Source organism: Anarhichas minor, unplaced genomic scaffold (assembly GCF_050575085.1).
Source record: "Anarhichas minor isolate MPS153535 unplaced genomic scaffold, ASM5057508v1 ptg000062l, whole genome shotgun sequence".
Classification (NCBI taxonomy): Eukaryota; Metazoa; Chordata; class Actinopteri; order Perciformes; family Anarhichadidae; genus Anarhichas; species Anarhichas minor.
The window spans coordinates 3700505-3950000 of record NW_027466508.1 but is presented as its reverse complement, the minus strand read 5'-3'; the positions used below and the strand labels follow the sequence as shown (position 1 = coordinate 3950000).

At 42.2% G+C, this 249496-nt stretch overlaps 11 protein-coding genes and 3 long non-coding RNA genes across 28 annotated transcripts in view; 5 read left to right on the top strand and 9 right to left on the bottom strand.

Annotated features, from left to right (window-relative positions):
- LOC142933587 (uncharacterized) overlaps positions 1-3649 on the bottom strand; it is a 5047-nt gene extending 1398 nt beyond the window's left edge. Inside the window, exons 1-2 of the long non-coding RNA XR_012947607.1 lie at positions 3528-3649; positions 3033-3237 (exon numbers count right to left, since the gene is read on the bottom strand). This is a non-coding gene — a long non-coding RNA (uncharacterized LOC142933587). The remainder of the gene's footprint in view (positions 1-3032; positions 3238-3527) is intronic.
- A 2288-nt stretch (positions 3650-5937) lies between these two features.
- Positions 5938-27750, top strand: LOC142933837 (RNA polymerase II elongation factor ELL2-like). Its single transcript, XM_076078097.1, has 12 exons — positions 5938-6118; positions 6715-6762; positions 16833-16960; positions 18115-18278; positions 20227-20471; positions 21725-21849; positions 21974-22088; positions 22620-23103; positions 23839-23890; positions 24279-24450; positions 24572-24616; positions 25288-27750. The coding sequence occupies exons 1-12, from the start codon at positions 5981-5983 to the stop codon at positions 25396-25398; spliced, it is 1827 nt and encodes a 608-aa protein (XP_075934212.1). The 5' UTR covers positions 5938-5980; the 3' UTR covers positions 25399-27750.
- Positions 7243-15066, bottom strand: LOC142933840 (uncharacterized). Its single transcript, XR_012947625.1, has 2 exons — positions 13865-15066; positions 7243-13721 (listed from the first exon to the last, which is right to left on the bottom strand). It is a non-coding gene; the product is annotated as an uncharacterized LOC142933840 (long non-coding RNA).
- Positions 27751-27872: 122 nt separating the features above from the next.
- Positions 27873-35079, top strand: wdr93 (WD repeat domain 93). 3 transcript variants are annotated; one of them, XM_076078100.1, is made up of 15 exons: positions 27873-29433; positions 29723-29924; positions 30169-30233; positions 30419-30497; positions 30603-30688; positions 31125-31209; positions 31498-31654; positions 31926-31996; positions 32177-32263; positions 32389-32520; positions 32799-33006; positions 33122-33182; positions 33311-33467; positions 33671-33860; positions 34031-35079. In XM_076078100.1, the coding sequence occupies exons 1-15, from the start codon at positions 29287-29289 to the stop codon at positions 34137-34139; spliced, it is 1836 nt and encodes a 611-aa protein (XP_075934215.1). In that variant the 5' UTR covers positions 27873-29286; the 3' UTR covers positions 34140-35079. The 3 variants fall into 3 exon arrangements, with proteins under 3 accessions (XP_075934215.1, XP_075934214.1, XP_075934213.1); XM_076078099.1 differs by having other exon boundaries at positions 32174-32263; positions 33674-33860; XM_076078098.1 differs by having other exon boundaries at positions 32174-32263.
- Positions 35080-37559: 2480 nt separating this feature from the next.
- LOC142933839 (gonadotropin-releasing hormone receptor-like) lies at positions 37560-41585 on the bottom strand. The gene is made up of 4 exons (XM_076078101.1): positions 41472-41585; positions 39571-40168; positions 39046-39250; positions 37560-38401 (listed from the first exon to the last, which is right to left on the bottom strand). Exons 2-4 carry the CDS (start codon positions 40111-40113, stop codon positions 37875-37877), a joined length of 1275 nt encoding a protein of 424 aa, XP_075934216.1. The 5' UTR covers positions 40114-40168; positions 41472-41585; the 3' UTR covers positions 37560-37874.
- A 6140-nt stretch (positions 41586-47725) lies between these two features.
- Positions 47726-58597, top strand: sppl2a (signal peptide peptidase like 2A). 4 transcript variants are annotated; one of them, XM_076077743.1, is made up of 17 exons: positions 47726-47920; positions 48579-48689; positions 49077-49259; positions 49699-49788; positions 49904-50037; positions 50508-50653; positions 51770-51866; positions 52210-52311; positions 52815-52896; positions 53085-53159; positions 53466-53522; positions 54064-54117; positions 55290-55389; positions 55613-55693; positions 55808-55980; positions 57431-57464; positions 58129-58597. In XM_076077743.1, the coding sequence occupies exons 1-17, from the start codon at positions 47867-47869 to the stop codon at positions 58167-58169; spliced, it is 1614 nt and encodes a 537-aa protein (XP_075933858.1). In that variant the 5' UTR covers positions 47726-47866; the 3' UTR covers positions 58170-58597. The 4 variants fall into 4 exon arrangements, with proteins under 4 accessions (XP_075933858.1, XP_075933861.1, XP_075933860.1 ...); XM_076077744.1 differs by having other exon boundaries at positions 47727-47920; positions 55808-55968; XM_076077746.1 differs by lacking the exon at positions 54064-54117.
- Positions 58598-60169: 1572 nt separating this feature from the next.
- trpm7 (transient receptor potential cation channel, subfamily M, member 7) lies at positions 60170-98523 on the top strand. Of its 5 annotated transcripts, none has more exons than XM_076078036.1 (43): positions 60170-60325; positions 67301-67380; positions 68395-68433; positions 69155-69362; positions 69705-69918; positions 70675-70799; positions 70991-71162; positions 72639-72813; positions 73450-73573; positions 73872-73944; positions 75059-75159; positions 75794-75928; positions 76025-76078; positions 76164-76304; positions 76571-76705; positions 76871-77148; positions 77243-77471; positions 78156-78311; positions 78713-78856; positions 80893-81021; positions 81202-81453; positions 82909-83083; positions 84054-84186; positions 84332-84510; positions 84721-84853; positions 85233-86035; positions 87103-87197; positions 87336-87432; positions 87531-87604; positions 87748-87785; positions 88421-88449; positions 89042-89101; positions 89719-89763; positions 90002-90067; positions 91208-91491; positions 91786-91868; positions 92448-92653; positions 92879-92930; positions 93288-93394; positions 93649-95688; positions 96112-96206; positions 96417-96493; positions 97385-98523. In XM_076078036.1, the coding sequence occupies exons 1-40, from the start codon at positions 60323-60325 to the stop codon at positions 93762-93764; spliced, it is 5742 nt and encodes a 1913-aa protein (XP_075934151.1). In that variant the 5' UTR covers positions 60170-60322; the 3' UTR covers positions 93765-95688; positions 96112-96206; positions 96417-96493; positions 97385-98523. The 5 variants fall into 5 exon arrangements, with proteins under 5 accessions (XP_075934151.1, XP_075934150.1, XP_075934153.1 ...); XM_076078035.1 differs by having other exon boundaries at positions 89719-89784; XM_076078038.1 differs by lacking the exons at positions 85233-86035; positions 87531-87604; positions 87748-87785; ... (11 more) ...; positions 96417-96493; positions 97385-98523 and having other exon boundaries at positions 87336-87389.
- A 1876-nt stretch (positions 98524-100399) lies between these two features.
- bcl2l10 (BCL2 like 10) lies at positions 100400-104349 on the bottom strand. The gene is made up of 3 exons (XM_076078040.1): positions 104239-104349; positions 102762-103220; positions 100400-101358 (listed from the first exon to the last, which is right to left on the bottom strand). The coding sequence occupies exons 2-3, from the start codon at positions 103215-103217 to the stop codon at positions 101236-101238; spliced, it is 579 nt and encodes a 192-aa protein (XP_075934155.1). The 5' UTR covers positions 103218-103220; positions 104239-104349; the 3' UTR covers positions 100400-101235.
- A 1630-nt stretch (positions 104350-105979) lies between these two features.
- On the bottom strand, positions 105980-115855 carry gnb5b (guanine nucleotide binding protein (G protein), beta 5b). Its single transcript, XM_076078041.1, has 10 exons — positions 115536-115855; positions 114939-115075; positions 114776-114817; positions 113375-113451; positions 112722-112854; positions 108769-108912; positions 108539-108630; positions 108154-108202; positions 107719-107815; positions 105980-107456 (listed from the first exon to the last, which is right to left on the bottom strand). Exons 1-10 carry the CDS (start codon positions 115645-115647, stop codon positions 107158-107160), a joined length of 1182 nt encoding a protein of 393 aa, XP_075934156.1. The 5' UTR covers positions 115648-115855; the 3' UTR covers positions 105980-107157.
- Positions 115856-121764: 5909 nt separating this feature from the next.
- On the bottom strand, positions 121765-161573 carry myo5aa (myosin VAa). Of its 4 annotated transcripts, XM_076077767.1 has the most exons (42): positions 161547-161573; positions 152041-152151; positions 150791-150962; positions 150499-150643; positions 148973-149129; positions 147563-147706; positions 145511-145592; positions 144542-144649; positions 144326-144432; positions 143810-144075; positions 143583-143664; positions 143317-143457; positions 142323-142448; positions 141124-141207; positions 137221-137376; positions 136641-136738; positions 136446-136532; positions 136131-136239; positions 135699-135910; positions 135332-135488; positions 134768-135007; positions 134418-134666; positions 133611-133704; positions 133369-133514; positions 133081-133213; positions 132801-132922; positions 132364-132420; positions 131945-132172; positions 131426-131434; positions 129682-129782; positions 127842-127922; positions 126146-126344; positions 125610-125675; positions 125098-125191; positions 124838-124987; positions 124389-124543; positions 124141-124230; positions 123606-123756; positions 123198-123480; positions 122894-123068; positions 122662-122742; positions 121765-122327 (listed from the first exon to the last, which is right to left on the bottom strand). In XM_076077767.1, exons 1-42 carry the CDS (start codon positions 161571-161573, stop codon positions 122175-122177), a joined length of 5628 nt encoding a protein of 1875 aa, XP_075933882.1. In that variant the 3' UTR covers positions 121765-122174. The 4 variants fall into 4 exon arrangements, with proteins under 4 accessions (XP_075933882.1, XP_075933884.1, XP_075933885.1 ...); XM_076077769.1 differs by lacking the exon at positions 125610-125675; XM_076077770.1 differs by lacking the exons at positions 125610-125675; positions 127842-127922.
- A 2018-nt stretch (positions 161574-163591) lies between these two features.
- On the bottom strand, positions 163592-166358 carry arpp19a (cAMP-regulated phosphoprotein 19a). Of its 2 annotated transcripts, XR_012947622.1 has the most exons (4): positions 166251-166358; positions 165209-165331; positions 164195-165076; positions 163592-163926 (listed from the first exon to the last, which is right to left on the bottom strand). XR_012947622.1 is itself a non-coding variant. In XM_076078052.1 (3 exons), exons 1-3 carry the CDS (start codon positions 166305-166307, stop codon positions 164906-164908), a joined length of 351 nt encoding a protein of 116 aa, XP_075934167.1. In that variant the 5' UTR covers positions 166308-166358; the 3' UTR covers positions 163592-164905. The 2 variants fall into 2 exon arrangements, 1 of the variants encoding a protein (XP_075934167.1); XM_076078052.1 differs by having other exon boundaries at positions 163592-165076.
- Positions 166359-167548: 1190 nt separating this feature from the next.
- On the bottom strand, positions 167549-194545 carry atosa (atos homolog A). 2 transcript variants are annotated; one of them, XM_076078049.1, is made up of 14 exons: positions 194442-194541; positions 180363-180533; positions 179654-180137; positions 176320-176504; positions 175670-175866; positions 175050-175175; positions 172974-174810; positions 172063-172188; positions 171234-171322; positions 170118-170214; positions 169599-169757; positions 169387-169455; positions 168843-169036; positions 167549-168730 (listed from the first exon to the last, which is right to left on the bottom strand). In XM_076078049.1, the coding sequence occupies exons 3-14, from the start codon at positions 179706-179708 to the stop codon at positions 168577-168579; spliced, it is 3288 nt and encodes a 1095-aa protein (XP_075934164.1). In that variant the 5' UTR covers positions 179709-180137; positions 180363-180533; positions 194442-194541; the 3' UTR covers positions 167549-168576. The 2 variants fall into 2 exon arrangements, with proteins under 2 accessions (XP_075934164.1, XP_075934165.1); XM_076078050.1 differs by lacking the exons at positions 179654-180137; positions 180363-180533 and having other exon boundaries at positions 194442-194545.
- Positions 194546-201214: 6669 nt separating this feature from the next.
- LOC142933817 (uncharacterized) lies at positions 201215-204408 on the top strand. Its single transcript, XR_012947623.1, has 2 exons — positions 201215-203577; positions 203914-204408. It is a non-coding gene; the product is annotated as an uncharacterized LOC142933817 (long non-coding RNA).
- onecut1 (one cut homeobox 1) lies at positions 203973-209494 on the bottom strand. Its single transcript, XM_076078051.1, has 2 exons — positions 208432-209494; positions 203973-204262 (listed from the first exon to the last, which is right to left on the bottom strand). The coding sequence occupies exons 1-2, from the start codon at positions 209492-209494 to the stop codon at positions 203973-203975; spliced, it is 1353 nt and encodes a 450-aa protein (XP_075934166.1).
- Between the last annotated feature and the right edge of the window lie 40002 nt (positions 209495-249496).

Below are 249496 nucleotides of genomic sequence, written 5' to 3'. Positions count from 1 at the left end.
AGAAAACATGACGTGGATTTTGTTATGCTTAACAGAGCAAAAGATAAGGTCTCATGCCGTCTCATCACATTCCTTAAAGGAGTAGTTTGACGTTTTGGGAAATAGGCTTATTCTCTTTCCTGGCTAGGATTAGATGAGAGGATTAATACCCCTCTCTGTACGCTACTCATGATGCTGTAGCAAACAGCCAGTTAGTAGCCTGGAACATAACCCCCGGTAAAACAAGACATTGTCGGTTCTTGTACACATTAAACAAACAAGATCTAATGTGAAAATTTGCAGTGTTGGGGGTAACGCGGGGTAACAACAAGATTACTTTTTGTTGTAACGAGAAACGTTTGCAATTCAAGTAGTCAGTTATTTACTTATGTTTTGAAATAAGCAATCGGTTACAAGAGCATCGCAGTGAAATGAAAACTGTGCCTGATACGCGTATCTCACTCCTGCCTGCAGAGTTAGAGATGCCGTAGACCTGTGGTTCTCGTAGGCCTATTCTAGCAAGTTACTTTTCTTAGTAGGAAAGACTCAACAATTTACATTTAGAAGTAGCATTTCCTAACACTGATAGTGACATTTAGAGGTGCAGATCGTTGGATTTTAGAGCCAGGCTAGCTGCTTCTCCATTTCCAGTCTCTGTGCTGAGCTAAGCTAACTTGCTCCAGCTTCATATTTACTGTACAGTATGAGTTTTCTCATCTCTCATGTATTTTCCGTGTTGGTTCTGTGGGGCCCTGACTACTTACAACAGCCTTTAGTCAGACATGGAGAGGTATTGTTGCCATTCTACTGCCAACATGCCTTGAAAGTAACACACTGCATTGAAATTCCTCCACCTCTGAATCACAGACGAGTGTGGCTTTATGCAACAATGTTAGGACTCCTAACTGATTTTAACTATGAGGCTTTATCCAACACAGTTATAAGTTACCTTCTTTTACCTGTTCAGGTAATTATAAGAAAACAAAGAAATGTTGATTTATAGTTTTTTTTATTTTATTTTATATCTTAAACCAACATTTAACTTTGGGTTTCACTTTTGAGGGCACATTCCTGTGCATGGGGTCATGAAGTTTCAACCAACGGTAATCTCTCGTCTCATGACCAGAAGCTACTGACCAATTCATGAAAACATCGAAAAAAGACTTTAAGATAATCCTGTAAAATACAACAAGACTGTTTAACCAAATACTCAGTAGTATAGTTGATGAGTTGCAACAAACTAAACTCACCATTACATTTCAGTTATCAACCACAGCTGATAAATTGGGTGTTAGGGAAAGAGAGCTTTTGTTTTTGCAAATATTTGAATGACATCTTCACATCTTAGAACCTTAGAGCATTGGACGACACCTGTGCCATAATGTTTTCCTTTATTAGGTTGGGAATTCATTTTTGTTAATCTAAAGTTTAGTGCACATGGATTAAAAATAACCTAATTTAAATTATATAACTGGTTTTAAATACAGTGGAGGAATAAGCTTGTCCTTCTTTAGAAAATGATGAATAAAATGTGGTGTAAGATACAACGGACATAAAGATTTATGAAAGATTTGATAACGTGTGTCAGCTTACACATTTATTTGACTTTTGAAGTATCAGAGTAGACAATTTGAGATATATATATATATATATAGCATCTATAGTTCTCTCACAGTGCGTCCTTTTAACTTTTTGCTATATGTAAAAGGAGGTCATTAAAAAAACAGAAATACTTATTAGGATTTAATCTTCTCTGAATGCTGAAGGTCAGTACAATACAAATCAATTATTAACTTAAATATTCTGATGAAGCAGCTGCAAAAACAGAAAATCTAAAATTTCGGCCGGTGAAAGTTTGACACTAGGCAAAGCGTTAGCGTCTCACAGAAAAGGCGTTGGTGTGTCTAACCCGATACCTTTCTCAAATTCGTGAGCACTTTCTCACTCTGCCTGATACACCATCTCTGCCAGCTGAAATAACAATGTGTGAGTGTGTGTGTGTGTGTGCATGTGTGCGTGTGTGTGTGTGTGTGTGTGTGTGTGCCTGCATGTGCACAATGCACGCTGGAATATAAATGAGCACGCTGCACACTCACTCAAAGCCTCAGTCTTTGAGTCATTTGCATTGTCTTTGTGGAAATCTTCACAGTGAAATGTGCAGTGATGCACACTGCAGTCATCATGTGCATGCTTTTTGTGTGTATCATTGAATGCATATGAAAAACATATGTCATATGTGTTTACATATGCAGTGTATGTGTGTTTGTGGGGATAACAAAATTCTATCGATGAACATTTCAAGTAGAAAAAGGTGACTTCCTCTCAATGACCCAGAAACGGATCTATAGATATAGAAGACTTTAAAGATGGAATCTGTGATGTCTTCAATTAGTGCACTATTCTTGTGCATTTAGTGGAAAGTTATGGAAACAGCACATTTACTGTGCGTAACTAGAAACGCTGATTAAGAGTCTCACCTGTCTGGTTGTGAATGCCAATGCCTTATAACTTCATCATTTAAATTTAGTCTGTTATACTTTGGGCAACTAACATTTAGACGTTGCAAAATTTGGTGATGCTATGATCACATCCTCCATATAATGGCTTTACAATTGCTACAAACTGCAGCTTTTTTTTATCCCATTTTGTTCATGAAGTACACTGAAGTAGCTAAAACTCACTGGGAATGCTCTTGGAATTAACTCTTTCTTTCTCTTTTGGATGCTGAGTAATAGTTAAGGGGTTCTATATTCACACTACTGCATTTATGATGGCTCTGCAAAACTAATACACAATGTCTTCACATACATAACCTAATGCAGACAAAAAAGTCCTGTTCTCCTTCTCCCACTCACAACAGAGCCATATGTAGACATGCATGTACATATCATGTTTCATAGACCGTTATGTTCTCCTCATGAGGCTTTGATGTAATCTGTATATTTCACCCTCATGTTATCAGACGCTTACAGTTTTCTTAGCTCACACCGCTCTGCACTAAAGAAGAAGAAACATGAGGGACAATAATCCAATGTGAACAAGCTGCCTCTTACCAGTTGCAGGTGTCCTGGGAGTCACTGACCTCAGGTGTGAAACGTCACTCCCAGGGGATCGGTGTCCATTAGCGGTTTCCCATGCAGCAGATGGCAAGCCATAGAGACAATGAGTGGATGAGACAGACGAGCCAGGTAAAGAAGAGGGAGGGGCTGACACGGGTTAATCTTGCACTGCTTGGCTGTTGGAGGAGCGACTTCAAACCTACATGCATCAGTGGGGGGAAGGACTGCTGTTTTAAGTACTATTACACAGTATGCGGTCTCTTCTGGAGCTGAATTTTCATATATTTATTATAACACACGGTTTATTGGATATAGAGAATTACGTGGTGGTTAGAAGATTCAGGTTTTTTTCAAATCTCAGATTGATAGAAGTGCATAATGTAAAGATTCAGCACCACCTGTTCTCTGTTGACCTCCAGTAACCCCTCCCCCTCCTGTTATGTACTTTCATTCAGAGAGTAGCTTAGCAATTTAACTAAATAGGCTTACATGTCAGACTCATCTGCTTCGCCAACCTCCACCTTCACCTGTGCACTTTCTCGCAGTTATGGGTTTTGTCGTCATTCAGCTTGGTCATGTTTGCTGAGCTGTGTGAGACACATGAATTCAACACGAGGCTTTTCTTAACAGATAACAGATCTACCCAGCAGTGGATTCGGTATCAGTTTGAGGCGCTCCTGTTTCTGTTGGTTCCAACAACCAACAAGAGAAATTAAAAGTTGGACGGACTGTCAAAAATTACGATAACTAAGCCCATTAACCCCTCAGGATAAGCATCTTTTGTGTCAAGGATTATTCGCAAACTGACCTACATTGTGAATGTCGCTTTTGTTTTCCTTTTTTCTTTATTCTTTTAGCTCCTCACATGGTTCACCACACACTTTAGGATTTGATTCAAAAACTAAAAACGACAGATATTTGCAGTAATGATATACCCATTTAAATATTTACATTGTTTAAATATGATTTAATTATTTATCTAACTGTTGAACATGGCTGCTCCCATAAGCCCACAGTAAAATCAATGCATATAAATTAGTACATTTTATTCATTGCTTTTCTGACTGAGTGTCTTACGACAAGGATGCTTGGACATCATCAGTTTGTACAACACTCTACATGCAGAATGTAAAATTAACTTTGACCTTTTACATTTGGTTATCACTATTATATATCACTGAATGAGATTTCTAACACTATTAATATTGAGTTTTAACAGAGTCTGTCTTTTCCCTGGAAGCCAGCATTTTATAAAGTTTACAGGCAGTGTGGCCTATGGCAGTAAATGTCCTTTTACAGAGCAACTGGCACACAAAGAACATACATGAAAGGTCAACTGAGGAGCTGGAGACCCTTAAAGGTACCAAAAAACTTCTCCAACACACTCTTTTCAGTTTAGTTAATATAAAGATTGTCATACAATCATAGTCACTTTTACACTGTTTTAGTACATTTAGCTGTATTGTCTGGAAATAAGAGAGAAAACTAATTATGAATTTGGTGGATGTCTTGGCATAGCACACATAATAAGCTATACTGTCTCTACCACAACTATATAATTTATTTTTACTACTTCAGGATGAATGCATTTACTGATTGTGGATCCACAGCAGTGGTGTGAGTGTAGTTCTGATGGGCCCCAATACACACTATTATGACCGGCCCTGGTGCACGCTAGTTATGAAGCATACACACACACACCTCATAGTATCCGCTCGTCAAATGATCAAATACAGACTTGACATTGGACAATATCAACATACATATTATCCAGCAATCATCAAAATACCAAAGAAGATAAGAAATTTTTCATTTAATTGAATTGTTTTTAGAATTTATTTAGTTTTTACAGTCTATGTAAAATAAGCATTTTATCACTACTGATTATTTTACCCCCCGCCAAAAAAAATTATATGATGATATGGGTTGATAAATATTCTGTCATACTGAGAGAGGATTAGTGTGTTACTCTTGTGCTATGACAATAAGATATAAACAATCTCACTAACAGGCCACATTTGTTGGCTGGCAAAGCTAACAAAGCCTTGTCTTGTTTCATTAATAAATCATTATCCAATTAAATGTTGGCCTATCATTAAACACACACTCTGGCACATTCATTATAGTTGGCACTACACTGCTAGAGAATTTGATCGGCTTGTTTGGTCGTTCCTAACGTAGTTGATAGTCATTACATAACAGAGCCTGCACAATTTGGTGACTCAATTCTCTCCATGGTTTACATGCATCGTATCACATCATTTCCCAGGTTTTGCACAAGGAGATACCTGACAAATGTAAGTTCAATATTTACTCTCTCTTTAACTTTGTTTTGGTCTCCAGGCTCTTAGCTTAATGCTCAACTATGTTCACCATCTAGCCATTAACTGTATCTGCCTGCCTTTGGGTCCTGGGCAGGTAGCGTGTAGTGAGCTTTTAGCACTTTTCATTGAAAACAGCTGCCTGCTGCTGCTGGTAATGAGGACACTTTGGTTTAAAAACCAAAACAATGAGCTGAATGAAGCTAAAACGCTCCGTAGAGCTCGGAAGAATTGGGTTTGTCATTAGCCCTTTCACATAATACATCGCCATTTGACCCATTGTATGTATTAGAAAATGATGGTGCAGCTCCTACATGAGTAAAGGAAAATGTATACAAATATACAACAAATCCTACAGATGATTTTTCAAGGGACAAACCAGGAAACAAATATGAAGATCGACTGAATGAATATAAACATAATTTTTATGATCTTTTTTAAAGAAAGAAATATTTTTTTAGATGTTAAATTGGCAGTAAATGTCATGACGAAATGCAGTGTACAGTCTGCTGCGCTGTACTGTTGTCACCGAGGCTCCGCCCACCCCGTGACGTTTCAGGGAGAGTGCTGAGCCGAGAGAGGAAAGCAGCTTTAATTGCGGGGCAGAGAGAAAAGCCAGCGATGGCTTCGCTCAGGCAGGAGCACCATTACGGGCTCTTCTGTGGAAAAAATAACAAAAACAGCCCCAACAGGACGCTGTACCATGTCAAGCTCACGGACACGGCTATCAGAGCACTGGAGGCTTACCAAAAACTCAAGGTACCTTCACCTCGGGTGTTTATGTGTTTGTGCGCGCGTGTGTTTGGAGATGAATTTACTCTTGTAAAAGTTGTCGGCTGAGCTTATTTGTGTTTTCAAACGTGTCTTACTGTCGCATTTTTGTTGAATTACTTTTTTTAATATATATATATATATATATATATAGCTTTTCCTATTTTATTTATTTTTAGATTATTTTAGTAGACTATAAATAATGAATATATAAATGAGGGTCGCTCCAACTAGTTTACAGTCACCTCTGAATCAATTGGCTACATCGCTGAGCAGCATACCACGACTGAACCCTGTGACTGTCGGGAAAGAGGAGCCCGTCAGCTGTTTGCTGGGAAACCTTCTTTGTGCTTCAAAGTGAAGCAGAGAGCCTGCAGTCTGCCAAGTTAATTGACAAGTAGATAGGCTCGTAATTAGCTCCAGTGGATACCATTAACAGCACACAGGCATTATTGATTGTGTAACTTACATGTAAACACATTACAGCATCATTTTTTTGTTATCTTGACTAATTTAAATTACAGAGCTGTGTTCATGCGTGCAACAAAGTCACAATAAATGCTTCTGTCTTTCTTTTACCTCAGATCTCTTTGCCAAGTGAGCCATCAATTTGTTTCAAAGGAAACCAAGGGGTAAGTTTTTTTTTTTTTTTTTTTTTTTTTTTTTTTTTTTTTTTTTTTTTTTTATTGTGCACAGTAGGTGTGATGTTGTTAAATCCAATCTAGCAACAAAGAAGGAGAAGGAGATAACAATGCAGATCACTGTTTTTTTTTACACCAAGGGATATTCATCAGCTTACACCTAGGCCTTAGCTCAGTTGTTTAAATGGAGGGTTTTGTTAAGAAGGCAACATATCACCGTGACATTAAGTTAAAACAAGAGCCTAATCATTTCTTTAATTCTAAAAACTCAAAGAAGCTTTTCGTTCATCACCCATGGCTGTTGACTCACACGTCTCAACATACTGCATGAGTGGGAGCGCTCAGATGGGAGCTTATAGCTGGACGTCCCTGGTAGATAAGATGCATGCAGGTTACTGGGTCAGACTGGTGACTGTGGAGAGGCTTTGTTAGGTCAGTGTGTGTGTGTGTGTGTGTGTGTGTGTGTGTGTGTGTGTGTGTGTGTGTGTGTGTGTGTGTGTGTGTGTGTGTGTGTGTGTGTGTGTGTGTGTGTGTGTGTGTGTGTGTGTGTGTGTGTGTGTGTGTGTGTGTGTGTGTGTGTGTGTGTGTGTGTGTGTGTGTGTGTGTGCGTGCACTGACAGCGGCAGAGTCTGCAGCAGAGAAAGGAGTTATCATAAGTCAAATGAGAAGCCTTCAGTGACAGAGATTACCTTTGTGCACCACATTGTTCTCAGTTGGGGAAATAATCTTTTAAATGAGTGCGTATTCGCTGCATGTTCTACACTTGAATACTCTTGTGCTCTTGAAACTGAATCATAATCGGCCGTATCTTGCCTGAACTATGTGTGTTTTGACTAAAGTCAGGAGCAGCTGTGTCCTTGGGGAATACTTTACTTTTAAGTCAATTCTAATTGCATGGGCTGGTTGGAAAGAGTTTCAACCCCCTTCCTGTCACGACAAGATGAGCTTGAGTGGTGGTGAGTTTCGTGAGGGGCCTTGTGTGGTTAACAGACTGGATTGAACCTGTAAGTGTGTGCGTGGTCTTGGACTGTGCGTTTCTCGGACTTACGCGGAATTTGATGCACTGAGGTACATTTTACAAGTTGCACAGACATCTTTATTCTTTCCTTGAGGGCAGTCAAATTCATTTTAACTCCCTGTCCATCATTACTATTATTATGAGCTGGTGGGTGGGGCTTTTTAATTCATCCAGTTTAGTTTCAGTCGAGTCTCGACACAATCTCCTGCATAAACTGCAACAATACCACAGTACTGCCGTTCCCTGCTCGGGGTGTTGGAGGTTGGTCAGCTGCTGTTTTGGTTTTTTTTTTCCGGCTCTTTAGATCCCAACTGCAAAGGCACGAGGCCTTGACAGGAATATGTGTGGCATTAAATTAGGAGAAAAACGGCAAATCCAATCCGCAGCTTCACAATTTGTGCCGAGAAGTAGTCAGCCATAAAACACGGCTTTATGATTGGATTCAGACCCATTTTATCGTTTCCTGTAAAATGAAGTGTTTTTAAATGGACACGCATCAATCTAGTTTGCTTCGGATATTAGTTAACTGGCTTTGTCCTGCACCCCGTGTAAGAGTGAAGGTTTTACACATCAACAGTCCATCTTTGCACCGCTGCTGTCACTGTGATGGCTGAGGGATTGCAGGGCATTTCACACCGCTCCCTGCATGTGGCACTAAGAGCTAAAGGTTATTAGCCAAATGAATGTTTAGAGGTAATTACAGGAGGCATAATGCTCTTGATTACAGCGTGAGGCATCATGACTTCAGTTTGCATTAGCTTTCCCTGTCTGCCTGACTCAGACATTCACAACTGTGTGTTTTTGTATGTGGGAGTGTGTGTGTGTAGCGCTGGCAGAATTTTGCTGCAGTAATAGCTAGGCAGATGACATGAACTCTGCCCTGCTAATTTTGGAGTCCCACTTTTGCTCTGTGTGTGTGTATTGAAAGAGAGAGAGCACATTTTTCATGCCTAAGTGGTGTGTGTGTGTGTGAGTGACACACTGCATGCTGTGCATGTATGCATGTATTTTTATGCGTTAAACGCTTGCATTCGTTTGCTGTAGCGTGGGTGTGGCAGGTTTTTTTTTGTTTTGTTTTTTATTTGTGTGTTTATGCTGTGTCCTGTGTGGTCTAAAGGCATGATTTATTCATGTCCCACCTCCCTTTTCCTGTCATGCCTCCTCTGCCCATTGTGCTGCAGTCTTTTGCCCGGCAGGACCGGAGTGGATCCCCCAAGGACCCTCTGTGTGTGCGTGTGTGCGTGTGTGTGTGTGTGTGTGTGTGTGTGTGTGTGTCTATAGCTGTGTGTGTGTTTGTTTGGTTTGCCCGTGTGTATGAAAGAGAGAGGGAATCTTTGGCACTTGCTTTTCCACGAGTGTCTGCATTTGAGTGTATTTTGTGTGTGTGTGTGTGTGTTTACGCTGTCTATGCTGAGATCCCCAGAGTCCCCCTCTGATTGTGTGTTGTCTCCTCTGATTTGAATAACAATGAGCGGGGGAATGCAGGCTGTGTGTTGTCAACCTCTTTGGATCACCCAAATTGAATCGAGTACAGTCAGCCCAGATGTGTTGTGGCCTGCCCTCAGGGTTTGTTTGTGCCCAACATAATAGAAACTTCCCTGCTGTGGATCTAATGGAGTGGAGACTCAAATGGAGAGCACTGCAAACATCTTCCACCATAGACATCCAGTTATTTACCCATGACCAGAGTTTGAAGTCTAGACTTGAATCTGTATGTGTACATAGTTATAGAAATTGGACTGCAATATAATGCTCTGTAAAAAGTTTCTGCATAAATCATCTTGACACATAAAATGAAGGTACTTAACACAAGGATAAAATGTAAGCAGACTTTTTGTGTGTGTGTGTGTGGATTGTTGAGTGATTATGATGTTTTAAACACTGGTGGTTATAGCTTGCTACTTTCTCTAAAAAAGCCAAGAATGAAAATCTTGTGCACCGGCCTGATTACATATTTATTTAGCGAACGTGTGAGTGCAAGGAGCGGACAAGTGGCCCTCTGAGATCCAGCAGCAGTGGCGGCTGCAGAAAAATGTGCTCTCTGACCGATGAAGCAGCTTGGAGATATGGAGCACATCTTGGCTCGCTGAGGAACGTGTCCTGTGACACTGTGAGCTAATGAGGCATAAAAGGGCACTTGTTCCCCCCCCCCCCCCCCATACACACATGTGTGTCATGGTATGGCCCTGCATGTGTGAAAACATAGCATTCTCTGGAAGAACCCACTTTTCTTGGGAGGAGAGAAGGAGGAGCTTTTTGTCAAAAACAGTGACCCACAATTTGTTGAAGTGTTTGGCCCTGTGGCACCTGCCAGAGACTTATCGTTGTTGGCATTGGAGGGGAGGAGGAGGGGGGGGGCCTCAGGGGATGCTTGTGGCAAAGCACCCTTCCTTTCCCCCTCCTCCTCATTTATGCCCAACCTCCTCTCCCCCAAATACTGGAGCTAGCAGCTCTGGCAGTGGCTCTGTCCCTCTGTGAAATTGCAAATGAAAAGGAATGGAAGGCGATTACAGGCTGGGGCTTGATTACATGCACTGTTTCCCACTAAAGGCAGCCACATTAATCACCCAGTGCCAGCATGTGGAACTCAGCTAGGGAGAAGACACTGCGTAGCTCCAAGCATTGACTAATTGACTGTGGGATCATAAACGCACACGAAAGCACACAAAATCTCTAGTTTCTCTCTTTGTATGTCCTCCTCTGCTGCCCCCCGTCCCTTGCTCCTCCACTCGGCCGGAGACACAGACACACATTGTGTTTTGTATGGCTGTCGTCCATTGGGGAGGGGACTCTTCTTAAATGGCATGTGTCAACTTGTGGCCCTGGGAACGATTCGTCTCTTTTGTTTGTGATGAGATGATGAGCAGTTTTGTTTAGTGAGGATGAGGGTGGTGGCTGGCTGGCTGGCTGTCTGGCTGTCTGAGCGTATGTATGTGTATGTGTCTGTCCTTGTGGGTGCCTCTAAGCCAGTGGTGGAGATATTTGGCTGATAGCTAGACTTTGGCCTCTCTTCCTCCTCAGCCTTATGAGTGGCAGTAATGCTGATTACACCCTGGTGAGAGGAGCTGGAGCTGAGCCTCTCTTTGCTCACGCTGGATTAACACAGACACACACACGCGCACACACACACTTGCACACGGTTTGCATTAGCACCGGGCCCAGAGGGACTTGCCTCCTGCTGATAACAGACAGCGGTGGTGGCGACAGGTTTCACTGCCTCCTCCAGCACCTCCTCCCTCTCCTCCTATCAACCAGAAAGGGGAAGCAGTGCCATGGCATCCCACTTTGGAGCCGAGGAGGCCAGAACAAAAGACTGGCTGTTTTCAGAAGGCCATTACTCAGGCTGCAGAGGATGTGGAAACAATAGCCTGCATGAGATCTACACCCAGACCCCACATTCAACCAAAAGCTAGCAGGAAACATAAGCCCTGTGCACCGACAGCAGTCTCTCACAGTTTTTGTTCAATCGACTTTATAGTTTGATAAAGCCAGGAAAGTGAGCCTCTCCCGTCCTGCGTCTTCTACGTGTGGAGTCATTTATGACAGACGAGAGTGAACTGTGGCTCATTAAGATACTGTCGCCACACACACGGACTGTCTTTACTTTTATTATTTCGAAACTTAAGCTGCTGAATTTTTCTTTTCTTTTTTTTTTTTAAATAGCAGTGTGGTCACTCTGATTCAGGTCAATGGAGTAGTCTTGTGAATATATACCACAGAAAGTAATTATCAGTCAGTTAATTCAACAGGCTTGTGTGTCCATAAGACTAAAACAGAAAGACCAGAAGTGAAACAATTAACAAGAGGTCGATCATAAAAATAAATGTAAAAATGTAATATGAAATGATGTTGAAAACTACTTGTAAAGACTGACTATTGTCTGCGGTCACTTTACCAAATTAAAGTATTTTTATCCATTTCGCTTTCTCCTACAGATAGTCAATGTGATTCATAGCTGATTCATATGATGTCATAGCAACTTCACGTGAAACTACCATGACATCATCTTCCACGCGAGCAGACCAATAATTTAAAACTGAACCATTTTAAGGGAATACTCTGATTATTCCAACTGTCAAGTAAACAGATTTTCAAAACAAGGTTTTCTCTGCATCTGTATATTAGCCCATAAGCATTTAGCAGTATAGGCTGCTGTGAACTCGGGGTTCAGTGTCTCGCTCAAGCACCCTTTGACAGTACGTGTCGGTGATCAAACAGCCGACCCTGTGGTTGTAGGAAGACCCAGTTAACTGATTGTTTGTCTTGTGGTACGTTTAGGTTGCTTTCTAGCTTTTATTAGACACCACAGAGGTCAGAGTGAGGGAGATGGAAAGTAGTTGCTGGTAATGGTTTGGAGTTTCCCTCTTTTCTCTTTTTTATATGTTGTGCTGAAGTTTCCTTTAGGTTATGACAAAGCCTTCATAAAACCAGGGTAAACTTGGGGTCAGGGGGGAAATGGAACCACCACCTTAATGTGTCCAACGATTAAGATAAAAACATTTTAGCTTAAACTGCCTTTATCATAAAAAATATCCCATTATTATGTGGTGTACATGTGCAGGGACATGAATACCACAGAGACACACATTTGCACATAATCACAGATGGCACTGTACATACTAGTATTTCCTGTTTTTGCACAGAGGTGCCATAACTGCAGGTAACGACTTACCAAACCTTAAACTGCTGCTACCTTCTCTTACATACGCTGATGAGGTGACAAGTTTAAATATCTTCACATTTGTTCCTCTTTTCCAAAATGATTCGTATAACTAGAGCACGACCAAAAATTCTTGGAGGCCCTGACGTAATGAATGTGTGCTGATTTATGCGTGTGTGAAATGTTCAGTTCAGGATAGACTTAACTTAATGAGGCTAATTAGAGTGTTTGATTGATCGACATCTCTCTCCTGCAAGCTTGGTCACACCAGTGAAACGGCAACATCTCATTACATCTATTTGATTTCCTTGAATTTGTATGTGCATAAAGAACAAGCCTTCAGATCATTTTCCTTTTGTTCTATAATTCTAAAACTTGAAAGGAGTCCGTCAGACACACAGAAACAACTTAACAGCTGAATTGAAGCCAGAAGTTTGCATACGGAGGAAACAGATGGACACACAGGCATACGCCAAGAGTAATGCCTCCGAGAGAGATTGATGGCACAGAACAAAAATGGGAACGTTTAGACATTTACTGGTGACGGAGGCAGGGGAGGAAATATTGAAAAGACGGCTCGACCAGGGGGAGGCTGTCCTAGCTTCGTTAATTAGAATGAGAATGGGGAATGTTAAGAGTAACAGAGGCAGGTTTTGGGGTTAAGACTGGCGTGTCTGGGGGCGAATATGTTAGTTAGTTGGCACCAGGGGCCATGAGTTCGGTTCAAAGAATGTATTATATGTTGAAACACACTTTTTTTAGGTTCGCCTCTTTGCCTTTTGGCCTTTCAGGGTCACTGAGAATTACTGAGGTCATAAGTCACCCAAGTGTAGGGCAATATTTATATTCAATTCTAATGCATGGACCCTTGGCAGCAAGTGTGTTTGCCATCTTGGTAACTTTATTAGTGCTTGTTTTGTTGCTTCAGTTTTCTTTTGCTTCATCCAAGAATCGCAAAGATCAAGCCACAGATTCCCTGAATATTTTACTTGAAAGGAAGACAATAAATATTTCATTATTCATGGTCAGTTGAATTCTTTTAAGTCCTTTTTGTAAGAGCGCCTCTCTGTGTTTGAATTGCCATGTGTGCCTCTCAGGAGAATGCAGCAGGCATTGATGCGGGCCCCAGCGTCTGGGAACGAGAGTGCTTGTTGTAGTTTGCATAGCGGGGGTCTTTAAGTCTGCCCGCAGAGGTCATACGAGCAGCCACCACTGGATTAATGCCAACCGGTGCTCCTGGGTGCGATGCATGACTGGACACATTCGCAACAGCTGAAATCCCGTGAACACAGAGTGCATACATTATTAATTGTTACTGTGGAGGAAGATTGAAGGATGATCTCCTCACTGACTGAGTTGCACAGACTGTGTATCAAGAATTAATTTCAAACTTCTGTAAAACACGTAATTTTCACCTAGAAGTGCTTTACATCTGCAGCTCTTCCAGGCATCCTCAAATAAGGATGTGTGAACTCACTCTGACAAAAACCTTCAACTGTGTTGCGTTCCTACATCTTACAGATTGGCTCCCGTTGGCACTCGGCCACACACTTAACCTTTCAAAGTACCAATACCTCCCAGGAAATGCTAATCACACTTGCAAGTTGGATTTCACTGGGAGTGGAATTCAAAACAAGCAACAAGGCTCTTCACCATCTGTCTGGGCTGTTTCAAGAAACCCACATGAGCAGCATTTGCTAGGTAGACACGGTGAATTTCTCATTTAGGAAATTGTCTCAATGAAACAGCCAAATAGACATCGACCTTAGCCTTAGCCCTGTTGCTACTCTTTTTTTTTTTTTCTTTTTTTTTTTTAGGGAGATAAGAACTTTAACGATTATCATAATTGCAGGTAGTCATCATTGATGGGATAGACGGGCAAATATTAAATAATCACAAACTCATTCGATCATAAGTAGTGTCACAAATGCTACAAGCAAGCTGGTCTGTGTCTTTCAGTGCTGTCAGAGCTCAGCCATATATAGTGAGCATGAATTCCTGTGGTGAAAGCCTGCTTGTAAAGACATGTGCAGCGCCCTGATAAGAGAGGAGAGCCAACGTCTCTGTTGCTTTATTGCACACTTTCATCAAAACATCTGATGGGACTTTTAAGGACGGCACAAAAGCAAAGGGCCACCCTGCTCAATGTGGGCTGCACAGTATGTTCACAGCAGGAGCAAGCTATAAAAACAACACGAAACTATTTAATTTGATGTGACAAACATGCTAGCAAACCTTTGCCTATACACACATCCACTGGACACGGAGAAACATGCGCATTCATTTGGTGTCATGTTTGCATTCATCTGAATGTTACTCCAATAATAACTTTCTGTCTTAAGTTGTTAAATGCTCAGCTTTGTTCACCAGTTAGTCGCTAACTTTCGCTGCCTTTCGGTATCGTAGAGTGGTTTTATATTACACTGTACATAGCGTACGCCATAAATTTGAGGTCATACTGCCCACCCCTGTAGCTTATGTGGATGCCAGTGTCACACACACACACACACACACACACACACACACACACAGGTGGACATGGTTGACTGAGTGGGTTGGCATCATGTGGGAGCAGAGGGACACAGCCGGAGAAAGTAGAGGAAATCCCCCAGGATAACTTTACGCTTAAAGCTGCCCCCGCCCCCCCCCCCCCCCCCCCCCCCAATAAAAGATGGCACAGCTGCCTGCAGCGTGAAGAATGGGATTGCTGGGTAACTGCTGACCTCGCTGACACAGTGAAGAATACTTGTGAAGACAGTGTGGATCTCCTCTGCACAAGGACCTTTCTCTCTAAGATATTTAACTTACTATGTTTACTGAAGTTCCTGACTAGCTGGAGTATCTCTCTGTAGCCATTTCTCACTCGTGTGCTTCCTGAAACTCCTGTAGTGCGTCTGCAGTGTAGTCCTGAAACTTCCCATAAAGCTCAATGAAAATAGCAGTGAAGTAGAGGAGTATTTCAGAATTCTGCTCTCGCAAACGTGCAATTACATCTTTTTCAGTGGTCAAATCAGTGTAGATTCTTCTTCCTTTTTCTGATCCTCATTTTTCCTGATCTGTTATTATATGTGTGTGCGTGTGTGTTCATGTGTGCATTTGTCTGCCCTGGAGGTTGCAGCCTTGGCTCTGCTGCGCTCCACTGAGTCTGCCAGGAGATCTCATGGACGCCTCAGTGGAGCGGACTCTTAAAAACACTGTTTACTCAAGGAGATTTATTTAAAGTTACAGAGCGGCACAAAGTCTCACTCTAGATCTTTTGTCTGTGTGTGTGTGTGTGTGTGTGTGTGACTCATTTGCACATGCAAGTCTGCCTGGAGATGTGATGAAAACAAGATGTGCAAGTGGTGGATTGCCGTTGGTGTTTCCAAAAGGCACATATGACATTTTATTTCATTGTAATATTTCCAAACTGATCATCCATTGTAAACGAAGTACTTTGTAGTCCAACTGCTGTACTACATGTTCGCAAGTTCTCATTATCTCACAGATTTTCTCCAGTGACAATTATCCGGTCATGCGTGTACTTTCTTCTTGTACACTGAAGGAAGACTTTGCATGCATGTCACCTGTATTCAGTAGGCTTCTCCCAACATATGAAAACAGCTCATTAGTTTCATACTGTCCTTTTTAAGAAACTAATGAGCTTTTTTCATGTGCCAGAATATAAGATCGGCACACGATATATCCCATAATTAGCCACTGGGCTAACTGCCATTACATTTGTTGAGTACGTTCATGCTCCCAAGAGGATAAATCTGTTAAATTTCAATGGCCATGTTACCTTTTTTGTTTTACAAGCTGTGTGTTTGTTAGCAGCCCTTCTGGTATGTCAGTTTGGTCCATTTGACGTCGCAACATCTAGTAGATACTAGCAGGCTTTTAGAGGTAGTGTTATTTTAGGATTAACTATTTATTTAGGATCTTTTAGCTACATTTGTCAGTGTCTAGTCTTTGCACTGGGCTGTTCATTTGTAAAACAAACAAAAAGATTTATGTTGATTGCATAAACCTTGTGTTTGGATGTCTCTGTGCTTTTGGCTACAATGCGTTTGGCAGCAGAGTTTCTCTGAAATTCTGCTGAATAGATGATTACTGTTCCGTACAAAAAGTTGACAGTTTTTGAAAGATAACAAAAGATGCATGAACTTGGTTGGTCTTAAGAAAACACTTGTTAAAATAAATTGCTGGTATCATTTTCTTCAGTCATGTGTTATTATGGACACATATACACATAACCTGTTTATACTTGCATACCTGGCATATGGGTGACTGTATTTAGTGTTGTGTGTTTTTTGTTTGTTTGTTTGTCTATGCAACACTTTGCCAATCATCTGCCTGTATGTTTTTCAGTAAAATCTGAATTTCTTCTGTTCTTCTGCGTAGTTCATCAAGATCCCAGCTCCCACACCAGAGTCCCCTTCTACTCTTCGCGTCTTTTCCTTCTACTTATCCAGCGACAGCAAAGACCAACCTCAAGCCAGCTTCGACTGCATCCATCAATATGTTTCAAGGTATGGAGTTAATCAGCTGAAAGTTGTTGTTTCACCTACTGTATGTCCATGCATTGAAGTCTAAATTAAGTACTATTTAGTAATTTTTTCAGAAAACATTACCCTACTTTTATCCTGATTCACGATCTTGTCTTAAGCTCCAGGAAAAAACAAATTTTTTTTTTTCCACATGGATTAGCAAAGGCAAATATTTTCTGGAAACAAATAATCAAGCACAGCTTAATTAGCTAATGTTCCAGATTTATCAGTCACAACAATTTTAGATGCTTGTGTTTGAGCGTGTGACCCCAGACGGTACCTTGTTGTCATCTTCATAAGTCGCCGGTCTTTCCGCTCTCTGTGTGCCCACGTCTCTGAGGGCATCAAGAGAGACAGTCAGCTTGCTGTACACAGGATGGGGCAATTGAAATTTCCTGTATATTTCTGGGCTGACCCTCTCATTATTGAGACCTGTGATGCCTTGTTTATGGAGTGGATATGCCTGGAAACCGAGAGTTATGCTCTGTTGCTGCCTCCTGCTGCCAGATGGCTAACTGGGCTGAACTCAAAGTTGTCTGCTGGAGCCAAGACAAACAACGTAACAGTGTGAGGGCAAGATCCTGCTCTCTCTGCCTTCACATTAGTTTTGATATTTAGAGGATAAAGAGGAAAAATCATCACTGGTCAGTCCTGTTTATTATTGTGTTATGAAAATGTATTTGGGAACAGGGGGAAAAAGGCTCCTATTTTTTAAATATGAACAAAAAAAAGACTTTGGCATCATAGTCCTTGATTTATTTACAGCATTAATGCAGACCAGCTTCATGTATTTAACTTTTTATTCTTTTGTCCAAGACAATCTTCGTTTTGCAAGTGTGCTGGCAGGAGGCAAGCTAATCCTGGTGGTTTTCCACAGGCTCTACCCTGCTTTGAACCAGCATATGTGGCTTTCTCACATGCAGCGGACTGCAGAGCTATATCTAGTGTGTGACATAACGTACAGTAACCATAGACCTGTCCTTGCCAGCTCTCGCCACAAAGCCACTTTATTCTGCATGGCGTCCATGTTTGTATGCTGCCCTGAGATAGCTTATAGGCCTATGTCTTTACAGTGTTTACTGTACAGCCAGCAGAAAGCCCTGCGGTTCAATGGCTCCGTGTTTTTGTTTTTGCAGTGACGACCGCGAGCAGCTGGAAGGTCAAGGCATCATCCAGGACAAGATCACAGTGTGCGCCACCGACGACTCCTACCAGATGACCCGTGACAGGATGTCTCAGGTGGAGAAGGACAGCTGGAGCCGCTCTGCCATTGAGATCAAACCCGGAGCCACACATCCACGTAAGAATAGAACAGAGGTCCCTGAGGTGCAAAAGCACAGGATCATAGGATGATGCATCTGCAGATGTTCGTGGGGGAGAGGCCAAACAGCTTTAAGCTTGGAGAAGGATCAGTAAATTGAATGTGGATTCAATGATGTCATATAAAAATAGAAATATAATAGCACCAATAAAAGCAATTGGGATATGTGCCTCACATGAGAAAATAATGCTGTGTTCTTTGCTTTAAGCTGGAAACCAGATATTTTTCTATTTTGATGTGAAATGAAACCAGATGTGCAAGCCACATTTTAGTTTGTAGAACTAAGACTAAAAGCTAACTCTCCTCTCTTTTTATTTATCTTGTGCAATTCTTTTGGCTTTTGTTTGTCAGGTTGTTAAGTCCTATTTAGTCTCACCTCTACATCTGGCTTTGAAAAGAGTGTTGGCGAAATGGAAGATTTGTATTGGTCAAAGTCAGCATCTGCTTTTAACCATCATTTCAGAGGAAGAAGGCCAATTCAAAGATTGAAAGCCAGGTCCTTTCTGTTTATGCTGTTGAAAAATGTAGTTTGCAGGGGGTTGTATCTCTAAAACTTGGCTTACGAAGATGAAATATTAGCTCCATAGGGCTGTAACTAGTTTATTTTTATTTTTCTTGTGCAGAAATGTCTCCCTGTTGTTGCAAAACGTATACAAAAAAAAAGGGTTACCTAGAGGTTTGCCACGAAACTGAATAGCAAGAATTCACAGGGAACAATTTATTGCTGCACCATTTGAATTTTGACAGACAACACATTTCATGCAGCGTTTACCAAAGTGTTGATGTGTCCCAGACCTTAGCCATCAATTATACCTTCCAACATATTAATGATATGAGAAGAAACATGAACTGGGAAGCTACTTTCCTTCTTTCTTTCTCTCTTTTTTTTCTCTTACTCAACCTTTGCCGTTCTTATGTAATAATGCTTCTTGGCTTGATTCTGGACCCCTCCAGGGAAGACGAGACTCTGGGTGGTTTAGTCCAGATTTAGACTGTGTCGATTGTGTAACATTAGGTGAAGATAACATATATATGGCCATAGGGAAACCTTTATTAACTGCACCCTACATGCACCTTTTAGCCCGAGGAGGTGTTCATATTATCAGACATGCCTAAACCTATACAGCATGCATCTGATGCTCCATACATCCCACACTATACTTAGCACATACTTCTGTGTATTTTTATCAGCGTTTATGTCTGCTCGTAGAGTAATGGTCATGCATGGTGTTATTACCACTTGGCAGGACACACCTTTGTGGTTGAAAGGAAAGTGTTATTTTTTCAGTATCTTTGCCCCACTCTGACCTTCAAAGAGCAGATTAACCTGTAATGGGATTAGCCCAGAGAGAAAGCTTTCACTGCCCCGTCTGCCTGCAGCAGAGATGTAAGCAATGATCAATGGGGTGTTTACATCTAATGACAACTAGCTGCAGGCCAACATGTACATTTGAGCTGATTTAAAGGTTAGTAGAGGATATTTAATGAATGTCGCCCCATTAGTCAAGTCAACCAGTTGTTAAGACCAGAGAGTATATGTTCAAACGTTGATCGGGTAAAAGCAATGGTGAGAATTGTAAAATCTGGTTTTCTTTAACTGTCGTCTGCTTTTGTTTGATCTGAAATGTTTTATTTGTTAAAGCTTGCATGACACATTTCACTGAAGTCCTGTTGTAGAGTTTCCTTGCTCAGGGCTTACAAATCAGTTCCAATTAGCTTGAGTTTAAATTTCAGGAAATTCCTAAGATTAGATGTCTTGTGACTTGCTGAGACAAATTTGAAGGCGAAGAATTGTTTTGGATGTAAAATGCAGCAAACAAACAGTTTCAAACAGTTTTCGGGGGGCACTGCAATACAAATACAACTTTAAGAATTACACTGTATGACTGAGTATCACTTACACTTATCTACTTTTTTGTGTGTTCAGCTAAATGTGTCAAGCTCCACAAGAAGCCAGCTCCTCTGTCTGCATCAGACAGCAGCTTCTACAAGCAGTCCACCAACAACAGGAAGAACGGCGGTATGGCCACGCCAACCCAGAAGCCCTTGAGGGAGCGCATCATCCACCTACTAGCTCTCAAACCCTACAGGAAACCAGAGCTGCTGCTGTGGCTGGAGAGAGAGAGAGCCGGCCCAAAGGACAAGGCCGAGCTGGGTGCTACACTGGAGGAGGTATGCAGAAATGACTTGTGCGCACATATATAAACATATTGTACTGTATGTACATACTTGCATGCCAAATTGGTTGCTCATAGAGGTTTTGTATGTTTTATATGACGTGTAGAATCCAAACAGTCTTGTACACATCTTAAAAATCATTGTGGACACTGTTGCTTTGTGTTGATCTATACATTTTCACACTGCCTACGTGTTTGATGTATATAAATACTACAGCGTTACAGTCAGCCATTAACACATTTTAAAAGGCATTTTAACACCATTAAAAACTGCGAACATCGAATAAAAAAAAAAAAGAATGATAAAGAAATTTGGCAGCTGTGCTTTGATTAAACATGAGATCTAAAAGTTTACTTCATGTGACTTTCCTGTATACATTTTTGTGTAATTCCTAAATGATGTTTGTGTGTCAGCATTGGTGTGTCTGAGTATTTACTGCCCTTGTGCTTGTTGATGTGTCTGCCTGCATGTGGTTTTCGTGTCCGTGCATGTGTGTAATTAGGTCGATGCTGTAATTGCCTCTGCAGAGATTGTGTTTGCAGTGGGGCGGGCCGCTCTGTCAGGCGGCCCCAGAAAGATAGATGTCCTCTGAGAAAGTCAGTCTGAAGAGATTAGAGAGGAGGTTAAAGCCGGAGACTCTTAAATTGGGAACAGAATCTCAGAAAAAGGGTTTTGCTTTTTAGGAATGTGGATGTGCCACTTTCAGCACGTAATATTTTACTCACTTATTACAAATAAGGGCCATATTGCTGGGCCCACTGGAGGGAAGGGAGGCACGGGAGAACCAGAACCAGGACTGAGTGGGGCCGACTGTCGGACACTGCTGCAGTAAAATGACGATTCGAGAGGGATTCTGGTCCTCGAAAGATTACCGCTTTTGTCCACAAAGTTCCTCGTAATACCTTTAAAAAAATAGATTATAGTTTCTATACATGTGGTGGTTGATTTATCCTGATAACACAAGTTTGGAACCAGCCCAAATGTGGCGGTTGACAAAATATAAGATGGAATAATACAAGTGTGAATTTTATTTTACACAGACCTTCAAAATGTATACAGGTCCATGCATATTTTTAATTCTGGACTGGATTCTGACAGATCACTGGTCATTTTCCATAAATCCCAGGGCATTAATTAACATAATCTAAGTTAACATAAAGGCAATTTGTTTTGTTTTTTATAAAATAAAGAAATTAAAGACTTTAACGGGAGTTTAAAGTAACATCATACGGGGTATTTTATTTCAGGTGGCAAAAGTGAATCCCAAAGACAGCAGCTACCTGCTGAGGGATGACTTCTACAAGCATGTGCAGAGGGACTGGCCAGGCTACAGCGAGGAGGAGAGGCAGCAGATCAACAGGCTGCTGGCCAGGTGGGTCAGAGGCACAAGCTGAACCAAACGGACATGCCATCTATTACAACAAACTTGTAATTAACTCTAATATTTTTTTTGTCTAACCTGTGAATTGTCTTTTTCTTTCTTTCTGTTCTAACAGGAAGTTGCAGCCACACATCGGCCACCAATCAAGGAATCTTCAAGCAAATGTGTCAATGCTGAAGACCTCAGAGGATACGACACTACATCTCAGCACAGCAAAAAACCCTGCAGTGGTAAATGGCCGTTATATATTTCAGTGAACTTTAAATGTGTGAAAGTGTGGAAAGTGTTTGTTGTTTTTAAACAAATGTATTGTTCTTTAACAGAAACAAAAGTTATACATTTCACCATCGTATCAATAGCACACAAATAGAATCAGAATATTAAAAGTGAAATAATGCCATCCATGCATTCTCTACGGAGAAATCTCTGTCTGACTGTCCCCCCCCCCTCACTTTCGCATTACACACCAAAGCATTTCACAATAGTACACAGTGATGCATGAAGTAAAAATGACCAATCTGTTTTTAACTATGTTTTTTTCATGACGGTTTGTAATATAAGTATTCCATGCATGTATATGTAGATATATATTATAGATTGGATTTTGATGACTGCTAACTTTTACACCGTACAGGTGAAGTCAATTAGTAAAGGCTGTGTATGGTATTTTGTAAGTAGCATCAGCTCCACAAGCTAGGTTGTAGGTTGTTTTGTAAGGACATATTGAGGTTCATTTTGATCTTTTTTTTTTTTTTTTTCAGAAACGTCCCGTGCCTTTTGACTCACTGGAAAAGCTAGCTCTTAAGAGACAAAGACCTGCGGACCAGAAGTTGCAACAGCAGCCCACAGTAAACGGAGTGTTAAACAACAAAGGACATGACATTGCAGCTCCTATGCTCAGCCCCAGTTTCCACACAAAGACTGAGTTTCAACGGACAAGTAACCATACTGGCAACCAAAGCAGCTTACCGGGGGGACACAATGGCTTTCCTGTAATGCACAAACTGCCCAGCACCTCTGACACGCCTGTCTCAGAGAGCGGTGATCAAGAACCCAAAGTAAGCAGCCACCAGCCACCACAGGGTGACTCTGACTGCGCTCACCAGCAGCTCGCCAACAGCCAGCACAGGAAGAAGAAATCTAAAAAGCACAAAGACAAGGAGCGGGAGAGGTTAAAAGACAACAAGGGCTGTGAATGGTTGGAGACGAGTCCTGATCTCAAGCAGAACCTGGACAAACTTGACAGTAAGGCCCTTTTTTACGTAGACTGTCCTTGTGACTGATACTAGCATTTATACCGTTTGATCGCGTCCTGAAAGTCAACTTAGTGAAGAAGAGGGTTGTTAATAGATTTTAACATTTCATATTGTGTGATAAACTCTTTCCTCCGTTTTGACTTCCATGTGGCGGTCGGACTCTGAGAAAGTTTGGAGATATCACATTATTGCTTCTCTGACTATTTTTGGTCTGAATATTACATCTGTTATAAGGCAGTGGCCCTATCTCCAAAACACTGTGTTCCCTCCGCTATACTTAGAATAACATGTTAACCACAGAGACTGTGAGCTGATGGCCAGTTGCGATTGTGTGCGAGGTCTCTCTGAGTGACCGTGCCCACTGGTTCATTTATACAGTATTATCTCACAAGCATGACTGTGTTGGCTCCCTTAAGCCCATTCTCTTGGGTCCTCACTGTGTTATGTGGCTGATTGACTCAACAACAGCCAGAGCAGTGCTTTGCGTCCCTAAGCTGGCAGGTGTACTGATACCCACAAGCTCTTAGCTAGTCTGCACAGAGGCGGACACACACACACACACACACACACACACACACACACACACACACACACTCTCATGCTGCGTTTTGCAAAACAAAAATACATTGCTTAACGTTCAGACAATGGCAAAGTGTCATGTAGATGACTGTAATGACTCAACTGCAGCTAACGTCATTTTCTTCATCCCATGCTGTCGTTCCAGATCCTGACATCACAAATGCTGTGGCCTCTGAGGAGAAGCCGGATTATGTGCTGTGAGTGTAAACATGTTCTAAAATCATTTTGTTGTGCTCACCATGCAACGATCTTAACCATCCCAATCTTTAACCGTTTGTTATTTCTCTCCATCCACAAGAGGAACTGGTTCTACTGAAACATTAAATAAATAGTTGAGGGCACCTCTGTATCTTTATCCTTAGCTGCGTTACAAATCATACTTTTTCCTTTTGTGCATACTGCAGTTACCCTTACAAACTACATACTGTTGCATACAGTATGCGCACAGCTTATCTGTATCTTTATGCTGCCATCTTGTGTCTTAAAGAGGTGCTACATAAAAAGAACGTTTGAGGAAATGGCCTCTTTTAGAAAACAAAAAAAAGTATTGTTGTATAAGTTAAAGTCTGTGTTGTCTTCTTGTAGAACATATGGCGCCATCATGAGCTTGGAGCAGCGTGGGAGGTACCAGGAGGATTTCTGTGCAGAGTATGATGAATACAAAGACCTCCACTCCCGGATCGCCACCATAACTCACATGTTTGTTCAGCTTGGATCCAAGATCAAAAGCTTGTCCCCTGGCACACAAGAATATAAGGTGCATATTTACAACCTGATCTGATGCATGGCACGCATGCAATGATTTCAATAGTATTGCGTTATGCAGCTCCATTAATATTATGTATGTAAGTAATACAATTGTGTTTTGTATCATTTAGATAATGGAAGACCAAATACTAGAAAAGTACAACAAGTATCGAAAGGTAGGTCAAACATTCAAATGCTTTAAATTATTTTGTTGGATTTGTTTCATCATCACACCGGAGTCTTTTTTTTTTTTTTTCTCATCAGTGCTGGAATACATGTCAAGAGAGCTACATGTTATTTAAAGTTACTGTTTAGGAACTTTTAATTGGTTATGAAACAGTCTCAATTTGATGCTAATACCTCTATAATACAGAGGCATTAGCCTCGTTTGCTTATGTAGTTCATATAGAGTCTATATGAACTACATAAGCAAACGAGACCACCAGCGAGAAGATTTATTTAAGTGTCATGCTTGTCATCGGTGCCACCGGGTGGGATTCTGCGCGAAATCAGATGAAATCATAAAGGTTCAACAGACTCCTTCAGATCAAAACGAAGGCCAAGTTAGCAGAGGAGTGTGGTCCGAGAGAGGCCGCTGGAAGGAGGGGGGGTAGGAAGTGGAGGAAAGGGCTATTAGCCCCCCTCTTGACCCTTCTGATATTAAAATTAATTCTGCAATTGCCCTCCATTTTCCTCCATTCTGCCTCATCAGTTAAGATATTTCTCATCCTCTGATATTATCTGTCTCCTGGCTGAGGGCAAACTACTTATTTGCTGGTTGAGAATAAGGGAATATACCAAGTGGTGTGAAAACCTTTTTTAAACTCTCTCTCTCTTCTCTCCATAGAAGTTCCCAGGCTACCGGGAAGACAAGAAACGCTGCGAACATCTCCATGAGAAACTGTCCTACATCAAGCAGCTAATCATAGACTATGATGTCTCTCAGGCTTCTTCATAGCATTGGCTCTCCCCTTTATCAGATTTATTTTAGATGGAACGCTCTTCTTTGGAACAAAATTGCCCTAATGGTTTTTGTGAGGTTGTTAAAACCAGTGTCGGTGTCAGCCATTTTAATGGAAATATGTCAAATATGAGTTTCACTTATTTACTTTTGTTTTTGACACGTGTTGTCAAACATTGCTGTAGGCAGTGTTCTCCTTTCCATTTTTATAGATTCAAAGACATGCAGTGTCATTTTTAATTCCATATCAGAGTTGCCTCATTAATGATATTCGATTGAAGCAGCCCAGTGCAAAAAAAAACTGAAATGTTTGAAGTTATTTTATTTCAGGTTTAGCCTTCATGTCTTATTATACTAAACGGTGTGAGGTCGTTTTACTTGCCCCTTAATGTTTCAGGCGTTTATCGTGAAGCAAGACTAGTTTAAAGCCGTTGCTGCATTTGCATCAAGATATTGAAACTTGATTTTTCACACAATCTTTTAAAGAACTCAATTTTGTACAGGAAACAAGTGAACTATTTTTACTTCTTGGCGGAAAATAATATTTTTAGGGTGTGTATATAAAGTGATGTATTAAAATGAAGATCTTTTTGCAATTCAGCCAGTAAGGGGCTCGTACTTTCCACCTGAATTCATCTGATTCAGCTTGCTTCATGATATGGTCCTTACATTTTCAAATTCTTAAAATACTTGCTAACATTTTGAAAGCAGCTGATTCCACTGGGAAAAAAAAGAAGTAAAATATACAAATGTTTTGACTTGTTAAGATTTAGTTGAGGCTATCTCCCAAATGCACTTGTGTTTAAAGTATTTATTCACCACACCCCTTTCTTTTGAGTGACTGGTAAAGGGACCAACATGCTTGGCCTTGATGGCTGTTGTAATAATTTGGTGAAGGATTTGGGGATTTCCTCCCCAAAGCCATTACTGACATTGTTTATCAGGCCCTAATTCTAGTTTACAGTATTCTAACCCACTGGATAGAAGTGTCTTTCTCTCTTTTTTTCTTCCTTAGAACTACTGATGTATTTATTTTTAAGCCACCTGCCTTTATTCTGAGCTGTTTGTCTCCTCGGCTTGATGCGTCAGGTCTTGTTAGATCAAAGTGTTTTGTTTGTTCCAAGCAGCTGGATTGGAGATTGTGAGCTGATCAAAGGTTCGCCGAACATGTTATGTCACTGTATGACCTGACACAGAGAGTGAATGGGATTGTCATAAAAAGTTGTGGTACTATTTCAATTACTAGCCTGGAGGGTTCATATCCTTCAGGTTCCAGTTAATAGTCATTGCCCATTCAGTTTTTTTGCACTAAACCCAATCTGAAAAGGGGGGGGGACAGCAGACTAGCTACATTTCAATGCAGATTGTAATTGATCTTCGTGGTTTTTGTTCAGAATGTTACCACACAGTCAATGACATGGAAAGCCTTAATGTTACACTTTAATAAGACAAAATCTTCAAACTGCCAATATCAACAAGGAGTCATTATCCACACACATCTGTTGTCTGCCTTATATATTCCTGTTAGCTGTAACATTTAAACCTGTCCTAGCCATTTCTCTGTTCAAATGAATGCCAACAGTGGCTTTCCCACACGTTTGAATATTACTTTCTCAAGGAAATGTTTCATAATGTAATTTTTTAAACACAATGTCTAATGCACAGTTTGATTGGCTATGACGGCGTTGCTCATTCATCAGTTGCATTTGTAATCCTTCTGGTACTCTGTTTTTCATAATCATCATTGAGATGTATGGTCAGGTATTTATCATTAGGAATACCACTTTGGTTTATACTGCCGCTGATATTCCTGTTGACGTTCAGTCTGATCAGCTCTGAGCACATGGAGAAGTTTGATTGGATGATCGTCTACAGTGATTCCTGCTATATTTCAAGCACACACAAAAACATGGTGAAAATACTCAATCCCAATCATGGAGTGGGTGGTAATTATTAGAAGGTTTCAAGGCGGGGACAGGTATAATGGTGCGGTTGATTGAAGAGCATAATTATCTGTGGGTTATGTGAGTAGGATGAATGAATCACTGGTCATGAAGACAGAATATTTCTTCCAAAATCACTAAATGCATTTTATTTATCGGTGCAAGTCTTAATCACGAGCTACAAAAAAAGGTTCATGAAGTGTTTTGTTTTTTTGGACTGAATATTTACGAAGCACCAGTGCTGCACACAGGTGTTCTTTTTCTTGTTCTACATACCTGCTGAAGGGAAAGCCTCATCTTAGTCACAGAGGAGTCAGAGAAGAGAGAATATGTTTTATGAACTGCATTTGACAGATGTATACCTGCTCTTTTCCTGTTGTTCAAAGGAATAAAAACATCAAAGTGATTTAGTTTTGAGCCTTTCTCTTTGAATTTTCGATGCAGGTAATCTGCATCATTCATTGATCATAAAATTGCTGTTTTTGTTAATCACAATATTATTCAGCTGTGCAGTTGTCTGCAAATGTACTGCACTGTGATGTTTTGCTGCATTTGCTGGTATATTGATTAAGTGTCTGAAACGACATAGCTCGTTGAATGATGAGACACAAAAGAACATGCAATATTGCATAAAACCCAACATTGTAAACAAAATGGCACTGCTTTCTAATAGGTTACCATTTATAAAGGGTTTAGTAAAAGTTAATGTATTAAACCATACGCAACTTTTGGCTTTCCAGATTGTGAAAGAAATGATCTGACTGCAAGGTCTTTCTAGCTCTTCAATTAATCTCTAAGGATCTATAATGTAACACTTAATCTGGATTAAAATCAATTCATTACCCAGTTATAAACTTTTGTAACTGCAAACGTGATGGTTTATTAGAAACCCTGAAATCCAACATTTACAAGTTAGTACCCAATATTTGAAAGGGCCAGAAGGATTTTTCACAAAATGGCAACATAGAAGTTGTTGTTATTAATACATTGTAATTATTCAATCAACCGCAATAGTCCCATCAACTATTAATTAAACCATTAGTTAACTGTACACATGTACTTTCTATGATGATTCTATGTTGATGAGGCTGCTCTACTCTTAGGCCTACTATACATATTATGTACCCTATTACGATGACTACAGGTGTGTTGTACGATGGGCAGTGTGCACTTTATTTATTGGCTGGTGGCAGTCTGCATGTACTGTAGGTACTGTGTGCGTGCATGTGGACTGGCGACAGTCTGTGTATGTACTGTATGTTTGTATTTTTTAACAGCCGATACTGTATGTGTCCAAGACAAATTTCCTTCGGGACAATAAAGTCCATCTTATCTTATATACGCTGTATACACCTTTTATAAATGGACTAGCTTGGGTTTGACAGATATCGGAAGTCGAAAATAACCGAACTGTAAACTGAAAAGCAGACCGGCCCTGGAGGCGTTGATTGATCTCAGTAGGTTTACTTTACTACCAGCTGCTCCGCAGGCCTCCGTGTGCCCACGTGCCGCAGCAGGGCAAACGTTGTCACGGCGACAGTGATACACTTAACACCTTGCTCGTGTGATACGTTTAAAGTGAGACCGCTGGCTCGAGGTGACAGTATTTTTGAATTCACAGCTAACAAACCAAAGGTAATGATGAGCTCACGCTTCCGTTCATGATGTGACGTCAACGTTAGTTCAGCGTGAGTGTGTTTGGTGTGAAAAACAGTTAGCGCTAAATGTGCTAATAAGCTAACGTGCATGTATTCTCTGCAGGATACAGACAGTGGCCTACATGTAGCTGACGTCATTTCATTTATTGTTATCCTATGATTGTAATGCATCGACATCTATAGTATATAGTTAACATGACAGTTCAAACAGTGTTAATGACTCCTGTAGATTACCATGATCTCTTGCCTATCTATTATGAATTCATCAGGTTACAGAAAACAAAATGCTTTGCTTACATCATTTTTGTATTATTCATAGGATGTCCGTGTACACAAGAGAAGGTACTCCAGACTCAGAGATGGGAGCAGCTTGCAAAACAGAGACATCCAGAAAGAAAACACCTAGTTTGGAACCATCTGGTGCAACACAGGTACAGATGGGAGAAGCTATTTCTGAATCAGTTCATGACAGAGATGTTAAACGTGAAATATTTGACAAACCATCTTACAAAACTCTTCTTAAACTGTGTATTATTTTTGAATTAATGTCAAATACGGTTATTTGTGGAGCCCTGTAACAAATATGTCCAAAATGCTCTACAGGCACATAAAGCCCTTGCTTTTGATTCTAGTGAAAATAAAGTTATTGAATAAAAAGATCAGCGTTTTCTAAGGAAATGTGGGAATAATGTTTTTATACTGTTTTGCCTTATCTGTCAGCTTCCAGCGAGCACCAACTGCCTGGCGTGCTCGGACGACGGCAGCTACCTCGGCGTGGGTCACTCCCAGGGCTTGTCCGTGTGGTGCGCATCTTCTCTGATCTGTGCTGCAGAGTGGCAGCAGGACGGACTGGAAGTTACATCTATTCAAATGACAAGAATGGCTGAGGCAGCCTATCTGCTTGGCACGGTTGATGATATGGGTGGGTAGTACGCCTCTCTCATCCCCTCCTTCGTAAAACATGTCAGACTTTCACAAATGAACGAATACAGATTGACATGTTTGATCCTGAAGTCATGGATTGTTACTGTACTGCACTGAGACAATAACGCCTGGCTGTAAATTAGAGGAATGAAAGGTTAAAACTGGAAACCCCGTGAGGTTTTCAGAAAGTGTTCAAAATGTGTCATCATACTGACGTCAGGTGCTTTCATCTTCCACTGCAGGTGTTGCCCGAGTCTTCGCATATCACTGTGAAGGTATTCACCCCCTTAGTGTTATTAACATCATGGTGCGTATAGAAATCTTATTGTTTTTGTTACACCACAAAAAATAAAATGTTTTTTCAAGTGTTGTTGATACCTCCAGAATGTTGAGGATAAATCAAGCTGCTTTGTTCTTTTTTAATTTATGTAATACTTTTAGGAATGGAATAAATTTAAAAATAACAGATTCAAAAAATGATTTCATCACCAGGAAAATATCAACAAAAGGAGCATTTGCTTGACATTTGAACTGTCTGAAGGGGGAGATTATGGAGCTGCGTCAATCAGCAGTAAGGAAGGACTTTACTTCCTGTTTGAGCTATTAGTATTTTATGTTTTGAATTAAAGACTTCATATTCAAATATTCATCCACTTGTGTTTTACCTCTTTAACAGGTAATGGTGCCGTTTGGCTCGAGGTTTATCACTTCCCCTCAGAAGCATGGCTGAGAGAGATAGAGATGGCACTATCACAAAAACAGGTAGTGTACTGAAATGTGATTTGTAGGCTGGTTTGAACATGATTATTTATTAGGCTTTAAATTAGGCATCGTACGAACAGTGACATTTGATTGTCATTGAAAAAAAGCTAAATATGCGCACAAATACAGGCGCGTGATGGCATAAAGAATACAAAAGGCTTGGACTCGATGCTGCCTCAGGAAGAGCACTAACTTTGAAACCTGTTGCAATCCAGAGTGGCTGCCAGTGTTTTTATGTTCTTCATCTTTGTGCACATATTTAGCATAATACATAATACATTACCCCCTCCTTTCTTCACCGTTATTACAGATTTGGGTTTTGGGGGATTCCTAGTGTTAAATAGAATGTATACCTGTTTAACTGCTGCCAGATACTACTATGTCATCGAATTACAAGGTCAGGTTTAGGCAGTTGAAATCTTTTTTTATTCCTCAGGACCCAAAGTCATCTGGAGATGTGGATATGAAATGGTCTCCAGTTGCAGTTGTGATTAAAATCAAGCCACCCACAATTCCAGCAGGTATAATTATATGTAGAGCAACAGTGTTTACAATTATAGTGTGTTATAACTGAACAGAACAGAAATCAGATGTATGTGTGTGTGTTGTGGAAGTGGAAGTGATGGTGTAGATGCAGATGCGAGTGTGCCTGTATGCATCTCTGTCAGTAATTATAAGCTCTAGGTATTGTTTTAATTCCCAACAGTTAAATCAGTTGTTTTGCTGTTACAAATACAATTAATAGAATAAGCATGAGCACACATTTCAGTGAATAATCAATACCCCATCATGTTTCTGCTCGTTGGCAGGGACGGCATTGGATGGTCCACTTGAGGTGTTTAAGATGACAGATTTTTTTACACACTGTTTGGCTCTGGAAGTAGACACCAGCAGCAGTCGTCAATGGGAGGAGCAGAGTTTTAACAGAGATGCAGGAAAAACAAGGGGAAAAAATGAAAGCCCTAGGTACGATAAAGTTCACACAAATGTATGATGCTTTGATAGCCCTGTTGTAGATTTAATATATTTAATAATTACATGATATCTGACTGAAGTCTTTGCATATTTTTGAGCCTTTAAGTATCTATTTAATGATTTGCTCTTAATCCATCCCCACTTATGAAACCAAAACTGTGCTGTTAGTTATATTGCCTGTGAATCATTTAAATCATTAAATCTAAATGCAGATGCTCAGCAATCTTCTTTTCTCATATCAGTTACGTTACATTTTTTTCAGACGTTGCACCCAACACTTCCTTCTGCCTTGTGGTCAGTTTCCTGGTGGCAGTAAAGCAAAGTCTCAGCCAGGTTTGTATTGGAGGGGGAGGGTTAGCTTTTCTCTCCTGTATCTGTGATTTGAATGTTGAATTTGTGAATTTTCTATGATTGGCTGCTGTTTTAGAGCCCTTTCCACTAAAACATTTGCCAAAAGTAGTTGCCAGCTAATAAATCCCATGCGCTAATTAATGTCACCTTTCATCTCAGCAGGACTGCCTGTTGCTGTCTGTGTGTGGTGGAGTGGCAGCCATAATCTCCTTCAGTATTTGCTGCAAAAAGCACCGAAGAACAAAACAGGTATAGTGTTATCTGCTCGGTGTGATGGCTGTTGTTAATAGTTGTAGTCCACTGTACTTTTTTCTTTGTACTAGAGAGGTAATAGACGTACTTTTCTGGTTTTGACCCTTCCCTTATTGACGCAGATGTGGAACCCATGCCAGATGTTTTGTGGCCAAATGCAAAGGAAATCCTCTGCTCTGCTGTTAGTAGATGCAGCCGTCACATAGCTCTTGGGCTCGACGGTGCTTTGGTGTGTGTGTGGGACAGGCAGTCTGGTGAGCAAATCCTACGTTGATGTATCTCTAAAATGTTATCAAATCTGATCCCAGTGTCGTTTAGCTATAGCACTACAATGTATTAGAATACTCTTAATTGAAAGCTCTTGATTGTAATGTTGCACATTTAAACAATTTTGAGTATTCAAATAATCTGCAAGCATCGTGTGTGTGTGTGTGTGTGTGTGTGTGTGTGTGTGTGTGTGTGTGTGTGTGTGTGTGTGTGTGTGTGTGTGTGTGTGTGTGTGTGTGTGTGTGTGTGTGTGTGACTCCTTTAGGGTCTCCTTTGTCGGTTGTCTTAGTGCCAGCAACAGACAGTGTCTTCTTCAGGATGCAATTTGTGGATTACAGTCCTGAGCCGGCTGATGTTTCCCAGACTTTTACTGAAGCAAAAGTCCGTCTTTTGTTGTTGTGTAAAAGTGGAGCAATTCATACAGTCACCACAGGAAGAGGGACACAACCCTGCACAGTGCAGCTCTCTAAAAGGTTACCTGAGTTTTACATATTTCCTTATTTAATGGATGCATCTAACTTGTTCCTGTCAAATGAAATACAATCATATTATAGCAAACAAAACACATTATTTCCCATATCTCTAAAGGCCAAAAGACAGCGGGGACCTTCCAACTGTCACTGCATCAGTGCCATTCCTGCAGAGTTTGGTAAAAACACTGACGTTTTTGATAAAAAGTTTCAAGCTCATAAGACAAAAGTAATTTATATATAATTTACAGTATTATCATTTTTAGCTCTTTGAGTCCTGCTGTCGCATTTTTCTTGATTGAACTAGTCGCTTGTGATGCAAAGAAATGGAAAAATGTTCCTCCAAGATGTCATCAACAGAACCAGTGTTTGCTTGTTGATTCTTCCCACAACTCATCGGATTGCCACTCCCTGTAATCCTGTTTATGCTCTGAACACCAGACAGCAGACTCTGTTCATACAAGGTAAAACCAAAGCCACATTTTTGTTTTGTTGTGCATTACACCATAGCAGGAGGAAAGAATTGATGTGGGAATCGCTAGTGTATTTCTGGAAGAGTATGACTCTTTAGAAAGTTCATATTGACATGGATATGTAAGCAAAAAAGCTGCACAAACAAGGTCATATGAAATGTGACTACTGTAACAAAAAGCTTTCATGTCTCAAGCAGGTGAGCAGGACTCCAGCTGCAGTGCGTCTTCTAATGCAGAAAGCCAGAGTCAGCTTTTCATCTTCCGTTTTGGAGAGCCTGACATTATCAAGCGGTATATTGTTTCACTTCCAGACTCTCCACGACAACTAAACACACAGAGCTGTGTCACTCTGGAGGAAACCTGCAATCTCTACCTCCAGCAAAGGTGGCAATCTTTATGTCCTTATGCCACAATAACCTGAATATGTAATATCCAATTGTTTTAGATGAGTCAGATAGCATGTAGATTCCCGTCCCGAGGACAAAGCACAAACAATTCATGGTTGGATGTTAAAGTAGTGTGTTGTCATGTGTTTCCTATGTTTTCATGTGAAGAGCGCTGTCTGTGGATGAAAGGAACAAAGCTGTAACGCAGACATGGAAGCAGCTTCAGGAAACTGCGGTGATGGTACAACAGAGACACAGCAGAGCTGCAGCCAGCTGAAGAGCTGCAGCCAGCTGAAGAACTGCAGCTAATGATTTTTTTGCACAGAAGTATTATTGTACGTTTTGTTTGTGTGCATGTTCATTTTATGTTGGTTAAAAGCTTCTTCTAATTCCCTTTACTGCACTATTCTCCTTAACACACAGTGCTCATTTACACACAGATGTAATTTTCCATGTGAAATTCCTGCAATTAGTGCAGCATAGTAATAGTGAATTTCTGTTTATATTTTTAAACAAATGTATAAAGTAAGCAGAAAAAGATATATTCAAATATTCAAATGTATCTGAATCATCATAAGACATATATATGATATATATATCTTATGATGATTCAGATATAATGTTTCTGACAAATTTGAATTTCAGGCAGACATATTTTTCCAATAAACCATAAATGATATATGGTTTGGAGTAGCGTTGAATCTAGTAACTGATGTTTAGCTTGCTGCTATGTAAATGATAAAATGTCATTTTTTCTCAAGGACTTTATTTTCTTCCTTTTAAGACAAATTAAAGATACTTGATGGACTGATCCTTTTGTTGTCTGGCTGTACAAAAAGGAATGACATTGTTTATTTTGTTGAATTTGGCAAAATATGTTATATCTGTGGTGCTGTAAGACCGTCTCTCATATGTTTTTTACAGGATGAGTGTATCCAGGCTGATTATGACATGTCTGCATCCTGTCATGGCACGAAGGCTTTTTGTTGCCTTTGGGGTTCTTGAATGTTTCATAGGCCACGTTTTTAATGTCAGAAGACACAAAAAAAACAGGGCTGGGTGCAGAGATTTTCGCTTAAATTGATTCAAATTGTGTAATCTGTTTAGTTTGGGTTCAAGCAGTAACAAAAGAAGAGGTATGTCCTTGAGCAGCCAAACCGTCTCATGCCACTGATGTTTTTGAATTTAATGGAAATAAAAACAAACATTTTATTCAATTCTTTGACCCCTTTACTCTACTGAGAGGTTAGTCCAATATGTAGTGAAATGTGAAGTGAAAGTTTTAAAAGCATTTCTTTGTGATAATTCAAATAGAGACCCTGCTTTTGAGGTTCATGCACACATAAGACACATGGAGGTTGGTTGGCAGCAGTAGTAGCTGGGTGCTCTAGTATTCAACTTCTAAACACTGTCCATATTTTTTGAGTACCATTGTTACACCAAGTTAGTTGAGAATAAATCAGAAGATCTTAATCTATCAGAGACATCATATTGCTGCACCTTCAACCAATCAGCAATTTTGTCTGTTGAATATTTCCTGATTGGCTTTTTGTATTAGTTTAGATTGTCTGCAGAACAATACTGGGAATTATTTTGCCAGAATGTGCTTATTGTGTTCATTTGATGGAGCGCTTTTTGGAGCGCTTTTTGGATCATTTGTATGGCGTCACTCGCATTGTTGGCATAGAAATGTGTATCTACATTATTGCATCATTTGTGCTCCATCTTCACCAGTCATATCAGATCATACGGTGGTGTCTCTGTGAAAAGGAGCTGGTACAACTGATACAGATTTTAATAAGTGCTTGAAAGCATCATTTGAATTTCTAAAAAGCTTTGCTGAGTGTTGATGCCAAAGAGCCAAACATCATTTAGAGCTTAATGAAAGCGCAGGTGCTGTATTCAAAGAGCCTGGTATGTGTTATTGTCAACATCAGACAGTAGAAACAATGCAGCAATGGCCTCTTAAGTTATATTCAGCACCTACAACGAGGCAGAGACTTTACTCTAACTTGTGTCACTGTTTGCTGGTGGTTTGATGTTCTTTAATACGTTTTTTGTGACATTTGTGCTTCATTAACATTTTCTTTCACTATAACATGCTAAAACAAACCTGCCATCACTTCCACTTTGCTTCTTGATTTAACCGTAAAAAGTTCAGAGTCATCCACAGGCTTATGTCAGAGTAGCATGCGATCAAGTTTTTGATGGAACTGTAATCATGTGGGTTAACAGTAATATAAAGCTGTATCGTCTCCATATATATGTAATTTGTTGTTGCGATTTCTAATTATATTGCCAAGTGGTACATGTACAGACTGAAAATAATTGGGCCTAAGATAGTGCCCTGTGGGGTACCACATGTCTGGTCCATTTCATCAAAGGAGGGGTCATCCAACTTTGACTAGAGCTGTTTCCGTTCTGTGCTGGGCCCTGAAACCATACTGGATTTTTTTCAAACACAATGTTGTTGCAGTGGTCTGTTTAAAGTGGTTTTAAAAGCTCACAAAAAGTATACCTCTGAGGCCTGCTGGTACTCCAGTTGGTAGGATGAGGGTATATGTTCTCCCGTTCCCAGAGACTCAATTAACTGTAATAATAGCCTTTTTATACATTTATTTTATACCTGGCATAAGCAGACAAACAAAACAGCATAAATGACAGTGGCAGGGATTCACTAACTGAAAATCTGTTGAACAGTTGAAAGCTACACAAATTTAGGTGAAACTGAGCTTATTTTGCTACATAAAGAATAATAAATGCTGAAACGATGATATGAAGTTGATAAAAAGAGTAGTTTGACATTTTGTGAAATACGCCGTTAGCTGAACACATTGAAAATGTTTTACCCAAGGTCATATTTAAAAAATGTTCTGATCCTGGTGGCACACTGTAGTATTTATGAATGAAATTATTTGGTGTCCTCAATGTCACATACAAGATTAAATAGATGCAGAAATGCATGCAGAAGAAGTTAATTGAAGATGGGTGATATAGGCCAATTTAAAGAATGGATAGAGTTTCTTATTTCAGTTCACAATTAGTATGGCGCAGTAACATAGAAAGTCTTCCACATAAGGCCTGGAGGACTGAAATACACCCTTGTGCCTGGATTAAATACATTTTCTGGATAAATGTGTATTTTGTAAGATGTGGAAGAAGCGTGATATGCTGCAATTTCAGTGATTCAGATTTCCCTTTAGAGTTGTGAATTGTTGCTCAATAAATAATGTTTATTAGAAAACTTCATAAAGTTTTAATACTCTACTTCTAAAATACATGTTATGCAGGTTATGCGAGTCTCTGCACCTTGACCTACCTCTCTCTTAATCATTCTGTGTTCTGAACAAAAGAAGAAAAGTGCATGTTTTTTTTCCATTGAGCTGAGGATGATTTTAAATGTATTTGTTATCTCCGCCACACATTCATTTGTCACAATTAAAGGGTAGAAATGGCCTTTCCATTTGGACACAGTGAATCATCGCTGATTAACATCAGCAGTACCCTCAGGGATCCTACTGTTACACATCACTACAGACATACATATGTGTTGGCATAAGACATTGCACATACATTGGATGGCATTCCTGTGCAACAGGAATTTGTGTGATAACAACTTAAGCAATATTTGAGACGGCTTGTTTCAATTTCAATTCTGAAAATTGGCAACATTTCCCACAGCAATGGATTCACAAGAGACTGCAAATACATTTAATTCAAGATGACCACAAGTTACAATGTACATAGCGCTAAACATTCCTTTATAACAGAAGGTTATTATGTTAGTGTTGTGTTTTACCTGCATGTTTATTTTATGAAGTTTCCCCCCTTCAAGGAAATACAAAATTCTGTGTTTAATGGCTGGCTTTGCGTTTTTTACAGAAGCATGTTACAAGTAAAGTAAATCAAAATGACACATAGTACTCAATAAATATAGGACCCCACACAACAGAAAGTCAGACACAGAATACATTGGAATGAATAAAACACTTTGTCTCTCCCTGTCCTCTCCTCATATGATGCTCTCGGGGCTGGACTGGTTTGTATCTCTCTCTGCATCAGTGTCTGCTGTTAAAAAGCTGCTTCTTGGTGAAGTCGACTCTGTTTTGCTGTGGTCATCACTGCACAACATGAACCTCTCCTGGATGGCAGGGCTCACCTTTATTTTTAGTGGCAAAGAGTTGGCAGCACAAGTGAAAGATCCAGTTAAAACCGTGTTGTTGTCTAGGTCGGACACTGTGGTGGCATTGCAGTAAAACCTCCGGAGCCCCTTTCGGAAGTGAATGGTGAACAGGCCGTAGATGAGTGGGTCCAGGCAGGCGTTGACCAGCCCAAAGATGAACAGGATGTGGGTCAGTGAGTGGGAGATCTTCCCCTCAAGATCGTTGGGGAGGAACCAGTACCACAGGCCCAGCAGGTAGTATGGAGTCCAGCAGATAATGAAAGACGAGACGATCACAATACTCATTTTTAGAGTTCTCATCCGGGCTCTGGGGATGTTGTTCTTCGAACAACGCAAATGCAATTCATTGGAGAGCACTGGGAGCAGAACAAATGACAGACACAAGCATAGCACACATTATACAAGGCTTGAATGCAAACAAACAATACATAGTGTAAAAGATAGTCATTCCTCATGATTAAGGAGTGGTTCATGTGGTAGAGGAAAGGTAGTGGAAGGTTTTGGTACAGCTAGTTTGTTAATGTGACTTTGGTGAGCAGATGATAACAGCTGAATTGAATTTAGTGTATGTACGGCACAATAAAAAAGGTTTCCATCTCACAGCTTTGAAAAATGACATTAAAATCAACAGTCACGCTTGCGTTGTTTTGAGCTAAATTACTGCTCTAAATAATCCACAGAATTGACAACATTTTAGTGACTTCTTCCTTCGTAGATTCATTCTGTGAAAATAATTGTGCACAGCGGGGGTCTATGAATTATCATGAATAACCAGGACTTGTTGACTTTTTTAATATCATTTTTCAATGCTGCTCACATTACAATGGATGTGGTTCCTGTTGCTTATAAGCTCAAAAAAGCATTAAATCACCTTACAAACAAAGCCCAGTTTTTATCAATGTGCTTCTATTAATAAAAGGGTCAAAGAGACGACAGCAGTTATGTTGTATATGAGTTAATCACTGAGGTAAACTGAATCACTGACACCATTTGAACTCACAGTTGTCCCTTTTCAGTCGTTTGGAGATCTCGCAGAAGATCCTTGTGTAGCAGGTGATCATGATGACCAGAGGAAGCAGGAACAGGCAGGAAAAAGTGAACATGTTGTAGGCTGTTTCATGCCAGTGAGTGACAAAGCTTCCACGTGTGGTACACTGAGTGAAGGCCTCGGGAAGGATGATGGTCACATTGTGAAAAAGGAACATCTGAGGAAGGAAAGGAGGAAAATCAATAAATTACCAATCAATAACTAATCAATAAATGGTAATTGAGCGACAGATGACTCAAAAGGAATAAACTACTGGCCATGTTCATTCAACTTTTACGTTTTATTTAGTTTACGTACTTATTTTAAGCCCAACCATGATGTAAGAATCATATCAGACTATGGAAAGTGGCCATGTTCCTCTATGCATCTTAACAAAGACATTTTCTGGACATGACATGTTTAAGGAAAACCTGTTTATCTAATGAAAACCAGTCCTGACCTCTGGCCCTTATCTTCAGCGTGGACACCTGACCTTACCTGAGGAACTGACAGCACGACGCTCATACCCCACGCCACAGTCAGCATGACTCTGTTCCTCTTTCTGGCTTCACTGATAGCCAGGGGGTTGAGTATGGCTGACTGCCTATCCAGACTGATCACCACAGTGACAAAGGCGCATGAGTACATCGCCTGCAGCTTAAGAAACATCAGTAGCCTGCAGGCAAAGTCCCCAGCAAGCCACTGGACTGTGATGTTCCACACGGCGTCCACAGGCATCACGATGAAGGTGACCAGCAGATCAGCAACCGTCAGGTGGATTACCAGCACCTTGACGTGGGATTTACGCTTCCCATCGCTGCATGCCGCCCACAGCACAGCTAGGTTGCAAAAGGCCGATATGCCACAGAGAATGAAGGTAATAATCACTCTGACTTTCGCTGCTATGGTGAATGTAGGCAGCTGCAGGGCATCATCCCACACTGTCCAGTTGGAAGAGGGCGAGGAGCAGTTGGCATTCAGTTGGTGGTCCGTTGTCAGGTGATACACGATCGCCGCAGAGTCACACAGAGTGGTGTTCATTTTCTGAGGCTTTTAGAGGAAGCAGCATTCTGCTCATCCACCATGAAGATTAGTGCTGGTAACAAGAGTAAAGAAAAAAATAGACAATCAGCATAATTAAAGATGAATGAGTCTGGGGCCATGAAGTGGGCGCCAGGCATCCAAAAACATTTGTGTTACAAAAGAAACACAAACACCCCATGAATGAATAATGCAGTTATTTACATATTATCAAGAGAAACAAGGGAGTGTCATTCGCTTTGCAAATCAGTGGAAAGATGAAGCTCACAAACTGTAAGGAACATGGAAATTGTGAATATAGTACATTATGATATAAACTTCTTGCTTGTAATAGTGCTAACTACAATTTACAAATGGCATGTTCTGCTCAGAATTCCTCACTCAGTAATCATAATAACATTTCAACAGGGAAGATTATATATATTTTTGGCTTTATTAATTATTTTTGGATGTAATAAATAAAAGTTATTATTATGTTATACCAACAACATATATTTATAAATCAACTACAATTTCAAAACTAAAAACATGGGGCTCCATATGTAATTATTTTTTGTTGTGTGAGCCCAAATTAAAATTGTTTCCCAATAAACTGCAACAGGAAAAAATAATTGTCAGTTTCTCTTGCATTTAATAAGCATTAGCATTGTGTTGTCCACATCTGTACATGAGCAGAGCTGCATCACTGACAGAGTGACTGATGCTGTGAATAACAAAAACTTAAGGCATTTTTGAGTCCATTCAATGTATGACTCGCATGTTTACCATTTCCTCCTGATGTTAACGTTCATTAAAAAGTGAGCTTTAATTTTACACAAATAATGACATGTTGGTTGAACAGACGACACATGACATCATGCTAATAATGTTAATTAATTAATCAAAATTAAATGTGACATGCAAAGCAGCGGTCATTTTTGCACAATTACGCACATGGGACATGCACGCGCTTATCCAGTTTCCGTCTTATCTTTGAAATGTCCTTATTTTGACCGAGGTGAAAACATGCTGAGTATCCCGATAATGTAAAACTGTCATCCTGCTCCACAGATGGTATTTTGTAAGAATTACGGACTTCATCCACACAGATAGGACTTACAGACAAACAGTCATACTTTGAATGATTTGAAATACACCCAAATAAATAAATTCAAGAAAACAAATACAATGTTAGTGTCTGCAAAAAAAGACTCAGTTCGGCACAGCTGGGGTTTTTTTTCATTCCCACATTTGACACTAAGTGCACGCAGCCCCAAACCCCATTTAAAACAAAACTATAATTTATCTACAGTAGCATGTCCCCTCTAACGTTAACCTCAAACTACAGCCAGCTTTGCATGCAAAAAAAGTAAACTTACGTTCATGTGCAGGGGGTAGGACTGCTGGTTTACCCTTTAGCGCAATTCTGGGATCCAAAATAGCTTAAAATCATAGCAGACCGGAGCCTGCTGTACGTTTTGCAATGCAGTGGCACCTTCAACAACTGTTCAGCTCCTCTATTACCCAGTGCGTCCAGTGCGCTTCCAGCCGCTCCACCTTCCTCCATCTCTACCAATCAGAGCCGTGCAACAGAAACCCAGGGGCGGGGACTCCACGCTCATTGACAGATTTGTGGGGGGACCTAGTATTGTGCATGCCGGCTCATTGGAATGACTGTGACACACTAAATAGAACGGGACCATAAATAATATAAATTACACCATGTTTACCCTGCTATGCCATGTCAAAACGGCTGCTGTGAAGACCCGATATGATACCTGAAGTCGTGAAAGTGTCTCCTGTCTTTTTGTATCGAAATGAAGTGGTATAATATTTTTTTACAAAGCATGGCTCACCATTTTGTTGTAGTTGACACAAAACTATTTTTCATGCTAATTTGTGACAGCATGTTTTGGTAATTTGAGATATTAGTGTAGGACCTTGCTTTCAACCCCCATGATATATTTCTAAGAATATTCTAAACTGATATCGTGTTTGTCTTAACATTATATATGGCTATATAATTTACAACTCAATCACATTCCTAAGTCTTACGTATAACTATTGTGTTAAAATCAATCCTCAAATCTGGTCCATTGTGGTGACTGTAGTTAGGATATTCTTGGCATAGACAGTAAGAAGGGCAGCTGTAATGGCTAAGGGACAAATACGCTGATGACTGCCCACTGTCAGTTGGTAAAATTCTTAGTGTTGGACATTTTAAGAAGGATATCTTGTTTATACCTCATATTAAACAAGGTGCCAACAGTAGAGAAGGAATTAATATGAACCACAAAAACATATGTCATATGAATGTGGACAAATGTGTTTCACTGGCAGAGGTTTGCCCTCTGAGAGGCATCTACTTTGTTTAATATAATGGTTGCAATTACAATTGAATTAATCTGTCAGGGTACATCTAGCACTGGGCTCTGTTTCCATGGTAATGTTTCACGGAAAGTTAAACACAGGTCAATGCGAGAAAGGGAAGTGACAGGGATTAATTAAAGCGGTCTCTCAACTTCTTACAGCAGATTCCTCCTCATTATATTTCAGTTTGAAAACCGTAGAAATTGAAAGGGAAAGAGTGAGGGCCACCATCAGGTCCCAATTACATATTCAAAGGACCATTACATGGTGCTTATATGCTGTGTGAGACATTTATATTTAAATTGAATTTATTAGCTATTTTCCCTTGTATTAATGCAGTACATCCTGCTCATTTCTATTACTTTATTGAAGTATTAAGTAAACATTCTACTACTGAGCCATTGCATTTTTCACACTCCTCAGTGTTTGTCCTGAGATTTAAAGGAGACCTATTCTGCTTGTGTCCAGGTTCATTCTTATATTTTGGGTTAGAAGTTGTTTAATGTTTAAAAAAAGTAATACTATCTGTATGAATACCTGTATTCACCTTCTGTCTGAAAAACTGAGTTTTAGTGCATTTTCAATGGAATAGCATTGATAGGCAACAGCTTGGGTTCATGTTTACTTCCTGTCAGCTGATGTCATTCACATACACTGCAACCTGAAATAAACTGGGTCACATTTAGAATGTTTACATTTAAAACTATGAAAGGGTTTATTGTATAGTTGTGACTTTGAAACCGTACAGAAATCCTCCAAAAGTTGCTGGAAAACAAGTTTAGTTTTGCAAAATCTAGTGTGGACTGCAGGTGTGAATAGACAAGCCTGTACAGCCTGTTAAGAGGTTAATGATGGAAAATGAAACAAAACAAAAACACAACTAAAATACTTTGTTATATTTAGGCAACAAAAGTACCTCGTTCACACGGGACACGAACAGCAGTCTCCAGCGGACCTCCGCGGACTCATTTGAAACTTATTTGTGATATGCCATAAGCAGCATAAATGACAGGAAGTAAACAAGGACCCAACAGTGTTTCAGACAGAGGGTGAATACAGGTATCTTCAGACACACAGTATGAGAGTTTTATTAACATTAAAGAGGGTAAACATGTTCCAGTTGAAACCAAAAATAAAAGTATGAACTTGGAAATGAATATAAAGTGTCTCCGTTTATATTTGGTCCTCTTATTTTGTCTTTTATTTTAAATTTTACATAATTTATGTTTCATTTCTTTGTATTCGTTTTCATCTGCACACCTTTATATCTATTTCATGACATGTACCCTTACATGAAGCTTCCTTGTGAAATTTTTTTTTAATATATAGCAGTTTATTTTTTCACCTTCTAATGTCTGTCTCTCTTTTACAAATTTGCTATATGATCAGAAAAAAACATATATATATATATATGGTGACATTTTCTCAGTCGAGACACCACATCCTCTGACTTACATGGAGACTTGTACCTGGACAGGAAATATGGACTTTGCCTGGAGATGTATGTTGAAAGGAAGCACTCAACATAATTGAAGTGCTCTGGAGGAAAGTAACTGTGGTCGCATTGTTCAAGGACTGTGCTGATGTACAGTGCATTAGGGGTGATCCTTTGTGTTTACTGTGCCTGCCTAGAGTTATATTTTGTTTACTGACTATTTTTACAACTGGCATTATATTGAACCTTTCTGACTTTTGTTTTGAACAGCTAAAGATGCACAGATCAAATTTATGGACACATAAAAAAACAACATTCAAGAAACTTTAACATTTCCAGATGTATAAGCTACCGAGAAGGTTTTGGTAAACCAGTAAATGGTCCCCTTCCTTTGTGATGTCCTTGTATGCATGTTGCAGGATTTGTTTTGATTAATTGAGATGGATTCATTTCCCGGGTTTCAATTCAGAAAAGATAGTTATGTGATGTTTAACTCACGGCCAGGAAGGAAAGGAACATGCTGACCCTAAACATGTTGTTATTTGTCACCCTAGACCTCCGGCTTCATGCATCACAAGCTTTTGAAGGGAAGACGCGTCACACAATACAACATAATACTCTCGATTTGCGTCACATAATACAACATAATACTCTCGATTTATACACAGCTGTGTTTTTAAGTTTCAAAAAAAAAGGAGAGACATTGAACTATTTGTAGATTAAAGTCAGATGCAAGAAAACTAAATGTGTATTTAATAAAGTGATGTTGAATGGCCATTTGTCAAGAACAGTTTTGTATTTTAAGATGTTATCATATTACACTGCTGTTCCTAATGGTAATGTGAACCCTACTCCTTATTTCCACATAACTATATTCCCAACATCTATCGGTGTAATTTTTGTACACAATCCAAACATAAGGGTAAATTCAAACCTTGGAGTTTGTGTATAATGTTCTTTATGTCCAGCCAAGCTTATGCTCTGTGTCCTCCTTACAACTGTTATTTCTTTATTTCTTTATATTTTACCAGATATTGATGCTAAATTGTTGCTCTTACAGCATTTCATCATCCTTAAGTCAGCAGCTCATTTACAGTCTATCATGATGTAATATATGATAGTAGAGAGGGACAATGTGATGAGACAGGATCACGCTTTTTTGAATCACGTGAGGAAATTTACCCATTTTCAAGTTAATGTGACTCAAATTGGAAGCATGCCTTTTCAAACAAGGCCACATTTAAGCCAATGATGTTGTTTATGTTGTCTATTTGACACTTTCTTTAGACTTTACTTTTACTGAAGATTAATATCCTACATTTTCTAAAATATACCAAAAATGTTTATTAGTTGTTGCTTTTTTTGTAGGCAGGCTTTAGTTTTTCAAATATCACAAGAGTTTCAAACATCACATACCAGACCTATACTTTTCAAATAAATGCACTGCATGTTTTACCCAAGACAACAGTAATGTGAAGTTGAAGAAACAGAACCAAACATGTTCACTGTGATGGATTTACAGATCCAAAGCAATGTCGAATTTTGTACAGTATCCTAAATAATGCCAGTGCTACAGTATTTTATGCTATTTCATGTTTCAAGCATCCACCTTAACACTGACAAAACTACTGGATAGTAACAGGAAAACCTACAGAAATATGTCATCATTGCCAAGAATAAAGACAGATTTTGTGAGCATGATAATATATATGCTAAATGAGGATGGGAATAGAGCGCTCTCCAATTGCATGTAAACAGCTGGATTGAATTGAAGGCCAATCAACACATGTATGAAAGTGCAATGTTTAACTCCCTGCTGCACACAGGCAGGACAAGCTGACAAAAACATTTCATCACAGTCCCCTCAGCTTGAAATGCCTGTGCTTTCTTAAGCACGCAGCAGAGAAATGTTCGACAATTAGCCTAAAAGGACCATTTATTATTTTTTCTCTCAATGGAGAGTTTGACACGAGTGAGAAATCTCTGGCAGTCATCGATTCTTGGCCAGCAGGGCCAAGAATCTTACATTTATCAATCAACCGTCACTGGTACCCTTACTGTTACCACCTGTGGCCCACACTGAAGGAAAAAGCATAATTTCAGGACACTCTGAAGTTGCACTCAGAGGGAATCAGCATATTTCATTCATCAAAGATTTCAGCTCGATATGCATGGGTGTGTGTGTGTGTGTGTGTGTGTGTGTGTGTGTGTGTGTGTTCAGGCGAGCAAATGGGCAAGCATGTGTGGTTCAGAAGTCTAAACAGGGTTTGGTTTGGCAATCTATGAAGATTATGAATTCCTGTTCTGAAAATAAGGAACTTTGCTTGTAAAACACAACTTTACATACAAACAAACTATTTAGAATGCACTGTCAATTTACGACAGACGTTTCCCACAATAGATTACTGCGAAATATCTACTCATGAATCAGTATAGATTCAAGTTGTAACTTAAGTATGAAATATGAAATGCATTGAAAGCCACATGACTGTTATCATCTAAAGCAGCAGTTAGAGTATGCCTTGAAAGCTTTAGTTAGACAGCAGATTTCAAAGTGGCACATAAAAACCCCAAGCCGTAGTTGCAACAGCCTTGTAATCAGGCCAGGGTCATGCAAGGCAAGGCAGCTGCTGTGTTTATCTCAAGTCTTTGTGCTATGGAGCTTCAGGGGTGAAGTCTCCATGTACGCTTGAAAATCCACCACCATATGGTAGTTTTAGCTTCTCGGCCATGTAGTGGCACATTAATCAGTGACAGGTGAAATATTGCTCTGAAATTCATATAAAGATGAGGGGGAAAGGAAAAAGACACAGATAATTTTTAAATCAAGATGAAATGTAAATGACTGCTGCTTATTGTGGAAAATCCACATACATTTGTTTCTGCTGTATACATAATGTGGTAATAGTTCCACTAATAAACCCCATCATAACATATTGACAAATCGTCTCTTCTAATGGACAAAAGGATCTGCACTTGAGCTAATCTGTTGTTGAGAACTGATAATGTTTTTTTTCTTTTTCGTGAAACGGATGAATTTGAGAGCAGACTGGCTATTAGCTAATTAGTGCTGAGGAATACACTGGAGGAAAAAGGATCACCGATAATAACTTTGCTGCATCTTCACCCACGTTAACCTTAATGGGTGATTTGCATGAATCATACATTGATTAGGCTAGAAGCAAAGCTAAAAGGAAAAGAGGGAAGAATATGGAGTCGCCTAGTGAGAGATAATAAGCAGTGACAAGTGTAGCCTACAGTGTGAATCTCATACAAGGATAATATATACAGTATACACATAGTAGGTCACTGCTTTGAGTGGTCGGAAGGCTAAAAGGCGCTTTACAAATTCAAGTCCATTTATCTCATCCAGTCTTGACTATTAATAATACATCCTGAGCCTGAACACACACACACACACACACACGCACACACACAAACACACACACACACACACACACACACACACATACAGAAAGAAGAAAGAAAGAAATTAATCTGTGTAAAAGAAGGACTTAATTTAAAACCTGAAAAGGACCAAATGTACTGCATATAATTAAGCAATCGGTATAATCTCAGTAACACCATAGGCTAGTGTTCTTCCTTATTGAGAATTTAGGCTATATTATGCTAAAACGGATTAATGTACGTTATGCCTACTTTTACATTTTCACTGTATGACATTTGGTAATTCATCATTTCTACGTTTTGGTAGTGCTACTTCTTTATTATCATAGTGTGCATGTCTGTTGTTGAGACGCTGCGAGGTGAAACCAATGGGTCAGCGTCTCACGTGGTCATGTGTCACTCACGAGCCAATACAGGAAGTGCCTGGCAGCTGCTGGTGGCGACTAAACAATCGCAATGAACGTACTAGTAACTTAGCGAATAGAAAGTGTCTCCGTGTCATATTAGTAGTCAATTAATGTGGATACCGCCAGACTCCGCAAAAAAACGAATGTTACCGAAATGGAAAGAGCAGTCAGATTCATCATTTTGTCGGTCATTTTCTCTGTATCGCAGGTAAGTTAACGGATGATTATTATAACAGAAACTGAACTGGGTATGGTCACCAACTGACGGGCCTTATAGCTGGACTAACCGTCGAAAAACACGCCAGCTACGACTGCTGTTAACTGTCTAAATGTTATTCTGAGTATGTAGCTAGTCGACACACTGAGCTAATATGTGTATCGGAAGCATCGTGTTGTTCGGGTACCCGAGAGACAAACGGCTGCTGTCGGTGAGCTAGCGTTAGCCCTACCGCTGGTCAGTTAGCCCGACCGCTAGTGGGGTTCAGCTCGGCTACAGCTCCCTTAACTCAAATTGAATCATACACCTCGTGTGATGGCCGTTAAAATCTAAGTTAGTTTACTTGGCGTTAAGTTATATAGTTTAATTTGAGCCGAGAGTGATTTTGACAACGTCCTCTACTACGTCATCAACAAGGAAGTGTTTTACATATTTATTTCAGGATTGAGAGATCATAACATATAGGGACAGACTTATTGATCACTGAGGCCCTGTGTGATCACAGAGCAGTTAATGTAACTACAGTATGTATGTGTCACTGCTCTAACTATGTCAAATGCTATTGAAATGACTGGTTTGGGGTAAGGTACATTCTTCAATATTTTCAATATGTGTGGAAGTCAAAAGAATAACATTTGTTGCCCGACAGATAAACTGCCAAGAGGCAATCTTGCACGTCTCAAATGGAAGTACACATAAGGAGTACTGTATCGTCCACAATCATTCCTGGACCCCGCTGTCACAAACCCTCGATGCTGCTGTAAGTTCTTCAAACCTCTTCAAGCACCATTCTACTGTTAATTATTAGTATTAGGAAAGGGAAATAACTCTGACTTTTATTTACATATTAAGCCATTTTTTTCCATTTTCTGTCTATTTGTTTTATTTTTTTATATTTTATTAATTGTATATCCTTCTATAAGTGGTTGCCTGCTTAAGTGGCCAGTGGACAAACTTAAGATGAACTTAAAAATGTAAAATCTCAAAAAGTCACTTATACAGCCTGTATTTATAACCTGGTGGCAGTTGATTAACACCCACAATTGTGTGACTTCTTCTATGTTTCCCAATGTTTTGATGGGGAAAATTCTAGGAAACTCTCCACCTATCCTAATCGCTACATTACGCGTTGTCTCCACTTTCTCAGTTGCAGTATCCACTGGTGAATATGACCGGCACGGTGCTGTGTAACAACTCCGGGGTCAGTCCGGATGTGGTGAAGGGCAAAGCGTTGGTGGTGATGAGGGGGGACTGTGATTTCAGCCAGAAAGCTCTGGTTGCTCAGAGCCTCGGAGCTACAACTTTGCTCATTGCCACCAACACATTCTTGGTAGGACATTCACGTCAAACTGTATTTTGTCAGTCGAATAATCATGGGAATGTGATTTGATATTTTCGTAATATTTCAGGTGTATTCATGATCAACTAACTCTCGTGGAGGACCGTAATCTTTTTGTTTTGTTGTTGATCTGTACGTGATCATAATACAAACGTCCAGATGTACGAATGTAACATGTAAGATGCACATGCAGAAGTGACTCACGGAAGTGAGAAAGTGACACACGATACCAGTGGTGTGGCTGTGGGGATTTCCATTTAAAATGGAAACCAAATTTTCTTGTTTCATGACATGATTGGTTTACTGTGTCATCTTGTCATACTTGTTGTTTGCCCATATAACATGCATAAAATGACTCACCTACAGCTAGACAAGTAATTCTAAACAACTGCATTTATGAAAATGTCTCTTTTACTTCTCTGCTTTTCAGATCACTCCATCAGCCAACGACTCAGAGTACGCACAGATCCATATTCCTCTGGCTCTCATGAGGTACAGGGACTTCCTTGAAGCACAGCTGGTCAGTCCTTACTTTTCAGTCTTGGTACCACCCCTCTTATAAAGGTCAATGTGATGAAGAATGTTAAACTGGAAAAGTTCCTTATTAAATGTTTGATCCTTATGTATGTCCTCAGGAGTTTGGTGAAGGGATGCAGGTGAAGCTTTATGCTCCACCTCACCCAAAGATTGATGCGAGCATTGCAGTCATGCTGGTGATTGCCATTGTCACAGTCGCCTTGGGCGGCTTCTGGAGCGGGGCGTGTGAGAGGTGGGACACTGCAGCTTCACGTACAGTGCACTATCTATACATTTTAATTCAATCACACTAGAGCACATATTAGCAGAAAATATAGTTGCTGCATTGTTAAAACTGCTAAAATGGGTCGTTTAATTTACTTGGGATGGTCGTTAATATACCTGGGCGGCTTGCCAAGTAAAATCTATGTGTGGGACACGCTGGTGGTTAGTATGCAGTGACAATGTAATTAAGTGTCAATGTGAATGTATTATTTACTGAAATGTCAACATACAGTAGATGCCATTGTCAACAAGCAACACATACTTTCCCAAAGGTCATATTTATTGCAGTGCTATTATATCACATTGAATGCAACTGTACGGTCCACTCTCTGTGTATTGGATGCTGCCTGGTCTTTTTTTTCCTAAGAACCACCAGTTTTATAAACAATATGTCTGCGATACATTTGATAAAATCAAACGTTTTTCTGTTGTTGGCAGAGATCGGTTGAACGGTGATGGAGGAGGGGGAGAGAGCAAAGCTGACAGCGGAGAGCTTTTCCTGTACTCTCCTCTCAAAGTGGTCATCTTTGTCGCCCTGATGTGTGGGATGCTGGTCCTCATGTACTTCTTCTACAACGTCCTCGGTAAGTGGTAGTATATACAGCTCTTATGTACTCTGAAGGAGTCAATGCTTGAAGTGGAAAAAAATAAGTGCCAGCACTCCCTTCCAGACCTTATGCAGATTACTCTGTGCGAACGCAATTCATGTGTTATCCGTTGTGTCAAGAACTTTTGCAAATTACCCTGTGCCAGCACACTGCATGTGTTTTGCAGTATATATGTCAGGAACTCAGAGACAGACCTCTGAGCAGCCTTGACGCATTAACCTGTATGTGTTCAACTCTGTTCCTTCTTGCAAGAAGGATTGCGTTCGCACAGAGTAATCTGCATATGGTCTGGAACACCACTTTCTCTTTGACAATTCGTTCTAGTAAAAGGGTCACCTTACCCCAATCAGGAACGTCATGGTTGCAAATCAGCTCTGCGTAAACATTGACGTGCTCAACAGATTTATTATCTCTTATTTAGGACAAACAGCTGAAATGCTCATCAGGTAGAAAGCTGTGATGCCTAATCGCAAAAACAGCTGAGACGCTTGGTGTCAAAAGAAGTTCACACAAACACTCACGTGAGGACGCAGGCCTTTGCAAATGCAAAACATTCCTTTAGTCATTCGATTTTTCCCAACAGCTATGTATCTTCTATAGTAGGCCTGTAATACTCCAATAATATTCCAACTCAAACATTATAGCGTTACGGTAGTATGTTTTTACATTTACCCAAAGTGTTAATCCTTAAAGTGCTTTCCTGTGTTATTTGTAGCCTATGGTATCGTACGATAGCGTGGAATCAACACCAGCCAGTCGGGCAGGCGGGTGTGCATGCCGAGCTGAGGCGTGTGAGCCATTGATTCAGGTTTTAGAAGTCAAGATCCTCGCACATATTACGCAGCAGGACTAAGAGACTCATTCATATTATTAACTGACTAAAAGAAACAAGGAGATATTGGGTTTGGTAATCCTCCCCCAAGAACATTTGAAGGGTTCTGACTTAAAACTATGCAATTGTACATCATGGACCATTATTATAGATAACTGTGTACTCGTGGGTACCTACCGGCCCGCTTCAAGTACTGGAAGGAGGAGGAGTGATTATATCTGAAGTTTTGTTAATGTGATCTGTGTTTCTTTTTCCCCCAGTTTACGTCATTATTGCTATCTTCTGCCTTGCGTCTGCCTCTGCACTGTTCAGCTGTCTAGATGCGGTGATGGAAAAGATTGGTTGTGGCACTGGGAGGTATGAGCATTGCTCTTTAAATAATCTAAACGCACATTCCACTGCTGTTGGGGAAACTATGAAATAGACGATTGTGTGATTTAGACCAGCAGACAGTGTTATAACTTCACAAAAATGAATAATGTAAAAACAACCATTTCAGCCAGATGTATCAATACTACCTGATGATAAGTGAATACGTGTGAATGTTTTACTGCTTTTCCTGGGTCCCCCATGATTTCAGTAACGCATCTAAACAAGACGGACATTATGGTCACAGTGTGTTGGCTTGTCTGTCTCTGAATCGCACCCTGGCAGACAAACTGCTGAAAGTCTTTATTTATGTGTCTGTGTCTTTTTCTAGCTTCTCCATCCGAAGTTACAACTTCTCTGTGAGGTCTCTCATACTGGCTGCTGTGTGTATTAGCATTGCTGTGGTCTGGGGCGTCTACAGGAATGAAGACAGGTACTGTGAGGGGAAAACACACAACACAAAACACACAACCATAACACACTCGGGCACGGCTGAGCCACCGTCACAGAGGACTGTTTTGGTGGTGAAGCAGGAAATGCGTACTGGTTAAAATGATCTGGTAAACACTCGCATTGCAGCAGCAGCAGTGCTTTTAACACCCAAGTCAGTGTTAGTTTTTAAAGTATCTTTATAGCTTGTTGAAGGCTGACTGTAGGACTTTTTATTTATAGTAGATGCTATTTTATTTTCAGCCTACCTGTCACAATGTCTGTGTTGCTGTTTTGATCTTATTCAGACAGCTTAGTCTGAGTGACAACCCGAAAAAAACATTTGAAGTCAAAGTCTCTCGGTAAAATATCAAACACATGACTTTAATTCATGTTGTTCTCGGCTTTGTGTCATGATTTTAGCAGAATTTTCTTCAGCAGGTTAAAGTTAGAAACACACATGCTCAAGTTCAAACACCGTAAAAGAGCTTTTCTTTGTCTTTGTAGCTGGATCTGGATCTTGCAGGACCTCCTTGGCGTTGCTTTCTGCCTCAACTTCATGAAGACCATTTCTCTGTCCAACTTCAAGGTACCTCTTCACAGCCAGAAGTATATTTTCAATATTTATTATCTTCTGTCATTAGCATGCCACACACTGTCCCATTGTACCAGATATTATTGGCAATGCTGATAAAGCAGTGTTGAAATGTTCAAATAAATGTTTTTTCTCACTTCTGGAATTAATCTTAGATTGTTTTTTTCTCCATAATGACATAGATCTGTGTGATTCTGCTGAGCCTCCTGCTTGTGTATGACGTCTTCTTCGTTTTCATTACTCCTTTCTTCACCAAGGTATGAGTATATGTATGTATACATATGTATGTATATGTATTTATTTAGTTGAATTTTCTCAGGGTTGGAGCAGTAGGGTTTTTCACAGACTTAACTGCCACTTATATGTTCACCTCTTCGTTGTTTACGTCCAGTTAACATATTTCACATGTGCACAAAAGCTTAATATAAGTGAAGAAGTGATGGCACACACACAACTGCACACTGACACCTAACGTCATTGAATGGGAGACGTTTTTGCAGCTCAGGTGTTTGATGGCATGGAGTAACACAATAAGAATGCTTGGCCTCTCTTCTCTGTCACAGAATGGAGTCAGCATCATGGTGCAGGTTGCCCTGGGCCCGGAAGCATCAGGAGAGAAGGTCAGTCCTCCTGCATTGCTTCTTCCGTCAAAGGGGAACTTCACCAAATCGATCAGGCATTTTCAAAATGATCAGATGCCACATTCAGTCTTTTCATTGTTTTTTCCATGAGCTTTTAAATGGTTGAAAGAATATTAAAGGACAGCCTATTGTTGTACATTATTAAATATCTGGAATTATCATTTATATTATCATTTATAGGAAATCACCATTTTCTTTAAACCAACTCAGGCACTTTTATGCTGACCTAGGATGGTTTTTGAGTCCCAAAATGTTTCACTTTATTGGGAGACACATGGTTCCATGAGTGAGTTCAATTAAAGGAGTGACTGTGTGTTCAGGAAGAGCAGTGTGCAAGAGTTCACCTAAGTCCTGGAGAACAATCTACAACCTAAGCTTGGTGGAGTTCCCCTTCACCTTTGTAGTGTCTTCAGCTTTATTAACATGCTGGCTGATCAGCACTGCTTGTTGTTGATGCCCGATGAGGCCCGATGGACTGATTGACTAACTGTGCGTTGGGGTTGGGTGGGCTCTGTCGTAGACGCAAGGTAACATGGTGGAGGTCCCGGCTGAACCCCAGATTCCCTCTGAGAAAGTAAGGCCTGACTTGTTGACCTCCCCCTCCTTTTCTTAATGCGACATCCTGAGGCCATCGTAGATGTTTGGTCTCAAGATAGATTCTCATGAGCAGAACTCCCCTTTTATAAAGGGCTCGCCAACTATGTGATTACAAATATGATACGGAAAGTTCTTTCTTTTGTTTTGTATATTATTCTATAAACACACATGGACTGCCCAGACACATCAAAACTCAAATTTTACTAACTGGAGAAAAAAAAAACAAAGCAAGCATTCTTTCAGCTAAAAGTATAAAACATAATATATGATATATTACTGGATAATATTGTACCCACAATTGTGTCTTGGTGACCATACTGTCCGTGTGTATTAGGCTTGTACTACGATATATATACCAGAGTATGTAAAAAATCCCGACGGTATGATTTTAAATGCCGTCATAAATACAGATGCTCCACTTTTTATAACGCTGAATTGATGTGACGATTGCAGTACACAGAACGCGCCACCAGAGGTCAGTCTCTAGCAGAGAAAGATGGCGGCCCTGATCGGGGATAATTTGGGTTTTAGTCTTCTTTCAACTACAGTCACAGTTTAAAGCCACGGACCCATTCAGCCCGCCCACACCTAATGTGATCTAATCTATAATGTTCATGACATTCTTGGATGTTATCCTCCTTATGAAAACAATGTTCATGCGAGATATACATAATGCTTTTACCGTACCTCTGTACAAAAGGGAAGAAACGCACACGTCAGACTCTCACATGATCGTCTGGTCAAGTCACTTGATTTGTATTTTGAACACGGCAGTTCTGCTCAAGCTGAATCCCTTTCTGAGCAATGTTTTCGTGTTGTATTTGGCCGTCAGGGTGTCACATTCTTTTGTTTTTATAGAAGTGTTTCTGTATGTATATCCCATTTGAAAGCATTGTTTTCTGACTATTGTAAGTGTGTTTGCTGCTCAGTTAGAGTTCCCCGGGGTAAGCAGGACTTTTCCTGCTGCATAGCTTATGGTCTCGAGCAATACACACCAAATCACTGCTTTGAGAAATTGATATTAAGTAAAGCGTCAGATTGAGTCAGTGTAACACAATGTAGAGCTCACTGTATTTGGTTGCATACAACACAATAATTCTGCTCTCACACTTTATGTTTATGAACATATCAAATGTGTTTTCTGCTCAGCTGCCAGTGGTCATGCGTGTCCCACGGTTCTCAGCTTGGGCTCAGAACCTGTGTGGGATGCAGTTCTCCATCCTGGGCTACGGAGATATCATTGTTCCAGGTGAGTTCCAAGTATCACAGACGGTGTTTAAACACAGCAGGTAAATACTGATGTGTAGAGTTCACACAGGCAGTGTGGCCCAGGTCTCACGTGTTGCTTTAAAAGTACCAAAACTAACTATGTTAATATAAATTTAAAAAAAAGCAGAAATACAAATAGCAGCGCGGAGAAGCAACATTTATAGTGTGATGACTCAACCTCTGCGTCCTCGTTGGTCCAACAGGTCTCCTGGTGGCCTACTGCAGCAGATTTGATGTTTGGATCAACAGCAGCAGGAAGATCTACTTTGTCTGCTGCTGCATAGGTACATCACCATTCAACGATCATTGTATTAATATATCTTGAATATATATATCCATCGTTGATCCTGTAAGAACAAGTGTACTGTGCTTGTGTTTGCCCGTCTCTCTCCCTGTAGCCTATCTGCTGGGAATGATCGTGACGTTTGCTGTGATGCTGCTGTCGGGGATGGGCCAGCCCGCTCTACTCTACCTGGTGCCCTTCACCCTGATCACCTCCGCCGTGGTGGCCGGGTGCAGGGGAGAGATGAGGCAGTTCTGGGCGGGAACCACCTATGAGGTGAGACGACCGGTGAGAGAGAGAGAGTTTGAAGTTATTCTGTACCGTTTGGGCACTTCCTGTGGGACTTCCTGCGTTCATACAGGTTTTCAGTGTATTTCTGAAGAACTTCACTCTACTTTTATCTGTGACGTACGTTTCTTCACCACCAGTTCATGATACTAAAGTCAACACAGACGGCACTGTTCCAAAGACGGAAGTACACAGTCGAGGCTTATTGACAAGTCATATGCTCACTGCTAGTCACTCGGAGGATGTTGTTAATATTTACTTACACAAACAAGGCGTACAAGCTTTAGTGCCGAGCTGCCTGCGCACAACATAATAAATAGCTGTTCAGACATTTCCTGGTCTGCTCTGAGGGTTTGCGGCTTCGTTATTGCAGACTTTCTGCAGAGCAAGATGGTTTTAATTCTCTTTCTGTTTATGTTTTAAACAAAACAGTAAAAATGTAGCTACACAGCTTTCATCATTGCCAGTGTGTCATGCAGGTGAACTGAGATTAGGCCGTTTATTGAATGGCAGCCTCAAGGGAAATGATTCCTGACAGTTTTCCTTGTTTCTTTACTGTTTGTGAAGTATGTGAACTCGTTCTGTTGTGACCGGTAGAAGTTTCAATCGTAGACGCTGCTGTTTTTTATTGACTGCATGATCCACAGCATGAATCTCACAAGAGAACGTGTAATAGAAGCTGCATTTTTTTTTTTTAACGTGAGGCATGTTTTCTTTTTACTACTATTTGCCCCCTTTTTTGATTCTAACCTTAATTTGACGTCAGCTCAGCTCTCTGCAGCTGGAGGTACTGAGTAAACACTACAGCATCACCACACTGTCATTACACTTACCCTAATTCAGGCTCGCACTTCAGACATTCCTGTGAGTCACCCACTGGTAGTGTATTGACCGACTCTATTCCAAGATGTTGTGCTGTCTTTGAAGAACCGAATGTGATCGGCAATGGAAAGACATCTGTTTTTTTACATCCTCCTTTAGCCCGGCATGTGCTGTGTCACACCCGTTCATTACCATTTGGTGACGTCTCCCACAATGACTTAAGGCCCCGTTATGATAATTAAGAATAAAGAAATGTGTCCTGCAGTGGCATTATTTAAAATGTAGCAGCAGAACCTGTTACATGTTTATGATGTTTTGTAATATTAAAAAAGAAAAGATAGAGATTCAAATATTAAGCAGTGTAATTTAAGTAACACACTTAATTATTCATGTTTCATGTGCAACTAGCATGAACTGAATCAATGGCTGCTTGGAAGTTATGAAGTTGGCTTAATATAGTTTGTAGTTTAACAAAGATCCTGCAAAATCCTTTGAAGCTGTGAACATTTCTCCCCTCGAGGTCCGAGATTGCATGGATGTGTCGCATGAATATGCTCGTCTTTTTATGTGAGAGACAGAAAAAAAGAGCAGGAAAGAGATAATTCTGACCTGGCTTCATCTTCACCAGGTCTTGGACTCATCAAGGGAACCTTTGCTGCCAGGTTTGCTTCCCTCCAACCCAGACCTCACCCCTCCATCTCTCACGCCCTGTTATAGTGTTGCTTACTGCGATGCCTTAAGCTTTTCTTCGGGGCTTCTTTAAGTCCCCCTTTTATCCTTTTCTTTGGACATTTTAACCCCTGACTTCCAGGGTCAATGTGATATTTACAGACACAACCGATCGAATGCCTTTTTAAAATACAAAGAACCTGGAGGACCTACCTTTGGACAGGACATAGTTCTGCATTAACTCACCACTAGGTGTCTCTAGTTGATTGAAAATAATCGAAAAATGTCTGAAGAGCTTCTCAGCAACACACCTTGTGTTAAAGCCATGGCCCTGGAATACCGTTAACTTCCTCTCATTATTTCATTTTGTTTGTTTTATCATTCTTTCTCCACTCATCCATCTTTTCCACCCAGCAGGAATTAATACTTGCATCCCTCCATCCTTCACACAGTTACCTACATGTCTGCATGTTGCTTGCAGTTATTGGGACCAGGATGTGTTCTCTCTGTGACTTGCTATATGTACAACATGCAGCCCGTCTGGTGTTGTACATGCAGTGCGCTTTGCAATTTAAACTTCCTAAAATCTCTTCGTCTGTCAATTGTATTTGGTAAACCCCCAAAAATATGAATTCTTTCTTTTCTCTTTTTTTTTAGAGGGAAAGACCGACTGCTCCGCGGAAGGACAAATTTGCTGACTTAGAGGGTTGAGAATGCACCCCACCGCTGGATGCTTTCTTAAAAACATTTTAATATTACATTTGCAGAGCGAGAGAACACATGTTATTGATCAACAGATTCGTGAAACTCTACGTGTTTATTTGTCTGCTGCAAATGGCTAGAAGGTTAATGAATATTGTGTTGGCTTGTTTAGTGCCTGAGAGGTTTGTTAGGCTCACGTTTCAGAAGACTGTGATGACTTTGCCTTTTGTGATGATTGCATACGACAAAATGAGGAAGCACTTTATAATATTCAGCTTGACAGTTGTTTCATCAGGGGGGGGGTTTAAATTCATTGTAGCCACAATATGATACATTTTTGATAACTGTTTTGGGGTTTCTGTGTAACCAGTTTGTATGATGTAATTTCTTTCATCGCCTTATAATAAAGTGAACTTATATTTAATATTGTTGTAGGTGTATTGTGTTCCTTGTTGAAACTTCCACACGGATACTTGGGGACACAAAATCAAGTCGAGCAGTGACTTATTGCTCTGTTCCACGCAGCTGTTATTGAGTGTACGAGCTGTGAGGAAAGGTTGGCTTATTAAGCGACTTGTGGGGCCTTTTCTGTTCTGTGAGGTAGCCGGGGGCCAGACGGGGCCAAGCATCAATCAATAGGCTCTTTGAATTCATTCTGCAACAAAGGATGTCGACGGTGTGAAGATGATAAAACAGTTGGTACAATGAAGACCGTCGGATCACTATTTGTGTCTCATAGACTTAGTGCTAAGGAGCCCATTGAAAACTGTTTTTTATAAATCTGTTGAATGTAAAATGATAAAAGAACGTTATTGTCCGGAGGAGGAGCACGGTCCCTCCAACCAGGCTTCTGTAGTCTTTGACGTCTACAGTCCTCATTAGTGTGTTTATATTGCACACGTTGTGCTTGTGTTTATGAGTCTTGTGCCACTTCATCATATTTCAATTAGATACGCTCTAAATCATGCAGTTGTAATTGTATTTTTTTTTTTTAATCAATCAGTTGTTTTTCCTTCATAAGCATGAGGAACAAAAGACTTAACTGACAGCTATGACACATTCTGTAGGAACGTTCGTTATTCCAAACACTAAATATCTCCTTTGTGCCACGAACTCATTCGTGACTGATATAATATTAATGGTTAATTTATGAAGGCTTTTTATAACAGTTAGAAGCCATCCATAACAAGTTTAGTTAACTAGGTCAAAACAAAATGTGCTTGTCTTGTTATCTGCTTGAATAACATGTTATAAATGTAGGTAAATATTAATACATGTTTAATGGCTCTCTCACTTTCCATCAGGTTCTAAAGTCTACAGTAATATATGTCAATAAATCATTAATAAAGGATATTAATAATTAAGTCTGCAAATGTAAAAGTTGTATATTACTTGGATTTCGGTCTATGTCTACAAATCTATCATAGGAGGGTCATTTTTTAACTTTTATTATTCTATTTCATTTATTTCTTATTTTATTTTTAACGTATCCAACTGTCTCACTGAGCTTTCTGTTATTGCTGCTTTGTCTGTCAATGTCTCTGTCTGTTTTTAAAGGTGCTATATAAATAAAGTTATTATTATTATTATTATTAACGGTACATAGGAGGTGGTCTTGCTGATGAATTAAAGAGTTGTAAGAAAATAAATAAATAAATGGATGAGGATTAAAACCACCCACAACGTTGTTCTTCTAAATAACTTCTGTATGATTTTTTAAAAAGCCATTACATTTAAAGCCATTATTAATATAAGTATTTAAGTAAGGGCACCTTATCATAAAGGGGAACCGTGCTTTGTTATTGTAGAGCCATTCGCCCTGTTATCAGTGACACAGGACGAGGGACGTTGAATCAATGCATCTCTTTGCTGGCTGTTCGTCACTATTGGGAACTAAAACAAAGCGCACATGTGGCCCGCTGGCTCCGCCTCGGCCACGTGACAGCGTGCGGGCTGACTCAGCCGGCTCGTCACGCCGCGTCAGTCTGGAGTCGCACAATTATGAAAAAGCAACCTTCCGCTGGAGCTGCAGCCGAAGCGGATCTCTCAAACGTCCACCGGGCTTTCCTTCCAAGGCTAACAGAGAGCACCGCCGATAGATGGATAAGAGCCACCACGCAGCGCTTCCTGAGTCTCAACGGTGAAGAGAATGGTACGTGATCCGATCTTTAGTCAGTGGACTACCTTCCTCTGGGTTTTATGTGCCGTCGTGACTGATCGGTGGTTTTGAGTGGCAGGTCCCGTCCCCCCCCCCCCCCCCCCACCCCACCCCCATGCATGCTGCCTCCTGTCTGTCAGACACCCAGCAGAGATCCCGGTGGCATTTTGCCGTGCTCGCCTGTCTGTACTGTTAAAACACGGTGACTCTCTCTGTGAGGTAAACAGCGCTGTCTTGGCTGCAAAAACGCCCCCAAAAAACCACACACGGGCGTAACGTTGACGATAGCAGGCTAAATAGCTAGCTCGCTAGCGCTGAATGCTAAAGTGCGTAACGGAAGCTAACTAGCTCCCCGGTAGCTCCCCGGTAGCGTCGTTTCTTTGCCATGAAACGACGGAGACAGAGACTCTCCTCAAACTCTCGGACAAACAACAACAAACAGACAACAGAGTGCACGTCAGAGCAGCTGGCACTAGTTTGAGACACATTTCTACCGGATAGTCTGGGATGTCGGACAAGACACGCTGTCACTGCCAGTAACAAGTCAATGCCGCCTTGAGTGGCTGCCAAGTCCTCCGTACGCCCACTGGTGACTGCGTGCTGTCTGGTGAGGGTGGACTGTTTATTAGGCTTCAGACATTGTCTCAACGTTTGTGTTTGTTTGGTATAACTGTTCCTCTTCCTCTTCGGGAGGAGCACGGCCTTCATGTTTTCACTAATGAGTTCCTGTCTAGTCTTGTCTGGAGGAGCTCATGCTGAATGGAAAGAGGAGGTGACATGTAGCCAAAGTCAGTATTATTGTTATTACACAGTGTGAAAACGAGGCAGTATTGACTAAATCAACGATCATAATATACCCGGTGCTTGGATATTAAGTTGAGATTAGGAGCGAGCCGGCCGTGGGCAAAACCTTTCATGTATGTTGTAATAAACATTATCTAGAAAATCAATAAGCAGATGGGGAAGACCTGACAAATAACGGTTCTTCATCAAATCCATCAGTCCGGCTCACTCGTCGGCAACATTGCCCACAATGGTCTCTAACATTATTTTCATTATTGACACTTTTATGCAGCTATCTAAAGACAAACTCACCGTGTTTACAAAAGTAAAACATAATAATGTATAACGTGGATGTGACGGCCAAGCACCTGCACACGTTTGTCTGCTCATTTCTCTCAAATTGAACAGTCGGATTGTATCATTTAGCCCAACTGTGTATTACAGATCATTACAGATGATCTCTTAGCTTCGTAATGCGATATTGATGTATAGCCGATATCCTTTTATTAGCTGAGACGCCAGAGCAGCCGTTGCTTTTTTTGCCTCAGTGCAGACCTGAGTTATTTCCCACAGTGCTGGACTGGTCACATGCCCCGGCTTACATGATTGAGACTTATGTGCTGCTGCTCTGAGCAGTCTGATGAACTAATGCTGATGCATCAATGCTGGTCTGCTTCATCAGATCTTCATCATCAATCCGTAATAGAGCTTCGTTACTGCAAGTCACAGTCTCTTGCGTAACAGAGGCTGGTTGCACTGGTCATCGGCTCGGGCTTTGGCGCTCTGTGAGTTGGTAGAAAATGGTCTTGCATCACTTTATGGTGCTCCAGAATTGTGTGTGTGTGTGTGTGTGTGTGTGTGTGTGTACACTGACCGTGTTTGTTTGTGTGTAGCTGCTTGCGTGTTTCAGCCTGTGGAGTGACTGAGTTATGCGTCTCTGAGCTCTGTTATCTCACGCTCTAATCCAACACAAGCCCATTTGAAGATGACTGATAAAGTTTTTCCAGCGGCTCTGGAGTCAGAGTCTCAGTTTGTTGATTTTATGAATGGAGTGCTCCCCTGTAGATGTTACCCAGCTGATCTCCCCCCCCCCCCCCCCCCCCCCCCCCACACACACACACACACACACACACTGCTTCCACTCACCCTGCAGAGCTGGAGCTCCTGGGCAGGCGTGCAGCTGACTTGCATGTGCTTTGTACTCCCCGAAGAACACTGGAGGGAATACCAGTTTAATATGTTGCAGTTATTATTATTTAATGTGCACGGAGAGGTTTGGTATTTTATTTTGTTCTCTCTCTCTCTCTGTTATTTAAGCAAAGAGGTCTAGAAGCAGTAACTTGGCACTGTTCCTGCTGGTATAACCTGGGTTTTCATAGGCTCACATAACCATGAGCTCCAGATGTTGAGAGGAATAGCCATCACATGCTTTACATTACTAAGTCATACAGCTGCTTGGAGCTATGAGACTCGGGGTGGCATGCCAGCATGGTATCGGCTCATGCTGCACAGTCTTTCAGAGCTGTGCCTACGGGGCGCAATGGGAAGAGCTGGTCACATTTTGGTCTCATGACTGTATTAGCTGACTTTCCTGTCTTTATTGCAGCCGCTACACTTTGATACCAATTTGCTTCTTATCTGAAGGTTATATTGAACTGTTTCCCTCCATTTAACATTCCTTTATTTATATATATATATATATATATATATATATATATACACACTATGTTCTCTTTTAATGATGCCATTACAAAGGCCTATTTCGATACTGTCTTGGCACGATCAAAACATATTTACTAGTACTGGTTGTAATGGCTCGAGCTGTAACTGAGACTTGGATATGAGCCAGGTCACCTGAAGCAGAACTTTCACGTTGTGTCCTTAGAGGGTCAGTGTGCAACATTCAGAGTATTCATTCTTTCTTTTTGTTGCATGAAGTCATAGCACAGCCATTTTGTCAAATAAAGGTTCCATTGAAACACAACCCGGGCCGTTGACAAACGCTGTTGAACCGGCTTTGAAAGGAAATGTTCAAATGTTCGAACAACTGCCATGTTATCAATGTGACTGGTCAGTATTCAGAGACGTGATAGACCTGAGTCCTGACTTCCAGTTTGTTTGGGTAAACCTGACTTGAGACCTGCTCCGGCACAAGAAAGACTTGACCTGAATATTTGTTGGTATACTTTGCTTTTCTGTAGACTGTCTGGGGCTGCAACGAATATTAACTATCTGCCAGTTACTCTCTCGATTAACTGTTTGCTCTATACCAGAAAATAATAATACATTTCCATCTCAATTTACTAAAACCTAAGATAACAACTTCAATTGACTTATTTTGTCCAACAAACCGTCGGATATTAAATTTACCGTCATATAAAACTGAGAAACCAGCAAAGATTCACATAAAAAAACAAAATTGGAACTGCAGATTTTGTACTTAATAATTGATTATCAAAATCATCTAATTGAATAATCTACTAATCCAAAATGTATAATGTCTGCGTCTATATCCAGATGTGTAGTACCTCTGGGGGTTGTGCGGCACAACTGAAGCTCCCCTGTGATGCGACTCAATGCAAAGAGAAGCAGTGGTGAGGAATTACGGTTATGGCTTTGAAAAACTCATGACAGGAGTTCACTGTAGCGTAGAGAGTGTCCTAGTTCTGTGCCCATGCTTATAAATATAGCCATATACCATATATATATAATCAAATATGCGTCAGAAAGGTAAGGCAAAACACAAACCCATGGCCTACTCTTATTTTACTTGTACTTTAAATGATTAGTCCTATTTTAACTCCGTGACGCCTTAACGCAGCAAACTACACTTTCTCAAAATAAATAGGAAAAACAGCTTCTGTTGGTTCTCTGAGAACCAATCTTCTCTTTGGCTACTGCTCACGTTTAAGTGCTGACCCCATATCCTCCACTCTTTCTAATGGGGAATAGAATGGCCAAGCCAGATGTTATCTCACCCCGTATTACGAGGAGGAGGAGGAGGAGGAGGAGGAGGAGGAGGAGGAGGAGGAGGAGGAGGAGGAGGAGGAGGAGGAGGAGGAGGAGGAGGAGGAGGAGGAGGAGGAGGAGGAGGAGGAGGAGGAGGAGGAGGAGGAGGAGGAGGAGGAGGAGGAGGAGGAGGAGGAGGAGGAGGAGGAGGAGGAGGAGGAGGAGGAGGAGGAGGAGGAGGAGGAGGAGGAGGAGGAGGAGGAGGAGGAGGAGGAGGAGGAGGAGGAGGAGGAGGAGGAGTTTCTTAGCTGTGTGTGTGAGTGAGACTGTGTGTGTGTTGGGAGGTGACAGCAGGAAGATAAAGCATCAGATGTGTGCGTCTCCGATACATTCGCTTCAATGAACGCATGTTGGTGCAGATGAACATGACTGACCACACACACACACACACAGAGGGACAGAGTTCATAACGTTGAGCGTCCTACATTGTTGAGCCCAGGGAGATGGAAAGGTCCTGGGTTACATTTCCTACAGTAACAAAGTAATCATAAACTGGAGCTCAGAGAGGAAGAGGGCGGGAGCGAGGAAGTGGAGTGTGTGTGTGTACGGGTGTTTTTGGCAGGAGCTCTGAAGTATTCACTTCTTTTCTTGCAGGACATTCTCAGGTACCATGGTTACAGGTTGGCAGAGCACAGTCCTGCCTCATCTGCCTCATTAACACTTTGTTAGATCCAGACGACGACGCCAGAGTGTTTGTTGAAAGCATTCTTCCACAGCGCAGGACAGACATTGATTAGCTCACTAAGTCAATGAAGAAGGGGCCACTGAAGAGTCAACGACCAATTACAAGGCCGCATGTGATAGTAACAACAAAGTTCACAATGTTAGGTAGGCTACAGAGTAAAATGTATGAACGTGTATAAACACATTGAAGTTTTAGGGGTGTAACACATCATGAAACTCGCGCTTCGGATCATGGTTTTGAGTCATGGATCAGAACAAAAAACGAAACAAAAGGCAGCAGATATAACTTTAAGAGATCACGTTGTTGTTTTTTACACCGATACCAATTGTCGGTGATCCATATTGGCCGATACAGAATGTTTCTGTTGTCTTGTTACAGCATTCTAAAAAGGTTTCCGCACACTGGTCGCTAAACAGTCCTGGAATTGTATTAATTGCGTATGACTGGAAAGCTGAGACTCTCGTTGAGCCAATGAGCCCGATTGTATTCGTGTATGATGATGTTTGTCCCCATATCGTCCATTTCACATCGTGAGACCATTTTAAAAAACACTTTACATCGCCGTATAAAATGACCTGTTGGATAATCACAGCCTCATGACGAAACATAGGTTTCTTCTTTTGGGGCCAAAGCTATTTTAAATGTAAATAGTCAAGTTCATAGTTGGCGAAAGAAGAAAAACATCAATATAACAGGAGACCCCAAACGTTTGAGCGGCAGTGTATATAAACAAAAAGGACTTTCTGAGCTTTCTGTGCTCGCCATCAAATTGCTGGAAATTCAATTCTTGCAGAAATCTTCCAAATGTCAAAAGGTTTTTGAGACCAAATCACTGCATGCATTTAGTTGTCTTAACGTGGTATTTACATTATTAAAGCACACTTTGTTGAACTCATTTCCCAACTCATGCATGTTCTCCAGCAGTGTTGTGGGAAGAAAAGTGAGTAATCCATCAAGATTTCTTCGTGTGGACACACCCGATGCAGACTTCTTCCAGAGGGAAGACTCACTCTCAATAACAAAAACACGGTTCCGTATGAACCCACGTTTGGGGTTCCGTGTCTCTTTAGTTCACAGGGTAAACTTTTTGGAAATGAGTTTCAAAAGAAGTGCGGAGCCCGTGTTGTTGGGAGAGGTTTTGTGTGTACTGCGTTAGTCACAGTTGGTGGTGTGTCCTCAGTAGACAACTAGGAATATATCATTGAGGCCTCTCCACTAATCCTCTCCCACACCCCCGCCTCCCTCGTCTCTTTCTCCCCACACCAAAGTATAATATCTAGTTGGTCTCAGACACATTCATCCGTCCCCCCCGAGTGGCTTCTTACAGATTAACCGTGGATGGATTTTTGGAGGCTGCCACCTTTTTCACTGATCGCTCAGCGTATAACTCGGGTCCATCTGTGTGGTAACGGCGTCGCTGTAGACTTTGAGACTCGTATGGAAATCTTCTTTTGAGAGACGGGAGGTCGAGGGAAGTGCAGCGACTTGTTGCCGATGATCCAGTGCTCGGGGGGGAGAAGCTGTGGCGACTGTGGTTTGTCCGGGAGATGCATGAAGGAGCCTTGGCATGTTTCTGTACAAAGCCCTTAAACACAGAGATGAAGAGGAGGAGGACATCCAGGTACAGGCTCGGTGGCACTGGTCAAAGCAGTGGGACCTGTTGGTTAAGATGTGTCCGTTAAAAACCACCATTTGTTGTCTGCAGCATAGAACCAGGGTCACTATGGACGGGACGCTTGACACCAGAGAAATAAGAGACTTTCGGGAGATGAAATGATTGAAATTCAGACATATTTGGAATTGTTGACTTGCTGGTAGCCGCCTGCTTCACAGCTTTTCCATCCCTGGTTGTTGCAATACTATTGTTTAGAGTTTCACGAAGAGTTGAAACGCTTTGGTGGGAAGCAGGTGACGGTGTTTGCAGGTTTCCCTCTTTTGTGCTCGGAGGGATTAATGGTGCTAATCGCTCTGAGCCGTACCGGTGGGAACAATAAGGCATGAGGCATTTAATTGAAAATTCCTGGGACATAAATCCTTGTTTTAAAGGAATAGTGATGCAGAAGGCTATTATTTTATTGTGGTTTAGAAATTTGGCAGGCACCTGTAGCTGGTGACTATAGTTATCCTAATTGTTTTGATTTGATTTTTTTTGATTTTAAAACTTCTAATCTGTTTGATATCCCTAGACTAAATCCTGGATTAAGGGGTTACGAGCCCTCTTTCAGAAGGATGTTCTGTTATTTTCAGAGAAAACAGACAGCTTATCACTTTTGATTCATCCCCATGTTTGTTTTTTTGTCTTTGTGAGACTATGTTGGATATCATGTCGGCACTCTTTGTAGCAGCACACTCACTAGCTACGCAGACGAGCAAGCGACCGTTTTCTTATTCGATTGTATTCTGTAAATGCAAACATAATAAAGCTGTGAACACAAATGAGGGAACATCAGTCCACTGCTCTCAATATGAAACTGTTTCTCTTTGTTTCGCAGTCCCAGAAACCCTGGATAGAAAGCACTTTCACCAAGCGGGAATGTGTCTACATACTTCCAGTGTCAAAGGACCCCCACAGGTATGTGCTCAGAGGCGCTGTAGTGTGCCCGTATGTAATTGTATGGTGCGTGTGTTAAAGTAGGCCCAAACCCTAACCACTACTCTCCAAAGAGTAAATGACTCTGTTTCCACATAATTTTGATGTATATGTTTGTCACTGTAATTATAGCGTTAAGTGAGGGGGAAGACCAGTGATGAACCCGTGTGTCATATCTTCTTACCTGTCAGCTGTTTTAGGGAGTTTGCATTTAATCATTTGGATTCAAGTCTGATTCCCATTTCATGTTTACTGTTAAATTTGAGTTTTATTCATTTTAAATTGTAAAAAAGTTTATTCTCTGTGTGTGTAATCATGTGAAGCAGACTTACTGGAATCTTACAAAGCAATGTTACACTAGTATGGAGAAGGCTTCTTATTGACTTCTCATGCAGGCCACTCATTCACAATGTACCGTGTGTGCATGAGAAGCACACACACGGAATAGTTGAATTAAAGGTACAGCAGCTGGTATAAAATGCATCCAGCTATAAAGAAATAGGCAAAGACGTTTCCGGCAGTGATGTTTGTTCTTTGTGTGGAAGACATTTCTGTTTTTAAGTTACACTTTCCAGAAGTCACAGTCCCGACGTTCTTCTTGTACACGCGCAATGATACTTGGTTACTTCTGTGTTTTCTTTTACATCAATTATTTGCCGCTGGGTTTTCTTCGCTAACTACAGTACGTGCTGCTGCTCAAAGATGATTCAAAGGTGTTAGTGGAGACGTTTAACATTTGGCCAAAGGCCTGCGTGTGACTGTGATGGAAGTGAGAGTTTGGCAGGTTTCACATCCCTCTCTTGGTTAAAGGCCAAGCTAACCGGGCGTCCTGCCCAGCTGACCGATAACCTTCCATAATGTCCTCAAACTTTGTCTGCCGAGAGTTTGCTTCTCATAGGAGAGATCCGACCGTTATTACTGTCTTTGTCAAATGTACTCCACATTTTGTATTTATTTAAATCGATGATTAATTATGTTAAATTAAATTCCTGCCAGATGCCTTCCAGGATGCCAGATTTGCCAACAGCTAGTCCGGTAAGTATTTGTTTGTTTGTTCCCTTCTTTCGTTGTTACCTCACAGGATTAGCCGGAGAGAGTCTATGCTAACCACTTACTTTACACCAGAAAAGACATGCAGGAAACAATTTACCTCCTGACTTTATGTCAGGATTCACATTCTCACCTCGGGTAATTAAAGGAGGTGTGGAAACTAGAACGCTTGATCTAGAAAGCGCATTCTCACATGTTGCATATACAGTTAACGGTGATAATAGGGAAAGATTTAGATGAAACATTCATATTCAATACTTAAATGCCAAATCTCAAACAAGGACGGAGAAAGTCAAAATAGTAAATAAGACGCATTGTTTCATAATTACTAAGAATTTCAGAGAACGGGAGACAGAAGCGGGCTTCCCCTCTCAACCCAGCGACTGTTGACAGTTGGCAGCAGATTGTATCTGATGTGTGACGCATGTTAAATGGTCTTAAATATGTACTTGGTGGCTACATACAGGATAGATTGAAAGCTCCTTTTTGAAAACTTTCAGTTAATATTATTTCCCTGCTCTTGAATATCTGTTTCTCACAGTGATTTATAAATGTGCCATAAATTAAACGCACTTTAAATGTGCTCCTGTTAATATTCAGTTTTATCTGCTGTGTTCTGCAACATTGCTGCTAAAAATGTATAGAATTGAATAAGTACATTATTATTATATCAACACAAGATGATATCCGTTCACCTTTTTTAAAGATGCTGCTGTGGACGGCTGGTGCGGCAGCACGTTGGCTTCACAGCCAGCTTGGCCACGAAGTACTCGGACGTGAAGCTGGGTGATAACTCCAACCTGTCCATGCCCGAGCTGGAGGAGTGGTCGGTGGAGAAACACACCGAGGCGAGCCCCAGTGATGCCTATGGTGTCATCAATTTCCAGGGAGGGTCTCACTCGTACAGAGCCAAGGTAGGACGGCGAAGTCTTCTCTGCTGGAGGGCATGCCGCTCATGTCAAATAACTGTGATACAGATGTAAAACAGTCTTGCGCAGTATTTTAAGGTGTTTTCTTTAATGTAGATGTGCGGCGACTCTCTGTGAACGCTGTTTACATACATTTAACCCTGTGTGGTAATGTGATTATGTTTATATATTATGTTCATATGCATTTGTTAACCACCAAACACAAAATATAGAAAAGAGGGGAAAAAGGGATCATGGGAAAAGTATATCCCCAGTCTTTATTACTGGTTATATCTTTCCCCGGCTAATGTGTTCATGTGAACATGCTTGTCTTGTGTCTGTGGGCAGTATGTGCGTTTGTCCCACGACTCGCGGCCGGACAGCATCCTGCGGCTGATGCTGAAGGAGTGGCATATGGAGCTTCCTAAGATCCTCATCTCTGTCCATGGAGGAGTTCAGAACTTTGAGCTGCACCCGCGCCTCAAGCAGGTGGTGGGCAAGGGCCTCATCAAAGCCGCAGTCACCACCGGGGCCTGGATCCTCACCGGAGGGGTCAACACAGGTCTGTAGTCTCGACTGAAACATAACAAATAAACGTTTAGGTCATGGGAAAATAATACGGCGAACGTGTGAATGTTAACCTGCCCGAGTGTAATAAAGAATCGCTATTGTTATTGAATAGACACGGCAGCTAAATAACTCTTACGTTCCACCCCTGCTCACTTACGTATTCTTTAAAGGAACACTCACACACACTTGTATTGTACTCAAACCTGCACAAACACACACCATCAGAGGGCGATGCGCTGATGTAGCAGAAGTTGTAATACCGGGCTCTAAGCGTGTCATTTGGCTGTGTGTGTCGTGGCCGAGGTGTGTCTGCAGCCACAAGGCGACGTTAAGATGCTGTGGTCTGATCATAGTGTTTAAATCATTACTCACAGGGTCAATTACCCAGACCAGTGATTACTCCTAATGCCTCTGGCAGCCTGACTAGTTGGGATGGTCTCCTGGATCACAAATTACTGCTGAATCCATGAGATCCATTAGCTGAGCACTGTGGTTCACAAACAACCCCAGGACTAATGCACTTGTTGAGGGCTTGGTCACAGAAGCCTGAGTGACTTGGCTGTTTCTTTAAACATGCATGGTTAATGGAATCTGCACCATCTAGCACACTTTTACTTGACAGAGACTTACACCAAAATTCTACTTGTCAAATATATTTATTAAGGGGAATTTAACTGAGGTATGCCAACGGTTAAGTGGCAATAAAACCTTGAACGTGTATTGATTGTTTAATGTATCCTTCCTAAAGGTGTGGCGAAGCATGTGGGAGACGCTCTCAAAGAACACTGTTCAAGATCATCAAAGAAAATTTGCACTATCGGGATCGCACCCTGGGGAGTCATTGAAAACCGTAACGATCTCATTGGCAGAGACGTAAGAAACAACTCTTGCAATCCCCTTTGTTATTATCTCCTCCTAACATACTTAATAACCTCTCAATCTATTTAATCCTGAGTCATGACAGCATGGGTTTTGTCCTAGATTGGTTTTATTAAATAACGGAAGTCTTTTTTATTCTCTCCTATCCACTTCCCTTGAACTACCTTCTCATGTCCGCACTGCAGATTGTCGCTCCGTATCAGACGCTGCTGAACCCTCTCAGCAAACTCAACGTTCTCAACAACCTGCATTCCCATTTCCTCCTGGTGGATGATGGGACAGTGGGCAAGTACGGCGTTGAGGTCCAACTGCGGCGGGACCTGGAGAAGCACATCAACCTCCAAAGAATACACGCACGTAAGAACAACTGTAACTTCACTACAACAAGAGGTCGTTAGTGATCACTTTAGATCTAGAAAAGCTCTCACTGCATTATCTCAGAAGAAGAGCCCATGACTGTGTGTACCCATCTAGTGAAGATGCCACACTTGCATCCATTAAAGTACTGAAATCCATATAAGAAAGCATTTGCCAACTTGAGTTTATTTTTGTCCCGAAGAATATTCTTTTATCATCATTTTGTTTTTAGGGGCTTTGAAGTTGTACACCAGAAAGGTTCTCCACACTGTGTTGTACAAAATTCAAAATATGTGCCAGTAAGCTAATGGAGTGCCCCCTTCTTACAAGAAAAACAAACTTAAATACTATGTTATGTTAAAAGAAAGGCTCAAACGTGCCTCCCACAGACTGAAAGAACTCATGTCACTTGTTTCATTTTGACTGCACGTGCATCATTGCAAATGGACACGGTCAATTCATTATTATGTATTATCAATTAATAATTGACATGCAAATTATAGTATTTCCCTTGAAATGACCGTCTGCTTCTCTCTATCTTAAAGGAATTATTCGCCCAAAAATGTAACACTAACCTCATCTTGTCTGTCGGTGAACTGGTGGAATATGCGTGTCCACATGAACTCACAGCACATGAACAACTGGCTTTTTCTGAGAGCAGTTGCACCAAAGTGGGCATAAAATGACCATCAAATTACTCCAAACAGAAATTCCATCTCCGTTACATAAAACCGAAGCAATACAATTTACTAATTTCTTCCTTTTTTAGCTGTGAACACCTGTTGTCGATATGCCTCATTCATGCGGACTCAGTTTTAAAGCTAGTAAAGGTACTGATCATCACATCATATGAAACTAGTTGGAAAGGGGACTAAATAATGTTCCAAAGTTTGACAAAAGTTTTGGCAAGAAAAAAACTGGAATGCTGTTATCCACGGGGTCCCTTGACCTCTCACCTCAACATATCTGAATGAAAATGGGTTCACGAGTACCCACCAGCCTCCTTTACCTAAATCTGAGCAACAAAACAATTTATGGGACATAATAGAGCGTGGGAATGGTCATTATATTCTTCGATCATAATTAACTTTTGCCCCGGCATTTCCTGGATGTTATTCATGAGCAGTTAGATCTGGTTTACAAAATACTGTAAGTGCGGATATGTGTAGTGTATACTGAGGTGGGAATACCACTACTTCTAGACGCATCACAGGAAAGCAACCCAAACTTTGAGTGGTTATTTGGAGTCATTGATTCCTATATTAGACATTACGTATGACGGTAAGTAACCATTAAGAAGTCAGTTTGTCTTTGCCTGGTGGAAACCAGATGATAACAGTGAGCTGGCTATTATCATCTGAACCTCTTAAACTGTCACTTGGGTGGAGCTGTATTAAGGGAATAACACTGAAGCTGAGAGTAATAATGTAACATAAACCGAAACGTTAAGCTCACTCTTCGTCTTCCTTCTTGTAGGAATTGGTCAGGGTGTTCCCGTTGTGGCTCTGATCTTTGAAGGGGGTCCCAACGTGATCCGGACCGTGCTGGACTACCTTCAGGAGAGCCCTCCTGTCCCAGTGGTGGTGTGTGAGGGGACCGGCCGTGCTGCTGACATTTTGGCCTACGTCCACAAGCAGACCGAGGAGGGAGGGTAGGACGCACACACACACACACACACACACACACACACACACACACACACACACACAAAGGACAGGGGTGGGTGGGGAAATTCCAATCTTTCCAAAAAACGTTTTAGTGTTTGTGTAATCACAATATAAATGGTCGGATGATTGCAAAGAAAGGAATGCATGGAGAATCAGTAGTATTGATTAGTGATTAATTAGGAAGGAGTTACCCAGAGAGAATGATCAAGGTTTCTTTATTAACTTAACGGTGATTATGAGCTCTATTCGTTCTGTCAAACCAGGATTCTCCAATCCAGCTGTGCAAAAACAACAAAAAGGTAGTGATTAGATACAGGAAACGTGCACCGATCCAGAGGAGATTAAGGTTTAACCATTCCTTTGAAGGTTGGTTAACAGCAAAAGGCAGCTAGCATATAAAAGTGATCTACAAAAATAGTACATAATCGCATCATTGAACAAATAAAACCTTTGGAAGTCCCAGAGGGATTGTACGGCTGCAGTGTATGCTGTTGAAAACCTTCTCGCAACGTGTTCCCCAGAGATCAAAGCACTCTGTGGTGGAATCCAACCTGTGTTTTAAAGCTGTGTGGGTTTGAGCAGTGTGACCGTAGCCATGTTATTCTGTAATTCTTCTACAGTAGTCTTCCTGTTGGAGTGGAGACCGACATCATCGCCACCATCAAGAAAACCTTCAACTTCAGCCAGAGCGATGCCATCCACCTCTTTCAGACTCTGATGGAGTGCATGAAAAGCAAAGAATTGGTACATTTTTTTGAAATCGCTTTCATACTCTTATCTTTAAGGTTTTTATATTATTTACTCCCATTTAAATGAGTGTAGCGGTAAACTTGCAGAGATCAGAGTCATTTAACATAATTCCTGGAAACCAAACACAAAAGCTTCTGGAGGAAAAAAAAGAGGGAATAGAACCGAAGCATAAACGGCTATGATGGTCCCGCTGTTAGTTTGCAAACAGTGATATATCACAAACTCTTGAGACATCTGGATAATTGCCAGTGGGAACATGTTGATAAGTCCTGTCTTGTTTCTTGGAAAACAGATCACTGTGTTTCACATCAGCTCCGATGAGCACCAGGACATCGACGTGGCCATTCTGAGGGCTTTGCTCCAAGGTTAGTAGATGACTTCTCTCTGAACCTTCAACTTCTTTAACGAAGGGACCGAGTCGCATGAAGTTGATTCGGTCTATTCATGTGCTGAGGTTGTTGGCATTGGGAGATAAAGATTTCAAGACTTTGTAATGTTTTCATTGTGATGAAGATATGCTTTGAGAGCAGCGTTCCCCCTGTGTGCCCTTCTCTTTGTGTTCCTGAGGAGATCATGTTGCTCACATTCACAGGGCCTCCTTATTCCAACACTGCCGGTCACTGAGCTGCACGTCTCAGTCTTATTCCTCTTCTTCTCTACACTCTGTTAGAGGAAGAGGAAAAAGTTCACCTTTTGTCATTATGCGGTAGAGGATTTGTACCTTGTTTTATATTTAGTATGATTGCAGTTGGAAAAAAAGAATTCCCACTTCATGATTTTTTTTAAAAACTCTTGACAAACTCTTGACAAACTGTTGTGTGAACAAAAGCATTCTTCCTCTCAAGTGTGGAGCAAATTGTTCACCTGAAAGAAGTGTGTTGTACTGAATGTAGGTGGGTCGCAGTAATTCTTGTAATTCTTGTGTTTTTAGACAAAAGCAAAGGCTTTGCGAGTGACAGCAGCTGATGGATAGTCTGCAGAAAATGGTTCTGACAAACAGACGGACTGAAAATGTCCACTCAGGCAAATATTTGTCTCCCTAAGGCGCAGACCTCGTGGTGAAACAGTAACTCATCCTCAACAGGACCCTCGAGTACAAAAGCTCTCAGTCCTGCTACAGAATACAGAGTGCTGCTTTAAGATCTTACTCTATTCAACTGTGTTTCAATTAATTCAGCAGGCTGGATATTAAAAGGGAAGTTTGAAACTGCCATCGCTGAATACATCCTCTTCTCTACGTGTGGATTTTTTAAGCAGACAGACTCTGTGTACAACTCTGTGTCCAGTGGTTATGATTATTTGATTGAGATGGTTCCTAGAGGACAATAAGCAGATTATTGTGGAAGAGAGCAGGAGACTGAACTAGGATTTACTTTGTCGTCTAATCTGTTAGACGACACAGTTAATAAGGTTTTACTCTCCTGGGAATTACTGTTTGTGTACGTGTTGTTCACACACGGCTGTACCTGTGTGTTTCAGGCACAAACGCATCAGCCTTCGATCAGCTGGTCCTGACTCTGGCCTGGGACCGGGTAGACATAGCCAAGAATCACGTGTTCGTGTATGGACAGCAGCTCCTGGTACGTATGCGTGCTTATTTGTCTTGTGTGTGTGTGTGTTTTTGTTCGCGGATGTTTATTTCGCTCAGCATTAGCTCCAAATTGTTGGACTTGCCCAAAATGACCCCGAGAACCTCTTGCTTACCACAATCTGCAGTCTGAGGAGCCGGGGGACTGGACTCGGGCAGGCTGCCATGAACTGCTTGTCTTGACTGTAACATGAACTCTATTACAATTGTCTTTAGAAGCTGCCCTCAGTGCTGATGTTTATTTTGAAACTTGGGGGGGGAATCCTGGCTTTTGCGTGAATAAGAGGATAGATGATATTCAATTATGTTGCTTGTGTGTGTGTGTTTTTTTTTTGTAACGGACATATTTTTGGTCTCTCCCCTCACTGCGTTTGTTTTATAAACAATCATTTGCCATTGAAATATGGTTCATAACTGTGTGTGTGTGTGTGTGTGTGTGTGTGTGTGTGTGTGTGTGTGTGTGTGTGTGTGTGTGTGTGTGTGTGTGTGTGTGTGTGTGTGTGTGTGTGTGTGTGTGTGTGTGTGTGTGTGTGTGTGTGTGTGTGTGTGTGTGTGTGTGTGTGTGTGTGTGTGTGTGTGTGTGTGTGTGTGTGTGTGTGTGTGTGTGTGTGTGTGTGTGTGTATAGGTGAGCTCTCTGGAGCAAGCAATGCTGGATGCACTCGTGATGGACAGGGTGGATTTTGTCAAGTTGCTCATAGAAAACGGTGTGAGCATGCATCGATTCCTGACAATCAGTCGGTTAGAGGAGCTCTACAACACGGTAACGTTATGAAACGCCTACCAGCCGCTGAGTAACAGAGATGAGCTGTGTGTAAACAATATATACATGAATGTTTTTGTATCTTTTTAATTTTAGAAACAAGCTCCCACCAACCCAACTCTCCTCCACCTGGTTAGAGATGTTAAACAGGTATAGTCCGTCCGCAAAGTAACGTTTTCATCAGTGGACGTTGAACCAGAGTCTGTTCATTCACCACCACTGTGCCTGCTTGCAGAGTCATCTGCCTCCAAACTACAAGATCACGTTGATTGATGTGGGCCTGGTAATTGAGTACCTGATGGGCGGGACTTACAGGTGCAACTACACAAGGAAACGCTTCCGAATCATTTACAACAACCTCCATGGCAACAATAGGGTGAGTCAAGTGTCCAAAATGTCTTTTTATGGTTTGATATTTAAAACACTGGTCCGTGTCTTAACTTTATTTAAAGTGGTACGATGCACTGGAGTGAAAACCTGGAATGTCGTGTGTATGTAGTAAAAAAAAAAAAAAAAAAAATGGAACTATCTACACAGTAACATTGAATGCATTGTATCACTGATGTTAGGCCTGAAACTGTTGTTGTAAAAGTCGGCAGAGTAAAATCAACTAATCTGAAAATGTGTTCATGTTCTGCGCAGAGGTCGGGGCGCCACACTGCAGGTCCTGGTTCTCATTTGAGGAAAAGTCACGAGTCTTTTAGCATGCAGGCTGACAAAAAGGAGAAGACGAGGCACAACCACTTTATCAAAACTGCACAGCCATACAAACCTAAGGTAAGTATTTCAATAAAAGGAACAGGGCTTCCTTTAGACTGGAGCATCCCACATCCCTAAAAATGAAAAGGTCTCGTGCTACAGCTCTGCATCTCATCAAATGGGGGGAAAAAGTGAAGTCAGTCTGCCTCTACTCCTCTCACCGCTGCTTCCCTCTCCTCCCAGCTTGAATCTTCCATCGAGCAGAACAAAAAGAGGAGCAAAGAAGAGATTGTGGACATAGACGACCCAGAGACGCGGCGGTTTCCCTACCCTTTCAATGAGCTGCTGGTGTGGGCTGTGCTGATGAAGAGGCAGAAAATGTCCCTCTTCTTCTGGCAGCACGGCGAGGAGAACATGGCAAAGGCACTGGTGGCCTGTAAGCTTTGCCGATCCATGGGCTACGAGGCCAAGAAGAGCGACGTGGTGGACGACACCTCGGAGGAGCTCAAGGAGCACTCAAAGTAGGTTTTTCTGTGGCTTTGATTCGTGTCGGGTAGCTATAAAACTGTCACATTTCTTTGTAAGGACTAAACAAACTGTGCTGACGTATTTCAGTGAGTTTGGGACGTTGGCAGTGGACCTGCTGGAGGAGTCCTTCAAGCAGGATGAGACCATGGCCATGAAGCTGCTTACCTACGAGCTGAAAAACTGGAGCAACTCCACCTGTTTGAAGTTGGCCGTCTCCTCCCACCTGCGGCCCTTTGTGGCTCATACCTGCACCCAGTTTCTGCTGTCAGACATGTGGATGGGACGGCTGAACATGCGCAAGAACTCCTGGTACAAGGTTCATGATCCATTTAGATTTTTATTTTTGATATTTGTATTTGGTAAAGTGTTGTCAACAGATGCGGTGTTCTTGGGGCTTAACAAAGGTCTGCTTTCGTATCTAATCCCGAATTTCAAGTACTTTGTTGAGGTGTTAGACTGCCACCACGATTCATGGTTAGGAATAGGAACAGAATTTAAACAATATTTAAACTTGTTTATCGCAGGTGACCTCCTCCTAGCGTTTCCTGAATTATAGATCAAAACCCATTCATAAAACCAGAGGAACTATCTGCACTGCAAAAACACGTTGGTTTCAAGTTCTGTTACAAAAGACACTTTTTCCTCCAAACATTTTTAGTAAATATGAAAATAAATAGATTAAATAAGCTTTTCCAGTAGCTTAGTAGCTTAGTAGGGTTGATCTTCTTCTTAGATGTCTTCCCTAAATTCCCTAAGTTATTTTTCTAAATTTGGATTTGAATACTCAGATGAAATGATCATGCTGTCATTTCTTTGTTTGGTGACAAATAAACAGTCTCAAGTGTTTGCATCAGTGTGGAGACCTTCACAGCAGCCTGTGTTATGCTATATGTACACTTGGGCAATAGAACACTTGGGGATTCATTAGTGCGTGTTATACAAAGGACGTTCTTGACAAATATAGAAGCATCCACCCACCTGAGTGTGTATGTGTCTCTAGGTGATCCTGAGTATCTTGGTGCCTCCTGCCATCCTGCTGCTGGAGTACAAATCCAAGGCTGAGATGGCTCACATCCCTCAGAGTCAGGACGACCACCAGATGACCATGGAGGACAGCGAACACAACTTCCAGAACATAACTGAAGAAATCCAAATGGTGTGATTTACGCCGTCCCTCTGTTTTTGTATTTTTATACCGGCACTTTTTTCCTTTTCTTTCAAAACTTTTAAATATGGCATCTCCCCAGCGTCAAAGCAGTCCTGCAATTAAATAAATCTTTGAAAATGTCCAAATTCATGAAGATGAAACACTGTCCACAGTTTAGATGGTGTTAAAGGGTTCATGAGCTGTGAACAGGTTGTAGTTCTGTTGTGTAATAACAAAAGTAGCAAAGCTACTAAAAGATTGTTGAGAAATACTTTTTGCTCACTCAGTCATTTATTTGCTTACTTTCGTTCCCTCACATTCTTCTCTTTCCCCTGCTTGTTTTCTCTCGCTTTCTCTCCACATTGTGGCCTGCTGTTGTCTAATTTGGGCCTTTTTTAACCTCCCTGCAGGATGTGTTCAAGGAGGCCAGATCCCACGACCACGTGGAGGCAAAGAGTGACATGGAGACACAAATTCGCTCCAGACAGCTGCCCTTAACCAGGAAAATATATGCCTTCTACCACGCTCCCATTGTCAAGTTCTGGTCTAACACGGTATGGAGATTACAGAAGAGAATGCACACACACACACACACACACACACATTTACACATCCATCCAGCCATCTAGTTTATGGCTGTTTAGCTTTGTAGGATTCTGGGTAAGAGGATGTTGCTACCCAGGAGCAGTCGCTTAACGCAGATACAAACATAAATGAGCAAAAGGGACTTTATTGCAAAGCTTAGTTGCTTTTGCTCCTTTGGATCTGGAACGGTTCAGTCAAAAGGGGTTGTTAGAGATTTGGTCACTGCTGATGTTGTGAATCAACAAAAACAACAAGAAAATGACTTTGATTGCTTGATGTTTATGGTTCCCTCCTCCAGCATGGTCTGACACAAAGCCCTGCAGACGCCAGCTGTGATCGATAGTCTGTCCATGAATATCACCAATAGGAGATGGGGACAAGGTGCAACCTTGTCTTATCAGGCGCCCACACACACAAAGTGGCGAGACATGGAAGAATGGAAACGCAGCTCTCTTACTCTCTGTATTTTAGCAATGAATGGGCGAACAGGCACATCACTGCCCTCAGGGAACACAGTCCTACAGTTCACAATCCACAACATACATCTAGTTAGACTCCTCCATTATTTGTGAGAAGTATTTAATCCAATGCTCAGCAGTCGGATAATCTCTTTCCCAGAGTGGCATAGCAATGTGAAATTGAAACACCACCCTTTTTCCCCCTTTTTTCTTAATTCAATTTTTTAAATAAAATATAAGACACTACTTTTTCTGCTCTCCATTAAAGCCTATTAGAAGTGTTCACAAGTGGTACGCAAATGAGGGACTATTTCCATCCCGCTGCAGCAGCACTCCTACTGGTTAGCTTAGTGGAGTGAGGACGAATCTGAAATCGATAGCATGAATTTACACTTAATTTAAAGAATACTAATTTATGGGCCACAGATTTGTCAAGAAAAAAAAAAGCAGTGGTCGCGGTTAACGCTTCTTTTTTCACTCATCTTTTCTCGCCTGTTCTTATGTTTACTTACAAGCCTGAGGCCGGTTCTCAGGAGCCTGGGCGACGTCATTGAGGGTTTTATTTTCAGGAGCGGGGTCGTTTTTCAGGCTGTTCAAGACTGAGAGGTGCTGATACCATCACTGAAACTGCTATTCTGCGTAATATAGCCTGTGCCCAAGCTTATCTACATCTGCTGTACCTGCTTCCATTCCCGTTTCAACACATCAATGCAGCACACAACAATAGCTTACCGATCAGACGTGAGTGTTAATGGCTGATTTTCCCAGCAGTTCACACCTCCCATGTCAAGGTTCAGCAATTTTTTGTAATCCCAAGTTGTAGTGTGTGTGTGTGTGTGTGTGTGTGTGTGTGTGTGTGTGTGTGTGTGTGTGTGCCAATGCCAAACTTTCCCACAGTCTGCAGTATGGTTGTTCAAGCGCAGGTTAAACAATAGTGGGGAATACATTTACCATTGGGAGACTATCATGTGGCTTTTACTTGTTTCTATACAGAAATAGAAGAAAACACAAGAGAAGCTAGTAGAAGTTGTTATGACTAACGTCTGGTTGATGAGAGCAGTGAACAGTCCAATTAGCTTTATTCAGTGTTGCGACAAAAATGCTGACTGTTGCAGCTTTATATTAGTAGAAAATTCCAATCTCCATTTCTTATATAACCCCCTGAACCGCTCACCCCTCCCTTCTGAGAGCAGACTTTGTTGGGAACTGTGATTTTCACTCTGAGTCAAAATGGCAGAGTATTTACTCCCGACTCAAAGTGCCATGATGAGGTCGAGCCCCTTCGGAGGGCCTCGACTGACCTCGTCTCAAAATATAGAGGAAGCCCCTCTCGGGAGCTTTCTGAATTTAGAGGCTCTTTGTCCTCACAGGCCAGTGATCATCTTAGTCCAACATCTTAGATGCAGTGTAGCCACATTTCTGACATGCAAAGTAAAAAAGAATGACTGCATTCCCATGCTTGGGAGAATGAATCGTTTACTTACATTCGTTGTCCTGTTTTTTTGTGTTGTTTGTGACCGTTATCGTTGTGTATCTCACGTTGTCAGCTCTTCTACCTGGGCTTCTTGATGTTCTACTCGTACGTGGTTCTGGTGAAAATGCCTGTTTGGCCTTCTCCTCAAGAGTGGGTGGTCATCCTCTACATATTCACCTCTGCCATTGAGAAAATTCGAGAGGTATGTGCAACATACAAGTGTTAGGCACACATTGTTGGGCTCTATAATGTTTAAAAAATGTCAGGGTAATGAAGATTCCATTGTTTTTGTAGTCCTTTAAAGACTCGCCAAAGATTGTAAATGAACTTATCTCCTCAGTATTATTTCACACTTTGTTCCTTCTCTCTCCTTTTTTCCCAGATGTTTATGTCTGAAGCCGGAAAAATAAGCCAGAAGGTAAAGGTGTGGTTCAGTGACTATTTCAATGTGTCTGACTTTCTGGCCATTGTTACCTTCTTTATCGGCTTTGGCTTGAGATTGGCTGGAGGTCCTGCCTTTGTCCCCGGGAGGACGGTGTATTGTCTCAATATCGTCTTCTGGTACGTGCGACTACTGGATATATTGGCTGTCAACCAGCAAGCCGGACCGTATGTCATGATGATCGCTAAAATGGTGAGTTCTTGTGAGAAGTCTCGCCACAACATAATGAGCAGACGAGAATGTTTTTGTCCACAGTGTTAAAGTTGTTAAACATTATTATTATTATTTTTCCAACCATGTTTTTTTCTCGTCAGAAATGCAATGAAACAGGAATAATATTAATGTTTTTACGCTTACACTACTTTGTTGATGAATGTTTTAATAGTTATTGTATGGTACCTAAGGCCATGACAGTACAACAGACTGCTTTAAATTACACGCAATTGTTTAGTAGCTTTTTAGGTTAAACTGTAGTGTGGACATATAGTGAGAGAGTTGTTGTTGTTTTTGTGCATTCACAACGTGATTTCATCAATATTTATGTATTAATCAGTTCAAACATTCATATTTAAACAGCATTAATCATCTACATGCTGTTACTAGGTATCGTAAACCTACTGTGTTATCCTGGGCAGCCCCGTCAGTTATAGAACAGACATTTTACCCGTCCTGCTGTTATTGTGTCCATTTATTGTGCTCCATGTCGTAGTTTTCAAGTATTTATAGAACCTCTGAGGTGAAAGCTTACCTTCCACAGATATTGGATGAAATATATGTTAAGAATGTTTTGTTTAATTTAGTTAAGAGGAGTTTGACAATTTTTTGTATGTATGCCGACTGGTTTTCTTGAATATTTGCTAAATATGTAGGTAGAATAAGCAAACAATTAGCTTAGCTTTGCATAAAGACAGGAAGCAGGGGGAAACGACTACCATGCGCCTGTCCTAAGCTTATTAAATCTGCTTAGATGAGTTTTTTTTGGGAGATACAAGCAGGACGATACCTTTTTTGAGCCATTGACTTCCTGAAGTCTAATTAGTGAACTGGCTAAGTGTGTTTTTTTACCTTTTGGACAGAGCCAGGTTAGCCGATTCACATGTTATCAGTCTTTATGCTAAGCTAAGCAGCTGCTAGCTGTGGCTTTATATTTTCTGTAGAGATGTTAAAGTGGTATTGTTCTCAGCATGAAAGCAAATAAGTGTATTTCCTAAAATATCAAACTCCTTCTGTAAGTGAATCTAGATTTGATCAGAACACAATCAAGTTTCCATCACGTACACCGTCATAGCTGTCAAGTAGTCGTAAACCTTCAACATTAATGCGTCTGCCTTGGGGATTTCAATACAGACATTAGAAAGATTTTGTTACCCGGCAGCTACAATCAATAATTGCGTTGAAACAGGCAACTCCGGACCAAATGAAAGACTCGAAGAACATGGTCTATTTTCTATTTTCCCGTTATTTAACCAGCTGCTATATAGAAAGTGAAGGGACTTTAAAATGGTGCTGATTTTGTATCTCCAAAGTAGACGTTTTTTGCACACACAAAAAACTGTCTTGGTGTCCTTAATAAGTCTAATATTATTTCAAGTAGTGATCATGCCGTCAGTCATATGTTTCATTTGGAATGTCTGACATCTCTTTCAGGTGGCCAACATGTTTTATATTGTGGTAATAATGGCTATAGTCCTGTTGAGCTACGGCGTACCCAGGAAAGCCATTCTGTACCCAAACGAGGAGCCCAGCTGGACGCTGGCCAAAGATGTGGTCTTCCAGCCATACTGGATGATGTACGGGGAAGTGTATGCCTATGAAATCGATGGTAAGGACGATGAGGATGGTAGGGGAGATTACGAGGGTAAGGACAGTTTTATTCAAGGCTTCTCACCACGGCATGATGGCTGATTGTCACTCAAGCACTGTCAAATCAAACCCACGATGCCCTAATCATTGCCTCCGCCTCACAACGTCTTTCACACAACATGGGTCACGCGTCAAAGCAGCCGACGCAGGTATCGTTTTGGAGGGCGGGGCTTTTTGTTTCACCACAGCATCGACTGCCTCGACTCTGGCTAACGGGCAACGGTTAAGTGATCATCGCTTGAGTCGGTGCGCATTTGACGCTTCGGTGCAACAAAACACCTGGTCGTGCTCCTTAACCCGAGTTGGAATCCCAAGGTTTCACCCACCGTTGAAATTGATCACATGGTTCATCACTGTTACTATGACCTGGAAGTGGTGAATAGTCTCATGTCAATTACAAAGTCTTAAATTTGTTGTGTAGAGTTAACAAATGCATTTAAAAAGTAATTTAACGCTCAAGGTTAATCACAATCAAAGTATTCCTCTGAACAAATCCTAGTTAGAGTGCATGTTTCTCAACTGTAAACAGCTTACAGCTGTTAGTGTTGAAGTAAAGGATAATCTACACATGTATGTGTCGTCCTTTTTTGGGATTTACAATTATTACAGCTAATATAACAATTAATGTATAAGCATAGCCCCAGTTTAAACATCACAATGAATACATTAATTACAAATACAAACAGGATTTTATGTTAAAATAAATAATATTTCAAGACAGTTCCAAGTAAGTATTGTCCTATTTTGTCTTGGTATGTATTTATGCGTGGTATGGTTACATTTAAACCCACACAGGTCAGATAGTAAGTTACAGATTGTGCAATAAACAAGACTCGGAGGTGATATCTTTAGCATATTTGGGGGGGATTGGTATGTGCGTGCATACTTGCGGGTGTGTGCATGTGCTAAAAGTTTCCTCCTCTTCACAGTGTGTGCCAATAACACTGAACCATCAGCAAAGCCCCTGTGTGCAGCAGGAGTGTGGCTGACTCCTCTCCTTCAAGCAGTCTACCTCTTTGTACAGTATATACTGATGGTCAACCTCCTCATCGCCTTCTTCAAGTGAGTTCACAACATTTCACTGCTAAATCCAGAACAATGTGGGTACTCGTTAGCTTTGGGTTGTGTGTTGAATCTATCAAATATTGCTGGGATTCTCCACAGCATCATCATCCCCGGTGTAATTTCTGTACTCTCTGTTTTCCAGCAATGTGTATCTGCAAGTGAAGTCCATTTCTAATCTGGTGTGGAAGTACCAGCGCTACCACTTCATTATGGCCTACCATGAGAAGCCTGTCCTCCCACCTCCCTTTATCCTCCTCTGCCATATCTACTCCCTCTTCTGTACATGTAGAAAGAGGAAGAAGGAGCTTACCTACGGACCAAGTACGACCACACTACTGTCGTTTTCTGGCAGAAACATCATGTCTCCTTAATATTGATTATTAAAAACCTGCCATTTATTTGTCTTTTTCAAGAACAACCAACTGGGATTAAAATGCGTTGTGTGTACAAAACAATGCAATTGAACAAAGTGTTGCTGCTTAACTGGGCATTAAGTACGGCATGTCTGCCTTCTTGCTTTCTTTCTTTCAGAGCTGTTTCTCACAGAGGAAGACCAAAAGAAGCTTCATGATTTTGAGGAGCAATGTGTAGAGACGTACTTTCATGAAAAGGATGATCAGTTTCACTCTGGGAGTGAGGAGCGTATTCGTCTTACCTCAGAAAGGTGGGGCTGTTTATGGCCTTAAAGATGCACTGTGGAGTTTTCTTGTAAATATACAAAAGCTTTGTTTAAAGTCAGCATTACTCACCAAAATGCATGACTATGTCTATCCTTGAGGTCTAACAAATGTGCATGCATGTGCGTCCTCGTGCCTGAGACAAACTAAACGGGGACTCTTTCATAACAAACTTCACCAGAGCGCTACTAGAGGTGAAAACTCCACAGTCAAATGAGTAACATAGCCTACTGAATATACAGTAATTCTGAAATGAAAACATCTCCTCAAAGTATTAGAAATAAGAAAAACCCGACCAATTTCAAAATGTCATTTAACACACGAGCTGAGCTGTGGGTAACTGAGTCTACCGTTTATCATTTCCAGGGTTGAGACCATGTGTTTGCAGCTGAAGGAGGTTGGCAACAAGGTCAACTTTATAAAACGCTCTTTGCACACACTGGACTCCCAGATCGGCCACCTGCAGGACCTCTCAGCACTGACTGTGGACACCCTGAAGACCCTCACTGCTCAGAGGGCGTCAGAGGCCAGCAAGGTCCACAATCAGATCACGCGGGAGCTCAGCCTCTCTAAGAACTTGGTCCCCAGCGTCGGCCCTGGGGCAACAGACACTGGCCCTCACTCCAAATCGTCCGCGATCGGAAAACGCAGTGTGGGGGCCTACTTCGGCTCCTCTTTTCCCCAGGCAGGAGCCAACATTGCAGATTCTCTTTTTGGGATTGGTGTAGGGGGAGGGGCTGGGACGGAAAGTAGCCGGAAAGCCGGGCACAGCCATGGAGCAGGACTGGGGCTGGACCCCAACCTCAACCCAGCATTGAGTCCAGAGAGGAGGGGGTTATTTGGGCTCGGGCACCTTGCTGTAGAGGCCGGCTCCTCGGGCAGTGTCGGCTCCAGTGCCTTTGTACAAAGTGCTGTGGCCATTTCCCCGCCGGAGCTGCGTCTCCGAGGCCACTCTCTCACTCGGAGTAAGCTGACCCGTCCACAAGAGCCGGCTCTTTTCGACTCTCCATCCAGCCTGCCCAATGTGCCCTCCCCCGGGGCTCAGTTCCACATCAGCAGCACCCCTTCCCAGCCCAGTGGCTCCAGTCACCCAGAACTCGCCCTAGCTAGGCTTTACCAGCAGCCCCTCCAGCCAGACAGCACCACTGTAGAGTTTGGGGCATTTGTGGGTAAGTACGAGACAGAGGTTGAATCTGGTGTTGATGAGGAGGTAAAAGAGGAGGTTGAAAACTGTGTGTGTGTGTATCCTACTGTTGTCATTGTCTCTAAGACTTCGGGCTCTGCTCGGCCTGCCTGCTTGCCTGCTTGCACTGCGAAGCCTGAGAACACAGAGGTGTTAGGAGGCAGGGGGAGAGAGAGCGAGGTGGGGTGGGGGTACGTGAACAAGGCGTTCTGTGACGACGAAGGCCGATCAGGCTCTCCGAGTGGACGGAGTACAGACACTGAAGTCCCACTGGCTCCTGAAGCCGAGTCATCCCTGGGTGACACCCACGGAAACAGCAGCAGCCTGCCTGGTTGTGCGCATGCCCCTGCCGTGGCGCTCGGGAGGCCCCACAGACGAAGGAGCAGGGAAGGGAATGCGTCAGGACCACCTCCCCTTCCAGCGTCCTGCTATGAGGATCAAAGCGGGTCAGAAATCCCGCTTGACAGGAGGAACACGGCAAGAGAGCCAAACACAAGAGGTTTGAGTTTCAGTCTGAGCTTAGGCTGAGGACTACGTCTGCCGGGTGCTCGGGCCTGTCCATCTCCAGATCAGGATCCCAGGAGACCTTAAGCTGGTGGCTTTTCTTCTCTGCTCTGTCTCGACCTCTTGTCTGTCTTGTTTACTTTCTGTTCCTGGGTGGTTCTGAGGTCTTCCCATGTTTGGTTGACTGGTTGAGGTTTTCCGAGCTCTCTATGATTTATGGATTTGTTTGGCAGGTGGAGGTGAGGGGGTTTATCATGAGAATCAAATGTTTGAACCTGATTATTTAACATTTGTGGTGACGAGCATGTCACCACATTTTTGTGTTTATCTTGTTCTGAATGCTTCACAACGATTGCTTTAGATTTAACAATGGGAGTAGCAAACAAATCTCTATCAAATAGTTCTAGCAAATAATTCTGTGTGATTGTTTTGGTGGGATATTGTTACATGAGCCAAACATTAATTACTAGGGAAAATAAAAGTACTTTATTCTACTTTATTACAGACTAACGGGGCTAATGTCCACTGACAATATGTTTCTGGTTTTAGGGCATAAAGACAGTTTGGACCTCCAGCACTCCACACCCAAAGAGACTTCCAGCTCCAGCAGACAGCAAAGCCCGGTGCCACAGACCAGATTGCAGGTATGTTTGTGTGTGCGTGTGTGTATAAATATATGAATAAATGTATGGTTATTTGGTGTATGGACTGTATATATATATTTTTTCTAATGTACTTACTTGATCTGTCTTTGTCTCTGTCTGTCTGTCTGTCTTCCACAGGCTCAGCCTCAAGGCCACGGTCATATCCGAGCAGTCAACTCCTACGCTGGCTTCACTGAGTTTGATAGACACCCGGCTTTCGTCCATCCTGACTCTAGTAAGCTCACAAAAATAAGAAAACATCTACTAAGGAAGAACCTTTTTGAATACATGTGATCGTTTTCTGGTTGGTGATTGTTCATTGTGTTTTTGTAGCTCTGAAGAAGGACAGGAGCAGAGTGTCGGCTGAAGACATCCTCATCCACGAGGACCCCCGGGCTGCAGTACTGGTAAGAAATGTGTCTATGTATGTACTTTCATGATTACAAAGTAAAAACAAATACAACAGCACAGCTCTGTAAAGTTTAAATGTTGTTAACTTAATTAATGCTGGTTTCGCTCAGTGTTTAACGACTCCTCGTTTCTCCACCAGGAAAGAGTTCAGGTCAAATCAGCCCAAGCCAGCAGCCTGTAAGTGTCACATACACACAACACGCACGCAACACATACACACACACACGTACTTCTATACCTGTGAGGAGGACCCTTATTGACATAAGACATTCCCCAGCTCCTGACCTTAACCCTAAACATACTACAACTAAATGCCCAACCCCACCTCCTACTCTATATTTAGAGGAGTTCATGTTATTTTACCTGCGGCCGTGTACCATGAGCTGAACCCTTGGGCTGTAGGCCGCCTCTCTTTTAACCTAAACCTGATTCTAACCAAGTCTAAACCCTCAAATAGGCCTTTTAAGTGCTGTCTGAAGGCGAGGACCCGTCATAATGTTCTCATATTCCAAAATGTCCTCATTCTCTAGGTCTAATTTTCAGTCTGGTTCTCACAAAGATAGACGTGCAAGTAGGCTACGCTCACACAAACACACACCTCTAAACCTTTTAGGGACTCAAATGAAAGTCAGACCAGTTAATGTCTGATTTAAGTTTGTTTCTGATGTCTATTTGTTTTTCACTTATTTAAAACCAGCACTCGATGATACACACTTTATTCACACACCACCTTATGTAAATGCATTACACAAGCTCTTTCATCTGATTTGTTAAACTAATGTCTTTCTGTTGTCTCTCTTGCTCTCGATCAGGCGAGCCCCTGGGGAAGATGCACCAAATGGTAAGAAGATGTAGTTCCTCCATCTTGCGTGGTTTAGTTTGGTCCGACTCGTTCTGTCTGGAACAGCTGGTCCAGCAGCATTTTCACAGGGAAAAGGTCAAATGTCACTTTGATAACAGAGCCTGGTCTTGGCATCCAATGCATGTTTGTGTGATAAAATCCATACTGTAACATCTCCCCCTTTTTTGCAATCATTTTCTAATGTTTTACTGGAGAACAGTATGTGGTGTGATTGTGTTCTGGCTTTAGCAACAGAAAGGAGGATGTGTCATTTTACTTCCTGGATATTACGGAATGTTTTAGGAGATTTATTCCAGACCAGGAAAGGTTGATAGAAGTTAATGAAAGATCTGGGGTAGTGAGCAATATCAACACTATTCCACAGATATTTCAACTCTTACATTTGCAGATATTGCATTAGATGGTGTTTCAGTTGAGATAGAAAGCATGCCTGTTTTGCAAGTAATTATGGATCTTTGTTTATGAAAAATCCGAGAAAAGGGAAAGGGAGTGAACTCTGCTGTACAACACTTCGTGTATGTCTACTCATATTTCTGGATGAATGCTTCACTGTGCTTTTCTTCTTCTGTAGTTACAGCAGCAGTTTCTCTCTACACGCCTCGGCACTCCCACCTCGGAGCCAGAAAGGACTGTAAGTAACCCACACTGACTGAACAAACAGCACAACTGACTCAAAGCCGTATATCAGGTTTAAACGTTTCGTCCGATTGGCTGATCAACAGAGGATTAAGCGGCGACTGTTTTGATAGTCAAAGTACCAAACATTTGCTAGTTCCAGCTTCTCCCATGTGGCTATTTTTCTGCTTTTCTACATTGTTTTTATGTCTATTGCCATTTTTTACCCCCCAAATAAACTGATGACAGTAAGACGGGTCTGGTTAAAATGATACCTGCAGTGATAACTATGGTCTATTTTGTTCTTGAGTGTTGCACTTGATGTTTTATTATTTATGAGAATAAAAGGAATATCCAAGAAGTTTAACATGCATATAAATATTAATTTAGTTTTTTACCTAGCGACAGAAATGACTTGCAGGAAGGAAAACTGTCGAGCTTGATCTTTTGTTGTGAAGTCGTACAGAGACATCTACTGGTGGATGCTGAGACAGCTCAGGGTGGTGTTTTTTTTGTTGCATTAATGTGCCCTTATGTTTTTCAATGGAATGATTATCATTGGCATGTTCATTGAATTGATCAAATCGGCTAATTCTGTAAAAAGATTAACGGTTCTTTCCTTTTTCTCCATAGCTATTGGCTCTCCTTTCAAGCCCATGGAAAGCTACCAGTACTCGGGTGAGAAAGCGAGAATAAGATGTCAGTGTTTTATATATTATTTTAGTTCCCAAAATTGATGATTGTTATCTTTAAACAATGCATTTAATTTAGAGTGCTGTCTGTGGGTGAAAATGATTGTTTCACTGAGGCAAAGAATAACTCTACAAAGTAGTTTCACCTCCGACTCCTCTCACACGGTTCTTTCAACCTGTTTGTGTATTTATTGACGTGTGCTCGCATACTTTTCCTCCTGCAGCTGTAGAGCGCAACAACTTGATGAGGCTGTCCCAGAGTATCCCTTTCACCCCTGTGCCCCCTCGAGGTAAGTCTGGATCACGTTGCATACCCAGATGTGTCATTTCAGGTGAAAACACCGCAGACAGTTCTGAGAAAAGACAACCGGCAGTTGGAGAATGAGGAAGTTTGGAGTGAGATAAGAGATGTGTTTTCTCCCTGTCACACCTGCAGTTGCTTGCTTTACAGTCTTGCCCAAGTTGTTGATGAGCAAAGTATATCTTCTGCCTTTTATGTATGTGTATGTGTGTTGTATTTAGCTGAGTTAGCTATTAGATTTAGCTCTGACCAACTGGTCCTAAGCAGCTGGAGTGTTTGGTTTTACCTCTGTATTCTAGTTCTTTAAAATTTCATATGCAGTTTTTTTTTTTTTTTTTAAACACGTTAATGGCATAAAAAATCCATATGGTAAAAAAGATCAGATTCTGGTCTTAACTCAATTCCGACTAAATATGCAATTACTGTGTTTTGGTTTTATAGGTCAGTACAGACGATGTACAAAAACACAACAATAACTGACCAAAGTAAATACAGGGACACCTCACTTTGCCACCAGCGGATATAAACCTTCATTCAACAGTGGTCTTAAAGCTTCTGAGGAAGTGAAGCAATCATCTATCTGTTGTTTCCTTGACACATCTGTTGCACAGTTTCATGGCTCTCTCTGAGTGACATACCCAAAACAAACTGTCTCTGTGCCAGTTAAACACTAGACAGGTAGTAGAAACTTGGCTTGTTCACTGGAACAGATGTCGGTGTCAGGCGTTCCTTGTAACTGCATTGTCTTACATTTTTTGGTATTTCCTGTCTGGTTCTCTGTTGTACTCGATGCGAAATGTCCAAAATATAATCAAGAGAAAAAAGACTTAAGATAAATAAGTACCTGGCATGGCAAATATATCCCTAAATAAAGAGTTAATGGGTGAAATCGCTACTAAAACAGGCAGTATTATAACATCAATTGAATAGTACAGCTACTTTATATTTAAAAGATGGTCATTGGAGTGAATTTGTCAATGTTCGCGGATGGGTGGAGAAAATGGAGAACCTTGAAGAGCTATGAGAAAGGAGAAACCTGCACCAAACGTTTTCTCGTCACGTCCGTGCGATCATCCTCGTGGAAAGTGTAACCGAGGCATTACTCACCTGCTGCTCTGTGTTTCCTCAGGGGAGCCGGTGACTGTGTACCGTCTGGAGGAGAGCTCCCCCAACACCATCAACAACAGCATGTCTTCCTGGGCCCAGCGGGGCCTCTGTGCTAAAATAGAGTTTCTCAGCAAGGAGGAGATGGGCGGAGGACTCAGACGGGCCCTCAAGGTGCTCTGCACTTGGTCAGAGTACGACATCCTGAAACCAGGACATTTGTATATAGTCAAATCCTTCCTTCCTGAGGTGGTTCAAACCTGGCAGAGCATCTACAAGGAGGACACTGTGCTGCACCTTTGTCTCAGGGTAGGGAGCACAGACACGTCCCCGGAAGAGCCCATATACTCACACATTCCCTGTACTGTTCAGCTTGTGTTCAGTTAGATCTAGTTTGATGTTTTAATGTGCCACTTTTTTGAAAGCGTGGTGTGTCAAACAATCCGGCTCTGCCTCTTTAAGATTACACAGTTGTAATCTCAAAATGCATAAGAGTTGTTCGCTATAACGACATACTGCTGAAGCCTAAATTAACTGCCATCAAATATTAACCTAAAAAACTGTGGCTATGACAAAAGCATTTGTTTCTCTGCGTCACTCCAGGAAATTCAACAACAACGAGCTGCTCAGAAGCTGACGTTTGCCTTCAACCTAATCAGGCCGAAGACGATTCCTTATTCACCGAGGTGAGCACGCGTTGAAGAAGGGTTGGCAGAACACGGACGCATAAAATCCCCCCATCTCTTAAAACCGGTTTAATTAAGTTCTTTGATATGTTTTCTCATGATTATAGATGCTATGCACAGCTAAGTCACACATATTGCTTGGCTCATTGTGGTTTGGATTATTTAATTGAGGTAGTCTGTACAACAGGTGATTTACACAGGAACACAAGTCCTTTGTACACCCAACTTGAGGAACACGCCTCTGCATTGCACTTTGATTCCCAATGTTTCCAGTCACTATGCTAAGCCAACTGCCGGCTGGCTTCGTATTGAACAGAGACACAGTTTGTATTGATCAGGAAGTAAACAAAGAAGTGCATTTCCAAGAATGCAAACCTATTCCTCTAAAGGATCAAGACATTTGTAAACCCATGACATCATCTGATCATGGTTTGTTTTCAAATGAATAATTCCTTTTCCACAGTTCTAAATGCATGAAAGGTAAAGTCACTTAAGATGCAATGCAGTTGTTTTAAACTTCACTGCTAAAGCCTCAAATTAAATGACCAAAAATGAAACCCGAGTCCTCTTTGTGTTCAGGTTTCTGGAGGTGTTCCTGCTCTACTGTCACTCGGCGGGACAGTGGTTTGCTATAGAGGAGTGCATTACTGGGGAGTTCAGGAAGTTCAACAACAACAACGGAGATGAGATCGTCCCCACCAACCTCCTGGAGGAAACCATGCTGGCCTTCAGCCACTGGACCTACGAGTACACCCGCGGAGAGCTGCTGGTGCTCGACCTGCAGGGTAAAGACCCTCGACACGCAGAACCTCTTAAAAAGCTGTCAAGTTTGTTTTAAATGTCACTTTGGTACATGGATGAAACATGAATCAGTCATGGAGATGGGAGATGTAGTTTCCTCGTGTGACAGATGTGTTTACCTTCCTCCACTGTTTACCTCCGCACTTATCAAAGTTAAGATGATGATGATGATGATGAAGCTGGTGTGTGTGTTGTGTGTCTCTCTGTAGGGGTTGGGGAGATTCTGACGGATCCATCAGTTATTAAGAGCGGTGAGAAGGGGTAAGAGTCCATGTTCACACACGTTTTGCATTATTATTCTTTTTAAATCTTGTTTTGGCTCAATATTGTAAAGCTGAAACAATTAATTAATTGTTCAGACATTCCGTAGAATTTCTTTGGATTTGACTGTTGCTTGGTCAAACAACAAAAAAAGTAATTTAAACATAGGCAACTAGAAATTCTGTGACAGAAAATAGTGAAAATGGCTGACATTTTAAACAATTAATAGAGGAAATAACCTCCAGATTAATGAACAATATGTTAATAGCAGCCTTACAATATTGAATAACATTTCAAAGTTACCAGCAGCTTCTTTGAGTACTGTTGCACTTATTGACCTCGGTGTGACTCTTGCAGATCCTATGATATGATATTTGGACCTGCCAACCTCGGGGATGATGCCATTAGGAACTTCAGAGCAAAACACCACTGCAACTCCTGCTGTCGGAAACTCAAACTTCCTGGTGAGGCATATTGACCTAATCATAAACTAAATGACATCACAAATGTGCTCGAAATCTTCAACCTTCAAGACTGCTTTTGGGTGATTTTAAAGATCTCCTTCAGAAGTTCAAAATCATGCTCAGACACGTCTTGACTTTAGCACAGAGAACGTTTCCTCCATTTCTTTTTCATCTCCTAAATTACAAACACAAATCTAAGATGATATAAATTCTAATCTGTTGTAACATGTTGACTTCTTTCCTTCTTCCTCCAGATCTGAAGCGGAATGATTACACACCAGATAAGGTGACGTTCCCACAGGACGACCCTCCCAACTCGGGGGGCGGCGGCGTGAAAGAGTCCCGCCAATCAATGAGGCAGATGCTGTGATCGGTTAGAAGCGAGCGAGAGAGAGAGAGTGAGAGAGTGAGAGAGTGAATGATCATCACGAGGCGACACTGTTCTTGTTGATTTTCGTCAAAGCCAAGGAGCAGAGAGGCGCACCCAATCAACTGGAAGAATCACATCCCTTATTTCCATGGAAACTAGTGCACGCATGCAGACTGTCATGTTTTTGTTGATTCCGCCAAAATGCTGTCGAACACAATTCAACCATCTAAACCTTTTTTGTTTTTTAGTACATAAAGGAGGAAAAGATGTTTTAAACATATTTTGTACAAGTTTTTATATATATATATATATATATATATCTCTCGACAGGTACAGTATCATTGCAGAGGGTTTATTATTTATTACAAAGTTTGAGAAGTTGCCTTGTTTTAACAAAAAAAAGAAAAAAGATGAAATCTAAGTGCATTGTACATCTGTTACAGCAGCTTCAGGAAGGACAGCCTGCTGAGACTCAGTCACTGCAACAATGCAGTTTGTCACCAGATCATTTTTATAAATGTGTAAAGACTTGTATCACAACCTTTTATTGCTTTAGTTAATGAACAGATCTACATGAATTTGAAAATCTTGTAAAAATATGGGCAGATTGCAATGCAACTTTTACAGAACGATGTATGTCATTTTATTGTATTGAAAGTGTGTCCACCAAAATACTGCAGATAGTTTTTATTGTTACAAAGGTACTATTGCTATATCGTTGTCATCAACTAACGTATGAGCAAATTACAATCTAGTGTATCTTATAGATACTGTTATCTGGCATGAGCTGAACAGATTAAAATATTTTATTCAGGGGAACTGACAGATGTAAGGGTATTGCTGTATACATTTTGTACTGGACATCATTTTAAACAAATAAAAATGTAAAAAAGCTTTAGCAACATTGCTCACGTCTTGAAAGAATTAGTGTGTTTCAATGCATGGCCAATATTCTGTGTAAAGCTAATGGATGTTTAGTAGTGCGCTATGAAGAAGAAACACTTTACAAACTATTCCAAATGTTCAGTTTAAATTTCAGTATTTTGGGTTATTTTGAAGTCCTTATAACAAACATCATTTGGGCCCAAATGTGAGCTTTCCTGCTTTTCTTTGTCACTTATTTTGGATATTTGGGCTGTTGGTCCAGATATAAAAACCTGGCTATCGCTATTATTAAGCAGATATTAATTCAAAATGTTGCCATCTCATTGAGTCCATCATCACCAGAGCAGTCCTGTCGATGAAGGGGGGGGCTGGAGGATTGTTGCCCGTCTGCCTGCAGAAGGAGACAATGAGTCTGGTGTTTGAACAGAGGCCTCGGATTCTTCAGTCGGACAGCAGCTGCTGCTATTTGAATCCACACACAACGACTTCTGTTCAGCTGCCTCGGAGCAAACCGATCGGCCGCTCACCTGTGAGATAGTGGCGGTTGAGCTGAGGACACTGTGCTGGTTATCTGTTGGCATGAATTTTGCATTTGTACAGTCACTTTTTTATTTTAAGGACAGGTTCACATTGTTCAAGTGCATCTTTACACAACACAAACGTGTCCATGTGTACATGGCTTCTTCCTCCACAGTGTTTCCTTGCTGAGCTGCAGCAGATTAACTGTGAATTTTGCACTGAAGACTTCAGAGAACATCCTCTTTATTTGACATTTCAGAGTTGGCTTGCTTCATACTGTGTGAGAGAGGGAACAGGAAATAAACTTGAATTTGGTAGCCAAGTATGATTCATAGACTGTACGGACTGGTTTACCCTCCCACTGGGTGTGTGTGTACTTGTATAATAGTCCCAACAAGCATGACTTGCACTTTATTCCGTTCATCTTCGGACTGACGCTTTGTTCAGCTCTGCATCACCTCCAGCCTCAGCCGATACAAATCAGCCGCAGAACCATGGCTACGGTGTCTGTTGAATATTGGTAAGTTTCATTTACAACGTCATACTGTGCTGATAACGCCTGTGGTTAGGACGGACTGCAATTAACTCGTTAAAGTTGGGTTGTAGATTCATTTCTAATTTGAAGTTGGGGCGTAGTTCCTGTTGCAGTTGCGTAATATATCCGTATACCACATATCCGTATGCCGACAGCTTCATTTTCCAGTTTATAAAGTTAGTTTTCCGAAGAAGCTCCATGTATAACTATATCCGGGTAGATATATTATATATATATATATATATATATATATATATATATAGGTAGATATATTAATTCATGTTGGCTAAAAATTGCCTACTTGTATTTGCATTGAACTCTAGCTTCAAATTCTATAGATTTTGACTTTGACCCGTGCGTAAGTCCTTCATGTGTTTAAGAGTTAGTGTGTTTTATTTTGTGTTCCAGTGGCGGATGAGGTTACTTAGCCCGCTACAGGGCACTAGCCGGTGAGCTCGAGAGGATTCCTGGTGTAAATGTGACTGGACAAGTCGGGCGGTCAGGTAACATGAAGCTGCTTTTTCTTTCTTTCTCCTCAAAAAAAAAAAACCCAGTTGTTCCAGTTCAGTTATATCTTGTTATAGGTCAAAAGAATACATGGGTTGTTTATATGTCAACTCCGTATTAACATATTGATGCTGATCATGTGTAAATACTGAACTACATTATAATGAATTGACACTGATGCATCCCCCCCCCCCCACCACACACAGGAAGCTTTGAGGTGATGGTGAATGGTCAGCTGATCTTCTCCAAGCTTCAGAAGGGAAAGTTTCCTGATCCTAAAGAGGTTAGTGTGTTAGTGAGATAGATATCTACTATCTTCTTTTTTTTTTTAAAGTGAAAGGTGACATCTTATTTAAAGTATGGTATAAAAAAAAACCTGCTGAAGTTAATTTGAAGGGACTGCTGGTAATTTGCTGATGAAAACACATTTTTAGACTTTCGATATTTTGGTGCTCAACAACATTTTCCTGTAATTGATAATTAACTGTTCATATCGTAACTTAGGGTTACCGTCATAATAACATTCAGCTCAACAAACAAAAACAATGTAGAAAAACGTTTTTGTTTTTTTTGGTGCAAAAACTTAAAGCAGTCGGACAATACTTTCACAAGCCATGTTACACCTGACTGCTTCCTCAAAGCAGTGCGTTACAGGCTACTGCAACTTGTTGTGGTTTGGGCTCCACACCCACTTTAGACTAGAGGAACCTGACGTAATTACCAGGCACGACTGCGATGCTTGTATTGTTTTCACCTTGTGTGACTCACCCTCCACACTTAATGTGCCTGGTCCGATTTGGCATAAGATGATCTATAGTTTAGCTTCTGTTTCGGTGGCCTGTCGTTTGCAGAAAACTACAGGGGGAATACCAGGATCAAGACTCTTTGGTCACCTTTCTGGTTACTGATGGGATACACATTAATATAATATACATCAGCATTTGACTAAGTTTCATTCAAATCAACTTTATTTCATATTCCAAAATAAACAGTTTGATGTTATTTAATGTCCAGCTGAAGCTCATTTAGTTGTAAACCAAAGTATTGATGATGGCGCTAGATGAGGATTACCAAAGTGATGGGGAAATGTCATGGCAATGCATCCATCAGTTGGACCAGAGTTGCATTGTTAAAAATAAGTCGTAAAAAATGTTTTTGTGTTTCATGTGACCAGGTGGCGGAGAAGGTGAAGAACTGCATTAAGAATGGCCACCAAGGAGGAAAAGGGGCGCAACATCAATCCAGCTATCATTAGAAGATGGAGGTTGAAACGTCAGCTGTATTCACACTGAAAGAACAACGGTTTGTTTCTTTTCATGGTTCAGGACACATTCGCTCACGGCTGCTAATCGGAATACTAAAGGGGATTCAAACATTAAAATATGACATTAAGACATTTTCAAAAATGTAATTTTGGACCAAAATCAAAACCTTAAAGTGTCGCCGTCAGCCATGAGAAGATCAGACCGTATGTCTTCACTGTGAATACGGACAAAGACGAGAAGATGACGAGGGCAACTCTGAGGAGCCAGGCACTGATCTGCACTTCTGTTTATGAATGTGCACACTAAAAGTCTTGCAGTGTGTACGCGATGAAAGTCTAGAAGCTTTTCAGCTGACTGGAGCCTGAGGAACTGCTCTCGTCATGTCCGTCTGATATTTAATCGTAAATAAATCGTCTCTACTGCTGCATTACTCGGGAATCTTTATCGAGCCAAAAATATAATTTTCATATTCAGCTTTTCTCGGTTTCGATAATTCAAAATGTTTCAGGTCCCCTGATTGGGCACACATTTAAAGGAATAGTTTGGTATTTGTGGAAATATGCTTATTCTCTTTTTTTTGCCCAAGTGTTGGATAGATGAGAAGATTGGTACCACACTCATGGTTGTATGGTGAATATGAAGCTAGCACCAGCAGCTTGTTAGCTTAGCATAAAGAATGGAAAAGGGAAATCAGCTTGCCGGGCTCTCTCATGGCAACAAAATCTGCCTTCTATCACATCAAATATATTTTATATTCATACTGCCCTCATATGCTCAACTTTTTCAAATATATACATGGACTATTACCTGGATGATGTTTTGTAATAAAGAGCACTGCCATCTCTGTTATTCTAGCATGTTACCAGCTAAGATGAACATTAAACCAATGACAAATGTTAAATATGTGATATTTAATTTGACTTGGAGCATATAGTTGAACCTTTTTAAAAACAACTTACAGTATTGTTATAATGCTGTTCTCTAATTTGTAATCAATTCCAACAAAACATAATTTCCTGAAGTGCAATAAAATATCTTTGAAAAATAAGTATTGTGAAATCATCATTGAGCGTCAATTTTAAATGTCTTTTGTGTGGTGATCATTGCTGACTGATGCTGTTTTAACTATTTCATTATCAGAAATGTCTGGTTTATATTTTATATTCTCATTAACGGTTTTTTTGTATTCTGCAAAGTAAGTAGTAACTTTAGGTGTCAAATAAAATAAACTGAGTGAAAAGTACAATATTTGCCTCTGAAATGTAGTAATATAAAATGTAATTTCAAATTCATTGCACTTTAGTATAGTACGGGAATAAGTGTACTTGTTTACCATCTGTGGAGACTTGATAATGTAATCGGAATGTTTCATGTTTGTTTTTTTCAGTGATTGTGACTACCAGGCTTCCTTTTATCACATCTCCACTCTCCTGTTTGAGAACATTGAGCAGTAATGTCTGATATCTGGACCAGCTGTCTGTTGTTGTGATGCTCAGCCTCGAGGTCACAGAGTTCCTCATCACTCTTTTGGGGTCATCCCCCAGCGGCTCAGAAAAAAACTATACTTATGGTGTCAATCCGCTGCTGGTTTAGTCTTTTCACAGGATTTGTTGACAGTGAAAACAATAAAAAGCACATATATTGCGGCTCTAAACTTTGACTTTTTAAACCCTCTAGATTAAGTTCTAAATCAGCTACAGCGGAGTGCTCTCCGTGTAATCTTTGCACCGTATAATCCATATCCTAAACAGACAACGATAATAACAGCAGATGTGTCTGCTGTTTGCAACACTCTATTTGAGTTTCACTGGTAGAGTACAAACTATCAACAGGAAACACAGATCCCCACATCAGAAGTTGTTGTGGTTCTCTTTCTCGCAAACAATGTGACTGTGTGTTGTGACCGTAATACTGTGTGTGTGTGTGTGTGCGCGTGCGTGCGTGCGCATGTGTCTACTAGGGTAAATGCTCAGTTTTAGTGCTCCAAATGAATGAAAGGCCAACACATGGGCTCTTTGTCTGTGTTTGAGAGGTCAGAAAGATGCAGGCACAATGACCTCGATGCAGTGTCATGGCGGACGCACACACACACACAGGCCTCATTTGTAAGAGACAAGTGACTTTATCTTCTGTTAGTTAAACATCTTGTATTTCTGGGGGGGGATACAAAGCTTTCAGTCTAGTCTATAAACTGCAACTTCAACGATCTCATTATCTACTAGAAATAGCTATTAATGTTCGATTCATAGTAGATTATGTTGATACTTTCAATGCCAATATGTTCTAAACGGTATCCCTGGTACATTTAAAAATATTCTAGCAGTTACATTATGTTACCAAAGTAACAAACACGTTTTGAATTATGCTTTTGTTTGATACTATATATATTTTTAAGCTATAGAAGTATAAGGTATATGCATATAGTGGCAATCCAGTGTAGTAGAATTACTTGAAAATGATTGAAGTAAGTTTCTTGAATAAATGTACTCTGCACAAAATTGTAAAAGTAGCTTAATGACCAAGTTTCTAATGTAGAGGTGGCCTGTAGACAGAATATAAGTTCCCAGCACAGCTTAATTATCAAAACTAATTGAAGAGGTTAGGACTTGCACACCCAGTCTTTGTTTTTAGGAGTTTCTCCTAACTCAGTTAGGAATACATTTTTGCCTCACAATATATTGCTCATGCGGCACTTTGCGTAACTTAAGCACTGATGGTCAGAAGAGCACCGAGGCAGACAGCAGAACATATCTTATTTATGACAATATGTCTGTATATAAATATATATATTTATATTCCTCTACACACCCCTGAGCTGCTGCGTAGACATTTAGAGGAAAACAATGTAAAAGGTGACATCACCCCCGCTGGACCACACTGAAAAAAGAAAGTAGACGATCACAAAAAAAAATCTCAATAATTGCTTCTTTTTTTTGATTTTATTATAAAAACAGTGACAAATAAATAGACCGAAACAATGTAAAAATATAATGTTTAAGGGATTTGTGTGTGTGGGGGGGGGGAAATGCCATAGCAACAGTTTGTTCCATTAGCAATATGTTTAAAGTCAGATTGGTCCCCGTCTTGTTTGATATGAGAAACATTTCACAACATTTAGCACCGTCGTGTTGTCTGAAGCGCTGTAAATCAGGACAGAAAACAATGAAATAACTGAATTAGCTGTGGATCAGTTAGAAAAAATGGGCCACTGCTTACAGTTTCATTTCATATAAATATAATATATTAATTTATACATTGTACACTAGAATGGCTCTATACCACGTACACAACTCAAGGTAAACTCATGAAAAAAAAAAAAAAAAAAAAAAGGCAGCCGACAATTTCAAAATCAAAAGCTGTGGGGAAATTGAAAAGGAGTCTTTTAGCTGCACAGATAAAAATACAAAGAGCGAGAAGATTCTATCCAGAAACCCGTGCTTCTGTAACTCAACTGTCTGATATGCAAGCTGACGTCACTTACTGCAACATTGTAGAAGGCATTGAGATCATTTTTACAATCTTAAGGAATGAGTGACAAAACACCAGTATTAATGTATGTGTGTGTGTGTGTGTGTGTGTGTGTGTGTGTGTGTGTGTGTGGGGGGGGGTGCAAACATTCAGTTGATGACTTGAGATACAACCCTGAATTCACTACAGATAAAGCCTGTTGTTGCAGCATTGCTGTTGGAACTAAAATGTCTACTTGTGCCAGATGAAATGAGAACATGGATGAGGGTTTGTTGTAGACGTCGAAGGCTAGCTAGCGCACCAGGAGGAAGGTGAGTCCAGCCAGGCCCACACCGGCAGCAGCAAACAGCGCCGTCTTCATGGACGAGTCCTGGCCCACTTCTCTGGCACTGCGGGAGAACTTGCAGAACCCCTCCTACGAGAGAGAGAACATAAGAAATGTTGAGAAACTTCTTGTTTACTAGTAAGATAGAATATTTACTTGCTACTCTCAGTTTTTCTGCATACGCTGTAAGTTTTTACAAAACAAAAGCGAAAGTATTAGCTGCCAAGATGTCTTCTAACTAACAGTGGCTTAGCTGACGGCTGGTGGCAATTAGACAAGATTTTTTGGGGAAATATGTCGGTGTCTCTGACAGCCCCGTGTTTCTCCACAAACACAAAACAATTTGCACTCGGGGTGCTGCTGATGTCTGCAACTTTCCAAATACCCTGACAGCACAGAGGTTCTTCAAAGTAAGAAAATAAGTCTCAACCCGAAGTCAGAGAAAAAACAGCCAATTCTCCAGCTGTTTATACAGAAATCATTTCATTTGTAACACCAATAATGAACCAATCTTTGCTTCTTCTGCTCCATTAGCGAGACAATAAAAAAGGGTCAGATTGTGTTCAGTCACCAGCTGTGTGTGTGTTTCTCCTTCATGTCCTATAGCTGCAGCCACACAGACTCGACCAGCGAGTGCACCTGCTCTCAGCTCCAGGTGTTTCTCTGCTTTGCAGCTGCTTGTTTTTCTAGTCATACCACACTAGCTCTCAATATGGCTGATGCCAAATTCAACACACAGAAGCTTTGACTGTTACTTCAAAGTCCATCTGGCTGAGCAGGTTACGTGTCTGTTGAAACCAGCTGCCAGCTGAAGAAAGGAGGGGTGGGTGTGTGTGTGTGTGTGTGTGTGTGTGTGTGTGTGTGTGTGGGGGCCAGGGCGAACCCATTGACAAAGGCAGACATTCAACTTTAGTTGTGTTCGGTTTGGTGAGGCTTCTGGGGCCTTAGTCCATCCCTTACAAGTTGTTCCAGTTAAATAAGCCACAACGAGCCGGTTTAAAATGATCTTTGTCCTTTGGATTTCCAGTAGCTAAACAACTATATAGTCCAAATTTGGCCCGACAACACCGCTTTTGTTTAACCAATACAAAAACACTCCAATGATCTAAAGCCCAACACTGTTTGATCATGGCTCTGGATTTGCACTGGTTGTTTTCTTGAACACTACATTCCTCACAATCTGGCCCATTGCTACTCCACTACTCATATAATCACAGCAGCCACATGAGGCTGCATCTAAACTAAGCCACGTTTACACACTGATCTGAATACAAACCCACGCAGGAAGCAAACATGATCCTATCAAACTAGGTGATTTCCAACGCCACAAGTTTAAAATCATCACTTTCCTTTTCACGACATCCTGGGATTCTTTACAGATCCGTTTTAAACTCACTGCCCTGGATACCATGAAAACACTTCTCTTATCTACGATATTTGTGTTGACTCAGCTCTGCAGTGTCCGTTTAGAAGCAGACATGTTTTAAACCTACCCATCCGTCGTTCTCCAGCAGCCAGTCTTTCTTCTCCTCTCCCAGGTAATCAGCTATGGTCTCTGCCAGTCCCCTGCAGTGTCCGGGCTCCTGTCCCGGCTCCTGCCCAGGGTCCAGCCCCAGCTTCGTGCCATTCTGCTCCAGCAGCTGCCTGGCCAGCACCCCAGTAAAGGTGAAAAGGGAAACAACCCTCCCCCAGTTCAAGTGTCCATCTCCCACCAGCTCCTCCATCACCTTCCTGAGGCTGGAGCAGGGGTCCGGCCCGCACTGTTTCAGGAAGGTCTGAGCGAGGGAGTGGAAGCGAGCCTGGTGCTGCATCTCCATGTCCTGGGCCAGCCGCCTCATGGCAGCGGCTGACTCGCTGGGAGGTGGAGGGGCTGGCCGTGGGCTTGTGCGGCACAGGTACAGGTAGTCCTCTGCCAGAGCCAAGGTCTCTTTCCACAGCCCGCACGACATTTTCTGATGACGGGGAAGAAAAAAAAAAAAAAGACAGTTCCCTTAATTTATGAACTAAGCGAGTCTGCTGACGTGCGAGACGTGCAGTCCGTACTGCTGCTGAAAACCACAAATATGGTCTGTTGATGTGACGGAAACAAGGAGTAACCAGCTCAGGGCTGCAACTACTTACATTATCAATTTATATGCCTATTACTTCATTATTGGTGGGTCTACAAAACTTCTGACAACTGTGAAAATGCTCATTTTTAAACCCCAATATGACATGTTAAGATTCCTTGTTGAACAAACAGTTAAAAAAAAATAAAAATAAAAACTATATTCAATTTAACTATATTCAATTTTTTAAAATAAATGTAAACAGTTGGAATGCGTTTTGTAATTTGTTACTAGGAAAAACTACATAAACAATTAGTTGCTAATTAAAAATGTTGCCGTTTAATTAAATTGTTTGAATAATTAAATAATAAACTGCTAAAGCTTTTAGAACAATTGCCGTCAACGTTACATTCAAGCAGCACGTCGTGCAACGAACGACGTTAGTTCACAGTTAGCATCAGCTTTAGCAAAGCGTTTAACGATAACTAGGCAGCGAACAGCAACGCTAGCGTTATGAACGGAGAAGACACGACTAGTGTGAATGCTAGATGCTGGAGGCTAAATACAGCCAACGCCGAGTTAAGTTAATCGACTATTTACACGATATAAACAGCACTGTAGTGCGAGAGCTACATAACGGTTATTATCCGCGTGTTAACGGTTTTTAACTGGTGGACTGGCAGTTGGCTCGCCGGCTGCCTTTTCTCCGCTAACTAACCGTTGATCTGTCACCAGAGCAATGGAGGACACAAAGGACCACATTCAACGATGAGCTAGCGCCGCCACATCAGCGCATTAAACCGCCGTTTAATGTCATTAAACGAGCACCTCGGTGTGGTCAACGTTTTACATTTCCAAATGGACATGTGTGTAAGTAGGTGAAATGACATTTTCCGTGCGTAAAAAGAAACAAAAAGCTTACCCTCCCAGCGATATCAGACTGCTCTCAACACACACGGACAGCGGAAGGAGAACCTCGATACTTTCACAGCTTCCCTTCAGCTGCACATTTATTCTGTGACTCCGCCCCCGTTTCTTGTATCTGCTGCCCGCAGAAAAACCCAAGAAAGTCCCTTCATAACGCAGTGATGGAACCGACAGTAAAGTGAAAAAAAACACCCAATTAAATACGTTATGGTTACCAGGTATCATGTAGAAAACAAACACGAGTCAGTTGTTGAAATGAATTAACTTGCTTTTAAATGCATTCAGCTGTTTATCAAGGTCTAATATGAAGTTGTATTGATAGAGTCTCTCTGCTTTCAACAGAAAGGTGTCTAAAATAAAATTACAATCTAAGTAAATAACAATTGCAGTAGCCTATAGGAAACAATCAAAAGTAACGTTTAGACAATCGATTATGAGTTGAGGTCATCATTTAAGCAAACCCCTCAAATGTGACTATTTGCCTTCTACGAAAGTAAATTGAGTATTTATGTCTCTATTTATTACATTATATAGACCTAAACAATTCATTGATTACTCCTGAAAATAATCAGCAAATTGAATAATGCTGAAAATAATATAGGATATAGCCTACATTTATCATAATCCCTGAAAAATTAACGGTTATCACATCCTACAGTTTTGGAAGTGTATCATTGGCTGATTTCTTTGTAGAAATAATAATAATAATACATTTTATTTGTATAGCGCTTTAAAAAGGTACTCAAAGACGCCTAAAATATGTTTTGTAACACAAAGAGACAGTCCCAGTCTGAGATGATGTAACAATATTAATTGACTTTCATTACTGCAGAACTTAACACCTTTATGTAAATTCATAGCTGTCATCTTCTTTTGACCTATCTAAACTAAATATAGGTCTCAGCAGGCTCGTGATCTCAGGTTTCTGGTTTCATTCATCACCAAACAGTCTCACTTCTCTAACTCTCAGTGTGTGATATTTGTAAACTACACACAGAGAACAGTTCAGTGATCTTCATGAGGAAGTGAAAAATGCTTTGAGTTCTAATCAAATTAATGGCAGACAAAGCAAGCAGTTTAGGTAATGTGGCTTGGCTGGTGATATTTTTGGGTACTTCCTCTGCATGGTAATACCCCTCTGTCCTCTCGTCTATCAGTCCCTTTCTCTTCCTGTCTCTTCTTCTGGGTGTTTCCCTCGTTGAATTCCAGAAAACCTTTAAACCAGGCTGGAATTTAAATATATAAAAAATGAATAGATAAAGCTATCACCTATACATTTCCAGATGACACGTTTGGAAGGAATGAGGATGCTGGCAGCAGCCTCACAACCTCTTGTGCTGTTATTGACAGGTCACTTTGGTGCCTAGATGTTTCTAATCATTAGCACATGATAGAGATGTACTGTTCTTTCAGGATATGTTTTCCTAAATAATGCAAGTGAACTCTTAAAAAAAAAAAAAAAACACTACAACAGGACTGTTCATAGGAAGGACATCCAGGCATTGCTGTTACAATAGTGATGAAGTGTGATGCCCCCTGGTGGTAGACAGGGCAAGCAAAGTGTTTGTCAGCATGCTACAGTTTCCCCTGAGCCAATCTAGATGTTTCTTTTATTGTTTATTGAATAAACAGTTTTTCTTGCCATATCTTTCTGAGAATATTGTCTTCAACACACACACACAGAATGATCTGTGAAAATAACAAAAGACCATATTGACAATATCGTCAGTTACATTTCTCTCTTCCAGGAAATAGAAATGCAAATGTCAGCCATTGGGATTGAATCTAGATCTACCTCGGTGCAGTTGAATACCGCCTGAGTGGCACAATCAGTTAAAAGCAGCGGATATACCAGTCGTCCATTTGTATTTTGTTAACGCATAAACATGTCGGGCCACCCGAATCTGTTGTGACTCTGAGGCTTCCAGAGAGGTTATCAGAACTGACTGAATTGAAGGCAGAAGAGAAATCAAAGCTACAAACAACAAAAAATACTTAAAATCTCTTTTATTTTTTTCACAAGTGATTTATCTAAGCTGTTGACGTTCATGTATATCGGAATAAAACAAATTGATGGCTACATTGAAGTTGTCTTCCTTTATATATAACAGTGTGTGTGTAACCTATAATGTGATTCTGGACGGTTTGATTCTCACAGAAAAGGTACAACAGTTAACCAATGTTAATAATTTACAAGATAATCGTTGATATTGCCTGTAGATCTACATGACAGAGCAGACACATACTCTGTACTCTCACAATTATTTCCCTCTACATTAGCATAAACAATTACATATTTATACAATCAGTCATCAAGCTAAATATAATAAATATCAGGAATCCAAACTCGACTGCATCCTCAATGAATACTCACACTACAGTTATGATACGATGATATATTGTCATTCAGAAGAGACATTTCAGGAGCTTTGTGTATTTGTCACACTGAAGGTTTGCATGTACACACTCCTGCAGTAGTGTTGACTGGGACTTGTAGTCTTGGCAGTCGCATGGTGCTGGTGCTGGTGTCACTGGATCACAACTGTGATATCAGCTCTAGGACCAAATCTGCAAGAGGAAAGTGAGAAGAATCATATGGGTTCAAATATTAAACAGGAATCTTTTACGCAGTTACTAGCTAAACAACTTTAAAATACAACACACCTATAGTCAAATAAAATTAGAGGAAATAAATGTATTATGTTATGGACATTGTTTTTTGTCACCAGACACTTGACCCAACAATCTTTTAGACACATAAGTAGCCCAACCTTACTTATTGATCAAGATTAATATGATCAAAACACATATACTGCACAGGGCTGATCAGTTATAATCCTAACCCCTTTGACAAAAAAAGATCACATCCCAATTCATATATTAATATTATTAAAGCGCAATGTAATCCTCCAAATCAATGAATCAAACACAGCTGTTGTGATGTGATTCCAAGCGTGAAAAAAAAGAAAAAAGCTACAAACAAAAAAGGAGAAATGATCAACGGCGAAATGATGAAGTCATGGTGTGGTGGGAAACTCCAGCTCACCCGTAAGGTGTTGTCCCAGGAGGCCGAGCAGAGCGCCGTGCCGTCAGGTGACACTCGGACTCTGCTGACGCGGTTCTCATGGCCAAACAGGAGGGAGACACGAGTTCCCTTCAAAACGTCCCACACATTGATGGTGTAGTCGTTATAACCAGCGAAAAGCAGCCGGCCTGGGGGCGTGATAAGGTATGAAAGCGGAAGTGGGGAATTTGGAATAAGGAGAAGTAGAGAAGGACGAAGGATTGGTAGAAATTATGCGATTAAAGAAAAAAAAAAAATTTCCTTAAATTATTGAAAATAGCTTTATTCATATTAAATACTTCCTACTTTTGTGATTTTTAAACTTTCCCAGTAGATGCTGATGAGTGATGCATATTATTCAATAGACTATCAATGGTTGATTCAACCTTAAGTGCTTCACAAACTCCTCACCACTCAGAGAGAAGTCCACCGTTGAAGCACCAAACAGGATGCTGTCCTTCTGGTAGATGGCTACCTCACGGTCAGCTCGCAGGTCATAGAAACGGCACTGAGGAACGCCAGTAAACACGCAACAACACAGACAAGACCAGACACACAGGGGGTAAGTTGACAAAGGTAATGTTAGTCTACAGTAGGCACTATTACTGTACATCATAGATAATCTCATGTATGTATTTTTTCTGTTGACAGGTGCTCCTCTTTTTGAGGTAGCCTGCCAGCACCACAATCTGACAAATGTCTAGTTGAGATGGTTGACTTCACCCCATTATCAAATTATGACAAGAAAGTGGTTCAGAGTGAGTCCAAACTTGCACATGCACATATTGACATGACCAGTACACAAATCACAACGAACTGATCAGCAGGTCATATGACGTGACTCACTGTGGCGTCGTCTGAAGCAGAAGCAAAAGCATCTCCACTGGGGTAGTACCTGAACACACATGACCGAGAATAGAATAAGAAAGTTGTGTGTTTTGGCACATTTGGCAAACTCAAATCTAAATATTTTTCCACAAACCTAGACAACTTTAAAGCCAGATTTAAAAGATTTGTTTTCAGTATCTAATCTTACAATAAGGTCACTAAAGTCTCTCATTCATGAAAGAAAACCAAAGGGTAGCAGAGTGCCTCAGATGTCTATCATGTTGAGCGTGTGTGTCTACGTTCATTCTGCATTTTGATGATCTAGGTACGAATTATATAATTTTGGATTCATGTCACGCTGGTGGACTTTTTTTTAACTTTTATATTAAAGAGATGGACTCACTTCACACAGTTGATGTCGGACTCGTGGCTCTCAAAAGACTGAATGTTCTGTCCAGAGCGCATGTCCCACACGTTGGCCTTCTTATCAGAGCCCTGATGAGACACACACACGCACACACACATTAGAGAATGAAAATATTGCTGCTGTCCTGTAAAAAAAAAAATCCAGAATCTTTAAAATTGCGACCACATGACAGATATAAAGACGCACACTATCTCTCTCTCTCTCACCCCAGAGACAAACGTGTTTCCAGTCTCAGATGGGGCGAGGTCCAGGGACAAGACATCAGCTGTGTGACCATGGAAACTCTGCAGCAGCTGCCCGCTCTCCACATCCCACAAGGCACATGTGCCGTCACCGCTGGAGGTCAGGAGCTAACAGATGCATGCACACAGACACATGGACAACAGCACCCGCACACATGCACACATGCACACAGACACATGGACAACAGCACCCGCACACATGCACACATACACACAGACACATGGACAACAGCACCCGCACACATGCACACATGCACACAGACACATGGACAACAGCACCCGCACACATGCACACATGCACACAGACACATGGACAACAGCACCCGCACACATGCACACATACACACATACACAAGAGCGGGGGCACGCCACACATGTTCAACATACATACAAAAAAAACACAGAACGAAACAATATGAAAACATGAAGCTAACTTTATTTCAAAGTATTTTGGAGCAAGACATGTATGTTCAGTATATTTTCTAATCATTTTGTTGACTTCATCTCGTCATGGAATTTGTCCTGTCTTTGAAAACACTGTAGTAGTATTTACTGAGGGAACTGTGGACACAGCTTCAGAAGCTGCCCAAACACTGGCAGACGGTGGCTGCACTTCCTCCTGTGCCATCAAAGAGGTCTTTTGAATGGCTTCAGATTAATTCTGTGTTCTCTCGAAAACTATACTATATTAAACTATACTATATTAAACTATACTATATTAAACTATACTATATTAAACTATACTATATTAAACTATGCTATGCCTTTTTATTAAATTCCATAATATGACCTTGTGTGCCTTTTGTGACACACTATAGTATGACTGTTTTGACAAAATATACAATTACTTTTAATGACTTTGTTTTTACGACAACTTATACTACGTCTTTCTTTTCAGGACTTTTTTATGACTTCTTATCACAAACTCTGAGATGACTCTTGACATGCTATACTATGACTTGTTATAACAAAATACACAATGAATTTTTAACAACTATCAAGCTATGACTTTTTGCGTCCCTTTTATGACTGACTTTAATACAACTTTTCATCTCATATTATACTGACTTTTTCATTTTTTTAACATAACATACGTTGACTTTTCTACGACAAAATATATAATTACTTTTTTTATGACAAACTATTATATAACTTTTCATAATTTCTTTATTTTTGGTTTAAACAACCCAAAATATACTGGAAATGATTGACTTGATTGAATGATATTTAAAGGTACAAGTCTAGTGCCGGAGATTAGATCACTCAGTGGTGGCTTGAACAAAACAGAACAGCGTCAAAGCTTCATAAAGTCTGTTTGAATAGTGAGGACAGGTAGAGAAATGCTGCTGAGCTCTTTTCTGTTGTCTGACTACATTTACACACACTCTCTCACACACACACGACAAAAGCTAAAGGTCGGCACCTCCTGACTCTTAATGTGCATAATGTCTCCACATACAAACAAAATTCCATAATGTCAGCAATCCCTCTGATGAAAACAGATCATGTGCACTTAGAGACACATGCAGACATCAGAGATCTGTGAGGTCTGGTGGATTAGAGAGCTGCTGCTGGTTGACCACAAAAACACATCACATCCTGCCTGCACTGAGATGTAGCTCTAGTTTCAACATGAATGCAATTATCAGTAAGCCACAATTACTGACACTGACTCACACACACACAGATGGGAACCTCATTGATCTAACAGAGAGCCTTTGCATCACTCTGATTCTTCTTACCACCACCTGTCTGTCACCATTTATTAAGTACTTGCAGGGGTTCATTAAACTACCCAGTGATCCCACATGTACATGTCTTTAATGAGAGAGTGCAACATCAAATCTCACATATCAAAACTCTCAAAAGCCAATGCACTACTTACATGTTGCTCTCAGTTGGACACACACACACACACACACACACACACGCACACACACTTTATAACAATTGTTTTATGGGCACATAAGAGAAGAACAATGCAAGGACACACATTTTAAAGGTGCCGTAGAATACATTCACACAATCGTGGACTAGTGACATAGGTCCTCACAATAAAAAACAAAGTAGGCCGACTCAGTTATCAAGGATATGAGTAGCAAAGTGTCTGCCATATATGGCGGCTGCCAGTGATAGCAGAGACAGCAGAGTGCTTTGCGAGCCGTGTAGCTCCAAGGTATTGAAGTCCTCTTACGACCAACCTGTGAGTGTGTCCTATGCAGCTAAATATGAAAAGAAGTAGTCTAGACTAGAGTCAAATGTGCAGGCCACCTCTAAAACAAACACTTTCTGGGACTCTTCATTGATAGTTACAACATCCGGTATATTGGCAGAGAGATGTGGAAAAAGTACACACACACACACACACACACACACACACACACACACACACACACATACACCGAGACACAACAACACAAACTGTGTGTCATCCTAACTCTCCTGTTAGGAGACTGGAACCAGTCTTTGAAATGAAATGAATAGTAACACACGTTCTGAGCCCTCAATGTAGTCCAGCACTGCCATTGTTTATTTCAAAGGTAAAGTATAAAGGCTGAGGGCGTTACAGTGTGCTCATGTGCATGCATATGTCTTTGTGTGTGAGATGCAGGATGAAAGAGAAATTCAGGAAGAACACATGTATGTGCGTGTCTGCGTGTTAAATGTTCTGCCCTCAGGTCAGTGTGCTCCACTCTTTTCGAGATAACGGCCTCTTTCCTTGATAAGAACCACTCAGAGTCTATTAATAAACTCAGGACAGAGGACCATCACCACCCCTCCAGTCTGTTTTCTGTCCTCAGCTCTGCCATCCATCACCCAGTGCTCTGTCATTGTGCCCCTCTGCCTTGCTGAGGAGCACATTATTAAAGCCAAATATCTCAGGCCATTCCCTGAATGTTCTCCTTTTGAGTCTCTTCCCAAACTTCTTTCTATCCTGCTGGGGAGTCAAAGGCACAGCCAACAAAAACAAAATCTAGCTGATGCTGACTCATTAACCTCTATTACACATATAGAATATCAATTAGGGCTGGGCCGTAACGCAATTTGATAATTTATTGTCTTTCAATGGCATCCTATCTTAATGAAATCATATATCCAGATACATAATTACATCATCTAAACAGATAATGAAACACATGCTAACTTAAATTTCTCAGGAAATCTGAATTGATAAAATTTTGCTCTAAAGTTATTCACTTAAAAGAGAAAATACTTTACTCTAAATACTCTACTAGTACTTTCCATTTGACAAGTAATTAATTCATACAGGAGTAAAAATAATAGGCTTCACCATGTGGTTATTTCATATAGACTATGTATTTATTGAATCGCCCGAAAACATGCTACATCTTAATATATATTGTTATCGAGATATGAAACGATCGATATCGGAATAGAAGATTTTTGGGTTGTCTCTTGCTAGTGTACGGACCAGCAAGGCTCTAATACTTTAAACATGAAGGTGGTGGTGTCACAACTGAAGTACGCTAATTATACAGATTGTAGAATGCGAAAAGTGGCCAATATAAAGAGTGAATATACTCCATATATTCACGGGAGATAAATCAGCTAAGAAAGCATTTATTTAAAATGGAAACACTGTGAATGGGATACTTTATCTCATGGCAGACCCCCGGCTGGACCAAGTCCTCTCTGAGCTCCACCAAACCCTTCAGGTTCAGATCCTACCGTAACTGTTGCATTCAAGTCAATGCGCATTGTTTTTTTAGCCTACAAATCTTACAAATACAAACAAAACATGCTGTGTTTCAGAATGTATTCATAGTCCATGTTGTTGTTTTTTTTTGGTTCAAGTGGAAAAAATGCATTTAATCATTAATAAAAGATTCCAACGTTTAATCTATAAAATGCTTGTATTTCCCGTTTTTTTCAGAAGGCATTGAACTGCTGCTCACCTGCATGTCAGAGGTGGTGAAGGTGCACCCTGAGATATAGTTGGTGTGCATGGCAACGGACTTCTTCTTTGCAGCCAAATTCTCGTTTTTGTCAAGTGACAGCGGGAACACCGAGCACTTGTTATCCAATCCGCTTTGGAAGGAGATAAAACAAGTTAGATGACGGGTCACTGATGAAATAGTAGACAATAACAACACAGAGTCTGGGTATGGATATCGCATAATGATCCAGGCTGACGGAGAAATGATGACTGGGTATTAAATTAACTTTTCTTACATTATGTGTCAGATTCAGAATATTGAATAAAACATATTCCCAGTAGGATCGTATTTAGTTCCACTGAGCAATAGCAGAAGCATTATTTGTAACACTTACAAAGAATTGAAGTAGCCACTGTATGCAGTATTTACTTATATAATAGAATACCAGGTTAAATTAAATTATTGATGTTTTTGCAAACTTACACTTGAACACAATAAGATAGTATCTCTAAAACACATCTTTATTTTCTTTCACAATAGCAATAACTTTGTATTAAAACAATTCTAAAAATATTATTTCACTTCACTGTTTTGTTATTGATTTGTAATTATTGGAAAGAGTAGATTTTTAATAAATCCAGGCAATAAAAAGAGAAATCCTCTGTACTCACCCACATGCCACAGCACAACCTGAGGGGGCATAAGCACACGCCATAACCCATGTACACGGCAGGGACACCCCATGTTCCTGCAACGCATGTTCGTGGTAATTCGTCATTGGTTAGAAGATACATTCTCTTTAATAAATAAGCATATACCAACTACTCTCTTACACATACACACACACACACACAGCTGCAGTAAAGCAGTATTAATAGGGATTATGTTGAGTGTGGTTCTACTCCATCAAGAGGTGACATGATGGTCAAATCAGGCTGAATCCTCCTGGCTGCTATTTAAGTGCACTCAGGCACACACACACACACACACACACACACACACACACACACACACACACACACACACACACACACACACACACACACACACACACACACACACACACACACACACACACACACACACACACACACACACACACACACACACACACACACACACACACACACACACACACACACAGTCATTACAGGGGACAGATGGATGGATAATCTTTAAACGCATATTTCCCTGTGATCGTGTTGCGCCCTCACTCTCAGAGGAGTAATGGCAGCAAACGGACGACACTAGCATGTCGTCTCCAAAGACGTGCGATTATCCGTTTGTGCGGTTCATTCTCTTCTTTTAGAGAAATTTGAAGTCTGAGACCCGCTTCACACCTTGCATTAAAATGCGTCACGTATCCAGATTGTATGTCGATATGATTTAACCGGATTACATTTACACCTGGTTATCAACATGCGTCTCCAGCGTCCACATAGAGATCCGTCACGTAGTTGTTGTAGCTATATGTAGATTAAAACCGCAACTGCATTTACACTCATGTTCAATGTGGTCACAACGCGTCTGTGACCACATCCACAGGTGGTTAGGTCAGTCGGATCACAACTGTGTCATGTGGTCAAACACTAGCCGATTGCAAACCTAAATCAGCTAAAATGCACGTTAATGTAAGGCGTAAAGGGAGAGGAAGTTGAATTCAGCCCCATAATTTATAGTTATTGTTATTCTATTGAATTCACACATTGTTCTGCATACTAAATGCACAAAAGCACTACTACACGTTTCAATAAGAAAAAAGGATAATCCTTGTTTTTGTAGTTCACATGTCAGAGGTACAGTTGTATTTTTGTTTCATGTATTCTATATGACTTTACAATTCTCTCCTGTTTTATAACGTGTGTATTTTTATTTCTCAATGCATGGGCAACATTTGACATGATTTCCCACCTCTTCTTTGGGGTATACTGTGATGTCTGTTGGCTATTTATTGTTTTAGGTGGATTGCAGCTGTGTGCAGCACTAATGTTAATGCAAAATGTCCCCTTTTGGGACAATAACATATATTACATCTTATCTTGTCTTGTCTTACCACACAGACATCTACTCACCTTATTAAGAGTAAATGCATCCCAGATGATCACTTTGCCATCCTAAATAAGAAAGGAAAATCTGCATTACATGAAAAAATAAGCAGAGCCCATATACAGTGATGCTCAGCATAAAACGACAATTGTCTTAGATAATATTGCACTGTGTACCATGTAGGCCTACCTGTGAGGAGCTGACTAGACGACGTTTGTCTTTACACCAGTCCATACACAGAACCTTGTTCCCATGACCCTTCAGTACACGTCTGGTTTTTATGGAGAGGGCACCCAAGACCTCAATCTTCTCAGCCACCTGGTTCACTGAGGTACCAACACACACACACACACACACACACACACACACACACACACACACACACACACACACACACACACACACACACACACACACACACACTTCAGTTGGTGTTGTGACGTTCATGAGAACGTTTGACCGAATGAACTACTCACAACCTTTATTTCGGTACCAGTAGGAAAACATTTGTCATATTTGAAAGGTTTTGTATTTAGAGATGTTATTCTGCAAAGTTACGAGTAGGTGTCAGAGAAATACAGAAGACTAGAAAGTAGCAAATAACATTTAGTAGAAAATGGAAATACCTGAGCGATGCTTCACGGTGAGCGTCTCTCAGTAAACAGAATAACCGCCATAAACAAAACGTTACATGTTGAAAAGACGAGTTCAGAGCTGCAGCCTGTCAAGCTTTTAGCGGTGGCCCACAGCAGGTGCAATAGTTGTTATTTTGTCCCAGACACTTACACTCTATGTCGCTCAGCTTGGCCCGCTCCTCCTCCAGCTTCTTCTTCAGACTGTCGCTCTCCCTCTTTAGTGTCGCCACGGTTTCCCCTCCTTGGAGCCCCTGACAAGCCATCTTTAGAGAGGAAAAAAGACAATAAAAAAAACTCCTCAGGAGGGAGCGGAAAGGGGAAGAGAAACGGGAAATTTAACGGGGACGTTCGGTGGTTAGAGGTTTGTTAAATTACTCCCCAAGCGAAAGTGATGCTCCGCCGCGCGTGTCACATTCACAGCTCGTGCTCTGCTTCAGTGTGTCAGCCCCCTCCTCCTCCTCCTCCTCCTCCTCCTCCCTCCATCCTGCACGTTCAAGTTAATTTAACAGGCACCTACAGGCAGGCGGACACCCGTGTAGCGTTTAGTCTTCCACATATTCCCGTAGTTTAATTAGTAAATTCAACGTTTTTAAACCGATTTGTAACTTTTTTCTGACCCTTGAGGATATTATAGCCTAAGCTCCACACTATTTTTGTCTCCTTAAGTTCTGTTGCAACTGCTGCTGCATTTCATCAATTTAAAATGCTATAAACTCTTTACGGTTTTCAATAAAGTTGTGTTATTTCAACCTCCCTTCAGCTTAATATCAACATGCCCTCACCCACTGCATTAGCTGCATTACTCTGTCACAAGTTATTGTGAATAATATTAGATTAAATGTTAACTCTGTAATGACATCGCAGCGTTAACCAGCTTTTTATTTCCTGCAGTTTTTTAATGACAATATTTTGTCTAAAATTCAAACCATGACTGTGTAGACACATACCCCAAAAACATAACAATAACAAAAATAAAGAAAAGGAAAAATAATACATTTCCCCTAATAGATTTAAACATATTTAAATTTGATTGGCTCATTTTGTCCAAGGGATCGTTCATAAATCAAAGCTAAAAGGAAATTGATAGAGGATATATTTTAAAAGAGTTGTCTGTGTTCGCAGATTTTAGGTTTTCATGACGAGGAGTTTCAATCACAATGACTATTTCACTTTACTTTTGTTGTACTTTTCTTGCAAAAATGTTTCAGTATTTTCCTTAACCACAAATAAATGCTCTAATCAAATTATTTTAGGATAGTTATGGAGTCAGCTGACAAAGAGCCACAGATCAGGAGGCTCAGTGGCATGCATCTCTCTCTGAAAGGTCCTCATGACGTCCTCTGCGCGCGTGTGTGTGTGTGTGTGTGTTTTTATTAAGATAATAATACAGTTCCATGTCAAAAGGTGCTTCTGAGTGGTGTGTCCTCAGTAGAACAGCAAGTGTTAGTGTGATCCTCATCAAACTAATGATGCGTTTGTATGTAGACGCTTGCAGCTGCCTCACAGATTGCTGTTATCATATATGTTCGTAGATAAACTTAAGAGTAGGAGACGCCCGTAACTTCAGGGCCATCGGGTGGACACAGTGTGCTAACTTATTCTTTCTCTTCTTTCTCTCTTTTTCAGCTGATGCATATCTTGTCAGATCTACACTACATCCACTCAAGTGAAATGATGCAAACATTGCCATAGTTTGCACTTCATTTATGTGGCAGCTATTAAGTGATGAGGAACAGAAAGGATAACATACCAGTTCCACACAGAAGGAGCAGTAGTTGATGGCCTCTGTCTTAATGTAGATGTTCATGAGAGGACTGGCTTTCCCACAGCTTTCGCAGGGGCCAAAAGTGGCCGCCACGAACGTCTGGTCACACATGGCTGCAGATGATCAACGACAACGAGCTCTGTGGAAAACACACAAACATAAAGATTCAGACAATCAGCTATATGCTATTTTGGTTTATTCAGGCTCTTTTGATTGTCTGTACCCTTGTGTGACTGTTTATGTGTGTGTGTGTGTGTGTGTGTGTGTGTGTGTGTGTATGTGTGTTAGGAGATAAGTAGTTGGTAATCTACTCCAGCCTGATCCTTCTCTGAGCTCCAGAGGAAAGGAGTAAGCTATTCTGGGAACTGCTCACATCCAGTACACACTCCAAAACAACCAAATTACAACTAAATATGACATTTCCCCATCGCAAAACCCTCATCATATCATGCACTCTACCGTTATTTGAAGCTGTCGCTTATTTTCTAATAGTAACTTTTACAATATTAAAATATTAATAAACAGTATGCCTTAACAAACAATAACGTCATAATATGCTAATGTGTGTCGTTTCCTTCAATTTGTTATATTACAATTTGTACAAAACAAATCAGCAGACGTACATATTCAGAACACTACAACCTCATTTAGAGATTGAAGTTAATCATTATACTTTCAGTCCTTCCGTTAATACGGTTATTATAGTGTACAGAACATAGAATAAAATAATGTGTTATGTTAGCAATTTGAATTCACACTGAGCTGCCATTATGTTCACTCCAAACTCAACTCACCATCGCCGAGGCTGCTATTGAAGTAATCATGTACAAAATGAACTTTAGCAGAAACTGATATCATTTACCAGTCAAACTCCATCTAAGCTGCTTCATCACACGTTTAAAACTCTAAACTCTCTACTTACATTTGCACATCATGTTCCATAAATTGAACCCAAATTAAAGACACAAAAACATCTTCAGTTTGCAGAAGAATATTTACACAAATAGCAGCCATATCAATGATAAAATCTTACCTTACAAGAGAACGTTTCCCCCCCCCCTCTGTACAGCAGGTATTTATCCCCGGAGAACTAAGTTGAGTTTTTCCAGTGAAGAGGATTGTCAGTGAGGGAACTGTAAGCTTCTTAGTGAAGTGTTTAAGCTGTGGCTCTGCTCTGCTCCATACGTCCCTGCAGCATTACTGAACATGCGAGGCCCGGAAAGTTGCATTCACAGCCTATGACAGTACATATTATAGATTTAATATTTAATAATCCCTTAAACTGCATGATGTCACATTACATCGCCTCCTTGATGCAACTAAAACAATATTTTGAGTCAAAAAGGTGCCATCCGTGTTATAGAACAACCATGACGTGTATTTTTTTTACCTTTTTGTTTGATGTTAATGTTGTAATCAGATTTGTGCAATCCCATCAAATGTAATCTATTACATCTATCTGATGACCTTAAGTCTTCAGTTCTTGTGCCGTCAATGAAAGAGCAATAAATTAGACGGTTAAAAGAGATGAATAATGCGTATTCAGTTTATTATGACTGAAAGAATCACATTTTCTTAAAGACTAAAGAATGAGAAAACTCCCCAGAAATAATCTCCCAGAGACAATCAAACAGTGCTGAATTATTTTATTTCACTTTTACAGATTTGACAATTTATTCCAAGTTTCTTAACGGTGAACACATTCACTAAGCACAGCTACCAGAAACTACAAACAGTCCAGTTTGTCAAATGTACACATGGGTCAGAGAGGAAACGTTTGGTACTGGCTTCAGCATGTTCCCACCGGTACCACAACAGCTGGAGTGATGATGCATGTTCTGTCTTTAACAATGTTTAAAATGGCACAATCAACGCTAGTGCTGATAAGAACAATGGTCATTTATAATGTCTACGTCGTATCGTACAACCAACTCTCTCCTTAATGTAAAATTGCAGAGTGAAGGAATGACACTTTCTCCTATGAGAGCCCAAGAGAAGCCCAGGGGAGCAAGACGCCGCAGCTCTGCTCAACAAAACGAATACTCGCAGAGGGAATGTGGTAGAGGAAGCTTAATGTGTCGCAGTTTAGTAGAAAGGCGGTGGGAGTCAAAAGAAAAACGATTTTATTTTTACAATCCTCATCCATCTATCATTTATCCGACTTCCTCAGCAACATCTAAAAAGTGCATCTGGACTTTATGGCTAAACAGTGCGACCCATCTGTGACACCAACTGTAGGACAAAAGGACACCTCATCAAAAGAAAAAATGACCACATTTAACAATTTATATTCATTTTACAGCGGAGAAAAAACAACAACCCTGCACTGACTGAACAAAACAATGCCACCATGTTGATCGTGTGTTTAAGTCATTTAGATAGCAAACATTTCAGATAAGGCTTTGTCCAACAATGTGCGACTAAAATCATGAAACACTTCATTAATTTAAAAACATTCATGTGGTTAATTAATTCCTTCAGTTACCGTCTTCCTCGCCACAGAAATGCACTCTTTACACAAACCATACTTCAAACTACCGATTAATCCAAATGATGTGACAGAAGGCAGACTGATGACATGTGGTCCCAATGAGAGCATACGGATATCACATTGTTCTCAAATACAAGTGCAACACAAAGCAACTTCACACACGAACTTCTCTTTACTCCACTTAATATTTGTTTGTATCTGTAATTAATATGGCATTTTAATGAGATACGTCACCTTGGTAAAATATATTGATTTCTCAGCACATACTGTATCTTCACCAGCAAGTTCACTCTTATTTCCTGTGTTGGTCGGTTTGAAACTAAACAAGACATTAAAATCAAAAAAAAAAAAAAAAAGAAAAAGTGTACCGAGTCCAGTTTTGGTGACTATTCACAATCTCCTATATGTGAAATAAGTTTGTGAAAGGGTAAGGTCATTAGGCAAAAATAAGGTTCACATGAGGGCAAGAGGCAAATTTGGTTGACTGTTAATACTGATGGCACCACAGGAAGTAGACGGGAGAAAGTGCTAAACACGAGGCAGCGAGGACCATGTGAACGCAGACAAAGGACTTTTTGTAGATTGGCAGATTCCCGGACACTCATCCCACGACTCTCAGCTAGGTTTCTCTGTTCAAACAACTAAAAGAACAAAAGCATGCCGGTTGATTTCTTGGTAAATAGTAATGCTGGCAAAGCCAAGCCCATGCAGGTTAGATGAGGGCAGCAGCAGCAGTTATTACACCACACTGTGGCCACACTGACTGAGTACGGGGTGTGGTGCAAAATCACCCTCAGCCTTTGAAAGCAAGCACCAAATATCTCTGGATATCTGAACCAAAAACAGCCGGAGCACCAAACAGAAAAGACCAAAAATATCTTTCTACGCCAGTGACCCCATGCAATTGAGATGTGGGAAAAGTGCAGTTCCACCTGTTCTATTGTTTTTGGTTCTAAAGGCCCATATTGTGCCTTCCTAGCCACTAAACAGGAAGGCGTGGAAGACAGGAGAGGAATAGGTCCCCTAAGCTGCAGTTCGTGTTCGTGTGGGAATAAAAGCAGTGGACACACCGGTGTAAAGCTGGACAAACTCCCCAAAACCAACATCAGAGAAACCTTTTCTGTCCATTCTGCTCAGTGATACACGGCTTCATAATATACACAGCTTTAACGCTTAAGAAAAATGACAATACTGAAATAAATATTTCCACGTTGATAATAGTAAAACAGCTTCAAAGCACTGACTAGAGCTGCGACCAGAGAAGACGAGTAGAGAGAGGAAGAAACCGCCCCCCCCCCCCCGGTGATACAGCAGTAAGCAGAGTGTCGTGTTAAATATCGTTGTGCCAGTGTTTCCTGTGACGCTCAGCTCTGGTCACAGCTGTAAACGGTGTAGATGACAGCAGGTTAAACCCTCGTCACAGCTTAAACCTCGTACCTTCTAAATCTCTCCTCAGTTAAAACCCGTGCTACACTGCATCTGCCCGAAATGCAGGATAAACATCGACATGTCTACGTTAAGACGTGACCTAACAAATGATCATCTGTGCCGGCACTCCTTAAACTATACGACACAATGTACCTGATATTGACATAAACAGCCTACAATGGACCTAAAGCAGAACAGTCCTTACAAAGCTGTGGGAAATGATGGTCCCAGCCTTCATACATCAGACATGTTTACTGCAAAGAGAAAGCTTCTAATCGAATAAAGGGGAGGGTGGGGACGGAGGTAAATGCAATAAATAAAATACATGATATATATTATTCATATTTATATAAATAATATAGTACAGACGGTGAGTTCTGTCTTGGCGCGACTGTGTTCAGAGAGTGAAATGACAGAGTGAAGCCTGGTCCAGGTTGCCTCAACATGGGGGTGCAGAGAGCTAACTTTAGCGCGGTGTCACTCAGCTGGCTCCCCACTGGGACTCAGTATTCACTTTGCCTATTAAATATAGACCCAACATTCAAAGCTAGACTACAATTCATCAAGTTACGGGCCCCCGCTCCCGTGTATCGTTACGTACATTCTCGCGTTGACAAGATTTGACCTTTTATCAGCCCGACTGGGCTTTTCTTGTGGCTTCTCTAAGAGGCAGGCGTTTTTTTTTTTACAAGCAGTGGATGGATGATGGCCTTTTACAGACAGATTTAAACCAGCAGCGGCGACCGTGGGTGTCGTGTGTATTTGTGCGTTTTTGTAAGAGAGAAAGTGCACATGAGTGTAGGCGTGCATGTGTACGTTCAGAGGATGCAAGTATTGTACAGATGCATGTTGCAAGTTCAGGACGTGATGGGGTTTTCTTTGTCGGATTTTCTGAGTGTCAATGTTCAGGATCAGCCAAAGGATCTCTTAGGAGAGCGGGAATCCATGTTTTGAATTAGAAGCTCTTTGAGGCTTTTCACTTAACGTTTTGGACATAATTGCTCAAACTATGTGAATACAAATTTGAATTTTTGATATTCTTTTTTTTTTTTTACTTGCAATACCAACTGTGGCCACTACATCAACATGGCCTGTGGGGCCTCGGTTTAGACGCGGGTGAGGAACCCCAGGTTGAGCGAGCCGGGGATCTGGATGGTTTCCAGGGCGAGGGAGGAAGGGCTGAATGGGAAAGTGACCGGGTAAATCATCTTCGTGTCCATCAACAACTGCGGACTCTCACAACGATCTCGCAAGCGAGTCTGAATGGAAAAAGAAGAGATCAAATAATTAATATGCAGTCACATTGAATTTAACAAGAGCCCATTTTAATTTAGGAAAAAAGTGAATACCTTAAAATAGGTTCAGTTCATTAACTTATGGGACTGTACCGGTGTTTTTGCACATTCTAGTGCTTTGCATTGCTGCTACATTTTTTTCCCACCACCCCACCTACTGGACTCAATTTGTGCTGTGGTTTGGAAGGTGTAACATTTTCAGGTGGTGTTTTCCAGCAGCATTAATTTCCTTAATATGTATACTGTAGCCACGTGAAACACTATGTCAGTGTTGTATTGATACATCGGAGTAAATCACCTGTATGGTTCGTATGAATGACACCGATACTCTCTCCTCAAATTCGTTGACTGGAGTGTAGAGGTTCAAGACCTTCACAATCTGGAGGAGACACAACACGGAGAGGTTAGAAACACATTTCCCCGACAGTGAATGGAGTTTCTTAGCTTTTAAAACAGACTGAGGTGGAGAGCGATGATTTAAAAAGCTTGCCTCTCTTTCAATGTTGTTAATAAATGACGGGACAGTTTACCTGAGCAGTGGTGAGGCCCAGACACATGGAGCAGATGGCCCCGGCGTCCTCGTCAGTCTTTTTCTTCACCTGCAGCAGCTGAGCGGCCTGGATCAGAGGCTCCAGAGTCTCCTTGGCTCCGAAAGTCATTAGACCTTTGTCTCTGAGCCACTCCTCCAGCTGGCTCACATTGTACCTGCACACAGACAAATGTCACAGGTAAAGAAACAACAACAACAACAACAACAACAACAACAAAACAAAGGGTAAAGATATCAGCCACACTTTGGAGCTCCGCTCTGAGCAGCAACATCTCGTACTGTACCTGATCTGCATGCCTTTGCTCCAGGAGCACATGTCCTTGCGCAGCAGCAGGTTGTTGAGGGTGACGGCTCCGATGATGTAGAACTGCTGCTTCACCACCTGCTTGATGAGCTCGGGGTCGGTGCCGTGCTGGCACATGGTGGAGTGGAAGGCGCTGAGCTGCCGCAGGATGGAGTCCAGCGTGTAGGTGCCCTCGTCGGCGATGCTCGATGTTCGCTTACGGAGGCCTGTGGGCTTCACCCCCGACACTCCCTGGATGGTCTCGTGTTCCAGCATGCCAGAAACTGCAGGGAACACACACACACACACACACGCTTTGTAAGTATTTGTATCGTGCACAAAAGCAAATCCCATCAATACTACAGGAGCATTAGCTTGTAGGACCACACACACACACACATGTACACACCTATCATGGGCTGGAGGATGTTCTCCATGCACTTGATCAGCTGCTGGTAGATCTGGATGGCCAGGTCACTGATCACCTGTCTGTACTCGGCCAGGTCGAAGTTGGACAGAGAGTGTTCATTCTGCCTCTGTGTGTTGTGCTTCATGAAGGCCTAACAAACACAGATAAAGGCAGATACAGGGTTTAATGTGCATGTGAGAGGATAGGAACCTCTGTTTATCCTCAGCAACTCTATTAAAAATACTATTTCATTCCAAGCTATGATATTTTATATGCATGTCAGCTTTTACACTTTCCATCACTAGTAACACCATTTGCAATCACAGGAACGGTGAATTAATTTTCTATAAAACAAAAAACAATCTCCAGTTAATTTAACGTTTTATATTTACTGTCTACCGGTTGATCGATTTCTTCCAAGAAAAAACACAAAAAACAATCACAATTGCCTCTAAGTTTACCAAACCCAATGTATGTACGTGAACACATTTGAGCTCAAACGTTTCTATGTTGGTGTGCATGGTGCGAGTCTCACCTCGTCTCCGCTGTATTGTTTCAGACAGTGTAAGAAGCGGCAGGTGTTCGCCAGCCAGAAGGAGACCGTCTCAAAGTCGTCTCCTCGTTTCTGACAGGAAGAGACAAGAGGAAGAGCAAACTGGAGTCAGTAAACCAGCTGGTAATAGTCAAGTCTCTGTCCAAGTCAAACATTCCACAAATTACTGATAAAAAAAAAACTACGAAACTTTCTACAGGTCGCCCCCAAAGTCCTAATAAAACACAAACCTTTAGGATCTTCTTAATACTGTTGATGGTTGAGGTGAGCAGGGTGCGGACCTTCTGGTCGTCATTGTTGTAGTCTGCATGTCTCAGACACATGAACAGGATGTAGGCCGGCAGACCTGGGATCAGATTCACAGCCACACCACGAGGCTTCAGCTCTGGAGAGACAAGAGGAGCAATTCAGAGTTCAGCGATGGACTGAGGAGAACATTAGGAGAGACGTTTCTGCAGTCAATACAAAGATTCATGTTCTACAAGATGGTTTCTAGAGTTCAGACGGTAGAAACTGTGAATGAAGCCTTTATTTTGAACATGAATGGGGCATTATAAAGTCCATGTTAGGCTAAGTGGTTTGTCCTTAAATAACCTCTTTAAAGTTGATAGATTTTTGATGACTATCTTTCATCTAATTTTCCACCTGTTGTTTCTTGCTCTTCATACTTAGTTCTTACCCAGGATGAGGTTCTTGACCAGTTTGAGCTCATCCTCCTTCTTGTACTCCAGCATCCCTTGGAAATCTTTCTCCCTGCGAGGAATGTTGACGGGGTGTATCGGCTCGTCCACCATCTGTCCTGGAGACGTCTGTCCCTCGGCTTGACCCGCTGGCAGACACACAAGACATGACAGTCAGGCGATATCCTGTCCTGTAGCACCCAAACACATAATATGTACAGACTCTCAAGTCTTTGCTGATCGATAATTTGTCAAGTACCCCCCATCTCTCCGATCCTCTTGGAGTAAACCTTCAGCTGCTTCTTCAGCTTGCGGATGGTTCGGTCCTGCTTCTCCAGCTGCTCCATTAGATCCTGAAACCGGCCGAGGGTTGGAGTGATGGAGAGAGAGACGGATAAAAAGAGAAAGAAAAGAGAATAGTGAGGACAAACGGCAAGCCTCCAACTTCTCAGCTTCACACTCCAACACTTCTGTACATCAGGCTTTGCATTTACTCCCATCTTGGAAACAAACAAACAAAGAAACAGAGAGGAGGGGTGAGGGGGCAACATGAGAGCTGCTGTGCCGATTGCTCTTTCAGAGGAAGAGAAGCTGAAGGACTCGCTGGCTGTTAGAAACAAGAAAAAAGGTGAAGAGCTGCTCCGCTGTGAGTTAGAAAACACCGCTGTGGAGAGTTAGAGCGACATTCAGCGCTGCTTCATTCAAAACACACAAACCTCAGTTAGTTCTGACACGTGCAAACACACACGCATGCACACACACTCTACATACAACCATCCGTCGTAAAATGGTGACTCGAGCCTCTCGGGATGCTGTGGGGTCTTCAGCCAGGAGTTCCTGTCAGGTGATACCATCCACACAAATGAGTGTGTGTGTGTGTGTGTGTGTGTGTGTGTGTGTGTGTGTGTGTGTGTGTGTGTGACGCTGTTTCAGGTTTTGTATGCGTGGCCCAAGTGGAGATGAAACGACCAACCCAAACACGTTCCTGCCACGCTTTGCAGTGTGCAAGAACGGGGCTCAAATGTAGCAAAAATCATTATGTAATGTTTCCGATTGTTTTTTTGAATTGTTGGTTATGGATCTATTATGGGGAGCATGTATATTGTAACTTGAAATGTCGATGTTACTAGATATTAAAAAAAGTTTTGACTGTTTCTGCTAGTGTGTGTATTTGTAGACGTGGAGTCTCGCTCTTTTGTGTTTCAGTGTGCTGAGACTCTTTGCGATGAGAACTTTACATTTACTGAGGTTGAAGTTACTCCTCTTCCTCAACCTGTATGCGTCTTTGTGTGTGTGCTGCAGCGTACCAGGTTCTCGTTGGTGAGCCGGGTGATCTCGTGTTGCAGACTGGCTTCGATTCGGGCCTCTGGAGGCAGCTGCAGGTTTTGGGCCAAGAGCTGCTGCTGACGGTTGTTCTCCTCCTTGACATTGTGCAGCTCGCCGCGCAACGACTCCACCTCGTTATCGTAACCTCTCCGCTGAGTCTGCAGCTGGTGCTCCAGTAGCCTGAGGGGGGAGGAGATGAGACCAGAGGGGGGAAAGAAGAAGAAGAAGAAGAAGAGAGGAGGTGTGCCAAAGATGAAACAAGGAAGGAGGGTAGATAGAAGATGGAGGGAGAAGGGAAAAGGAAGAGGTATGTGGCAGGTGTAAGGAAGTGAGGGAAGACAGGACGATGGAGTGGGATAGAAGAAAAGTTGGGGAATAACAAGAGAAAGGACATCCATGGAAGAAGGAGAGGAAAAATAAATCAGCATTGTAGTGTAAGTAAAAGAACAAACAACAGTCAGAGAACAAGCTTTTCACCACAGTGTGGTGACGCAGGACAGCGGCATGCTGTGCAGACAATACCAGCAGCCCAGAGTCCAGCCTCTCTGAACACACACTTTAAATCTGCTGAGTCATTAAGATTCACTTTCTTTAAACATTGAACCGTGTCTACTCTGTGGTCAGAGGTCAGGCTTGGCAAGGTCTAGCTGATGGAGTTTGTTGCTTCAGAGGGTTTAGGATCTGCTTCCCAAACTGTTTATGGATCTCTTCATTCTAGTTTGGTAACTTCAAACTCAGTTATACAAGTTATATGGCAAAAAGTGAACCAGCATCCAGTGAGACTTTCCCCTATTACTACTGCTAACATGTAAACGGTTGTCTTAATGCTCAGAAAGATTCCCAGGTTCTTCTCCCCGTGTGTAATTTAAAAAAAGATATTAGCAAGGAAAGGAATAAGCTTTGCAGAAAGTAATGTTTGTTTACAATTCTTAGGAATCGTGTTAAACGTCAGAAACAAGGCTTGTTTTCTCGCTGTGTTTCAATTACTTATACATAAGACGTTAGTAATAAAACAAATCTAATCCATCTGGCAGCACAAAAGCATTTTACAATGCAAAAAAACCAAGTGAGCTCTGCAGTGAATATTAAAGTTAATATTTGACAAGAAGCTGAGATATTTTACAGACCGTCATTATAAGTGAGTAAAACAAGGTTAGTGGCAGAATGAAGACAAATTGTGAAGCACTTTGTGATAAATAAAATGGGAAAATCAAACCAAAACCTTAAATAAATGACTATCCATTAAGAAACATGTGTGGAGAATCTTTATACAACTTTTATAGAGCACCCAACCCTGTCAGAAGAGAGTGTGACCAAATCAACTGGGCAAATCTTCGGTTGTGCCAAAAATATCGATAGCACCCAGGTAGAATACATGATATGCTAACTCTGTAACACAACACTAAAACTACCCTCGTAGGGCCCCTCTAATGAGGTCTGGGGCCAAATGCATAAAACATAAAGTAGGCTTAGAGAAGCTGTTCCTATTAGTCTGGAGGACTCTGAATACCAACTACTACTACATGTCCTGTGAATAAATTCAAACGGTTGATAAAGCGTGCGAGCGAGAGAAGAGGTGAATGAAGAAGAACAGCAGCACACATTCTTTCCTGTGAAAAGGCAAACGTATCATGCTAAAAAGAAATGCCACTTGTGTTAAAAAAAACACAGTTCCACCTGATGGTTTCCTTTAAGCCCTGATTAACCAGCCACAGCTCTCCGTCCTCATTCAGCTTATGGAAGTCTGGAGCGGCAGATCTGACCGACAAACAGAACACAAAAGGAACACGAACAACACAATAACAAAAAATAAAAATGCGGGATGGTGTGGTTGGGGAAAGAGATGTGCAAGACAACAGTAACACGCTTTCTTCTCCTTATCTGAGATGTCTGCATGTGTGCATGTAAAAACACTGTCCAATATGATGCAAGATTATGTGGAGTTACTGAATGTGACTGTGGAGAAAAACAACCTGTGTCCATCTACCTTTTAGAGTTACTACGAGGAACTTGTAATGAAAGCAGCGGCTCCTCCTCCAGCCAGGAGGGGGCGACTGTCGTACCCTGCTGCGTTCAAATGAGAAGTTTTCTAAAAGGGACTCGGAGATTCTACCACTTTAATCCACAGGCACCACCAAAATCAAAACAAAATAAAAGCTCCTCTTAGTAGCTTTAATTTATATGATTTAACCACCAAACTAAAAGCGGAAACTTTCTATGCCAGCAGGATTTGGACTGTGATCTGCAATTTGAATTACTTCCAACACTGACATAAATTATTTTGATACCCACAGATTCAGGTTTTAAGGCGCTGCTGATTGCAACAGTGGTGAAGTCCTTAATTGTCTAAATGTAGCCTGCTGTGTATTAAATACTCTCCACTGTACACTCGTATGTCAGGGTGTGAACAAAGAAGGCAACAAAGGGAGCAACATGGAAGAAAAAGGTATGAAGGCAGTGATGCACAGCGCAGAAGTTTGGGCAACTCTGTTAAGTAACAATGTGAAGAGTTTCCCTCAACACTGTAACTTTAAGTGTATTCTATAAGTATAGTAATGTTGTCGCATCGACATCCAATTCATTAAAAGTGTGCTGTGCATCTCTGCTTCGACAAACAAAGAAAACAAGTGGGCTTTCATGCAGGATTTACGCCAAACTCATTCCATAAAGCTGAGACAGGAGGCTTCCCACAGCGGCATCCAACCGATCACTGCTGAAGAGTCAGTGTAGGGGGAAGTTGTGTTGTAAATCTATGTGTTAATAAAGGTTAAACTACAACTGAAGATTACATATATACACCTTTGTTAGCTCAGACATGTCCATGCTTTCATGCCGCATATTTTGTAAACACTGCACTGTGAACATAAGAGTTCTGCAGCATCTCCAAAAACAGACCGGAGCTTTTGAAAATATCTTTGTTTTGCGCTCAAACAGAAACTACCTCCAGTTTAAGAGACTCTACTCTTGTACATGCCGATTCATTGAATCCCATGCAGACCTATGAATCCTAAAACTTGACTCCAAAAGCCAAGCACACATTCCTTGAACACTGGTAAACACAGTCTGTTAGAGCACGAGTAAGACCTTTAACTGTAACTAGAGCTGCTGCAATATTCGACATGCAGTTACGGCCAGAAAACGCCGCGCAAAGCTACGCAAGCTTTACATCAGCCCTACAACGTAGAGTCAGCCGTTTCTGCTTCAGTAACATTTTCAACTCGGGTTTGGCATCAGCGTGGCCATGCATGCTCTGTTCCATGATGCGTAGGCCACGTCTCATTGGTTACCTCAGCCTACTCAGGAGGTCACTGACTTCCAACGGCTTACGCATGAACCTCGGAGATCTGCACAGGACAAGGCAGTGTTCACAAACACACATTTCTTGCACATATTTCACGCTGATATCAAGAATGGAGCGAGAGCTCAGCGAGATACAAATGTTGGGCTCGGTTGCTTAGGGTGAATTCAACATTGATGAATGTGGAGACCTGGAGGAGAACTGGCTGGACCAAAGTACCTGTTGGTGTCTTTGAGGCCCATGTACGCTTGCTTGAGTTCATCAGCGTCCTTCAGTTTGGACACATCCTCGACATAGAACGAAGGCTCGGTCATGGTCTCCTACAGAAAGGTAAATAAAGGAAACGGGGATAAATGAGAAAGACTTACACAACATTTAACAGAGCCACCTGGCTGCTACAACCGCCTAGCTACGCAGCACCGTGAACCAGCTTCATACAGTGTAGGTGTATGAATGAAGACGAGCGGATCGATGGGTTTCATGAATGCAGCATGTGCGCTGTTGACTCCCTGCCAGCATCGCTATAGCTGCTGGCTACAACTGTCCTTTCACTCTGACAACCATCAGCCAGTAGGAGCCTCGGGATGAAACAGTGACAAGCCATCAAGTGACGCCTCAGCGTCAGCCGTCTGTCTACAGGGAAGGTCACTTCACAGCGGGGGCTTTTTTTTTTTTTTTTTTCAAGCTTTCAAGAGACAAGAGGTGCTGAGCATCAGCTGATAAGTAACGAGGGGTTAAGGTCACTTGGGATCAAAATGACAATGACAAGGCTAATGTGTTAGCATTAAGCAGGGGAACCAGCATATCTGTGCTTCTATGTAGCTGCAGTATAATGCAGCAGACAAACGGTCACAGAGTTTATTTCTGTAGTGAGTCAACAGCAACATGAATAATTCAAAACCTACGATTACTAAGTACAGACACAAGTAGTCACCACTGCTCAGCACTGTGAAGTGAGCCCCCTTGCCTGTGCTGCCTTGGTATACATTTTCAGATATTGAATATATTGAATATAATATTCTGAATATAAAAGCTGTGTTCTGAACTTGCATTTCTCAGTGCAGTCGATTGTATCTGAATTTAGAAAAAAAGTATATTGTATGCAATTTCAGAATGACTTTTGTATGAACAGAAATGTACAGGCTGCCATTTCAAATTCTACTTGCAGAGGGTTTTGTGTTTTGTAGTGACATCCATCCGCGGGTTGTGAGCGTATCACAGACGGTGTTCACAGGAACGAATGCAAAATGGCTGCTGTAAAAGCTGCTGATGAGCAGAACTCTCAGTGACTTTTAGTGAAACAAACGGTCCATAACTGCATTCATTCACACAGACAAAGGACTTGACAGATGAGATAATCAAACTCCAGCCTGGAGGGGACAGTGTGTGTGTGTATATGTGTGTGTGGGGGTGTGTGTGTGTGTGTGTGTGTAAAGCCTCTTAAAGTAAGAATACTGATCTTGTGTTTCCTCTGTGATTTTTTTGTTACAGCTTCACTTTTGGGTTTCTCGTTTGACAATAATTTGGTCACCTATTTTATGGTTCCAGTGCAAATAGTTGTCATACTTTGGCGGGAACATGCACCCTCACACTTAATCTTTAGGTACTGAAGTTTATAGTTGACGTTATGAAACCTTTTCTTTCACTAAACTCTCTATGAAACCCACTAGAAGAAGCCATATTTGAGCAGCTGCTAGTGCAAAGTAAGAAACCTCCACCATTGAACGACCACCAGATATACAGCTGTTTTAAGTATCTATGAGCAAACTTTAAGTTACTTTAACATCTTTCCTAGCAGCGGTGGTAAGAGCAGCACAGAGCGGTCCTGCTGCTTGCCATCTCTTGAGATGAAATGTAAAATTGATTTCTGGATCAGATTTCTTACCTACGGAGGTTTTATATGCAACACCCACTTTGAATAAAGTGTGAACTACTCATGCATGACGCAGTTTTTAAACTGTACCTTCTCATCCTGTGGGAAAGCATGGATGGAGGAGAGAAGGTGGAGACAGGAGAGTTAGACACACTGACGGTGCAGTGAAAACAATATCGACATACAGTGTAAATAATAACGGGATTTGACCTAAATCACCAACTAACTAGAGTTTAAATGTCAATCAAGTAATGTTCAAGTCATCTTTAGGCCATTAGAGACTTGGCCTGAACCATTAGTCGTGTTTTGGGACATTGTGCTAACAAATAGACAAACGGAGAAACAGACACCGGTGAAAACACAACACACAAATGTGAGAAGGTGGATGCAATCAAGCAGGAGGCATCCACCAAAATCTAGCTTCATTTTGTGAACGAACAACAGCACCATGTGACCACAGAGCCTACATGTTAAATTACATGAGGATGATTATTAACCATGTACTAGGCTTTTCAAGATCTTTGGATCATTTCCAGTTGAGCAGTGGTGATGGATGAACTTTCCCTCCTTGAGGACAGAGACAACAGAGACAGTTAAATGTTCTTCTACCTTGTGGTGCATGGCTTCCTTCTGGCTGACCAGCTGGGAGCGCAGGATCAGCACCTCCTCTTTACGGACCTCCAGTTCCTCGCAGGAGGCGTTGAGCTGCTCCAAGACCACCTTGTAAGCTGGGGAGCCCGGGGCCCCAGCACCAGTAGCTGCTTTACCCAGCAGGCTTTGCCTAATCTCCACTAGATCATGTTTCAGTTTCTTGTTCTCCGAATCCAGCTCCTGACGCTGAGAAGAGAAAAAAATTCAGTGTCGGGGGGTCAGAGTTATGACAACTAGTGGCAAATGAGGCTTTCTGGAGCTACGGAAACACTGTAATAAAAGAAGATGTCTGGCTTTGGATCAAGTCATTATCTGGAAACAGTGAGAAAACATGTGCCAGTGTTACATTTCTACTTTCTACTGCTCTCATAGCTTACCTTAAGGGACTCGTACTCCAGCTCTGCCCCACGAGCCTTTTTAAACTCAACGTCATCCTGAAACAAGACAAAGACAAACTCTGTATTGACACAAGACAGAATAAGAACAGGGCCTGTGTAATACCCTATGTATTAACAAATGAGACCTTTAAATTATGTACATGAGCATGAAAAAGCCTCTTATTATATCAAGGAGTCATAAAAAGTGTAAAAAAAAGTACTTATTTGTTCTTACACTGGGTTATTAAATGCTTACGTATGTATATTTTAGCTTTTATTCGGTACTATACAAGCATTACTGTAGGTTTACAATCCTTTAATGTTAACACACTTAAAAGAGGCTTATAACTAGGTGTGATATAAGTGTTATATCTTTTGTTAATATTATACATATTGATAATATGATGTATTTCAGAGCCCAGTGTGGGTGTCGGTACCCTGGCTCTAGCCCGCTGGAACTGGTCCTCCTTGTTTTCCAGTTCGTTGCGCAGCGACTGGTTGTCTTGCTCCAGTCCTGTTAAACGTTTCTGCAGCTTGAGGGTCAGCGAGGTGTCGATTCCTCGAGTCACATCCTGCAGGACAAGGACATGTGAGGACAGAGCACATGCCCCGTGAAATGTATCTGAATGGCGGCGTTTAAATGAAAAGGCAACTTTAACATCAGCAACTAACAGTAGAAAGCACATCTCTGGATGTTCCCTCTTATTAAATGTGTACTTGATGCCAACGATCTTACTTCGGCGGCACGGGAACCTTCTTCCAATTCGGCGTACTCTGAGTTGTATGTGTACTCTGATCCGTTGCTGCTGTGGGTGGAATCTCTTCTCCTGTGGCCAGGCTTTGAGACGTTCTGCAGATGAGAGAGAAAATAAACCTCTCATTTAGAAAACGATAGACTCGAGTTCAGCCTGTAAGTGTATCACAAACCATTTGATGTCAAATGATGCTCATATACGAGTTAAACATCTCATAAGTATTGACTGGGTGTGTGCATGTGCTCCTCACCGAGGAGACCATCTCCTCCTTCAGGTCGTCGTGTTTCTCCTCGAGGCGGCGGTGCTCTGTCAGGAGATTCTGGTAGCGAGATCGCTCCTCGTTCAGATCGGTCTTCAGCTGCTGAGTCTCCTCTAATATGACACGGGCCATTTTCTCTGAAGGGTCATGAAGAAACACACTGTGTGGTTTAGGAGACATTCACGCCTTTCTGTATGACTAGATGGATGATTTAGGCGGTGGCGTTTTCATACCTGTCATCTGCTGACTCTGTTCCTGAATCGACCTGTTCAAGTCGTCCTTCTCTTTCTTCAGCGAGCCATTCTGCTCCTTCAGCTCCGAGACCATCTACACACACACACACACAGAAACACACACATTAACAAATGATCCTTAACCAACATGTTGTGTGACTGATCCATTTATTTTCCACATCCAACACATTACTGTATCTCCTAACTCTTAAAAGATGCTCCCCGGGTTATTTGAAGACAAAATACTAGACAGAAACACAGCAGAAGAAAGAAAAAACACAGAGTACACACACACACACACACACAGAGTTCAGTAGCTACCTCACTAGCACACTACTCTATCTCCTGTGCTCACCTGCCCCGGGGCAACTGTGCCCTCTGACCCCACCATGTGCCCATTTCACACTGGTTCGATTTGGCTCCTAAATTGGGGAAAAACGTTTTTCCTCTGGTGCCAATATGCATATTTAAGCAAAAAAATTATGTTTGTGATATATATATATATATATATATATATATATATATACACACATTTCCAGGAAACTATGGGACATTGTACTAATCTGGAGCAATTTCTAGTGACCTTAGCTTTAAATTAATAATAGGACTTTTGACCGCGACAGTCTCACTAAAAGCTGGAAACTAAGTGGAGGAGAGAAGACAGAGGAGGTTTTAAGGAGGGTATATAAGCAAAAAGTGAATTTCCCTTGAAATCTAGAAAATTGAGAAAAATGCATCTACAGGTCTACGAGATGGAGGACCTGGACCACTACAGGTCTGCAGGTACAGATGTGGATCCCGTCTTACTTTCTCCATTTCGTTCCTGTAGGTTTGCGCCCAGTCCTCGATGGTCTTCTTCTCCTTCTGTGTGGAACTCAGCTCCTTCCTCAGCTTCTCCAGCTCCTCCAGCAGCGAGGACACTTGGTTGCCTTTGTTCTTGGCGTCCTCCTCCACCCCGCGCAGCCGGCTCAGCTCGCCACGCATCCGCTCGCTCTCTGCTGTGTAGGTGGTCTCCAGACTGACTAGCTTCTCGTTGACCAACCGCTTGTCTTTGTTCTGGAGGCATGGGACGGATCATAAAAACAGGCAAGTCAAACACCCGCATGACAAAATAAATCAATACATGAAGACAAAAAAAAATGGGGGAAATCACTCACCTGCTCGTCGATTTTCCTCTGCAGCTGCATGATCTTGTTCTCCATGCCTTTGTTGAGCTTCTTGAGGTGTTGCACTGAGCGAGCCTCGATCTTCAGCTTCTTCAGCTCGCGCCTGGCCTTCATCCTGCGGAAGCAGCACTGCAGGTAGACGATGGAGACGAGGCAGCGCTTGTACCAGCAGCGAGCCAGCCAGCCGCGGACGCGCTTCTGGATGATCACCGCCTTGTGCTCTCGCCGTAACTTCAGACGGAAACAGAAACAGCAAAGGAGAAGCAGAAAGAGCGATAAGAGCCCATGTGGGTATAATTACGTACAGGAAAATGTTTTTTTTTCTGATTTCACCGATTCCTGTTCCTTTCCGTAATAGTCACACTTGCAACGGGTGTGATTTGCTTGTTACAGTACTTTGTAGAAGCGAGTGAGTAAGTAGGACAATAACTGAACTAGTATAACAAAGTATAAGAAATGTTTAGTTGAATTGTTCTTGTGAGAAAGCTGGATCTTAGGATTTAATAATCGGTGAGGTTGAATTCATTTTGCAGCATTTTGCGACGCGTGTCTTACCGCCTGGTACTTCTGCCGGGCCATGTACGCTCTGAGGATCGTCTGCATGACCAGAGCGGCAGCCTGCTTCTGTCTGTAGCGTTTCCTCTCCACGCACATCCGCTGGTACTTCTGGATAACGGTGGCCGCCTGCGTGCGACGCATGAACTTGGCCAGGCTGAGGAGACCAGAGATAAACAGGTCTCAACTAACCCTTGAACACAACTTTAGACCTCAGGTATTTCATCCTGCGACTAATTTAACTGCAATAATCAAAACAAATAGTTTTACCCGGCATTGTCTTTTAAAACAATCCGTAAGAAGGAATCAAATGTGTTCGCATGCGATTGTTCTGTTTTAATGGCTGAAGGGAGTTCAGCTGACTCACCAGCGAGCCTGGTATCCTCTGGTGAACCTCTGGATGGTGATGGCAGAGCTGCGCTTGCGCAGATACTTCTTGCGCTCCAGCCAGCAGCGAATGGTTTTCTGGATGCGAATGCAGGCAGCACGCAACTTCTCCGCCCTCAACTTCTCCAGGTAGGCAACCTGGCCGGCCCTGAAGAAGATCTTGGTCTTACCAAACTGGTATTTGTCCTGGTCCTGAAGGAAGACAGGAGCAGAGATCAGGAGTAAGACGGTGATTAGACCGACCAAAGAAGGGACGGATTTACTCTGTGAGACCAGTGTTTGCTTAGAAGGGTAAAGGAGCAGAACAAAGGACTCGGAAATGAAAAGGTGCCGTAAATAATGCAAATCATATTATAATCATTATTTTTCCTTGTTAAGAATGAACGGAAGGTAAAAACCCAGACAGCCTGACCTGCACCAGTTGCTCCAGAACATTTCTGCAGGTCAACTTCTTGTCAGCTAACACGTCCTTCTGCTTCATCAGCACTCTGTAACGGCTGAAGAACTCCTGGTACGTCCATCTGAGACACACACATAAAAAAAAAAATTGTTAGCCACGACGTAAACATTTGATTCATTTGCTGTTTGTTCAATCAAGTACATTCTTTCAGCAAAGTCAATTTGCAAAGAGGGAACCAGGTTTGCTTTGCTGTTTGGCTTTCTGTAAAGAAAAATACTGAAGTTGTAAAATTGAAGCAGTAGCAGTGTTGCTGGGATGCATCAGTACCTGGATGGGAAACCTGCAGCAGAGATGCGGATGGTTTCCAGGACACCGCAGGCTCTGAGCTGCTGCACCGCACGTTTAGGATCAAACCTGCCGACATCAAATAACGACAGTAAATATGGCTTCTATAAATTACACTTGAGCTAAGATGGCGGCTCTAGATACAACAATTCATAAATAAAGAAGAGGAAGACGCACGTGAAGGCCAGCTTGAAGTCATTGGGTTTGATGCAGCGTACATAGTGCGGGGTTGTTGCGTTCAAAGTACCCATCAGCATTTGCAGCGAGTTACGAAACTACAAGAGAAGACAATCATCACCATCATTTTCAAGTGTCAAATGCAGCTTTGGATAATCATCATAACAAACACATGCTGTTGTTTTCTGCAATATTATTGATCTAAAAACACTCAGAGCAGATTAAGAAATAGTTGATATCCCTTCAAACCAACGGAGAAGTCATTCTTTCCTCATTTTGATGTAGCTGCAATTCACAACTGGCAGCAATAAAAACAAACGCTTGACAATGAATTTGGATAAGAAAAGACATGTGGGTAAACAGAGCAACTATATATATATTCAATGTGATCTGATATCTACCAAAATGTGCTGGATCTGATCTCACTCTGTCCAGTTAGATCGGACCGAGCACCTGTGTAAACACCTACACTGAGTACAGTGTACAAAGTGTTACAAATTTCCCCCTGGGGATGAATAAAGTATCTATCTATCTAACTGCATCAGTCCACAGAACAAAAACACTGAAAAGAAATCTCAACCTGGCAGCCAACGGTCTTCTTGTGCTCCTTGCTGCTCTTTTCACGGCCCTTGTCAGGTTTGATGCTGAGGCGGGTCCGGCCTCCGGTGCCGGAGACCTGACCAGTGGGGCTGGTGGCTTTCTCCCCGTCGTGAAACAGCTCCACCAGCAGGTGAAACTGTGGAAAGCAGCCCGCTTACAGTCAAACAGAGCAGCTGACGGCAGCATTAGACACTGCAGGGGAATATTGATTTACTGAAAGCATTTCGCTCTGGATGTACTGTTAAGCTTCAGTGAAACTACGAAACATATTTATGAGCGATGAATGTTTCTAACAGCCTCGTTTTACAGTTCCTGGCATGCGTATGCATTTCCCTTTACCTATTGCATTAAGCCTTACAAAGCATAATCACAGCCGCCATTTGCCACAAGCCTTCAGAAATTCACTCGAGTGTCGATAACCACGATGTTGAGGACTTCATTTTTAAATTTAAAAAGCAATCAAGTTATCTAGTCTAGTAATCAACTGCGGAGATGGTTTGACATGAGAGTTAATTCATCTCAACATGTTCACACAAAGACAGCAGAAACTCTGCCGGATAGTTGGAGTAGATGAGTGAGTGGATTGATTTGTTTGATTAGCGTTTGTTAAACGTATTCCCAGTCAGAGAGTTGTTACAATGATTTAAAAATCCAATACAAACAAAGGAAAGGTTAAGTTTAGTCATATATGAAAGTATGCAGTGGCCATATATGACTGCACGGCGTTATCTCGCCATGGTGTTATGACATAAATCATGTATGATACACACAAACGCATCAGTCATGTTCCATATAACACTGAGGTTATATGAGGAGGATGCTGTGTTATGTGCAGCTTCAGCTCCTCCTGCTGAGCTCAGAGCGCTGCCATGCTGCTCCTCTGCACCAGCGTCATTAAGCAGGATAATCTGGACAGCCACGGCCACAAAGACTCTGCTCTGAAAACATAAAAATATCCTCCATCCTTTGTGTCCCTTTGTTTTTACGTCCAGCCCTCTTTTCTCCTCTCAGAGTGCCTCTAGTGCTCCCCCATGCAGCAAACAAAAGACACAAACGCATAACTTAAATCTCATCAGCGCTGTTAGAGTGATGATACCTCAGTGACCGAGTGAGACAGGGAAGGAGGAAAGATAAAAGAGGGGAGAAAAAAAAAAAAAGGAGCTAAAGGAAGAGCTACAGGCGGACCAGCGTTGTAAGAACGCCTGTGTTTACCTTCTGCTGGCAGGGCAGGGTTGTCATGATGAGGACAGAACCAAACATACATGGACAACACATGGAGACACAGTGACAAAAGAAACACAATGACATTAAAAAGAAAGGAAACCCACAAGCTGAAGTTCAAAAATCATTTTTTAACCCCATCAGAAACTAGAGTACACATCTATGATCCAAACCGAGAAGTAGATAAAAGCAGGCCGGCTAATGATGAGGTTGAAATGGATTGAAGAGACATGGTGGGATGATGATTTATTTACCAAACACTGTGGGATGCATTTTCCACTGAGCTCTAAGCTCAATGCAATGCATCATGGGAAATCTCTGCATCAGGCATTTTCTCGAATGCACTGTATTGATTAGACTTGAAAGCATTCGTCTGCATGAATGCGAGACCCCGATGCAGTTTTGAGCCATGCGGGTACTCTTTGAAAGTACTTAACTGCTACACTGGAACGGAAGTTCCTGTTTTATACAACCTGGATTTTCTTTACAGAGTTTTGGGCCAATTGCTAAGATCTGGTATTTAAGTGACACAGCTAAAAAATAAGTCCACTGTGGCAGGACGATGAGACGATTGCAGGTTTTAAACAAACCCCCAAATTAGCCGAATTTATTTAGTAGAGAAAACGAAGACGAAAGGTAAAATGTACATTTTTATCACAGTTTATAAATGGACTTCCTGTTTCAACATGGACTCACTGTACTGGTGAGCACACACAGAATGTTTACTGTGCAATGAAGGACTATTAGCAACATTTCCAGGTGCGCTTACTTTGGGTTTAGATAATCGAGGTGGTTTTGATAATTTGGCTAAATTGTTAGCTTGTTTACAGCCTGTATGATCGTCTGACTGCACATGTTTTGCCCCAGTTCTTTGTAGCAATGTCTCCCTGTTACCAGATCTCAGAAATTACTTTGGCGAGTCCCATTTTATCAATACTGAAAAAGACAATAGCCAAGACCATGCAAATAAGACCCACGTTGTATGAACCAGAATTTCCTTTAACTGTCTTGACAGTTGAAGGGCTATCAACAGCAGGATTTTACAAAACACATCACCCGAGAATTTCTCTGTTCATCTAAAGGGCGATCACAAAAAACAGACGCTGATGCAATGAAAACAGTTAGCTGCTAAATGTTGACCAGTTTAAGTGACATTTTACAGCTCCTCATGGTATGAGCCAACAGTCAGCTAGCTGGAAAAAATGTGCATTCACACACACACACACACACACACACACACACACACACACACACACACACACACACACACACACACACACACACACACACACACACACACACACACAGGATAAGCTTAACAGGGAAGTAAAACTAAAGTTAATTGGACTAAATCTCTTAATGAGCTCATTACCATTTAATCCTAATTGTTTAAATCTCCCTCATTTCCATGGCAACATTCAGACTTTACGTCCATGAGTATGTATGTGTGTGTGTGTGCGTGTGTGTGTGTGTGTTAAGTGATCGTGTTAGAGGTTAGAGCAGACAGTATTTCAACCCTTACCCAATTCTGCTCTTGATGAAGTCTATAAGAGAACAGTCGATGGTCACGTAAAGCATTTTGGAAAAACACACTACATCATAGCTTGTGCCTGCGTGTGTGTGTGTGTGCATCAAAACAGCAATGAAGATTTAATGGCTTTAATAGCTTTTTGACCCAACCAGGTTTTAGACATGGATCCTGAACAAAGATTAAAACGCGCGCGCGCGCACACCCACCCACCCACACCCACCCACCCCCACCCACCCACCCACACCACACACACACACACACACACACACACACACACACACACACACACACACACACACACGATGTTAATTCGGGGTGATCTGGCTAAGTTAGGTTTAATAGAACATGTGCACGTTTGTAGAGTTTGGTTTTCTAGTTCATTGGCGTTTTGTTCCCAAAAATTAAATAATGATCATTTGAAAAACTGTGAAATCAACCCTTTAAGACATTTTGAAAGCAAAAAGAAACTTTATCACAAGGTTGGTGTGAAGTCTCCCTTTGACAAAACTAGTAAATGTGTCAAAGATCGTTTCATAAGGATGCATGGAAGTTTGCAAAATGTGTACAGTATTACTCCTGTTACTACATAACAAACTTATTTCGGCTTAGTCATGCCTTTCTGAAAGCTCTTTAAATATATTTGGACAAACTAGCGGGTGCAAAATGTAGCAAAATATATCATAATAACAAACATATTGATATCATAATAATGAACCAAAATCCTCTTTATCCTCTGTGGGCCATGTTGAGCCAATGACCTGACTCACTGTGTGTGCGTTTAGCTTTCTCTGTGATGTACAAATAAAACCTCAACCTCTCTGGCCATAAACCTCCTGGATGTGGCATTTGTCATCACTTCTGGCATCAACACTACCTCCACATGGCCAGAGGAGGGCGCTGCTTCCCTGCGCCTTCAGGTGGGACTTCGGGTCACTAAACAATCGTCTATTTTTCAAACGCCGACCAGGTGCACCAGCTCTCCATGAGCGGCAGGCTTCTTGGCTTTGATCTCAGTGGACGTACATTGATGTGTTCAAATGGCTCTCTGCACATGAATCTAGTTAGGACCTGCTTTTGGCTGATTATACATGTATATAAAATATAACGTAGGTGTGCGTCTGTGCTGCTCACCTTGCTGGCCTTCAGCACATTGATCTGCTCTTCGTTCACTGTGTCCTTGTTCTTCTCCAGGAAACCTTCACATTGGTACTCCACCTGCCGAGAGAGAGAGAAAGAGCAGTTGGTGTTACAATACCTGTGAGGACATTTCACTGGGATGTATCCAGGTCTTTTATTTCACTTTACTAGCGGTGCAACAGCACAACAAGCCCACGGTTCGATAGGTATTGCAGTTTTTGGGCCACAGATTTGGTTTTTGTGTGTTCACAACCTCCAAAATATATAGATGGGTTGATTGATAATAATGAATGATCATTTTATATTATACTGTATTTATACATGAAAGGCAGGGTGCTTAATGGTCAAGTAGGCCTATGTTCAGATAATTGCCTCTTCTTTGTCTCTGGCATCTCATCAAATGATGCAACGGTTCGGTTCAGCTCACGGTTTGGTTTAATACGTTTTTTACGGTTCGGTTTTGCATCCCTACAATTTACCTCCTCTACCTGGCATTTTTGTTTTCCTAATCACATTCCGGCAGATCTTACAAAATAATCTGACCCAAAGAAATGTGTATTCACTGTTCTAATGTTTCGGGTACATTTATAAAAAAGTAAATCTTTTTTATCTATTGGTTTTATGTCAAGCTCACAAGGCAAAGAGTAAAACCCTCAGAGTAGCTCATGTACGGACATGAACTCCTGATGCAAGTGCCTTTAAATATATCAACATTCAAATGTTTGGTCAGAAATATCTCCGAGGATCCCATTTTAATGTCAGGGGAGCTGCATTAGTCCTTGCCCCCGTTTATCTGTAACCTTATAGTGAGGCTCCTAAAACAGACATTAAAAATAACACTGCGTCATACAGCACCTCATTACAGGATACGAAACACTAAAGTGGATTACACGAGTCAAACACACACACACACACACACACTCTAAACATTTCACTGCAGTAGTGGTTTTGTGTGTGAAACCAATGATTATAAAAAAAGTGATCTGTCCTCCAGCCATCCTAAAAATATCTCCGGCACTGCAGCAGCAACTGCAGCCACTATGTCCCTAAGTGTTGCATGTTGAGCTACAAAGGGACGAGCCATTCGTTTTCCAGCCAAATTTGAATGTCAAACTTTCAAAAATAATGAATCTAACTCCTCTTATACTATGACGAACACCATGCGGACATTAAGCGAACACAATCAAGCCCACCTTGTCAGCAAAATGTTGAATGATGAAAGCGCGGTTGGACATGCGCGGCTTCTCAAAGAGGGAGCAGGCCTTCAGGTGGGTGTTGTAGAGTTTCTGAGCCCAAGAATCATCCGAACCTTTAGGCATCTGGTATAGAAACGGAGAACACACGGTAAGAAAATGATCTATGTATGCTTATAAATACACTGCAAGACAAAGTACTGAAAGTAGATTCAGATTTCGCAGAGTTATTGGACTGCATTACATCTTACAAGGGTGTTCTCTGGCTACACAGTGCATGAGGACAACAGCTGTGAAAGTGTGTCGACGGTACAGGTACGAGCACCGCCTTTAATCTACACCGGCTGCAACCTGAATATCAACTCAGATAACGCTTGTAGTTCATATACATTCAACCAAAGCTCCGCCAAACATTACTCTGAGTGTGTAGCGTCTCCAACAAAATAAAAGCAGGCGATCCATCCATTGTGTACGCTAGAAAGTGGTCACTGTTTTGTATGCTGGGTTTCTGCAGGGGAACTCTGATGTGAACTATTAAGCGTGGGTGTTGGGAGACTCGGGTCAAGTGTGTGGTGGGAGGCACCAACAGGTTGACTGTAAAAAAAATAAAATAAAAAACGTAAAGCAGAATGTGGGTGTGAACTAGTGGAAGGCTCTCACTGAGAGGTTCAACCACAGCCCACATGCTTCATGCTCAGTATGCAGCACGGACTTACTTCACTTTTTGTTTACGTGTATGAGAAAGTTTTTATTCCACAAACTGTATTCATGAGTCATCAAGTCTTATGTAACTGTACATTCTTTAAAAGACCGATTAAAGATGAGAAGATTCATGATCGGTCTATTTGGTTTGTATGCTTGTCAAACAAAAGCAGGATAAAATGCATCCTTTTGGACAGAGTCCGTCAACAATTCTCTCCGCATCTTAAAGTGTCTTTCAATACAAAAAAAACACCACTGAATGTAATGGAATAATAATGGAATAAAAACGTACCTTGCACTCCTCGTCCAGCAGGTCCAGGATGCCCATCTTGGCCTCTATGAGGTTGATGCAGGGCTGATTGTCGTAGAAGTCAATCAGAGTCCAGGGGATCTGCTCCCTCATGTACTCCTCCTGCTCCAGCTTGAACACATGCTGCGCAAACACACACAAGTGGTGATTAAGCTAAATACTTGCATCAAACAATTAAAAAGAAACAAAACAATTTCATATCTGTAAACATAACGTGCAATCCAAGAGGTAAAACGCGTGCTGCCCACCATGTTGAACTGCTGCTGGAGTTTCTCATTGGCGTAGTTGATACAAAACTGCTCAAAGCTGTTGATCTCAAATGTCTCAAACCTTAAGGAGAAGAACAGAGGAGTCAATCTGCTAGTACACCTCTCGGAAAGTCAGAGCAAATGACTTTACTCTTAACATACGAGTGATATTTAAAACCTCAGATTTGCTAGTCACCCCACACAGACAGGCGAATGCACAGGCGTACCCGTAGATGTCGAGCACCCCGATGAAGGAGTGCTGTTTGATGTTGGTGATCAGGGCTTTGTTGACGTGCTCCACAATCCAGTTGAAGAGCTTGGCGTAGATATGTTTTGACAGCGCATCGCGGGCGTTGGTGGCCTGCAGGCGGGGCAGGGTCTTGATATACGTCTCTGTGGCCGTCTTCAGCTTCCGGTGGCACAGCCACTGAGACATGTCCTGGTAGGTCACGCCCACCAACTCGCAGAACGCCGTCAGGTGGCGATTGTTGGGCTACGGGGAAAAGAGGAGATCTTAATCAATACCAGGAAATACCCAACACCATGTCGGTTAAGAAAAAATGGATTTCCTCATTTGAAAGTAAACACGTAGCGCAAATCAGCATCACTGGCTTGTTCCTCGGCTCTAACTGGCCCAACATGTATTTTTAGATGTCCGTCTGAGACAGGCCATCACATATGAAGCTATCTGTTTCAGCTTGTCTCACTGTCAATCTGAACCGCAGTATTAATATTATCCTCACAGGAATGACGCTGCTGTCTGAGTCTCTGTCCTTTATCTCCACGTTTCCCAGATGAAGAATAGCAGCCAAAACCTGGAACAACCCCTTCTGATTGGACTCATTAATACCTGCAGGGGAAAACACACACACACAAATTCAAAGAGCTGGAAAACTATACCGACAAAGTGTTTCACTTGAATGTTTGTGGATTTTTCTATGTGAGGGCGAGCCTGTTACCGAGCAATGTGAAGGCTTTGCGAGTGGTGGACAGCTCGTTGGTGTCATCCACACCGTAGATAACCGGGCTGCGGCCTTGCCTGGTGTACAAGAAGTCGTTTGCGTTGCCTGAGTGGAGAAGCGGAGAGAGTGAACACATTGAGAAAACATGCAGTATGTGCAGTTTTACCTCGTGCAACGTGGGTACAAATGTGCTCTCACAGGATCCTCCTTTTTCACGGAGCATTGGAAACCAACATGTACCTCGTTCAATAAATAGAAGTTTATTTTAGATAACATTTCGTTTCCGATTAGCTAGGGGGAGCTGTTAAAAATCATACATCGTGACATCAGTGCACCATCAAGAACCCTTCTGTGTAAAAATGATGTTAGCTCAACTTTCCCACAATCTGTTTCTCTATTCACACTTCACACTGAATTAAGGCATGGCCTGTTTCCTGGCAACAAGAGACACTGACACGACTGTGACAACCAGCCCATTTATTGAGCCAGGAAGTCAGCAGGAGAGGAAAAGACAGCAGCTGTGTGTGTGTGTGTGTGTGTGTGTGTGTGTGTGTGTGTGTGTGTGTGTGTGTGTCCCATGACTTGGATGAGCAGGTGCAGGTCCACAGTGGGAGAGCTCTGAGTGCCTGTTTAACCACAGAGTCAATGTGTTTGATACTAAACCGATATAAAATCAGATATCTGTCAGCACTCTTCAGACATCTAACTGTGGTCTGTTACGACGTTTTCCAAAGATGTAGAGAGGGGGGGGGCACTGCAGCTAAACACAGTGCTCGTCCAATCAGTGACTCTGTCTTCACAATAAAATGAGTTGTTCGCTCCAGCTGTTCCTTCTGACTTCAAGCTACCGTTTCTGTCATTGCTTATGGTGTGATTGTATAGTTTACTGTACACTTGGCAGCTCTGTGTGTGTGTGTGTGTGTGTGTGTGTGTGTGTGGCTGCATGCACACATGTATGACACTCACTCAGCTTCAGCGCCTTGTACTCAGGCAGATGGGATGATGCACAGAGCTGATAGAAGATGTGATAATTCCTTTCCTCGTCAGCCTGAAACAAAGCATGAAGATGATATAATGTGAGGGAAATGCTGCATGCACACCTGTATAGCATTGTTATTAAAACACAGCACATGAATGTCATTGATTTACAGGTTTTAGACTTTTTTTTCAACCTGCCTTCTTGCAAGGGAACATCTGTGGGTAATGTATAATCAGATGGGCTTTTAATCAGTTTGACAGTTTAACATCTGGACCCTCCACTGGAAGAGTTGGTGATTTAGTGCCTTGCTCAAGGGCATATCAACAGACATTATTAAGTCAGATAAGAATATTACATGTTTATTTGTTACACTTAAATTTCCCAGACATATAGGAAATCAAACACAAGATGTGGCCGACATGTGCATGCGTTCCCAACCCTATGAGGAGGTAATACCTGATAGATCCGACAGTAGATGTGCATAAATAATAAACATAAACAACTGCATCCAACTTGAGTTATAAATCAATTTCTAGTGAAAATTAACAACTAAAAAGGATGTCAGCAGCGTGCTGGAAAGCTGGAAACTGTTACCTGTGTCCTACAATGGCACACCTATAAATGGGTGGCAATCATGTAAGAAATGTGAGGACAGTGATCACGTTTTCCGCCAACATCCTCATTCCTAACATCCTCATTGCAACAGTGTTGCAAAGACAGTGTGTGTGTGTGTGTGTGTGTGTATGTGTGTGTGCAGAGTTAAAATATGTTTCCTTATCCAGACACTGCCCTACTGGCTCCACCAGTTAGCAAACACACCCGCTGAATATACAATAAAGCTATAGGAGAGAAAAAGCAAATGAACTCCATCTAGATAGAACTTCACAAAATATAAAAGCTGTAACATCGTGAAACAACCTTTCTGTTTGCTAACCATGTGAACGGATTTGGATTCTCTAAGACTTTGTGGGGCCGTAAATATATCTACAGGAGGAGTTAAACAAGAAAAGGGCAGAAATGTAATTATTATTTTAAAAAACCTGAATGTCTTTGACACGAGAGAGAGAGAGAGAGAGAGAGAGAGAGAGAGAGAGAGAGAGAGAGAGAGAGAGAGAGAGAGAGAGGGGAGGGGGGGGGAGTGCTGTGCTTTCACCCGGTGTGACAGATGGATTGTTTACTTTGTTTCCTCCTACTTGTCTTTGTGGAGAAAGAAGTTATTGCCGCATTCTTCTTGTGCTCTAAAGGGCACCAGGGCCAGACAGTTAATGTTGGTTAAGTCCAACTTTTCAAACGCTTTGACCAGGGTTAGCATTAGTGTTGTACTGTGGGCAACATAAGTTAGGATCTGCAGGGTAGTTCAGATAGTCAGAACCGATGCCTGTTGAATGAAACGGCAAACGTCCAATTAAAAAAAAACACATTTAATTTGGCATTTTTGCCTTTATTTGATAGAGATTGTAGAGTCAGAGTCGAGGCATGCAGGGAGAAAGAGGGGTGTGTGACATGCAACAAAAGGTCCCTGGCTGGAATTGAACCCGGGACTGTGTGCCCCCTACAGTTGGTGACATAGCTGGGAAGTCAGTCTCTATCCCATAGTGAGACGTCTCACTCACACTATTCAAAGAACAGGGGTTACGCAAGTGTCTTTTCCCGCATGTCACCTGCTTCTTGTACAGCCAATAGAGTCCGATACTTCAACATATGACCCGAGGCACATTATTTACTGGTTGTGCATGCATGCATGTGTGCGTATGGCGTGTGCAGCAACACGAGGGCACCATAATACAAAATACAGTTTTAATATACAGCAATTTAAAGGTAGTTTTATTGTAATGTTTGAAGCCGTTATCTGTTTACAGCTTAAATAATTATACAATGTAGAGAACTGTAGAATTGTACAAAGGTTAACTTTGAGCATGGCTATGTGATGGTCGAGGCTGGAGCAATAGACTGTAATGAGTTAAGGAACGGGTGTAAGTCACTAAAAATATCCACACAAGCACAAACAAAACATCTCGAGTGTGCGTTCATGTGCTCACCTGAAACACCACTCGGGATTTCTCCAGCAGATACGTTCTCATGTTGGCGCCGATGATACGGTAGCGCGTGTCGAAGCCGATCTCGATGTACTTCCCAAAGCGACTGCTGTTGTCGTTTCGGGTGGTCTTTGCATTCCCAATGGCCTGAGAGACGGAAAAAGATCAAAATGCAAAAAACACATGCAACATATTGTGGTGAGAGTGTTTGAATTCAGATAGAGCGGTTAGTGCAGAAGGATATGCTTCTTCACCTGATCCTAAAACTAGTGCGCCAGAACATCAGACTGTGGCTTACAACCTGATATAAGATTAAGATTAGTTGTGATTGGTCGAAACATCAGTCGTTAAATGGACTTCTGAGTTGGTTATGTTGAGCTACTACACATCCAAAAATAAAAATGGGCTAAAGTCAGCAGCCTTAGTTCACTAAAGAGGAGCGATCAATGACCCTACGAGGAATTGTCGGGAGACGGGTGGGGCTGCAAACACACAAACACTCCAGCTATTCAAGCAGCCGGCTGAGTTAAGGCCAAACACACAGTCTTTCACTGCAGACAAGCGGTCTTTCAGCAGGTATTTCAATCTCTGCCTGCATCAGCCATACACATACAAACACGACGCACAAACACTCTCACGCTGATGCAACCATCTACTCTCGTCCAGGCTGAGAGGCTAAAGTGACAACTCTGCGACGGAAGAAAGATTTCTATTCATTCTGTCAGCTTGTCTCCGATTGGCTCGAGGTGAAAGATGCGGCCGGGGAGGACGAGAGCGATGTTAGCAGAGCGGTTGTAAAGGACAGACAGGGTGGGGGATGTGAGGAGGTAGAGGAGGGGGAGGAAGGGAGGCAGCATATGGGCACTGGGGAGCTCTCCAACCCCTCCTGTCCTCATGACTCCAAGGATGAAATACAAAAACACACACAGTTAAGGAGAAGACTAGTGTTATCCCAGGGGAGAGCAGCTCGAGGCTAGAAAGACACAGTGTGGTGGAGAAACCGAAGGGAAGGGCGGAAGTAAATGCCAAAGGAGAAGAGCGAGATAAGAGAGAAGGGCAAACGTAATGACACTCAGCCCATATCATCCACCAATCAACTAAGCTTGTGAATTTACTGGAGAGTAATTAGGGCAAGGAAACAAGAGTCCACACATCAACTGCTGGGAAACATGACGCAGAGCTGTTTCCAGTCCTTCACGCCCACAACAATGTTCAGGTTGTACAAAGTAGAATCGAGTAATTTCAGATTCAGTAAGTGGTTAATTCAGAAGAAGAAGATGCTCACTGAAGGATTCGAATATGTTTATTTTAAATTTTAAGAAATGTTCAGGGCTTCTTTGAGTGTCGGTCTCCTTTAAGATTAAACTGGAAATGATCCAGGGTCTCACTCAACAGACCGCCTCCTGTTCTCACCTCCATGATGGGGTTGGAGGCCAAGACTTTCTGCTCGACGTTGGCCTCGCTGGTGGCGCCGCTGACCGTCGCAAAGTATCTCATGGCGTATTTGGCTGATACCGTCTTTCCTGCTCCGGACTCCCCACTCACAATGATGGACTGGTTCCTCTCGTCCCTGACAGATCGAACAAAAAGTAAATTAAAAAAAACACATAAGGAAGCTGTATACATCACGTGTTATTGTCCTTTCGTAGGGTGTTTTTTTGGAGTTAAGGCATTTTTAATGCCTGCAGACAGAGCAGGTGTTAAAACACCGTATTAATCCCCTGTTCCCTGTGCATGCTTTAATATACCAGCAAGCTGCCCTCCAAATTCTCCAAAGAACTTAACTAAAATCCCGAGGCAGCACCGCCTCGTCCCACTGAGACGCTTCTCTTTGAAATAAAGTCCCAGCTGCTGGTAGGTAGGCTGGCTCTCTTATAATCTTTTTCTTTTTTCGCATTTGGCATTTTTCCATCTATTGCATCCCTAGCCCTTTGAGAAGTGAGGATGTATGCTTCGGTTTTCTTCTCTCGGGCCTTCTTTCATGTTTTTTTTGGTCTTAGTCTTTGGAGTTTTTGGGAAGGCCTCCTCGTCTTTCTAGAGTTCGAGATTGTGTCAGGGGGCCGTTTCCGTTGTGGGCACGTGAAGCCTGTTGGGAGACAGTATTCCAGACTGGGCTACAGTTTCACAACAACGTGAGCCGAGTGTTTATTAGTGGAGTCAAACTGTATGCCATGCACTCCCTGACTCCCACTGGCTGGAACACAGACACAGACTACCGATTCAAACCATTCCTCTCAGTATAGAAAATATTACCAATTGCTAACTTTGTAGCTGATTTTCAAATATTTAGTTTTAGAATAAAAAAAAAAATATATATATATATATATATATATATATATATATATATATATATATATATATATATATATATATATATATATATATACACACATACACAAAAGTACTAAATTATTCCCAGGATTAAGCTGGTGACAAAAGGTGAACTGGTCTTTGCAGTAAAAGACTTCGACAGGCTGCATCTGTAACATTTGAGATTATGAATATAATTAATTGTGCAGCCACACACTGAATTTCCTGGAGTGCTACATCACACTGGACATACTCAGAGGGCTACTGCCGACTACTGCCAGCCTCAAATAAAACAGCCCTGCATTAGAGAAGGAAGGAAGCTCTGAGTGCTGATTACACTTGGTATACAGTACTGTTAGTATACATGTGTATATCTGTGTGTTCGTGACATAAACTCCCAGAGGGCAGCCTAAGCGATCTACTGGTTGGCTCCCGCAGAGAGACACAGTATTAAAAGAGCAAGCAAGAGAGAGAGAGAGAGAGAGAGAGAGAGAGACGGTGAGACCAACATGAGCCTATTTCTGGCTCAGCTTTGGCCTACAAACCCAGAAGAGAGAGGGAGGGCTGAGCAACAAGGAGACTAGAACCGAGGCTTCTCAGGTAACACACACACACACACACACACAAACCTGGCCATCTGTTTGTAAGCCTCCTCTGCCACGGCGAAGATATGTGGGTCCATGTCTCCCATGTTCTGACCGCTGTACGCATTGATGATGTCTGTGCCGTAGATAGGCAGCGGCTCATACGGGTTGATGGCCACCAGAACGATTCCTACGACACAGAGGGAACGTATGAGCTCACCTGCAGCTGAACTGGACCGCATCGAACAGGTGACAAACTGAGACGCGTCTCTCCTATGTGTGTTTTTTCTTTACATTACCGTTCCTTAAAGTGGAAAGTGGAGCTGCATTCGCCTACCACAGTAAGTGTAGATGAGCTTGGAGTCGACGAAGCGGACTTTGAGGTTGTGCAGCACGGCCGGCTCGTGGAGGTAGCTGAGTGCTGTGAGGTCATTCTCGCCCACCAGGATGTCGGGGTTTCGCAGGTAAGGCAGGTTCTTCGTCTTGGGGTCCAGCTTGTGCTCAACGTTCTGAAGATGATCAGGACAGCAGAGCAAAACAGGAGAGTTATAAGAGATTATGTGATGAGCAAAGCACATTTCAACACTGTGAATTCATTCATTTAAATTAGAGGTTTTTTTGATTTTATGATTTTTACCAACACATGACAGCAAATAAAGATACTACCTGTGGTCATGGTATGAATACAATAAGACTGTAAATTAAATGTTCTAAAAACAAGCATTAGTCATCCTTACTCTGCCAAATGACTACATTCTAGGTTTATAACCGCCAAAATGTGAGAGAGAAACATGTCCTTTTATATTGCTAAAGGTCAATATCAGCCAGTATTTCATGCATATTCTCAAAAATGTCATGAGACAGACTTCTGATTTGGAACGGCTCTGGAGCAAAACCGCCAGTCGCTCAAAGCTGTATTTATTAATCGTGTTTTCACTTTGGTTCCCGTCTCTCTGCGTGGAAACATTTAATATTTTTATACCCCTATTAAATAGATCTCTTTCTGATGCTTGTTTTATTAGGAAGGTTGATTCAGGAAGTCGTTTAGCAAACAACATCGGGAATGAATTAGATAACCGGATTGAGTGATGCTGTTTTGATCATCTTCAACAGCAGCAAACACACAGAGAGCACAGCTCCATCGGGGCTGCACAATCACCTAAACCTGTTGTTTCATCAACTTAAATTATCTGTAAATGTAATCTGCACATAGAACAGCTGCAACATCCACAGACATGGATGCAGTCCTTTACATATGATCAAGGGACTAAATTATAAGGAGCATTATGGCAAATGGTCTTGCCAGTATAGCACGCTTTCATTAACAGGAGTACTATGAGCCAGGAGCTGTTTGTAGTATTAAATGCACAGCTACACATTTTAAATGCTCCTTGGGGGGCATCTTTGCAAGCAGGTCTCATTTGTGGAAAGTGCTAATGCTAAAAGCAATAACCACTAATGAGACCCGGCACTTTGAAGTGTCTTTGAGGCGGCGAGAAAGAGAGACAGACGATGAAACACAGAGGAAAAAAACATAAAGAGGGAGAGACTGATTCCTCCCCACCCTACACCCCCATTCATCCTCACCGTTCCATCCTCCAGCATGAGCTGCAGGGAGACGTCGCCATTTTTGTAGTCCTTATTGAGCTCGGCAGACTTCCACACCTCCTCTGCATCGGGGATCCACACCCGAGCACTCTGAAAGAAAGAAAATAGCAAAGACAAGTTAGATAAAGACGAGTCGTAGCATTTGAGGAATACAAATGATGCCGGAGTTTTCCCTGTTCGATAAAGCCCCTTCACCTGGGTCTGACGGGACACTGTTATGTGTACTTCCTTTCTACTCATTGATAAAACAGTGTGAGCTCAGAGAAAACACTGGGGTCTATGTCTCCACAGTCATGAGCTCATGGCCCGTAAAGGTCAGTTCAGTTGCGGGAACACACTGTTGACCAAAATCAAAGCTCTTAACCTCTGAGGAATGCAGTTGTGGATATTGTGTGGTCATACTGTAATTGAATATTCACACACTCAAAGAGACACACACACACACACACACACAGACACAGACACAGACACACAGAGTTCACTTTAAAACTGTTTCAGGCCTTACAGACTTGTGACTGGAGGCAATCAGCTGATTACAGACATGTGGAAGAACAGTGATGAACACCGACAGTCACATGGCTGAGGAATCCAGCTCACAAAAGCGCCTGTAAATGAATCAACGGCGTGAGTGTGAAAATTATAAAAAGAAATGATTGCTCTGAAAACAAGAGCAGATTAAATATACTCCTCATCTTTTTGTCTTTGTTAAAGCGTTACTCGGGTCAGAGGAGAAAGATGATCAAATAATCACAACGGGATTTAGACTAAAACCTTTACGTGTTATAATCTCAACATGAATGAGGATTTTCACTTTGCTGAGACACACGCCGACAGAGAACTACTGAGACAGAAGTATCTGAATGACACTTTTGATACTTTCTGGAGGTTTAACATCGATTTCACGGCTTCTTTAGGCTTCGTTACATAAACCGCTGATGGCAGTTTAACAGACGCAAGAGAGAAGGATCGTAGGAAGCACAATTCGGTCTGCTGCTTAACATCCGCTCATCTGAATCATGATATCATGGTCACACAAACTCTGCCCTGTCGGTCTCTCACTCTTCGTTTTAATAAGAGTGTTGGGGTGAAATAGCAGCTAAAGTCTATCTGAGCTCCACCACCACCACCACCAAGCCCCCAGGTTGTCCCGATGTTTTTCTTCCTCTCTCTAATCCTTTTCTCTCTCCACCTCTGCAGGAAGACCACACTGTGGGATCAGTGTGGTTAGGTAGTGTGCCGTGTGGTTTAGGTTTGCCTCAAAATAAGCAATGCCATCTGTGCGAGCGAGGCCAAAGTTAATAAAAAATAAATGGAAAAATTAATGAAGGGATAAGTAACTACACAGGGAATAAGTCCACAATAAATAATATTACCGAACGCACGCCGAGTCTTCTTGACGCAAAGAATGAAAGTATGAATTAGGGAAACTTTAACTGACACTAAAGACAACTAACAACGTGCACATTATTATAATATTCACCTCCAGGGTTGTTTAGTCACTACAAACCGCTGCTGTGATGCCAAACATTGTTCAAACCAGCAGATATGTATTTGAAATGGTAGAAACACTTCAAAGTTTCTAAAGATGTAAAATATGTCAGTTTAAACCTTAGGAAAATATACCTTATAGCTACTTAAAGGGGAGACAAAACGCAGGGAAACTGCCTGTGTTCATCACTCCTCCCATTCCAACATTACATTATCGGTTTCACCTCTTTGGTCCCCGCAGGACACCATCCTGCTGCCTGCCTCCTAGCAACAGAGAATATGAGAGAAAGAGAGAGAGAGACACAGACAGACAGAGAGAGAGAGAGAGAGAGAGAGAGAGAGAGAGACACAGACAGACAGAATGAGGGGAGAGGCTAAAAATAGCAACAGCGAGTTTTGAGCAGCATCACACCTCAAAGAGACATCACTGCACTGCTGAGCGCACTTCCTGATCTCTCTCTCTCTCTCTCTCTCTCTCTCTCTCTCTCTCTCTCTCTCTCTCTCTCTCTCTCTCTCTCTCTCTCTCTCTCTCTCTCTCTCTCTCTCTCTCTCTCTCTCTCTCTCTCTCTCTCTCTCTCTCTCTCTCTCTCTCTCTCTCTCTCTCTCTCTCTCATATATAATATGATGATCATAATAATAATAATCATATTTATAGACCAACAAATTCCCCATGGTTCAGAAAACAGAGGAGAGATGAAGGATGAAACTCACACACACACACACACACACACACACACACACACACACACACACACACACACACACACACACACACACACACACACACACACACACACACACACACACACACACACACACACACACACACACACACACACACACACACACACGTTTCAAGGACATTATCCTTCACAATGAAACACAAGCTGGAAAAGAGAAGCGTCTGAGAGCCGGCGAGAGAGATTGTGATGAGTCAGAGTGCAGCCCGTCTGCCTGACGGAGGGACGGGCGATGGTTCGGCTCGTGAGCTATGGGCGGCAGACGAAGAGGAGAGAGGGAGAAGAAAGAGGACCAATGTGATAACTGTGTGCCTCTTAAAGCAGAAAAGGGTTCAGAGCTCAAGAAAGAGAGCAGAAAAAACAAGATGTATTATGTAGAACAGATCAGAATAACACTATGGAGAGGATGCATGCAAACAATGCAGCACGCTCTTCTTCCAGTCAGTACCAGATGCTCTCATTTCAAATGAATGGAGGCATCTTCACTGTATTCAGTGTGATCCCGCCCCGAGCATACGTTTAATTGCTTTTTCTTTCATTCCAGTCCTTAAAGATCCAGTCAAGGGAGGTCTGATTTGGTTGTTACACTAGATTAAAGAGGTTCAACATATGGTTGAGGGATTCACAAGAGACAGATTAATAAGGAAAGGACAGAATTTCCGCAGCAGTGGTCGAGATATCCTGACTTTTAGTCCTTAGTCTGGAATAAACTCTGGAAAAACTGGATCCTACATTTCCCATAAGGCAACTTGATAAGTCTTTTGTAAGACCTCTGTCTGAAACAGTGATATGATAGTATAATACTCTCTCTTAGAGTAGAAATCTGATGTAGCAACACCATTGCTCTAGTTGCAGTGTACTGTATTTCATGACACAATTCCTTTAATTTCAGATAACTAACTAGTCTACACTTTCCCTCACAGGGGTTGTGGTCAGTTAGCAGCAGAGAAAGGCTGCTCTTGAAGCTAATCCTGGTTTAGCTGAGACAAAGGATCATGGCCTGATTAGGCTAACAAACACCGGCTAATCTTACTCTAGTCAACGACACCGAGAAGTCTTTACTGACCCACAGACAGAAAACATCGGTATAAATCTGTTCACATTAATAAAAGACGCCAGATTAAGACCATTCCATCCAAAACTGTGAGCGACAATATGATGGTCGTAATCTCTAAATAATGAAGAAAGGTTCAAGATGCGGTGAAAGTCGTATTCGTTTCAACAGTAAATCTAAAACCTCCTTTTTCTCTTGATTTTACTGCAAGGACATTAGGTCACAGAGATTGGGAGAGTGTGTGTGTGTGTGTGTGTGTGTGTACAAGTACTGTACGTGTGTGTGTGTGTGCTGGTGGTGTAGGGCTGCAACGACGGGGCGGGGCCTCCATGACAAGTGCTTACAAATCTGCACAAAGTCAGCAGCAGATTATAGAGGCTTCCCCTCGCTAATACTCTTGAGTTTTCACTCTTGGGTTGAAGTCACTCTGGCCATCGATGACTCCTCTGAACCCTCCCACGCTTTTCTCCTGCTCATATTTACATTTAAAGGGTCTAAATGAACACCTAACGGACCACTCGCATGGAAATAATTTCCAATTTCAACCCGTTATTGGTGATTTCTGCAAGTTTATCCACGTCGCCTCCTCCAACAAAATGACACTCCTCTGCTCTGCGGCGAAATAAACGTGTTGAAGACGACATCATAAGAATGACTACAGTAGAAATGGATTCAAACGTGAAAAACATTTTATAACACGGTCCCGGCAGAGACAGCTTCCGAGACGGCTGCGGAGGTATGCGAATAAGTGTTTTGCTCACATATTCTCAGTAAAGCCGTCAATGGAAGCCCCAGACTGCAGAGGCCTCGTCACATGATGCCACTCATGTGAGAATCTGCTGTTTTTTTCTGCTCAGCTGGGCAGACGCAGCGTGAAGCCAAGATATAGAGTTTGGTGGGAGAGAAACTAAAACCAGTTGAGTTCCCTAGCGAGGGAACAACTACAAATGTCCACTGGCTGCCAAGGATCAGGGTATCTTACTAAGAAGCTGTGACGATGCCCAGTGTCTAATCTCATTAGTGTAGTCGGCGCTGACTCTGGGAGTAGTGTAGTTCTCTTCTACATGAGAATCACACAGCTGTGCTTCTGCTTTCATGTTGAAACCACAATGTGTCAATTAGGAAAAGATCCACAGATAATAAAATGAAGAATAAGCCATGCTAAGCTAACCCGTGCTTCAGAGAGAATATTGCTGCTACGTACAACATGCTACAGCAAGCAGGCTAATTATCTACATGGCCTGTAGATCTATGGGACACTAACGTGCTGCTTGGGTATCATTCAGCAGGAGAACATATTGCTTCTCCATCTAGTCAGCTAGGTTGTGTCCCGGGCTGTAAGGCCAGATATGCAGATATGCCATCTTTAAAAGTTAGGACAAACTACATCCAGTGATTTTGATCCGAAACAAAGAGCATGCCGTTATTCAGAAACGCAGCTCAGGCTAAAAATCTGAGCTGCTGCTATGCTGTGGAGTTATTACTGTCCGGACAATTTCAGTGACATAACTTTTTTTCCCCTCTGCAGAACAAGGGTGTGTCAGGAGATCCACGTTGTACATTAAAGAGGTAATAAAGCAGATTCAAGCCCAGAACTTATAGATCACTTATCAAATGACCACATGCTAAAAAGAGAAGGACGCTTCTCCTTCAACCGACCAGACAGTTTGATTTGACTTAAAGTCCATCTCCTGTCACAGTTTAACTTTAGTTTGGCTATACCTCTACTTAATGAGGGATGAGTATTGAAAGCTCAAAAGAAGCAGAAACTTACTTTGACAAACATATACTCCAATTCCCGGTTCATCTTGTCTCTTTGTCGAGTCTCTAGCTCATGCTGGTCTGCTGGTTCTCTGGATGCCTCCAGCCACATTGTGCTGATCGAGCGCCGAGCTCCAGAGCTCACAGGAGGATGAAACCTTCCCAGAGTGTGTCGGCAGACACGAGCAGCGTTCACCGACGTCCCTCCCCCCGCACCGAACCTCTGACTTGTTCGTGAAAGTGTCGTCTTGTTTGAGAGGAGCAACAATTTATTAACGTCCAAACATGAATCCAAACTGAAGTTTCCAAACCTAATACGCGTTACTGTGTTGTCTCACAATGACACATTTCATTTACTTTGGAATACCGGTTGACAGAGTGCTGAAAAAAAAAAAACACGCACAAAGTTTGTTCCTAAAATCATTACAAAGAAAGCACACAACAGTCAGAATCACTGTTTCGGCTACAAACATGCAGCCCCTTCTCGGTGCATCTGCCCTCGATGACTACATGCCAGAGCATATACAGCATGAAGGCGCAATTACTTTAACCAGGTTATCTCAGTAATCTAAAGCACATGCTCTCAAATAGAGCTGGGGAGGAGAAAATAAATAAACCACTGCTGCGCTGCTACCTCATGGGCTGAAACAGTCCAGCGTGCTGTGCTTTTGGAAACACACCAACAAGTGATGTAACAGCAGGTGTTTTCCGTCCCCATCAGCTGCTCGTGACAACACATCGCTCCCTCACATCACCGAGTGGCCGTATTGTGCAACATGCTACAAGGTTTCAACGCACCGCTGTTTTCTGACCCACGTGAGTCAGTCCCGATGAACCCACGACGTCTCCCGTTGCTGCACCACGGGCGGCTCGTTTAGGTTAGGGTGCCGTGAGCGTGACTGAAACATCGCACCAACACTGGGATGCACTTTCCCGTGAGTCTGAGTCAGACGTCTGTCTGTCGTTTGCTGCAGCACTTCAAGTGTGGAACAGCTCACTGACAGTTTAGCCTTTTGCCAGCTTGACAAATGAATGATGACATGTGTACCAGTGTGTGTGTGTGTGTGAGAGAGAGAGAGTTGAAGAGGCAAAAACTCGCTGCTAACAGCGCTAACAGTGCAAACGACAGCAAAAGTGCTCACAGTGATTACCTGAGGGGGAACCAGAGGGTGGGTGCAACACTAACAATGTCTGGACAGCAATCAGTGGCAACACATCTTTATACGACTTTTACATCCATGTATCTTGTGCGAAAAAGGAGATCTGCAGAGGTGATAGTGTTCTTCTCAGTTTAGGTTCATGAAGCCGAGTCTAGTCATTCTAAAAATACAGTTTATGCATTTGTTGGTACAGCGAAACACTTCAAGTGCAGTATGTATTGCTGAAACTCTCGGCTGTGCGTTGGATATCCTTTCCATCTCTGAGTCACCTAATGGAGCATTGCCTCACTTCTATTTCCATGAGAACATCCGCCCTCTCTTCCAGCTCTGCTTTTAGTTACGCAGCACTGTTTCATTCACGTTCACCACCTCTTGCTAGTTCTCATCCCGATTTCTTTCACTTACTGTATTTGGCTCAGACTGAATAAACCTAATTACAAAAAATGCGGACTTTTTATTGGCGATACATGTTTACAGCTGTAGCGTCGTCCTTCTCCTCCAACCCACAAACGCTGACCTCCCCTCTGACCCCCCTCTCTTCTGCCTGTACGGTCCGACAGGAGCCAAATGTAGATTGGAGCAGAATCCGATGCCATCGTGTGTATTTGTACGTGAATCCGATGCCATCGTGTGTATTTGTACGTGAATCCGATGCCATCGTGTGTATTTGTACGTAAATCCGATGCCATCGTGTGTATTTGTACGTGAATCCGATGCCATCGTGTGTATTTGTACGTGAATCTGATGCCATCGTGTGTATTTGTACGTGAATCCGATGCCATCGTGTGTATTTGTACGTGAATCTGATGCCATCGTGTGTATTTGTACGTGAATCTGATGCCATCGTGTGTATTTGTACGTGAATCCGATGCCATCGTGTGTATTTGTACGTGAATCCGATGCCATCGTGTGTATTTGTACGTGAATCCGATGCCATCGTGTGTATTTGTACGTGAATCTGATGCCATCGTGTGTATTTGTACGTGAATCTGATGCCATCGTGTGTATTTGTACGTGAATCTGATGCCATCGTGTGTATTTGTACGTGAATCTGATGCCATCGTGTGTATTTGTACGTGAATCTGATGCCATCGTGTGTATTTGTATGTGAATCTGATGCCATCGTGTGTATTTGTATGTGAATCTGATGCCATCGTGTGTATTTGTACGTGAATCTGATGCCATCGTGTGTATTTGTATGTGAATCTGATGCCATCGTGTGTATTTGTATGTGCATGTTTGCGCACGTTAACCAAGCAGCTCCGACCCACTCAATAAGCTTCTATAAGGCCGACTCGTACGCACAAAGGGCAGAGTGTTTCCACCCCTGTGTTGGAAAAGTAAATCACAGAGAGGGGTCTGACTTCTAAAACACACTTGACCATTCAAAGCTGAGTCTAACTTTGGGTTTCCCGGCCACACTGACACGTACATCCAAAGTTAACCCCCCACTCCTTTGCAATTAAAACCATTTAATGAGCTAAATGCTGCTGGCAGAGGGAGCTACCGTCAAAATCTACTTGCATTTTGTCAATGGCTGGTTTAAGTTTTAACCTGGGTGCTATTTAACCAGACCCAGCACACATTAATATCATTTTTGCTAAAAGGGAGTGAAAGCAGGAAGCGACTTTATTTATTTATCTTAGATTTATAGTCTAATCTGACACCATACTGCATGTTTTATATGTTCTTCTTTCATTTAAAGCCACCACCATCACTTTCTGTGGCAACAATCTAACTTGTTTGCAGGGAGGACACTCTGTACCAATACGTTACTCGAGTATTCAATTCCTTGTTTGGTCAATAACAATAAATAAAAGCCTTTTACGAGTTCCTTAAGTCCATGATGATGTCACCAAATGTTGTCTGACAAACAATCCAAAAACAAAACACATTCAATTTACTAATTTACTAAAGAAAATCAGAAAATATTCACATTTAAGAAGCTGGAACCAGTGAATTTTTTGCTTTGCTTTGGAAAATGACTTACGGTCAAATTTTCTGTCGATCAACAAATAGAATAATCGAATGATTTCAGCAATGAAAACGAAAACAAGACGTCTTTGTGATGATCACAGATCAGGTTCAGCGCCTCAAGGAGCCAACAGGGACTCAAACCTTTTCAGCAGGGTTCAAATCTGTGTCATCTGGTTCAAGGGGGTCGACCACTTAAACAACAGAGGCGGGAAGACACAACATGAGAGATCCAACTGGAAGTAGAGTGTTTGACATTACAAACACACTGCAGTGCTGCTGTTAAGAACATATTTTAAAAAAGGAATAGTCATCATCAGCACCACCTTATTCAAGCTGAACACGCCAGCTGTCACAGTAGGGGGATGGGTGACTCATCTCCTCCTCCCTCCTTGCGCACTTTCTTATTTGGGTTTCACATTTGCAGTGCTAGAAACACAGCAGCAGAAGCAGCAGCAGCAGCAGCACTTGTGACCTTGTGAGAGTCACATATTCTCACCAGTGAGCATCTGGGGCTGTGCAGCTACAGCGAGGCGTTCAGGGCCTCCACTAGTCCTCACATCCTGGATGCTAAAAGGATGCTAAAACCGTCCGGATGCGGCGCTCATCGCAGCATCTGAGCGGGTACCCAACCTAGCGGGACTCGGCTCACACCCAAAGAGCACCGGGTCAATAAAACCAGAGACACGCACGCACCAACCATCGATATACAACACGAAAACAAGGCCATGAAGAGGCACAAGGCTGATGTAGAGGCGAAAGTTATGGTTTAAAATCGTAAAAAGCAGAGCCTCCATGATGGCTGGCACCGCCTTTGCATCACCCCGGCCCCCCGAGCCTCCAGAGGGGGATGCTTTACAATAAAAACACACAAAAGGCCCGGTAGAGGAAGATATCTTGGGACAAATGACAAACGTAATGATACAGTTGATTTCGTATTATGCATGAAAAGGACAAATGTGGGGACAAAACGACTGTCTGTCTTTTAGTCAGCTGCACCCATTTCAGCGTTACACTGACATCTATATTTAAACACCCGAGCACATTCTCACTGAATGTGAAACCAGCACGTTATGTGTGGTCTCAACATCCTTTTTCATTCATTTAAAAACCTCCACCGAGCCCGCTATTAAAAACACGTTGTATTTCGTAGCGAGAATCAAACTGTCAGCACGTTTCTTGGGAGAACATCCTGGACATTTGAAGACACTTAGCATGAAGCTAAAACCTGCGAACTATGACATGTATTTAGCCAACATGCTAGCATCCAGCTATATAGCGTTTCATATAAATATACACTTCTTTTACCTTTGTGTACAGCTCCGACGCTGCCATGGCGGGGACTCACGCGCTATGTTCTTTCTCCAATCTGGGCTAAAAGTCCCCGCGCTGCATGGGACTCGTTGTGTATTTATGTAGCGGTGGAAGAAATCCTGTTTATGCTGCTGCTGCAGGGACTCAAGGGGAAGATGTGTCTCTCATCGCCATGATAACCTGGAAAGCTTGAGGCTGCTGAGGTTTCGGTGTCTCACTTTGCATTCTGGGTACAATGGATGAAATGATTCAGCCAAACTGAGAGGGCTGCTGCCGCCGCGTGGGAAACTGCGCCCCCTGGTGGTGACGAGTTAATAATACATCAACAACAAAATAAATGCCAAATAATGTAGTTCCAAAAAACATATATGGATAGAAAGGACAACTCTATGTGATGTTGTTTTCTTTTCTTTTTGCTTTAACATGGCTAAATGTCAATATGAATCACATTTTCTAGCTGTAACTACATTGTGTTTTATGAGGCTCCACCTTCTGAAGTAAACACAATGTTGTAAGTTAGGGCCCTCAGCTGCGGGCCCCCAGTGTCAATCAATACATTTCTGATTATTTCAGTATAAATATGAAGGTAATATCATCCTAGAAATACAAATGTTTTGGTCCATTTTGAAATGGTATGTAATACATGTACATGCAGGGATAGTTTTATATAAGGAATTTGTGAATTTAATGTAAAACGTGTGTGATTTCCCGAAGCAAAATTTGGGTAAAACTTTAAGCAAAGACAAAAAAAAATATGTGCCTGATTCACAGAATTTGGGGTAAAATGCAGGAAGATCCAACTAGAATGTTAAGCTTATTATATTCAGTTTCTGAAATTTTCTTATTTACATCCATCCATCCATCCATTTTCCTCCGCTTATCCGGGGTCGGGTCGCGGTGGCAACAGGTCAAGCAGGCCGACCCAGACCTCCCTCTCACCGGCAACATGTTCCAGCTCATTCTGGGGGATCCCGAGGCGTTCCCAGGCCAGCTGGGAGATGTAATCCCTCCAGCGTGTTCTGGGTCTTCCCCGGGGTCTCTTCCCAGTTGGACGTGCCTGGAAAACCTCCAGTGGGAGGCGTCCAGGAGGCATCCTAATTAGATGCCCGAACCACCTCAGCTGACTCCTTTCGACGCGAAGGAGTAGCGGCTCGACTCCAAGCTCCCTCCTGATGACCGAGCTCCTTACCCTATCTCTAAGGCTGAGCCCGGCCACCCTACGGAGGAAGCTCATTTCGGCCGCTTGTAGCCGCGACCTTGTCCTTTCGGTCACGACCCAGAGTTCGTGACCATAGGTGAGGGTAGGAACGTAGACCGAGTGGTAAATTGAGAGCTTTGCCTTCCGCCTCAGCTCCCTCTTCACCAAGACGGTCCGGTGCAGCGCCTGCTTTACTGCTGCAGCTGCACCGATCCGTCTGTCGATCTCCCGCTCCATCTTACCCTCACTCGTGAACAAGACCCCGAGATACTTGAACTCCTTCGCTTGAGGTAGGCACTCCGTCCCCACCTGGAGGGAGCAATCCACCGGTTTCCAGCAGAGCACCATGGCCTCAGATTTGGAGGTGCTAACTAACTCTCATCCCCGCCGCAAACCGCCCCAGTGAATGCTGGAGGTCACGATCCGAGCAGGCTAACAGGACCATTTACTTGTTTCTTATTTACATAAGTTTAATTATAAAAGGGAAAGTCTGAAATCTAAATTTAAAAGTTCTCCATTCTTGAGGTGTCACTGACTGGAGTTCATATGATTTTTTTTTACACTCTTTTGTTGTTACCGATGGTCAAACAAAATGGTAAATTTACCTGAGAATAAAAATATAACATCTTTGACGAACTCTAAGGGGAAGTTTGTCCTGAAGCACGTTTTCAAAACACGTGGAAATGACTGCCTGTTTTTATTCATCCTTGTTTTCCCCATCAAGTGAATTTTGGGAAACCCATTAATATTAATAATGAAAACAGTTTATGGTCCAGTGTCTGCATTAATTAACACAATTTGAAAACATCAAAAAGTCAACGTGACAGACATGACACAGCAATTAAACATTTGTGCAAAACTATTTTATTTACAAAACAAAATGGCACAAAGTGAAAGCAGCCATATACATGCAGAAGCTCAGACGGATGTTGTGCTAGTTTAAATTTACCGCATCACAGATAAACTTCATCCAGTTAGGACCTCGGAAAAGCATTATGCAGGGCCATGGGCATTTTAAAGATAAAACTACTTCAGCTCGTGGGGATAGAAGATTTTTCCCAAGTCTGAGCATGATTAATAACAGTATTTGTTCCCAGGGCCAAGAGCTGCTCCCAGTATGTTTTTTCACCATAAATGTAGTCTCCTCACAGCATACAGGACGCACAGACTGCAGCCCTGCTGACACAAATATAGCTTTAAGGTCCCATATAACTCTCTGCCTCATATTCTCGCATGTTACATTTCCAAACACGACAACCTGACACCAGAAATGTTGACCTAAGGAGAGGACTGTGTCCTCATCTGAACTGAAACGAATGGCACGCCATAAATACAGTGCACGCATTCAACACTTGCAGTTCAGACTGAAGCAACATTTCCTTTTCTTTCACTCTTCAAAGTTTCAAGATGTCTTGAAGCTAAAATGGAGCTCAATGAGGTTCACCTTCGGGAGCCCTGCAGCACACATGCGGTTCCATATCACACTCTGGCCTTCGCTGTGTGGTCCTTTAGTACAGCTTCCTCCCCTGGTTCATAAGCAAAGTGTTAACAAAACGGAGCTTGGCCTTTGCACTGGATTACCATATTCGTTTTAGTAAAAAGCATATTGTCAGCATCATTTAGAACAGTGGTTCTCAACTGGTCTGGCTGCGGGACTCACCATCACCCCTAATTGACAAGCCACAACCCAAATTTTATATATACATATATATATATATTCAAGAAGTCTAAAATAAATTGCGTAACAGAATTCATTTTAGAAAAGTTATTTTCACCGAATTGACCTGCAGCTTTAAATTCAGTTCATTCAGGGTGAATTGAAAAAGCCACAATATTACATTTTTCTCATCTTCTAAAAAGAGAAATTAGTGTGGGAAGAATTCACTTATACGAGTCTGTCCAGTCAGAGCCTATTGACTCTGGTCTCACTGGCCATTTTTCTCTTTTGGGAATCGTCCTATGATTTGACTTTCACAACTTTGAAGGAATCAGCTCGGCAGTTCGCTGGGTGCTAGGTGTGGGCTCCTGTTGGGTGAGGTCCAGGCTGGAGGGGAGGGGGTTAGGTACTGTGAGGGGTGGGAGAGATAATGTTACAGCTCTGAGACTTGAGTAGAAAGGGTAAAAGCCGGGAGGCGCTGCAGGGGCTGTGTGTGCATCAGCCAGCCAGTTTACTGGCCACCAGAGAGGGTTTCCTCTGGGGCAGGTCCTGGGGGGTGGGGATGTGGTCCCCTGTGATCTCGGTCTTCTCCGGCGCAGCTGTCGGCAACTGCTTGTTCTTTATCTTGGCTTTGGCCATGTTGTAGTCGCCAGAGTCAAAGTACTTTTGCTGTAGAGAGACACATGATTCACACATGAACTGCATTGCAAGGAGAAAATAAATTGCATCTTCAACACACAACGGGTTTGCTTATTTTTAATAGAATAATTTTTTTGCAGACAAACACCAGATATAACTCACCCCCTTCTGGAGGCGTTTGCGAAGCAGGTCGGAGCCCCCGGGTTTGTTTCCTAAATTTGGGTATCTGGCCTTCAGTTTAGCCTCTTCTGACTTCTCAGAGTTGATCATCTTGTCCTGAACCTCCTGAAAACAAAGCAGAGTCATTAGGCATCGAACATTTAGGGGGAAAACGTTTTGCTCCAAAACCACATGCAGCACAACACAAGACTACATTCACCAGGTGTCCCCAGGCTCCCACTGAAACGTGTCAGCTGATGGCAGTGCGGTATAGAGATAGTCTGGCTCCATGTCAAACCGTTGACTAATAAAGTAAAGTAACCATTTACTAAAACATACAATTTCGGGATAAAACATACGCAACCTATTACTATATTGACCTAACAGTTGTCATTAGAGGTTCAAACCACTGCGTTTTATTGAGATCTGCTGCTCACATCAAATCAAGATAAAAGCAAGTGTATCTTCGACAGCGCCCTCACAAACAAGTCACTGTGGAGCTAACCTGTTGACCAGTAGGTTGAGTGGGTTGGACCATCAACAATATAACCGCCGTTTGTTGTTCGTTAGAGCTGGGACGTCTAACAGCTAGCTAGGTAGCAAGTTAGCAGCACGCAACACTGCGGAAGCTAAGGTTGAAATGAAAGATTCCTTGAGTGTAACTAGGCTTCAAGCCATAGTACAGTTGGGTTAAGCTAAAATAACACTAGCAGCTGAGCGAACTGTTAACGCTACTGTCCAGTGTGACTGTGTGTGTGAATGCCATGACAGCGGCTAGCATTAGCTTTAGCGGCACCTCTGACAATCACACAAACCATCAGAAACATTCCTTGTTTTAGCAACTGAAACCGCAGGCCACGTTAACCGGTGACATTAAACGGCATATGTCGTTCTGAAGTTTGACAAATAAGATTAACAATTCGACCCCAGGGCTCAGTAGTGTTACGTCAGCTGGCTTCGGTTGACATGTCAACAATAACGAGCGCGGGGCGAAGAAGCTATACAATTGTAACTGCTATAACAAAGTCAGTGCTGCACACGTTACCTTTTGGTCCACTGGTGTCTCCTCGGCTGTCTGTGTTTCTTCGTTATTTTCCGACATTTCTGTATTTCCGTGATCTCCCACGCGATATCTAACGCGAGACTACGCGATGTCTTCTCGAGACTAGTTGAACTAGTCGAGACTAGTTGAACAAGTGATCTACAAATCCTCTGCTGTGACTTTTCGGTGTAGCCACACGAGTCCTGCCGACTGCCGAGCGCGCACTCCCGCAGAAAAAAAAAAGTACTACGTCACAGGCGGAGACACCATGCGCGTCCACGTTCGGGCACTCCTGCCTCCTCCCATGGTGCTGGGATCGGATTTGCATTGCGTAACACACCGATCAGCTGTTAGACCCATGTGCTGCCGCACAAATCCAGATTTCAGCCAAATAATCCTCAGATTTGGAGCATGATGAATGCGGCACTGACCAACACAGTGTAGTGCATTTTACGTGTCAATATTATTTCTTCATGCAGTGCGTTTAGAGACTGAAATATGCGGTAGCTGCTGACATTGTGCTAGATTACAGGTGGATTTAGCAACACGGCATACATAAGAGAAACAAGCACGTTCGGGTCAACAGCAGACTCACTTTGTCACCATGCAAAAAAAAAAAGTACAAATTCAGTGAGACTGTGCAGGTGCATTTTATAGCCTGGTGGCTCACAGTGAGTGGCCGCCACCAACTGTCAGCAGTACTCTTGACTATTGTAGATTGCTGTGTGTAGTCTTACTACTACCTCTAAATATGAATACAATACTTTTAGGGGATGCAGTTTTGTCAAATAGATTTCTTTCACATTTTGGTTTCATATTTCAAACAAACATGACATTATTGCTTTCTTCTTTTGAGCCTGAATTTGTCAACTATAAGCATGTGCTATTGTAAAAATACTCTTAATTATCTTGACCAGCATAACTCCCAATTATCATGATAAATGTGTTCAGGATCTGCCACTCCACAGATATGTCGTATAAGATGAGTTGCCTCAGTGTTTGTCCGTCCACTGATGGTCTTAATTATGATAATAAAATAAAAACGTTGACTTCTGCTTTATAATTGAAATATCACCTGTAGATAAACCATGTTACTGATTGTAGCATTTTTGGTCCATTATCGCCGTCTGTTTTTATAATGAATCCAAAAACCCAAAGCGGTGCCACAGCCCTGTTTTCCTCATAAGGTAACGTTTGGAACCAAATTTAAAGCAGAATAACCTGTGTTTTGTTCCTTTGATTCTGTGTGATTGTATGGAGATGTAGTGTAATAATAACAAAGAGACAGAGCAGCTCTCAGATTGCTTTAGAAGATAGATATATTTTTTTCAGATTTGAATATTAATGTCAAAAATACATACTATGATATACAGTTTGCACTACATCATTTTAGCATGACAGACGTCACAAGTAGTAACTGAAATATTAATTTAAATATTAAATAAACTGATGGTAAGTGAATGTGTAAACACTAAACTAAGATTACTCTTTCTATTGCAACACTTCCAATAAAGAGGTTCTGTAACAGTACAAAAGTATTAGAATATTACTATTTTCTGTTTCATTTCCAGTTATGAGAAAAAAAAAAATCCACAGTGCACATTTGATGTTTTGCTGTGATGCTTTAGGCTGAATGATTGTTTACTTCTTTAGTGGTCCATGGTACGTTTTTCTTTTGGACGAGCGAATGATGTTCCTCTTCCACTCCCTCTGCTCCGAGCTCAGGAATCACAGGCTTCACTTTCAGGTCAATCGATCTGCTCTTCAACGATTAAAGGGCCTCGTTTTGCATTTATAACTAAATGAATTGCGACTGAACGCTGATTTATCATGTTGAGTCCAATTAACGTTTTGATTTGAGTACAGTAGCCTAAACCCTGCGGAAATCTTTGAAGAGTCTAACTGCTTCTGTAGACAATCACTGGTCTCTACTCTCCTGCCAGACGCTGGAGGGGATACACACAACAGCAGGAAAAACAACGACCTATCACATCTGGTGAGGCCTTCTTAACCAGGAGAACTGGACCTGAAACATACTCTATAATAGTAACCTATGACCCGAACTCTTTGTGCAGTTAACAAAGAACACCATTTCCATCAAATCTCCCAGGCTCTTAGAGCCCCCCCCCCCCTTGTGGGTGACAGAAGGGATGAAACATAAGATATATTTGGGCACATGCCAGGTGAGTCTTGTGAGACTGCAGTCCTTAAATTTTCTTTTAGAAGGGTTTGTCTAGCCATGGTTTGCACAAGAGTCTATCGCTGGCATCAAGGTGTGATTGAAGCTTCAGTAGTCGCCTGCCAGCTGGAGGAGGGAGGGGGTTATGTCTCAGCAGCGGGGAGAGAATGGCGGGTCAATAGGGGACTCTGTGGAGGACTGGAGCTCGTAGGCAGCTCCACTGTCCACCTCCATGGACTTCCTGGAAAACAGCAGACGGATGTCCCGATGGAGGTAGATCTTCCCAGACTTAGAACTATGGAACCTGGTTCGAGATTGGAGAGGGAGACGAAAGACACGAGAGGAGAAACATCACCAAAACAGCTGCTGCATGTATTCCAGTTTTGATGTGCACGAGAGATGAAAGGACAACTTACCTCAGATGAACGAGGTAGCGCAAGGTGCGTCCCTGACCGAGGTGCTTCCTGCTGGTCTGATTGTTTGTGTCACGGCGGACGGGAACAGAGAAGGTCCTCTGGCGCAGGAAGGTCTGGTGTCCAGCTGGCATGGCTCGTAGGTCGTACATCACAACAAACATCTTTACCACTGTCTTGTTGGGATTGAATAAGGTCTGAAAGGCAGAACCGGAGAAGCATTGGGAGGATTTACACAGGTTTCTTTGTGACCTGACTTCAGCGATCTAAAACAACACAACAGAACCGTACATGCTGTGAAAGATACATGAAATGAACACCACACTATACAGATCATCCTTATAATATAATAAGTATATAAAGGAAAATGTCACCTTAGATGATGTATTTTCCTCTATAACCACTAGGGGTTGACCTTTCCCTTTGTTACTTGGTGTAACCTGCTCTTTGTTCTCAGCCATGTGTGCACCACGATGCAGATATTTCATATAAATCCGTATGTTTAGATCATTTCGACGTTTGTGGAAAAAGCTGAAAGTTTCCTCACCACTTGAATGGTTCCTGATGGAGGTACCCGGTAGCCCCTTTTCCCCAGGGACTCCAGATTGATCACACCCTGTGAGAAACGCACGACAACAGCTGTGTCACAGACAGGCATTCAAAGGTAATACACACCTGTGTGCAGATACAGCTCAAGGCTCAGGCAGACAGGCTTTTTACAGTATTATTGATTGACTAACTGGAAACAAATAATCTCACCATATATGGTGAGGGAGCGTTGTCATCGGATACACTGTAGAAGGACACCTCCACAGGTAAGGTCATGTGACTCGGGCAGAAGGACCCGCTGGCCCCAACCTCTGCTGTGAAACCCTCCACTAACCCTAAAGGCTCCAGGCGGTAGTTCAGCACACACTCCTGGGGAAACAGTTCAATATTTAAATTTTTGTTTTACTTAAAATAAGATCAGATCAGATAAGATAATCCTGTATTAGTCCCGCAGCGGGGAAATTTACAGGATTACAGCAGCATAGTGGATAGTGCAAACAAGAGACATAGTAGAACAACAAGATCAAAACAAGTATTATAAATAAGTAATAAACCAGTAAAGCATATTAAGTTAAAACACAATAACTAATATATATATATATATATACACACACACACACACACACAGACAGAACAATGATTGTATTGCACAGATGTTTAGTGTTGTCTACTGGGAGCTTCATACTTGGTAATTGTAATTGAATGACTGTGTGTGTTAGTATGTTCTACCTCAAAGTTTCCCAGCAGACTGAGACCGACAGGTGGAGCGTTGGCACTGAACAGCTGCTGTGAGTCCTCGGTGTACCCCTCTCTCTTTGGACACACCCTGAAGGTTTTAAACACACACACACACACACTCTTGTTCAACTTGTTTTCATGGCGAGATGCGTGCAAGAGCATCTTAAGATGTTTCAGGTGACAAGCATTCCTGGTGTGTCTGAATAGACCTGCGTCCAGGGTGAGATATAAATGATCTCAGACTGAATTTCATGTTTGTTACTCTGATGTCTTAATTTACTGAAGGAAAGGGCAGAACAAAGTAATTAGTCCATTGCTCACTCAAATCTTTTGTTATATATATTTTTTTAATCAAGCAAATTTACTAGAATATAAAAAAAAAAAAAAAAAGAATATATGGAGAACACGACAATGGCTTTTACCCGCCTCAGCCAAACTGACAAGAAGTTGCCCGGTTGCTAAAATGAACTTTACAGAAGCACTGCGTTACCACCCACATCTGCTGTGTGTAGGCAGCTCCGTGTATATGAAGCCAGCTCAGTTCTGTCTGCCATTTTGAGCAGAATGTGTGCGATTCTAGATGCAGCCACAGTACAGCAGAGCTTCAGCAGGTGGCAGCGTGTCAGCAGAACAGGGCTGACCTAACCTCAGCACTCAGGACAACACAAAGACAATACTTCTCAAACCTGCTGCTGATTCAAGGCTACGTCAGCGTGTTTGGTTTAAACAAACCTCCTCTCTTATACACTGGTCCTACGATTTAATACTGGTGGTAAGCAAAAAAAACTTTAACAATAAAATGTATTCAACTTAAAAAACAATAAAAAAAAAGTGCCTTGCTGGCACTTACACATAGTAACAGCTGAAATGTTGCGTAGTGAGAAAAACAAGTTTTAAAATGACGCGAAGTATGAGTAACTTGTTCCAGATGGTACTATAATAAACAGATGACGTGGGAGGTAACTGGAAAACAAAAATGTTGTCTTTTAACTGTTACTAAGACTGCATTAAACCCGTGAAAGTATCCCAGCCTTATCCTCGTGGACAAACTGATTTGGAGTCTGTTAACTATAGTAACAAAAAGGTCCCAGGTGAGAAAATGTGTACCTCTTCCCATAGGCCCAAGGCAAACCCTTACAGCCAGCCAGAGAGGTGTCCAGATCAAAGTAGCCCGTTTGGTTCTTCCTCTGAGGAACCTGCAGCACACAAACGACATGATTAACACAGAGCAACTTTCACAGTATCTAGGTCAGAGCTTGGACTATAAGATATACTGTATATTGAAAATCTAGGGCTTGTCTTGGCTTTTGTAAAAGATTCAAACGGCATCATAAAGAATAACCGATTGCAAAGTATTAAAGGTATGACAAAAATGTGTGCAATATGAGGTCATGGTGTGTATGTGAAAATAAGTGAGCTTGTGTGTTGGCGAGACCGTGTGACACCGAGTGTCTGTGTGTAAATTCTAGTGTTTATATGCATGAGTGAGACCGATCAGAAGGCAGGAGACTGCGATGATGTAGGAGTGTGTTAATCTGACAAGCTTACTGAGGTTGATGAGGCACAGATGAGTCACGTGCCCCACCTGCCTATGTGAGTGTGTGTGTGTGTGTGTGTGTGTGTGTGTGTGTACATTAACCTTGGCTTACAACTCAGTGGACCAGCAGCAGCAACAGCAGCAGCAATAAAAGCAGCTGCCAGATACTTCAAAGTCTCTTTACGACGAGCATTCACAGGCTCTGGTGAAAGTACTGTGAGTAATGCTTCAGATGGCTTGAAATAAAGGGCAGTGAGTGTGGTGTTATGGCAAACTCAACTGCCCGGACACCGACAATGACTGAGTCAGTAAGTGTTTGTGACTTGGAGCATGCATGTTAGCGGTATCTTAACAAAAGCACAATGACTGTGTTTCACTGTGAAGATGTGTGTTTCTTACAGGGCTGGAGAGCAGAGGTAGGCCAGTACAGGGGTGAAAGGCTTTGGTCGCTGTAGCATCCAAAGAGTGGCAATTCTGTTTCTTCCAGCTGTTGCAGGGGCGAAGCGGAGACGGGCTGTGGGCTTGCTGGGGAACAGAGATGGTGAGAGAAGTTGGGACAGTTTGCAAGTAAACTGAAACGATCTGTATTCATCGAAGCACGTTCTCGTATATCAGATGCCGTCTTGATTACCACTGAAGTCTCATCCGCTCCCAGCAAAACACTCAGAACTGAGCGGCGTCTATAAACGAGGAGGTTCCTTCTAGTTTGACGAGCTGAATTGGAAAAATGTGAGGCCTGTAGTGACCTATAATTTCTGAAATTAAGTAACTGTATTTTAGTGGATAATTTCAGCCTCACAATATTTTATTTTCTGGAATGAGTCATGTGTTTAATTAAATATAGAAATTCCAAGAATCATAGTTAAATGTATATACCTGTTTTAGAATATTACTAACAATAGTTTAACATTTTTGGAAATACACTTATTCGCTTTCTTGCTGAGAGTTAAATGTTTGATATCACAATAAATATGAGGCTAGCGCCAGCAGCCAGTTAGCTTAGCTTAGCACAAACAGTCAGACTAGCCGTTTCCCCGTTTACAGTCTTTGTGCTAAGCTAACCGGCTGCTGGATGTACCTTCATAATTTCTGTTCAGACATGAAAGTGGTATCGATGTTCTCTTCCAACTCTCAGCAATAAAGCGAATAAACTTGCCAAAATGTTGAGCAATTCCTATTTTTGTGATGCAGTTCAACCAAGGCTCCTTTAAACAGGGATAGGGCACGACAAAGAATTGCATTTTAGTAAATGGGATATGACTCAAGGGTATATGCACAAACAATGTCCTTTAAAGTGAGGAGTCCCTTACCAGGACAGTAGAAGGGGGAGTCATGTCTGGACTGGAGGTGATGGAGTATCCAGACATCGAGGGTGCCTGATTCTCATCCTGCAGAGCAGAGGCCTGGGCTGGTGCACAGAACTGCACCTGGGACTGAAGCTGAGGCTGAGGCTTGCTGTGGTTGTGGCTTATGTTACAGTTCATGGCTGGGCTGGCATCATTGCAAATCCAACTAAAGATCTGGGCATTCCTTGGGCTGTTCTCAAGGACATGGGAGGCAGAAGGGGTGTCATGGCTGCTGGGTGTCCTGACTACGAGCTTTTCCTGTGGGGGAGTTCGTAAACGCCGACCAGCCTGGGCGTGGGACTGGCCTTTGAATGAGGGTTCTTCAAGTGTAAAGTGAGCACCATTTTGGGCCCTGGGACAATGGCATTCGGTCCCCGGATCACCCCGGGGCTCGTCTGTGCAAACGGCTGCATGTGTGGCAGCGGTGCGAACGCTGCCTCTGTGAGTTTCATGATGGCTGGGTATGTGGCCGTTGGCGACAGTGTGTGAGGCCTGTGGGATGTGTGTGGTGTGCGAGTATGTGCGGACCGTGTGTGTGACTGTTGTCGTGTGCGTGTGGTGCAGATGGCTGCCGCTTCTGCTGTGCCTCGGGGACAGAGAGGGGACGGACAGTCTCTCCTGGATGAGTCTAGTTATGTCTTGTACTGCCTGGGCGATCAGGGAGCCGTCTCTCTCCCTGTCCTTTTCCTTCTCCTTCTCTTTCTCATCCTCTGCGTCTCTTGTCTCGGTCATTTTCAGCTTCCTGCACGCTGCAGGTTTAGGGGAGGAGCACTCCCATTTGTTGAAAGAAGTGTCAGTCACGGGCGTGTTGAAGTGGCCGGGCCACACGCGTCCCACAGACTCATAGGGCGGTACCTCGGGCTCTTTGGTCTTACTGGCAGTTATGTCGTCATGGTTGTTGCCCCACGTGGCTTTGGGAGGGTTGTCAGAAGCAAAAAGGCCAGGGGGAAGTGGCGGTGCTGTAGGGTCGCAGAAGTTGAGCCTCTGTGCGATGCGGGCAATTACTTCCTGTCTCTCCTGCAGCAGGGAGCCAATCAGTGGGTTTGCTTCGTTTGCAGACCTTGGGGAGGGGCAACGCGGCGGCTCAGCCAAGGAGAAATTCTTAAAAGCTCTCAGTGGCTCAGGGATAGACCCCTTTGACCTATCACTGCTGTTGGTGCCAGACCCATAATCCTCCACTTGTGTGGGGTCAGATGAACCATTGAGAGCCGAGTACAGCCACTTCCCTGCCTTGCTTGTGGGAAGTGGAGAGGGCGAGTGGGAGCGGGAGGGCGTGGGGGAGCGAGAGGACCTGTGGAACCGTGGAGAGCCCTGACGTTGGGGGATGTTGACCTGCGGAAGCTCTCCATTCTGATATGTGTGGTCCTCACCTGGCTCCTGGCTCTTCTTGCTGTAAGGAGAGGGAACAGCCGTGTGGGGAAGGCTATTAATGGGGATGTTGTTGATGGGGAGATGAGGAATGGGTAATCCATTGAGGAGAAGGCCAGACATGGGGTTGGAGCTCTTGCTGTACATGTTAGAGTTGTAAAGGAGGTCGTCTTTTCTGGGGTCCTGGCTCTTTTTGTGGGTGGGCAGGCCACCATGGCTGTTGAGGTTTGGGTTGAGGCTGGCGGTCTTGCTGTAAAGTGGAGGCAGGCCGGTATGGATGCTGCAGGCCAGGGTGGGATAGGTGGGTTGGCGTGGGAGTGACTGGACACGGAGCTGCAGGGCAACACTCTGGGACACATCTGGGACCGGGAAAATGTGTTCTGAAGGCGGCTGGGAGAACTGCCACACCAACTCCTCATCAGCAGCACTGATCCTGTTTGACAGAGACAGCGAGAGAGCGAGAGAGATTCACACGCCATCGTTAACTTTTACATCTTAAAATATCCAGGAAGTGTCAGAGCCTCCAGAGATTCAGTTTTACTTCTTCTGATTCAATTTTTCAAAGCAAAAAGTTGAGAAGAAGACTACTTTAGATCAAGTTTCCTGTGGCTTTAACAATCTGGTGCAACAAACCACCGATGTCCAAAGTAATCATTGAGTGCCATGTCTGACCTGTAGAGGATGTTTCTTGGGACGATACCATGGGAGGCGCTGAGCCAGGCGCTGAGCTGAGAGAAGAAGACGTAAGAGCGAACAGCCAACAGCAGCGTTTTCTCCTCAATGAAGCGATCACCGCTTCTATTAGAAACACAGTGAAAAAGAGGAGGAAATGTGCCAGTATGTCAGGTTAATGAGAAAAGGATGTGTTGTTTTTCCCCGTTTCTACACGTCAGTAGGAAAGTGGGCCAATTTGTAAGGCTAATTAACCATCCGAGTGCCAAGTTTAATATTTTCATTTCTTTTTTAGCCGTCACCTTTAAGCTATTCTGTATATTACTGAAACAATAAAACCTGCACGGAATGTTTTTATTAAACACAAAAAAAGTAGGGATTTCACAGCTCTTGTGGCGGTTTATACAATGTTTTGGGAGCTAAATAGCGTTTTCTTCGGATACAGCCGTCTAACTATAAACCTTCTAACTGAAACACACCATGTTTGTCTTGTAAACAGCAGACTTTAAACTAAATGCTGGAAAGCATATTCTCCTTTCTATCAATATTACCGGACAACATGTCTCTTCCAGCATTACCCATATTTCAATAGTAAGATCATGCGTGTATATGAGCCTCACTGTCTTGGGACTGGCTGCAGGGTCCATCGCTCCAGCAGCAGAGCGTCTTGTTTGATGATCGGGTCGCTGATGGGGTCGCTCGGGGGGCACTCGTCACCATAGCAACAGTCTGGCAGGAGCATGACCTCGATCATGATGGGGATGCTGTTCCTCCAAAGCAGGATCACCTCCGAACGGGTTCGCCTCGCCTGCCGACACTGGACACACACACAGGTGGAGGGTTAGTGTTCGTTACTGAATGTCAACGTCCGGGCCTTGAGCTTCAGGGGCAAAGCAGATGGGACCCACAAACAGACTCACTTAGAGATGAATGTCTCAGAGATATTATTTTGGTCACATCTCAGTTAAAAGCCATGTTGTAAATGCTAGCGTTTATAAAGTGTATAATGTCTAGTTTTTGTACAGTTTGAAAGAGGTGTGTGTGGTGACTTGGGTGCCGAGTTCAGAGTTATCAGTTATCACTAATATCTCAAAAACATCAAACAATATGTCGGATGTGAATCCCGTTGCATAAGAGGGCCTAAAATAAAAGGCTCATGACTTGAATGACGCAAATGAAGCAGCAGCAACAACAACCTCTAGTGAAAGGAGAAGAGAGTGCCTTCTGTTCACACTTTAGGTGTGTGTGTGTGTGTGTGTGTGTGTGTTACCTGGGGCAGTTTGTCGCTGCATTCGTGCTTGTGAAGAGGCGGCATGGCCGACTGGGCTGGCGGACAGTGCAGCCCCTCGGTTCTGCCCTTCACAGAATATTCTGGCGTCCGTCCCTCTGTGATGAGCAAGGTGAGAAACACCAGGAACTCCTCGGCATCGTACTCGAAAAACTCCTCCGTTGCATCTAGGAGAGGCAGAGAAACGAGGAGGGTCAGCGGAGCTCTTCAAATCACTTCACATCCAGCAGCAGGTAAACTACTAATCTGTCAATGCTTCGACAGATGCTGGGGGGGGGGCAATACAGATGCAAACAGAAAGCCGCCTGCATTGACATGTATTTGCTGCCATTTACGTCTGAATGGGTTTCACCGCAGTAGATAAGGATATTTAACTTTGTTTGGAAAGACTTGTTTAGAGAAGGGGGGGGGGGGGGGGGGGGGGGGTGGATGACATAACTTTTCCAGTTTGACCGCTTCAGAGGAATATATTTAGACCTCCCATGTCAGCTGAGCAGAGGGGTGAAGCCACACACAAGTACACACACAAGTATAGACAATGCTCACACTGACGTCATTCGCAGTCATTGTGAAGAACACTTACAAACAAAAAAACAGAACATAGGACAGAGAACAACAGAAATAGTAGCGTCATGCTGCACCACCTGGTGCGACACCAATTTTGCCAGGGTAGGGTTGGGCAGGGCTAGCATGGTGACCGGGACCTGGCAGGACAGAGAGCCGAGTTAACCTTCTACCATTCAGGAACAGATTATTCGCAAATTACGTGGAAGCAGAAAGGAGACTAACAAGGAATACTCGTCTGGTTGTCTCGTCCAGATTATGGCTCATTCTGCGCCACCCTGCTGTGCCCTACTAATCACAATAACCAAGTTTAGAGCAGTTTGAGCAGGGTCGAGATGGGGGCGGTATTATTAGGTCACCAGTCAAATGCTACTAGCTGTGGCTCCTCAGTTTGTCTCCTGAAAAACAAACTAACAAAATCCCGGTCTGTTTGTGTTGTAATTGAAGCGAAGATCTAAAGTAGGGTATTTCTAGCCCAATATTGAGGCACCCGTCTTAGCGCTCGTATCTCCTGCGCTCCTCCAGAGAAAACTCCCAGAATCCCGCAGGAGGTCAGCTGACACACAACAGCTCTGAGAATCACAGCTTTCTTTCTTTACAGCACACAAGAAGAGACACTCATGTAAAGAAGCCGCCTGCCTACAATCTCGAGCCCTCCCCCTGCCTTCATTTACATCAGAGTCAAACACATTTTAGGACACGATGATGTGGATACTTTTTTCATATTTTAATCATTTTGAGGATGTCAAGTCCTCATAAGGCTAGAAGTACAAAATACACACACACACACCCTGTCGTCCTCACACCAGAGCCAGGCTGGCCAGAACAGAGTCCCTCTCAGCTGGCTCTGCAGAAGTGTGATCTACGAGCTGAGCTGCTGCTGAATGTGTATGTGTGCGTGCGTGTGTACATATCACAGTGATCCAGCCAGTCACGCACATTCCTTCTCAGGGAACTCCTCCTACATGCCTTTGAGCTGCTGCTGCTGCACGTGGAGAGAGGCGCAGTCCAACACAAAACATGAGGAGGGAGGAGAGGGGAGGTAAGGAGATGGGAGAGGGGGGTCTGTTAGCCAGCTGTAGGCTTAATAAGCGCAGGGTGAAAGGGATGAAGGCGACATTCAGGGACAATCTCCTTCTCTTCGTGGGCTGGAATCGAAAAGGCTTGAACAAAGGGGGCAAGGGACCAACGGTGAGAGAGGAAAAGGGAGCGAGAGGAAGAGAATGTACGACAAAGGTCAAGTGTCAGGGTCACAGAGCCCATCACCTTCACATGATGGGTGGCTTGAATGTACGAGATATACAGCAGTGGGCAGTGTAAAGTGTTCCCAGTTCACAATGGGAAAGGCTGTGGTTCCTGCTCGTATTTAGGGACATTGTGCTCAAGGTGACGCTCCAAGAAGGAGGCCAGAAGCAAAATAGAAAGGAAGCACGGGTGGATGAAGGAAGAGAAGTAAAAGAGTGATTAAGGGAGCAGCGGAAAACAGCCTTTGTCAAGCTGTGTGCTACAAGCAGGGCCCTGATGATGTGTGCATTGTGGGTTTCAAATTGCTGCTTTCTAGGAAAGGCCAACCCAGGAAAACATACATACACACTGCGAGAATACACATAACAAAAAACACACGAAGACACAGTGAAAAAACAAACACACCATCACCAAACATGTGAACCAACCCACTGAAAACATACAGACACACACACAGCAACACGCACACATACACATGCAGGACAAAGGACTAGTGATGGAGGCTTTGGATAAGGGGCCCAGCCCATAGATGAGAGCTGTCATTCTTTAGGGCGTCGTGACTGAATAGAACATTCCTATGAAGACTATACACACACAAAGAAACACAGACTAAATGGAAGCTGGGAGGTGATCAGGATGCAGGACAACACATAAAAGGCAGAGAAGCAAGAAACCCTTCCATAGACATGGAAAGACAGAGCCGTGTTCAACATCCAGAAGCACATTTACAGAACTGAGACCCAGTTTCATCGTTTTACAACAGCTTGAAATTATCAAATCTGATTGTAATATTCAAGAAAGAAAAAACCCAGATGTTTCTTCAGCTTGACGCAGAGCTCTTTAGAGTCAAATCAAATGGTACAAATATTTAATATCATTTAGGAATTTATGTAACAATCCGGGTTGTTTGCCAATCATTAAGCCTCACAAGCGGGGTTCAATGTTCAATTCCTCCTCCTCCTCCTCCTCCTCCTCCTCCTCCTCCTCCTCCTCCTCCTCCTCCTCCTCCTCCTCCTCCTCCTCCTCCTCCTCCTCCTCCTCCTCCTCCTCCTCCTCCTCCTCCTCCTCCTCCTCCTCCTCCTCCTCCTCCTCCTCCTCCTCCTCCTCCTCCTCCTCCTCCTCCTCCTCCTCCTCCTCCTCCTCCTCCTCCTCCTCCTCCTCCTCCTCCTCCTCCTCCTCCTCCTCATGTGAAATCTGTCCGTCATCAATCTATATTTGTACAGTTTGAATGCATGTTCGTCAGACGCATTTTCTCTCGTTCTCCAACTTGTTTTTGAGCCTTCTTTGTCTGCACTGTGTGTACATCTTTTTTTTCCCCCAATCCTGTGTGTAAAGTCCACTGGTCTCCATGCATGCAGTTTGAGAAGTACCATAGCAACTACTAACACTGCTTGAGAAATGCAAACAGAAAAAAAACCAAGAACATCTCCATGAGGAAAACATGAATCAGGTTTAGGTCCACTGCTTAAATAAGAACCTCTGCTGATGCATCCTGCACAATACCAACCCATCATGTTACACTGGTCCGACTCTTTTCCATGTGCGTGTGACCTCTCCTCCATCTCCCGATAATGCGTGATCTGAATTATGTAATGGCTCGGATTTAGATTCAGGCATCTTATTATTAGACCGGTGACCGCCTGCCACCAAGTGCAGCTGGAGTCCTGCCTCCAGATCGCCTGGTTGGACCTGTATACCCACACACACACACGAGAACACACACACTAACACGCGAACACACACACCTCTCAGCTTTTGCCGTGTCCTCGGGCCAAGAGATTAGTATAGAGTCATGTGGAATGGAAAAAGGCCGACCGGACAAGAGTGTTCAGAGTAAACACGCCTGCAGTGCACGCTGTAACACACTGAGGAGTGATTCATCATTACCTGAGACCTGTCGGAGAGGCAAATGAGTCAAACATGTCAGCGCCTGGTCCAAATGGTTATGGCAGCGAGTGAGATTCTGAAGCTTGTCGTTTGAATACATGCTGCTGGATTCGGTTTTAAACAGAGAGACAGATGGGAAGACGGACAGAAGGAGAGAGAGAGAGAGACACTAAGTGGGAGACGTTCATATAAGCCGACCCATTAATCTGTGCACTGCGGGCACACAATCACTGCATGGTTGGCCCGCTTTCTACTGCAAACGCTGGTCTGCTGCTCTGCAGACACACACACACACACACACACACACACAGTCACACACATATACTCACAGCTAATTTGAATGCTGTGCAAGAAGCCATATGGCAAAAACCACTCCCGTCCGTCCTCTGTTGAGCCGGTGCGGCTCACTATGTCGGTCATTTGTTTGCGACATCGTTTCATTCAAATGAAGCAGAGAGCGCAGCGAGAGTCTAGCTGGTCTTTCCTCATTAGTGATCCGTCTGTGTTGGGGGGGCGAGAGACAAAAGCCAGCGGCAGATGAGGAAAAAAAACAAAAAAAAAACGAGTCACAGATCAAGGCCTTAGCCGGAACAAAACGCTGATGAGCGCACCTGTGGCTAGACTACTGGTTATCAAAGACTACAGCGCTACACACACACACACACACACACACACACACACACACAAGACGAGATATTATACTGCAGCAACCGGGGAGAGACGAGGCATACTCCAGAGGGAGAGAGAAAAGACAGAGGAGCAGTCTAAAGGGCAGATAGGCAACACGCACTGTTAGTTGAACAGGCAGACAGGAAGTCAAATTAACGAGGTTTCCAGTTAACCGTTTGTTAGGTGAATTTCATGCAAACGTTTGAAACCTGGCAGAAAATAAGTGAATTGGGCGGCATTTACATCATGCGAGTTGACCTAATCTTTCTTTTGTGAGATTGTGAGCTTAAAATGACAAGTTGTTACGGTTCTTTTGTGACAGCTCGTAAAGATGAAAACATATAAGTCTATTTGTTGTGGTAGTGGTGGACAAATGTATTACAGTCTAAAGCGACCTTTAAACTTTAAACTAACACAGAACTGAACAAAGAAAACCTTCACAAGAATCAGACAAACAAGGCAGACAGGACAACACAGAGACAGGCTGAAAGACAGAAGGACGAGTAAGCTGAGTTTATAGGGACAAATCACTAACAATAGGGCGTTCAAATTCCACTTAACTTTGTATAAAATACCCAAGCGTAATATTCAAATCAATTTAAATCAACACTTTAAAGAATGGCTAGAGTGGTACACTTGTCACTGATTTGTCCCAGTTCACTGGCTGTGAAAGTAAACAAATAACTGTCCACACTAAAGGCCCTCACGGCCCCAATGAGTCCATTTTCTCAGAAAGATAAATAATAAAACTAAGAGAACAAAGGTCGGTAGAAGTGGACCAATTCCTTCATGAAAAACAACACAGCATGCACACCAGAGGGTTTTGAAGATGTTAGACTTGCTGTGTTTAAAATCATCTGAGGTCCTTACTTGATATGATTTAATACATTTACAATTCTGTTTCTGGGACCTGCAGACTGTAGATAAGCAGCCTGCCCGGAGGCTGCGTGCTCGAGGCATTTCCAGGCAGCTTCCACACTGCAGAGGCAGCAGTGTGCCGAGCTCGCTGAGGTGTGTCGGCTTAACACACAATGATATCAAGCTCCTTCGGAATGGAACTGAACAGTGAAGGTTCAGGGTTCCTTCACGACTGCAAATTCAGCACCGGATGTTCTCCACGGGAAACAACTCAGAGCTTCATTTATATATCACTGCAAATAATTCTGCCATGTTTTGCATTCGCAGGAATCTCAGCTGCAACAAACAAAGCACTTCTAAATTCTCCATAAGTTGCTCAACAACTCACCAGATCGCGTTCATCTCTTGGCCTGTGCGTGAGGAGAGGGAGCAGAAACTGACACAGATCTAACTTTAACACCAGCTCTCATTCTTATTCTGTTGCGTGGGACTTTGTTGGATGAAAAAAAGTCAAACACGCTTTTAGGCATGCATGTTGGTACAGTCACCAGCAAAAGTGTGTCATCGTACGAAAGACCACAGAGGCAACACTGTTTGTGTTTGCAAATGTTTACCTTGAGAATAGCGAGGCTGAGAAAATTTGAGATGTGCAGCCCTAACACACACACCTGCATTTCTATCATGAATGCCAAATGTCTTTACTGCAGCCCCCGTAAGATAAATATTATTTTTTCTCTCTCTCTCTCTCTCTCTCTCTCTCTCTCTCTCTCTCTCTCTCTCTCTCTCTCTCTCTCTCTCTCTCTCTCTCTCTCTCTCTCTCTCTCTCTCTCTCTCTCTCTCTCTCTCTCTCTCTCTCTCTCTCTCTCTCTCTCTCTCTCTCTCTCTCTCTCTCTCTCTCTCTCTCTCTCTCTCTCTCTCTCTCTCTCACAAAGGGCAGGTTCTTAAAATCAATTATTTGATGACTTTGTGATGGTGTCTGCAAGCAGCAGCCATGTTAAAAAGGGGCTGATGTGGCACCTCACGATTCGATTCTGAGGGCTACGATGCAATTATAAAATTATTTTTTTTCTCTCTCACTGTGACCATCTGTTATTTTTAAAAACACTGCATATTAATGATTCATAATTAAAAAAACTGAAATCAGCATGTTCTGAGTCACGTGACATAAGAAGTTGCCCAAATAAACAATCAACTCCTGTTTTGGGCAATGAGCACTCAGCTCTCGTACAAAACTATCGCTTTCTGAACCATGTGGTGGAACAATACAGTGATGCGGGTACGATCACACAAGAGTCTGTGTCCACACATAGCTTGTTTCTTCCATCTTTCCTCAGTGGTTCCGTACATTTAGCTTTGGTTTGGTTCTAGAGTCTCGCTGTGTCCGTAAAAACGTCGAGATGAATGTTGCCTCCCGGTTCCAAAGTGTGCAACATAGCGCCAAAGCTCTGGTTCTCCATGACTGAGTAGTGGCGCATCGTTGGCAAAAAGAAGAAGCAAAACGCTTCCATACCATAGTTCTTAAACTAGGGGTGCCAGTGGGATTGTATCCATATTCGGCTGCTCGAGCTCAGCCTCTCTAAACAAAACTCCGCTCATGTTTTGACTAGTTTAGAAAGTAAACAAGACGCACGTGGATTACGTCTGTTGCGTTCAGGGGCCGCGGTCAAGAATGGAAAGCGCAGCGTCGCAGAATTGTCACAGGCGATCACAACGTTGAGAATTGAGTATGAAATGTCCGATTATTGAGTTTTCTGCAAGAGAGAATCGCGATGCATCTTAGAATCAATTTTGAAATATATGTCATACTGGGCTCCTTTGATTTCTATGTTCTGTAGTTAGTAGGCGAAGTTAAGTACCACCCACTTCCCAAAGCATTGCACCAATAGCTGATGGAATATGTGGAAATCACAAAAGGAGCTACCCTAAAATCCACCTGACATGTTGTTGTAGCAGCTATCCCAAGACTATGAAAGCACACAGCCGGTTTAAGGTTTTCAAATGCAATGGTGGCAAAGCAGGTGGCAGATCTGAAGTGTCAGCAGCTCTGGCCACTGCTTTTCACCACCATGGGAATTGTTTGCAATGCTGTCTTTTCTGTTCCACAGCCAGTTCTGCAGTCCGACTATATTTGGAGACCAGCTGGTCTGCAACACCAACTGAACTGCATCTCCTTTTCCCAATCTGAAGGGTTTCTATGAGCACTTCACAACAAACGTGCAAGACAAGATAACTTCCAGGCCCTAAATAGAAGCTACATAAGACACTCCGTATGTACTGTATGCATCCATTCACTCTATGGATACATGAATGTGTGAACGTATGTAGTGCCATGGAGCACGATCTGGTACACACAGAACAGCCAACTTCATAACGTTCTGAGGATGCACGGACATAACTTCATCTGCTATTCAGTAAAAGTCGTGCTTACACAACACTGTTTACAGGAATTCTGTGAAGTATTTCGCTTGTTAGCATAACATGTTGTACTTCAGTCAAAGCACCCTGAAACCTGCAGACACACGAGTGCTTTGAGTGCAAGCATAGCGTTTGTCCTGATGTCAAGATGTCCTGCTAAAATGTAGTGCTGTATACCAGCCCATCTTCCACACTGACGTTACCACTTAATTGCAAATTCTGGTAGTTCTGCGGTAAAGTGGCGATTGCTATTGCTTAGTCTTTTCCTGTTCCTCATAACGGTGTTGAAAGGCAGAACAAAATAAACCAGTAACCAGTACGACAACAGACCAAGGAGTCTTGAGGCGTCTATTTTTGTAGTCTAGCGATGGTGTTGTCATGACTTAAAGCATATTGTGTCTTTCACTTCCTATGTTGAGAACATGAAGACAGGCAAGAGATGCCTGTAGGTTTGAACAGCTGATTGATTGAGATATGTATATCTATATCTATATCTCATCAAATCTAACCTCAGGCTTCATATCATATATATATATAGTCACCAGCTAAGAATATGAAGCCTGAGGTTAGATTTGATGAGATATTTTCAGCAGCTAGACATTTTAGATTACTTCATAATAAATAAGTTGAGACTTTGCTTATTAATACGTCCGAGGAAAAATCTACTAACCGCCAAGAGCCAACGCAATACTACAAGAGTTCTAGTATACTATCAATATGCAAGCAGTAGGATTTAAGACAAATAACTGAGCCCCGTGGCAAAGCAATACAGCATCACTTGTCCTTTTAAAGTCTGCGTCTTTGTACGTGACAGTGAGCTGCATCTTGACAAGAAAGTATTTAAAGACAATTAATGCTCCTGTTATGCTCCGTTAGTGTGTGTTTTATGTGTGTTTTATGTGTATACACACAGCATATGCCAGTGTGAGAGCACGTCGTTGTGCTCTGACTGTATACCATGTCCGTGCGTTGTACAGAGAGACTGTTGTGTGTCCGTTAAGCTGTTTATGTGATCGTACTCGCGGGTGTGTTGAGCTTCGTCTGTGTAGGCGTGTATGTTATCGTCAGTGTGTCTCAGTGTTTATGTTCCTCTTGTGTCTCTTTGTTCTCCAGAGGTTTGCTGCTAAATTACCAATTGTATTAACAGGGTCAGCTGTGTTTCCATTGCATTTCATAACATAGTCACTGCCAGCTCACCTTTCCTGTTTTTGTCTGCCTTTTGTTACAACATTAAAAAGAAAAGAAACACTGGAAGTGGTGGTGAAGTCTGCCAAGAAACTGGCGTGTTTTTGCCAGAATAATTTTAAGAATGGTAAGGAAGAGACAGTTTGATGTGTTTGGAATTAAAACACATTTGTTTTAAATGACCCCTGGTAGTTTAGATTCTACTTTTAAGTTGTCTACGAGTAAACTAAGGCTGTTGTCTGTCAATCACTACTTGGTAAAGAAAGTTTTATTATGGTTTCCAATAGTATGTGCTCGTCTAGCCTTCCTCAATACATTCCCAGTTTCCTCCCACTTCATTAAGTGAAACGTTTATTCAAATCTATAGACTTAGGATCTATGATGTGTGCGCGTTTCTCCCACTCTGCAACACAAAGGGGCAGATTCACAGCCCACGTAGCAACAAGCCCTGATTGGCTGAGAGGCCCTTAGTACACTTCCAGCTGAGGAAGAACCATTCTTCTGTTTTGTGAACTCAGCTGCTGTTATTCTCCCACTGCCAACAAACAAACACACACTCGACCCAGACAGACCTACCACCATGCCCTCTCTCTGACACGCGTCATTGTCAGCCATGAAGAAAGCTGTTGTTTAGAAGCTCAGCAACTAGCGAGCACACTATTGAAGTCACATGGTAAACAAGCTCTGAGCCTGTGGAAACAACTTTTCGTCATGAGCCATACGCACTTAACCGACAGAACTCATCTCAGCTGAAGAGGGAAAAAGTAACTGTAAGGCTCTGTATGTCTATGCGAGGCCTTGATTACTTCCTTCACATGTCCATGTCTCACCTTTCCGTACGGCTTTCTGAAATGGCCATAGAGAACAAACATCCCATATTTTACTAACATAGTTGCGTATTTAGGATTAGTAGGTCATCTATTTTAAACTCACTCTTGCTGCAGTTCATTTCTGTTGAGTCCATGCACACAAATCCCAGTAAAATCACTTGTGCTGTTCAGCTTTCTTACAGCATCGGGTCGGTTCTGTAGAATGAAAGCGGCAGAAACAATGGCAGCCTATCACGGTTAGGTAACAGTGGCTGACCGAGTGCTGCATGCCTTTAACCAGGCCGGTTACAGCCTTTGATTCAGATTAAAAAAAAAAAACCTGCATACTCTCTGCCAGCTCCGGACCACAAAGGCTGTAAATTAAAATCCCCGACCTTGGTTAGGAATGATTTACAGTATGCTCTCTTCAACTTCAACAACCATAGCAACTGCAGTCGTTGAGTAAGGTACTTAAAGCCGCTGTTATTCAGATGAGTTGCTCGGTGGCTGAAAGAGGAATTCTGGTTTTCACTGGGCAGCTTCAAGGTGCCAACGCATTTGGCTGAGTAAATGTCAAGCAGAGAAAAAGCTGAAGAAAATGCTGTGTGCTGTAAACTTTCAAGAGATTGTATAAATGACCCATGAATACTTAATGAGGTAGGCATACTAGTGGCTAAAGAGGACTTAAGTGCATGTGTGACATTTACACGTTCATAACAAGTCATCACACCGCTCTCTCCTCAATCTTCCTCTCGTCTTTCCTGAAATGCTAGAAAAGTTGATCTTCAGACGCAGTGACCTACAGGTTGTAAAAAAATAATGTTCTGGAAACTCATTTTTTTTACTCTGCAGGCCACTTAATTGAACTGTGTGCACAGACAAAGTCTCCTCGACCAATTCCTACCTTCCATTATGGCAACGTCGGACACTAAATATTTCCTAGAGCTGCTTCAATGTCAGCAAGCGGCCTGATGGTGTCTACAGGACACTAGGGCAGTGGGACAACCAGCCTCTCTCTGTAACCAAAAGCCGCCCTGTCCAACATGAATGCACAGGCCTTTGACCTCCCCTGTGCTGCTCATGCCAATTTCTACAAAGGGGAGTCCAAAATGAGCAACCCGAGCAGCGTAACGAAAAGTGTGTCAGTTGTGGCACAATCCGATCGTGGGAGGGGGTGGTGGTTAACTGGAATTAACCGCTTCGTACCAAAAAAAGCACAAGGCCGAAGTCTTGATGTGCCGAGAAAAAAAAACAACCTCAGTGCATTCTCTTACTGAATGATTCATCTGCCACAAAAAAGGCCATCGAACAGTTCTGGTTCACCTTCTCTCCTTTCATTAGTATACCATATTACATGTATTTATGATCTAGAACTACCTTTTCTAAACAACATTAACAGTATGTTTCCACAAAAAAATAAAAAATAAAATAAAATAAAACAGATGATTAACCCAGTTCAACAGGACAGACTGGCTGGCAGTATGAAGCAGCACTGGGGGTGAAAGGGGAATCGCCTCGCTCATTATTGAGGCCTGTTGGCCTGAAAGCGATGAGATGAGACAATGGAGAGAAGGACAGGGGATAGTTGTGATGAGTCTCAAATTGAGTTAACCTCACGCTCTTGTGAATAAACAATGTGCCTCCGTAAACAGAGACTTGGGAGTTTGTGTAAACATGATTCTATCACTTTAAAGGAATAGTTCCCATTAGAGATGGATCAATTATCGCTGCATGGATATTCTTTTTTGTCTTGTTTAATCAGTATTAGTGTACTCCTAGAGTGACAGCACAGATTGCAGGCCATAGAAAACTCTTCAATCCAACTGTCTTTTTCTTTATTTCCTCATTCATTTAAGAGAAATTCTGCTGCCATTGTGCTTTATGAACACTACTGAGAGCTAATGTTTTTCATGTCGTCATCCAGCAATCAATAAATGCACGCTGATCAATCTGTCAGGCCCTACTGTCACCTACTTCCTTTGTGTGCTTTAGATAGTAAGTCAAGCAAGCTCTCTTTCTGTCAATAAGCTTTTCGTTAAGATATTATCTGCAGATAGTGGTGGTGGAGGTGTTAAGTGCTGAGGTGTTACAGTAGCTGAAACTATGCGACGTGACTCAGAGGACGGGAGAGAAAAAGAGAGGAGGGGAGAGGGAGATACCAGAAGAGAAGACGTTAATTCACTGGAAAATGTCAGAAAATGGTGAAAAATGTCATTCAACGTTTTCCAAAGATAACGTCCACAAATGTCTTGTTTGGCCCAAAACTCAAAGATATTTAGTTTACGGTCATAATAGAATAAAGAAACCAGAAAATACTCACATTTGAGAAGCTGAAACTTGTTTTTCTGACAAAATTACTCAAAACCGATTAATTGATTATCAAAATAGTTAGACAATTTAATAGTGGACAACTAAATCGATTAAATGCTGCAGCTCTAGAGGTCAACAGCAAATAATAGTTCATGAAGTCTCTGTACTACACGTTTGTACTTTTTAGCTACTTCATTCACACCCTCAGATGAAGAAGAGACATAACCGAAGACAAACTTAATATGCCAAAAGACAGACAGAAATAAAGACACAGAAATGCACAAAAAGAGACAGCGCTCCCACATCTACACCACCCGTACCAGGAGAACACCACAGGGTCCAGATGGCTCTTCCTGGTCCTGCAGAGACGGCTGCCGGTTGGCTACGAGGAGCCACGGGGGCGGGAGGATGTGACGAGCACACCGGCAATAATGACATCACTGGCTCAGTGGCACCCTGGCAGCAGAAATGCGACCCATGCTGCTCCTCTCAGCTTTAGCCGGTCCAACACTAAGTCTGGGCGGTGTATTTATGTGTGTCCGTACAGCTCGTTAACACCGAGCCTCGATACAGAAGAGCTGTACTAAATGTGTAAGGATCACTGTGCACATGACCCGAAGAAGAGTCTGTGTGCTAAATAAAATGTCCTAGCATTACGTCCAATCCAATAGAGCGGCTATAGGCACGGCTAGGCTACTTACAGTCAAACCTGTCACAACAACATTTATTTAGGCTGATTACTCCGGGGCCCTGGATAGAAAGTCACAGCTGAATGCCGACCCAGTATTGGTATTCATTGCGAAAGGCAGCTCTGAATCTCGCTGTACAATGAGGGAGTCCAACATCCACGTTCAGTGCAGCTGGGTGGTGGTGTATGGAAAAGGTGATATGGTGAAATGCTCGTGTTGACTTCAATTAGCTGATGTAATATTATTTATGCGTAAATAGGAATATCCTTCGGTGAGGGGAAAAATAAAACCTTTAAAATAAATCTTAATGAAATACAACGTTAGGGGTTTCAATGTGTCTGTTTCTGGTGTGTTGTGTTTAGTTTCCAATGATCATACATGTTATAGGTAACAACCAGTGGCGGGCCGTCAGGGCCTGCAAGGCCTTCTCTGCTGGCCTAAACAGAATCACAAAGCTATATCTATTTTATAATTTAATAATTTATACAAATATTTTTCCCCATTATCTTATTTTCTCATTGCACAGCTACTGTCTTCCTCAGTTGCTCTGCTTCCAGTGCAGCTTGTTTTAAATAGAGCTTTTATCCAATCAGAGGTCACCTCTGTGTCTCTAGGTGAGAAGAGAGGCCCGAGGCCTGCAGACTCACAAGTGCATCCCTTTGCAGTTTAAGTGAATGGAGACGATATTGTTGATTGTCATAGTCTTCAACCAATCAGATCTTTAGTTTGACATGTTGGGCGTATTCTTTGACGTGTCATAGCCTGCTAGCTGGCTTAGCCATACGTGATTGGTCAGTGGGCTAGCCTGACATGTTGGGCGGTGACAATCCCAATATCTGCTGCCTCTGTCGAGTGGACATTTTCAGCCTCAAACGCATTAAAACCTATTCAAGAAATACAACTGGGGAGGCTCGACTGTCTTTACTGGCATCCATGAATCGAGAAGGACTTCTTACTGGAACTAAAAACGCACGGATGTACTGAACAACCGTGAGATTAAACTCTTTGTTAACAAAGAAAGGAGGAAGAACAGCTAAATAGTGAACAGCAGCTTTGGTAAGTTAACTGCAGTAGCTTTAACTGCCATAAATATGATCTATGTCATCATTTAATATGCTTGTTTATATTATATATATAGAATTATTTATACAACTTATATGGATTTTCGTTTGGTTTTATATGTGATAGGAACTATTGTTACGTCCTATGTTGCGCGGGGGACACATTTAGCCGGTGCACAGCAACAAGATGACGCGCGAAGCGGCAGCGGTCTATATACTCCGTGCAAAGTGTTAAAGTTAAGTTTAAGTTTTTAAGTGATCTACTTTGAAGATTCATGTGTTTTCAAGTGGACTCATTTTCCCTCTCGGTGTTGACAGACAAATAAATCCGTCAGTAACAAGAACTATGGAGTCGTGTATTTCCTGGAGGGAGTGATAGGAGAGTTACTACTCTGTTAATTTGTCTATCGTGACATATGGGTAATATTGTTCCCTCTGATATGAATAATATTTGAATGGCCCGTGCTCTTGAGTGTGTGGCGGAATGCATGTTTTAGCTGAATTGATTTTGACTCATTGTTCGTTAATGCCGCCGCATCCCGTCATTCATGTATCTGCACTCATAGTGTATTTGTAGGTGTTGAGCTTCATTTTTACGAGTGCAGGCCCAGGTATAAAATGCACGGCCCGCCACTGGTAACAACAAACATGAAAAAAAGACAGCACCTTCAACCAGTCCATTTTTGATTGAGCTAGAAAACTTGAGAACGGAGTGCCAGTAAATAAACGAGTCGATAAAGACAGGAGGGGGAAAAAAAATTATACGAATGAACTCTCACTGTGTGAGAGAAGTAAAACAGTAGAGAGCACCTGTTATGGCTGCCTCCCGATATGAGGTAAATCAGTGACGAGGCAGGTGCTGTACGGGACAACTGTGTATGTCGCTCTGGGTTATCTGGGTCTCTCGTGAGAAAGAGTGTATACTCATTGGCAGAACATTTCCAAGAAAAGTTAAGTGCAGACATTTTTTTTTCATTTTAAAAAGCTTACGTTTTAATCGTGAGCTTCTTTGGGGGGGGGGGGGGGGGGGGGGGGAAGGAATACACATGAAACACTAGGTCTTATGGCATGTTGTGGTTAAAAGTACGGCCATTTAATCAAATTGTAACCGTGCACTGAATTCAGCAGCACACTTGTCAAAAGTACAGATAATTTGCCAGCATCCCAAAAAATGAAAATTCAGTAAAATTACAAATCTTTATCTTTAAACCCTAAGTTTGCACACGGCCCACACTGTCAGCTCGAACATTCAAAGTACTGGTTAAGCACTAGTTAACATGCTAGCTAGCTATCTCACCACATGGCACATTTCACAATGTATGGATTTGACAAATGAATGGATTTATTTGGAAAATCAATGAATTATGTCTTCTTATGATATGGCAGAAAAGTTAGTTTTTATCAGCATATGACCTGGGCAGATAACCCCTACGTTTACATTTTGTTCCCAATAGATTCCTGTTAATTCCCATGGAAAGTGAATATTCCCGGAATTTTGCAACCCTAGGCTCGGACGTCTCAGGGCAGCTGTAATCTGGCTGAGCACACGGCAGAAGGCCGGCAGTGGAGTAAATTGGGTGAGGGGGGAGGGGGGGCTTGTATTCAATTCCTCCTTAAAATGACTAATGACTTTAAACAGGAAGCAGCATACAAAAACACAAAATAACATAACAGAGAGCAGGAGCACAGCGCAGAGGCTTGCCAGCTGACTGAGTCTTTCCAACCTGACTAAATCTAAAGTCATCCCTCTGTATAATGTTTAATGGAGGGCTGTGGTTGAGGGCATAAAGGAGGAAGCACTCAGTCGCCATTCTTAGCTCATTGCTCATACATTTCACCATATGAGCATCAAATACAACATCTTTCGCTGGTAATGTCCCCTTCAGTGGTTGAGAAGAGGACCACAGTAGAGCAGAAACAGTATGGTGTAAATTCCACTGTTCTACATGTGGAGATGGGAACACGCTTAAACAAAATGATGTCTTTAAGGATACAAATAAAACTCAGCTTTACCACACTTCAGCTGAAACGGTTTTGAAACCCGATGAGGCGAGCCATGCTTTCCCTGACTGGTGTGAACAGGTCGAGAGTTTTTCCAACAGCAGCTCTTTAAGGGACCTGTAAAAGCTGTCAGTTGAGCATTCGTGGTTCAGCGGCACAGCGCTTATTAGCCAGTAGCAATCGGTTGGCGTACTCTCTGTCACAGTCACGGTCTCCTCACACCCCGCATGTACTCACACTCACGCCATCCTGACTCACAGAAAAACAAGGGGGTCAGATGACTCTGGTTGGGCCCCTGAGAAGAACACAAGTGCTCCTCTTCTACCTTTATAACAAAAGCATGGCTCACAAAGAGACCATGAAGGAAACCTCTGCTCTCGTGAAGTCTAACTTCTTTGTTTTCATCAGTAGCTGAGGTTTGTCTAAAACAGGGTTCCCAACTGACCCCAGTTCTGCTCTTTGTTTTTCAGTTTGATATGTACACTCGACGGCATCGTACCAATAATGTCTAAGATAACATAAGGCTGTAACAAGACATCACTACTTATGTAGCAACATCTAACCATGTTGTGGCAGCAGTGACTAAGAAACTAAATTTGGATTGTTCACATCAGCCCGACACGGGATCTGTTTATTAAGGTCAACATCACTACACACAGACACAGTAAGGTATGGTACTGCCTGAATCTATCACCTCATCACCCACCCAAAGCCTTGGCTTGACTTTCACACCCACTTGACCAGGAGCTCGTAGCCTTTGACACTTGTTGCAGGAGTTTCAGTGTAAGACGCACATGTCTGGACTTGTCCCCCCGTTCGAACTTAATATAGCTGGGCTCTCGTAGGAACCCTCAATCCATCGTCAGAGCAGTGAAACCGCCTGCCTTGACTTTGCCGTGTTCCAAGCTACTCAGTAAACAGCCTCTGTCACTACTGCGGCCCGGTTCTCTGAGACCAGGGAGAGGAGAGAGGCAACAGAAGGGAGGGAGGTGTGTGTGTGTGTGTGTGTGTGTGTGTGCGTGTGTGTGGGAGAGATGTGCCGTTCTCCACCACTGGAACGGAACAATAGCCAAATAACATTCGCCCCATCGTGTCTGCCAGTCAAACAGGGAGCCACTGCTTGTAGATCAGCTTCTACTGGCTCATAATTAGAACATGACAGTGAGTGAGTGAGCAAACCTGCCGTGGTGACAATCCACAAATGGTGAGGATCGGACTCACTGTAGCCAATCTGTCTTTTGTGGCTGATACAAAGCAGGCATACTGGAGTATTTGGTTGTAAAATAATCTCAATATTCACCGATTTGAGTCCTCAACAAACCACTCTTACAACATGCAACAGAAAGTGTTGCTGTTCACAGTTGACCCAGCATGCCGTGCTGCATTATTAGTCTATAATTACACTGTACACAGTGTCCGCCAGTGTGCCCTTTATGCTGGCCAGTCACATCACACAGATGTCTGGGTCAGTCAAGGGACGGCAGGTCAAGCCTAGGGTTAAAGTCGAGGCCCCTATAGGGCACATGTGCCTCGTGGAGTCCCATTACCAGCATATTGTGCTCTAAAGAGGATCCCACTCAGGCCAGTCAGCAGCATGACTGCAGTTGCATAACCTATGCAAAAAAAACAACAACCACAATCCGACTATCCCTGATTGACTGCAGCTAATCTCACCATGACAAAGAACAGTGGCCCTACACTGCTTCCATATGGTGCTATTGTGTTGTTGACAACTGATCACGTCAGCTGTAACCCTGGATCACAAACAACTGTGTACACTCAATCACAAAATGAACGATAGCTCGTACGACGAAGGAGCTGAAACGACACCTAATGTTAATTGTGTCAGGGCACAGATTAAGACACAGAGTCCGAAATCCCCTTCATAAATGAATGCAATAATACAATTAACATAATTACTTTGAAGCAAACAAGGGTGTCCACTCTTGTCCCTGCTTCACCTCTTGCTGCAGAGACAGGGACATGTAAACAGGTTGCAGAGCATACGGCAGGAGCCTGATTTACACAACAGGGTGGGTGTCAAGAACACTTTGCAGCAGCCTCCTGCATGAGACCGTCAAAACAAGAGCTCCTGGAAAAGGGAACAGCACTTGCTACGAGACTATCGTGCAGGTTATACGTTGATGCCGATGAAATGGGGGAAAAGAAACAGCTGACATTTGGGTTAACATCCAAAAAAACTAGAGCAGTGCGTTTGTGTGCACGAGTCCTCATTGACCTGGGTCAGGTCTTTGTTAATTCACATAACCAGTGACCAGGATGACCAGCTGTTACGCAACACCCTGGCCTGGTTCTTCTCTCAGGGTGATGATGGGGGTACAGTCAGTCCACTAAAGCTGCATGCACAGCATCAAGTCCACTCTACATGCGTCTGTGTGTTCCCCACGTACCTCGCTCCGACTTCATGTTGTCCAGTGTCATCAGGTCGCCTTCACGATCTCCTGTAGGGTCTTCTCAGTAGTCTCTTTCTCTCCGCGTGGACCCCCCCCCCCCCCCCCCCCAAAAAAAACCCTCTCTGTGACTGAGACCTGCTAGTATTAGCTAAGCAATAATATCAGCTTTGGTGCCTTGTGTGTTGGTGCCAGCTGCTGCCCCCCTATCCAACAACAAAGCATTGCTTTGTTAGCATGCTACTACTGTACGCTTCCATCGAGTCGCACTGTATTGTCCGACTAGACTAACACAAAGACAGCTGATAGCCAAGTCGCAGTTAGCGTTTAGGTAATGGAGTTGTCAGTCGGCTTGCTAGCGAGTAAACCAACCGGACTACTAGTGATGTGAACTAGCACGCTGGCTACTCTCACAGCTCGTCTCAAATTCCACCACCTAAACCACAGTTACGTCGCGATGCATCTCTGTGTCCCCCTCTCCTGTAACATGGGCTACTCACAACGACTCCGGGGGGCTCGCTAACTCTGCAGTAACTAACCAGCTAACTTAATCAGTCACTTGTTTGGTTAAGCGTCTACTGGTGACGACGACCTCCCAAACACCCCGAGCCCAATATAGCGCAGGTAGCCACAGTTGAGCTGAAAATATACCGATTCCGATGACGGACGGTCTCGGTGTTTTTCTGTTTTTTTTTTCTGCTACGACGAGAACATTATTCAGAGCATTATTCTTCTCACGAAACGTTAAACCGGTGACATCACACCGATATGATCCGCTTTCTATCCATCTCCAGCCTTCGATTAGTCGCCATCTATTCAACGTTACAAACGCCACCTGTGCTGACTTCCCTTTGCGATCTTCATTAAAACTTTTTTTCAAACCAACAACGAATAGACTCTAACGTAACTCCGCTTCGTAGCAGAGGGCAACGTTTTTTCCCCCGCGAGCGTTTACTCGGGTAGAATATGCCAATTCAGCGCTGACAGACCAGTTGACTTGCTGAAATTAGAAAGACTAGGTCGATACTGACATTATTCAGACGACATGTAGATGAAACAGTGAATCCTCCTAGTCGTGATGCTCACAGTCTGCTGCCTCCCCTCCTCACATCCCTCCCTCACTGCTTGTCAAAACAGATCAGCGCAGCTCTGGTCACGTGTCCCAACAACAGCCCCCGCCGTCACTTCCTCCCTCTCTGCCAGGCCGGCCTCGCATGAACTCGCAGCCATACCAGCCGCTAAAGTTACAAGTGGTACCAGAAACTTGTGAGGAAGACACGCGTCGTGCCTGTTGAAAAACCTGAATATGTTTATGTAAAGTTCTGTCGCGTCACTGACAGAACTGCGCGAACAAGAGATGGGCTACTCTCTCTGCACGCTGATTGGTCGGTGGAATTCGGTGAGCGTTCACGTGCACACATGAGGGTTCGTTTTTTTTTTCCCGTCGTGAACATTTTGTTCCGTGGCTTGCTTTGGCTTATAGGACGCCAAAGATCGTCTGTGTTCAAGGTAATGCGGGTAATATGTTGTAGTTCAAAGTCTTAACTGGCCAAGAGGAGTTCCTGGCGAAGGCATTAGTTATTAACTTTTGATTCTTTTTGATATCTAAAATGAATTCATCATTTTGCTTGTGTATATTACTGAAGTAAACTGCCCTATATCTGTCCCTTGTTATGTTGGTAAACAAAAGAGAGCTGTGTATTGTGTCGTATTATCATTAATAATAATGACAACAATAATAATTATAACCAAAATGATAATAATAATCATAAAGTAATATTACACAGAAAAAGCTATGGGTTGTAAGTCACAAGATAACAATTTGAAAGCATGGCAGGCCAATATTGAGACCTATGTTTAAGCAAAGTATAAGTAAGTGTTTGCATGTGAAAATATATAGATCTAGAATCAGTGGTTCTGCTCACTTCTCAAGCTAAGGGCAGGATTTGGCCCATTGCCGTTTTGGTACAGATAAAAAAGGACAGAGAGAGAGCTCTTTGTTTTAATCTTCTCTCTGAACAGCTTGGAACAAAGGCCAAACTGAGAACACTAGAATCTGCTTCTCAAATCTGTTTGACAGCTGCAGTTGTTTTTTGTGTGTTATTGGTGTTTGTGACACGCATATATACTCTACAGAGTGAGAAATTAATATGATATTGTGGACAGACTCCTGAAATTAACAATAAAGCTATAACCTATCGCCATCATAGGTTATAGCTATAGCTATATAGGGGATCTGATACATTTTAGATTGACTAACTTGTCCTGTGTTTCTGATAAAACAGACAAGTGACCCAGAGAATGTCGGGTCATAGGTCCACGATAACAATGCAAACATCTACCAGTTGATGATGGACATTTATCTGGCAAGGGACTAAAGTTTACAATGTAAGTCTACTGACACTGATACACCAAAATTATGTTAAGCAGGAAAAGTCACCTGGTGTTTAACATTGTCGTTCCTACACTTAAGGAAATGAGGCATAATCTGCCAGATCCTGCATTAGGAACCATGTGGTGTCCTTTCAAGGTTTGAGCCTGGAAACAGCTTGGGGAAGATCAGCCACGTTGAGTTTGCACTGGTGCCCAAACTGTAATTGTGTTCTGTTTAATTGCAGATCTAAAATTAGCAAATGACAGCCTAACATGGAACAAAGAGGTGTATTATTATTTTTTAAGGTGTGTGAACCTTGTGGTTTGTAATGACGGCCTGCAACACAGCTAGGGTTGCAGTTAGTGAGATGATGTCATATAGGGATACATCCTGGAGCTAGCAACTCCTAAACAAAACAAACGAAACAGTAGCAACCCTGAGAGAGCTTTGAAAGCCTTGCTGATTTAAAGAGATATGAGAACATTTTCCGATCCACCGTCGGAAGATCTGCATTGATGTAAAGCTCATTTGGATTAAATGTCTTAGTCCATTGTGCACAGTGCACAGTGTTCAGTGTAATTTAACCAAATATCATTTCAATTATGGATGCTCTGATTTTAAATGTGGGGAGACAGTTATCTCTGTTCGTAGATATTGATTTTACTCTGCAAAATTATTAGAACAGTGTTTAAATTATCTTCTTTTAGTGTGATTTGTTTTTAGTGTGAATGTTAGAAAAATGCAAACAAAGAAGCTCCTGTGTTTCGGAAATTCCATGTCATAGCCCCATCTAGTGGCAGCATGCAAGTAATGCGGAAAATAAAAAAAAAGGAAAAAAGACTACAATGTAATATTTATTATAAAATACATCTTTCTGTACTAGAAAGGAAAAAGTATTTCCAGCCGTGGGGCTAGTTTGCTACTTTGACAAGTTTGACAAAGTTGTTGGTCCAACCATAGTCCCACTATCAGTACTGCTGACTCAGTGTTTAACTGAGAAATGTGACTTTGAACTCAAACAACAATCATTTGAATTCAACTTACTACGTTTGAAAATTTAGCCTGATGTCAACAAGTTTCACTATTTTTGCTTCTCCTTTGGTCATGCAATTGAATCAGTGCAATCAGAGTAGCCTACAACATATCACCTTTGGGTGATGGATTACTTACAGGTGGATTTGTGGGGTTTAGAATCCCATTGAAAAATCAATTTAATGTGCTTTGTTCTTGTTTTGCCGAGTTCAATCAATGAAATTGCTTATGGATTGATGTGTGGATGTCTCCGCTTGGCTTGATTAATTCATGATTTTATGTAACTAAAGGTAAAACATATTAAGGCTAAATGATCCAGATGACTTTGCTGATGTAATGACTTTGCTCATTTTAAAGTTATTTAAAGTGGCCACATCATTTTGTATTTCATCCATTTGGAATTCAAATGACTTCTGACTTTTTTTGCAACATCAGATCTTCAAAGGAAATTAAATGGTTATACAGTATACTTACTATATCAGTGCACTGTCAGAGTTGGTGGTTCCATTGCTATTGGTGCTTTCCTGACATTACTCAGTCAGCAGTATACAAAGTGATGGCTAAGCTCAGAATAACTGAATTGAGCCACATTTTGAATAAATTGGTTATGGCTAATTTATGAATAGGAATGAGCCCTCCAAAGCCCTATTCAAAGTTAAGAATTTACAAATTATTTTAATTTGATTTGTTTAAGCAGCTAAATATAATGTATAGGCCTATATATGCACCCCTCGGCGCAAATTAACCTTTAAACCAAGACAGCAAGGCATAACCTATCCACTGGTACTCTAATGCTACTTGTCATGCAGGCTCCCCTCCAAAACAGTCTCATACGCCTGCTTGTCTTGTCCTCTACTTTCTCATCTGATTTGATGTTTTATTGATTCAATTTGCCTGTCTGAGCCAAAAAAGACAAAACGCAACGCAATCAAAATAAAATGAAATAATAATAACAAGAGCCAGGATTCAGAAGCTGGAAATACCAACAGTTTATTTTCTACTTTTTGTGACTACAGAAATGTTGAAACATTTTGAACACTGAAAAAAGCTGGATGACATCATCACTTGCTTCTCAATTTTCTTTCTTTTTTTCATTTTTTTTTCATTTGCTTAGCAATCACAACAGATGATATTGCACGGCACTGAGAAAGCAGTAGCAAAGCCTGGGAAACAGCAATGACAAATCAAGTCATGAGACATGGAGTTATACATCTGAGAGTAACACTGACAGTATTGCCTCTCCTGCACACACGTGCACACACTCAGGCACTCACGCATGCACACGCACACACATACTGAAAACTGAAGAAGCATTGTGAGTTGAGAAGGAGGTCAAAAGAAAGAGATCAAGGTTGACAAGAGCACAAGGCTGACGAGAGCAATGGTATTTCATTTTGAAATGCAAGTGCAAGATGAACTACTACTGTATTCTATTCCTAAATGTCTATGAAAACAAATATGCTTGTTTATCAAAACCCTTCAAGCATCTTTGTATATGAATAGCTGGAGGACACCCCTCTGCGGGTGAGAAAACTAGTTCCCCAGCGTAAGAGATCCAGATGATTGTCTTAGGCGCCGCAGTATTGTTATGAGACTTGCAGCCAAGCTACCCATCATATGGGAACTCCTTGTGGACAAAATAAATAACCGAAATTGTGAAAATGGGGGGAAAAAAATCACCATCCATTCCATTTATATCTCAGGCTTTCATAACTGTAATGTAAGAACCTGTATACTTTGTGTGACATAACGGCTGCATAGCATGCTGATACTGTGCTGTCTGCATGACAGAGAGGAAGCAGTATACTAACAGTCAGGCCTCTGACAACCAGGGGGAGTCAAACCCACTGTTGGGATATGCACCAATCAGTCACGCGCATGCATACACACCAGCAGTACATACAGGTTTTAACAACGGACGGACACACGGTGAAGAAACACATGCAAATGAGCACACACATACACACACACACACACACAAAACCTCAGCTGTACTTGACAATTGAGTTGCACACACGCTCACTCACACTCATCCACAGACAGAAAACGGAAATGAGCAGGTGATCGTCCCCATACACACTCACACATTGATTCCTTGGTAAGGTTCTTTGCAGTTTTATTAGACTTTGCTCATGGTCATTACACGAGTACGTACCAAAAGAACAGATACTAGATGGAGCGAGGCGGCAGTGCCACGGCAATAAAAACAGACCCAGCTCCGTGGCACAGCCCCTGGCAGACCGGCTGCCCAGCCTACACTCCACCTCACTCTGTGCATGAGACAGCAAAGTGAGCGGGACTTGCAGCCCCTCGTTTCAAATGCTTCAGATTGTACATTGAACAGGAGATTCCCCACATGGTAGAGTAAGCTTGTCTACATAGCCCTACGCCTTCTACATTCTATACCCGTGCGAATGGCAAATCAAAACTCAACAAGTCTACCTCACAAATGCCAGTGCTTTTCAACATTATACATCTTTTTTTTTCCAATTTTTGGTTTGTTTTAAAAATCTTTGGATGTGCAGTAATACCCATAAAATAACCGTTTTTTTTAAAAAGTCAAAAGAATAGAAAAAACACACACACACGTACACACTGCTTTTTGCCAGCTGTTCAACAAAGTAGCTCCTGTTTAACTTTGTCTGCATTGGCAAATCAACTGTCTGGGTTTCTGGCAGTGTTTAAAACACACATTGAAATGCCGGCTAGGATTTAGCTGAAGAAGAATACAAACTACTCCTTTTTTTTTATATCTAAGCGTGGGAAATAAGGCTGTAACATAAAACTGTCTTTTTTTTTTTTTTTTTTTCAAAAAACCTACTATATACAAATCTAGAGTTTCTACAAATGCATAAATTAAAGCAGTGGTTAACCATTACAAAATGCAATTAAATTAAAATCACAACACAGAAGTAGAGAAAAGGGAAAATATGAACACAATATCACAGCAGTTGGTTTTACCCTGTAAAAGCAATAGTCTACCATCATAATATTGGCATAACCCAATGTCTGATAAAAAATATGCTTCTCCCTCCATCCCTTAAGTTTCATACATCAACCCTGAAACTCGTCGTCCGTGACTCGAAACAGAGCACTTCTGCCAAAAACAAAACAACAGCTTCAAAATAGATAATCATACAACTTTTTGAAGTAACAATAACAGTTACCACACGAGTGGAGTTCTGCCTTACTCACAGATAGACGTCTCAATGCAGAACTCAAAGGAATTATTACTATGAGGTATTCAGAGACATTGGTAAAGACATGCACGGCCAGAGTGCTGAACCTTCCTACACACAGCAGAGAGACAAGGACGGTTGGGGGAAGGAGGGATGGAGGGGAAGAAGGGGGCAGGGGAGGAGAAACAAAGACCTTTGGTTTAATCTGTTGAAGTGGACAAGAAAAATTCCTTTGGTATGTTTTCATTGCATGGTTGCGCTGGCGAAAGCACCACGGTGTGATTTAAAAAAAAAAACCTTTTCCTTGTTTCTTCAGTAGTGGCCCTTCTACAGGCTGAGGTATTCACAGAGTCAAAGGTGAGAGGTCAACAGCGGTTAAACACTTTGGTTCAAGCAAGGCACTCGTCCTGGGAGTTTTAGAAAGATTGCAACACGTCTGCTTCTACTTTCAGGAACATGCCTGCCTATAGTTGAGTCAACAATTCTGCCCATGTCAGCTTGTCTGTCTACGTTGACGTCAAGACGTCTGACCTATTTGGTGGATCAATATTAACAACCTATAGATACACACTAGAGGCAGGTTAGAGTAGAAAAAAAGACACTCCAGCGGGGTACTCTGTCAAATTCACATTATTATTTGGAAATGAATCATGAACCAAACTAAAACCTTATTCGTTTATAAAGCCACAATGTCAGCTTTTACATTTCATGGTAGAAATGAATACTTTGGTCGTGCTACCAAGCACAAAGAAAGACGGATCACATTGCTAGCAGGTTCGCTGTACCCCACAGGCACCTACATGGCCGCTTGTGTGTATCTATGGCTGGATCAGCATATCTGCCTATAGCTACATCAGCATGACTATCTATGGAGCTGTAATCAGAGCACAGATGAAGCAAGACCAAGCATAGCAGGGGTGCATGGGTTGAGTGCAGGTGGGAGGGGGAGAAAGCGGAGAAGAAAGGAGGAGAGATGGGGGGAGGGGAGACATACAACATCTTTTAACACCACTCATAGAGGCCGTGCAATGAGAAAAAATCTTTGGTTATCTTTGGTATCATCAAAGTGATAGAAATCACGTATGGAACTTGAGTGAGGTAGCATCTTTGGTTCACACTATAAAACATCAGCAGGTCTTGACACATTTTTGTTTCTTGTCGTCTTTTTGGTTTTTCTTTCAGAGGCGAAGAAGCAGCTCGCCTCTCCTTCAGCGCTTCTTCTGATGAATGTAGAGCTGCTAACCCTGGCCATGAGGGGGATGACGGCAAGGGGCCAGCTCAATATCTTTAATGATGCGCTGCCCTGGGCCAGCCCCGTGTAGTGCTTTCCTCCTAGTGCTGAAATGCATAGCTCACCAGGAGAGTGGAGGCAGGATGGGAGGGGGTGTCTGGGGATTGGCAGGAGGAGGGTGGGGTGCTTTCGTATTCAGGTGACGAGGTGACATTGCTGTGTAAGTGCCTGAAAGTGATTTGATCATTGATATCATCCCCTCCACCCAACATCTTTGATGAGGAGATAAAATCAAATACGTATGAAGCGCACAGGGACGACGGAGCGATGCTGAATGCTTATTATTAGAGTGGTGACACAGTTTGTCCTGAAAAAAACAAAGACCATCAGAGGCCGCCTGTCTCCTTCAATGTGTCACGACCGCACAGAGAGCACGAGAGCCTGCGTCTTTTGTTTTCACCCTGGCAGAGAAAACAAACTACAGAATGTATTAGTCTTTGTTTTCCAGCTGCTGGCATTTGAACACATAAACTTGAATTAAATCTGTAGGCATTTGCTAAACAGACTTACAGGAAAGGATGCATCTGCAATGATTAATCCTCACAATGAGCATTTTACAGGAACATCCTCGAGAGTGTTTGCGAAGATATAACCCGAATATTTTGTTTGATTTAAGAAGGCATCTATAAGGCAAATATCAATAGTTAATTTTCAGCGTTGTGTCATATAGTATTTCCATTTACAGGGAACATATGGCTCAAAATGTCGTCTGGACCATAAGCGGTGACATTCTCTTCTTTGTGGCGCCTAACTAACAGTCTATCTCAGGAGGTAAGGGAGGAAATGAGGTAAAAATACTCAGATTATCAGCTACAAAATATACTCTTTGGTCAAATAACTTCATAGCAGGTTCTGAAGTGGTTTTTATTTCTAAGCTGCACGAGAGGCTTCAGGGTGTAGAAGGCTTTGGTTTCTCTTGTTTAAATCATTCAACGCTTCAGCATGTTGGAAGAAAGCACTACCATGAGGGTTGAGGTTAGGGGGTTTTTGGTTTGCTTCAGGGTCGGGTTTTTGGGTTAGCAGTCTACGCATGGGCATTTCCCTGTCTGTCTGGAATGCTTGATAGAGAGACAGACAGCTGGACAGACTGTCCACCGCCACCGATCCAAACAAGGTTGCACAACAATCCAGCTGCTCCTGTAGGATTTCTTTGTCTTTAAAGTTGATTGGCCAATCCCACCGGAGCTCCACATTCTGCCTGTTTTTCAAGGGTGTGGACAGCTGCAGATCAGACTGCAAATAGGCTGATTAAACCTCCATGTAGGTACCCATCATTAAAACCAACCAATCAGATTAAAGATAAGGATGGCGAATGATAGATTGATACTGGGTGGGGAGGTGTGGGGGGTGTAGTAAAGCTAGAGACCAGTGACAGTGAGTATGTGTGAAGGGGGGGTGGGGGGGTAAAACTATAGTCTTTTTGCAGTATGTTACACTTAAATGTGTTGCTGAAAACAACTTTTCAAAGCAGGTCAAACAAGAAGTCTTTGGTTTGTTTTTTTTCATCTTTGGATACTATAAATATCAATATAGTACAGGTTTAAGGGCAAAACGTTGCTTCAAGGTCTTTTTAAGTTTCTCTTTGTTTCTCTTAAGTTTTAAAGCTTTTCCACCGAGGTTGAGTCAGTCCAGGAGTTGGTCAAATCAGTCCGTCTTCAGGCTTTGGTGCAGGCATTGAGGCCAGAGTTGGGTGGGTGACCGGAGCCGTCGTCCACCCACTTATCCAGGCTCCGGCGGCGTGCGTTCATAAAGAAGTTGCTGACTGTGGTCAGCTCGAGGCCCAGCTGCTGGGCGATGGTGATCTGCAGCTCTTTGGATGGACGCTTGTTCTCCTTGAAGATGGCGTGGAGCGTCCGCCGCTGCACATCTGTGAACACCAGCCGGGGCTTCTTGGACCCGCTCCCCCGCTCGCTTCTGCCGTGGTCCTGTTCCTTACGCTTACATGCTGTGGAGGATTCAGTAAAGAGACAGACAGAAAGAGAGAGTGTGTTTGTGAGAGACGGCAGAATCTACTTAACACTATATGACAATCTTTTCTCCATCACACCTTGACCTTGGATTAAAAAAGTCCTGAATAAATCCATAAACGAACCCATGAATCATCTCTGTGGTTTTCATCTCTGATTATTTAAAGCCAATACCAATATCAGATATTTACCAATCCATTTTGACCCAAACTAACTGATATGGTTTGTTTTGGTGCAGAAATGCAGGTCCAAAACAGATTAAGCTTTAAATAGATGCTTATATCAAGATTCATTTTTGCTTTTGAGACCACTTTATTTATATTGCTAATATGACAATTCAGCAAAGATAGTAATTCCACAATCCACCAAATATTGGTTTTAAATTTCCGTTATTGTAACTGTAAACGATAACACAAAGAGCCAAATTGGAAACATTAAATGTCTTATCTCTACAAGCTGCAAAAGCTGATTTGAAGGATGATGAATGCTCCTCCTCTGGTTTAACTTGTTAATTATAGTAAAACCAGCTGTTGCAGTTTGAGTTAGATAAAAACTAAAATTCTACCATATATGTATAGTCAACGAGCTATTTATCATTGACTCAAAAGTGACGACAAGTGTTGATGAGACTTTTTACTCTCTTAGAAGCACCAATCTTTAAGAGTTTATCTGTCAGATGTGACTTTGTATAAGTCTACAGGTTGGAAGCAGTGGTACATTTGCTCAAGACACTCTTTCATCAGGCAAATAATAGCGGGATTAAACTCTTCCGCATTTTGTCAGGGAACCCCATTGACCTCTGTTGCTTTGCAGACCAGAGCAGGAGCTCTGCTAGTTCTGGAGGAGAGCAGACAGACCTGTCAGCTGGGGAACAATGTGCTGTCCGTAGTGCTGAAAACAACGGCGCGCTGCAATATACTGAAGCTGTGGAAGCATGAACTACAGATCATCTAGTGTTGGAAAGGGGGACTTGGTAATCCGTTTGACAGCGAAACTATTTTTTCTCTCTTTTTGAGCCCTACAGCCATCCAAGTAGAGGTTCATTGGTGAGCAGAGACCAGGAGGGGGCAGGCGTGCGCTGCTGGAGCAAGGCCCAATATTTGCTCACTGGGGAAATTAATGAACGGCATATTCTAACAGCAAAGCACGTTTTACAACCAGTGCTCTTTAATTTTGCAATATGTACTTGATGAATGAAATCAATTTATTATAGAAAACCTCAAAAACACAATAATGCACAAAGGAAACGAATTAAATGAACCAATGCGATGAAGAATTGCGAACAAAGTATGAAGAATCCCTAAATCCCTAAATAATAATTTTGAGCGCATAAAAACGACCAACAATGCTATATTACCTAAGGCATTTGTAGTGCATTTAAAGTGGCGTAATACTTCGAGTTACTATGAAAGTATTTAGTTTTGATGTAATACATGTTCCATTGTCTTTCATATTCAAATAGTAAACAGTATAAGCTTTATTAGAGAGCGATATAAAAATAAACAGATGTATTAAATCAGCCGAGTTGAAGCTGATTTTGCTGATCCCACCTTGTAACCTAAGGTTAACACGCTCTCAGGTGTGTGGTAAAGTACAGTGCAGCGACGTGCCTGCATGACCATAAACTGGAGTATAATTGTGAGTTCGAGCAGCCCGGTGTCTCCAGTGCTGGTAAATATTAACAGAGAGCCGGAGCTCCTCGTGTAAGGGCCGCTATAAATCAGCAGCAGTGAAGGCCATTCAGACAGCAGGAGCCACCACAGAGCGGCCCGGCCCCGGGACAGGAGGCCCGGGCAGAGAGGTATAGCTTTCCCAGGACCATGAGGGACATAACAGCGGCCTCGTTATCACGCTAATCACACGCACACACACACATATATACACACACTGCTGCTGCTCCCGGCTAATCATTACAAACACACAGATAACTCCACACACTCAAACAGACTGCACACACTGGGCCTACAGACACGGTGGGACGATAGTCCTGCATTTCATAATCTCACAGAGAGCACGAGAACAACAAACAGACCTCTGTGCTGCAAATATTCAATCCTCGAACGTTTTCTAGCGAGAATGTGTTGGCGTGTATTCTAATTCACTGGTAAGCAGGTCATATTCAGTTACGATTTCTAAAAGCACCGGCGACAATGAAAGAATCAACCAACATGTTCTCTGCAATTACAACTGATTTACTGAGTTTGATTTGATCTCTCGTTTCTGAACGTATTAATTCTGTCCTGTGCCAAATCATACCTGCCCACTTCCAAACCGTTTCTATCATATTCGATTCTGTTCTATTTCGTTCTGTTCAAGCAAATTCAGATGGGTAATTGAATACGTGGGAAAGGGAGAAAAGGCCCGAGATTAATTTCAGAAGCCTAAAATCAATAAGTATATCACATCTACTTTAGCACACGATCCCATATCTAGTTCACCTCGCAACGAACGGATCAATAAAATGGCGCTCAGCCTATTCTCTCCAAATTAATTTAGTTTTTAACTGTAAAGAATTTCTCGTCTCCCAACCTTTTTTTGGTGGCGTAAAATCTATGGTTTTATATTTTAGGTTTGTGCTCAAGAGAAGCTTTGTCATTTTTATTCATGATTTTTTTTTTATAAAAAAAAAGTTGAGATAAAACAAGACAGGACATAACATGCGCAAGGAAAAGTGAATGGCAATGAATGAGCACAACTCAGACACTGATTTCCCATATAGCCAGTCAAATGCTCTTCCTTTAAAACAATCCACAGCATCATCAATACGAATCAACAGACTACTGATCAATTATAGTCTGATCACACCTATATGATCAAATAGAAACCCAGCTTTTTTTAAAACTAATTTGCAAAAGTCAGTGATAAAATCAAATTTTCAGCACACACAGACACACACACACACACGCAGCAGCAGAGCAGCAGCAGATGGGAAAACTGAAAAGTAATCAATTGCGATTACACTGACGTGCACACGCACGAGCATGCACGTACACACACGTACGCAAAACCACGCACTTTCCATGTGGCCGCAGCCTCACTTTTCAAAAAGCCAAAAAGCCCATTTGTAGGGTCATTGATTGGGCCTATAAACGTTAAAAAAAAATCCATTGGGTGTGTGAACGCGCACGTGCAATTTGGGCCTCAATGCGCGCCCTAATTGACTCATGTGTATACCTCAGGGACAAATTAATACAGAGGTCTATCAGTTAATTAGAGAAACCTCAGCCAAGTCAGGGTTAGTTTACGACCAAAACATAAACACACGCTCTCTCTTCTATTCTGAAATAAGGGCCTATAATATTAACAAATTAAAAGACAAAGCCCATTTCACTGACTAAATAATGCATGACTTCAGCTTTTAAATTTAGCTCATCACACACTCTCCCGTGCACGCACACTTTTCCCTCTCTCTGTTTACACCAAGGGCATCACCAAAAAGTCTGATCGGTTGCATTTACACCAAAATAAACACATTCCTAACGATTTCTGGGGCGAAGGATCAGCTTACGTACACAGTCCAGCGGTCGATACTTTGAGGTAAAATGACATGAGCACTTGTTTCACACAACCCCAAAATCTGTGTAGAGGCAGAAAAGGGATGCGTGTTGATATCAGGCCACTCGTGAACATCCACTTGGCGAAGAACTTTTCAACTTTAGCTTCTTCACATATTGTTAAACACACTAGTGTTGGATTTGACCATCCAGCAGAACCCCCCCCCCCCCCTCCTCAGACATGAGGCTCTAATTTGGAGGCCTTATCTAAAGAATCCATGGTCGTCAGTTCTACAAAATCCTAAGGCATGTAGTTCCTGCTTGCATTTAAAAACCATTTCACTTCCAGGATCTTTCATAAAGGTATGATTTCTGGAGACAAGTGGAGACATTGTGTTGTTTGCTATTTTGATCAACAACTAACAGCGGAGATTTGTCCTGAATCCTACCCCGATGTGATTTTACATTACACTGCTGGAACATATTTTTTTCTGTTTGTTATAATAAAAAGTACAAAATCAGTTTTAGTCCCCAACCCTATTTGCTCAATAGGGTAGTATTCGGGACCAATGATCCTCTGTGCTGACTGTTTCTCTCAGCAACACATTCAGAAGATGAAAACAAAAAGGGGGCTTTACCGAGGCTTCGCTCACCTGCGAGCCTGAGTGAACTCATGCGTTGGAACTCAGGCTCCTGCAGCCACTTCCACATGCGGCGGAAGGTCTCTCTACCGGACTTGAGTTTGGACCAAGGTTTGGGGTTTCTCAGCAGGTCGGACAGGGTCCCCTGGGACCTGCACAGGACCCGCTGGGCAAAGATGGCCTGAGGGATGCTGTAGCGCTTCAGCTCAGTGGTGATCCTCTGCGCCACCTCTTTGGTATTCACCTCCTCCATCTGGCCCCCAGAAACACCACCCCCTCCACCGCCGCCCCCTTGCTGCCCCGGCCCGGAGGCCTGCTCCTGGCTGTTCCCCAGCCCCTGGCCGTGCCCCTGCGCGCCAATGTGGGCATGCGGGTGGTGGTGGAGGCCGTTGATTTGTACCATGCCCGCTGAGGAGCTCATGTGCTGCTCCGTGTGTCTGCCGAGCATGGCCGGGTGGTGAGCCTCAAACCCGCTGGGAGTGAGCATCTTCTCACCAGGCATGGCGGCACCGGGATGAGCATAGGGAGGGATGCCGGCCTGAGACGTGTGTATGCTGGCCAGACCGGAACCAGACAACGGGGAGAGGCTCTGGCCCATACAGGGATCTTTGTGATGATATGCGGGATACAGACTGTTCATAGGCGCCAGACTCCGGTCCTCTCGCATCAACGTGAAGCTTCCGCTGACATTTCCGGGGATCCTCTGGTGGGGATGATGGTGAGGATGATGGGGATGGTGGTGGTGGTGGTGGTGGTGATGGGGAGGAAACTTGTCGGACACGGTGGAGATGGGGGGTAAGGGCTGCAGGGGGGTTAGGGTTGTGTAAGTGCTGCTCGCACTCATGCCAGGGGGGGCTTCACACATGCTGATGGCTGGATGCAAGTGTCCGTGGTGACCGGGGTGATAGTCTCCGCTGTCCAGTAGGTTGGCCATGCCCATAGCGCGGTGGCTCAGACCCCGGGGGCTTGGACGGCCATGCGGACTGTGGCCACTCAGCAGCTGTCCGTGACCGGCCACGGACTCATGGCTCACTCCGTGCAGGTCGCCAATATCCATCGACAGTTGTGCGTTCATGATCCGGGCAGCGCTGTGGACAAACCATCTATCTGGTCTAGCGCAGTTAGGTGATGTCCAGAAGTCCTCACGTCCAGTAAAGTTCAATTTTATTTTGTTGCTTTTTCTTCCTCTTGCAGGAGCCTCCTTTGCTATTGCCTCCTCTCTGTCCTTATAGTCACATATATATTCTCCTACCTCTGACGCTGTTTTGCGGAATGGAAACTCCTTTTCTGAATCCCGTTTTTTTTTCTTAGTCTTTTTGTCGTCGTTGTTTTTGTTTGTTATTATTATTTTTTTCTGATTTTCTTTATAATTCAAGCCCCCCCACCGCCAGCCAGCTGTCCTTGCGCTCCGGTCGGGTGCCGCGCCATCTCTTTAGTTGTGTGTCTCCAGCCCCTTTTCCACCGCAGCACAGATCACTGTCTACACATGCGCATTGGGAACATCCCATCTCCTCCTATACTCTCTCTCTCCCTCTCTTTCTCTCTCAAACACACACACACCGCCTCGTAGCTTTGACGTCACCTACCTTATTAAGGAAGGGCGGTATCTAACCACCTGCTTAAAGCTGTTCTGCCCTATAACCCATATCCAGCCTTTACTGAAATGTTCAAAATGCAAATAGACGGATCTCTGATAAAGTCATTACAGAATACACCTATACAAATGGACTGGATGCAGCACCTAACGTTTGATTGCCACTTGTTATTTAGAAAATGTGCCATTCATTATGGCTATAATGAGGCTTTATCTTCAGTCCTCCTTAAATTACTAAGTGCAAATGAAGTAAACTTCCGGGTTCATTTGGAGTTGATTTTTAACTAGTGAGGTCTGGGATTCAAACCCTCCAAACCCAATGAAAACACGCTTAATTCTTCCCAAGAAAAATTAGGCTTCAGAAATGACAACAAATCATGCTGACTTAATTTGTTGCTAAAGGGCTGCTAATAAAATTGTATTAATGTACACCACATGGATCCATTCTTTCATTATCAGACTACTTCAGCTGCACCACCCCCATTGCCAAATATGTGGCGGTTTAACCAAACGAAGACAGTAGTACCTTCTCTTTTGATAGAAAAAGATGAGCAGATGTGTCTTTTGTTCAACCATTAGGCTTAACGAACCAAGCCCAGCAGTGTATGTGTGTGTGCTTGTCATATTTGGAGATGGACATATGTACATTCAACCCCTACATTTGAGAGTAACCATTTGCCTATCCAATCACATTACAAATAAAACGCCAACATGTAATTTATTCAAAAAAGAGACAATTTATTTTTGTTGACAGGAACTTCCAAATAATACAATTGCACACAGACACTCACAGACACACAAACAGCTTCTCTATAAAATTCAAGCCCGTGGAGGAAATGACATGCTGACACATAACATGACTGGTATCCCCGTGTTGTTATAGTGCATAAAGCTGCATGAGTGTCAAACTCCCCAAACCTGCAGCCGGACAGAAGGCCGCCCATGCTTACATGTCAGGGGCCGTTTAGCCTAATAGAGCGGTAGCGCAGGGCGTCCTCAGCCGGCCGAGGTGACAGCTTGCAGCGGTCAGTGTCCTGCTGGACCCCCCGCTGAATGAGGGACATGTCAAAGGTGACGCTTCAAGACTCCCAAAGCCAACATCTGCGGGGGGACAGATTAACCTTTCAGACTTTTCCCTATCCTGGACCTGCTAGGGGCCCCGCATCTGTCAGGGTGCCCACAATAGACCCAGCGCTCGGTTGAACGAGTTAAATAAAAGAAAAGACAAAAAAAAGAGAAGAAGTTAAACTGTCTCTGATGTGAAGTCAATGTCAACGGCGTGTGTGTGACGTGTGTCGACACAAAAGAACACTAATTCCTTGAAGTGTGGCTGTCCAACCGTGTAGTCCTGTGGACATAATAGACTTTAGAGGCAAATAGGGCTGACAACAGGGAACCAAAAACACTGTGAATTACATATCTATTTTAAATTAGGTATATCATTCTCCATACTATGGGAAGCTTTTTAAATGAATTGGAATTGGAATCCGATTTTTTTTCCAAATATTCAGACGATATCGTATACTGTTTTACTGTATTCAATACAATTAAATTTAAATTTAAATTAAACTCTCTTTCTGACAATATTGTTTTTTTTTCAGGCCAATTTATTCTGTTTTGATTTCGCTGCACACCCTGCACACTCAGAGACAAGATGAAGAAAGACAGAGGCAAATGAAAGGCCAAGGTTTGGCCTTACATGGCAGCAAACCTCATCTACACATTCTCATACGGATCGATATGCTCCTGCCATGTCTGCACGACCTGCGCTGTGTGTTTATGTGAGTTGGCTCTCTATGGCCATTGTGCCGAGATAGGCCTGGCCCTATACGAGCCGGTGACATTTGCTTTGCAGAGAATACGAGGGACGCGCTTTTCTGAGCACCTCTAAAAGAGGATACATTTCAAGCGGATTCAATTCAATTGTTACAAAGGAAACGATGTCACGTAGTGCCACACACGTGCGGATTCTTGGATATGCAGACGACTACATGGGAAATAAATTCTTTAATTCTTACCAAAATTACGCTTTATATGAAAATAAAAAGTCTGTGCCAGCGCACAGGGATGCCAGGCAATGGGCACCTGAAGCTACTGTGTCAATTACTGACAGGGTTCACACTGATTATTAATCAGGGATATCGTTCCCTTGAAGCCCATAGCAGCATATCCGAGCAGAAACAACATAATGCCTCACAGAGAGGACCGTGGATCAATATTTCGGCAGCTCTGCAAAGTGACACAGCGTTGCAAGCGTTATAAATGTTCAAAATGACAATTACATCTGGTTTAGGAATCAGCCACTGCTAAATGGCATCTGGTGAAACAACATTTTTATAAATGAGGCTACTTGAGTTTGGCCTCTATGGACATTATTGACGGAAGAACCCAAATGATATAAGGGCGCATGCATGGGGAAACTGAGTTAGCCTTTTGGTAAATAAATCGCATTTGCTCTTGTTTTATCCTTTTCAACCCATAAACTAATTTATTGATTCACCTTTTATTTCTCGTGATCCATAAATATTGTTGCTCTAAAAATCTAGTTTGATTTTGTTGCCTCAAATCCTCCCCAAAATCAAGAATGTTAGTGGAAAATACAGTAATGTTAAATGTTAAAATATCTGAGCAGATATGAAATTATGCCTCCCTACGCTCTTCTCTTGAAATGTGCATTGCAGTGTTTGTGGCTGGCTTTTGCAGCATATTTGAAGTATAGGCCTTGAAAACACACCACACCGCGCCAATCAATACTGAATACAATTATAATTCCTGGAGGAACACAGGCTAAGGCCTTTGATTTGTTAGAATAAACAAACCTAAAAATATACGCTTTTATACATACTTTCCTTGTGGCATTTTAGGCGTCTATACATGTGTTATAAATATTGTTTTAAGTAAGGCCATTATTTAAATCAGCCACTGAGTTATACATCTCAAAGAAAAAAGCATTAGTCTACTTGAATTAAATTAGTATTAAAGCTGTGCAGATGGAGTTGTTTAAATGTATTTTACTTTGTTCTGAGACTGAAACAGTAAAGTAAAAAAAAAATAAACATGGTGAATAAAAAATAAATCTGACCTCGCTTACAACCAGTTAGCAGCGATAAACCAAGATTACATTAGGAGCTAAACAGAGATCATCTTTTCTTTAAGCTGCTACAGTTTAAAATCTCCCATTAGAGCATCTAAGACGAACTAAGTTTGTATAAACATGTGAGTAACCTGACCAAACAGTAACAAAAAAAAAAAAAGTAATATTAAAACCACTTGAATTTCCTCGCCCTTGATTAAGGAATTTACGTTTTTCTCCCCTTTATTTCCCCAATTATTATAAATGCCATCATGGACGAGCAGCAGATGCCGGACCTGCTGCCTTGCTCAGGGGTAAATCAACTGCCTCTTCCCTCGTGTTATTCCGCGTCACTTGTTCTGATTCGTGCACTCATGTGAAATGAATAAGGCATCACATTACATTAAGGTTTCCATATGCCGCCCAATTACTCCCTGTAACTTTGGTGAGACTCCAATTATGACAACAAACCCGTGTTAACGATAGCCAAACCAGCCCCACCGTGATGCTCAAAATGTGCACTTCAAATCCAAATGACTTCTTACTCAAGCAGACTGAGCCTTTATGAGCATCAATAATCTGTTTGGGGAAATTAAAAAGGCTCCTCCAAATTTCTGTTGACATTAGGAATGTAGTTTGATGCTAAATATATTTTTATTGATAATCTAATTTACCTACTTTTGGTTTTTCATCCTTTGAGCAAAATAAAGGATCTCACTTTTAGATTACTAATAGTATCGTGCCTAAAAAAAAATGATATTTGGTGAATTTACAAGGATAGGCTGGATAAAATCCTTATATGCCAATTGATGAAAGATACATTTCTACATTATGTTCTCTGAGATGTAGCAATACAAATAAAAAGCAAACTGCAAATCCTTACCTCCCTATATGAATACATCATAATTTAGGAAGAACAATCCTATTGCATTTTGGCCCTGATAATTAAGGATTCTTTAAAACATTTGTTTTAGCATTGTGTCAAATACGATTAACATTTCTCGATAACAACGTGAGCGTGGGATATCTTTCTAATACGAGACTTGACAACATGTTTCCAGTGGATCAGTGTCTTTACATCTAAATTCATCACACGCTGATATCTCAAGATAAACTTTACTCTTTACAAATAAATGCACCTACAATGAGATTATTTTTCATTTTCCAAAACAGATCACTCTGAGGCTATACTGTAAATCTATGTGTGCGTGTGCACAGCTATAGTTCATCAGCATTAATCAGATATTATCAGCAATAACTTTGTTGTTTTTTGCTTACGTCTCAGTGAAACGGCAATTGCAAGTGAAGCTCGCATCTAAAATACCACAACACGACTTTACAGAGAGCTGCATTGTGCAGACAATCAATAAGTCATTTTTCACAATATTACCCACTGCAGACTTGACATTGTATCATTCTAACAGCATTTAATGAAGCCAACACTTTAATTAAGAAAGCTCCAACATGGTTGGCCATGAACCGATGCCAGCATGCAGATATTACAGGTTGAATGTGTCGCAGGCTGCTGTTAAGTGTGTATGTGCAGATGCATCAACGTGCAGAGAGACTGTGCGTCAGAATTGGACGGTACTCTTTTGCCCACGTCTCTTCTCAACAGGGTGCCAAGGTGCAAAATGTCTGCATTTAAACTCATCTTCTTCTGCGAAACACACGAGCACGGACAACGCACACACACACACACACACACACACACACACACACACACACACACACACACACACACACACACGCACACACTCACACAGTAGGCTAGCCCGCAACTTTACCGCAGGATCCCATTCTGTCATGCATTTGTGACAGCCTCCCAGTTCACTCCTATACAGCCGCGCACAGAACGAAAGAGGTTGAACATAAATGCACATGAACTCTTTAACTCCACGTTGCCAAAAAAACAGAGGATGAGCTCGCATCCGTGCGTCTCCTCCGTGTGTGTTTCCCCCGTCCCACCCTCTCCCTCGTCCTCCGGCTCCTCCGGCTCTTCGGGCTTCCAGCTTTTCTCCACAGCTGCCGGAGTCCCAAATCCTGGCTGAGGTAAACATCCTTAGAGGCTGCATGCGTCTCCATTTCCAATCGCAAATTATCCGTCTTGCAAACAGCCTCCCTTTTCCTGCTCCGGTGCCGTGCTTCTCTCCTTACTTTTCTCGATGCAAGCGCATTTGAATAGCTGGCCGGTGTTGTTATGGATCCGTGCGCACTGAAAGAGAATCAGTATGCAAATTGTTTCAGTATCAATCGAAAGGTTCGATCCGCCTGAGCGTCAGCCCCTTTGGCACGAGAGGCTCCTTTGCTGCATAAATGTGTATAATGATCTCATATATTAACACACACACACACACGTGTGAGAGAAAAATACTGGACTATCAAGATGTAACTAAAACATTCTTTTCTTTATAAAATGTAAATTTAGGGATGCAGGGGGATGTTGATGCCTCACTGACTCAGCCTCATTTCACATCACATTTCTATTAGTGAAATAAACCCACACACACAATCACAAAGTATATTATAGCAGCACTAAACTATTTATATGCTACAATTAATATTTAATCTGTAGTTGATTCAATTGGTCTGTTATGGAGGTTTTGTATCGATGCCTGTGTGAAAGTATAATTACCCCTTTGAAATTTGCTCAAAACTGAAGACTGAAATCATTTTGTTCATTTTAACAGAAGCACCTGGGCGAGGATGGACAGAGAGAGCAAATGAAAAAAAAAATAGGAAAGGTGAAATAAGTGATGGGGTAAAATTACAGGGGAAGAGTGTAGAATAATGGCAAAACACACAGAAAGTGGAGAATAGGTGAAGACAGGATTGGAGCTGATAGTTTAGGCAATCATGAGCAGGAAGATGAAGGAAAAGAGAGGAAGGGCTTCAAGAGGTGAAAGGAAAGGCTGTGGCAAGGGGAAGGCAAGTTCATTTAAATAGCACATTTCAGCAACAAGGCAATTCGAAAAAGGACGTTCAAGAACAATGAAAAACGGTCATTAGGGAGCCAAGAGAAAAATGGAAAAATAGAATGAGCAAGGTATAAAATACAAGGATACAAGTTACAGTGCAGTAATAAATAAATAATTATTTGATCTAATAAAAGCCAGTGGCTAACAGAAAATTCTTCAGCCTTGATTTAAAAGAACTCTCCTACAGGGAGAAGGAGACTGCAGTCAGGAGGAGATAAAGCTAGAGTCCGTTATCCATCTGTTCCAGGGTTAGAGTTTGACCAGCTGAGGGGGTCAAGGGTGAAGGGTCGGTGACCTCTTGGCCCGAGGGCTCCGTGGTCAGTGCGCTGGCAGGTACACACTGGGGACAGGGTTATAAGGTAGATAAAGACGATGGATGCTTTGCTTCTAAGGTCCATGTTTTGTACATAGACTATTCACCTCACACTGATTTTATTCTTGAGCAAAATCATCTATTATCAATATTTCAAATCTGAAATGGGTGGAACCGTGTTTTGTTTGTTTGTTTATACCACTGCAAAATGGTTTGCTGCACTCCAAAGCTTTTTATAAAAATATTTTTGATTGAGACATTACTCAATATGTGCAATGTTGTTGACAGACAACATGATTACAAAGTTAATTTGCTCTGGATCTTCAGATCATTCATGAGCAGATGGAGTTTGCCCAGTTGTCATTGTATTGTAGATTTCCATTTTTGCACTTTAAGGAATTCTTGTTCATATTTGCTTGTTTATGTATAGTTTGTATGTGAGATGATAATATCAGAAGGTAGGATTTAAGGCCTTTGAGCAGATAATGAGCTTGATTTGACATGTAATTGATTGAATTTTGGTTGTGACACATTTGTTGCGTATCTACTTACATATTTAAATGTATCTGCAAACCATCAACTTCTTCGCCCCATGTTCAAAGTGAAACAATAAGGAGCAATGCTCATGTCTACTTGTCAGAACCAAATAAAATGATTCTTAATCTGTAGTTACCAGCCTTGAAAGTGACGCTGGTTTTGTTTTTGTGTCCTCATGGTAAAATGTGGTCCTGGAGACACCGACTGTATCGGGAACCAGAAGTGGTTTTGAGTACTTCGTTTATATTTCTGTCTGTGGATATGTTTTGTTCGTGCAACCCTGTGTCCTACAAAACCGCCTTCTCAATTACGTTTTTGAGGGAAACTTTTTTCTCCTGGATAGCCGTCGCAGTTTTAAACATGTGGTTAACGTTGCAAATTGAAACAAAGCATAACAAAACCACTTGGTTAGGTTTCGTAAAAAAACAGGAGACCACACAAACAGTGGTCTCCTGTGGAATTTATGTGTTGACCAAAAACAAATTTAAATCCTGGGGATAATAACTTTCCCCTCGAATAGCAATCTTTAATGCAGCATCATTTTCACTCCAGTCTGCACCGCGATAGTGTCACAACCGTGCAAGAGGCAGTCATGAAACTTGACAGGTGTGTATTTGAGATCAAAATGAAGTCCGAGTTCTAAGATGGTTGTGGCCTGACAAGGGTGCTAGAAGTAGGGGGAAGGGAAGTGGGGTAGGAGCCACTGGCCCCCACACTTTACGGCCCTGGTCCGATTGGGCATCACTGTTGTTGTAATCCTGTTGCAAGAGGGTCTTTAGTTTATAGTTGTTTTTAATTGTTATGTTTACATTAATATGATACAAAGAAAGGTGACATTTCACAAAAGCTATAGCTCTAAAATAAATAGAGGTGAGTGATGACTGATTTTACACACGTACAATAGTGTACAGTGTTCCATGAGCTGAAACGCTCACAAGTGGATATCCCTGTTTAAACTTTAATAATGCTTTGAAGAGTTAAGATCCTCTCAGCCACTTGCACCATTGGAAGTGTCATAGTTTATAACTTGCTTCCGTCTGTTAAAAGTGATGTCTGCAGATTTAACAAGGCGCTCAGTGGCTAGGTCAAGGATTGCTGTCCTTTACTTGTGCCTGAAAATCTATATCTCGGAAAGGGGAAGGATTACATATTTTATGTCAACAAGAGACTGTCCTCTCCTTTGTGTGTGTGTGTGTGTGTGTACGCATGTATGGCTGTGAGCGGCTTACCGTCTCTGCTAGCATGAGTGTTGGTGTGTATATCTACAGTATGTGTGTGAGAGGGAAAATGACTTCACTGATGAGAAGTGTGCTATAAGGTGTGGTGTGTTTCAGGTGAACTTCTTCTAGCCAACTGTGGCTGTACTCTCATATACAACTTTCTATATTTACACCTGACATTTTCCTTTAATTTCTCCATGGCAACATGGTCACTACATTCTCTGGACATACATAGACACATTTCTAAAATAAGGCTTCACAGTGGAAGTGGTGAGATGACAGCAAATTGATTCTTTCAGTTGGATGACAATGGAATTTTCTTTTTCTGTTTGTTTGTGAGCCTACTGCAAACACAAGGAGGTTTCAGTTAATAACCTTAATAAAAAAGTTAAATTACAAAAATGTTCCAGCGTGAAATTGGAGTCCAGCATTACACGGATGGCAGCAGTATCTTTTATTTTATTGATTTCCACTTCTCCAAAATGTCCAATCTGTCATCTAGCATTACCTATTGGTCTGTTCGGCTGGCATTTTATCAGTATCGGCCCTAAATATGCCCGTGTGTCATCACCTTAACATGCATTTTCTGGAAAAATGTTGTGTATTTCATGTCTTGTCATTCAAATCAGTGCAGCTGAGTGTCTATGGATGAGTTTGTGTGTGTTGACAAAATGTGGAAATAGACTGTCAGTGTATTTAGTTTTGTGCATTTATCTTGTGCAAAGTATAAGTATCAATCATCATTAATCATGCATGATGTGGTGAGCACAATACACACAGGTGTGTTTCAGTATGTGTGTTTGGGGGTTGGGTGTGTGTGGGGGGGGGGGGGGGGGGGGGGGGCAGGTGGAGGGATTAGTAGGGAAAGTGGCTGCAGTAAAGGACAATGATAGCTGCATCTAAAAGAGGATTACATAGGTTCCCCCTGTCATCATGTACCTGCCATTATGGGATTACGGACGCCTCTTCCACCTTCTCATACCTCTGCACTCATACAGACTAAAAGCCTCAGCAAGGGAGGGGATGAGGGTGGTCCTGTTTAGGTCAACAGGTAGAGTGCAGCAGTACTAAGGCTGCCTGTTGGAGTTTGACTGGAACCTACTGTTTGGTGATTATAACAGTGAATATCTTGCAGGCGTAATAGAAAGCACCATATGCACAAAGACACATGTGTCTTATAAACATCCCTGCATTCACAGAAACACACATGAACACAAAACATGCTGCGTTATAAGTTCAATCACAGGCCGGCTGCTACACAACTAAAACCATGCTAATGTGTGCACACACTGTAGACACACAAACAGACACACATTGCATGAGAGGAAAAAAAATGAATGGAGCTATGATTGCCCCTCACACATTCACACACCGTCTCGGTAACTGTGAATACTGATTTGGCACAGTCTCTCATGATATATATTGTTCATTAGTCATTGTTATCCAGCTTTGATGTAGCTGTAATGGGCTTTAGATGTGTGGACCAGCTTCATAAAGACCACTGTTTAGTAACGGCCACAGTTTAAATGCTCTTAATGTGCTGCCGAGGTGTGGGGAGGGGCCAGGAGCTGTAAATCACGGAGAAACAGGGGGCTGAGGGGGGAGATTGGAGGGGAAAGGAGAGGAGAGGGGAGACGAAACGAGAGAGAGAGGGGGGGGGGGGGGGGGGGGGGGGCTTCAGGGACGAGGGAATGAAATCTGTGTGTGTGCATTCTGACGAGGCAGAGAGCCTCCCTCCGAAACTGCAGGCGTGTTTACACAGCACAGGTTCACACAGTCACACGTACAAGTGCACGCACTCACACACAAACACAGACACACAGACACACACGCACGCACGCACGCACGCACGCACACACACACACACACACACACACACACACCTACACACACACACAGTTGAACCCTCCCTCTAGTTAAGGTGCTCCTGTGTCGTGTGCATGCTTACATAGAGTTTAGCATTGAGCTCGGCGACAAGGGATTAAACTAACGTAACCGTGTGTGTGTGTGTGTGTGTGTGTGTGTGTGTGTGATCAGCCTTGTCCCCAGTAGGGACAGAGCAAACAGACAGAGGCAGCTATCAGCCTCTCCATTGTATTCATCTGATCACTAATCTTCAATGGTTAAATCATTATCCATCCACCACCCTAGCAAAGGACCAGGCAAACACTACTGGGCTGTCACCCAGCAGCACTAGTCCTTAATATGTTACCGACACACACACAAGCATACGCGAACAAGGGCTCATACATGCCATACATATACACAAACTCCTTCAGCGTTACATTATCTTACAGGAATCCATACACAGGCAAAAATAAGCATGTGTATGAATAAGTATGTATGAAATAAACACACACACACACACATACGCACACAAAGAGCAAGAGTTGTTGCCATCTCCGGGTCTGAGGGGCCTCCATCACTCCCAGCTACTCGGGCAAATCTAATTGCAGGTAAATGTACAGTGCTGCTCTCTGTGGCTCCTGTGTGGAGAAGATGGGAGGAGAGGCCCAGCGACATGGTTAGTATTGGTCGGGATGACTGATCGGCCCTGCCCTAACTACATTAGACTGTGGAGAAGTGGCTGGCTCCCTCTCCCTCCCCCATATACACACCACTGCTGCTGCTGCGCTCCCCCTCAGCCCCTCCGCTCCTTCGGAGATGGCAAAGGTAGTCGCGGGGCTTTGGCGGGGCTACTACGTTGGGGGGCATTGGGCGTGACCCGTCCCCGCCGCGGACCCCTGCGTATCAACCTCCAATAGAGCAGCCCACGGTTGATTGGAGCGTATTAGCAGGCTGTTGGGCTGGAGGTAGTCCAGGCCCAGTGGAGGGCTCTGCCATCTAAGATCTGATCAGAGGTTATTAGCAGTAAAGAGCCACTGTGGATGAGGGGAGAAGAGACATCATTTACAGGGTCAGAGCCTGGCCGCACAGAGCCGGCTGGGCAGTGCACACACACAAGGCTACAAGCACACACACTGGACAGTAAAGGGCGGCTCATTACTCAGTGAGAGCTCAGGTTTCCAGCGTAGACCTCTCCATTAGACCCCCAGTTAGAGAGAAATGAATGGCTGTAGCTTCTCCGCACTCATAAACCATCCAACCATCCACAGCAGGAGAAAATGAGATACAAGTAAAAGGAGGGAGGGGATCTTAGAGGTACTGTGTGTGTGTGTGTGCACAAGAGAGAGCTGAGGGGTCCTCGGGGTCTTTGAGATGGAAATGTCCAGCTGGCTGGCCGTCTGCTGCCTGACCCCTGAGCTCAAGGTCAAAAGCCAGGGCCCCCAAACAACCGGCCACTGACCAAAACGCACACATACAGTATACACACACCCACGCTCAATATCCAGACATGTTCATTTGCCGCTTGTGTTTGTGTGTGTGTGTTTGTGCGTGTGCTTTAAGAGAGAGAGAGAGGGAGTGTGCACTCTGCTCCGTGCGTGTAATTGATCATTTAATCTGGCTGACATCATAATCCCCGACGCGTGTTTAACTAACTGGCTGACCGGCGGAGGAGCAGAAGGGCTGAGTAATTATCTCATTTGGATACATTAATAACGAAGCATCACTCACCATCACCTCGGTCCTGAATCAATCACAGTACCCAGCGAAGTTTGTTTGCGTGTGCGAGACAACGAAATAGAGATCGTGTGCATTTGTGTGTATTCCTTCTTGTGTGTTAACATGCATGTTCATGGCAGCTGCGTCGATACGTTGCACCTCGCAGCAGAGTGTCGGCCATCACACAGCCCAACCTGCAGCAGGAGCGAGCTAAAATGGAGACCGGTGCATGTGTGTGTCGGCTTCTGTGCATCTGCAGTATCACATCGGTGTATGGATTAGTAGGGAAGCCGAAGCACTCAAAGAACGGACCACAAATCAACAATATTGGAGTGGAAACAATCAAAGAATTTAATCGAAAGATGAGAATATGAGAAAGATATGCGGTGCACATCAAGGAACGGGCATATTATTTGGTTTCAAACTGAAGTGCATGTTCAAAGCCAATTGCTTGGAGGACAGAGATCCACACAAACGGCAATCAAATTAAAGGGCAGTTGAAACAAAGAGAAGCAGACCTACGCATGTGTCCTTGTGTCTGTGTTCGTGTGTGTGTGTGTGTGTGTGCATGTGCGCATCGGGGTCTTAGGAAAATTATTGCTATTGATTTAAGGCGGAGAAACGTGGAAATGTTACCAGATGGGACATTTAGCTGTGAGTGGCTTGGGATGAGACGAGTCATCCTCGAAAGGCCAGGGCAGAGAGATGCAGCGAATGCACATCAAAACACCAAATGCTGTCCAGACCTTCCCTCAGGACGAATCCACAGTTCACCACCAAACTACGAGGTATCTTAATTCATGTGCATGGATATTTCAGCTTGTGTATTGGATTCAAGATTTAGATTTCTGCGGAAAATGTACAACTTAAAATGGATCTATGTTTAAATGAATAGCTCCCAAAGGTCAAATTGTGTATCTTGTGGTGAGACAGTGAGCAGGTCTAAGTCAACAAATCATCAGCATCACGCATCAGAAACTGGATTTTTTGCTCACAAGCAAGAAAATGACATACCCAAACTAAAATGGTGGAAAGGTCAAGAAATATAAGTTTATTTTCTTGCCTATATTTCCTCTTCCTTACTGCTCTGTTTTATATGCACGCCTGTTACAAAATAAGCAGTAGTCACATTGCTATTGAAATGGTTCACACTGATTTGAGGCTTTGTGACTTCAAACGATGTTTACTTTGTAAACCTATGCCATGCCAAAAAGGCTTACAAACCCCCCATGGACAACTGATTTAGAAAGAATGAATGCAAATTTGTTTTGTTTGTTGCCTAGAATGCTTGAGCAACTCAAAGTGTAATTTTCTTATATCAAGTGCAAATCACATATCCCTTTTGAAAAAGCTTTTAGAACATCCAAATAAAGTTTGCAAATCATTTCAGTCACACTCTTCCCTTCAGTCATGCAGTGCAGTTGTATAATTTCACTCCTTACAGCAGCTTGTGTCATCATCTCTGATCTGTAACGGGTGGCTCAACTCCCCAAAGCCTTTTCTCAAGAGGCAGTCTGATGGTGGAGGCACCTTCTAACCAATAAGCTTACGGCTTCTGTTACCTCTGAAGGGAGAGTTATGTTTTTAGAGCAGATTGTCCCTTTAACTTTCCGTTCTCATTGACCACTGACCGCTGTCCGTCTGTTCTGCTTCAGGTTAGGAGCCTCTCAGTAGAGCTGTTCGGATTACACCAACAGCTCAATAGAGACAAACACAGCATGCTGCAGCACATGCACACGTTCACACACTGCACACACACACTGCACACACAATGCACACACACTGCACACACACTGCACACCCACAGTCAACTGTATATGATGACATACATGCCTGCACATAGACATTTATTTCATTAAAGGGCACCTAAACACATCTGGAAACACACACACACACACGCACACACACACGCACACACACACACACAAAGAAAGGCTGGCAGTCTGATGTTCTTCAAGTTAATTTGACACAGAATCGATTTGATCCCTCGTCATCTCAATAATGATAGAAAAGATGCTAAATGCAATAGAATCCCTGAAATCTAATATTTTGGGGTCAAATCGTTTAATGAAGAGCAATCTGACTCTGGACTTTCACTGTTCGTATTGCACACGATCTATTAGGATGTTGTTTTTCCAGATGCTTTGTTAGATTACAGGAAGCTTTAAACGATAAAGCAAAAGGGAACTGTAACCAACCTGTTCTCGATAATACAGTTATATTCTTGGTTTATAGCTGACTGAGCTCTTACTTGGAGTGACTTAATGTTATAATCCGTAGTCTAAACAAAAGGGTCAGAAGAAACATCCGAACCAGCCATCACTCTCAGATTTATTGACACATAAAAAAAAAAATACTAAATGTAATTGATTAAGGTTTTATGATGCCGTCAAAGGTTTATTTACATCGGTTATGTTCCTAAACACATAAAGAAAACAGGCTTGTATTTCCAGTTATGACAAGATTAACACAAAAACAGTTTTTTATTTTAAATCAATAAGTCAAACCCCTTGTTATTTGTGTAATTGGATGCCACATTTGATGGACGGATTTAGGGTTTTAAGTGTTCGTTGGGAGGACGAACTTGAAAAGTACAGAATAGTACGTGTGTGACATTTAATTCAGGCGTCATTACCAAATTAATGTTACAGTAAAATAGGCTCAATGAAATACTATAACTCAGTAGGATGATAGCTTTAACATGTAGCCTACTAAATGATTACAAATTACCCTACAAAAAGGATATTTCTTCCGATAAATAAGATCTGTACATCACAAAACACTAGTTATACGTATCTGTTTTAATGGTGACATGGAGTAAGAAATAACCCTTCGACTGACATCTATTCCTGCAGAGGCTGATAATACCTGTAATTGTGTGTCTGAGCTGCAGCTTAGTGGAAAGGGACCTTTGAGTTGTTTATTTCCATAATCACGTGCAACAATCATACTTTAACCTTGTATGTGAGTGCTTTGTGGTTCCTTACACGGGTGTGCGCGTGTATTTTTGTAAGTCTGTATGTATGTGTGTGTGTGTGTGTGTGTGTGTGTGTGTGATTACCCATGCTGTTATCAGCGGCAAGCCGCCATTCACTCCAGCTGAAATGAAAGGTTTTGCTCTGTCACAAAGCAGTTTCTTTGTTTCCATGGAGCTATGATTCTGTCAAAATCCCAGAGAAAACAGAGGGGGGAGAAAAAAATAATCAATGTCCCCCATCACCAACCGCAGTCTCAGCCTAGCGAGCTGCTGCCATGCAAGTACACACGCCAACACATGCATACACAGACAGTGGGAGCAACAAAAACAGAAAAAGTTGCCCTTGCGACATAAATCTGTTTTTTAATTTTTTTTCTTTGAAGGAAGTGGACGTTGGATATTTTTAGATAATAGCGGGAGAATTTTTTAAAAGGTAATGATCCTGAGAAGGTTTCTCTGTTTTTGTAACCCTCATATAACCAGTAGATTCATAACATATTGACATTATTTACAGTAGCTGCCTGCAGTGAGTGAGTAGAGCAGGAAGTGAAATTTACTCTCACACCCTCACATCTTTCAGCCGGTCTTTGTCATTAGAGGATGTAGAAATCAAGAGTTACACAGGAAGGTATCTCATTTATTGTTTGATTTCTTTTGAAATATTGTCATGAAAGTGCAGAATAGCCTATGTTTGTTTTATGCCAAGATAATTATGCAGAAACAAAAAATACATGTGTTGAACGATGAACTGAAACCAATGTAGTCCAAGTCTTAATAAGCCTCTGGGATCCATTAAAAATGCAGCAAAAAGGTTAGAAGTGTGAAGCACTGTGCAGAACAAATATGGATTCACAGAGATTTTCAAAGGCTTTTCGGATTATTTCGAAGGGATCCTTCGTTTTGATACTAAACAGAGATAAACACTAAAATGCTGGAGGGAGAGTGGATGACATGTGAATTAAATCAAACTGCCCCACACTACCACACTATACCATTTAAATTGTATCAGCATTTTCAAATCAATGACATGCCAGCTGCTTTAAAATTCAATTTTACAGCTTATCTCTAATGTTTGCCGGTGATTCTGCATTAATGGCATAAGGTAAAAGATGAGGTATTAAGACAACAGATAAGCTGGAGCAACACTGAGCCAATCCTGTAAGAGGAAGCTCAACATCTGTTACAGGCTGTTACATATTAAGGGATATTATTGGACCTCTTGTGAATCTGTCGATACTAGAATATTGTCTAAAGGTGTGTTGAGACAGAAAATGAGCCACATTTTCACGTTGCAACATTTGTGTGAAGTTCATTGTTCAATGTTTAATTGCGACTTTCCAATGCCGTTCTTTGTGAACACACAGTTTCGGTAAACGTTTTTTTAAACTCTATAGCGCTATGGAGCAGTGTTTTTATGAGTAGGTCCCCATTTTGTCTGTCTTGTGCACACAAGGACACTCATGTACACGTGATGAACAGTCACAGTATTGCACTGAGGCAATGAGAAAAAAAGACCGTTAGCAAGTAAATACTATCTTAACAATGCAGGTTTCAACTTGTTTAAATAATTGGCTTTGCGAATGTTTTATGAGGACCAATGGCGATGCGCCTGAATATTTAACACCAGGGGCAATGTGTTTTCATATAAAGTGTCTCAAGTAAATAATGTAGCCAGAAGCTCTTTTTCTTAATATTGGTGCCATAATGTGGAACAACCTTCCATTAAGCATGAAGTAGATCAACAATAACTGACTTTCAGAGGTCAGGTTGGAGCTATTTTATGGAAAAGGGTAGTAATTTCTTTTGGTTGTGTGTACGTGTATCTATATTTTTGTGTAGTTTGCGCTGACATAATTTTCATTTTAGGATTTGGCTTTTCATTTTTTTTGTCACATGCTTTGTCTTGTCTTTTACATAACATATGTAGGAAATATGTGTCACTTAAACACCAGTGCATGTACTAGTGAGCCTACGGGGGATATTTTGCAGGATCTAACAAAATATATTGATGCTCTCATATCTGAGCTAAGACTTTCACTTCAGTGTGCTATTCTTGCACAATCTAGAGCACAATACCTGATACCTTCTGTGTTTCAGATGTGCCCATATATTTTGTCACCCACTCCACACAGATGATTTACCCGAACACTTTCATTACAGTATGTTTTTCACCCCTGTTCAACTGTATTTGAATGAATGCAGAAGTAAGTATGCTGAAATACATGAAATTAAGTACATTCATTTTTCTTTACCAGAGTCAGTAGTAGTTGAAAGTATCCTTACTTACAATACTGAAGGCCGTTGACTTCTTGGAAGTAAAAAATAGCTCAAATGTGTTGCTCAGCATTTAAAGAAGTGGTAAAATTTGACAAAATATTTAAAAGAATTTGCCATAAAAAGTATCATATCATCCACACATACGGATGCTTGGTCAGTCACTTGGCGTCACCTCTGACTGTAACATACTGGGAACCCTTTTAGCATTAATTCTCAATGTGCACGGTAGTCCGATAAGCTTCAACCACGGTCAACGTTGTTAATTCAAACAAAACTATTTGGTTAGATTTCTGATAAGATCATGCTTTGGGTTAAAATAAGTATGTCCGTTACATAATTTAATTCAGTGATTTTCAAAGTTGGGTACGGGGACCCAGTGGTCCATGGCACTCTGCCAGGGGGTCTGCTAATCAATTTTCCATAAGTTATAATATTTTGCTGTATTATTAAAACTACAGGTAGGGACCATTTGCGCAAAAAAAAATGTCCATTACTCCCACCCACATTGGCTTTGGACCAATAGAAACTCAAATAATTGAGACACATAACGTCAATCTGTCATGAATCATTCGCTTCACTCAGGGTGCAACGAACTGTTCCTGCTGCTGCTTTGCTTGGCTTATTAGCCAGCCAGCCAGGTGGCGAGCAAGTGACGCTGCGCCCAAACTAGCTAAATTCAGAAAATATTACAAAAGTATTCCTGAGTTTGATTCTATTGAGAACAGCTATGGGAGACCAAAAAGCGTCATGACTCATATGTCTTCAGGTGTTAGTGAACAAAGCCGTAAAGATAAATCAACACCTGATTACAAAGCATCTGTGAATATCAGGGCAAAACAAAGTAGTGTTAACATGATTCAAACTGAAGTGGGGTTCTGTGTATCTCTTCGAAACGTGGCCTAAAGTATTCAGGTTGAAAAGCATTAGAATACAAATAGTTCCAATGGCTTTTAAGAGTTGAAATGATGGTAAACATATGCTTTAGTGTTACGTTATGAACGTTACGTAAGGTAACTTACCAAAGTTAAATGACTTAATGTGGACTTCGGATTTCATATTGGACACTAACAGCGTCCTCCTGGGTGAAAGTCCTGTGTTTGTTTGACCTTGTCCATCCACCCTGACCTCCTCCCTATTTAGTTGTTCTTTATACTACCTCCGGTCATAATTACTACAGCCCTGCATGCAAAAACTGACGCTAGAGGGGTACGTGGAGCGTCATAGTTTGACACGTAGAGCCACCGGCCAAGCTGCTGGATTTGACGAGATTTTTGATCTTACTTTGGAACATAACTAAAAAAGATTGTCCTGTTTTTGGAGTCTTTAGGGGCCCACATGTTTCTCCACTCTTAAAGACTGTCCAGAAAGAAAGGACCCTGTGAAGTGTGTTTGTGTGTTTATGTGTGTGTGTGTCTGTTTGTCTCCCCTCCACATGATGGTTAATGTGAGGCCATTAGTGTGTGTGTTTGTTTGTTTGTGTGTCCCTCTTAGAACCCCTTTAATGCTTTTCAGACACTCCTCAAGATTCTTCAAGGCTGCAGATACACACAATGGACAGTCTGGAACATAGACGGTGTAAGTGTGTGTGTGCGCTCAAGTGTGTGTATGTGTATGTCTACAGTATTTGTATTTCTGAAAGACCACTTGCTGGTCTTCAAGGAAGCTCTCCAAAGTTGGAGACAGGCAGCCAGGACATGAAACCCAGTCATTAAAGAGGCTTTCACAGAAATGAAGAGGCAGGTGATGAAGATGATGATGATGATGATGAGTAATTAGGAAGAGATGAGAGGAAATGGATTCACTGCTTTTATCTCTTTGGCCCTTAAAAGCTTAAGTAAAGTTGTAAGAGTTTGGAGCAAGCAAAGAGAGGAAAAAGATAAAGACAGAAAATAAACACTAACAGGATACATAGATAGAAAGATAGAAAGATAGATAGATAGATAGATAGATAGATAGATAGATAGATAGATAGATAGATAGATAGATAGATAGATAGATAGATGGATAGATAGATAGATAGATGGAGAGATAGATAGATAGATGGATAGATAGATAGATAGATAGATAGATAGATAGATAGATAGATAGATAGATAGATAGATAGATAGATAGATAGATAGATAGATAGATAGATAGATAGATAGATAGATGGATAGATAGATAGATAGATGGAGAGATGGATGGATGAAGAGATGGAGAGATAGACAGACAGACGGACAGATGGACAGACAGACAGACACTCAACACTCCAAATACAGGATGTGATAACCGTCTTGGGCAGATGTTGCTGTTCCTCCTATATTACATCACAGCTATAAATCTTGATTTCTCTCATTGATCACAAACAGGTTCTGCAAATACAATTTCAAATTTAAAAGCTAATGCACGAAAAGCTTAAAAAGAAATCAATTTTTATTCCACTAAAGCGGGTCCATATTGCGAGAAAGTAGACAAAAATCAAAGCCGATATATACATTTTCCCGTGAAATCATTCCTTTCTGGCCCAGCGTAACGAAGTTCGAGAGAACATAAAGCTCATAGTTTTTTGGAGAAATAGCAATGAGATGTAGTTGAAGTTTAGACCATTAGATTTATTACCCAGGGGCCACGAGGAAAAAATGCATGATGGGAAGGTGAAGCATCCCATCTAAAAGAGATTAGAGACGCGTGAGCACTCCTCGGTGAGTGAGGTCATGCCCAAAAAAACATCACAGACACCAAACTACACATAATAGCCCCAAAAAACCCAGCCACTCTACACACACGCACACACACACACACACACACACACACACACACACACACACACACACACACACACACACACACACACACACACACACACACACACACACACACACACACACACACACTATGTGCTCTCCTTCAGATCAACACTGACTTAACGGTGACTGTGTTTCAGTGTGGGTTGAAAATAAAAACACCAGCATGGTTGATCCAAAATTCTTTTTCATTCATATATCTTTGTGCATGGGAGACTTACAAAGACTTGGATCAAATTAATAAAAAACGAATTAGCTTTTTCATGGCTACATGTTTGAATAATGAAAACAGTAATAATAGTATTACTTATATTAATGATAATTCAAAATCTAGCTACAAAGATGATAAACAATCAAACACTAACAAATACACCACGTTTATGTGGGACAGTTCACTCCAAAATCAAAAATACATATTTTCATCCATCTAGATTATTTTGGTTTGAGTTGCATATTCGTTGGAGGTATACAGCCATAGAGATGTCTGCCCTCTCTTGAATAGAATGGTAATTAATGCCACTTGGCTTGTGGTGCTCCAAATGCCATAATATACAACTCTGTCAGAAATCATGACCAGGTTATTCAAGATTATCCACAGACCTTTTTGTGAGCAGTTTCATGTCGGAACTCTTTTCTGTTAACCGCAGTTCTGACATGGAACTGCTCACTACAGGTAAGAGGAAATCTTTTAAATATTTTGGTGTGAACTGTCCCTTTTACTTTAAACTCATTATGAAATCAGAAGAAGACTTTTTTCCAACATGAAAGTTTGTGAAAGTGTGAAAGCTGATTTGATCCTCTACACTTTGTAAACTCTCATAGTCCCTTCATATGTGCTAATATCCATCTCCTCCTTTCATCCTTCAAAGCTCTATTGAGGAAGACGCTCTTGATCTCTACTAGAAAGACACATTACGGACACTTACATTGCAGACATGAAGATATGAAGGTCTGCAGCATGTTGCAGAATATAAAAGACTTTTCAGACCCATCATTATGTGGACTGTTATTCCTGCTAAGCACCTGAGAGAAGCAGCGCTGTAGAGTTGTTTTTTTCGGCGCGCTTTATGTCTTTGGCTGTGTGAATGGTGAACATAATAAGTCTCATACAATTTGTTTATTTCCAAAGCTGTGCTGATGGAGCTTACAGTCAATAATATCAATTTGCATTGTGCAAGGTGCTTTGGCTCAGGTGGCAGAAGGCTTTGAGTGTGCAAATTGTGTGTGCATGAAGGAGAAAGAGCGATGAGGGAGTGGAGAAAGTGAGTGATGAACGGTTAATGAGGGGGAGAGGGCATTTTGGGTTGGGTCATTGGGATTGGGGGGGTGAATTGAGGGGTTACTCTAACGAGTGAGGGGGTCAGTGGTCAGTGGAGAGGCTTGAGGGGGAGAGAGAGGGCCAATAAACAGAGACGGCTGATAAATGTGAAGTAACAGTGAGAGATGGGGAAAAAGGAGGAAGGATGATAATAGATGATGAGGAAAGAGAGTAAAGGAGAGATGAAGATCGACGCAAAAATGAGGAAGGGCGAGAAGACAGGAGGGAAGAGAGGGAGAAAGAGAGAGCGAGTCAGCATATTGATCGATCAGACCTGTCGGCAACCAGACAGTCAGGGAGACGTCTGTCCTTGTGTTGCCACTCTCTGGCCTGCAGACACCTAACCCCTCTGCTCCTACTGGGGCGGTGGCGTCAGACCGGGTTGACCGTGCATGCGTGCGTGTGAAGGATGTGTGCGTGCTCATGTGTGCACGTTTACGTGTGTTCGTAGTACGTTTCTATTTTATACTTAGTGTGTGTGTGTTTGTTTGAGTGTGTGCAGGTTGCCCTGCCCCTGCAGTCTGCCTGTCGGTGCCCCGTGTCTTCTAGGGCTTCAGGTGTGGAATTAACTAGGTTCCAGTCAGGAAACTAATCTCACGCTCCCTGTCGCACACAGACGCATCTCAGGAGTATGGATTTTATCAATACAAAGAGCGCCGTGCACTGAGGTAATGCCAGCGCTGTAGTCTTTTCTGGAAGAGCTGTTGTCAACCATCAACTACCGCCCCTCCTCCTCAACCCTCACAGCCCCATTTGGGATTTTGTCCTCATATAGAATTCCTGTCCTGGACAAGAAACATCATTTTCAATGGTTCGTCTTTGGCAGCAGGAGAGCAGAGACAACTCTGGCAGCTATAGCAGAGATGGAAATAGCAATCAGATATTTTTACTTTAGTAACCGCAGCAATACCTCAGTGTATTATTGCTAAATAGCAAGTGAATTTCCTACATTTAATATTTAACTTTAGAAAAAGTATGAAATGATTATCAGAAAAATGTACTAAAAGCACCAAAATTGAAATTACTTCCATGCATCAATAATGGTCAATGAGTCTATTTTTTATTAGAAAATAGCTCCAATGAAAACTGGTGACCATGAGGTTTGAAGACAATCAGAGTAACAGCGACATTGTGGTTGGGTTTATTGCTGTTGATTTTTTTAAATGTCATATTGTATTGCTGTAAGAACCACAAATTAAATTCCATTGTATTGAGGTGAATGCAGAAATCCCTGAAAACCTGGGTGAACAAAAGCATATATATAGTACATGTCATTCCTATGTGTACAATCTGCTAAACAACGTCCACACGCTCCACACTTCAGCGAGCATTACATGGTAAATTTGACAGATCGAGGGTCCCGTTCTCTCTTTCCTTTCTCTCTGTCATTCTGTCCGTCCATCCATTACAGCTGATCCTATTGTTCCAAACCCAGAGAGTTGCGAGTTGACCCCAGAGGTCAGATAATCAGATGCTCTCCTCTGTGACCTGCGCTAACCTGCAGTCCAGGGGACATTGTGGTATAAGACTGTGCCTGTCTTCAGCCTGAGGGAAAAGCTCATATCATATTGGAACGCTCTGGTGTTGTGAGGTTGATAATTGAAGTTACAGCTCTTCTTGGATGCAACACAACATCCGGGTGAAACGTCAGTTCTGGACAAAGATGCTATAAGACAATACTGGTATGTCCAGTATAGTAATACAAAATGAAACAATCATTATCACTTTGGAGGATGCAACTGTCTTTAATTTAAGAGATAATTGGATGTTTTGAACGAAGCCGAAAACCTGCAGCAATCCATAAAGTGGATATTTTGCCAAGCTGGATTGTTTATATAGATTTTTCTGAAACAACATACACATAAACACAAAGCATTTTTGTAAAAACGTCTGGCGGCATCTTGGCGTTAACGCTCATCTGTAGCTGCATCACAGTGAACACGGAAGAGAGATGATGGGTTGACAAAAGCAAAACACAGATGAGACCCTGGAAAATGGAGGCGAAAGACGCATAAGTGAAAGAGCGAGGGAGAGAAAGAAGAAACGAGTGCAGGAGAAGGTGAATCCGATTTCTCCCGGTAAATTGGACTCCCCTGCTTTCTCTAATTCATGTTTCAGAGCTACTGCAACGATGGGGAGATGGAGAGGGTGAAGAGAGAGAGGCAGAAGAAAGGAGGGGAAAGGGAAGACAAATCCATGCAGGGGAGAGCAGAGGGAGAGAGGGAGACTGCGGCCGCTCTCCCACAGGCAGACAGCAATCAATAAATCAATAGGAAACTGTGGTTGGCTGGAGAACGGCTGGGGCTGGGAGGATGGAGGATGGAAAAGAGAGAGACCTGAATCAAAGTAGCTCCAAGATGGATGGAGCGAGGAGAGGAAGGGAGAAGAGGAGGATGGAGAGGGAGGGAGGGTTCAATAGAGGTGGAGGCATTGAGAAGGATGCAGGAAGAGGGGAGGAGTGCGTGGAGGAAAGGTGGTTTTAGCGGGAGCTGTGAGGAGAAAAATGGGTGGAGGTCCAGAAGGCTTTTGGGGTCCCCTCCCAGTCCTGCCTTCAGCACATCCTGCATCAGTGGTGCAGTGATAGGGCTTGGCACTGTGTGATGCCCCGCTGAGGTCTGCCCAATGAGCCCAGTGAAGCGCGGCTGTATCTGGGGCCGGGGAAAAGCCGTAGGCCCCCTCTGCCCGCTGGGTGCAGCCTGGTTGACTGGCTGCTTGCCTGGCTGCCTGCCTGCTGGCTGCCTGGCTGGCTGGACATCGATCTCAGTGGGTTGGAGAGTACAGCTGGACGCACACTGAGAGCTGGGGCTAAATCTGGCTCAGGCTCAATCAACGTTTGCACCTGTCTTTTCCAAAGGGAATTAAACGTAGTAGATAGAGAGAAAGAAAGAGTAATGGTGTGTGTGAGCATGTGTGTGTGTTTACGTCTGAGTGTGCGTGTTAAGGTTAAGTTCTGCAGGTAGTAGGAGTGGATGGTTTGTAAGGGAACATGCTGGTTTTGCCATTAGTCAACATGGTTTTGCTGCAGCAGGTGAGGTTATATAGTTTGATGGGTGGTTGTTTGTGATAGACAAAGTATGTGTGTAGGTGTGTGCGCATGCCTTATCTACGGTACACATGGCTTTGATGTGCAATTGACAAAAGAAGAGAGATGCGGGGCTTCTCACAGACCGGGCAATTACTTTGAGTTAAACAGCAGCGATAGTGAGATTATATATGGTTTCTCTTGAATGTCTCTCCCACATGTCTGTAACATACAAAACAGATTTACAAAAAGATGAATTTATTACTTTAGGTTGCTTTGAATATGTGTGTACTTCCTTGGCTTAACAGGGGAAACAGCTCTGCCTCCGGCTCTCTTCCGTCAACAAACACTTCTAATGTTACATCCTTCTTGTTTTATCTGTCCTGTTGGGGAGTCACTGCACCCTGACAAAAAAATAGTCCCACATCTGTAAAACCACAAAGTTCTAACTTTTACACAGTTTTGTACGGATTGAAAAATATATAACGTGTTAATTAGTGAGCTTTAGAGGGTCTGGTAGGCGGACTTTGTTACCTTTGGACAGAGACAGGCTAGCTGTTTCCAGTTAAGGTAAGCTAAGCTAACCATCTCATGGCTCTAGCTTCATATATAACAAACATACATGAGAGCGGTATCAATCTTCTCATCTAACTAAGACGGCAAATAAATGTACTTCCCAGAACGACTCCTTTAAATGTCTTGCTCAAGGGGCATGGCTGTATCCAGCATTTTTAGAAACCCTTTGCAGCATCACTCAGAACTCCATCCATTTGAGAAAATAATGGACTATCCTCCAACCAAACTCTATTTTGTGAATTTTCACATATTATTTATTAAGCTATTGTTTCACGTTGTTGTATTTTACGTCATTCTGGTGAAGAATAAAAAAATCTCCTTTGTTACTGCATTCAAAATAACTAGAATAGAGTATGTCAGAATTACTAAGATTCGCAATATGTGTGTAATTGTAGAAATGTAAACTCCCCTTCATGTCATTAAATCCGTCCCCCAAAAATCCCAGAAATATTACAGAGGACATGACCTTTGTGGTATCTACAGCCAATGCTCAAACGCACCTCAATAATACTTCATGAAGTCACAAATTCATTAACAATTCACTTTTCTGTAATTTCAAATCCATGGTCCTGTGTGGTTCAGTGTCGTGACAGGAAAATCATTAAAATAATTGAAAATATTCAACAATCTAAATTGCTTGAAATCCTTCATTACGTCATATTGGTAGAAACAACATCCATGTGTGAGAAGCATGCGAGCTGTACGGACCAACAGCGACTTCATTTGCACACACTGCATTTTACTCCTTGTGTTTAGAAACCGATTGTCTGCAATTTAAGCAATAGAACGTCGCAATTTAGCCAATCTGATCTCTATTAGCTCGCTCTGGTAAACTCTTGAGATGTTTATAGCTGTTGTCAATAGTCATTGTGCAATTAAGCTGTTTGCATTGATAGCCTATTAGATGCATTTCTACAGAGTCTTTATCAACTGCAAGGCGGCTGTGCAGACTATCAGAGACTTATTGCACGTGTGTAACTAATGATCGCTGTCCAGCAACTCGTTAACCGTCTATAACAAATAACTAGTCCTCTCCACTGTTTCCTTTTCTTTCGTTTTTCATTTTTCTTTCCCCCTCTGTCCTCCCATCTACTATATTATCTTAGCCTTTCCGCTCCCCTCGTCTCCTCAATTTATTTTCTCCCCTTGACCTTTCCTCTCTTTCTCTGTCTCTTCCGATCCATTCCTGTCTTTTCTTTCCTCTTTTTCCTTCTGCTCCTGTCCTATCTTGCATTGCTTTTCCATCCCCTCCCGTCCTCTGCTTCTCCCTTCTCTCCTTCTCTTCTCTTCTTTTCTCCTCTCTCCTCTCCTCTCTAGGGTCCCATCCTAGAGAGGCTGCTCCCACCCAGACACAGATGGCCCCCAGATCAGATTTATCAAGGCCAGTAGAGCCCTCTGCAAAAGGTCACTCTCTTAAAAGCTGACCGATCAATGGTCCAACTCCTAATACTAACAGCCGTGCTTTTTCGTCCGTTCTCTTTTTTTGCGTGTGTGTGTGTGTTTGACCATGAGTGTGTGTATCTACATGTGAGTAGGTGCATATGCTTTTATCCATACATGTACCTGTGTGTGTGTGTGTGTGTGTGTGCAGCTCTGAGACAGAGACGTGGGCCCTGGGTGTTACTAATCGAATGGCTGTCCCTCAGACGGTCCTCTAATGACCTCTCCCACCTCTAATAGTGCAACCTTATTGAGGCACTACTAAATATTTCAGCAAGTCATTAGCTCATTACACGTCATTATCTACAGCACGCTCAGCCCGCCAGGATTAGCTGTGAGACTTTTAGCAACTTCTCTGTGGGAAATCAATAATCGGCAGACACTTTCAATCACCGGGATCATCTATGTGTGTGTGTGTGTGTATGTTCATCTGTGTTGATCAGAAATTCACACAATCACACGTGTGTGCACACAGACAGACCTTTATTATTTATTCGTGGGTTTTTTTCCGCTTTACTTTACCTGAATATGACAGCAGAAAGAACATTTGCTGCGAAACAATTGTTTTATTGGTGAAGCCCTGTGCGTTGGGGTTAAGATGCCAACCATGGACCGCAATGTTGAGTCCATCTTGCATCTCCTGTCATTGCCTGCATCTCTCTATTGTCCGTAATAAAGTTATAGACATCCTTAAAAATACAAGATAACACTTTTTATTTTTACAGATTCCTGTTTTCATTAATATTTCTTGTGTGAATTACTGGATAATTTCACCTCTTCAAGCATGAAAAAATGACTACATTTCAGTTGATTTGGTCATAACCCACAGACATTATGTTCACGTCGATAATCATTTGCCAGTAGACATCATCTCACAAGGGTCATGAGCCAAACAAGTTGTGATCCACAGACAAAAACTTCGACATGGTTTTCCCGAGAACCCAGATACAAGATAATTAGGTGAGTTGAGCTGAATTTCTGTAATATTTTAATCTTCAATTCAGGATTTTTTGTTAAAACCAGATCTGTAAATGAATTACAATGAACTGTTTTAATATGAAAATAACAGAATTAGATGGTTCTGGTGGTTGGAACCTTTTTCATTGTATGAGTACAGCTTACATACTGTCAGCCAGTCACTTTAGATGCCTTTGGAAATTGTGGACAGTAAAAAGTTTTCAAAAGATTTCCGAGAAGTAGGAGCCGCATCTCCTGGAAGCAGCCTTTAGTGTTATGGTGCCACTACCTGGAATCAGCTCAACAGCTTGGAAAAAGATCAGTCAAAATCAAAGCAGCAGACACCAAGAAGTTTGAGACTTTTAGTCCCTCTTATGGGTCATGCATATCAGGGTTATTTTTTTTAATTTCTCCTCTCCAAAGTGGACATCGTTCAACAGATTTTACAAATGTTGTATTTACTCCTCACGACGAATATAATACACCTGAGAACTTTATCTCTTTAACTGCTTTATTGTTGTTAAGCAGTATTAATACTAAGGAGACTTTCTTGGTGAAAAATAGTGAAAAGGTGATTATGTAACTCATCGGCTATTTGGCTTTGGCACCTGCAAGTTGGTTGTGACGTGATTTAAATAAAGTTAAGTTCTGTATAATTTCATTTCTAACAATTTTGTAGGTTTTCCTTCTTGTGAAACAGTCAAAAAAATGGAAATTTGAGCCATCACATTAGTTTTCAAAATTCACTGTTCGCAGGAGCTATGCTTTTAGTTTTTAAGGGTCACAGGCCGCGGTTGAGTACCTCGGCTCCGGTGTCTGGAGGGGTTTCTGTGTTGAACCTGAGCGTGCCTGCTGCCTGGGAGGGAGGCCAGAGTTGTTTACGGCAACCATGAAACCTCTTTGACACACTTTAGGAGTCACTTAACAATGGCCAGGATGTGCGTGGTTAAGTGTGTGACTAATTTCTTTTAACACAGTGTGAGATTGAGAGACTCGAGGCCAGAGGGGGGCGGAGCTGCTACTTGTTAAGAAGGTCAGAGGTCAGCTCTTCTTGAATAGACCCAGAAATCCCCAATCAATTACGCAAACACACACACAAACAGAAACACACGCTTGCATACGAATGCACGTTCAAACACACACCACACACAAGAATCAGAGGAGTCGATTATAAGCTAATACATTTTTTGTTTGGAGCCACAGCGCTGCATACCAAAGAGAAATGGATATAATTCTGTGGCGGAAGTGAATCGACAATCAGTCAACGACAAATGGGAAGCACAGCGTATGTAAACAGTTACGACCTAAACAGCTGCTTTCTCTGCTCCGGAGTTTGCCTTGTACGGCATATCTTGTGGGTCCATCTATCACGCTCTCCTCACCCGCTCCTCTTGCTGCACCGAGACAGAAGAGGGGGATGTTTGAATCAGCTAAAAGTTTAAAAGCTTTATTATAAAGAGGAAATACAATTGCTCTCTTTCATTGCTCATCCGTCTTCCCTCTGCTGTTGTGCGCTGTCCATTTGGACAGCAGCAGCATTACTCAGCAAAACAGCAAATCTCCTCATCTGAGAAATTAATAAGTGAAATATGATCTAATCCGAGTGAAGGTGGAGGAGCAGTCGAGGGGAGCACAATTAGTTTACGCTATGTAATCAGATTTCAGTTACCTCCACCATCAAAGTGTTTTCTTTGAGCAAAATGTTTCTACTCTATATCTATTAAAAAGGAATTAGTTTACTTTAAAATGATATTATGCTCGCTTGCACAGGCTTTTTTTCAATGCAGGATGATGTTGAATGATTTATTGAGTCTGATTAATCTTAAACACTTGTAGTGTTGTGTAACACAATATTCCAACAAGGTATTCAAAGTTAGGTGTTAGAATACACGTAAGGTAACATATTTACATTGTTATTATGTCAAAAGCATTCAGCCTTTCCTGTAATTAATAATACATGTGCCGTGGTTGTCTGGCTTTATGATTGCTGCAGATATAATTTACCTTTTATAATGAACATGACCTTTCATACTTTGTAACAATATGTTTAAAATGTGCTCTCAATGCCTTTTTGCATTCTTCAAGCCACACTTGCTGTCCTGCATTAGCTGTTTGCTTTTTTTCCAGCTGATTTTCCATCTTTCCCTTTTGCACATCTCTCTCTCTCTCTCTCTCTCTCTCTCTCTCTCTCTCTCTCTCTCTCTCTCTCTCTCTCTCTCTTTCTCTCTCCCTCTCTCTCTCTGTCTCTCTCTCTCTCTCCTCTCATTTCTTCCCTCTACTCCCTCATACTCATTTCAGTCGTGGGCCCATCCCGGCATCCACCCCAACAATATTTCACATCCTGATGTATTTTGGTCCTGGAGTCATGCAACCCTAAATATTGTAACTGACCCTGGGCTTATTGATCTCGCTGTGTCGGCTAGCACTGCGACTTCCTGCCTTATAACGACCCTATGAAACCCTCCGCGATCTATCATTACCAACATCATCATTTAGGAAAAAGAGCAATTCGCTCCATATTCATCTGTTTGTATGAGTGTGTTTATTTGTAGATATGGGTATACCTTTACATGTGCACTGTGTTGGTATGTTTCTGCATTTGTATACCTGCATCTAAGTCAGCTGCCTTGTTGTCTGTATGTTTATCTTTGTTTATCTGCAGCTTTGCGTTGTGTGTGTGTGTGTGTGTGTGTCCCTAATGATGCTATTTGGCCAGGGAGAGAAGCAACCCCTGTCACCATTGTAATAAGGGGTATTTATATCAGTTACCTGGCAGTAAACCACTCTGATCTCCTCTCCTCATGTCTCATTCCTACAAGACAGGTGTGTGTGTCACTGCAACAGTGCTAGTTTGCATTTGTAAAATTACATGTGTGTGTGTGTATGTGTGTGTGCTTGTGTGTATAAGTGCACATAAACGAGTAAAATACAAAACAATGTACAGGATATCATGGACACAGCACAAATAATGTGTGTGTGTGTGAGTGTGTGTGTGTGTGTGTGTGTGTGTGTGTTGTGTGTGTGAGAGGGAAGGAGGAGTGTGTTGAGGGTGGAAGAGACAAAGAAGGTAAATTGAAAGGAAATGATGAGCGATGAGTCTGTGTCGCACATTAGTGTTCTGCAGTTTTTTTTCCATCATGATTGTCTGTTTCCTTGAACCTTACTGCATGTGTCTGTGAGAGAGAATGTGTGTGAGCTTTGTGAAGCCTTAGGGAGCAGGTTTTATCCTTATCTGTACGTCCAGGAGTGACACGTCTAAAAACGCCTTCAGAAATTTCTGCATCTTTTCACCAGAGGCCTTAAAAAGTGTGTGCGTGTGTCTCTGTCTGTGTGTACTTTACACCTAAAGCCTCGGTCGGGGTACTGCGTGTATGAATGTGTATATATGTGTGGGTGTGTTGGGATAGTGGGGTTGGGGGGGGGGGTTGAGGCCGTATCCATGGTAACACCCCACCGCCACCCCCACTGGGTCCTAAAAGACAAAGAATCACATGGACACACTCACGCACACATGCACACAGAGCACTACAGGGCCAGCTGAGCCAGATCAATATTTCTTCCCATTTAAAGAACAGAATTCAGAGAATGGCTTTTCATCGCCCAGACTGCAGCCGTGCTTCAGACCTTGGGTTTTTACACTTAACACCCAATCTGCAAAGTGCCAAGTTTTTTTTTTTTTGCACCGTCCAAAAATAATTTGTTGCCTGAATCTTTTTCCTTTCTATCTTTTTACTGTATTGATGGATCCGCTCAGCCCTGCGAGGACCTCTGTCGCATCTTTGTCTGACTCCCCGCCGTCTTACTCTTTCTCTATTTTCCTTCCTTTACTTCTACCCTCTCTCCCAACCCTGCTTCCACTGCCTGAGTGACAGGGTCAGATTGCATTCAGCATCCCCTCTCTTTGTCCCACCCTGTGGCTGACCACAGCTCAGGACCCGGCAGCTCCCTTGTGGGTCCCCTGGGGCGTCCAAGCACATCTCTGTGGCCGAAGGGCTGGACTGGCGTTGGCCCAGTGGTCCTGCTGGCTGCCTCGAGGCTGAGGGGAGGGGGGCTCAGGGTCAGTGGTTAAGGGGGGTTGGGTCCTTGACTGCTGTTAGTGGGTGAAATGGAGGAGGGCTCCCTCTAGCACTGCTAAGTTGTAACAACAGGGGAATAACCAAAAAAGACCAGATCCTTGTACTGCACACAAAGGAAAGCTAACTGACTGATTGCTTCATATGCACAAGATGTTTTCCTCCCATATATAACATGGAAAATGCAAGCTGATTAATACAGGTGCATGAACATGAATGTAAGACAAGCAAACAAATGCACAAACACGCATCAAGAATCGCCCAAGGCTGATTGGTGCATCCTGTTTCTAAAGCAGCCATGGGAGGTATCCGAGGCCTCTCTGGTTCGATATCTTGACAGCCCCAGTGTGTGTGTGTGTGTTGTGAGGACTGTGAGCTCCTGCATTTCATTAAACACATCCCACATAGCGGTCTGTCACTCTCCTCCTCCAAATGGAATAATTCATTGTTCCTTGATTTTGTTTGTTTGGAGTCTTTATAGGCACGGGTCTTTCCGTCTTTCGCCATAGCCGTTGAGACTGTGATCCGATTGAGGAAGCTGATAATTGATTTCATCAGGCAACAAGGCTGTGGGCCACTCGGAGCAGAGAGTGAGAGATTGGAGGGGACTTTACCTGAGTGGGTCCATTTTCTACATAATCCTCCACAATCATCCTCCAGTCATCACCATGCTACTGGAGAGCCCGTGTGACACATTGAAGATTACTGTGCAATGCTCTCATTAGATGTTAACACTCAGTGACCTGTCAAGTGCTCTTGAACAAAGCTCCAGCAGCCTGTGGTGGCACTAATGAGAGAACAGTGCATAGGTGGAGTGAAGAGAAAGTCAATCCCACACTGCAGTGAAACACACCTACACTTTAAAGAAAGGATGGGCCACTTTTAACATGTCACTGCCGTTTTGACAAAACACACTTGAAAGCATAAAGACCTGGTAATAACACATGTCAAAGCGGCACATGTTGCTTTTCACACTATAATAACGCACATTAAAAAGCCTCTTTTAAGGGTTTTACTCAGTCTGTGTGAAAGAACATACACATAATCTAAGTAATGCAATTTGAAGAAAATAACCCAATGTCATCCAACCTTCCATCCATTTTTTTTTTACTTTTTATGTTTAAGGACACCAGAGCCCATTCCAGCATACATTATAAGCAAGAGACGGTGCACCATGGACAGCTCGCCAATATATCAAACAAACAAGCACATCTACAGCTGCAGGTAATTTAGAGTTTGCAATTTAAGATCTGCCCAAAATCTGCCTTTTGAGCATCAGCCTATCACTATCATTGTAGGATGGAAAGGTGACTGAATGACTGATGTAAAAATATAGCAACACTCAAAAAAACCTGATAAAAAAAACACACACACATGAATCCACTTTCCCAATGTCCATCCTAATAGTCAGACTTCCAACTCACCACAGCTGCAGTCTCTGTGAAGGACTCGAATACAGACACATTTTAAGTCTACAGGGGTTTGGGGAGTGTGTGTTATTCATTGAACGAAGAAGTTTTACCAGGTGCGATATACAATAATGTAACCATCAGTACTGCAGACGCCTTGCTGTTCTACCTTCTGCATTGTTGTCTATACATAAATTGGTTTTAAACTGAATTTTGACTAAATTGAATCACTATATTATAATAAAGGCTACAGTATGTCATCATCATGATATGAAATGAAGATGACTGTCCGATAACGACTGCCACATTGTGGCTTGGACTACATCCAACACAGACAAAGATATAATGTCAATATTAATTATCAACTGGGTATTAGACTTAGCTATTGTTTTGTTTTGTTCTTATAACAAACATAACATTGAATGGTTTGGTACAGCAGCCTCCTTCTATGAGTAAAGTCGACTGTGCATGAATGCAGTACACAAATGTCATTCCTCCTTCGTTTTGCCTGTGACCTGTTAGAGTGTCGCGTCTCTGAGCTATTTGTGGTGGTGCTTCTTCCATCAGCAGCGACCAAGGTTTTTCTGCTGAAGGGACGAGCCAAGATATACAGACCGGGCAGACACGGCCATATATCAGATGGGAGAGGGAGACGTGTGCACTCTCACATTCCAATACACACACATCAAGCCACACAGGGACATGTAGCTCTGCACACACACACACACACACACACACACACACACACACACACACACACACACACACACACACACACACACACACACTCACACACAGACAGAGCGGGGAGGGAGGGAGGCAGGTGGTGGTGAAGTGGCATTCTAAGGGGACAGAGTGAGGTGGTGCCAGAGGTTGTGTGACAAGGGGACTGGGACAGACAACGTGTAGGTTTGGTGCGTCAGGGGTAGTGATGTTTGGGTGTGCGTGTGTGTACGTGTGTTTGTGCGGGTGTGCTTGGCGGTGACACAGACACCTTGAGGTGTGGCAGACAGCCCCCAGCTGCCTGTAAATAATGTGTGCCGGGAGAGGAAAGTCGAAACCTGGAGAAGACAGTTCTGTATTCACACAAAGGTTTCACTTTTGTCCATTATTCCTGTATCTACAGAGTCCCTGCCCTCTGCCTGTATTTTCTCTGTTCCTCTCATTTTGAAGTGTTCGGGAATCTTCTGTGTCAGCAAAGAGCATTTGGACGCCACGTGCGGGTGTAACCCCGACCCAATAAGCAGGGTGTGCAGCCCGTTCTCAGGTCAAACATTGGTGCCTTGCCACGCCCCTCGGCGGGCTGAGGCTCAAAAGCCTCAGAGGCTTCACACAGACAGACACAGAGAGCAGACAGGCTACTCTAGGACAAAGCAGGCCATGGGCTGCATTCATTCAAACTCCGGCACCTTCCCGCAGATTTGTGTGGAGATGTGGATGTGGTTATTTGTACTTAAGATTGTAACCACCATGAAACAATCAGAAAATAACGTTTTATTCTTCTGATTCACAGTATTGTTCTCACTAACAACGCCCCCTCTCTACAATCACTCACTATAGCTCGCTCAACACCCTCTGCGCTCTCTCTTCCTCTCTCTGTCTCTCTCGCTTCCTCTCTCTCTCTCGCTCTCTCTCGCTTGCTCGCTTGTTGAGCAGGTGAAGAGTGGCACATATTGAATGCTGTGTTCGCAAACAGCAATTGACAATGTGCGTACCTTGAATTAAATAGGTTATTATACAATCTATTTACTTATAACAACCCATAACAACAAGAGATGTACATTTTAAATGTAGCCATAATGTAGTTTTGTTTGAGTAACCTTTGATTCCACCGGTAGCAAATTTAAGTCACTGGACATGATGCAAGTGTCCATTAAGAAAATAGTTCAAAGTTCATAGGAAATTGTTTGAGCAAAAAACAATCCATGAACTCTCTGTAGACTTTGTAGGGGAGTTGGGTTGATAAACACACACTGGGCAGGGTACAAAAGACCCCAGTGGCCATCTAGATTCTTTGTACACAAGTTTGCTGGAGAAAGAAGAGCCTTACTGGGTGCGGGGAGAAAAAGAGCCAATGGCCTCTCTGAAAAAGCTTCAGAGTTTCTCTGTTGAGATGGAAGAAGCTGTGGCACTCCCTGTCCACTTGGCCTTGAGGTTAGAGTGATCTACCTGTAGCTGTAAGGACTGCCAGTGACGCTTCTGAACAAAGAACAATGAGGATCAATGTATGTGTGTGCATGTGTTTGATGTGTTTTACAGTGCAGTAACTGAGAAAGATGTGACCTTCTTACACTCAGAATCCATTATCGGATTCTGACATGTACATTTCTAATGTAAATGAATGGTAAATATGTGAAATATTGTTATTGAGCATAATGCCCAGTATTGTAAATAAATAGCATTCTCAGCAGCCGACTGTAACTTCACACGTGCCGCCCAAAAACAGTCAAATTTTTTTGCATTGAATTCAGTCAGACAGTTATGTAAAATAAACATGAGGTTTTCATGATCCAATATCTGTGATTTCGCAAATGTTTAATACGGGGAATTAAGTGGTTCTCCTCGTGGACATTAATTGCCCATAAACGTGTTAGAAATAAGGTCAGGTTATGCTTGAAACAAACTTTGTGCGATAAGTCATTTTGACCATGTCTAAAGGTAGACGTGTTTATAGCTCTTCCAAATGGCCTCACTCGAAGGCCGGGCAAAAGCTTGAGGTCATAAGAGTTGGGGGAGACGCCATGAATCATACAAATGGGGATAACAGTGCACACTTTCAGGCAGTCTCTCCTAAAAGGCATACAAGGGTGTTACACTCGGTTGCACTCACAAAAAGGTACAGCAGTAGTTGTGTGAAGGACAGAGAGAAGCTTGAATCTATACCTTGTCACCTCCCCACATCTGGTAATCTTCTGCGCTGAGTACAGCCATGTCAGATTCAATCAATTTGAGAACAATTGTCGGATGCAGCCTTCCCCGATGTCAAAACAGTGGGGTACTTTTATCGGTCTTACATTGAATATCTATAAGGGTAAACCCTAATCTAATACTAATGACAGTAATCAAACAAGTATTTTGGACAATTTGGTAATTCAAAGGCCAGTGAGGGATTTTTACTTCCTTTAATCAATAATATTTTCCTCCTTAGTCCAGGATATTCTTGCCATACCTCTGATTAAAAAAAGCAGAATCCTCAAACAACAAGCTCACGCTTTCTTCAGCTTTCCATTAAAAAAAAATAAAAAATCCTACAATCGTACTGCATTCCAGCTCCACGACAGCATTCACAATACAAAATAGATGTTCAGATTTGCACGTGTGCAAGTGTGTAGTGCTTTCTTTTTTCACGTGTGACTTGTATGTTTGCCGTGGCTCATTAGTGTGATACATCTGTCAGTGTTGTATTAAAAGCCCTTTTCCCCGTGTCTCTACAGATGAATATGGATAATGTTACACGGCAAAGAGTAATGCGTGAGCAGAAATCAACGCTGTCATTTATTGGCCTCCGTCTTGTCCTGCAGGAAGCTGCAGCAGCAGCGGGTGCAGCAATCATACTTTATTGTTTTTATGGTTATCAAATAAAAAACATGAATCATCTGGCTTTCTTAAGTGCAATGTCTAATAATATCAGAGTGACTGTTTATGCCTGCGTCTGCACTCTATGGGAATCACGGTGTGTGTGTGTGTGTGTGTGTGTGTGTGTGTGTTTGTGTGTGAAAACAAGAGTGAGAGAAAGAGACACAGACTTAGAGAGAGATTGAGTATGTGAGTGAGTGAAGCAAAGCCAGAATAAAAGAAGTATGAAAAAGAAACTTGTAGTGTGTGTGTGTGTGCCTGTAGGCTTGCTAGTGTGTGTATTTCTGCTAGTGTGTGTTGTGGTCAGTAGATGATGGTTGATTAAAGTGCTTCTGTGAAAGTGTTGAGCAGGGAGGTGGACTTTTTTGAGATACAGAAAGAATCACACAAACTACATTTACACACACGCGCTCACACACACACACACACACACACACACACACACACACACACACACACACACACACACACACACACACACACACACAGACACACAGACACACAGACTCTCCACATATGAGAACTATAGGTGTCATTCCTTTCATTGTAAGTCACTCTAGGAAAGAGCATCAGCTGAATGCCTTAAATGTAAATGTATGCTGCCTGTATGATACAAAGGTCCTGAGCAAGATACAACGTGTTTCTCTTTTAGAAAACTAGACACTTTAGTGCATGAAAATCCAATTAGGGCGTCTGTTTCCTGAGAAGGAGCAACCGCGCTGTCTGGCACCAACAATCATTCCACGTTTAAAAGTTGTCTGGCTGAAATGTCTCTCACTTAAACGTTTATTGGCCAGCGTTTTTTTCATGGCTGCCTTGTTTCTTTGTATTCAAGGTTGAATGTCTGACACACGCTTGAATGTCTGAGTGCTTATTGGTTTGATTATGCTTGGTTGGAAACATGTTTGCTATCAAAATGTATGTTAAGTCAATTGCATATTTACATCTGCGTATCTCTGTTTGCCTTTTGAACCACTTTCTAACAATGTGTTTGGAATATTGCTCCATAAATTATAAAATGAGGTGATTAGTGTGACTTTATATCATTTTGCTGTTATACAGTACAAAGCACCTGTCACATACTCACTTACGCACCCCAGAGTACATGCTACCAGCCTGATCCAACTGGCCAACTGGACCTATAGCTATGCATTGCTGGAAATATCAGAGTGATGGGGCTGCTGCATAGTAGGCGCTCCGAGCAGTTTGGGGTTTTCCGCCCTGCTTAGCGGCACCTTGGTAGTGCCCAGGAGGTGAACTGGCATCTCTCCAGCAGCTACCAGTCCTCCCTACAGTTCCCAAGTCCCCATGGACTCAGCTACTTTGACCCCATCAATACTGTAGTTCTCATACTGGAAATCGAACACAGACCACCTGGGTAAAAACCAGGAATCCTAACCGCTTGAACGGGACTGACTATCCCTAATATATAATCGAATGATGACTGTGTTCCCTAACTTATCTTGGTTAGTTAGTAACCTGTGTTAAAATTGTGCAATATAAAAAAATGTTTTACTAACTTTACTTACTTGTCTGGCTGAGCTGCCGGACATCCTGTTGACTCCCTGCACACACGGATGGTAAGAAAGTCAATTTCCTGACACAGCTCTTTGAAACTTCTTAATTTTGATAGAACCTACTCCTGCACCAACAGCAACAAATAAATTAAAAAAATCAATGCACATACATTGTTCACAGAAGCACACACTGAGACACATAACTATACTTCTGAGGACCTTTACTGATAAAATGCATTCCTGAGCCCGTAACACTAGCCCTTATCATCAAAACTACTGAAACCTAATTATACCATTAGACCTTAAACCAAGTCTTAATCCTCAAAGCAGAAGGACTGATACAAATGTCTCATCCTTAATTTAAAATGTAACAAATCTACATGTTTGTTCTGCTGTACCTTCCCTGTCACAGACAGGGAAGGTACACCAACAGACTCTCATCACCTACCTTTCTCTGCTCTCAGTCATTTCTCTTCAATCTCCTATTCATCAGCCTCTCTCTCTCTCTCTCTCTCTCTCTCTCTCTCTCTCTCTCTCTCTCTCTCTCTCTCTCTCTCTCTCTCTTTCCTCCCACTCCACTGCTGAAACAATCATCAATTACCCTTATCCCTCTGTGTTATCCTTTTCTCAATCTCCCTCCATCTTCCCAGCCCATCCAGCGGAGTGGTTCCTCCTGGTTGGCTGCGGGCCACCCAACCCCGTCCCTGTCAGTCACCCTGCTGCCAGTAGCTGAGAGGAGACTGACAGCTCCATGAGCAAATCAATAATAATCTTCAGCCAGTGTAATCCTATACCTGAGGATATCCCTTCGCGCAAACCACAGCTTCCTGGTATCGCTCACCGTTTCACATGTTCTGATTAGCATATTCAGTGTAGTTGTGCAGAAATGAGCAGACTTAAAAAAAAAAAAACAGGTGAGCTGAGGGTGAGGTACACAAACAAGCCAAATTATGTGAAAAATAAGAAAGTAAGCCCATGCTCTCGATTACACTAGTATATCTCCTCTGTGCGTGACCATACACATAACACACAAATACACACTAGCACACTCACACCGTCTTGTCCTGACTGTCACCGAGGCTAAGGTCATCTCGTTTGATGTATGAGGAGACTCATATGACAACCTTCATATAACTCCAACCTCTTTCCTCCCCAAGAAAATTAACAGGAATGGCTGAAGGACTGAGGGAGAAGGTGCGATTTAGCTCTTGTCTCGTAAAAAGCAAACCACAATAAAGCTAAACTCTCTGTGCTTGAGACTCATTTCTGGGCCCTCTCTTTAACCAAACTTTTCACACCTTGTTTGCTGTTGGATGCTTGTAATGCTGGGAATCTGAGTTCAAACACATTCTCTAATTGCCTCTGAGTGTATCATTCTGGGATGCAAATGCCAAGTGTTTGATTCAAATGGAAATTTAAATTGCTTATTTAGCACAATTAATTTCCAATTAATTTCCAATTACTTTTTGATAACTTAAAACTTAAACTACTTTGTACATCACCGGCACCAACTGTCAATCAGGGGAATAGTGTAAAACCATCAGCATGTGTGTCTCATCACCTGCATCCGTGTGCTTGTGCTAGGACATGTGTCAAGTGGATTCAAGAGATGACAAGTCCAAAATGGGGTCATAGCTTTCACCTGGAACAGTCTTTTCGAGAGGAGCAAGGAGCCCTGCTGTTTTGTAAAGCCGAGCAGAGGAACTCCTTTACTGTTCTGTCTGCTTCGCTCCTCTTCTTTCTCTTAATCCACTTGCCCTCACTCAGCTTCCCCAGTGTGCAGGTCCCTTTAGATACTATCTACATCTGCTGTAATTATAGAGACCCCCGCCCCCTACTCTCCCAGCCTCACAAACACATGCACACACAGAAG

Coding starts and splice junctions, on each gene's coding strand:
- LOC142933837 (XM_076078097.1), top strand. CDS start 5,981: ATGGCTTCGCTCAGGCAGGAGCACCATTACGGGCTCTTCTGTGGAAAA. Junction 6,763..16,832: donor GTTTCAAAGGAAACCAAGGG/GTAAGTTTTTTT, acceptor TCTTCTGCGTAG/TTCATCAAGATCCCAGCTCC. Junction 20,472..21,724: donor TGGGTGCTACACTGGAGGAG/GTATGCAGAAAT, acceptor ATTTTATTTCAG/GTGGCAAAAGTGAATCCCAA.
- wdr93 (XM_076078098.1), top strand. CDS start 29,287: ATGCTTTGCTTACATCATTTTTGTATTATTCATAGGATGTCCGTGTAC. Junction 29,925..30,168: donor TGGCACGGTTGATGATATGG/GTGGGTAGTACG, acceptor CTTCCACTGCAG/GTGTTGCCCGAGTCTTCGCA. Junction 30,498..30,602: donor TGGAGCTGCGTCAATCAGCA/GTAAGGAAGGAC, acceptor CCTCTTTAACAG/GTAATGGTGCCGTTTGGCTC.
- LOC142933839 (XM_076078101.1), bottom strand. CDS start 40,113: ATGAACACCACTCTGTGTGACTCTGCGGCGATCGTGTATCACCTGACA. Junction 39,251..39,570: donor TCGTGCTGTCAGTTCCTCAG/GTAAGGTCAGGT, acceptor TTCCTTCCTCAG/ATGTTCCTTTTTCACAATGT. Junction 38,402..39,045: donor ACGACTGAAAAGGGACAACT/GTGAGTTCAAAT, acceptor TTCTGCTCCCAG/TGCTCTCCAATGAATTGCAT.
- sppl2a (XM_076077743.1), top strand. CDS start 47,867: ATGGAAAGAGCAGTCAGATTCATCATTTTGTCGGTCATTTTCTCTGTA. Junction 48,690..49,076: donor CACAAACCCTCGATGCTGCT/GTAAGTTCTTCA, acceptor CCACTTTCTCAG/TTGCAGTATCCACTGGTGAA. Junction 50,654..51,769: donor CTTCTTCTACAACGTCCTCG/GTAAGTGGTAGT, acceptor TTTTTCCCCCAG/TTTACGTCATTATTGCTATC.
- trpm7 (XM_076078035.1), top strand. Junction 81,454..82,908: donor TCATGATGATCGCTAAAATG/GTGAGTTCTTGT, acceptor CATCTCTTTCAG/GTGGCCAACATGTTTTATAT. Junction 93,395..93,648: donor TCGGAAACTCAAACTTCCTG/GTGAGGCATATT, acceptor TTCTTCCTCCAG/ATCTGAAGCGGAATGATTAC.
- bcl2l10 (XM_076078040.1), bottom strand. CDS start 103,217: ATGTCGTGCGGGCTGTGGAAAGAGACCTTGGCTCTGGCAGAGGACTAC. Junction 101,359..102,761: donor TGCTGGAGAACGACGGATGG/GTAGGTTTAAAA, acceptor TCTCTCTCGTAG/GAGGGGTTCTGCAAGTTCTC.
- gnb5b (XM_076078041.1), bottom strand. CDS start 115,647: ATGGCTTGTCAGGGGCTCCAAGGAGGGGAAACCGTGGCGACACTAAAG. Junction 112,855..113,374: donor GGTTGTGCTGTGGCATGTGG/GTGAGTACAGAG, acceptor CTCCTTCCAAAG/CGGATTGGATAACAAGTGCT. Junction 108,913..112,721: donor TCACCACCTCTGACATGCAG/GTGAGCAGCAGT, acceptor TGCATCTGTTAG/CTCCTGACCTCCAGCGGTGA.
- myo5aa (XM_076077767.1), bottom strand. CDS start 161,573: ATGGCAGCGTCGGAGCTGTACACAAAG. Junction 152,152..161,546: donor CGTCGGAGCTGTACACAAAG/GTAAAAGAAGTG, acceptor TCTTTCTTTCAG/AGTGCTCGGGTGTGGATCCC. Junction 142,449..143,316: donor TGCTGGACGAGGAGTGCAAG/GTACGTTTTTAT, acceptor TTTCTATACCAG/ATGCCTAAAGGTTCGGATGA.
- arpp19a (XM_076078052.1), bottom strand. CDS start 166,307: ATGTCGGAAAATAACGAAGAAACACAGACAGCCGAGGAGACACCAGTG. Junction 165,332..166,250: donor AGACACCAGTGGACCAAAAG/GTAACGTGTGCA, acceptor CTTTGTTTTCAG/GAGGTTCAGGACAAGATGAT. Junction 165,077..165,208: donor GCAAACGCCTCCAGAAGGGG/GTGAGTTATATC, acceptor GTCTCTCTACAG/CAAAAGTACTTTGACTCTGG.
- atosa (XM_076078049.1), bottom strand. CDS start 179,708: ATGGAGGAGAGGTCACACGCACATGGAAAAGAGTCGGACCAGTGTAAC. Junction 176,505..179,653: donor GGACCAGTGTAACATGATGG/GTTGGTATTGTG, acceptor TGCCTCTCCTAG/ATGCAACGGAGGAGTTTTTC. Junction 174,811..175,049: donor CCAAGAAACATCCTCTACAG/GTCAGACATGGC, acceptor TCTGTCAAACAG/GATCAGTGCTGCTGATGAGG.
- onecut1 (XM_076078051.1), bottom strand. CDS start 209,494: ATGAACGCACAACTGTCGATGGATATTGGCGACCTGCACGGAGTGAGC. Junction 204,263..208,431: donor GAGTTCACTCAGGCTCGCAG/GTGAGCGAAGCC, acceptor AATCCTCCACAG/CATGTAAGCGTAAGGAACAG.